Below are 288,358 nucleotides of genomic sequence, written 5' to 3' on the forward strand. Positions count from 1 at the left end.
TGAAAAGGCAGGCAGAGAACCAAGTTGTAATCAGAAACTATAACTCGTGGCCTAAAGTTACTTTCCTGCACTAGTTATAGTTTCTTCAGATAAGTATAACTATAAGTATAACTATGAATGCTGAGCTTCTACGGTTTTGTATGGGTAAAACTTCAACCTAACTATAACATCCCTGTATCTTTAGGTTTTTTTCAGTGAATTTCTATTATTTTTTTAATGCACACATTACTATTTGTGCCAGGTTGAGGCAAGCCAATCAGGGCCTTGCTTTTCCACAGGATCCGTGGAGGATCCAAGGAGGATCCAAGGAGGATGTGAGGAGGATCCTTGAATCCGCAAATCGGCTAAACACAAATGGGCAATTTTGTCCCTAAGGGGCCTCTCCATGTGTCCTATGGGGACAGGATACTTGTATCCTGACCCCTTGTATGTTTTACACTGCTTTTCTCCAACCCCCTCAGGCAATGTGAGAAACAAAATGGCGGAAGCAGCTTTTCAGTCATGTTGCAGCCAGCCATTCTGGGCCTTGCTTTTCCTCCAAATCCCCAGAGATCCGAGAAGGATCCAAGGAGGATCTGCATCCCTATATAGGCAAATTTAGTTTTCATTTAATAACTAGAAAACTACTAAATAGATTTACACCATAGAACAAAAGACCTCTTTCTGGACCAAGAGCCACCTTTCTTCCAAATTTGGTGTAATTCTATCTAGTGGTTTTGGTACTATCGCTGTTTAAAATCCCTATGGAAAGATGAATGAGGAAAATCCATTTTGGGACCCCCCTTTTTCTCAGCCCCCACTTGACGGATCACCCTGAAACTTTCCAGACAGCAGCGGAAGTGACCACCACTGTTTTTGGAACATTCCATGAGGATTCATCAAACGGTGCCAAAGTTATTAGAAAAACAAAAAACACTTTTTCCTTAGAAGCTAAGTCCTAACTGTAACAACCTAGTGGCTACCGCCACTATTCCTATATCTACTAAATTACTTTGTGGGTTTTTAGGTACTAGCCTGGTTCTCTGTAAATCTTTAAAAAAATATATGGAAAAATGTAAATAGATTTTAATATTTATCACCACTTTAATAAAGTGGTAATAGCTAGGGAATAACAATTAAATCTACTACTTACCTATCTAATGCCCTAACCCAGAACACAGCCAAAGTATTGTGAAAACTACATGGTTGCCTTTTATGTTTTGTAAACACAACCATCAGTCAATCATATATTGCCTTTTCATCTGCATGTACCACAGTAGTTACCATGGTATAGCTTGGTACAACATATAACTAAGTATTTTCACACTTTCGCCCTATGTCTGTTTAAACTACCACACTACACTCTACAACACTCTACACAATGCCAGTCCACTCTATGCCACTCCACTCTTCACCACTTGACTTAACCAGTTCACTTGAGCACTTCCTTGCACAATGTATTAAACTTGATAGCCATACTACATTAACTATGACTTGCCACTCTACCATGCACTGTGTTCTCACAAATTATATTATTTGCATTGTCATGAGTGTTGTTATAAAGGCTATTATTTTAGATGAAATAAATAAAATAATATAAAAGGGTACAAGTATAACTTTAGAATTTAAAAGTTTGGTTTGTATATAAAGAATAAATACAGTTTTACTACAGTTTTACTAATTTACAAGTGGTATATACATTATACATTTAAGGTAATATTATAACTTTAGAATTTGTAATGTTTGTGTTGTTTAAGTTTGGTTTGAGTTGAAAGAATAAATAAAGGTTTCCTAACTTTAACGAAGATTTAATCTTTGTGTTTTCATTGGTTATTGATATTTATATTAGATATTAGATATGCTAGAACCTTAAAATTGCAAAACATGTCTGGTGTAAAACTGAATTTGTGGTATATGTAATTACATGCCCATGTGATAAATAGTATATCAGAAGCACATCATTTCCTGTTAAAAAGCACATACTGGAGCACTTCAGGCTATCACCAACAGAGATCTGAACAATAGTACAGTACAACACTTTTGAAAAACATAATGGTGTTTGGACCGAAGCATAATACTTTGGTATTGATACTGTCATAAAAAATCCTTGCGGAGATGACAGAGTGCTGTCATTCTGTAGACTATAATCCAGATACATATTGGAGGCAGGCTGTGGTATACCCAATGGCATGAATAAGGATGAGGCATTACATATTCATTAATAATTAAGCCACCCTAACAAACCTCAGTTGAGTATTTTTGAGTATATTTGGTGGATCATTATGATACCCCAAGTGCTTTATTTTAAATAGGTTGCTATGGGAGTTTGTGTTGAATATTATTGAGGAATGTGTTTTAGAACACGGAATCACAAATACTATGGATGATTCCTTTTTTGTGTTTTTCTTAGATGTATCAACTGATCAGGTTTTTTTGAACAATGATGTGAGGCAACTCGACCTATGGGACCAAAATTTAATTATGCTAGTTACCCCTTTTTTTCTAATTGGATAAGTGTTATGTCCTTAACCTAATTGTCTAACAATTTATATGCTATGTATGAACAAATAGCACTCAACGATGAAACTTCATTATTTATTTTATTTGAAAGGGTTTTGTATTTCAAATACAATAAATAATTAAGTTTCACTACCGAGTGCAGGATTCAAGCCCTTTTTCTTTGAAAGCAATGTAGATAAAATGTATATAGTTGGGCTTTGTGTAGTCCTCCAAAGCAGCCACACACACCAGGGACTTAGGTGTGACTGTATGGGCCATCACTGACAGGTCGGGAAGAAGGAGCTGGGCTCAGCCCTACTTACACATGAATAAGCTGTGTCCTGTCTCCACGCAAAGGTCTGCATACCCACCTGTAGTTAGTCTGGAGCCAGGGCCAGGACAGCAGGGCATCTGTGCACTACAAAGGCACAACTGAGTATAAAAGTTGAACCCCAGACGCTAACTCCTCAGTACACTTCCAGACCTATTGATACTCTGCCAGGAAGAACGAACGCTATGTTGCTTCAAGTACTGCCACTCTGCTGGGCTGCTGTTCTAAGGAACTGCTACCCAGCTGTGCTGACATGCTGCCTGCTGCCGTCATACCAGGGGACAAAGAACTGTACCTGACACTTCATCCAGAACCCAGGACCCGAGGTTGACTCTGAGGGCTAGTATGTTGGCCTCCTGTCTGAGCCTGAGGGACATAGAAGACTCCGCAAACAGCTCCTGGATCCAGCTTCAGTGAGTTCCTGATGCCCAAGTGGTGCCTCTCAGGTCCTAGACCTGTGGTCTGACTCACAGGCTCCTAAATTAAGATTTTGGGCTCTTCACGACTGGGGATAGGCCTGTTTGCACCGATACAGCATTGCTCGCACCAAAATCCAGTGCGCAAGATGCCCCCAGTCTTTCTATTTGCACTGCAGCATCAACCAACTGTGGGGAACAACCAATGTAAAGCAATAGCCCATCCATGACACAAACCCTACTCTTTGTGCCACACAAACAGCCTCCTGCTACACATTCCTTGCTCCTTGTGACCCTCTCCATTGTGAATTGCCTAAAACTTGAAAAGGTAAAACTTTAGTGGGACTAATCTGAGACTGTATCCAATCCGCATTCCATCATAATCGGCCTGAACTTTTGACTTTGACCCTGTTCAGCATGGCCAGATAGCCGCAGTTGGTGCTTTGTGCTTTTATGCACTCTTTTACACTTGACTCTTTAAAAATTCATGACTCTGATTCTACTGATTGGATTTTTGTCATTTTGACCTTGATTTATTTACTAAATTCAGCAATAAGTTTCCAACTTGGTGTGGGATTCATTTTGGGTGGTCTTTTCACTGTTTGACTGTTTGAAGTGTTGCATTATAAAGGTTTTTTCTCATTGCAAGCAAGAAGAAAAAATAATTTCCAGCTTCAAATGTAATAAAAACTCTCACTCAGAAGCAAAACATGTGCTGTATGTGTTTGTGCTTCTCTTTAACAATGCTAACATTGGTAAACGAAATTTTTTAGAAAATACTTAACTAGCTCAAACTTTTAAAAAATTTGGAACCAATATGTTATTATATGTAGCAATACAAACAGTAAACATTACCAACACTACCACTGCCACTATTACCAGCACTGTGACTTACTCATTCACCCTCAACAACATTACGAAAAATAATACTATCAAAACCACCACTACCAACAATAGAATTATCACCCTCATTGCCTTTACCCTCTCTACTATTACCATTACCACCACTACCAGCACCAACATCCCCATAAAAACAACCATTACCACAGTGACCGTTACGCCTCCACCATTACCACCATGGCTGTAAATACCATCCCCACCAATTCTTCACCACCACCATCACCCCCATTGCCACTACTACAACTATTGTCATGACTAAGATTGTGGAAGCATGCTGCTTTTAAAGTCTGCTGAGTTATTTGGCTTCTCAAGAAATGTGATCTCTAGGAGGGTCATCCTGCAAATGAGGGTTAAACAACATGCGTAGGTCTGGCCCTGAAGGTGTCTTTGCTAAAGCAAGCCCTGTGCAGGATATTCACATTTAGCTTCAGACACTGTTTCATGTCCTAGAGCATCTGTTAAGATTTGCATGTCTAACATTCTGAAAATGTAGACGATCCACTAGGTGCTTTACAGAAAAAAAGCATCAATGGAGTGGTAGAAGGAGAAGAGCATGCTCTGAAGTCAACAATGGCCAAGGGCTTGGATTGAGCTTACCTTCTGTTTCTGAAGTCTCAGGGCCAAAAAGGCTTAGGTGGTCATTACAACCCTGGCGGTCGGTGTTAAAGCGGCGGTAAGACCGCCAACAGGCCGGTGGTAAAAAAACTGCAATTACGACCGTAGAGGAAACCGCCAACAAAAACAGCCACTTTAACACTCCGACTGCCACGGTGGTACAAACAAACAGCGCGGCGGTCATCGCCAGCAGACAGGCGGGAGACAATGTACCGCCCACACTATTATGACAGGCCAATACGCCACCTTTTCCGGGGCAGATTCACCGTGGATAAAAACACGGCGGAAACAGGAATCCCGAAGGGAAAACGCTCACCTCTACACACCCACGAGGAACGAGGATGCCATGGACCTGGAGCTCCAAATTCTACCTGCAATAGTCTTCCTGCTCCTCTACCAGGAGCACGAACGCCGGCGGCGAAGACCACGGTGAGTACTGCACCTACGACACAAGGGAGGGCGGAGGCAAAAACAAGGGACATACACACGCAACACCCCCACCCTCACCCACTACAACACACACACTAATGCATATCAATACATCACAGTTACACCCCCAAACCCCCCGGAAGAATGCAAAGACAATAGAAAATGAGTGTAACCACTGCAATATATTAAAAGCAAGGAGGCAGAAATATATATATACACCATGTACATAATATATACCAAGCATAGTAATCCAGGTAGTGCTCTAAGAAAGTCTGTGGAACACTGGGACCACACGGTATGGGCGAGGCCCACACCAGATCCCCGACCATGACGGAGAGAACACTGCAGGGGCATCAGAGAGCAACTAAACAGGCACCTCAGGGGGAGGGAAAGGGGGGTCACCTCAGCCGCTTGAGTGCACGACGCCAAATCCACAAGGGGGCCACATGCCCACTGTTCAATCCTGGGGAATGCAAAGGCACAGTCTCACAAGTCTCTACAGTGGGTGGGTTGCCCACTGTTCAATCCTGGGGAGTGCAACGCCACAGTCTCACAAGTCTCTACAGTGGGTGGTTTGCCCACTGTTCAATCCTGGGGAGTGCAAAGCCACAGTCTCTCAAGTCTCTACAGTGGGTGGTTTGCCCACTGTTCAATCCTGGGGAGTGCAAAGCCACAGTCTCACAAGTCTCTACAGTGGGTGGTTTGCCCACTGTTTAATCCTGGGGAGTGCAAAGCCACAGTCTCACAAGTGGATAACAGTCTCCACTGGTTCTGGAAGGGGCATTGTGCCCAGAGTGCTTCGTCCTGCTAAGGACAGAGGTAGTGGATGACAGTCTCCACTGGTTCTGGAGGGGGCATGGTGCCCAGAGTGCTTCATCCTGTTAAGGACAGAGGTAGTGGATGACAGTCTCCACTGGTTCTGGAGGGGGCCTGGTGCCCAGAGTGCTTCATCCTGCCAAGGATTGGGGTAGTGGATGCTTTTCTCCACTGGTTCTGGAGGGGGCATGGTGCCCAGAGTGCTTCATCCTGCTAAGGACAGAGGTAGTGGATGACAGTCTCCACTGGTTCTGGAGGGGGCATGGTGCCCAGAGTGCTTCATCCTGCTAAGGACAGAGATAGTGGATGCTTTTCTTCACTGGTTCTGGAGGGGGACTGGTGCCCAGAGTGCTTCATCCTGCTAAGGACAGAGGTAGAGGATGACAGTCTCCACTGGTTCTGGAGGGGGCATGGTGCCCAGAGTGCTTCATCCTGCTAAGGACAGAGATAGTGCTTCATCCTGCTAAGGACAGAGATAGTGGATGACAGTCTCCACTGGTTCTGGAGGGGGCATGGTGCCCAGAGTGCTTCATCCTGCTAAGGACAGAGGTAGTGGATGACAGTCTCCACTGGTTCTGGAGGGGGCATGGTGCCCAGAGTGCTTCATCCTGCCAAGGATTGGGGTAGTGGATGCTTTTCTCCACTGGTTCTGGCGGGGGCATGGTGCCCAGAGTGCTTCATCCTGCCAAGGATTGGGGTAGTGGATGCTTTCCTCCACTGGTTCTGGAGGGGGCAAGGTGCCCAGAGTGCGTCATTCACCCTGTGACGGACTCAGTTGCATCAGTGCCCTTGCCGCTCATGGGCCAGCGGTGCTTGAGATGGCGGTGCCCTGTTTAGCGGTGCTTGAGATGGCGGTGCCCTGTGCAGCAGTGCTTGAGATGGTGGTGCGCTGTGCAGCGGTGCTTGAGACGGCGGTGCCCTGTTCAGCGGTGCTTGAAACAGCGGTGCCCTGTGCAGCGGTGCTTGAGACGGAGGTGCCCTGTTCAGCGGTGCTTGAGATGGCGGTGCCCTGTTCAGCGGTGATTGAGACGGCAGTGCCCTGTTCAGCGGTGCTGGAGAAGGCAGTGCCCTGTTCAGCGGTGCTTGAGATGGCGGTGCCCTGTTCAGCGGTGCTTGAGATGGCGGTCTCCATTGCAGGGTCTCAGCTGCTGGCGGTCCTTCAAGGCCCAGTGAGTCTTTTGCTGGCGGTCCTTCATGGCCCAGCGGGGCTTGTGCTGGCGGTCCTTCATGGCGCAGCGGGGCTTTTGCTGGCGGTCCTTCATGGCCAAGCGGGGCTTGTGCTGGCGGTGGCCTCCTGGGCAGGTGGGCTGGTGCTGGCGGGCCCCTCCTGGGCAGGTGGGCTAGTGCTGGCGGGCCTGTCCTGGGCAGTTGGGCTTGTGCTGGTGGTCCTGCCCTGGGCAGCTGGGCTTGGCCTGGAGGTGGCCTCCTGGACACCAGGGATGATGGCGGTCTTCTCCGCCGTGCTGCTCTTCCCAGAGTTGCCAGGTTTCTCGTGGCCCTTCCCCACCTTGGAAGGTGTCACAGCTGACTCCACACTCCCACCGGGACCCCTGGGAGCGGCTTTGGTGGCTGGAGTCTTCCCCCTCTCCCGCCGGGCACTGGCCAACTTCTGATGCTTGACAGGTGGGGGAGTGTCTATGCTGTGGCTCCGTGCTACACTGGCTGCCCTGGTGGCCGGTGCACTCCAGATTCCGGTGACTACAGGCACCACTGGTCCCGGAGATGTTGTGGCTGAGGTGCTATTTCGGGACCTAGGAGACGGACGGGGTGGGGGAGGTGAGGGAAAGAGATCAAGGTTGGACAGGAAAAGTTTTTGGGACACACTGGGACGGGTAGCTGGAGGGGGTTTGGGAGTGGAGGAAGAGGTGGTGGTTGTAGGAGGTGTACGTTTGGAGACTTTGGGTGAAGGTGCATGCGCTGGAGGCTGTCGTGAGGTGGATGGCTGTTGGGTGGGTGTGTGCCTGCGTTTGTGTATCTGGGAGGGGGCGTCACAGACACACTGGGAGGGGACACAAGGGACGTGAGAATGGTAGTGGGGGTGGTGACTGCACGTGAGTGGGGTGTGGTGTTGGGTGTGCTGGAGAGGGACGTAGTGGCCGTAGAGGTAGTGCATGCAGGTGTGAGTGTAGACGAGACTGGGAGGGAGACGAGGAGGAGGGGGACACAGTGGAGGCAGTGGATGTTGGTGTGTCTGCATGTGTGTGATGCTTGCGTGAGTGCCTGTGGGATGTGTGGTGCTTATGTTTGCCTGAGCTTCCCTTGTGTGTTGACGTGTGTGCATGCTGGTCTGTAGGTGTGCTTGGGATAGGCTGAGGTACAGGGGATTGGGTCGGGGTGGAGGAAGTTGGAGGGGGGAGGCTAGACACAGGGACAATGGCTGCCATCAGTGCTGAGGCCAGAGTCTGAAAAGCTTGCTGAAGGGCCGCCTAACCAGAATGAATGCCCTCCAGGAATGCCTTGGTTTGTTTCAACTACCTTTCTACACCTTGGATGGCATTCAAAATGGTAGACTTCCCAAAAGTGAGGGACCTGAGGAGGTCAATGGCCTCCTCACTGAGGGCAGCAGGGGTGAATGGGGCAGGGCCTGAGGTGCCTGGGGCGAAGGTTATGCCCACCCTCCCAGGTGAGCGGGCACGGGGCGAAGGCTGAGGGGCTGCTGGGAGGGCGGTGCTGGAAGGGGGGTGGCGGCTGTACCTGTAGATGGGGGTGGCACTGATGTTGCCGCCACCACAAGGGAGCTCCCATCAGAGGACGAGTCTGTGTCACTGGTCTCAGCTCCTGTCCCCGCCGTGGAGCTCCCCTCTGGAGAGGAGTGGAGAGTGCCACTGCTCCTCCGCCTGATGATGCTAATGCACACAAGAACAGGGAGACCACAAAAAGGGGGACAACGACAGAAGAAAGACATGTTGAGTGCATGCATTACCGCTACCGTTGGCGGACACGACTGACACAGAAGCTCCCTGCACTACGCCGCGCTCTTGGGCTCCACTGTTCAATTCCTGGGAACTGGCCTACAAGGCTATGGACGACATCTGCACACATAGATGACACAGGGGCATGACTAGGTATACTTGGCACTCTACAGAGGTGGGGTGGGGTGCCACATGGCCTGCCTTACGGAGGGGCCTTGCCTACAGAACTCGCCCTGGCTTAGGGAAACCCACAGCCCACCTCCCCCACCCAGACACCTCCTCTGCGCGCAATGTCAGCAGAATGAGAGTGTACTCACCCCTTTGTGGCTGCTGTGATGCCCTCAAGCGCCCATCCAACTCCAGGTAGGCCGCCGCCAGGATCCTGAACATCAGGGGGGTCATGGTGCGACGGGCACCCCTCCCACGTTGGGAGGCCATCCCCAGCTGAGCCTCCGCCGTCTTCTTGCTCCAGCGGCGAATGTCCTCCCATCTTTTAAGGCAGTGGGTGCTCTGTCTGTGGTAGATCCCCAGGGTCCAGACGTCCTTGGCGATGGCACGCCAAACATCTTTTTTCTGGTGGGCGCTGACCTACATGGAATGAACAGGGGAAAAAGAGAAGTTATTACCAACTGCACCGTCAAAGTGATTGGCCCCCATCCCTACCCTTGCCATGTGGCACATGCATTCACCATCTTTCATGCACGCAGCACTCTCCCCCCTTCCTTCTTACATCCAGCCCTCTCCACACAGGCATAGCCCATACAACATGCTCCCTGTGTACTTACCTGTTTGTCTGGAGGACCGGTGAGTAGCGTGTCCTGGGGGAATACCCCATCCACGAGTTTCTCCAACTCCTCCGATGTGAAAGCAGGGGCCCCTTCCCCAGACACTCGAGCCATTGTCTCTTCCAGACCGAGGTCACAGCAGCACTTGCAGTGTAGGTCCTCTCCTGTCGAAGATCAGGTATCGAGTGATTGAACAGATAGAAAATGGCAGTCACGTCCGCGGCGGTGTGTACCGTCACCGCCGGCGTACATCGTCATTGGCTCCTGGGACCAATAGGGTCCAATGTTAACTAATGCAGCATTACGCCGCAGTCTTCGACCGCCTACCGCAACAGTGTACAACGCCAGCGCAGTTACCTCACATCTCATTGTCCCACTTTAGAGGTCAGGCAGCCGCCATTTCAGGGGCCCACATGGCTTCATTTTCAACTGCGTCACACATACATAGGCCTAGACTCAACACACATACATGCCACCTTTTGTGTATGAATGGTGTTCTGTGTAAACTGTGGGTACGTACCTCTGAGTTGTTTGACTCTGTGCTCGCTGTTGTCCTTCATAGGCACTGTCCGCTGGGACATGTGAGGAGATGGTGGCATCCTCCGGTGTACTGACCGTTGGTGGACCTGTCGACAATGGAGGAGCGACATGTGATTATCACATACAGGCTTGACCGTGTCACAATCCAGGAACTGCGTACCCAGTTGGAGCCAGACCTGATGTCAGCAATCCGCCATCCCACAGGAATCCCCCCTCAAGTGCAGGTGCTGTCAGTGCTCCATTTCCTTGCAAGTCGGTCTTTTCAAACAACAGTTGCCATAGCATCAGGGATATCCCAGCATATGTTTTCCAACGTATTGTCCAGAGTGTTGTCTGCCCTTCTGAAACACATGCAGAGCTACATCATTTTTCCTCAGGTGGAGGATTTTCCTACAGTGAAAGGTGATTTCTATGCCCTGGAACACATCCCCAACATCATAGGTGCCATTGATGGGACCCATGTTGCTTTGGTCCCCCCCACAGGAGTGAACAGGTGTACAGAAACCAGAAGAGTTATCATAGCATGAATGTACAGATGGTATGTTTGGAAGACCAGTACATCTCCCATGTGAATGCCAGGTTCCCTGGCTCAGTGCATGACGCCTACATCCTGCGGAATAGCAGCATCCCTTATGTGATGGGTCAACTCCAGAGGCACCGTGTGTGGCTATTAGGTGAGCAACTGGGAGCAAGACAGTGGGAATGGTTGTCTGGGTCTCGGGATATCCCTCCAGGTTAGTGCGTGTCTAACAGTTGTCCCTCGCCATTTGCAGGTGACTCTGGTTACCCCAACCTGTCATGGCTACTGACCCCAGTGAGGAATCCCAGGACAAGGGCAGAGGAACGCTACAATGAGGCCCATGGGCGAACTAGCAGGGTGATCGAGCGGACCTTCAGCCTCCTGAAGGCCAGGTTCAGGTGCCTCCATAGGACAGGTGGATCACTATTGTACTCACTAAAGAAGGTGTGCCAGATCATCGTGGCCTGCTGTATGCTTCACAACTTGGCTTTGCGACGACAGGTGCCTTTTCTGCAGGAGGATGGTCCAGATGGAGGTGTTGTGGCAGCTGTGGAGCCTGTGGATAGTGAAGACAAGGAAGCAGAGGAAGAACACATGAACAACAGGGACTCAGTGAACCAGCAATATTTCCAGTGAGACACAGGTAAGAGTACAGACCTGCCTACTACATGTACTTTAACACTACTACCTCTCTACTGTCTGTTGTTTTCACCCAGTGTATGGTCACTGAGTTGTCACTTTCCCTTACGATTTCACAGATGTGGGTCCCACTGTGTGACATCTGCTTAGATTCCTCATGGACTAGAGCTGTGTGACATAGGTATGTTGACATTACAATTGAAAGAGCATTTTGTCACTGTAATTGCTAATACACAATTTCGAAATCACAGACAGATTCCAAACTGTTTTGTGCTTTAAGTGTGTTTATTTAAGTGCTCAATATTGGAGTGGGTAGTGAAATGGTGAGGGGTGATGGCGGAGGAATGTCCATGGCAGAGTCCAGTCTATTAGTATCACAGGTGCATTGCCCATATGGGCATAGGAAGTGGAGCTGGGGCAGTATAAGTATGGACAGGGTGACAAAGTGGGACAGTAGGATGACAATCAGGGTGGTCTCATTTCTTGGCGGGGGTCTTGGCATCGTGCTCTGTCTTGTTCCTGGATCTCAGGGACCGTTTGCGGGGTGGTTCTCCCTCTGCAGGGGGTGGGGTGCTGGTGTAGTGGTCCTGTGGCGGGGCTTCCTGTCCACTAGCGCCGGTGGAGGTGGTGGGCAATTCATCGTCCAGGCTAGTGTCAGGGGCCCCTTGTAGTGCCACAGTGTCCCTCCTGGTGTTCACAAGTTCCTTCAGCACCCCTACGATGGTGCCAGGGTGGAGCTGATGGTTCTGGGTTCCTCCCTGAAGCCCATATACTATTCCTCCTGCAGGCGCTGGGTCTCCTGAAACTTGGCCAGTACCGTTGCCATCGTCTCCTGGGAGTGGTGGTAGGCTCTCATGATGGAGGAGAGGGCCTCGTGGAGAGTGGGTTTCCTTGGCCTGTCCGCCCCCTGTCACACAGCAGCCCTCCCAGTTCCCCTGTGTTCCTGGGCCACTGTCCCCAGGTCCCTGTTGTTGTTGGGGTGGTGGGTTATCCTGGGTTCCCTGTAGTGGTGGACACACTGCTGATTGACGTGTCCTGGGGACAGAGGTATGGGCCCGCTGGGGGGGTGCTGTGCTGGTGTGTCCAGGGGGGGGAAAGGTCTGTGGTGGCCTGTGACTGGGTGAGGGGAACCGCCTGTCCAGAGGTCCCCGATGGGCAGGGCTGGTCATCTAGATCCAGTTGGACAGAGCTGCTGTCATCACTGTGGGCCTCTTCTGTTGGTGGTGTGGACATGTGTGGACCCTCATGTCCGGTGACGTTGGGTAGGGGTCCTGCAGGGGTATAAAAGGATGGTTATTACATCTGTGTGTGGCATGGTGTGCAATGGGTGGGTGACCGTGTACCCCAGTGCTTGCATTCCTGTGTGGGACCTTGTGTGATGATGGTTTAGGGGGTTGTATGGGTATGTGCAGTGGGCATGCTTTAGTGATGGGTGTCCATGTTTTGTTGTTGCATGCAGGGCTTAGTTTTGGGATGTGTGGTTTGTGATGTTGGGACATATGTGAGGAGTTGGAGTGCTGGGGGTGAGGGTGAGGGTGGGGGTATGTGCTGGCATGCAGGTAGGGTGGGGGATGTAACAATTAAGATTTGTCTTACCAGAGTCCATTTCTCCACCTACTCCTGCGAGGCCCTCAGGATGCAGAATCGGCAAGACCTGCTCATCCCATGTTGTTAGTTGTGGGTGAGGAGGTGGGGGTCCACCGCCAGTCCGCTGAACTGCCTGGTGGTGTCTTGAGACCACGGATAGCACCTTCCCCCGTAGGTCGTTCCACCTCTTCCTGATGTCCTCCCGATTTCTTGTGTGCTGTCCCACTGTGTTGACCCTATCCACTATTCTTCGCCATAGCTCCATCTTCCTAGCTATGGAGGTGTGCTGCACCTGTGATCCGAATAGCTGTGGCTCTACCCGGACTATTTCCTCCACCATGACCCTGAGCTCATCCTCCGAGAACCTGGGGTGTCTTTGCCGTGCCATGGGGTGGTGTAGGTGATGTGTGGGGTGGAGTGTGTGGTGATAAGTGTGCTGATATGTAGTGGTGTGTTGTGTGAGGTGCGTGGAAGTTCTGTGGGTGATGGTGTTGTGTGCCTGTGGATGCTGTTGTTCTTGCTGGTGCTGTCTCTCTCTGGTCTTCTTTCTGAATTTTTGGTCGTAGGGGTTTGTGGGTGATGTGGGTGTGTGCTTTATATTGTAATGGGTGTGTGGGAGTGGTGTGTGTATGTGTATCAAGGTGCGGGTATTTCGAATTGTCCAATGTGGCTGTGTTTTGTAAGAGTATGTGTATTTTGGGTGCGGCGGTGTATACCGCCAATGGAATACCGCGGTTGAAAGACCGTTGCGTGGATTCGTTGGTCGTAATAGCATGGGCGTGTTTCTGTTGGCGTGGAGGTGGAGGATTTGTTTCCGCCAGTTTATCACTGACCTTTGGTGTGGCGGACTTGTGTGGGTGTCTGAATTTTGGCGGATTCCGTCCTGTGGGTCATAATAGCTGTGGCTGAATTCCGCGGCCATGGCGATGTGTTGGCGGTCTTCTGCACGGTGGTAAGCGGCTTTTACCACCAATGTTGTAATGAGGGCCTTAATCTCTTCAAGAAACTCCTTGTGCGCCGATAATCGACGCACAGCCTGCCGGAAATGATGCACAGCCTGCCCTGCGACAAGAAAATAGCTGCACAGCCAAACCAGAACCACACAGCCCGACTTCCAAGTAAAGAATCAACACAGCATCTACCTTGCAGCCAGAACTTCGATGCACAGCACTTCTGGGATCGAAGCACAGCCGAACTGGAACGGCGCAGCCCTACTTCCCGAGTGAAGAATCAACGCAGCGCCTGCAGTGCGACAGAAAATTTGACGGATTGACGCAAATCCTGTGACTTCGTCCTGCACACCCAGGATTTTCACGCATTGTCCCTGGGCATCAAAAAGAAACCTGCATTGCAGTGAGGAATCAAGACTACACGCCGGAAATCGACGCAAAGCCCCTTGCAGCAGTGAAAGAAGCGACACATCATCTGTGCCGCACCGGAAATTCAGACGCACACCCTATTTTTCCACGCATCTCCTCCTCTGTGGTCTCCGTATGTTTAATTTGAACCCAAACCAGGTATTTTGTGAAACCAAGAGACAATGGTTGATTTCTAAGATTTAAGACTTTTTATTCTTGCAAAAATAATACCTCAACTAGTGCTTATTGAATCTTTATTGTTTTGACCTTAATTTGACCAGATAAATATCATATATTTTTCTAAACCTGTGTGGTGTACTTTTGTGGTGTTTTCACTAAGTTACTGTATGATTTATTGCACAAATACTTTACACATTGCCTTCTTAGTTAGGCCTGACTGCTCAGTGCCAAGCTACCAGGATAATTTGGATTGTGTGTGACTTACCATGACTAGGACTATGATCCCTATTTGGTCAAAGGTGTATACCTCTGCCAACTAGAAACCCCATTTCTAAAATATATGCTTTTATAAACCCAAAAAGGTTATGAAAAACACTTTGGTTATAACACCTCGATTCACTATTTTTCACAAAAACCTCAGAAATTTACCTAAAAAACACAATTAAAGTCCAGTTAAGGGTTACAAATTGAATCACTGAATTTGCATGTTATGTCTAAGAGCACTATCCATAACTTGAGGAACAGTCTGGCAAACTATTTTTACCATGTTTTCAAGGGAGAGCACAAGCAATTTACCATTGGCTAGCAGGGACAAAGTGCACAGAGTTCTAAAATCCAACACAATTGACTTCAGTAAAGGAAGGCAAAAACACTGGATTGACCCTGCAGAGAAGGCAAGGTCCAACACCTGTTCGTCCAGTTGCTCCTGCATCCATCCTTCATCACGAACTGACCTTCAGGGAGTGTTCAGCCGCTTATGTGTCCAAGCCCACCTCATACAGCCTTCAGCTATGCACAGTGGGTACACGTTGCATCCAACCTCCGCTGCATAGGGCTGTGCACAGTCGAGGTTAAATGCAGGTTCTGGTGCATCGCAAGAGGCCCTCCAACCACACCTGAAAACTTAGAGCCTGATTTAGAGATTGGTGGATGATATTCCATTCTCTGAAACCTAAATTCCATTAGAAATAATGGGATTTATATTTGGCTGATGGGATATCCATCACCATTGTGACGGTGTAACTTGTCTGCCGAAATCTTAATCAGGCCCTTAATCTTTTTTGGTCTGAGTACAAACTGAACAGCCACTCATTTATTACTGCTAGCTGTGAGGTGCAATAGTATGACACAACGCTACCAGACCTAGTCATCTGTCAAAAGGAGGCTCGAAATCCTAGATCAAGGATAGCCTAAGGATACCCCCATTCCACAAAAAATCCAGTAGTAGGTTATTGAGTTGATTAAAAAACGTTCATGGTGGTCGATTGGGTTAATTCTGCAGTTTATATAGAAGTTTGAGATGGGATATTGTTTTAATAATTACAGGCAAATCCATGAATGATAGCAGTCGAGGTGAGCAGAACATTAAGTCAGGATGCAATCCATTGAGTAAAAGAGCTACATTGTTTAGTCAGCTCAGAGTTATGCTGGGAGAGATATATATTTCTAAAAATAAAGCCATCAATTATTATTATCAGGCCTGAGGCCAAGGTCAGTTCAAAGGCGTATTGTCAAATTAGTAGAACATTGTTTTAGACCAACTACTTTTAAGTCCTTAGAACTCCACGAAAATGTTTAGTATTCTCAGGATACTTGGGCCTGTGCTAGAATATTGTAGGTAGATAAACAAATTGTATGCATATAGTGATACAAACCACTCTTTATTCAGCAAATCTCACCATTAATTGTCATATAAAGAAGACAGGTACATATGTGCAAAAACTTGATACAGCACAAAATAATAAAATCATTAGCATGTCATATAATAAAATACGTTCAAAATACAGAAGTTCATAAAAGAAGTTAAAACCGAGTTAAAACAACAGAATGATTTCCTTTAAGATACATTGCACTGGTCGCATTAAAGTGCTCTTTGCCTAGTCCTCCACATACCATCAAAGATCTCGACAGTGCAAAAACCACAGATTTCCTGGTGTCAGACAATAATTCTTAGGGCTATTTCAAATTCCCTAGGCCTATTTGAAATTCCATTACACCAAAGCTAGGGCAGAGTGGGGACAACCATTTCATCCTAATACTATGATACATAGGACAAAAAAATAAAACATGCTCAATGGTTTCTTGCCACACATTACAAAATGGGCAATGACCATTTGGATGGTTATCTGGTTGTCACCATCTGGGGGTGAACAATGCCAAAGGAAGGGTCTCATATCTAAACTGAAGGTTTCTTGCAGTAATAAGCTCTACATCATCCTTAAAATGCTCCAAAAGAGGATCAGCTTTCTGCACAAGGAAGACCTGCGTCATAATGCCCAAGTTGGACCAATTAAGCAGTAAACCTCTTCTATGCAGCCAGTATGCCCTCTTAATTTGCTCTTTAGGAATATAACATGCTGTTTCAGGGGCAGACCACAGATGCTTCAGACCTACAGTAATTAGTGTGGACCTCACATACTTGACCCTCAGAAGTTTGTCTGCCCCTGGCAGGGACAGTACTTCCGACAACCACTGTTAGTAGGAGCTCAGCTCCGGTGTTGACCAGATCCTTTTCCAAAACAGCACAGGCCGTGGTCTTGCTATGTAGGAGATGCTTTTGAGTCCCAGGTCCATCCGTAATGATAGCAATGGTGTAATTGATGGAAGGCCAACCAATTGTTGCATGAAGTGATTCTCTATGGTGATCAAAGTGGACACCTCACTATGGCCCCCCAGAGCTCAGCTCCATAGAAGGTAGATCCCAGCGCCTGATGGCTATAGACCTGCAATATCAGAGCACTAGGCCAGAATGAGGATGGCCCTGTGCATCTTCAACAGCCTCCCTGAAGCTTGATCACACCTTGTAATGTGGGACTGCCATTGGAAATTCTCTGTCATTATTACACCCAGATATTCAAAGGTTTGGACACTCTCCAGAGGACACTCCCTCAGTTTCAGAATCGGATGAGTATACTCTGGTTTCTAAGCCAGATGACCTCATAAGTCCCTGTTATTAATTATCAACTTGAGCCATTCCTTGAATGGCTAAACAATAAGTGCAAATAGGAGAGAGGATTGTGGGCATCTCTGTTGAGTACTCCAAATTGGGAAGGGTTCTGATAGGATACTAGTTACCCTAAATCTAGTGCTAATATGCATTAATAGGGGTCTGATGTATTGTAGGAAGCTAGGACCAAAGTTAATTTTTTCGTAGTGTTGTAAATAATTAATTCTACCCTACAGATTAAAATGCCTTTCAAAGGGCCTTATTAGTTTTCTGACAAATATAGGCCATTGTGCAGGAAATCGTATCTTGAATTATGTGAAGGCATTAGGCATGAAACCACTCTGGCTGGGGTGCACTAGGTATCTGACCTCTTAGATCCGAGGGTTAGCAAGGTCTTTGGTTAGTATCATAATCACTGAATGTATTAATGAAATGGGACAAGATAAGACACAAGATTCAAGAGACTTACCAGGTTTATGGATCACTAGAACTTATGATTTCCTCGGTTATGGTGGCAATTGTCAGGAAACAAGCTTAGTTCATGATGAAGAGTATTTCTACCTTCTTGAAGCACTGAGGTTTGTTTCAATTACTGTTTTCTTATTTTCAGTGTAGACAATTTTGGGGCATATTTACAAGAAAGTGGCGCATCAGCTATGATGCGCCACTTTTCTTGCGCCAACCCCTGAGCCCCCCTAACATCACCATGGTAGCGCCGTATTTACAATATGGCACACCATGGCATACGTTAGCACATTAGCATCCACATTGTTTATGCTAATGTGTGCATTGGTCGACTAGCACCCAAAATTATGTCACTAGTCCAGCAGTGCAAGGAGAGGCCCACCAGAAACAATAGGAGTGCCACTTTAATGAACGCACAGGCATAATGTGGTGCAAGGGGTTACAAAGTGGTACAATGCTTGCATTGCACCACTTTGCAAATCTGGCACGAGAAAAAGGCCTCCTTTACACCACCTAAGTGTTAAAACAATTACACTAGGGCAGCGCAAGGAGGCACTAGGAGCTAGTAAATATGCCCCTTTGTGTCTTGCAAGGAAACGCCATTAGCTGTGGGGTGATCATTTATAAGAAAACGTGTGGGTGAGTCTGGTTCTTGTCTTGGCTTCTTATTTTTGGAGCAGGATAGCTTTAGAAGAGGTTTTGATGGTAGAGTTGAGTGGCTGGAAGTCCTGATAAGAGTTTTGGTGTGGGCTTTTGCCTTGAAAGGATTTGTTGTCATTTTTGCTTCTGTGGTTTATGGTGTTTTTGTGGCTTTTGGGACAGTCAGTCGTTCTGTTTTTTCCCTGAACAAGGTATTTGTTTTGATGGTTGTAAGTCAGTGGATGTTTTGTGTAATTTAAAAGCCCTGGACTGACATACCAGTTACAGTGTAGCTCAGGAATAAATAGTTGGTTACTCTGAGTGGGGTAATTAGTGAGAAAAAACATGGTATTGAGTTATTTATAAAAAGTAGTAAAGGTGATGGATTCACGATGTTCCCACGGCCCGAGAGCAGTTCTTCAGACTGTAGTCAATGAGTACACCATAGAATTCAAATTTATTGAACTTTAACAGTAAGGCAGCCCCTTCTAGAGAAGCTTTGATCAGAGCCTGTAGGTATTGTTTTCTGTGTAACCTGTTTGAAAAATTCAGCTGGGAAACCTTTAGGTTCTGAGATTTAACTGCATTGTAGTTTACAAAGTGCTTTAGATAATTCTGTGCCCAAGATTGGCTCCTCAAACATGCCTCATTAGGCCTGCAAGTGGAACCACATGGCGATGTTGGTGACAAAGTTATTTAATGTATCCTAGAGGAACAAGTCACCCTCTTGACAGAAAGTCCCTAAGGTCCGACTCCATCTTTTATAGGCCCTGACTCTATCTTAGTTCATGGAGACTACCATCTTTCTTAAATTAGACAATGTAAGCTGTCATATTCCCTGATTTATGGAGAATCTTTGTCATGCCTGCCTTTTAACGCAGATGTTGTCAGACCTTATTTTTTTTAGGAACTGTGATATCATCAAGTTCTTTGATTAATGACAGAGCTACAACAGTTGATACAACATTCCTCTGGGTCAAATGTCAATGTTGAAAGAGAACACTTACAGAACTATAATCAAAATAATGTTGTCTGACTTGACGTCCTTTTGTCTTATGTGCTTATAGGGAAACACCTGGGATGCATACCTTGATGCATAAAATCTATGTCAGACATTCCTATACCTGACAGACCTGACAGTGGAGAGCACTTCACAGCAAAGTCAGAGGGCAGCAGGGCAGCAGGTCAACAGCAGTGCAGCAGTCCTTCTCAGCAAAGCAGTCCAGATGAGTCCTTTGGGCAGCCAGGCAGTTCCTCTTGACAGGTTGCAAGCTCAGGTCCAGAAGTGTCTGATTTGGTAGGGTCAGGGAGACAGTTTATATACCCCAAAATGCCTTTGAAGTAGGGGAGACTTCAAGGAGTAGTTTTGAAGTGCACAAGGTTCCCTTTCAGTACAGGTATGTCTTTCAGGGTCCCGCTAGGGGGTTTGGCAGTGCACTGTGTGAGGAAAGGCCACCAGCCTTTGATATGTAAGTGTAAGGCCCTCCACCCTCCCAGACCAGGAAGACCCATTCAGTATGCAGATGAGTGCAGGTGTGACTGAGAATCCTGTCTTTGTGGTTGTCTGGGTGAAATGCACAAGGGAGTGGTAAACCAGCCCAGCCCAGACATGGAGTGGAGACAGGCGGCTGTAAGGCACAGATTGATTTTAAGTGCAGAGAAATGCTCACTTTCTAAAAGTGTCATTTCTAAAATAGTAATATAAAAGCAAACTTCGCCAATAAGCCGGATTTTGTATCACCATTCTGACCATACCAATTATGACCTGGTTACCCCTTTCTGATCAGAATCTATTACTCAAACAGTATATGAGGGTAACCCTAATGTTATCCTACGAAAGGAGCAAGCCCCACAGTAGTGGAAAACAAATTTAGGAGTTTTCCACTACCGGGACATATAAAACACACAGGTACATGTCCTGCCTTTTACTTACATGGAACCCTGCCCTAGGGTTTACCTAGGGCCTACCTTAGGGGTGACTTATATGTAGAAGAAGGGGAGTTTAAGACTTGGCATGTACTTTTAAATGCCAAGTCGAAGTGGCAGCGAAACTGCATACACACGCCTTGCAATGGCAGGCCTGAGACATGGTTAAGGGGCTTCTTATGTGGGTGGCACAACCAGTGCTGCAGCCCCACTAGTAACATTCAATCTACAGGCCCTGAGTACATATAGGGGGTTATTCTAACTTTGGAGGAGGTGTTAATCCGTCCCAAAAGTGACGGAAAAGTGACAGATTTACCACCAGCCGTATTACGAGTCCACTATATCCTATGGAACTCGTAATACGGCTGGTGGTATATCCGTCACTTTACCGTCACTTTTGGGACGGATTAACACTCCTCCAAAGTTAGAATAACCCCCATAGTGCACTTTACTAGGGACTTACAAGTAGATCAAATATGCCAATTGGGTTTGAACCAGTGTTACTATGTTTAAGGGAGAGAGCATAAGCACTTTAGCACTGGTTAGCAGTGGTAAAGTGCGCAGAGTCCTAAAATCAGCAAAAACAGTGTCAGAAAAGTAGAGGGAGGCAGGCAAAAAGTTGGGGGATGACCACCCTAAGGCCGTTAGGTCTAACAATATAGCACATCCACAAGTTTCCTGTGCCAATTCTCCATGAACAACCAGCCTCTAATTGCAAAGGTTCTTCGGGTGTACACTGCAGGGGGAGGGTTGACCCAGTGCTCAACCCTCTGTGGGCGACCAACACCTGCAAAGCATAACCTTGGGCCATAGGCAATGGGTGTCTCCCAGCACTCTTCAGAGAGCCTACACCTAGAGCACACAGCTTACTTTAGTGTTCAATGGAGATAGTTGCAGCCAACCCCTGCTGTTCACAGCCTTCGGCCTTGTGCAGCAGAGTTGGCCATGGGTTCTGGCCTCTTTTATTTGTGTGCACAATTTAGTTTTGTGTGTAATAAACTACTTATTCTTTTTTGGGTGTTGTTTGTTTTTTCTTTTGGTAATACATTAGCTGGGTAGTGATTTATTCAGTGTTTGTTGCATTGCTGAATTCTTAACCTTAGCACCTCCCTAGGTAAACCCTGGACTGCTCTTCCTCACTACAATGAGAGTCAAGTGATAAAAGGAGTATTTTCCCCTTGAATCCTTCATGACACTCTGGAAGGAGTTATGCCTCCCACCCCATTAGTCCTGGGGATACCTACTGCTGCAGCATTGCCTCACCCGGCATGTATGTGCAAGACCCTGGTCTCTTCCAGCCCTTTCCTGTAGTTTTCTACTCTAGGCCGTGAGGTCACTTTTGAGGGGTGATGTCTGGCTTCTATAGCCTCCTGAGTTGTGATCTATTTTCCTTACCCCTCCTGGATAACCTCCATACCAAATAGCAAGCCAGTCTTTAGGTAGAATTTGAAGCGGAGGACTAACTGTAACTTCTGCTGGTGCTGGATCATGAAGCCCGGCAGGTGAAGTTGAACTTCTGCCTCTTTAAATCCCTACATGATCTGCATCCTCTGCTGCTCATCCCCCCTCCCTCTCATGATGAGTGTTTTTTGTCTATATACCAGACGGCCTCATGTGAGCGGGTCATTTGCAATCTGTGAGACAAAACTGACACCTTCCTCCTCACCTGGGCACTTTTCCTTCAAGACGGTGGCCAGTAGCCATTATGTATGGATACTTTTGATTTCCTACAAGAGGGCCAGATGCTTTGATGTCATCTGCCCCAGACCTTGTGGCCCTGCCCTGATCATGGCCCTTGTAGATGCTCACCCACTTTCCCCTTCTTCTTTTTGCTTTCCCTCCCCTCCCCTCTGCCTCCCATTTTTCTGTTCACTTCATATTCATACCTACCCTCACCCACAGGTGTGTGTGGACTCCCTACCCTCCTTCCTCCCTACCCTTCTCATGCCCTGGTCTCTCCACGGCTGCCCCTCTCCATGCTGATCATCATGAGTGATGTTGCAGAACCACTATTGGACCTGTCCCTACTGACTTACTGCGTGTAGTGGCTTTGTAGGGCTGCTACATGCTATGTTTTTAGTGTTGTGTTTATTTTACAATGCATGATTGCATCATGTATCATGAGCCAAGTACCCCACCTCATTTTCTTACCCCTTGCTTTGTTTTGACCCTTCAATAAAGAATCGTGAAACAAAGAAAAGGGGTAATTGGATGCCTGTTCTGGCGTTTAAAGTACAATGTCCCCAGGAATCCAGAAGCAAAAGACCACAGGTGTTGTAATTGGGGCCAGTACCTTCCTACTGCTATAGAACCATCAGTCCTGGACATCTTACACAGTCACACTGAGACATTAACATTGAACCACTTCTCCCTGACTGTGTTTATGGATGAGACAGTCACACAGTGGCTGTGTGACATTTGCAGATCCTGTTACATTTGCCTTCAAAGTAGACATAGGACAGCAGTACATAGAGGAGGCAAATATTATTGAGAAAGGCAAGGGCTACCAAATACTTTTATGAAAAATCTCAAAGAGACATATATGGTGCACCGATGTGTGGGGATGAGGTTGGCAGCAATCCACTAAAGGGAAGTTGAATGTCTCTATGACAATAGATGACATGGTTCTGAAAACTTTACTTCCTTCCTAGGTACAAGCATTATCTAAAATCATATAAACACTCCAGGAATATAACATGATTCTTCGCCCACGTAGGGCTGAGAGCAGATGTAAATCATAAATATGAATTTGCAATTTCCATATGCAAGACTTAGGGCCATATGTACGAACACATTTTCCCATTGACACAGAATGGGAAAAACCCTTTGCTACATCTGGCCCTTACTTCCTTTCATTCAAGAGAGGTGGGCCATGTGCTTCTTTCCAGTGCCCTCCTCCATTTTTACATTTTTACTGTTTTTCCGACCTTGCATTATAGTTGTTGTGCCTCCGTGTCTCACTTGCACAATCACCTTCCAGGAAACTGTCTCTAGCGGATTGCCTCCTGAATTATTCTCTTCATGAGAGAGTGCCCAAAAAGTATATTGAGATGCTGGCCATTCTGTATAACTGTGTCACTCCACAGTGGCAACAGGCAAGTGATGAATTGTCAAAGCTCTATTATAGATTTGTGTATGTTAAAACATACTAATGGCATCCAGGGGTGCATCTGTCTTCTCCACTAAATTAGAAATGGGGAAAGAAATAAACAAACAAGAGTGAAAAATGCATATGGATACTAGGGATCAATTAGATAATTATCATGCTGACATTCAAGGAATAAAATAGCTTAGCACCACCTGAGAAGTTCACTGGGGAGCCATATCATCTCCAAGCATGTATAGCTCAATGTAGTTTGCACTTTATAGCAAAAATGTCAACAATTTGCAACTGATCAGGCTAAGGTGACTTTTTATGTTATCTTACTTGACTAAGGGTGCTACAATTTAAACTAAAGCTTTCATTTTGTCAGGCTTTGGTACTTAATTGCAGCGGTTTACGGATATGTTTCAGAATAGCCAAAGGAAGGTTACTACACATGAATCTGGCATCCTTCATTAATTTTATTAATCATTTCCGGCAGTTAATTGCAGAGGTAGCCTGAACAGATTGATCTGTGATCTGCAGCAGTGATCTTCTACCAAGGCATTAGTTACAGTTTAAAGGAGTCTGTTCTTTAGTGGTAAACAGACCATCAAACACTAGTACACTTATTGATCTAACGTTCCAAATTGATGCTCAACAACCTCAAAGCAAACTCGAAAGATCATTATGTTGGATTTTGTAGAAGCAGTTAAAGAAGACATAACTTCCACTGACAATGCCATACTCTTGGGGAATATCCGTAGAATGCTATTTTCGGAAGGGAAGAATCGGAGACGAAAGGAGTGCCTTTGCATTTTTTATGTGAAGCAAGGGTATTTTGTTATAGAATGTCCAAATCTGATAGGAAGCTCCAGGACTCGTCCGTAAAGGGCGAACCCCAGTCAAGTCCTTGCAATATTCGGAAGTTAAGCCCCATCAGTAAAGATTTTGCAGAAAGCTTTTCAAACTCACAGTGGAGATTTTCACCAGCCAATGTCCTCTTTCCACATTGGTTCTCATTCCCTGTAGTGCCCAGGGTGCCTTGTAGACCAGAGATACCCTGGAAGACATAATCTATTGAAACTGTGCAAGTAGATCCAGGAACCTGTTGTGAGAAGAGATGGGAAACCACTGATTTCGGGGAAGTCTGCTGGAAAACACCTTACTTGTTTTGATTAATAGACATTTTAAGACCATTCAATGTAACCTCATTGAAATTCCAGCTTTTGAAATTGTTCTGTGTACACCTTGGCTTTGTAAAAATTAGCCCTTTTATTGATTGGCAAGAACAGATCATCAGTTTTTATTGCTATTAATAAAAGCTTCCATTGGATGTGATTAGAATTAGAAAGTGTGCTCACTTTAAGCAGTTGTGGGCCACTAATAGAACAGGAACAACCATAGATACCAGAGGCATATGAGGAATTCAATGATGTCTTTAGTAAAGAACAAAAGAGGAGTGAATCAGCTGCCCCTCAACACCCTTATGACCGTCCCATTGATTTAATTCTGACAGCAAAGATTCCTCATGGTTGTATTTATCTGCTAGGGTGCAAGAAGATAGGATCTTTCAAGAATACTTAACTACTTAACTAAAAAGCTACAAAAGGGGCTCATTTGTGATTCCACTTTATCTGCAGGAGCACAGATGTTTTCATTCCCAAACCGAGGGTTGAGTTTAGACAGCAAAAACTACCTAGATCTTCCGTCATCACAAACAGGAATGGGCGCCCTTTACAATTGACCTCCTTATGATTCAATCAGATAAATCATCAAAGATCTTTTCTAAGCTAGATCGCCTTGGAGTCAATAATTTAGTCAGGATACGAAGATGAGAAAACCTGAGAATTGGTGACCAATCACGTTTGGCGGCCCGCTCCAGGAAAGAGCATAGACTGATAAGTTAAATGATGTTCTGATTATGCACAGGCTAAACCTTCCCGAATGAAACCTGGGAGACTGTTACAGGTACTTAATGCCCCACAACAGCCATGGTCTCAGTTTTCCATTAATTTTATCTTAGATGTATCTCTAAATGAAGGGAAAACTGTTCTTTTAGTTGTAGTCAACTGATTTACCAAGAGCAACTATTCACCCCCTTTGAGAGGATGTCTACTGCCCCTCCTTTAGCCATAACTTTTCTGAGGAATGTATTATGGTTGTGTGGATGACCTTCTGTTATCATAAGCAATAGGGGTGTCTGAGTTTATAGCTGCTGAATTCTTTAAGGCCTTACTCTAGACTTTGGGGTTAATATATTGTATGCCAACAAGCTACCATCCATAGACTTGTGGACATACTGCAAGGTTGAACCACATCCTGAAGCAACATTTGAGGTATTTCCTAATGAAATATGCTGAACAATTGCACAGTGGATACCCATAACAAGTTTTCATGTAATAATACAATTTATACATCTGTAGGGTATTCTCCACACATTGTCTATCCTTTCGGGTATTCATCTTTCTTTTGACCAGTGGATGATTCACCTGGTTTTCAATGTGCCTAATGTCAAAAAAGCCCATTCAGCACTTCCTTTAAGTGATCTCCCCACTTTGGTTGACAGAAAAGCTGAATATGAGTTAGAGGCCATTTTGCACTCTTGTTAATGCAGAGGTTAGCTGCAGTATTTGGTAGCGTCGAAGGGGTATGAGGTGTCTGCTAGTTCATGGTAACCAGCTTCAATTCTTTGTGCCACTCAGCTAGTCTCACCACTTCATAAGAAATTCCCATTCAACCACAAGATTCAGGGAGGGAAGATCATTTTTGGGGGGGGGGGGGCACTGTCAGGTCTCAAGGCACGTCAGGACACAGAAGAATGGGAACTTGGAAAAAGTGGGAAACAGAACAATGGAAAATATGCACTTATACCCATAAAACAACAGCTCCTACAGTCATCTGCACAGCCGCTGCCAGTAGAGGACCGGCACAGTGAGGCATACTTCATGGGTAAATAGTGGGAAAACAGGTATTTAAACCTCTCCTGTATAGAGTTCCCTTCTCTGTCAAGGGTGGTTAATGTGACTCTTCAATATTCACTTCAGTTCGCATTTAGCTAGTTCTGTCCCTTCACCTCTGCTGCTTTGTCTACTGTTCAGTCCCATAGTTTCCTTATCTGCTGTTTGTGGTAAACTGCTTTGATACTCTCTTGTCAGTTTGTCTTCTTGTCCAGGCATCTTCTCACCCAGTGCAGCACTGGCATTCCATCTTCAGCTTCTGAGCAGGGTTTGTGGGGGTCCAGATGATAGTTCTCCACTCTGCCTACACCGGGTAAGTCCTAAACTTTGGCCTTGAGCCGCTCTGCCCCTGGAATCTATTCCTGGTTTTGCAGACACCAGCATGCAGGAGTGTGCCTCGCTCTCTCTCACGTCATCCTTACCCCCATTTTTCCATATTCTGGGTCCTCATTAACAACCTTGACCCAGTGCAAGGGCTTGAGTTGACCTGCAGGGAGAGATGAAGGGATTGGCCTTGAAATCTACACGCATGAATTACTGTGTCCATAATACCTTTAGATGCGGTATTGGGCACTTTGGAAGTACAATCATTATACACTTTGAACCCTTACAAAAAAGAACTAGAGAATCTTGAATGGCTTTTACTTCAACAAGAAGATGTAAGGCAAATATGGTGTTCCTAATACATTTGCTGCATATGATTCTTTTTATAACTATTTTAAACTTGAGAATAAATACTATCTTCAACTCTTTAGAGAGGCTAGGTGATCACATGTAGCACTCTGTTATACGAATATCTTTATATAAAAACTTGACAAAGGTAATAGTCTACATAATCTGCAGTGGAGTCATAAGACCGTAATATGGATAACATAAATTGATGATAACATTGCCCTCTGGAGTGGCTCTGATAAGGAGTTAGATGGTTTCCATCAGTTGCAGAATGGGGTAAGTTAAAGAATGCAGTTTATCATCATAGTGTGTAAACCCTCAATACATTTTCAGGTCATATAAGTCACAGACAACTGTACTACAGTGATATTTAAGAATTCCAGGGATAGGATACTGTTCCATCAGTTTCAAACCCAGCAAAGAAAACATCTGCCAAATGCGTAATTTCATACTAATACGCTCCTTAAAGAACAATTACTACCACATGACAATGATACATGACCCTCGCGTATGGAGGAGAAAAGTTAAAATCTTTCCAATGATATAATCTGTTGAAGAAAAAAGCCTACCCTTACTTTGATTATTCAACATTGCAATGTACTCTACCACATCAAACAGATGATTTTTTTATTTTGGTGGTTGATAAAATCAGGTGATGATCTCAACAAAATATCTGTGGACAGGACATGGTTTGTATACGGGAGAGCTACAAACTTCAAGGACATTTCGCTACAATCTGTAGTTACAAATCATGATCAACCAGTTCAGATTGAAAGAGTAAATTCTGGACACCTACCCTTGCATAAACTGTGGAAAATGTAACAATATTGGTAGCATTAAGACCATATGTCCTCATACTTGTAAACCAATGAAAATTAGTTTATTCTTTACATGACATTGTGACTTTGTAATTTACATCAGTGGTTCCCAATCTGTGGTCCGGGGACACTTGGGGGTCCACAAAGCCTCATCAGGGGGTCCATAACTGCTTGGAGCATTAACTAATATTAACAGACTAATAAAGTGTATATAAATAAAGTGGCTAAATGTACAATTGAAATTTTTCAAACCTATTGTAAATGTCAAGGAATTTGAAATTTGAGGCTAAAAATTAAATTAGTATCCTTAGATTGATTTCTGGGAACAGCACAGGTGCATCAATCAATCAATCAATTCTTCTTTATTCCGTTATATAATATTAACCATAAATCACATAAATACGTAACATATAACATACAAAATATTTTAAAAAGAATAAAAGCTCACATATTTAAAATCTTAAAAGCTTCCAATTTAATTTACAGTCAAAATTCGAAAAATAAAAATATTTAATAATTACAAAGAATTTACACTGTTTCGCCAACTTATAACTCCTTTTAAGAAGGACCCCACCCCCGACACACCAACAAATCCGGGACCATACGCAACCACAAATAGGCTGAGTGGTACTGCGCAAAGCCCTTTTTTCTCAGTAAGGGGAGTAAAAATCTTTGTCTAAACGGTGCATAAAAATCACAAAACATGGTCAAATGTATTAAAGACTGTAAGGACACCCCGTCACACGGGCACGTTTGTATGGATTTCAAATCGTACTGGCGAAGCGGGAGGCACTAATTACTTCTAATTACTCCTAATCGGAGGTGACACACATTTTGTACCATCAAAAGATACAGATCCAGACCCACCTGCCCCTTTAGGATTAAGAAATCCCTCACTATTGATTTCCTTAATACCTCTGCCTCCCTTTTGCTCCCAGAATTTAAAAGAAGTTCTCCTTTGCCCATCGTTTACTGGTACGTATTAAACATTGTGGGGCATAAAACATTTTTGGGCAATCAAGGCATATGAAGACCTCTTTTATATATGCCAACCAGGGGATATCCAGAGCTCGATCACATGCCAAACAGTCATGCAACATTTCCCTATTTAGGGAGGTACAATCATTAGAACAGATGGAAATTCATAGCATAAGGAGCGCAATCTTAATCCCATCCTCCATGAACTCCAAATTCAATTCATTGTTTCGGCAAAACCCAGAGATATTTTGCCCAATGCCCAATAACCTTCTGCAGAAGTGATTTTCCTCTATCTGGGGGGGTGTGCTACCTGAGTAGCCCCAGAGTGGTGGCCCATACATAAGAACTTGGAGGCATTTACATCTATACACCTCAAGTAGAGGCTGAATATGTTTATATCCCACTCTTACAGCAAACTCAAAAGTAGCTCCTACAGTGGAATTAAAATGCGCACATTGTCTTGAAATGCAGGGTTTCCATGTTCTTTTTTAATCAAAAATTACCCCTAGATAAGGAAATTCCTGCACAATGCTGATGATTTGGTTGTTGATCTTCAAAGCACCCACTTTGCTCAGTGGCTTGCCACAGACCATAAAATGGGACTTAATGCTGTTAACCTCTAAAACTAAATCAGACATAAAATCACCATACGCCTTAACCATCTTGCCGACACCGTTCACGGGCCATAAGCATCGCATCATCTGCATATATCAGGGCTGACAAACTCTTACCATTTATTAAAGGAACACCCTTACATCTTTGCATCAGATAATTGGGAAACCATTTGTGTATAAAAGAAACAGGGTGGGGGCCAAAACACACCCCTGTCTTACACCTCTTTTAACATTAAAACTTTCTGTGCATTCCCCATGAGTCCCATACCTCACGGTTGCGTTTGTCCCCGAGTGTAAGTATCGGAGCAATTCCACAATTTGGGGCTCCAAACCCATTGAGGTTAAACATTCCCATAACTTGCTGTGGTTTACTTTCTCAAAAGCACAGCTAAGATCCATAAACACAAGATACAGAGTACCCTTCTTTGCCTGCGCGTATTTACTGATTAACATGAGAAAATTCAAACATTGCTCCTGAGTCCCCAGCCCTTTCCTGAAACCATACTGCACCTTACTCAGCATATCATGCTCTCTCATCCATTCCTCAATATGTCATAAAACAATTCGGCCCAATATTTTCACCGAGGAGTCTAAGAGTGAGATTGGGCGGTAGGATTTGGGATCACTCTGGTTTCCCTTTTTGAATACGGGGACGATACTTGCAGATTTCCAGGAGGAAGGGATTCCTGCACTTATTGCCGCATTTAAGACATTTAGCATTATAGGTGCACACAATTGAGAATCACTTTTATATAGGTCCATTGGGATTGCATCAGGGCCCGGCACTCTGTGGCTTGAGCTATCCTGCATAGCTGCCAACACCTCATCAAGTGTAAATCTAATGGCCAAATTTGTGGTATGACCTGCCAGCTCTTCCATTTCCTCCCCTTGGGTTCCTCCCAGGAAAATCCTGCAAAAATGACTCACCCACACGTCAGGGGGAATATTGCAGCCCAGCCCTTCTGATGTTTCTGTCTCAAAGGTACTCCTGCTAACTATCTTCCAGAACAGGCTTGAGTTTTAGTGCCTGATGCACGCTCCAAATCCTCCCAAATCTGCTCCTTGAGTTGCTGTTTTCTTTCCTTCAGAGCAGATTTATACTGAGTCTGTACACTACTCACATAGGGCTTATCCCTGGGCTGTGCCTTCAATGCCCTTTTCAGGGTTTCCTCGACACATTACAGGGTTTGCTAAACCATCCTCCCTGATGCTTAGGAATGGTCTCTTCATTTTTGGTCATGAATTCCTTGATGGTGTCATTTACTTTATGAGCTGCATCAATCACTTCCCTAGGTGAGGGGAATTCAGCCAAAAGAATCCCTGTTCTCAGATTTAAATTTTGGCACACCGCCCTCTTCACTACCTGTGGGATGCTCACCTGTCTGCAACCAATTCTCCTGCCCTGATCCTTTATTCTCAAACCTACCGGCCCACCAATCACTGATGTGCACATATTGCATGGAAAATTTAGGGACACTGTGAGGGGGTTGTGATCACTAAAGTGCTGCCTTTTCACCTCTCCATGCTGGACCAGAATTCACACTGACCCAAAATCCACAGCTTGGCACTTTGCAAAGAACAGCTCTGTTATTTTGGGGAAAATGTGATGTGTCAATGTTGTGTTTTGGGGCATTTCCTGTTGCGAGCACTAGGCCTACCCACACAAGTGAGGTATCATTTTTATCGGGAGACTTTGGGGAACACCAGGTGGAAGGTAATTTGTGGCTCCTCTCAGATTCCAGAACTTTCTGTCACCGAAATGTGAGGAAAAAGTGTTTTTTGGCCAGATTTTGAGGTTTGCAAAGGATTCTGGGTAACAGAAACAGATGAGAGCCCCACAAGTCACCCCATCCTGGATTCCTCTAGGTGTCTAGTTTTAAAAAATGTGCAGGTTTGGTAAGTTCCTCTACATGTCGGCTAAGCTAGAGGCTAAAATCCACAGCTAGGCACTTTGCAAAAAACAGCTCTGTTTTCTTTGGGAAAATGTGATCTGTCCATGTTGTGTTTTGGGGCATTTCCTGTCGTGGACGCTAGGTCTACCCACACAAGTGAAGTATAATTTTTATTGGTAGACTTGGGGGAACACAAGGTGGAAGGAATTTTGTGGCTCCTCTCAGATTCCAGAACTTTCTGTCACAGAAATGTGAGGAAAAAGTGTTTGTTTGGCCAGATTTTGAGGTTTGCAAAGGATTCTGGGTAACAGAAACTAATGAGAGCCCCACTAGTCACCCCATCCTGCATTCCCCTAGGTGTCTACTTTTCAGAAATGCACGGGTTCGGTAGGTTTCCCTGGGTGCCGGCTGAGCTAGAGGTCAAAATCCACATCTTGGCACTTTGCAAAAAACAGCTCTGTCATCTTTGGGAAAATGTGATGTCTCAATGTTGTGTTTTGGAGCATTTCCTGTCGCGAGCACTAGGCCTACCCACACAAATGAGGTATCATTTCTATCGGGAGTTCTGGAAGTTGAGGGAACACCAGGTGGAAGGAAATTTGTGGCTCCTCTCAGATTCCAGAACTTTCTGTCACCGAAATGTGAGGAAAAAGTGTTTTTTTGGCCAGATTTTGAGGTTTGCAAAGGATTCTGGGTAACAGAAACTGATGAGAGCCCCACAAGTCACCCCATCCTGGATTCCCCTAGGTGGCTAGTTTTCATACATTTTCAGGTTTGGTAAGTTTCCCTTCATGTCGGCTGAGCTAGAGGCTAAAATCCACAGCTAGACACTTTGCAAAAAACAGCTCTGTTTTCTTTGGGAAAATGTGATGTGTCCATGTTGTGTTTTGGGGCATTTCCTGTCGTGGACACTAGGCCTACCCACACAAATGAGGTATCATTTTTATTGGGAGACTTTGGGGAATGTTGGGTGGAAGGAATTTTGTGGCTCATCTAAGATTCCAGAACTTTCTGTCACCAAAATGGGAGGAAAAAGTGTTTAGTTAGCCAGATTTTGAGGTTTCCAAAGTATTCTGGGTAACAGAACCTGGTGAGAGCCCCACAAGTCACCCCATCCTGGATTTCCCTAGGTGTCTAGTTTTAACAAATATGCAGGTTTGGTAGGTTTCCCTAGGTTTCGGCTGAGCTAGAGATCAAAATCCACAGCTAGGCACTTTGCAAAAAACAGCTCTGTTTTCTTAGGGAAAATGTGATGTGTCCATGTTGTGTTTTGGGGCATTTCCTGTCGCAAGCAATAGGACTGCCCACACAAGTGAGGTACCATTTGTATCGGGAGACTTGGGGAAACACTGGGTGGAAGAAAATTTGTGGCTCCTCTCAGATTCTAGAACTTTCTGTCGCCGAAATTTGAGGGAAAATTATTTTTTGGGCCAAACTTTGAGGTTTGCAAAGGATTCTGGGTAACACAACCTGGTGAGAGCCCCACAAGTCACCCTATCTTCGATTCCCCTAGGTGTCTAGTTTTAAAAAATGAACAGGTTTGGTAGGTTTTCCTAGGTGCCGGCTCAGCTGGGGGCCAAAATCCACAGCTAGGCACTTTGCAAAAAACAGCTCTGTTTTCTGTGGGAAAATGTGATGTGTCCAAGTTGTGTTTTGGGGCAATTCCTGTCGCAGGCGCTAGGCTTACCCATACAAGTGAGATACCATTTTAATCAGGAGACTTGGGGAAATGCAAGGTGGAAGGACATTTGTGGCCCCTCACAACTTCCAGAACTTTCTGTCACCAAAATGGGAGGAGAGAGTGTTTTTTTGGCTAAATTTTGAGGTTTGCAAAGATTCTGGGTAACAGAACCTGGTGAGAGCCCCACAAGTCACCCCATCCTGGATTCTCCTTGGTGTCTAGTTTTAAAAAATGCCCAAGTTTGGTAGGTTTCCCTAGGTGCCGTCTGAGCTAGAGACCAAAATCCACAGTTAGGCACTTGCCAAACAACACGTCAGTTTTCTTTGGGAAAATGTGGTGTGTCCACATTGTGTTTTGGGGCATTTCCTGTCATAGGTACCAGGCCTACCCACACAATTAAGGTACCATTTTGATCAGGAGACTTGGGGGAATGCTGGGTGGAAGGACATTTGTGGCTTCTCTCAGATTCCAGAACTTTCTGTCACCGAAATGTGAGGAAAAAGTGTTTTTGGGATACATTTTGAGGTTTGCAAAGGATTCTGGGTAACAGAACCTGGTGAGAGCCCCACATGTGACCCCATCTTGGATTCCCCTATGTGTCTAGTTTTCATAAATGCACAGGTTTGGTAGGTTTCCCTGGGTGCTGGCTGAGATAGAGATCAAAATCCACAGCTAGGCACTTTCCAAAACACACGTCAGTTTCAATGTAAAAATGTGATGTGTTCATGTTGTGTTTTTTGTCGCGGGCATTAGGTCTGCCCACACAAGTGTGGTACAATTTTGTATCGGGAGACTTGGGGGAAAACAGAATAGCAGAACAAGTGTTCTTGCCCCTTGTCTTTCTCTACATTTTTTCCTTCCAAATGTAAGACAGTGTGTAAAAAAGAAGTCTACTTGAGAAATGCCCTGTAATTCACATGCTAGTGTAGGCACCCCGGAACTCGGAGATGTGCAAATAACCACTGCTTATCAACACCTTATCTTGTATCCATTTTGGAAATACAAATGTTTTCTTTATATCTATTTTCACTCTTTATATTTCACCAAATGAATTGCAGTATACCCTGTATAGAATGAAAACCCACTGAATGGTGAAGCTCATTTATTGGTACTGGGTACCTAGGATTCTTGATAAACCTACAAGCCCTATATATCCCCACAACCAGAAGAGTCCAGCAGACGTAACGGTAGATTTGTGTTCACAAATCTGACATCGCAGGAAAAAGTTACAGAGTAAAACGTAGAAAAAAATGGCTGTTTCTTTCACCTCAATTTCAATATTTTTTAATTTCAGCTGTTATTTTCTGTAGGAAAACCTTGTAGGATCTACACAAATGACCCCTTGCTGAATTCAGAAATGTGTCTACTTTTTAGATATGTTTAACTCTCTGGTATCCAGCATTGATTTCATACCCATTTTTGTCACTAACTGGAAGGAGGCAGAAAGCACAAAGAATAGTAAAAATGGGGTATGTCCCAGTAAAATTCCAAAATTGTGTTGAAAACTGTGGTTTTCTGATTCAAGTCTGCCTGTTCCTGAAGAATGTGAAGATGGTGATTTTAGCACAACAAAACCCTTTGTTGATGTCATTTTCAGGGAAAAAATCACAAGTCTTCTTCTGCAGCCATTTTTTACCATTAAAAAAAAAAAACAGTTGCTGTATTTTGGATAATTTCTTGGTCTCCTTCAGGGGAACCCACAAACTCTGGGTAACTCTAGAATCCCTAAGATGTTGGAAAAAAGGACGCAAATTTGGCGTGGGTAGCTTAAGTGGACAAAAGGTGATGAGGGCTTAACTGCGAATTGCCCAAATAGCCAAAAAAAGACCTTGCATCTGAGGGGGAAAAGGCTTGGCAGCGAAGGGATTAAAATATATAAACAATGAGCTAAAAGCTGGCAATGCTAAAAAATTGGAAACAAATAAAATGTGTATGTGTGTTAAAGGCACAGGCTATGGGCCTAATGCTAAAATAAGGATTTCCAACCCAGGCACTAATGAGAACTCACAACACCCTCCCCCTGCCAGTACAGGATTGTAGGGTTCAATAAAAATATAAAACAGCCAACCTAAAAGCAAGTGTAAATCAAGCATAACATAAAATATATACATCTAAAGAGATAAAATGTCCATGGTGACAAGCAGGCCAGGCCAAAGCATAAGGACGAATTAGAACAAGTTAATTTAAAGAAAAAAGATCTGGCACGGGGTCATCAAACACATCAGTAGAGAAGGAATCCAGGATAGACACCACTTCGGCAGACATTAAAACCACCAGAGTCTTGATAAAAAAGTGGAAGGAGCACATGTGATCTGCTGCCTCAGTCAAAGTCCCAGCTGAGGAGGCAGCATTCTGTGCCGTGCCAGATGTTGAAGTACCAGGATCCACAAAGAGCAGGTCATAGGAAGCGTAATGGAGCAACCGCAATCTCTTGGGACAGTTCTGGCAATGAACCCTCATTGAGAACATCATCAGATTAATGTCCACAGAAAGTACATGCTGCAAAGCAAGACACACTTCAAGTGTGCATTCCAAAGGGCACCATAAGCAACAGACGATGGGCTACACACAGTAGAGAACCAGTCGGAATGACAATGACCAATTCTTGTCACATTCTTCCAATAGTGATGCTCCGAAGTACTGCATCATGCGTTCACAACACAGTTGGGCTGGTTGGAATTCTGTCACTCTTTTTAGCTGAGATGGGGCAGTCATTGTGAATCAAAAATAGCAGTAGATAGATACTGCCAATTAATGCCAAAACAATCAGAAAACCTCCAAAACACTCAAAATAAGTGAGTGTATGGCTGAAGGTATAACTCCAAGCACACTCTGGAAGATGCTGACAAATCCAGTACCTACAGCCTCAAAAAGTGTACAATCACAGCAGTAGCCAACGCATTAAAAATGCGACTACAGGTCAGACGTTTCACGGGCTGATGTGAGGGCCTTGTGTTTCTGAAATAAAAGTACTTTTAGTCTGCTCAACTTGTTGAAATTGACATTATAAGTGGCAATGTGAGGCCACAAATTTGCAACTATTATCTCATGCACGGGAGGGAAAAGCACATTTTTTACAACAGGTACTATTTGAGAAACAGGAATCACATAAGCAACACCTTATCTCATCCCACAACAGCCTATACCAATCAGCATCAAGTAACTCCCATTCGAAAGTAACTGAAATACTGGGTGAAACAAAGGGATGGGAGTACCCTTCAAGTAGCAAGCTAAGTTTGCCACAGATGCTTGCCATGGGCCGTGCAATGCCACCTGTTTACAAATCATAGAATGGCTTACTGATGTTTCACCGTCATTTCCAACCAAAAAAAAACTCCTTGTCACCATTCAGGCAAAGGGCAACTCCCGCACCTCTTGGATGTAACTACCTTCTAACTGCTCAAACCTGCCAACAGGAAAATGTTTCAAACATGAAGTGAATTGAAATATCGATGTTGGCAGTGAGATCACGCCATGTGTTAACCACACTGATGATGGTGTATTGACTACAGTGAAAGGCAACTTTTCTAATTTCTCAATGTTAAGCATGATGTACCTAGCTTTCTCCTTAGCCATTATCTGTTGTTTTTTGGAAGGTTGAATGCGGCAAATAACTCTTTAGAGTTAATATGCTTCCAAGACACGCGGCCACGCTTCAGAATGTAAAGTCTAACTCATCTGCATAATGTATCTAAGCCGACTTTTTCCACAGTGTAAAAATGACGTGTCGTTTTGAATAATGTCAATAGCAGAAGACACAATGTTGTTTAATGTGTGAATGCGAGTTGAAAATGTGTTCATGCTATTATTGAAGTAGCTAAAGCTTTCTCTAAATGTTCCTTATATATTTGCCTTAAACGTGCAGCAGCTTCCATTTGTGAAAGCTTCCAAATTTCATTATATGTTGCACATAAAAATCTTTTAGAGCATGGTTTTCTGGGACCTAACAAGAAACCTTGCAAATCAATGTCTTCAGAAAGGAGAGAAAGGTGTTCTTTACAGTTGTTAGTGTGGAGAGCTGTAATCACCATTGACATAATTTGCCCATGCTATATGTGGTGACAATACTTGAATGCTGTGTGATGACGTAACAAGGGCCCAGACTGCTCACTCTAAAACCCCATGTTGAATTGATAAAACATGTATGACAGTGATTTATGTCCTCTAGCCACAATAACCACCCATTGGGACCTGAATGTGATGAATTATAGGTCCATTCTGAACCCAACCATTGAACTGTTCTGTTGTGATGTTTATAATTGTTTGCCAATTTTCAAACTTAGGTATAGATGGAATAGTGGACACATTCATTTATTTTACTATTGCTAACTCCAAGCAAGTTATTTGTTGGACAGTATTATTTAAAAAAATCATGTGCAACAAAATTAAACAAGCTATAAATAAAGCCTCTGTGCCTTGTATCTGACAATCTTCCTTACCCTAAACACTTTTTAAGTCACTCAACGTTTTCCAATATTCATAACCTTCTATGGCCAACTGGGAAACAAAGGAATTCGAATAAATTAATTAAGTGTCAGTTACCAGTATTTTCCTTGATTTTGACTTAGTAATTTGAAATAATAGCACTCTGTGTTTCAGCATCATGTCCCAAAGAATAAGTACATTTCTCTACATGTGTTTTAGAACTCCTGATTGGTAGAGTTTAACAATGTTCCCATTGTGTGTAAGTACAGACAACTCTTGGAGTACTAGCTCGATGTAGGTAATGGTTTTCATAATGATGGTACCAGAATATTTCCCCATAATTTGCGGTATTCATATATACATCTTCACTTTCAAATACAGTATAATAGTCAAGCTCAGAAAGCATAGAATCACTTGTTTTTATGTCCCCATAATCAGACACAACCACAGGTGTAATAATGTAATTCATGGACATTTTTCAGACATATGGAATTTGAATCATTTCAGTAGGACCAAATATAACAAAGGGCACTTTATCCCAAACAATCCTATCAGGAATTGAAACAGGAAAAATTCACACTAGGGACTAGTATCTTCGCACTTTGTGTGAGGATAAGTAAGACTTTAAAACCACACCCACCAGTTTAACTGCAGAGCATTCAGGAAGATGACCATGTATTAGCAGAAATAAGACGATAACAAAATGAATCTATAGAAAAAAGGCAAGCAACGTCATTATGATCCATAGATAGTACTATGGACGCATTGAACAATTTTGTTTAAGCCAGTTGAAAATCTTATGTATTCCATGCACTGGTGCAATAGCTGGTGCTGACGAATCTGAAGAAAAATTATCAATGTCAACAAAGTAACCAATAGCAGCTTGTGTAAAGATTGGAGCTGGTGAAAGAGATCTGGTAGATGTAGCCAAAGGTGGTTCATCATAAATGATTCCACTCATTTGTGTTTTATTGGAAAATTTCAGATGAATATTTTGAACATTTTCTGTTAATGTAGTGGTGACAGGAAACAACAAAAGTTCATTCTCTACCCTCCCCAACTTCGGGGGAGACAATTTCAGCATTGTTTAAAGCTTGAAGAGGCATATCCTATATAGTAGTAAGTGGGGAAAGGGAACTATCCAGGAATCCTTGTGGTCTACTGTGCAGGATCTGCCACATGATGCCATTTGACATGATTAATGGAGACAAAACTGTTTTCTTTAGGACCAGCAGGCGTCAGTAGGATGAAACTTCTGGTACAGTGTATACCAAGAGCTGGTACCAGTGCTCAGAATGGGCCAAACTCCTTCTTTACAGTTATCTTTTCTCCAACTAGATACCTAACTTTGGAATCCAGCCTGTGGATGTTGTTAAATCATTCATTCCCAAGGTGGCAGCATGTGTTGGTGAATGCTTATCGTCGAACTGCTGAAATTCCCACAAGACAGTGACACTTTATTATATGTCAAAAGGTGTTTCTACAACTACTGCAAGAGGACCATCAAGATCTAGGACGTTTATAGGGATGCCAAACAGGACTTCATAAGGGGATCAACCTCTCAAAGACCTTCTAGGCAGATTATTTAATGCTCTCTGGACTCCGTACAGGTGATGGAGCCAACTATGATCTGAACCTAATACCCTAGCTGTTAAGGATTGCTTTAAGTCTTGTATTTTCTCTCCACAATCAAATTTCCCTTGGGATGGTATGGAGAGAAATAATACACCCCAAACCCCACCATTGCCATGGGGTCCCTGAATGCCCTCGAGGCGAAGGCATGGCCCTGGTCCGAGTGGAATGCTGTGACTCCATATGTCCCAATAAAGACTTGCAAATCTTTAATAGCAGTTTGAGCGACAGCTAATAATTTTGGCCACACCCCTAGGGAATCTGGAACAATAACCTACAGCAAGTAGTATGTATTTGTATGCACCATTTGAAGTTAAAGGGCCACAATGATCCAAGTACTCACACTGCAAAGGCTTGTTGGAAATTAAGATGGGTGTCTGTGGTGGGGGTTTGATGGTGGAACCTTTAATTTGTTGGCAAATGTCACAACTAAGGGCATACTGCGTTTCTGGAGTAGGGAGATGGTAGCTGCCACACAGGCATGGGCAGAAGCAGCACCTTCAAGAGCTTCTGTAATCAGATCTAGGCACAATCTTGGTTGGGTATCACACGATCGCCCACCTCTGCTATTGTACCAAAGGCAATATTTTGGCCACTTAAATGGTAGGAATATTTTATAGGGTATGCTTTTTGTAAAGGCTTGCTATCACCCGAGGCATGCACGGCAGCCAAGGTGTCATCATCCACCCTTGTATGAGAATGAGTAATGGCAGCAACAGAAGCCCTAGCAACTGCAGGTTTGGCTGCCTCATCAGCCAATGAGTTTCCTACAACGTGTATTCCACAACCTTGATGGCTCAATGTATTTGCTACATGAGCCCATGGCAGTTTGACTTTAACACTTCCTTAAGACTTTCCCCAACAAGAATTTGTGTTTTAATATGTTTCTTTTTGAACCTCTGAACCCATGAAGGCACCAGTATTGTAAGTATTTGTTAAAGAAATGGACACAATAGTATTAAAAACACACAATGAATGTGGTTAATTCTGGATCTGTATGTTCCAGTGCCAAAATCAAAGCTCTCCAAGTTGTGCTGTGCAATCCCCAGAGCCTATGTGTAGATCTGTTGAGTTTGGAATTCACCACCCCTCATAACTCCACAAACAGATGCCTAAGCCGCTGAGTATTGCTGTTTAGTACCTACCTCTGGTTGCGCTGAACCATCAGTGTAAATGATGATTCTGTACTGGTCCAGAGGCATGTCATTGGTGGGCATGGGGTACTCCAGTTCATATTGGAGAAATCCCTGGGTCTGTTATTTCGGATCAAAAATTTAGTCAACATCAGTGGCAGTCAAGGAGATAGTCCACTGTAGCCAATGTGGATGCAATGCTTTTGCGTTTGGAACGCTGGCTTTGGTAACAGCCTCAAGGGCCAGTATTGGGGTCACAACAATAATGTGTTTTACCCAGGTTAGTGGTCTCTCCTTGATGACCACTATCTGAACTGATGTCAGTATTTTTTCTATTGGTGCAAAACACATTTCTACATTGGAGTATACAGGTGATTTGTACGTTATGGGTACTATTATAAAGTCCCCTTTTTGGATGGTCACCCCCCACTTTTGGCTGAATGATGCTGTTGTTTTTGAACTGTAAGTGTACGGAGGCCTGGTAACCAGACCTCAGTACCAGTGCTCTTTCCCTTAAATTGCACTGAGATGATTACAAATCCAAATGGCAAGGGCTTTACCACCCCTGAAAGGCCCTAGTAAATGGTACAAGTGGTACCCAGAGCAGGGATGGTAAAGGGAACACCAGCACAGATTGTGCCACCCTGCCTGACCCGAGTAAAAGCAAACCTGCAGAGCTGCCATATCAGCCTGCACAAGCAGCTTGCCTGCTCGAGTTCGACTCTGCCCACACCACGTGGAGGCTGTGTTCATTCACTGCCATAGCACAGGTCAGTCACCTCTAAGGCAGGCCTCTGATAGCCCAGGAGACAGGGTGCAATGTGTTATGAGTATGGACATCAATGCACAGCATATATAGCCCTATGCCAGCATTTAAAATGTAATGCTACTACAAGTGACTGGTGGTCCATAGAATAACATGGGCTGGCTCCCGAGCTGTCCCCAGATGTCCAGCTCCATGATGGCCTGGCCAATTTCCCCCATGTTTGGTATCAAACACTTTGCTTTTTAACACTGAGCACAATTCTCATGCCCAGGATTAACTACCATGTTCCCCGGTGATGCCCTTAGACTATGCCCACCAAGATACCAGCTTTCCCCTGCCTTGGTGGACTCTCCTGAACCAATTACCGTAGAGGCAAGAGTCTGCCCTCCTGCTGGACATGCTAACACTTCCCCCAGGATGGAAACAAGGAACACCCCCCAAAGACTAGTCATAACTTTTAGGTGGGCTAGGAGGTCTGTACAGCTAAAGAAGGGTTCTGCCATGTTGGCAAACCTTAGGAATAGTGGGATCTGGGTCGAAGAGTGATGCACTCCCATAAGAAGCCATCACTTCAGGGACAAGCTAGCCGCAGGGACCAGTCGCCCTTTGGCCACTGTCTCCCACACCCTTAATGCCCCCTTCACCAGGATTTAAGGTGCTCCCCTGGCACCAGAGCCTCAGTTCTGACTTTGAAATCATGAAGAGGCACAAAGAAGATGCTGTCACCAAAAACAGGACTTTGGACTACACCGCATTCAAAAGAGAGGGCACTTAAGTGCCCTAAGGAGTCCATAATCTGGAACTGTGTGAACAACGTGTGCCTGTGGTGAAAACTCATTGCTCCCAGCAAGAGGGGCGTCAGTGGACATCAGAAACCTAGAGCAGACTCCCCTGACTGTTGGTACCAGTCACCTGCAACCTGCAAAAGAAACGCTGTGCTGCTTCCCCAGAAGTGCAACCCATTGGGCCCCTCATGAGTGAGTCCAAAGAAAGTTGGTGACCTGCAGCCCGGGAGTGGTAGTGAGGCTCTAACCATGTTTTGAGCCGCTATCCCCTTCCAGGTGACCTGCAGCTGACAAAGTACTACTACTACTACTGACTACTTTTACCGCTGCTAAAGCTTGTCTGTCACCAGCCCGATAACTGACAGCCTCTCAGACATCACCGCCTCCAGAGCAATTCCCCAGCATAGTGACCAATGTCAGCAACAACCCCACTCCTGAGAATCTGCATTTTGAATATGCGACCCTGAGAGCAGCAAAGCATCTTTGGCACAGCCAGTTCCCTTGACTGACAGATGCAAGGCCATCTCTGCACCCAGAGCCACCGGACGTGATGCGAAGTTCCAGCGATAGAACACAAGTCCTGGGAACCCAAAGGCCTCTACTTTACGAGGGTAGAGTGTGAGTCCTCCCCAAAGTGTGCTTTTGCCAAGTGCTGCATTTTGAGATCGCCCACAGATCCCGTCAGCACCAAGGACAGCCAGAGCACCTCTGCTCCCAGACTCCCTGGGTAAGGTAACTAGGAACAGACTGTTGAGGCTTGGTCTAGGGACACACAAGATCTTAACTCCAAGTAGGTTCCCCGGAGCTCACCCTAAAAGTGATCGATTGCACACTAAGATTTTCCCCACTGACTTCAATGGGAGTTGTTTGACCATTGAGAGTACTTTACTTTTCAACGCTTTCAAAATTCACAACTCTGGTTGTGTGTAAGATGGCAAGTTAATTTTGGTGTCTAAATTAAGAAAGAAATCTGCTTTATTTTTTAAAATTGCTGTCTGATTTATTTGGAGTCATGTCACATACTTATTGTCCATGTGGTTGTTGTGAAATGCTTTATACTTCTTGGTAACATGCTAGTATTACATGGTAATACTCCCCAGTCATACCACATAATACTGCCACTTTGCTACAGTGACATATGTGAAACTGATGGCACCCGGGATGTCCTGAATCACCAAATTTTATCAGTATGTAGTGATCTGATAATTTGTGTATGTTGTGTTGTCTAGTGTTTTCTCGTGAAATGAGGACAAATTAAGTCATGTAGTGGTTTGATGCACTGTGCATAATCCGGAATATAAGGTCTACCAAAATTGAAGAAACCTAGCAAGAATTGTAGTGTATTGATGTTATTTGGTGGTTGTAATTGAGCACATTTCTATAGGAACAGTGGCACCAAAATGTTCTTCTAATGTGGAAGCTTATATCCCAAGAACAGTACACTGAGAAGGGCAATTTTTGTTTTCTTGAAATTGAATTTGCAATCATGCTCAGCAAATCCCAAAACAATGCGATTTACCCTTGTTAGGTGAGCACTGAAGTCATTGTCTGTCAGATAGATGTCAACTTCATAGGATAACGCTACAGGATTGAAATCATGCAATATTGATGTCATGCAGGCTGAGAATAATCCAGGACTGTTCTTATGTCCTTGGGGCAGTTGACAAAAACAATGCTGAGAGCCTAACACAGAGAAAGCACTTAAATCCCATATTTCAGGCACTAGATTTTGCCAGAATAAAACATTGGAATTATCCAATGTTGTTTTGTATTTTTTGCACAGTATGATGTTCTGAAGTGCTGTATGGTGTGAATTTGAAATGCCAAATGTGCGTGTGTGGCATTTAAATGTCTGTAATCTATGACTATTCTATATGAATGGTTTGGTTTAGCAACAGGACACAAAGGGTTATTCATAGGAGATACATAGGGTTCATTTACTTCCTGGTCCTCAAGTTGTGAGAGGATTTCCTTCACCAGGGCTTTGGACTCACGTTTTAATGCATATTGAGGTTGTATTTGTGGATTGGACCATATAGGTATTACATGATAGGGAGAATCTTTAATCCCAACTCACATGGTTGCAGTACAGTGCTGCATCCTGTGCCACAGCCCAATCTGCAGCATTGGCTTCTTTTTCTGGATCGGGAACAAAAACTGAGAAAGAAGGCAAAATGGCATCTTCCCCTTGTGGGAGTGTTTGGACAAACTCTGAAGGCAAGGCCAATCTTTTTTGCCAGAAAAATGTCATAGCTTAATGTTAATCTTCCTCAGAAGATTACTTTAATGGTGCGCTCAATGTCCCCCTCAATTTGAGTTTTTAATTTGTAAACCCTGTCAGGTGGGGGGATGCGCATGTCTGCTGTTTTGACTTCAAGGTAGTTGGTAGTTGCTGTCACCTCCACAAGCTCTTGAAGATTATAGACAACTATCATGAACTCTGCCGCGCTGTCTAGCAGAGTCACTGCCCACGTCTTGTTCTTCAGTAATGTTCTCAATATGTGTGGCATACTTAGCTGAAAGTTCCGCAACCTTCTTCTTTTTAATGTTGTGGACGTTTTTTTTCCTTCTTTTTTGTGACGTCCAAGGAGAGTTGTGAGTCTTTTTTCAGACTTGAATTGCCACTGAGATATTTATCAAACTAACAAAAATAGGAAAGATGCATAGTTCAAGATGGTGTAAGTGTAGAATGCCAGAGTCAGAATAATAGTTCATCAGAAGCTGAATTGGTGATTAACCTTGTGAAACGTTTGATAATAAAAGGTTAGCACTTCCTGGATTAAAAAATAAGAGATTCTATTTACTTTATTAGATTTCTGTGTATGTATTGAGTCAAGCTACGATATTGAGAACTCCTCATGGAAGCTTGTAAGTTATGAGATTTTGGCATGACTATATTTTCAACAACATTATTCTATATTTTTGTTTTTTTCTTTATATTGGTTTGTTCCTATAAGAAAACTATCTCCTGATGAAAAGGCCAACAAGCTTCAAAATACATTAAGTCATAATATATATCATTGTTTCCTTTGAACAGTGTAAAGGAGCACAAATCAGTAATTCTGAGCAACATAACAACGTTTTTGAATCTGTGTTTAGACATGTTAAATTAGACATGCTTGTAGAAAAAATGACAATTGAGATTGCGAATTGAAAAAGATGGATTACAAAATGTAACTCAATTTCTAGTATATATACTCTTTAGCTCCATTTGGCGGATGAGAGCATGATTCAGTTTTGTCAAAGAGTACAAACATGTGTGGACATTAATCCACACTCTTTTTGCTGTTCTTGGGAAAGGACACTGTGCCGAATTTCACAATGTAGGCACAATCCCATCAATCCAAGGTGTGATTGAGGCAAAGAGCGTACACCTCAGACAGTCGAACCGAAGATCTCATTCTAACCAGGTGTCAATATCATGGAGGTATATTCCGTAAGTTTCTCCCCGTCTTGGTGATAGGGAGAAAGGGTACCACGGGGTCCACCAGAGATGGTACTGACAATGTTGTCAGTAAGAAGCCAACTTAAAGCATGCTGAATGCCTTTACAATCCAATCGAAAACTGTCTTCAAATCATGTTTGGCCCTGAACTGAGGTCCAGTTTGATTGTTTTTGAAAAGCATTGCAAACTGGAAATTTTGTCAATTGAGTCAATTGAGGTGAACCAGGACTACAACTCCTCAAATTTTCTGTGCTGTTAATTCAAGACCCAGAGTGAGAAACTGTGTCCCTGGTGTTCCTCACACACACATACAAAGCCTTACACAATATTGACTCCGCACACCTCAACAACTACATAAACTTCCATAGACCTACCAGACACCGGCTCTCAGCCATAACACCACCTCTCACCCGTACCCCTCCTTGCAAACACACCTTGTGTATGCCTAACCAGATCCGGCAGGCGTGCCTTCTTCTTCCTCACTCCTAAAGCATTGAATGACCAGTCCATGCACATCAGAACTTCCTCCTCAATCCATGAACTCTGTAATAAACTGAAAACCTTGGTTTTTATCTAGTCATGACCCTGGCTCGGCCCATACAGCTCCTGCTGCAGCACCAGGATATCCTTCCAGGTGAGTTGTGCACTACTCAAGTAAACATAACATAACATATGGAGTAACATAGCAGATTTATGTAAATAATATGCCCCTTTCTTTAAATTGGGCCCTGCACCCAAAAACAGACCAGAGATGCTGTGAAGAAAGCTGTGTTCCTGTATACTGGCGGGTGGCTACTCCACAACATAAATCTGCCATCTGTGTGTTTCTAAAACCATAAGCAGTTGTGTGCCTCTCCATGCACAGTTGTCTCCCTCTCTCCCCACACAAGCCTAAAAATGTATTTTCACTCAAGCATGCTGTTAACAGGTTGATATAGTGACACTGTACTGCCCCCTACTGGTCCAATGGAAAACCTCACCGTTGTTACAAACAAAAACAAGGTATTTTGCAAGAGTGTGTGTTTTTTACAGTGAAAACTTTATCTAGCTCATCGTCCTCTGCTAATGAAATAGTGATCTCGTGAGAGGAGTGATTTGCGACATTTTGATTAATTCCTTTTCCACACCGAGCAAGCACCCCAGGTTTTTGTACCTCGCGAGGCAGAAATCAATAACAACTCTGGTGCAATCGCTGTCCTACTGTTGACACCTGGATGCTTTCAATAGGAAAATCTATTCAACATGTAGGGCCCTGCAGGTGGAATATGAAGCTCCAAGCTGTGACGCCTGCTGGTTGTCAGGCAAGCAGGGTGCTTTAAACTGTTAAATGGGAAGCAATCGAAACTGAATGAATCTCCTTCTGCGGCACAGAATGAATATCACACTTGCCAACATTGTAATCAGCTGGCAGGAGAAGTGTGTTCACAGACACGTCGTCAAGATTTAATTACACTGCTATTGTTGCGGAGCAGCACTTTGAAGGGCTTGGCTGTGCAGTGCATGCTAAGTGTATCCACTTGTTGGAAGGGAACTACTGGCGCTGATTGGAGGCACAGCCGATAACAGCACAGCGGCTGAAAATAACCGCAGAGACAAGCTGCCACTCGACGGTTTGTTTCATTGACACCCTGAGCACAGCCAAATGAATGGCCTGTGATTGAAAACTGTGTACCAATAACTGAGAGCGGTTTATCTGCGCATTGCAGATGTTATTATCATTGTTTCATCACAAAAGGCCTTGTTGAAAGTGCAGAACAATATGCTGGATGGGAAATGCGAGGCACGTGGGACCCTTGTATTTGCGGAATCGCGACGGATCCTGTATTTTCGAATAAAGCAGGCAGACTTCGAGGTTTTCGTTTTGAAACGTATTTTATTCAGTCTTTTATCTCTCCGTGGCGGCACCGTGGCAATCTGATTCTGACACCGTGTTATTTATTTGAAACATTTATAGTGTTACTCCCCCAAAACTGCTCAATCCGTTTTCCTGCGCACCTGTTCCCAGTCAATAGGCACCAGCGAGAGGCTGCAGTCAGATATAAAGACCAAAAGAGTGCAATGAGGCTGACAAGCAAGCTGGCTCTTGGACTGGGACCCCGGTGTTTGCCACAGCTTCCTAAACGTGGAATTGGCAAGCGTTCATTAATGAAGAGGCTGGGGAGTGTAGCCCAAAATAAAACTATGCATACAAATGAAATGCGCGCGTGCTTATGCAGTAGCCAAACACGAGGGAGTACAGGGCAAGAGAAACCGAGGAAAGGAGGATTAAACTAGAATTATCAGCCCTGCACGAGATGGGAAAATCATCAATTCAATGAAATGCAATCATCAGCCTGTCAAACTGACACAGGATGTAGTTTGCAAACAATCATAGTCTCTCTCATCCCACAGTAGCATAGTGGCGGTGTCGCAGGCCCAATGCAATAAATGAAAATGCCACCCAAGATGTCCCCTGCCCTATATTTGAAATCCTCCACTCCTAGCATATATATATATAAAACGAAAAGATTCGTCTCGGAGATGTACTTTAAATGGAAGCATAAAGTGCGTGTACTCACTAACCCAGAGTACCTATTTGCTTCTGGGAAGTGCTTGTACTCTCCAACTCAAACTATTGTACAACTGTTGAGAAGTGCTGGTACTCTCTGATTTGAAGGATCGCACACGTGCTGCAAAGTGCTGGGACTCCATAATTTGAAGCATTGCACATGTGTTGAGAAGTCCTGGTACTCTCTGATGGACCTGGCCCTTGTGGCAGGTTCATCCCTTGACTTTTTGCCTCCTTCCTCCTATTTTTTCTGAGCTCTCGCTGTTGGCTCTAGGACTCTGAGCACTTTATCACTGCTGATCAGTGCTAACTTGCAGGTGCTCTCCCATTTAAAGGTGGTATGATTGGCTTATACATAATTGCCATATTTAATTTACCTATAAGTCCCTTGTACAGTGGTATCTATATACCCAGGGCCTGTAAATTAAATGGTACTAGTGGGCCTGCAGCACTGCTTGCACCACCCACTGAAGTAGCCTTTCAAACCTGTCTCAGGCCTGCTAGCGAAGGGCCTGTGTGCACAGTTTTCTGCCACAGGGACCTGGCATCTAAATTTAGTTGCCAGGCCCAAAACTCCCCTTTTACTACATGTAAGTCACCCCTAAGGTAGGCCCTAGTTAGCCCTATCGGCAGGGTGCTATGTATATAGAAGGCAGGACATGTGCCAGGTTGCGTGGCCTGTCCTGGTAGTGACAAACAGCCTAACTTGGTGTCTCACTGCTGTGAGTGATGCCTTCCAATAGAATTGCATTAGAAATGCCCTCCCTTAGGTGTAGGGGTATTGTCTGATTTATGAAGGGTAGCGTAGGCATGTTTGGTATGGCTTAAGAGCGCTCCATGAACTGTGCTGCCTGTGAAAGTTCACCACAGCGACCTGGACATTGTGAATCTCCAGCACACCAGAGACGAGCTGCCCCTGGTACCCAGGGGCACTTCTGAAGTGAAATCGGAGCGAGCGCGCTCATAGCGGGCTCCCGGGACGAGGTACGCTCTGAGGAGGGCCCCCAGGGCACAAGCAGGCACCTACTTTGGTGCCTGCACACCATCGCGGCCCGGGGGGGCCTGTTCAAGGCAGAGGACTTCGGGCGTGGAAGGGAGCCTCATCTAAGGCTCCCTCACACCACCGGGCCCCCTTTCTGCAGTGTGGACGGGCAGGGGGGAAGGAAGCCTCCCCGAACACTCTCCCTGCCCCAGCGGAGGCCCCCATCCTCTGCAGAGACCGTGGGCAGGGTGGAAGCCTCGTCGGTGGCCCTACTTATTCTTGACTTTCCCCCCCATTGGAGGGCCAGTAAAGGCCCGGGGTGGGAGGCAGAGATCGCAAGCCCCAGGAGGGGCCTGTTATAGACTGTAGAGTGTGCGTGGTGGCCCCCTCCTTCCCCAATCTTGGTGCTGGCTTTGGCTCCCCTCTCGAGGGCCAGTTGAGGCCCGGTGGGCCCCCAGAGATCACGGGCCCCAGGAGGGGCCTGTTATAAAACCAGAGCGGGTGCGTGTCACCCCCCTCCTATCACATTCTGCATAGTGGCCCCCAGAACAAGTGCAAGGCACTCCGGGGGCCCAATGTTATTACTCTTGGCACACGGAGTGCCGTTTTCATCATGACAAACAAACATTAAACGGCATTCCTACTACTTAGGTTCCTAATATGGACTTTATGGATTTATATGCTAACCTGTTTGCCTTATGATGTGTTACATATATGTTTGCTAATGGTCCTTTTATGGGCATGACATGCTGATATGTTTTTCTGACTTTCCATATGTTTTATGATGTTCCTGATATGGGTGTTTATGATATTTCTATGACATGTGCATTTGTGTAGTAATGTGATTCCTGACTACTGCTTATGTTGCAGAATACTAAGTAACCTGAGCGTTGTATGTGACTACTGCTAGTTCTGCAGAGTAACTAATGTGTAACTTTCTGACAACTGCTAAGGTAGAAGGATTTTACTGACATTTTGTGGTTGGTCTAATAATTGTGTTGTGTATAATACAGTATCTTTTCATATATTTTGGTGTTTTTTTTCCTTTGTGGTGGGGATAGTGCATCACATGTGTTGTGTGTGTTGTGCAAACGCTTTGCACATTGCCTCTGGGATAGGCCTGACTGCTTGTGCCAAGCTACCAAGGGGGTGTAAGGGGTTATCTTGGACCGCCGTGTGTGCGGACCTAAAGAGAGTACTCGTAAATGCCTTTTGTGTATTCCCAACGTCATAAACTTAGATGTTTGGTGTAAGTTTAGACCAAACGTCTAGGTTTACCTTTTTGAATTAGGCCCAATGTGTTTTAACCAAAGGTGCTGCAAATCCATCAGTAGCGTGGCCTTCAGTCAATGTGGTGTCCAGTGAGACATACTTTCAGATGTTGGGCCGAGATGGCATCTGACAGGCTTTTGGTAAAACACACTCACACATTATGAACATTTACTAAATAGCCGCAAGTCATGTTAGGCAGACTTCGTCTTCAGCACAGCATGGACCTAATGAGAGGAATGCTCTTTAGTTGCATGGCAGCGTGTCCCTCTTAACCTCTAAGTTGCTGGGCCTTCCCCCCCAATTGCTGAGCCCTTTTTTGGCTATTTGGGTTAGTTCGCGCTTAGGCCTTCATAACTTTTTGTCCACATAAGCTATCCACGCCAAATTTGCGTCCTTTTTTCCCAAGAACCTAGGGATTCTAATGGTACCCAGAGTTTGTGGTGTCCCCTGGAGGAGACCAAGAAATTAGCCAAAATACAGTGATTTTTTTTTTTTTTTTTTTTTTTTTAAATGGAAAAAAGGGCTGCCGAAGAAGGCTTGTGGTTTTTTCCCTGAAAATGGCATCAACAAAGGGTTTCTGGTGCTAAAATCACCATCTTCCCACCTTTCAGGAACGGGCAGACTTGAATCAGAAAACCACATTTTTCAACACAATTTTGGCATTTTACTGAGACATACCCCATTTTTACTATTTTTGGTGCTTTCAGCCTCCTTCCAGTTAGTGACAGGAATGGGTGTGAAACCAATGCTGGATCCCGGAAAGCTAAACATTTCTGAATTCAACAAGGGGTCATTTGTGTAGATCGTACAAGGTTTTCCTACAGAAAATAACAGCTGAAATAAAAAATATTGAAAGTGAGCTGAAAAAAACAGCCATTTTTCTCCACGTTTTACTCTGTAACTTTTTCCTGCAATGTCAGATTTTTTAAAGCAATCTACTGTTATGTGTGCTGGACTCTTCCGGTTGCGAGGATATATAGGGCTTGTAGGTTCATCAAGATCCCTAGGTACCCAGAGCAATAAATGAGCTGTACCTTGCAATGGGTTTTCATTCTATACCGGGTATACAGCAATTCATTTGCTGAAATATAAAGAGTGAAAAATAGTTATCAAGCAAACCTTTGTATTTCCAAAATGGGCATAGGATAAGGTGTTGAGAAGCAGTGGTTATTTGCACATCTCTGACTTCTGGGGTGCCCATACTAGCATGTGAATTACAGGCCATTTCTCAAATAGACGTCTTTTTTACACACTGTCTTACATTTGGAAGGAAAAAATGTAGAGAAAGACAAGGGGCAATAACACTTGTTTTGCTATTCTGTGTTCCCCCACGTCTCCCGATAAAAATGGTACCTCACTTGCGTGGGTAGGCCTAATGCTCGCCACAGGAAACGCAACATGGACACATCACATTTTTACATTGAAATCTGACGTGTTTTTTGCAAAGTGCCTATCTGTAGATTTTGGCCTCTAGCTCAGCCGGCACCTAGGGAAACCTAGCAAACCTTGGCATTTTTTAAGACTAGACACCTAGGGGAATCCAAGATGAGGTGACTTGTGGTGCTCTGACCAGGTTCTGTTACCCAGAATCATTTGCAAACTTCAATATTTGGCTAAAAAAAGACATTTTCCTCACATTTCGGTGACAGAAAGTTCTGGAATCTGAGAGGAGCCACGAATTTCCTTCCACCCAGCATTCCCTCAAGTCTCCCGATAAAATTGATACCTCACTTGTGTGGGTAGGCCTAGCGCCCGCGACAGGAAATTCCCCAAAACACAACGTGGACACATCCCATTTTTTCACACAAAAAACAGAGGTGTTTTTTGCAGAGTGCCTACCTGTAGATTCTGGCCTCTAGCTCAGCCGGCACCTAGGGAAACCTACTAAACCTGTGCATTTTTTAAAACTAGAGACCTAGGGGAATCAAAAATGGGGTGACTTGAGGGGCTCTGACCAGGTTCTGTTACCCAGAATGCTTTGCAAACCTCAAAATTTGGCCAAAAAAACACTTTTCCTCACATTTCGGCGACAGAAAGTTCTGGAATCTGACAGGAGTCACAAATTTCCTTCCACCCAGTGTTCCCCCAAGTATCCCAATAAAAATGGTACCACACTTGCGTGGGTAGTCCTAGCGCCCACGAATGGAAATGGCCCAAAACACAACGTGGACACATCACATTTTTCACAGAAAACAGAGGTGTTTTTTGCAAAGTGCCTACCTGTAGATTTTGGCCTCTAGCTCAGCCGGCACTAGAGAAACCCACCAAACCTGTGCATTTTTGAAAAACAGAGACCTAGGGGAATCCAAGATGGGGTGACTTGTGGTGCTCTGACCAGGTTCTGTTACCCAGAATCTTTTACAAACCTCAAAGTTTGGCTAAAAAAACAAATTTTCCTCATATTTCGGTGATATAAAGTTCTGGAATCTGAGAGGAGCCACAAATTTCCTTACACCCAGCGTTCCCCCAAGTCTCCCGATAAAAATGGTACCTCACATGTGTGGGTAGGCCTGGTGCCCGCGACAGGAATAGATCACACAACGGTCAATGTTGGTCCTCACATGAGGCAGCTGTTGACTCTGGGGTGATCCATTCCTGACGCAGGCACTAGGTGTAGGCACTCAAGTGGGGTAGTGTTTTTATCAGGACAGGTGAGGAATCACTGGGTGGTAGGAATTTTGTGGATCCCAGCATATTCCTGTAGTTTGTGTGACAGAAATGCGAGAAAAATAGAGTTTTTATTCAACATTTCAGGTTTGCAGGGTAATCTGGGTAAGAAAACTTAGGTGAATCCACACAAGTCACACCTCTGTGGACTCCCCCCACCTAATGTCTAGTTTCCAGAAATGTTTGGGTTTAGTGTGTTTCTCTGTATGGCCGCCGAACCCAGGACCAAATACACAGATGCCTGCCTTACAAAACCAGTTTGTTTTGCAATATATAATTTTGATGTCTCCACAATACGATTTGGGCGGTGGAATTTGGGGCTGAACTAAATTGGGGAGCTCCCAAGAGAGCACGCTCTCTCTCGGCTTGGCGCCGCATTCACCTGCTCTCTGGGTTGGGCTAACCCGCTATTACCCAGTTGCACAGACTGCTTGCGAAGGGACAGCAGGACTGTTCTCATCACCTCCCTCATAATTTACTAGAAGAGGAATTATCGAATGGGACTCCTCCGACTGATAAATCACTCCCAGAGTCTGCACCATTGTCCTATCCCTCAGATGATGTCTCAGTATCTGATGTCTCAGTCTCTGATCCTATGTCAGAGCTCTATAACCCGAGTGACGGCAGCAGTCATCCATCAAGATGCCATCTCTGCTATTGGCTAAACTGTTGCTCTAAAACACTAGCCTACGTAGACAGTCACATATAAATATATATATATATCACTTTTATATGTGGGTCTGGTTTTCCTGGGGGCTGATTGCAGTCCCCAGGGAAACCACACACGTATTGACAAAAGTGATATATATATATATATATATATATATATATATATATATAGATCTATCTCTATATATATAACTATCTACATAGATATATCTATAGATAGATCTATATATATATATATAAATATATATATATATATATATATATATATATATATATATATATATATATAGATCTTTCTATAGATATATCCATGTAGATATACATATCTACATAGATATATCTATATATATATATAGATATATATATATATATATATATATATTTATACATATATTTTTTTTAGTTGTATGGTTTCCTTGGGGGGCAAAATGGACCCCAGGGAAACCCTACAACAACTAAAAAAAAATATTGCCCCCACAGGGGGCCACCCTGCCCACGGGCGCCCCCCCTGTCCATTTATTAAAAAAAAAAATATGCCCCCTGATGGGGGCGGCCCGTTTTCCGAGGGGGCCGACCCCCCAAGTGAAATCCCTGGTGTCTAGTGGTGTTTCCTTGCCCCTGATCGCAGCTGGGCCAGGAAACACTTTCAGGAAAGCCTCGTAAGAAAGAGGAGACTCTCGAACCCCCGAACGTGGGGAAGGCCGTTTGTGGCCGTTTTCCCAATCGGAGCAGGAAGCGACCACAAGGCCGCTTCCTGCTCCGATCGGGAAATCCACAAAGTTACGTCAGCGCGCCTCGTGTCGCGCTGACGTCACAAAGGGGCGTGGGGAGACACGGAAGAGCTTCTGTGTCTTCCAGGGAACAAATTTATTAACATCCTCCCTGGTGTCGGCCACTGGTTGTGACCCGCACCAGGGAGGTAGTGCGGGTGTCGGCCAGTGGCCGACACCCGCATTGAAAGGGTTAAAGAGCTCATACTCGAGACATAAAGTAGAATCTGTGCCTCTCTCTTGGCATGGACACCTCACTATCCAGAGTTCGGACTCCTAATAGAGCATTCTCCCTTTTAACACCTGCCTCATCCACAATTCTGTTATATCGGGTCAGATTCCCATTTGATCACTGCATCTTTCTCCAGACTATGCAGATTTAAGATATGTCTCTTACCTTAAATGGGGATGGGTGGGAGAGGTTCTTCAAGCCCCCCGGATAGCTCAATTGTTTCCTGCATCTTCCCAGCGCTTTCCTCTGCTCTGACTGGGTGCAGCTTTGTTTGGCATCAGGAATGTTTAGTACTCTGCTTTAGCAGGTCCTTTCCATCCCATGAAGGGGTATAGATAGACCAGAAGGGCATGGGTAGATAGGCTTCCCCTCAGACCGAGCTCCTGAGGGATAGATGGAATATGCACAAAATTCCAAGGTCTTAACCTGGGTTCCGCAGAGTATGGAAGGCTACCTTAAAGCAAGAAAGGCTTGAGGACTGGTCCATAATGCTACCAATCTCAGAACCCACTACCACCCCCAAGTAGAAGCTAGCCCCATGCATAGAGTGAAGAAGGGGGCACAGCCATCATTGCATCCGTGCTCCACCGCCGACCAGTATGGGCAGTTCAGAGCTTAGCACATCATGCCCTACCTGTGCTAGGTGACTTACTGGCCAGTGGGCATTGCTGGTGCATCTGACCTTTGCCCCTCTTTGCCCCTAGGTTCGAGTAGCCTAAAGGGGTTAGCCCATGCACTGATGTACACCTATTCAGCACCAGACACGCTGGAGAGGCCATACTGTAACTTCAGCTGTATTCCATGCTGGAATGGGTCCAGCTGCGCTGCAGTTATCACCATTGGTAAGCTCCCTCTTCTACTTTACTCCCTGCTCTGATATCATAAGAGATGAAGGCATGCATCAACATTTCACACGCGGCTAGGAAAGCAAGGCAAGGAGTCAGATGTTTAAGCTTACTGTTTCACTTGACCCTTGCAGGGTGATAAGGATTCCCCATCCACGGAGAAGCAGGGTACTGAGTGGTACTCGGGATGAACTCTGTGCCCATTGGCCCAAATAGTCCTGCTTCTCCCCTGGTGATTGGTTGTAGGAAAATGAAGAGAAAAAAAGAGCCCTGTGGCCAAGGACTCATGCTTATTCTGAGGGTATGAAGTGGTAATTACGTTGCTCATCTCTGTTCCAGTAGGACTGGGGCTGTTTGCAGTCAGAATGCTGCAGGATGCCTATGCATATGTGTGAGAGCCAGGATTAAGGCTACTCCAAATTATTGATCTACTGCCTTGGTAAGTAAAATTCAATTGCAGTAACAAAACTAAGGCTTATCCCTGGTAGCAATGGCTCGAGGTAGCGGGGTAAATGTGTGGTAAGTATGCCAACAGCACTTAATCAACAATTAAGTAAAAAAAAACAACGAACAAAAAGCCTACGTCAATTCAGTAAAGGGACGATGAATGCAATGAATAAAATAAGACCAACATGATACAATTTGGAGAAGGGCTTGAGGAGATATAGATTTTTAGGAAAATGTAAAATAAACCCTCGAAGAACAAATGGAGTGTAGAAGTCAATGCAAGCATATGTGCATTATCAAAAGCAACCACTGGATGCCACATTTAAACAGTCACAGGCCAACTGTTCTGCCTCACAAGGCCAGCTAGACAGGCTCAGTTACTTTCCAGGCTGGTGCACTCAATTACACACACACTTCTCAGGGTTGCTGCATAACTTGCTCCTGGTCACTCACAAAGCTTGTAAATGAGCACAGATAGCAATGAGAGACTAGTTCAGCTATTCCTGTCAGACAGGGCTCTAGCGCAGGTTTCTTTTCTGACACGCCTGCCGGAACTGTGGGAAAGATGCCCTTTGTGCCCTTTGTTCTCCAGCCATGGGTCCAGCACAGGTTCTAGTTCTAACTTGCCTATTGCTTCCTTTGCAAAGATGATCTTTTGTCCGCTATGTCATTAAGGCCACAGCAGGAGAGCTGGTCTGACCCTTTGGAAGCACACCCAGTTCTCGAATACAAGGGCAAAGTAGAGCAGGCCTCAGTTCTCTCAGGCAGATACAAACTGCAGGTTTATCCTTCCTTGATCTGTTTTTTTAAGTTCAGTTATATTCCGAGGAGCATGCGGCTGCTAAAACTTTACAATAAGGATAAGCAGCTAGAGTTTGGTGATGAGCCTTAACGCAACTCCCAGAGATCCCACCAGTAGTGCCACTCAGGCAAATTCATTTGTCACCCAAGGAGAGAATGAGAGGTTCCAATTTCTTGCTTCCAAATACCCTGCCACTTAATCTGAATTCTATACCACAAAAATGTGGAAGCTAAGGGATTAATTATGCCCTTTTTCAAAGGTCTACCCTACAGGCCCATTAAAGACAAAAAGAGGAGACACCCATCCTCCAAATGTGCCACGTTTCATCATTGGTGCATCTTCTCACCTAGGTGAGACACTAACAAATTAGGTGGGCTCAACCAAATCAGAGAGCTCTTGTATATACATGTATCTGGACTATGACAAGAGGTCCACTTCATGCTAAAAATGGTCATGGGAATACACTAAAGTTCTTTATTCAAAGGGTCCCATATCATGCTTAAAAACAATTCAAAAGGGTGCTAAATTGGAAAGCCAACGATTCCTGCGCATCTTCTATGCCAACGTGTTTCAGCTGAATTCAAAACTGCCCAGTGGGTCACTCAGCCATTTTCAGGACTCCTAGCCCTCCCTACCTATCCTTTTCTAACTCTAGAGGTGAGGATGCTGAAGGAAGTAATAATCTCTTTTACTTGATAATCGAAGAGAAGCCTGCAGGACATCAAGAAAATATATATAGTGGCAGCACAATAACTTAATTTCTTAAAACATACGGCCATTCATACTATTCAACGCCTTTGTGCATGTGAGACGATACACAGTTTCATTCTGTGTTCACACAAAACCATGCATACCGAGTGCCCAAATCCCTTGAACCGTCATCAGTGTTGACTGCTCAACATAAAGCCAATTCTTGCTGATATATTCTGCAGCAAATCTCAGCCGTTGCATTCATATATAGCCAAGTATGTGTGGATGTGTATTTTACTGTGACAAGTCCAATACGTGGCCTAACTCACCTATTTAGGTTACTGCCAGGCCCCATTGGCGTGGAGAGTGCAGACGCTTCCCTTTTCTCACACTGTTTGCCCTGCTCTCTGATGGATCAGAGAACTCTACTTGCTCTTTTTATTATTATTATTATTTATAATAGAAGGTTTTTGTCTTACTTGTATCCCGTGAAGAGGAAGTGCCTTTTTATGTTGTCATCTCTAAGACCCTTCATGCTGCTTTGTATAGTATATAGTGTAAAATTCGTATTTTGCTTTAGGTGTTCAGGAAATATGGGCTTGACCCAAAATTTCTGGGGTACACAACAGTCAGGTTTTATGTTGCTAAACAGGAACACCTAGGAAGTGTGAATGTATATTTATGAAGGAGTCTAAGTGCACTACTTACTTTCCCTTAGACCCAGTGATCCAAGAAAAAAACGAGCAGTAGCCTGAAAGAGAGGGGCTCTTTTGGGGGATAAAAGACCTGAGAGATCTGGGTCTCCTGTTCTATATAAGACTGTGAGGTAAAATGTAAGGATTCAAATTCACTAGATACATTTGGACACTTTGCCATAGAATGAATTGTTACACTTTGTTTTAAATGTTTTTGGTAGAAGAGCTCAAATCTTTCATGAAAGGGTAACACTCTTTTGCTTCACCCGCGGAGGCAATAGGGAACTGGAAAACGTTTTGCAGTCTGCTTTGAGACCCCCACCAAGCCTTAAAACAGGAAAATGCAAAGAAGAATGCTGTGTTCTTTTTCCACTGGTCTCCCATTCCTCCATCTCAAAAAAGAGGAGCTTTCAAAAAGAGGATAATTGGTATCTACATTGAACGCCCATTGCAACAAATACATTTGGATATTTATTAGGATAATCCTCCAAATACTGAATTAATTACAAGTGAAAACCTCTACCTCTTAGGAAAAAGTACACTTTTTGTGTGAAAGGCTTCTATTCATCAGGTCATTTAAGAGCCATTGGGTGCCTATGGTAGGTAATAATTGTTTTCCCATACGATCAGGAGTTTGAATTATAAATGAAGCCCCATTTGCCATAATTATACACAGACGTATTTTCAAAACATTTCTCATTGAAAAATTATGTATCAGATCTGGTGCAGTATAGCAAATCTGGGCACACTATCCCTTTTTCCACCAGTGCGTACTCTCATCAGGTGTGGCTGATGCAGATGTCGACCATGAGCCTTCCAAAAATGTGCTTTCTACAGCACGTATGCAAAGATTCTAAGTTTGTACCTTCAATGGAACGAGATCACCATGGTCAGACTGACCTACAGGGCAATCAGGAAGTGTCTGATGGACTGACCTGACAGGTCAGTACGTTGGCCGAGTTTCTGGCTTTTTGTGGGCCTGTGGTTTTTTGTATATCTTTTTATTGATTTTACATATCATTACAACAGGTTGTTAAGGTACATGTATACAAGGATGTCCCAATTTGGTAACAGTTCAACTTGATCTATGGTGTGCGTTAATTGAGTCTGCCCCAGCTTCTAACACCCTGCCCAACCTCCGCTTCTCCCCACTCCCTCAACTTCCCACCTATAGCCGTATTTAGTTGCCAAGAGCAGTGTCATATATTAGCAACATTAATGCTCCAGTGTCCAAAACCACTCTCCAAGTGGTTGTGTAGTTCAGTGCCTGTAAGGGAGTGGTGATGAGGGTAGCTATCTAGCGTAAAAGGATTTAGTGCACCCCTCATTGGAGGATACAGTGTGTGGGAGTTAAAGTGACGGGGTTTTCTACGTCTTACTCTTTGTATAGCCATAGATGTAGTCTGTAGGGGTCAATGTTAGAATTCCAGCAGGGCAGTTCAGGAGCGGTATTTCAGTATGTTTTCCATGATCTTTATATTCTTGTAGTAGTGCCTCCCAGAGCCCGCCATGGGGTATTTGAGCATGCCTCGAGCTTCTTCTCTGCATAGTTCTCCACTCTCTGCAGCTGCCCAGTCTTCCAATTCTTTCCTCCATTAATATAGTTGGGGATGCTGTGAGGACTTGCAGTGCCTGGCAGTGTCTCTCTTCGCCAATAGGGAGGGCTAAGTTAATACATTTAAGGCCGACTCTGGCAGTGTGTGGTTGAGGGTTTTTGCCAGATAGACAGGCCGCTGCCATGGTCAGGCACCACCTGTCAGTCACTTCTGTTATTATACGTGACTGTCCCCCATTTTGTAGCTTATAACACGTCTAAAACATATGTTGCAGGTCAGCCTGGCTCGTTTTGCGTATGTGGCAGGAAGGGAAAACTCCGGTGAAAGTTTGACATAATTTACTGGGTGTGAGATGTACCCTGGTTAGGATATTAAATTGTATGAACTTGAACCGATAATTTCGGGTCTTTTTCCAGGGATATTCTAGGGGTCTCTGCCATTGTGAAGCATTAAATGGTCATTGTACGGAGTCTTCCCACTGCCCCCGTAGGGACTGAAGGGACACTCACGAATGGTCTAGGATTGTTTGTACAGCCAAGTAATTAGTCTGCGGCCATTACCCATAGTGTGCATGACCTGTAGGACTGTGTGAGTAGCCGGTTCACTACCATCTGCATTTAATCCGCCTTATTTTATGCACAATTTTATGATGCAACAGGAATTGACCAGGGCTCAACTTTTTCTCCTTAACCAAGGTATTAAAATTCATCAGCACTCCCTCCACATATAAATTGCCCACCATACATATTCCCACCTCGTCCCACCATTGTATTTGTAGTGTACCATTGCCTTTAGGTAATCCCTTCAATGGGAGCACTGTTGCATAAGACGGCGGCAAGCAGGTGCAGTGGAGGCAATGTTGTATTACAAATATAGTGGTCTGAAATAGGGTGGGGAGTTCTTAGTGGGGCCTTGCACCTAGGAATAAGATGGCATGTAGGTCACCTTCTCAGAGATGACAGTTTCAGCTAAGTGGTGCCCCTCCACCCAGTAAGTCGTCCACTGTAACTGGGCAGCGTAAAATATACACGAAAATTGGGGGGACACCTGGCGGATAGGAGCCTCAACTTCGTCAGGCTTATTTTCTGTGACCCACTGCCCCAGATAAGGTCAACCATAGGGGAGTCTTTAATGAAACAAGCTCGGCGATGGAAGCACCATGAGAATTACAAAGTGATACAGTAGACAGGGAGGCATTACCATATTGGCAATTGCTACTCAACCCAGGTCAGAGAGTGGGAGGGCCATCCAAAAAACTACTTGGGATTTTATCAACCTCAGAGTTCATTGCATATTTCCTTCTAGTGGGTCTTGAGGTGTATGATAAATGTGGATACTTAAAAATCAAAAAGCGTGGGGCGCCCATGTTATGCGTTGTCCACCAAGCGATACCGTGATATTCGGTGCTCCCTCTTGTAGTCCAAACACTCAGGACTTGGTGGGGCTTACATGCAGTCTAGAGGCTCAGCAAAATCTGCAAATGTATTCGCTATGGTGCTGAGTTCTTCTGTTATGTCATTGTAAGGGAGCATGTCATCGGCATACAATGATATAACATGTGTGTCTATCGCCCCTGGGATGTCCCAATTGTGTCTCTGGTCACACAATCATATGGTATGGGGCTCCATCACCAGAGCAAATAGCAGTGGGGAAAGTGGGCAGCCCTGTCTGGTTCCCCTGCCAACAGAGTAACCCTGTGTTATGTGCTTTCCAGTTTTTGCTCTGGCCATTGGAGCCTCTTATAGCAGCTGGATCCAGCCTATCATGTTGGCTCCCATTCCAAAAGTGTAGAGAACCTGAATGAGGCAGGAACAATCTAGAGTGTTGAACGTCTGTTACAGGCCGAGGGCTATACAGGCAATTTCACTTATTTGATAGAAACATTTAATCTTAATTTACGGATGAGGTATAATGCCTTCTGATCTTTGTGAATTAAGTCTAGTAGGAGTCAGAGGAGCATATCAGCAAAGATTTTGCTAAGTAGTTTATAGTCCATGTACAGGATAGCTAATGGTCTGTAGAAGGAGACTTATCTGTGGTCACACTCCGGATTAGAAATAGAGGTTACTAGGGCTTCATTCCTTGTCTTAGGAAGGAATCCCTATGTTTTGCTTCATTGTACTACTTAAGCAGATGGGGTGTTAGCAATGACTCAAGGGCAGCATAGAATGTAACTAGTTGGCCGCCCATACCTGGTGTCTTTTGAATTTCTATTGTTAAAATGGCCTGTCAGATATCCTGCTCTAACAGAGGGACATTCAGAGCTTGTAGGAAAGCATCCTTTTTTATATGGTTAGCCCAACGTTTTCCCCTGGTTTCTGATGTGACTTTGACTGGTCGTACACTGGGTCCCTGCTAAACAGATCACCAGGGCCAGATCTCTTTCCCCAAAACTCCACAATTGTTTCGCACATTTAGCAAACTCTTTAGCTACGACTCTAAGTCCTTAGTAAATGGCACCTCTGGTACCTAGAACCTGGAGTACTATGTAAGGGCTCTGAGGGCTGCAGCATCAATTGTGCCACCCTCAGAGACCCCTCACCTAACCCACACTGTGCTGCCATTGCATACTGTGTGTGTTGGTGCAGGCTAAATTGAAAACACGACCTGTCACAAACCCCTGTGTGCCAGGTCCCCAATCAGTCCAGGGGCCAGATTAAAGTCACCCCTAAAGCTTGGTGCATCCAGGCACATGTGAGGGCATATATGTATGAGTAGAAATGCCCCTGCTGTGTCTCTGTCGATTCTGAGACATAGTAAGTGCACAGGAAAGTCATTTTAAATGCATGTGCTGATCACAGGTCATTACGAGTTCCCCAGCTATATGATAGCTTTGCTGAATCCTGGGATGTTTGGTATCAACCATCTCAGAATAATAAACCCTCACTGATCCCCCATGGATGGATTTATTAATAAATACACACAGAGGGTACCTTAGAGGTGCCCCCTAAAAACCTATCCAGCTACTGGTGTTTTCTCTGACTGGTACAAACCAGTGCAGACACCCTAGATCAAGTTCTAGCCCCCTGAGGTGAGGGCCAATGCTCTTGGAGGCCCAGAATATAAGCCTGCTCTTGGTGAAAGTGATAACACCTAAACCAGAGTAGGATATACAGTACATTCCAGGAAAGGGTGCTTCAAAGGCCTTGTTGCCTTTGTAATGAAACACTGGTCTCCCCAGATGGCAGAGATGATGACTCCCCTGTCCTAGCCCCATTTTTAGCAGCAGGCAAATTAGTTAAATTAGGAAGAGTGCCCACTTCAAGACAATACCACCATTAAGGTGGATGAGCTGAAGTGGGCACTACTTGTGTAAAAGGAATTAGGCCACTAGGATTAAGGTTATGCCCATTTACCAGCAGAAGAGGTCATAAGAAGGGTGTAGTCACCGTAAAGGTCGTCAGTCCACTGGCTACCATCTGGCACTCTCTGTAATGCTCCTAAATTCAGTATTTAGCTGACACCCCTTCACTCTAGAACTCAGATCTCTACTACCTGTGAAGAAGAAGGACAAAGAAGAGTCAGGCCCACAGAAGAAGAGGAAGACGAAGCAGCTGACCCTGTACCAGCTCTTCCGGCCTGCCTGCTAACCTCATCGGACTCTCCACAAGAAAATGCGTCCTGCAGCTGCAGTTTCAAGAAACCCAGAAAGCCTGCTTGCCTTCTAAAAAGACTCAAACTCCCAATGAGCAGCAGACCTGCTCAGCAATAAACAATCCAAGAAACACTCTGCAGCCTGGAAACGTGACACCTGGAGTGACCGCTGTACCTGAAGACCTCTACCCAGTGAGAAGCCCACCAACAGTGCCAGTAGGTTTCCCCAGCTGTCCTGAGTCCAAGTCCACCTGAGTGTCACCCCTCGTGGACTCAAGCAAGTGATCTGCAGCCCCTGCATGCAGGCACCCTCTCCCCCATCCTGTCGGTGAGAGCGAAACATGATACCTACAGCAACCACTGCACCCATGACCCCTGACCCCAGCTGAGGTGGATCATTGGGGCCAATGATGTCCCCCTGCTCCTAAGAGCTCGAGTCCACCCTGGGTCCACCCCTGCCAGACTCCCCCACGACGCCTGCAGCCTCAAATCATAGGACTTCCTGACCATAAGTGCTCCAGGACAAGAAAACCTGACACCAAAAGACGCCCCTGCAACCATCTACGCTGGGAACAGGCAAAGAAGACTAAAGGTGCACCTTCGTCCCTGGGCACCCCAAGTCTACTACCTACCTGTTTGTTGTCCCTGACTGGCTTTCCAGCCAGAGCCTGCAGCCTGTTTGTCACGGGGCCAATCTTCCATAAGAAACCAGGGCACCCGACACCTTACTGCACTTCTACACCTGGCAGCCCCGGTCCTGCTGGGTGTGACCTGTGGTGTCATTCTGAACAGTGCCCGGTACTTACTTTAACTTCCTGAGATTGGCTTTGTAAGTCACTGTTAACCTTTTTTTGATGAACATTGTTTTTCTTAGATAGGATAACATTGAGAGAACTCTGAAAATTGCAGTCTATTTTTCAATCCACATAGTATAAATGCTTAAACATCTACTTACCTAATTACATAGTTCTTTGGTTTAAAACATATATAAAAATAATTGTAATTTTTCTAAATTGGTCTTAATTTTATTCTGTGAGTGTATGTCTCATTTATTGCCTCTGTGAGTACAACAAATGCTTAGCACTACCCTCTGATAAGCCTAACTGCTCACCCACACTACCACAAATAGAGCATTAGTCCTATCTACTTTTGCCTCTGCAGTACCATTTGGGGATCCATTGGATTCTCTGCACAGTGTATTTCATTTTTGTGCACTATATAGAGAGCCAGCTTCCTACCGAGCCTCTATTGCCTAACATGGTACTTGCAAGACATAGAGATTATCCAGGAAATTTACAGGGGTCATTGTTATGTTGGTCAGGTACAAAGTGTTTAAAACAGTGTACTACTCTCTAAGTGCTACATTGAATTAATTTTGAGTGTGTTTCATGTTCCCCACTGGGATTCCAATGGCAGTTCTAGGGTATTGTGGACAAAGGGGATGAATTAGCTATGCTAGTAACCAACCCACTTTATTTCTCTCAGCATGCATCTTTTCAGTGCACATCACCCAGTGCAGGCACCATAGTCACTCCAGCACAGTAGCGTACATTTTGCCATCCTCCCGTAGGCAGAGAAGCTGCACTGGGTCATGTGCTGCATTTAATTCCAGCTGCAATAGGGAGAGCTCTACCTGACTCTGTTCAGTACACAATGTCTCCTTGACCCAACTGTGGTGTTGATGTAGGTTTCACGGATCACTACCTTGAAGACTTCACATTCAGTTATCCATGATCCTGTTGAATTCTCATTGCCCTAAAAATAGATTTGTATTGCCTGGTGAAGCTCCTACTTGAATGCCACGTCTTCCTTCCATGTCAGCTGGAATTTCCATGTTGGGATCGGAGTGGGTATCCAGTTCATGTCCACTTCCAGAGGGTTATTATCCGATAAGGTTTTCCCAAAGTATGCTGCATGGTAACTTGATGATAGTATGTCTGTGGTGCAAACTATCTGGTCTAGCCAAATGTGTAGTTTATGGGGGGGAGAAATAAAACAAATAATCTCATTGCTGTGGGTGCAGCTCTCTACATACATCTGTTAGGTACCAAAAATGCAACCATGTTGTTAAGCGTTGCATGCTGCTTTTGTGGCGGGGAGAGGATGCGAACAATCGATAGGAATGTCTAGAACGCCAATGAGGTACCCAATTCAATATCCAGGGAAGGCTCTCCCTGTCCATCAATACTATAGAGAGCGTTTTTAGAAACTGCAACTGATTCACATTTGGGGAGTAAATGCTGCTTAACTGCAATTGGCAGCCATCTATCTTCCCCCTGAGCAGTACATATCTATCATCTGGATCTACTATTGTTTTTGTCAGCAGTGTATGGTACTCAGAGCTTTATCCATATCGCAGATCCTGTGGCAGAAGCCAAGACTGCAGTAGCGTAAAGTTGCCCACTCCATTTATGTTGCAGCTTTTGGCCTTCCATTGCAGTTAAATGGCCCCCTGCAGAAAGGATATGTGCACGCCTCAGAGGCATAGCTGCGCTGATACCTTATATGTTTTCTGCAGTGCCCCCAACCCTTTGGTTTCTATAAATGTGGCAATTGTGGCATATGCAAATGGGCATGTCAAGCACAAAAGGATTTTCTTGGGGTGGATAATAAGAAATATTGTATACAAACATATATCAATTGTAATACTACATATGTAATATATATGTTGATCTGCAAATGTAAACAGATATATGTTGAAAGTACAATTCGCCTACTTAAGGTGCGAATTGCAGAACACTGGAGAGCTATCAGACATGACAATGAATGATACCCAATTGCAATACATATGAAGGTGTGTGGTGCACAAACTGTACACAAAGAATTTACATTTTTTGGTTTTGAACACGTTAAGATGAGTCCGCGAGGAGGAAATGGGGAATTAGCATTAAGGAGAAAGGAGTCAATGTGGATAATGAGATTGCAAGCTGTAGAATGTGGTCTGAACTCAGACTTTAAGTTGGAATACTTTGTAGGTGATAGGTAATTCACTTGTATAAACATTAGTGATAATATGTGTTACAAATTATGCACACACAAGGAGATTGAAGACTTAGTGTAATCCATCTGGTACTAAAACCCCAACTACTAAGACATTAATATATTAAGGTTAGCACTTAATACATTATGGTGACACTAGTGAATAAAGGATAAGGTTTTGTTGTTAGATAATTTTTAGAGGTATATACAATATCAATAGCTGCTCTATTTTTTTTATAGTTTGGGCATTGATGCTAACTGACTTGACTAAGTTATTAATATATGTGCCTTATGTTGTAAATATAGTACGGTTTTCTTGTGATATGGATATTAGTTAAAAAAAGGAAAACTAATTACAGTTAGAGAATGGTTAATATACTACTGTTTGGTCCATTTACGCTATACGCATAGATACGATTGTGGTACACAAACATGAAAGGGATAGTTCCCTTTTCATGTTTATAGATAGCGAGTAATAAGGAGAGAAAGGACATCGATGGGAAACTCTTCTTGCATATGTAGAAAACAAAGAAGTCCTCTTTTTTTCTTTATTTCAACGAAGGAGGAGTTACATAAACAGTGGGAAGACGCGCATTCGGTTGAACTTATGATACGCGTACTCCCATAAGGTAAAACAGGAGTTATGTAGTTAATAGGAGGAGTGGCCACATATGAGCGGGAAGATGCACACTTTTTGACCATTTTTACACGTATATGCATTGCTAAAAGATAAAAGATACTTATTTGAGGTGAGTTTGCATAATATAAGTCGAGTAGATTTAATAGAATGCTCTATAAAGAATATGGGGTTTAATTAATTACATACTTTAGATTTCAGGAAACGCCCTAAGGTGTGTACCACACATTATAAACATAAAGATATTTATTGATAAGAGGTAAGTGTAGTAGATAATAATTGAGACTAACAATATGATAGAATTAGAATTGGTCAATAGTTATAGAGTCTATAATCTTTATAAATTTTGGTTTATACCCTGTACAGGAATGTTGAAATTTTTGTGGGAATTGAATATTATGTAAGAGAAAAATGTGGAAGTCGTTAAGAGCAGGTATAATTATATTATCACAATTAGGACAACAGTGTTAGCACTATAGATTATCGACAAAGAAGGGGTTTGATCAAGGGATTTCACTTGTGAGTGCATGGTTTTTAACATAGGGAGTTTGAACACGTCACTGAGGATTTTAATTTTTGTTCTTTCTGGGTAATAAGAGGTGTGTCACTTATTTGTATGACTTCCACCTTTAATCATATGTTCTACTACAGTTATATTTCTGTAAGTTTTGTAAGATATGTAAATAGGGGATCTAATGAGGTGTAATAAAATCTTCTGTATATTTATACTGTTAACAGCCTTAAAAGTTCTGAAGAAGTGAAGGGGAGATTTAACCCAGATGAAACACGTGTTGACTTGGCTGGTATGCAAGAGATGAATCAATAAAGAGGAATGATTTGGAACATTTCGTGGGACTTTCAATTGATTGTTTATATTTAATAGAATACGGGTGCTCTTCGTTTTTGTTGAGGACAGTCCTGGGAGTGTCTGTTGCACGGTTTTAGGGGAGGTACCTCGTTAGAGCACTGTACAGCTTATTTGACTTTACATATGGTGAGCGCCATTCCGCATAGTGCCACCCCTTAGTAGTAATTAATAACATACTGAACATGTACTACAGGTTTTTGAAAGACTCAAAAGGACCAATTATATGACAAACCAGAGAATTGTGAATTCCACAAGACCAAAGTGATGTATTTGGGGTTCAGTATCAATCAAACAGGAATAGCCATGGACCCAGACAAAGTAAGAGCCATCCTAGACTGACCTTCTCCATGTTCTGTAAAGGAAACACAATGTTTTCTTGGGCTTTCAAACTTCTACCGACAATTTATTCAGAATTTTGCCCACCAACAAAGTTTTATCACCCAGACTATTAAATAAGAAAATTTGAAGAAGGGATTTGTCTGGAGCGAAAGTGCTAAACGTGCTTTTCAGGAGCTAAAGAAGTCCTTCACTCAAGCACACATTTTGCGACATCTTGATACTACTAAGAAATTCATTGTAGTGACTGATGCGTCTGAAAGAGCCATAGGAGCCGTTCTACTTAAAAAACAAGACGATGATGGATTGGAACACCCTATCTTCTATCCCTCTCACATTCTGACAGAAGCAGAACGCAATTACTCAGTACTGGAATGAGAATTACTTGCTTTCAAAGTAGCATGTAAAGAATGGAGACATTTCTTGATGGGCACTAGAGAGCCTTTTGAAGCCTGGACTGACCACCGCAATTTACAATGTCTTCAAAGCTTCCGCTGCCGAATTAGTTGTCAAGCAAGATGGGCCTTCTTTTTTAGCCAATATGATTTTGTGATAACTTGCATACCTGGGTCCCAGAATCTAGTGGCAGAGGTTTTATCCCGTCGATATCCTGACATCGTCAATACCTCCTCTCCACACATCATTGAGTCCAAAAGAATCATCGGGGTTACTCAATCTTTTCTGGATCACGTTAAATCTGAGTACCAGTTCCTTCCACTTGAAGAGTGGAATAAAGTGACACCTCTCTTACGAAAAGAACAAGACTACTTCTATCATCAAAAAACCTTTTTCTTACCTACTAAAAAGGTGCAAACCAAGGCGTTACAAATATGTCATGATTCTCCGGTAGCAGGGCATCGAGGAATCAAGAAGACCCAGGAGCTGCTTCAACGATCTTTTTGGTGGCCTTCCCTTAAGAACAATACGGAAAACTATGTCTCAGCATGTCCTGTATGTACCCAAACCAAGATACCCAGAACCAAACCAGCAGGTTTATTGATGTCTTTACCTGTTCCCTCAGCTCCTTGGTGTATCCTTTCCACAGATTTCATTTATTCCCTACCGTCTTCTTCTGGCAACCATGTCATCATGGCAACTGTTGATTCCTTCACCAAGACGGTGTATTTCACAGCCCTAAAGAAATTACCAACATCCCCTGAAATGAGTCGCATATTCATGTAAGACATTGTTCGTCTCCATGGTCTTCCGCAAGAGGTAATTTATGATAGAGAGCCACAATATGTGTCACGATTTTGGAGAGCTTTTTGTGCCTTATTAAACATTGATGTGCCCTTATCCTCTGGGTTTCATCCACAAACCAATGGTCAGACCGAACGGGTGAATCAGGCACTTCAACAATACCTGAAATGCTACTGTAATGCCACTCAAAGTAATTTGTCGGATTTTCTTGCCCTTGCTGAATTCTCCTATAACAATACAGTACATAGTGCAACTGGAGCAACACCTTTTTATTGCACTTATGGTTTCCACCCTAGGGACATTTCCAATATTCGTTGAAAGACTTTGCTTGTTCCTGCAGTCATTTCCTTTGCACAACGAATATGCCAAATCCAAAGCTTAATCCATACCACTCTTTTGGCTTCTAAGCAAGCAATGAAACAGAAGGCGGATCGTCAACGTCAGAAGGCACCCTCATATCAAGCAGGACACAAGGTGTGTCTTTCTTCCAGATTTCTGCCCTCACGGTTTTTTCTAAACAAATTTGAACCTCGTTTTATGGGTCCTTTCTGATACTGAAAGTGTTGAATTTTGTTGCTGTTCGACTACAGCTGCCTCATACCTGGAGAGTTCATCCTGTTTTTCACGTGTCCCAGTTAAAACACATATGTCACCTTTAGTCTATTGTGACTGCAGACAGACAGGTACCAGGATAAAGAGGCAGGAAATCCTAAACAGGTCTTTGGGGGGAAAACTCTAGAAGCGTCTCCCATTTCAAAGCTAGCACCAGGTATGAAAATGGGACCCTAAAACCCACTCTTCGGTACACTTCTGGACCTGTGGACATGACAGAAGGAGGACTGCCCTGCTTCCAGAGTATGGCCCTGCTGCTTGAAGCCTGCCCTCCTGTCTGAGAAGGAAGGCTGGACATGCACCCTTCATCCCAGGCTGAGGTAACTCCAAGGGTCAGCTGATTGACCTCTTGTTCTGAGCTACATGTATACACCAAGCTCTAGAGGCCTCTCTGTAAGATTCCAGATGACCTGCCACACTGGACCTGCCTGGACCTGCAACTGGACCTAAATGAGCCCTGCTAGTCTCTGCTGGCTAGTTCCTGATCTCTAGGAGGTGCCTCCCTGCTCATGAAGCCTTAGTGTTACATCTGTTGAACTTCTCCTAGACAAAAAAGAGAAATGGTGAAGTTTTGGGCTCTTCAATGTGAAGCTCTGGAGAATCCCACTCTTCACGCTACGGAGACCACCAATGACAATAGGCAAGGCAAGATCTGCACTTTATGCTACAGCATCAATAGCTTGGGCTGACCGCCAATGCAAAGCTCCAACACGAACGTCCATTATGCCTGACAGGATCTTCATACCACAGCGGTGAACGTCTACCACACCAGTCTGCTCTTCGTGCCTCAGCGATGACCACCCACCACATTATCCCCGGTCCTCGTGGCCACTTCCACTATGAACAGAACTCTTTGTACACGACTTTAGAGGATAACCTGGCAGCAGAACTAACCTGGTCCCTGTTTCCGGCACATGCTCAATCACAGTCAGCCTGAATTTCACCTGGTCTCACACAACCAGATAACCATGAGTGGCGCTTTGCGCTTTTATACTCTATACTTACCTTAAATCTGCATATTTATGGTTCTACTGATATGATTTTTGTTGCCTTGCTGTCAAAGAATGTATTACATTTTGGGGGTTATTACAACTTTGGAGGAGGTGTTAATCCGTCCCAAAAGTGACTGTAAAGTGACGGATATACCACCAGCCGTATTACGAGTTCCATAGGATATAATGGACTCGTAATACGGCTGGTGGTATATCCGTCACTTTACCGTCACTTTTGGGACGGATTAACACCTCCTCCTAAGTTGTAATAACCCCCTATGTTTGCTCCATTCTAAATTGGTGTAGGCCCTTTCTCGTATTGTGTTGCCACTTTTTTGCTAGGTGTGTTCTGCATAAATACTTTGCCCATTGTCTCTAATTTGCACCTACAGTAGTACAATATGCCCTAGCTCAGCCTTGGAGTGAGCAAGGCACTTTCCACAACCACTCACAAATATTGAAACACAAGTCCATAGAAAATAATGAAGGCAGCATACTAAAACATGGCTCCATGGGAAACCATGTCAACTAAATAAAATTATTTTGACTTTCCAAATATATTTCTATAATGAATTTATTTTAAATTCAACAGTAAATTACATTTTTCAAACTGGCTAAAAAAAATGAATTCTATACAGAAACCTGAATACATCTTACATTAAAATAAAAACGTTACAGTGGGTGGTATAGCTTTCAATTTGTTTTAAAAAACCCATTATTTATACATTATTGAACATCTGTTAATTAATCTATTAATATACTTTTAAGTTAATGTGCTCTTTCTTGTATTGTGTTTTCACTTTTTGCTAGGTGTGTTCTGCATAAATACTTTGCCCATTGTCTCTAATTTGCGCCTACAGTAGTACAATATGCCCTATCTCAGCCTTGGAGTGAGCAAGGCACTTTCGTAATACGGCTGGTGGTATATCCGTCACTTTACCGTCACTTTTGGGACGGATTAACACCTCCTCCAAAGTTGTAATAACCCCCTATGTTTGCTCCATTCTAAATTGGTGTAGGCCCTTTCTCGTATTGTGTTGCCACTTTTTTGCTAGGTGTGTTCTGCATAAATACTTTGCCCATTGTCTCTAATTTGCACCTACAGTAGTACAATATGCCCTAGCTCAGCCTTGGAGTGAGCAAGGCACTTTCCACAACCACTCACAAATATTGAAACACAAGTCCATAGAAAATAATGAAGGCAGCATACTAAAACATGGCTCCATGGGAAACCATGTCAACTAAATAAAATTATTTTGACTTTCCAAATATATTTCTATAATGAATTTATTTTAAATTCAACAGTAAATTACATTTTTCAAACTGGCTAAAAAAAATGAATTCTATACAGAAACCTGAATACATCTTACATTAAAATAAAAACGTTACAGTGGGTGGTATAGCTTTCAATTTGTTTTAAAAAACCCATTATTTATACATTATTGAACATCTGTTAATTAATCTATTAATATACTTTTAAGTTAATGTGCTCTTTCTTGTATTGTGTTTTCACTTTTTGCTAGGTGTGTTCTGCATAAATACTTTGCCCATTGTCTCTAATTTGCGCCTACAGTAGTACAATATGCCCTATCTCAGCCTTGGAGTGAGCAAGGCACTTTCGTAATACGGCTGGTGGTATATCCGTCACTTTACCGTCACTTTTGGGACGGATTAACACCTCCTCCAAAGTTGTAATAACCCCCTATGTTTGCTCCATTCTAAATTGGTGTAGGCTCTTTCTTGTATTGTGTTGTCACTTTTTTGCTAGGTGTGTTCTGCATAAATACTTTGCCCATTGTCTCTAATTTGCACCTACAGTAGTACAATATGCCCTAGCTCAGCCTTGGAGTGAGCAAGGCACTTTCCACAACCACTCACAGATATTGAAACACAAGTCCATAGAAACTAATGAAGGCAGCATACTAAAACACGGCTCCATGGGAAAACCATGTCAACTAAATAAAATGATTTTGACTTACCAAATATATTTCTATAATGAATTTATTTAAAATTCAACAGTAAATTACATTTTTCAAACTGGCTAAAAAAAATGAATTCTGTACAGAAACCTGAATACATCTACATTAAAATAAAAACATCACAGTGGGTGGTATAGCTTTCAATTTGTTTAAAAAAAACATTATTTATAGATTATTGAACATCTGTTAATTAATCTACTAATATACTTTTAAGTTAATGTGCTGTAACAGTTTATTTTACGTTTTAAGTTTTCCCCATACTTTCACACAGAGAGACCTCCGCCAAGGTGCCAGAGGTTTCTGCCTTTGTGTGAATAGTTACAAGCAGTAGTTTTACACTTGCAAATCCTGGAGTGGAGACATGTCATTCCACGCCAGGAGTAGCAATACATTTGAAAATGGTGAATAGCAAAATAAAGTACAAAGTTACTACTAGTTGTGTATTTACCTTTCTAAAAAGGACCCTGAGTCCTCTTTTCTTTTCAAAATCAATAATATAGAAGACAATTATAAAGATTAAGGTAAAATTATGTTTATATAAAGCAAAATAAAAACGCATAGTTAGGAAATTACAAGAATGCTTTTTTAAATTAATAATATTATTTTAAATGTAGTTCAACTTATTATCAAACAGCATATATTCAATTATAAGATCAGGCTGTCTGATCTAACAAGAGAAGTAAAGGATCTGTGCCAAGTTATAGCTGCTGACTGAGTGACAGATATGCGCAGACAAGGGCAGACATAAATCCGTCCCAGACTATATGCCACTGTGTTGAAATGCTGGCACCTGCCACTACAACCACATGGAAATCTGCAAGTAGAGATGGTTCATCATAATCAAAATATAGCCAGAAACGTTGCACAAATGCAATACACTTGAGTAAAAGCAGAAAGATAATGCATCTAAGTTCAAATAATGTATCAATCGAAAGTGAAGAAATATCTGGCTTTAGCAGTGTGCCTATAACAGTGGAGCTAATCACAACTCGAACTACAAGAAGCTACAATGGGGGCAATAATGTAACGTAAAACTAAGTTCCATAGAAAGAGCTGTTAGTAGACATAAATAAAAGTACATATTTGTTCCATTTTTCAGAACTACCTAATAATTTAATTAAGGAAAATATATTTTCAAATTTTCATAAAAACAAAGCCAATTGGATACCTATTGTTTAAAGTTATTTGTTGAAATGGTTCATATGAAAAATATGTTTGAATGGTATAAACAGAAAAAATGTATTCACATAAACATCTTTTGCCTTATGTACTTTAAAAATAATTGTCATCACATCCTTTAGCAGCTCTTGCAGCATCCTATCGTACAAGGGAAATAGAGGAGGGTGTTCTTTTTTGTCAGTCATTAGTAACAGATTCCATGGGCATACCTGTTGTTATTGCTATACTATTCAACAAGGCACATGTGGCTGGGTCATTTTCCTCTGCAACCCTACTCATACAGATAGAGAAGCCTCCTTTTCATAAAACCAAGGGGTAGATTTACTAACATTTTGCATCATGGACGCACAACTTGTTTGGTGCAGTTAGAACGCAAAATGTTATTTGTGATTTACAAATCCACACAAATCAGATTTCCATGGCTTTGCATGGGACTTTTCCCAAAAAGTATCGCAAGGCAGTACATAGTATTAGAGAGGCGTTCGGTGGCTGGAGCATTGGTGTTCCCATGTATCCACCCAAGGATTTTGGTACATTCCCAGATTTACCAAGTTCTGGGGACGTGTCAAAATGCTACATCTCCCAGAACCAGGCGTAACAAGGAGTAATATCTGCAGCACACAGAAAGAGGAAACTGCCCTTAAGGTTTGCTTTTCTGGAAGAAGATATCCCTTCCTGCACAAAAATAACCCTGCTGTAACACAAGCACACTTGCACTTGCCTGAGTTGGCTCTAGATACCAGACAGCGCACCAGTGCCAGGAGACAAGAGAAATATATAATATCTTAGCTGATATAATGCATTTCTGCTGACTCCTTTTCATGCAACGCAGCACAGCAAATTTGCTTGCTGCCCTGCGTGAAATGTACATAAATCTGTCCCCAAGTGTTCTTTTAATAATTGGTCTTGATTGCTTGTGAACAGAATTGTATCTGCTCTCTTCCTTACTGTAGATTTAAGTATGGCATTAGTGACCCTGGGTGTAGGAAATCTACAATGTTACCTGGAATACAAAGTGTGTGTTCACAATTCTGTGAATATTAAATATCTATTTTTAACTTTTAGATATGTACTCTTAGCAAGCAACCAGTCATCCTCAAACACTACTCTCGCTATACTGCATTAGGGGCCATATGTACAAACACTTTTTCCCGTAGACACAGAATGGGGAAAAACCTTTGCTACATCTGGCCCTAGGTTCCACACACCACCTGTCTATTGAGAGAGTCTGGTGGGGCAAATTAGGATATCTAGTAAAAGGTTGAAGTACTGCAGCTCACTCAGAGGCACCCAGCATTGGGAAAGCCAATAAGTTTGGCTTTAATGTAGTAATGCGTGCAAATACCATTTGTGCATTCCTCTGCATGCATGTATTAGCATATTAAAGGCAGACCTATCATATTTGACAATGTTTGTTTTTTATTTCAATTAGACTCCTCATGGATTTTTCTGTGTTATACTGTCAAGCATATGGAGGTTATGATAAAACCCCAGGAATATAGCTCACAAACCCAAAAGTCCACCTTTTCCAATGAAGGCACTGGATAATATCTCTGTTATGATCCAGGGAAATAATGCGGGAAAGAATAACACACTGGAAGCATTGGTTCCGAATGACAACAAAAGCATCTTCAGGCCTTGACAGAATCACTGCTCCATAACCTAACAAAGACAAGAATAATATAAAGCATATTTAGGAAACATTTCCTTAATAAAACTATTGTTGGAGTGTGACCTTTAAAATCAATATTAACGTGAAAAACTTGCAAAGTAGTGTATAATGAAGCTGCATAGAAAATGTGTTAAAATAATATTAATGCACACGTTTGAAATGTGCCCACGTGGTGTGGCCACCAATGTATATGATGACTAATGAAACTGACTATTAATGAATTAATAATGTATTCATGTATGATTATGTATTAGCATTAAGAGTTATGTATTAAGGTTTGCTGAATTACTCAGTAGGCCTTAGTTAGCAAGGGTTCGGGCCTAGCTGCTTGTTCTCATATTAACCGTGTTTTCTACCGTGCAATGTGCTGCTTTACTGAAGGAAATGAAGCTGTACTTTTCCAGAAGCTAGATATATGTGTGTGTGTAACCATAGTAAATTCTTTCTCATGAGACCCGACTTGCTCAAGGAGACATTCTTGCCGAATGCAACAGTGTAATTCGCAACAGGTACAAGGTCGCCTAAACCAAGGGAAGACAATGGAACTACTGACTGGAGTGACTAGTGTAACTTTTCCTACCTGACATTCTACCCGTTGAAGACGTCAATCACAGGAGCCAATGAACTGCATGAGAACTGTCTTAGGTGAAAATTCTAGTAAGGTGTGCGATGGGTTATTGGACAGAGATAGCGATGCACCAAATATTGCCCAATGGGAAATTAGAGACTTGTTCGACAATTTTAATATAACAGCGTGACACAAGAAGAAATCAGCCATTACTCGCCTTTACCCTGCCACTCTTGAAGCCTTTACTGTTAGCTATCCTGAGAGACTTTCGGGGTCATTCTGACCCTGGCGGTAAAATCCGCCAGGGCCAACGACCGCGGGAGCACCGCCAACAGGCTGGCGGTGCTCCCATGGGCATTCTGACCGCGGCGGTACAGCCGCGGTCAGAAACGGAAAACCGGTGGTGTACCGCCGGTTTCCCGCTGCCCTGGGGCGCCGCCATGGGGATTCCGACCCCCATACCGAAAACCGCCAGGAACAGAATGGCGGTATGGGGTGTCGTGGGGCCCCTGGGGGCCCCTGCAGTGCCCATGCCAATGGCATGGGCACTGCAGGGGCCCCCGTAACAGGGCCCCACAAAGATTTTCAGTGTCTGCCATGCAGACACTGAAAATCGCGACGGGTGCAACTGCACCCGTCGCACCCCTTCCATTCCGCCAGCTCCATTCGGAGCCGGCATCCTCATGGAAGGGTGTTTCCCGCTGGGCTGGCGGGCGGCCTTCTGGCGGTCGCCCGTCAGCCCAGCGGGAAACCCAGAATACCCACGGCGGTCTTTTGACCGCGCAGCGGTATTCTGGCTGTTCCAGCCAGGCCGGCGGAATCCGCCGCCGGCCGGGGTCACAATGACCCCCTTTGTCTTTAGCTGTTTGATGCCCTAAACCATCCTCACCTTACCCCTTGCCTGACTGGCACTTCTCCTCCTTATGAGGGAAGAGCCCTTGCTATACCTTGCTGATCCTTACCTTGTTTATCCTGGCTGATGGCGAATCGACTGCTGTCCTGAGGACGAAGACTGTCATTGTATGCCTCCCCATTTGGATGGGTAACTATCTGATGATGAGTTGTAATTGTCTGTTTGCCTTTTCTTTCTAGGTACCAACTGCTCTTTTGAGAGAGGCCATAGTTAGATGTTTTCTAAATTCATGTTACTAATTGTTTTGCATGAAGCCCAACATGCAGATGCTAATTAGAGGTTAGTTAAGTAATTCACTAAAATCGGGTGCAACTAGAAAAACAACTGAATCTTTGCTTTGTTGAATAATGTACTAATGATACTTTGCTAAAGTTTGATACATGTTGACTTCGTGTTTTGTTCTGATGTTCATGATCTTTGCATTGATAAAATCTTATTCCAGTTGCCATATTGTAGTTTTGTTGATGTGTTTGTTGGTATTGAGACTAATGAATATGCTAGTAGGTTGTAACTAATAGGGAATAAATATCCAAAATCTTACAAGATTTGTCTGGTTATTCAATGGCCGAAAGGTCATGGTGTGGTCCATTCTTATTAAATGTTAATGATTAGTGTCATTGATTGGGTATTGTGGATATTGATTTGATTATCGATCTATCAGTTGGGATGTTAAATAGATATCTCGTCCTGAGGAGTCTCCAATCAGGGTCAAAAGGTTAATTGGCCTAAAACGAGTCCCCTTGTAAGAAAATTATCAAAGGTGGGACGCGTTATCAGTTCTGGTAGCAGAGGACGGTTTAGGCCCTTTAGGGGCCCTAGGACGAGGGACCATTGTTTGAAATTTTATTCTGAAATAAAGCAAATTGTAGAGATGATGTGCCCCTAAGTCCCAAATGACTTTCCCGGAATCTCGGAGCTTGCCAAGTGAGTTGGGGTATGTTCTCGGCATTCTAGTGATAGTGTGAGTGACGTAGGGTTTGCACTTGCACCGCTTATGCATACCGCAAGTGACTTGTGAGGTTTGTGAGAATTTTAGGACAGGTGATGTTTTAGTAGGAGTGGGCATACTCCGCAGTATGAGAGTAGGGAAGTCGGCGAACTTCATGTGAGTGTGGCGCTTTCTGCTCAGAAATTGTCCACGTGGTTGTCGATGATGTATGGACCCTGCGTGGTCTAAGACTCCGGAGTATATTGATGGTTTATGTTGTCATTTGTGTGGTTTAATATGTGAATTGGGTGTGGCTGACACGTCGAGTTTGAGTCAAAGTGAGTGAATGAAAACTTCGGTGGAGATTTGGGGAGTTCTAAAGTGCACTAGGACAAACCATTTACAAATCGAGAGTAGAATTTGCGGGTCACATTTTGCTTGCGAATGCGGGAACTTAGAAGGAGAGAGTAGTGGCTGAGGCTTAAAGTGAAATCTCTGTAAAGCTCTGAAGCGATTGTGTTACCCTTCCTGTAGTAAACCGGCAAATTTGAGTTTTGTTGGTGCTCGCAATATATTGCATTAGTTTTTGTGTGAATAGAGAGCGAGGGAGACAAGCCGCAAGACTTTGTCAGCCGCAGTGTGTGTGAGTGTGACATCATTGGAGCCGTGTTGGTATAGGTCGGTTAGTGAGAAGGGTCGCACACGGATTGGCAGCCGTCCGTGAGAGGCAATTGGTTGAGAAGGTGGGCGAAGAGAGTTCTGAGAATTAAAGTCGCTTCCTGATTCAATCATAAAAAAAATAAAAGACGTGAAAATGAAGTTCTTTAAGGCTCTAAGGAGCGCTTTGAGGCGAGATGTGTACATTACCGCAAGTGTGGGGGAGCCTACACCGCCAGAGGATACTCCGGCTTATGCCGTAATGGGGGAGAGGGAAGTCGCGCCATGTCTTTGGCTAAAGCAATGGTGCAAATTAACAGAAAAGGATGGGTGTTTGGCGTTTCCGGAGAATGGATCGTTCAATATAATGATCTTAGAGAATTTGCGGAAGGCGTTAACTGAACAAAAGCCGCTTCCGAGGCCAGCGCAGTTTGAGGCATTAGCAATTTGGGAGTTGATGGCCATACGTCAACGGCAACAAACGTTTGAGAGGAGGATGAGGAAGGCAGAAAAAACACTAGCGGAAGCTAGGTGGGATAGTGAACACAGGATGCGGAGAATGGAGTTAATAGATGGAGTAAGGATGTTTCCGACAATAACTCAAGAAGCCGGCACAAAAGGAAGGAAAGCCACTTGTAAGTCGGATAAAGGGTCTAGCAAAAGAAAAGGAGACAAAAAACAAAAAAACCTGGGCAGAGGCAGACGACTCAGATGATGATGAGTTCCTTAATCAATTGCTACATGATCGACCACCGCCATATGCCATAGATGATAATAGACCAAATACAAGCGCAGGTCCTGTAAATTCGACACAGAGTCAGAGAACCACAAATACAGCACAGGTAAATACAGTTGCGACGCTAGCTCCGGTACAAATATGAGTCTGATGGTGCCGTCAGATCCGACATGTACGAGACCAAAATTAGTGCAGATTGAGCCAACTCCACTTGTACTGCACCAAGCACAGCAACAGATGGTTCCAAATTATGCCTCAGGCACGGGACCCAGTTAGCTACAGCACCGATGATGAACCAGAATATGGGGGCTAATGCTACACAGGGTTTGGGAAGCAGGCAGTCGCCAGCCGCTATATCCTTACCGATTACAGTTGGTCCACCAGTGCCATTGTATGCACAGGCGAAGCCTGGTGTATGCGATCAGGGAGTCATGACCCAAGAGGTGACTAGAGGAGCATTTACAGGAGCCCTCAAGGGATAACTCCAGCGGAACAAACAATAGACAGATCTAGATCCCTGTTAGACTTCAGTCCAATAGGGGTTCCTCCAGATACCATGAGACACTCAGGTTTGGGACTGCTGACTCCACAGATTTCAAGTGCAAATGTACTGCAGACACCGATGATGCAGGCTGGTAATATCTCATTGCAGGGATTAACTGCGCAGCAACTGAATGAATGGTTAGACAAGTTAAATTCACCACAGACTACTCTGGTGACAGCAGAGCGATTGGAAAGAGAGGAATACCTGAATTTTGTGAGGTTGTGCATGGAAGCATCTGAGCTAGTAGAAGGGAGCATGGGAGTTAAAAGACTAGAGTCATACACTAAAGAAGAATTAAGGTATTTGTGCCCAAAGATAACTAAAGAAGTGAGAAAAGTGCACCAGAGATTGGCGAACCTAGCAGATAAATACGATATAGACCTAGACAATACCAAGCATCTGAAGAGGAGTTACAGGTTAGACTTTGAGCCTAAGGATTTTGACCACATGAGGTCTACTGGGATGAAGGCACACCTTAAAGAAATTCTTCACAGTGCACAGGTCTGGGGAGCCTTAGAGAAGTGGGAAGGCAGATGGGCAATGAAAAGAGACAAAAGGAAAAGTGACTGCTCGGAGCAGCAGCAGGCGAAATCAGCGCCTGATACCAGTACAATAAAGATGTTACCACTGAGAGAGACGGCAGGAGGTGTTCTTGTCCACGTACCATGGTCTAGAGGTGACATTTTATCATTCACAAATGACTTTCCCAGGTTGAGAGAGAAGCCGATAGAGTGATATCAGCAGACAGATAGGTTTGTGAAGCTTGCGAAGTGTCTTTGGGAAGACCTGAATACCCTGTTTGAGATTATAGTTCCGGCTGATTTGTGGATTGAATGCAAGAGAAGTGTTGATTGGCCGACAGCGGAACCAGCGAGAGAGAGTCACAGGAGCACCGACTGCTGAGGTGATGAGGTACTACTATAAGGTGATTGAGTTCTTAAAGCAGAAGGTGTCGCCGCAGAATGTTGATTGACAAAAGATTGATTGAATGGCACAGGAAGCCAAAGAGTCAATACATGCCTACTATGAGAGGTTGTTGAAAGCGTTCAAGCACTAAAGTGGTACAGAGGTCATAGAGGCAAAGGACATGAATCACCTTGTGTTCAGGTTTGTTCAGGGATTGAGACCAGAGATTAGCCAGATGATTAAGAATCATTTGATCTGTTGGCAAGCGAAGCCGATTGATGAGGTGTTGCAATATGCAAAATACTGTAGTGACGAAATTGAGTTGAAGCAGAGAAAGTTGAAGGAGAAATGATGGTGATGCAAATGAACCCCTACTGTGCCCTGGATGAGGTGATCTGCACCCGGGAACTGGGGGGAGCGCTAGCGCTCCCCCCCTGTGCTCCCCACCCACCCCCCCAAGGCAGGGATGGAAGGGGAAGCCCTTTCCCTTCCACCCCGACCACCCCCACCCCCCCTGTGATGTCAGCGCTGAGCTTCCAGCGTGATCGAAAGAGAAATGCTCTGCATTTCTCTTTCGATCACATGGGGGAGACCCAGAGAGGCTTCAAAGGGAAGGAAATGTATTTCCTTTCCTTTGAAGTCTCTCTGACCGTTTCAAAAGCCGGATTGCTTGCAATCCGGCTTTTGAAACGGCCACTAGACACCAGGGATTTTGTTGTTGTTGTTGAAATTGTCATAAGGGAGCAACCCCTTGGGCAAGGGTCGCTCCCAATGGGTGGCATTTTTTTAGAAGGCCTTTTCTGCCCCCGGGGAGGCAGAAACCTCTAGGCACCAGGGATCATTTTTTTTTCCTTTTTGTTTTGTTTTGTTTTTTTTGGAGGTGGGGAGCGACCCCTTAGGCAAGGGTCACTCCCCTAGGGGGCAAATTATATTTAGGCCATTTCTGCCCAGATTGGCCTATTTTTATGAGGCCAATCTGCCCCCAAGTGGGACAGAAACCACTAAACACCAGGGAGTTTTTTTTTTTTATGTGAATTTCACGAAAGTGGAGCAACCCCTTAGGCAAGGGTCGCTCCCCTGGGGAAAATTTATCTTAGGCCATTTCTGCCCCCCTGGGGGGCAGATCAGCCTATTTTGATTAGGCCGATTTGCCCCCAAGGGGGGCAGAAACCACTAGGCACCTGGGATTTTTTTTTTGTTTTGTTTTACAGATAGGTAGCGACCCCTTGGACAAGGGTCGCTCCTCTGGAGGGGAAAATTGTATTTAGGCCATTTCTGCCATCGGCCGATTTTTGCTACGCCAATCTGCCCCCAAGGGGTGCAGAAACCACTAGGCACACAGGGGGAGCGACCCCGTAGGCAAGGGCCGCTCCTGGAGGGGGGAGGTGGGGGGAGGGGGGCAAATTTATTTTAGGCCGTTTCTGCCCCCCCTGGGGGCAGATCGGCTTATTATTAGGCCGATCTGCCCCCAGGGGGGGCAGAAACCTCTAGACGCCAGGGCAAAAAAAAAATTGTGTTTTTTTAATTGTTTGTTTGTTTTTTTAGAGATGGGGAGCGACCCATTAGGCAAGGGTCGCTCCCCTGGGGGGCAAATTGTATTTAGACCATTTCTGCCCCCCTTGGGGGCAGATTGGCAGATTTTCGGTCAATCTGCCCCAAAGGGGGCAGAAACCACTAGGCACCGGGGATTTTTTTTTGTTGCGCCAATGTCACGCAGGGGGAGCGACCCCGTAGGCAAAGGTAACAGAACCTGGTCAGAGCCCCACAAGTCACCCCATCTTGGATTCCCCTAGGTCTCTAGTTTTCAAAAATGCAGAGGTTTAGTAGGTTTCCCTAGGTGCCGGCTGAGCTAGAGGCCAAAATCTACAGGTAGGCACTTTGCAAAAAACACCTCAGTTTTCAGTCAAAAATTGTGATGTGTCCACGTTGTGTTTTGGGGAATTTCCTGTTGCGGGTGCTAGGCCTACCGACACAAGTGAGGTATCATTTTTATCGGGAGACTTGGGGGAACGCTGGGTGGAAGGAAATTTGTGGCTCCTCTCAGATTCCAGAACTTTCTGTCACCGAAATGTGAGGAAAATGTTTTTTTTTTAGCCAAATTTTGAGGTTTGCAAAGGATTCTGGGCAACAGAACCTGGTCAGAGCCCCACAAGTCACCCCATCTTGGATTCCTCTAGGTCTCTAGTTTAAAAAAATGCACAGGTTTGGTAGGTTTCCCTAGGTGCCGGCTGAGCTAGAGGCCAAAATCTACAGGTAGGCACTTTGCAAAAAACACCTCTGTTTTCAGTCAAAAATTGTAATGTGTCCACCTTGCGTTTTGGGGCATTTCCTGTCGCGGGCGCTGGGCCTACCGACACAAGTGAGGTATCATTTTTATTGGGAGACTTGGGGGAACGCTGGGTGGAAGGAAATTTGTGGCTCCTCTCAGATTCCAGAACTTTTTGTCACCAAAATGTGAGGAAAACTTGTTTTTTTAGCCAAATTGTGAGGTTTGCAAAGGATTCTGGGAAACAGAACCTGGTCAGAGCCACCTAAGTCACCCCATCTTGGATTCCCCTAGGTCTCTAGTTTTAAAAAATGCACAGGTTTGGTAGGTTTCCCTAGGTGCCGGCTGAGCTAGACGCCAAAATCTACAGAGCGGCACTTTGCATAAAAACACCTCTGTTTTCTTTAAAAAAATGTGATGTGTCCACGTTGTGTTTTGGGGCATTTCCTGTCACGGGCGCTAGGCCTACCCACACAAGTGAGGTATCATTTTTATCGGGAGACTTGGGGGAACACTGGGTGGGAGGAAATTTGTGGCTCCTCTCAGATTCCACAACTTTCTGTCACCGAAATGAGTGGAAAACGTGTTTTTTAGCCAAATTTTGAGGTTTGCAAAGGATTCTGGGTAACAGAACCTGGTCAGAGCCCCTCAAGTCTCCCCATCTTGGATTCCCCTAGGTCTCTAGTTTTCAAAAATGCACAGGTTTGGTAGGTTTCCCTAGGTGCCGGCTGAGCTAGAGGCAAAAATCTACAGGTAGGCATTTTGCAAAAAACACCTCCGTTTTCAGTCACAAATTGTGATGTGTCCACGTTGTGTTTTGGGGAATTTCCTGTCGCGGGCGCTAGGCCTACCCACACAAGTGAGGTATCTTTTTTATCTGGAGACTTAGGGGAACACTGGGTGGAAGGAAATGTGTGGCTCCTCTCAGATTCCAGAACTTTCTGTCACCGAAATGTGAGGAAAATGTGTTTTTTTAGCCACATTTTGAGGTTTGCAAAGGATTCTGGGTAACAGAACCAGGTCGGAGCCTCACAAGTCACCCCATCCTGGATTCCCCTAGGTCTCTAGTTTTCAAAAATGCACAGGTTTGGTAGGTTTCCCTAGGTGCCGGCTGAGCTACAGGCCAAAATCCACAGTTAGGCACTTTGCAAAAAACACCTCTGTTTTCTGTCAAAAATTGTAATGTGTCCACGTTGCGTTTTGGGGCATTTCCTGTCGCGGGCGCTAGACCTACCGACACAAGTGAGGTATCACTTTTATCGGGAGACTTGGGGGAACGCTGGGTGGAGGAAATTTGTGGCTCCTCTCTGATTCCAGAACTTTCTGTCACCGAAATGTGAGGAAAATGTGTGTTTTTAGCCACATTTTGAGGTTTGCAAAGGATTCTGGGTAACGGAACCTGGTCAGAGCCCCACAAGTCACCCCATCTTGGATTCCCCTACGTCTCTAGTTTTAAAAAATGCACAGGTTTGGTAGGTTTCCCTAGGTGCCGGCTGAGCTAGAGGCCAAAATCTACAGGTGGGCACTTTGCATAAAAACACCTCTGTTTTATTTAAAAAAATGTGATGTGTTCACGTTTGTGTTTTGGGGCATTTCCTGTCACAAGTGAGGTATCATTTTTATCGGGAGACTTGGGGGAACGCTGGGTGGAAGGAAATTTGTGGCTCCTCTCAGATTCCAGAACTTTCTGTCACCGAAATGTGAGGAAAACGTGTTTTTTTAGCCAAATCTTGAGGTTTGCAAAGGATTCTGGGTAACTGAACCTGGTCAGAGCCCCACAAGTCACCCCATCTTGGATTCCCCTAGGTCTCTAGTTTTCAAAAATGCACAGGTTTGGTAGGTTTCCCTAGGTGAGCTAGGGGCCAAAATCTACAGGTAGGCACTTTGCAAAAAACACCTCTGTTTTCTTTAAAAAGTTGATGTGTCCACGTTGTGTTTTGGGGCATTTCCTGTCGCGGGCGCTAGGCCTACCCACACAAGTGAGGTATCATTTTTATTGAGGGAACATAGAATAGCAAAACAAGTGTTATTGCCCCTTGTCTTTCCCTACATTTTTTCCTTCCAAATATAGGAGAGTGTGTAAAAAAGATGTCTATTTCAGAAATGCCTTGTAATTCACATGCTAGTATGGTCACCCCGGAATTCAGAGATGTGCAAATAACCACTGCTCCTCAACACCTTATCTTGTGCCCATTTTGGAAATACAAAGGTTTTCTTGATAGCTATTTTTCACTCTTTATATTTCAGCAAATGAATTGCTGTATACCCGGTATAGAATGAAAACACACTGCAGGGTGCAGCTCATGTATTGGCTCTGGGTACCTAGGGTTCTTGATAAACCTACAAGCCCTATATATCCCCGCAATCAGTAGAGTCCAGCAGACATAACGGTATATTGCTTTCAAAAATCTGACATTGCAGGAAAAAGTTACAGAGTAAAACGTAGAGAAAAAGTGCAGTTTTTTTCACTTCAATTTCAATATTTTTCTTTTTCGGTTGTTATTTTCTGTAGGAAACCCTTGTAGGATCTACACAAATGACCCCTTGCTGAATTCAGAATTTTGTCTACTTTTCAGAAATGTTTAGGTTTCTGGGATCCAGCATTGGTTTCACGCCCATTTCTGTCACTGACTGGAAGGAGGCTGAAAGCACAAAAAATCGTAAAAATGGGGTATGTCCCAGTAAAATGCACAATTTGTGTTGAAAAATTGGGTTTTCTGATTCAAGTCTGCCTGTTCCTGAAAGCTGGGAAGCCCTTTGTTGATGCCATTTTCAGGGAAAAAAACACAAGCCTTCTTCTGCAACCACTTTTTCCCATTTTTTAAAAACAAACAAAATTTTCACTGTATTTTGGCTAATTTCTTGGCCTCCTTCAGGGGAACCCACAAAGTCTGGGTACCTCTAGAATCCCTAGGATGTTGGAAAAAAAGGACGCACATTTGGCTTGGCTAGCTTATGTGGACAAAAAGTTATGAGGGCCTAAGCGCAAACTGCCCGAAATAGCCAAAAAAAGGCCTGGCACAGGAGGGGGAAAAGGCCTGGCAGCGAAGGGGTTAAGGCAGCGCAAGCAGGGATGCAGGGAAATGGTTTACAGCAGATGGTGCAACAGCCGCAAAGAAACAGGATGTTCCAGGCGCAAGTGAAGGGCAGAGGTCGAGGAGGTTTTGTGAATCGTGGTCCAGATTTGAATACTGTAGTATCCAAAAATGATGTGCAGGGGATGAAGAGGGTGTTACAGTGTCATACTTGCGGGGGCGTCGGACACTGGAAGCGGGAGTGCCCGATGATGCTGCAGGAGGGTGTTGTTCAACAAAGCAATGATTTCAATGCATTCCAAAAAGTTAAAGGACCAAGAATGAGAGGTCCTAATCCGAACTTCCAGAATAACATGGTTCAGATGCAGGGTCTCCAACCCATGCAACAAGTGCAGATGCCACGTGTACAACCAGTACATATGCAGCAAGTGCAACAGCAGATTCCCGTGGTACCTAGACCATAAATGCAGTTGCCCTTAGCACCACTGGGACAGCAACAGGTGATGCTTCCTCAACAGGTCACAGTTCAAGGAATGAGTCAAAATAATGCAGTACAACAGTTCCCATTGCGTGGTGAGAATGGAATAAACGATGAATGGTCGGATGAGAGTTCAGATAGTGAGGAGTGTAGACTTGCAGCGTCCCTAGAAGTAGATCAGAGAGGGCCCTATGTGCAAGGGAAGGTGATGGGTCACAAGGCTTCATTCTTAGTTGACACAGGGGCTACGCGCTCTACAGTCAGAAGTACAGAGGTTCCGAAATTGCCCCTTTCGGGACGTACAATAAAGGTAGTAGGAGTAGCAAATCAGCTTTTGACTAATCCGATCACAGATCCGGTTCAGGTTGAGATTGGTACCTTTCAGGGGTTGCACAGATTTGTGGTTTGTGACTCAAGTGCCGTGTCCCTACTGGGAAGAGACTTACTGTGCAAAACGAGGTGTTCTATCACCTGTTCAAGTGAAGGGATTGAGGTGCAGACAAACAGTGACGATGAAGGGGATGACAGACAGATCTCAGAGCCTGAGACGGAGACCACAGATGAGGAGTACCCCCTGATAAGCTTCTTCCCAATGTTCACAGTGACTGATCTGCCAGCAGAGGACAGTAAAAGAGAAAGTGTGGGATTTGACAGGAAAGGAAGTGGGATTGATAAAGGAGTAGAACCAGTTAAGGTCAGTGTGAAGCCAAATGCTGTGTTTCCCCAGGTACCTCATACAGGTAACGCAGATAATTGAAGACTTTGTGAAACAAGGGGTCTTGAAAGAAGTGATGCGCAGCCCATGTAATTCACCTATAATGGGACTGCGAAAGCATTGTGGGAAAGTTCGAATTGTACAAGATTTGAGAAAGATTAATGACATAGTGGTGAAATGTTGCCCACTGGTGCCCAATCCAGCTGTGATCATGTTCCAGTTTGCATGCGATGCATAATGGTTCTCAGTTGTTGATTTGTCCCAAGCATTCTTTTCGGTACCTCTTCATGAGGACAGCCAATTTCTTTACAGTTTTAAATTCTTGGAAAAGGTCTACAGTTGGTGTTGAATCCCCCAAGGGCTTTTAGAATCACCTTCCATCTTCAATCAGATATTGAAGAAAGTTTTGGAGTCATTGGAATTGCCTTTTCAATCGACTCTAGTGCAGTACATTGACGATTTGTTGATTGCATCCAAAACGAGAGATAATTGCAAGTACGATACCATTGCCTTACTAAACCACTTGGGAAAGAATGGGCATAAGGTGTCCCCAAAGAAGCTACCATACTGTCAGAAGGAGGTGAAATATTTAGGTCATCTGATTGAGAAGGGGTCGAGGAAAATATCCTCCATATTGCAGATGAGTCCCCCAACGACACGGAGAGACGTTAGGATGTTTCTGGGAATAGTGGGCTACTGTCGTCAGTGGATTCCGAATTTCTCAATTATCTCCAAGCCATTGGTAAAACTGACAGTTAAGGAGGTTAAGGATGGCCCAGACACCATAACCATGTCAGAGAAAGAGATAAGGGCGTTCTTTGAGCTAAGGGAGTGTATGTGCAGGGCTCCAGCTTTAGGTATGCCTGATTACACTAAGCCTTTTGTTCTGTTTTGTCATGAACGTGTTGCATGTTCTTTGTCTGTCCTGACACAGGTCCATGGAGGTGCAAACCAACCAGTAGCATATTTTTCAGCTACTTTGGACCCAGTCGCAGCAGCCTTGCCAGGCTGTCTGCGTGCAGTAGCAGCAGTTGGTCAAAGCCTCACACAGTGTGAAGGCATAGTGATGGGACATCCTTTAACAGTCATAGTCCCACACTCAGTCGAGATTTTGTTAACCCGTATCAAAACGCAGCACATGACAAATGCAAGATTGACGAAGTATGAAACGATTATATTGGGGTCACCAAATGTAACTTTAAAAAGATGTCCAGTGCTGAACCTGGCAACTTTGCTTCCCAATGAAAATACAGAAGTTGAGGATGCTGATGATGTGGAACATGATTGTCTTGAGGTAACAGAACTGTACACCAAACCGAGACCTGATATTAAAGATACCCAATTGGAACAGAATGACCACATTATCTTTGTCGATGGCTCATGTTTGAGAGACTCAGTAGGAGTGCTGAGAGCCGGATACGCTGTGTGTACAACCACTGGTATGCTGGAAGATTCCTGGCTTGAAAGAGTGAACTCTGCGTAAGTGGCTGAGTTGGTTGCTCTTACTACAGCATGCTATGCGGCTGCCAAATTCAAAGTGATTATCTATACTGATAGCAGATACAGATTTGGAATTGTTCCTTGATTTTGGCCAACTGTGGTCACAGAGGGGTTTTCTAACCTCTTCTGGTTCTCCAGTGAAAAATGGTGAAAGAATTAAGGAGGTCTTGCACGCGATTCACTTACCTCAGGAAATTGCCGTGGTAAAATGCAGTGCTCATGTGAAGTCACAAGACTTTGTTTCAATGGGAAATGGATATGCGGATCAAGTCGCAAGGTTTTGCGCATTGAACTGTATATCATTCAAGGATCAATGGGAATTGTTACCTTAAACAGAAAATGAGACATGCACAGGTTATGCATTAAGGGTGGTTGACACACTGGAGGAATTGAAATTGTTGCAGGGACGTGCCAGCACAGATGAGAAACGCACTTGGGTTAAGATGCAATGTGTACAGAGATCAGATGATTTGTGGGTTTCAGATGAGGGGAAAATGGTCTTGCCGAACAGTCTTCTGTCACAGTTTGCAAGGTTTTACCATGGACAAGCACATATTGGGAGAGATGCCATGATCAGGTTGTTTAAAATTGACTGGTTTAACCCGATGTTCAGGCAAGCTGCAGAAGTGATTTGTCACAGGTGTATCATCTGTCAGCAGATGAATGCGGGGAAAGGGACAGTGGTGAATTTGAGCCACATTGGGAGAGCAGGGGGTCCATTTAGCAGAATGCAATTGGATTTTATTGAGATGCCTGTGTGTGGAGGTCTGAGATACGTGTTGGTGATTGTGTGTATCTTTAGTCACTGGATTGAAGCTTACCCTACACGCAGAAATTACAGCCTTACGGTAGCAAAGCTGCTACTTAGGGAGTTGATTCCACGTTTCGGGTTTCCGATCTCTTTAGAATCAGATAGAGGAAGTCACTTCAACAATGAGGTGGTTTAAGTCTTGGGTGCAGCATTGAACATTGAGCAGAAATTGCACTCTAGTTACCGCCCTGAAGCCTCAGGACTAGTGGAGCAGATGAATGGTACCTTGAAGTCGAAAATGGCAAAGGTGTGTGCAGCTACGAATTTGAAGTGGCCTGATGCGTTGCCCTTGTGCTAATGTCAATGAGAAATACACCCAACAAGAAAGCAGGACTGTCTCCTCATGAAATTCTCATGGGCCGAACTATGAGACTGCCCGCAGTGCCTGCAAATGCTCTTGTGAATATCATGGATGATATGGTGTTGGACTACTGCAAAGGTCTGGCTGACGTGGTCCACTTTTTCTCCCACCAGGTGGAAGCAACCACACTGCCACCAATAAATGATCCAGGTCACAACTGAAAGCTGGTGACTGGGTTGTTGTCAAGAAACACTTGAGGAGGTCGTCTTTGGAGCCGTGTTGGAAGGGGCCATATCAAGTAATACTGACGACTACTACTGCTCTGAAGTGTGCGGGAATTCCAAACTGGATACATACCAGTCACACGAAAAAGGTGACGTGTCCAACTGATGAGGAAATTGAATTGTCAAAAATAACAGCTTCACAAAAGGAAGTCTCAGGGCCGGAGAGTAATCAAAGGGAAACTGAGACGGAAAGAGAGCCCGTTGAGGACAGCTTGGTCACTTCAGTAAGAGATAAGACCCAGAGGGGTGTCCGTGAGCCTATCTCAACTGAGGCGCCGGGAGGACCGACCCAAAGAGAGGTTCTCCCAGAAGCAGACGGATATGGGTTTGAAGTAGAGCCCCTGACAGACCCAGAAGGCAAATGAGTTGAGGCAGGAGAAAGTCAGAGTGTTCAGACTCCTCCTGAGAAAATTGCAGGTCCATCAAGAGAAAGCACCATAGAGTCAGTGGAGGGCCACGAGCTGCCACAAGAAAGATCAAAGACCAAGGAGACACTAAAAGGAGATAAGTGGTCAGAATCGCAAGTGACAAAAGGAAAGGTGGTTGTTGATGAAACAATAGAGGAAGAAATTGATACTACAAGGAAAGAAGATCTCAGTGAAGGAGAATTACAGGGCAAGCGTAAGTTGAAAAGAAAGAGAGTAGCAGGCCGAAGATACGCAGGTCCTGAATGGGCATATGCAACATCAGCTGAGTGACAACAACAGTTCTTGGCATTCTGCTTTGATCGAGAAGTCCCAGGTCAATACTATGGTACCTGAGTTTGGCCAGAAAGAAAAGAGACTGTGTTAATATAAAAATTGAGCTAAAGAAGGCTGAGAAAAGAGACTGATAAGTTATTGGATGTGACACTGTTAACCTGAATTGACTTTTGAAAACTGATTTTGACAAGCTGCTAACTGACAAAGATCCTGGGAGTGAATGTAGAAGCTGTAAATAATTGCTGCAGGAAACTTTCGCTTGCTTTAACTTGCTGGAAAAAAAAAAGAAAAAAGGGGAAAGGAGAAAGGAGAAAGAAAAAAAAAAAGTTAAACCATCCTCAGTTGACTGTTGTTATAGCACTTTACTTTCTGACTCTTTACAGATCATGGCTAGCACTAGAGATGATGATAGGGGAAGTAGGCGTTGTAAATGTTTGGGTGTTGTTTTGGGTATTGTGTATGTGATATTCATTATAGTTCTGATTGTGGGTAAGCCTTATATAGATAAGAATGAAACGAACAATGCTACAATTCCTGAGATCACTGCTTCACTAACAGCTTGGGAGAGGTTCGAGCAGGATACAAGATATTTGCATGAGGGAACTAACACGAAAGGGGAACTATCTACTAATGTTTTCTATCGCTTGACGAGTGAGTATGTTGACACTATGGATGCGAAAAATTGTTATGTGTGTACACAGATTCCCGTTTCGGTGGAAGAGGGAGTTACCTATCATAGTTTACCTTTAACCTATGGGATAAGCTGTAGTCTGTTACTAACCTGATTCTATAACCAGGAGGAGATACAATACTTTTACTCTAACCATGATCTTGTGTTTTCTTACGTGCCTATCATAGAAGATCTAAATAGTGTAGCAAAATATTATGCCATAAAGTTAATCAAAGGGTTCTTTGAAGCAACGTTAACAATTAGTACATCTTATGCACACTGCAATAACCTGACATGTTTGCTTACACCCGTAGACAAAAGCTTTTTAGATCACACGGAAGATAGAAGAAGGGCTTTCAAGGGGAAGTTAGAGAAGGGATTGCAACAATGTTCCTTCATTAGTAGTGAGAGCTATAGTGCGGTTAGGGAACAAGGGAAATTAGCTTTAGATGCACTACACGTAGGCAAGCTTTGGATAACGCGACCTAAGTCATATTGTGACAATGTGTTTGTGGGAACGAGTGAATGTAAGCATGTGTTTTTGTTTCAGAGTAAGTGGACGTTCATGTTAAATGGACAGGATCCAGCGATCCTTGGGATCTATAATATATGTGGACTTAATTCTTATTACCGTCTTCCAAAGGGATTGTATGGGACATGTTATTTGGGGATAGTTTTCCCAAAGATATATCAGTTAGAGTATTTGAAGAAGTTTCCGAAATTGTCTGAATTCCATCGTACTAGACAAAGGAGAGAGACTGCTGCTGGTGTAGTAGTAGACAGATTTGGAGCAATAATTCCTTCAGTGGGAGTTATCTTGAATTCAATAAAGATTTGAAAGTTGTCTACTATTGTGGATAACATGCTGACAAATTTTACAGGAGCCATACTCCTGATGGATACTGAACTGGCTGTGGAGAGGGCTATGACTCTTCCAAACAGGCTTGCTTTAGACATTCTTTTAGCAAAAAATGGCGGAGTCTGTAAGATGCAAAATGAGCGTCACTGCTGTGCCTACATACCTGACAACAGTAATGAGTTTAGAAGTATGCTTACTAACCTGACAAGAGATAGTGCAGATTTGAAGGAATTGAAAGAACCAGGTGTTTGGGAAAAGGTTGGTAAGGGATTTGCTAAGGTGAGAAGCTGGTTTATTAACATTTGGCATGGGATATTGGCAAAAATAATACAGGGAATATTGATTGTTTTAGCTTCTTTATTTGGATTATGGTTATAATGCAAAATTAGTAAAAGAATTAGAGCAAAATTGGTAAAACATAATACGAGGAGGGAAGAAAAGAAAAGGGAGAAAATGTTCAGAGCAAAATATGGAAAGGCAAAGGTGGGGGAAGAAACTGAGATGAAAGAACTTAGAAGACAAATAAATTGTGAAGGAAAGGGATTTGCACGATGACAATAGTCATCAGAGGAGGGATTGTTGGAGTGTGACCTTTAAAATCAATTTTAAAGTGAAAAGCTTACAAAGTAATGTATAATGAAGCTGCATAGAAAATGTGTTAGAATAATATTAATGCACACGTTTGAAATGTGCCCACAGGGTGTGGCCACCAATGTATATGATGACTAATGAAACTGACTATTAATGAATTAATAATGTATTCATGTATGATTATGTATTCGCATTAAGAGTTATGTTTTAAGGTTGCTAAATTACTCACTAGGCCTTAGTTAGCAAGGTTTCAGGCCTAGCTGCTTGTTCTCATATTAACCGTGTTTTCTAACGTGCAATGTGCTGCTTTCCTGAAGAACATGAAGCTGTACTTTTCCAGAAGCTAGAGAGATATGTGTGTGTGTGTGTAACCGTAGTAAATTCTTTCTCATGAGACCTGACTTGCTCAAGGAGACATTCTTGCCGAATGCAACAGTGTAATTCACTACAGGTACAAGGTCGCCTATACCAAGGGAAGACAATGGAACTACTGACTGGAGTGACTAGTGTAACTTTTCCTACCTGACATTCTACCCGTTGAAGACGTCAATCACAGGAGCCAATAAACTGCAGGAGAACTGTTTTAGGTGAAAATTCTAGTAAGCTGTGCGACAGATTATTGGACAGAGATAACGATGCACCAACTATTGCCCAATGGGAAATTAGAGACTTGTTCAACAATTTTAATGAAACACCTCTCCTTCTTATGAGGGAAGAGCCCTTGCTATACCTTGCTGAGCCTTACCTTGTTTATCCTGGCTGATGGCGAATCGACTGCTGTCCTGAGGACGAAGACTGTCACTTTATGCCTCCCCATTTGGATGGGTAACTGTCTGATGATGAGTTGTAATTGTCTGTTTGCCTTTTCTTTCTAGGTACCAACTGCTCTTTTGACAGTGGCCATAGTTAGATGTTTTCTAAATTCATGTTACTAACTTGTTTTGCATGAAGCCCAACATGCTGATGCTAAATAGAGGTTAGTTAAGGAATTCACTAAAATTGGGTGCAACTAGACAAACAACTGAATTTTTGCTTTGTTGAATAATGTACTAATGATACTTTGCTATAGTTTGATACATGTTGACTTTGTGTTTTGTTCTGATGTTCATGATCTTTGCATTGATAAAATCTTATTCCAGTTGCCATATTGTAGTTTTGTTGATGTGTTTATTGGTATTGAGACTAATGAATATGCTAGTAGGTTGTAACTAATAGAGAATAAATATCCAAAATCTTACTAGATTTGTGTGGTTATTCAATGGCCGAAAGGTCATGGTGTGTTCCATTCTTATTAAATGTTAATGATTAGTGTCATTGATTGGTTATTGTGGATATTGAATTGATTATCGATCTATTAGTTGGGATGTTAAATAGATATCTCGTCCTGAGGAGTCTCCAATCAGGGTCAAAAGGTTCATTGGCCTAAAACGAGTCCCCTTGTAAGAAAATTATCAAAGGTGGGACACGTTATCGCTAGTAAAACGTTATCCCACAAATCTTCTTAATCTGCGCTCATGTTGCTATGCTTAGAAGTTCATGTTTTTCATGTCTACGCTGTAGTGCAGGGCAAAGGATAGCATAATGGGGAACAGTATTTAGCATACTTCTCACACACTAGCCGTACATTGATCCAAACTTTCATCACACACAATCTGGGAAAAACAAATGTTCAACTTGACACAAAAAATGTAAAACTATACTTATTTATTATTCCAAGTTTAAAAATCAATTTGTTTTTAAGATCGATTTCTGGATAACTGGATCTGAGAGTTTAGCCCAACCTAATGGCTGGCGGGTGAGAATGAATACATGTAAGGCATTTAAGATTCATCAGTCTGTGAGCTGGTGGCCTACCCCTCACTCACCACAGTCATTCGGTAAGGAGCCCAACTACGAGCAGGAATCCGGCCTGAAGTCCCAGGGTGCATGGGAGTAGGCGCGTGGAGCTGCAGGAGAAAGGGAGGAACACAAGCAAACACAAGCAGTATATAATGATATAAGCTGGACGCCAGTGAGCAGGAAACTGCAGGCAGCGAGGAAACATTTCTGAACTATCAAAAACAGTCAGGTCAAGGACAGAGGAAGATGAAAAAGTCCTGTAGAGAGGAAACGAGGGGAAAGGCAAGGAGAACCAGGTAGGAGGAAAGCAAAAGTGTAGGGAATGGTTGGCGAACTAGTACGGCAGTGAGAAGTTGAAACAACAGGGAAAGTTGACAGGCACCTGCCAAGTGCATGACTGAGGTTTATACACTCGCTCTACCATGCTTTCCACGAAATTCACCCTGTGCAAATACTAAGGGGCATATTTATAACCCATTTCCGTGGCATATGCGTCATTTTGTTTACGCATGTTCGGCGCAAAACTAACTCCATATTTATATTTTGACGTTAGATCCATTTAACATAAAAATATTGGAGTTTGCACCATTTTTTAGATGTGTAAACATACCTTGTGTCAATGAGATTCAAGGTAGGTGTTCCCATCTAAAAAATGGTGCTAACCCCATAGCCCCATATTTATCCCCCCCTGCTAAAATGACGCACGGATGGGAGGAGGAGCTAAATCAAAGCTTGCTTTGCACCATTATTTAACGCCTGGTTCAGACCAGACGTTAAGGGACCTGTGGACCCCTTTCCATGGTCAAACACCATGGAATGGGTCCGTAGGTGCCCTCCTCAAGCCCTAGGAACACCCCCAACCACACCAGAGAGACACCAGAGGATGGGGGACCCCATCCCAGGTGAGTAGGGTAAGTAAAGGTAAGTAATTTTTTTATTTTTAATGAAAGTGCCATCGAAGCCCCCTGCATAGTACAAGGTGCAATGGCCATGGAACACTGGTCACCTGTGCTGGCCATTGGGATGGTAGGCATGACTCCCCCGTCTTTTCTAAGACAAGAGTCATGTGGTATGGATGGTTTTGCATCAGGAAATGACACTAGGCTGGTTAGAGTCATCTTTTTTAAATCTAACCAACCTAAAGTCATTTTTTGGTGCAAAACCCCTTTCTCCCATACCGCCAGCCCCACCAGGCTAACGCCATTTGTTTTACACTAGCCCACCCTTTGCACCGGCTTGCATCATTCCATAAATATGGTGCCCAGCTGGTGCTCAGGAATGGTGGCAGCTGGTGCTAAACGTTTTGGTGCAAAACTGCATTAGTGCATTTTTGCACCAAAAAGTATAAATATGCCCCAAAGTAACTATATCAGCCTCCGAATTCATATTTTCTATAAATTCCTCACCTGACCTCTCTGGAACTTAAACGAGAAACTAAACATGTGTAGAAAGGATGACAAGACAATGGTGCCCTAGCTTCCTGGTGCTCTTGTTATACCTGACATATATTTTATTATGGAAAGCATGCAAGGGTTCAAGCATTTCTGTGCAGGTTTTCAAAAGTCATATTTCAAGAGACGGGAATAATGAAGGATGACTAATGCTGTTTGACACCTAACACTTGTCTGCCTTATGCTTCCTGACTAACAACAGATGATGATTTCTTGCAGCTAGATACTCTACTCACGAAAGAGAGGCCATCCTGCAGGGACTTGTGTGGTGACAAATACTGAACCTCAGATGCGAAGAACCTAAAGTTAAATGTCTCTGGAAAGAGGATAACAGTGGGGTAAATTAGATTACCGCCTCCAGTCATGACTGTCCTGAGCACTGATAGCAGTGGGTAAACAGCAGCCATCTGGCAACCATAAACTGGTGACTCCCTGTTGGAAGCAGCCCGTTCTGGGTGGCTGTGGCAGTGTCCCAGCCAGGCAGAAACTACCACTCCAGTCAGGGGCGTATCACTCCACCCAGGGCTGGGTATAACCTGCGCTTACTCTTGGGTAGCTTAGCACTGAACAGTCAGGCTTATCATAGAGGCCATGTGTAAAGCATTGGCACAGCACTTCCACTAAAAATACACTGAGTACCACAAAACACACACCTTAATTAACACAATATGAACATCGAAAACATCTGGGCCTGTATCATACTCAGAAATATTAATAGCAGTACTAGGCCCAAAATTACATCAGTAGTATGCACACACTGAGAAGAGATCCTGCGTTACCCCCTTAACACGTTTATTTCATGCATAACGTTGTCAAATCTAGACCCATCCTGGCAATTATTATAATGCAATACCACAAAGTTTAGGGTGCACCCCAGATCAGAACGATATCAGAAATTTGTACACACAGATAATGACAACACTTTTAAGCAGCACCATGGGCCAGGACCACACGGGTAAAACCAATGTGAAACGTAGTATTCTGTTGGCAAGAAATCATTGTGTAAAGCAACACCACCGACCAATGTAATAGGCCGTCCTCAGACAGTCTCTCCTACATGCACACACTCACTCAGCACCACTAAGCGGTGCCCCGAATATCAGGGAGGTTCACATGGAACACACTCGTACACACATGCATCACTGTAATGTAGTTCAACTGATATCCAGCAGGTCAATTGATAGTAAAATGCAGACCCCGCAGCCTAAGCCCTCCTCCAGATCACCCCAATCACCCAACACTTATGGGTTGGAGATAAGTCACCCTCCCCCTTATACTAGGCCGATCGTGGCTGGAGTCATTCTTTGGGCCTCATTATGAGGCTGGTGGTCATGAGATTGCCAGCCTTGCCGTGGTGGTCTTACCGCCTCGGACCCGGGGGTAAAGACCGCCACATCACAAGTTTTGGGGCTTGGCAGATGCCAAACCTCCACAATGCCGCCTGTGCGGCCGGCAGTGAGCACCTCCAACCCGGCAGCAGGCCTCAGCCTGCCAGCCGGATTACAAGGCTGCAGACCACCAGCCTTTCCGTGGCGGTCACCCTGCCATGAAAATCCTGGCGGAAACGCACCCAGTGAGAGGAATCCCCATTCCTGTCACCGGCACACACACACCCACACGTCCACATACATGCACACACACCCCCACCCGTCCACACACTTACACACCCCCACCCCTTCATGCACGCACGCATTCACATACACACCACTCCGCATACATATACATTCACACAGACACCTTCACGTACATGCAGACACACCCCCCCATTCAAACGCATACATGTTTTCACAAACGCCCATTCACACGCACATACATGTACACAAACATTCAGATTCAATCACATACATGCAAGCATACACCACCCCCTCACCCTCAGCATACCTGCTCTCATACTACACCCCCTCTGCATACTCACGCTCACGCACTCACACACGTAGACACGCACGCAAACACCGCCCTGCACTTACACATACGCACCCCCCACATCCGCACACTTGCCCACAGACACTCCCAGTCACTCGCTCACATACACTCACTCATACACCCCCATTCGCACACTTACACGCACACACTACACACATGCGCCCTACACTCCCCACCCCCTTTTGGACAATTACTTACCTTCTCTGTCGAGGAGGTCGTCCAGGAGGGGATGGATCCTGGTGGTCTTGCATCGCCAGCACCACCATGCCAGCAAGACTCCGCCAAGCCGTATTACTGCTCATAATACAGCAGGCAGAGTCTTGCTGCTGTGGAGGTGCTGGCCAAGCAACAGCCTCTTTGGAGTCTGACTTACGCCCGAAGTCCTCCAAAGACTCCTAACATGGTGGTCAGCAGACCACCAGCACTGTGAGTCTGTTGGTTGCAGCGGCTTTTGCGGTCTTCCAAAAAGACAGCCAAAGTCAAAATCCTTAGCCAGGATCCCAAGGGAGAAGGTGAGGGATAGGTAGCAGGACTGATTAGGAGGGTGTTGGCATATGGGGGGTTTGGCCACCACTCATGAAGTTCACCCCTAGGATCTGTAGCAGAAGCAGCTGAGAGCAATAATCTGTTCAGCCCAAAGAATCCATAATGTGCCTTCCAACACCAGCCCAGTTCTGAGAAGCACCAGGAGAGCAGGTCGTGCAGTCTCTTTACCCTCTTCCATTTGGTCTCGGAAGCGTTCCTTCAGCCCAGTCAATTACTCTCACCGCTCAGGCCCGGTCCAGGCAAAACTACCTGGCAACACATTGTCGTCAGGGCTGGGTGAGGAGAGGGCAGATAGTTTGCCGCAAAGAATGCCCAAAAGGAACTAACAATGAAGGGGAATGTGGCAGGGGAGCCTCTAGGAAGAGAGAGGCACCCCATTAGCCGCACATCGATCGGAGTCGCATCCAGGCAATCCGAGCACAATGCCTGGTGCGTGTTGAATATGGTGGTCAGCAGACAGTTCTGGTGACACACAACAAAGAGTTAAATAATTCCATGCCTCCCTGGAACTTAGGCAGCACGGCTGGTGCACATAAATATGGGTTGCACCAGACGGATCGGGTTACACACAATGAAGATTTAAATTCTGTTCCTCCCAGGAAATGAGGTGCAAAACCTACTGAGCATTGATATGGGTCACACCAGGCATTCTGATAACACACAGCAAAGAGATGAAAACTACATGCATACCTGGAAATGAGGCACAATGCCCAGTGTTGGTTGATACGGGTCACATCAGACAGATCCGGTCACACTTACAGGTGCAAGTTCAGCAGTGCCACACAAAGTAGAATGAGGCTCTCCTACGGGGTCACCCCACACAATGAGCATGCAGTCAGCATATCGCACAAGAGAGATGTGGCACGTTGGATGAAGCCGGCCACGCGGGGTCCTGCAACCAGTGAATCCGCTCACCACCAACAAGACACTAAAGTGTGTTGAGACCTCATGTTGCGGGGCCATGCTACCTAGATGCGAGCAATGCTCTTGGGACTCCGCTTGGGAGTCCAGCAGAAAATGTGGGCACTTCTGAGGACAGCACTCTCCAGGTGTCCCAAGAAGTCACTTTGGGTCCCTCGGGGGAAGTCTTTAGTGCCCCTGAGACCATCACAAGAGAACAGGGGGCAAGCCAAAAAGCCTTTGGAGAGCACACATCAGGGTGCCATACAGCAGCATGTAGTCACCCAGGCCACTATTAGGAAGGGTACACAGTCCCTTCCAATGGCAGTAATCCTCCTTGTGCACAACAGATTCCTCTGGCAGTGTGCACAGTGTGGAACAGGTTCTCCAGTCCCACGACCCCACAAGTGTATCTCTGTCCTGCTGAAGTATGACACCAGCAGTTATACTGTAGTGTGCCTTTGAAGTTGGTCGTGGTTCAGAGGTTCTCCCTTTGAACCACATATTTCTCCACTAAACTTTAGTCCTGTCTGCCATGGGGCCATGAAATGTAGATCTTAATCTTTAGTGGGGCCATGATCTGACTCCCAAAGGCCAAGTTTCAAAGCCTCTCCCTCTAGTTTATCCAGCCAGGTCCTCAAATGACAGAGGTCTCTCTTTCCAGTTGTATGCCCATTGTTTATAGCTGTTGGTGAGAAATTCACTGATGTGCTCCCCCAGCCTTCAGTGTGGATTAGAGCCATGTAGAAAGGCATACAATTAATTTTAGAGCAGAGAAATGTCCTCTTTCCAGAAGTGGCATATCTAAGCCAGTTATGACAAAACCACCTTTACCATAGGAAGGGGTTTGTCATTGCGAATCCAATGATAGGAAAAATTAAAAGGTTGCTCCACTGCAATCCAGTTTTGCAGTTTGGAGTGATTTCAATCAGTCACCCATGTTATCCTTATGGGAAGAGCAACCTTCGGAAGTAGTGAAAACACACATGGGTATTATTCACTACCTGAGCAGAGAACACCTCTGTGTACCCTCCCTGCATTTTACCTACCAACCGCTTCACCCCTTAAGGACTTACCCGAGGGGTGGCCTATTGATGGTGGAAAGTCTCCTCAAGCCTGGCTAGGGATTTAGAATGGCCAACCTGAGGAGCAAGAGCGTGCAAGAGCGCATACTCAGGCCTGCAATGGCAGGCTTAGAACATGTTTAAAAGCACCCTAGGTGCAATTGCACACATACTGGCCTGCAATGGCAGGCGGTACACATGTTTACAACATAATGGTGTTAGCACACAAACTCAGGCCTGCAATAGCAGGCTTAGCACACGTTTGAAAACACCCTTGGTGCAAGTGAGCACACACTGGTAAGCTCCACTTCCTAAAATATGTAGGAATGGCACGTGCACTTTCACACTGTACTTACAGTGGGAAAGTGTTCAGAGCTCTGAGTTTACTAAAAGAGAAGCAGCCAAACCTATGAGAAGAGCTGATCTCCTAGGTAGGGAACCCTATGTGGGGGTTCTTCACTACTGGGGCATTGAACACCCATGTGTACCTGCCCAGCAATGGCAGGCCTGATAGAAGTTTGACAGGTTATTCTGGTGATGGGCACACTCAGTGCCGCTCCCCACCACCCCGGGAATGTAGTGTACCTTTTTACAGGTCACTATTGAGTACAGAACATAAACCAATTGCATAAGCGCCCCCTTACTAGCATGTGTAGGAGGGGTATACATACTTTCCTGCTGCAGTACATGGGGAGAGTGCCCAGAGTCCTAAGGCCAAGCAAAGAAATTCAGCAAAAAAAACAAGAGTAAAAAAGAAACAAGTTTTAGGAAAATCCCCTGAGACGGGCTAGTATGCTTGCAGCCCTGAGCAGCAGAGAGAGTTTACCACAAATGGAAGCTAAACCTGCTCCCTTTTTTACATTACAAACTTCACATTTCTCCAAGTTTGCTAAGTTTAAAAGAATCACGAAAAAAGTTGCAAATTAGTAGTCTTTGCAACTTTACACACCCATACATGATGGAAATTCAAAGTCAAAATAAATAGGAAAGATGTATGCAAAAAATCTGGTTTCCTAGACCTTGGGTATGAGCAATTCTGGCCACTGGCAGATTCAGAGAAGGATTTGAGCTCAAACAAATGAAGAAAACTTTGCTTGATTGTCTCCAAAAATATAAATAATACTGATTTGTAATTAATATAAGAGGTTAGAATTGAGTATTATATGTGATTGTGAATGACTAGGAAAGAAGCTTGTGCAAACCAGGGGTTTGCCATGAAAGACAAATTAACCCCAAGGCACAATATCACCTAAGGGAGGAATAGACATCTTTTTATGTACATTTAAATGAAAGTCTCTTTGGATTGCAGATGGATAAGAAAAAGGGGAATACTTTTTGATGCAGAAGATGAGTACTGGGAAGGTTATTCCAGTGGGTTTATCCAGTGTACAAATGGTTTCAACAGCAAACATGATGGGTTGATGAAAGTTCTTCAGGCATCAACAAGTGTTTTAGTTAAAGATGGGAGGTCGAGAGGCAGATTTGTTAGGTGTCCCAATTTTGGCATCAATTCCAGCACTATTAGAGTTGAGCTAGTCAATACGAAGCGATAGTCAGCCGTAAAGCAAAAGAATCATAATACAACCGCAAATGATATGCTTCTTCGCAACAAGAGGAAGTTGGTTTATAAATTCTGCAAATATTTCAGAAAGGGCCAACAGATTGGTTTATAAAAGAGGATCCAGGATTAGTGTTATGGTATAGGGAAAGAGGCCAGTGTCTTGATGTGAACTTGAACCTCTTTGGTGCTGAGGACCGAACGGTTCTGTCCTCTGCACCGGCGCTCGTGTGCTGAGGATGGAACCACTCTGTCCTCATCACACAACCACCAAATCCCCATTCTGTTTCCAGCAGAGGGATTTGGTGTTTCTAAAAACAGCCTCAGAAGCTGAGAAAGAGCTTTTCCAGCTCCTGATGCTGTGTTCAGTTTTCTCTGAAATGACAAGCAGCACATAATTTCAGTGAAAGCAAAATTTCTGATTGGCTCATTTAACTTTCACTGCCTAGGATGCTCAGGGGGCTATCTCAGCTCCCCCAAGCACTGAGGCAGATGGGAGAGATGCCGCAGGAGGGCAATCCCCAAGCAGGGATCCACTCCACTAGGCACCAGGGAGTGGGAAGCGGCCCCTTGGGCAAGGGCTTTTGCTCCCCTATAATATTTTGACCAGTTCAGTCTTTCTGCCACCCTGGGGGGCAGATGGAAGCAATAGCCTCTGACCTACCCTCCGAGGTGGAAGAAAGCCCACTAGGCACCAGGGATTCTTTTTTTTGTTCGTATGTAGGGGCTGCGCAAAATGGACATGCCAATGCCTCCACTACACCACAGATATAAAGAGCAATAGTCTTTCTGCCATGCCTGGGGGCAGATGGGGGCTCTTACCCTCATCTGCCGTCCCGAGGGGGGGCAGAAAGCCCATTAGACACAAGGTCCCACCCCATATAAAGGGGGAACCAAACTCTTTCTGCCCCCGGGGGCCACATACTGTAATTACCCCTGATCTGCTAACCTGGGGGGGAGCAGAAAGCCCAAGAAGCACCAGGGATTTCTTCTTTTTTTTTAGAGAAGTCTAGGGGTGTGGGCTACCCACAATGGGCACGCCAATGCCCCTCTGCCAAAATTGGCACAGTCTTTCTGCCCCCCGGGGGCAGATTGGGTGATATTACTTCCAGTCTGCCCCATGAGGGGGCAGAAAGCCAACTAGACACCAGTGATTTTTTATTTTATGAAAGAGCAAATAAATGGAACATAAGCCCTCATTACAACCTTGGTGGGCAGCTTCAGCCACCCGCCAAGGTTGAACTGCCGGGCGGGCGCCAATGCAGCCGCACTCCCGCCGCAGCCATTATGAAATCCCCGCTGGGCCGCAACACAGGAGCCGGCTCCAAATGGAGCAGACGGTGAAAAGCTGCACGGGCTGTGGCAGGGGGCCTCTGCACTGCCCATGCCAGTGACATGGGCAGTGCAGGGGCTCCCAGGGGCCCAGCGACTCCCCTTTCCGCCAGCCTTTTCATGGCGGTTCAAACCGCCATGAAAAGGCTGGCGGGAGGGAGACTCGTAATCCCCTGGGCAGCGCTGCAAGCGTGCGACCTCTCCCATGGAAGCACCGCCAGCCTGTTGGCGGTGCTTCCTCCAAACGGTTGTAATGATCCCCATAGACTTTCTGCACCACACCCTTTGATCCAGATGAAGGTAATTACCCCCGATCAGTCACCAAGGGCAGACAGCCCACCAGACACCAGGGAATTAAAAAAAATAGAGATGTGGTGGCTGCCCACCACCATGGCCATGTTCTGCCCCCACCACAACTGAAAGGGGCAACAGTCTTTCTGCCCCTCTCCCCGTGGACTAAAATATCTCATCCTAATGGCAAGCAAGAGGGCAGTTGACTAATTTGGGTTTTGATTTTACATGTGGGCCAAGGAAGCTTGGCTAACTTCCAATATCGTCCCACTTGTAATGGTGAGCGGCTGCACTTTTTGGACTTGGGTACACTGCCATCTGGAAATATCTACCAGGCTCAGACACATCTGAAAACTAAGCATCTGGGAGAGTCCCTAGAGGTGTGCTTGACATGCACCCCACACCATTTTCTTACCAACAATGCCTTGCAAACCTAAAACTTTACATGACATTACATTTTTCCCTTACATTTCTGTAATGGCAACTTCCGGAATCTGCAGGAATCTACAAAATTCTTACCACCCAGCATTGCTTCATCTGTACTGATAAAAACTCCCAAAGCAGAGTCAGCCTAAAAACGTTTGAAAAGACTGCCACTTTGCACCTGCTTTGGTTACCCTTCAAGTTCTACACACTTTTGGCCCTTCTCTCCCACAGGCACTTGGCCAACCTACACAAGTGAGGTATCATTTTTACTGGAAGACCAAAGGGAATAGTGGGTAGTAGGAAACCTGTGCCAGAACATAGATCCCACACAGAAATGTGAGGAAAGTGTTTTTTGTAGCTAAATTTTAGATTTATAGGGGATTCTGGGAAAGAAAAGGTAGGGGGATCTATGCAAGCCGCACCTCCCTGATCTCTCTTGGGTGTCTAGCTTTCAGAAAAGTTTCAGTATGGTCAGTTTTCCTAGATGGCCGCCGAGCCTGGGACCAAAAACGCAGGTGCCCCCTGCAAAAACAGGTTGTTTTGTGTCTGATAATTTTGATGTGTCTACAAAACCTTTTGAGCCCTTCCCTGTCGTGGACACAGCTCACAGCGAAAAGTGAGGTAGCGTTTTTATTGGGAGACCTGGGGGAACGCTGGGTGGTAGGAAATGTGTGGCTCCCCTCAAATTCCAGAACTTTCCATCACAGAAATGTGAAGAAAATGTGTTTTTTAGACAAATTTTGAGGTTTGCAATGGATTTTGGCTGACAGAACCTTGTGAGAAACACACAAGTCACCCCATCCTGGATTTCCCTTGGTGTCTAGTTTTCAAAACTTACAAGTTTGCCATGTTTCCCTAGGTGCCAGCTAGGCACATTGCAAAAAAAAAGTGTTTGCTTTGAGTGGAAAAATGTGATGTCTCCATGTTGCGTTTTGGGACGTTTTCTGACACAGGCACTAGGCCTACCGACACAAGTGAGGTACCATTTTTATTAGGAGATCTGGGGGAACACAGAATAGCATAACAAGTGGTATTACCCATTGTCTTTCTCTGCATTTGCACCTTCCAAATATAAGAAAGTGTGTAAGAAAGAAGCCATTTTGAGAGATGCCTTCAATTCACATGCTAGTATGGGTACCTATAAATTCAGAGATGTGCAAATAACCACTACTTCTAAACTCCACATCTTGTGCCCAGTTCGGTATACACAGGTTTCCTTGATACCTATTTTTCACTCTGTATATTTTACCAAATTATTTTCTGTACAGCCGGTACACAATGAAAAACCATTGCAAGATGCAGCTCAATCATTGGCTCTGGGTACTTAGGGTTCTTAGTGAAACTACAAGCCCTATATGTTCCTGCAACCTGAAGGGTCTAGCGGACGTAAAGGTATATTGATCTGAAAAATCTGTCATAGTTAGAGGAAGTTACAGATATAAATGTAAACATATGGCTATTTTTTCAACTTAATTTCAATATTTTATTTCAACTGTTAATTCCTATAGGAAAAAATTGAAGGAGCTACACAAATGACCCCTTGCTGAATGCAGAATTTTGTCTACTGTTTAGAAATGTATAGCTGCCCAGGATCCACCAGTGGTTTCACACCTTTTCAACCACTAACTTTGAAGGAGGCTGAAAGCACAAAAAATGGAAAATGGGATCTGTTCCAGTAAAATGCAAAAACTGTGTTGAAAGAAAATGTGGTCTTCTGATTTTAGTCTGCCTGCTTCTGAAAGCTGGGCAGCTAGTGATTTTAGCAGGGCAAACCCTTTGTTGGTGACATTTACAGGGAATAAAACATACGCTTTCTTTAGCAGCACTTTTTTCCTATTGTTCCCAAAAAACTCAAAATTTGCATATATTTTGCCTATTTTCTCAGTTACTCCAGGGACTTTACAAACACTGGGAGCCTTTAGAATCTCCAGGATGTAGGAATAAAAGGACACAGATTTGACATGGATAGCTTATGTGGACAAAACGTTAACGGAGCCTCGGCGTGAACTACCCCAAATAGGCAAAAAACAACTTAAAAAGGGAGGGTGGGGGGAAAACTAGCAGCGAAGGGGTTAACTGGGTTCCCAAAACCCAATCAGTCCTACAACGGAACCTGCTTGCTGCAAGGAATGCAAGGCTCTCATTTAGTAGCTTAGCACAAGTAGCAAAGCCTCTCTATGTGCCATTACTAACTAAAATATCAATAAATTTAAGAAATTAGAAACCTGGATGGTCGAACCTAAACTATTTAAAAGACAAAATACTAATATGAAACTTGAAACCACAATGAACAAAATCAATTAAAACGATCAAAAGTTATAAAGAGAACAAAAAAAAACTCAGTAAAGCGTCTGAAAAATGTGTTCTGTGGTACACCATGGAAAATGAAAAAATGACCTTGGGCATTATCTGCAGCTGACTTACGAAAGGCAGCCGCAATGTACTATCTGGTAATGGGTGCCATTGAAAATGTTTATCTTGGAATTTCAAAACTTTGTTGGATGTCGAAAATCTTCAGAGGGTACCATCCTGGATGCCGTAGCCACAAATGGCTCCAAGAAATTGGATACATTGGTGGAGTAATCCTGCTGTAATCTGGATCTTCCCACCAATAAAGCTTAAAATAGAAAAATAATATGACTCAGCCAAGGTCACATCTTTTTCTGGCAGGCTTGGCATGCTTTTCCTGTGCTCCAGGAGTCTTATTTGCAGAAGTTCTGATACCATTGATACTTTGAAGAATCATCCTTAGTTTGTAAGGACTGGCTATACCTAAGCGTACTCTCCTCTTCAGTTTCAAGCACATTAACATCTTGAAATGGGTCAAGCAGGGTATTTTAAGGGGTAAACCAGGCAGTTATTGGTGATAAGGACTAGTCATTCCTAATCTGCAATGTGTCACAGTCTTACCCTTTAAGCGGAATCACTGACGAGAATGCACAGAAACGATTTTCACCCACACTGCGAATTGCTACGCCATGCACACAGTTTAGCACATGTCCAGTGAATAACGATGCATGCTTGATCTAGGACAGCCCATGAATGACTCAACAAGACTAACATGAGCCGTAAGATTGCAATGTAGGGAAGCTAGTTTGTAAACGTGTTGCAAATTTTAGAAAAAGTCCAAGCGAAGACTGTGAAACAAATGTCAGCCTTAGGGTTGATACTCAGAAACCCTTGAAAATAATCAGGAATCGGTAAGCCTTTGCTGCAACTTGCTTAAAAATGCTATTAAATCAGTACAACTGTGCCTCTGATGTATCTTGCAGTGTGGGTCTAGACTATCAAAGGCAGAAATCTAAAAAGGTCACACTATCATGACCAGAATATTGAGGGGCAAAATATCGAAAGGTAAGTTTGTATAGATTTTCTATACCTAATTCTTTCTTTGTGTAGGTATATATATATATATATATATATATATATATTATACTCACACACACATATATATTTTTTTCACTGATAAAAACAAAGGTTACAGGGACGTCATAGTTAGGCTCACATTTTAACCGAAATTCACCTGTTATAGATAGAGTTATCCCAAGTAACTATAACTAGTGCCATAAGGTAACTATAACTTGTGCCCCTGCCAAGCACAGTTTGTTTCTCAAGGCAGGGTCCCAAGATGGCTGCCACCACTTGCTGGTTTGAGGTGTTGGAAGCCAATCAGAGCAGTGCATTTCCCTGCACGAGGCCATCATTATTCGCAAATTTGTGCAAAGGATCAGTGTCCCTAGATACACAATAGTTTTTTCACTTTACTATCTCAAAAACTACTGAAAGGATGTATACCAAATAAACGAAAGCATAATCTGCATATGGAAAGCTAACTTTCTGACAAATTTGGTGTAATTCCGTCCAGTGGTTAAGGGTTGTAGCCTTGTTCAAAGGTCCTATGGGAATATCGTGGGAAATACAACTTTTTTGACTCCCCTTTTATCTTGGCCCCTGCTTGACGGATCACCCCAAAACTTTCCGTGTGCAACAAGCATCACTGAGGCACTTTTTTGGAAAATTTTGTGAAGATTCGTCAAACTGTGCTAAAGATATAGGCAATTCAAAAAAAACCTTTTCAATGTAAACAAAGTCCTAACTATAACTACCTATTTGCAACCACCAGTAGGTTCTATATATAGATATATACATATATTACATCAAACAAGCCACACAAGGAAAGTCGGAGATCTCACGGGTTTTCAGAATGAAGATTTTTTCTGGACAGGCAGTCGCATTTCGGTGATTTATGCCTTTCTCAACGCCGGTTAACAAACAGGCCATTCTTCCCCACACTCTTTAAGTATCTCTCGCCACACCTCCATTAAAAAACTAGGCATGGCAAGAGAGAGAACAAAGTGATCCAGGTTTGATCCAATTCAGTTCTCTTTCATAACGTGCTTTGTTTGACAATTAAATGTTCCTAAAGTCAGGCCTGTGTATTTTTATCCCAAATTATAGTCATATTTAGTTCACCGGTGGAAGCAAACCAGGCAACATCTAAATACATTAACTGCACATTCTATGATTTAATGATCGCAGTTGTCCTCCTACCATTCATAGCAGTGCGGGGAATAATGCAAAGTCTGTTTCTCTCGTCTGACCGCAATATTAGACTTCCTTTAGTGCATATCCGCAGGTGTAGGTTTGGTAACCGCCACCCTTCATTTAGTAATGAACTGAGTCAGTGTCAACGGGCATGCTCTTTTGGTCTGCAGTGGTTCTGGCAGTCCATGATTAATCTTCACAATAAATGCCACTTCAGCTGTATAGTGGCGGTCACCAGTAGGTAGTTATAGTTAGACCCTAGTTTCTATACAAAAAGCATTTTTTTTACTTGCCTATACTGTATCTTTGACGCTACTTGACGAATCTTCACAACATTTTCCAAAACAGCTTTGCCAGTCATGTCAGCTGCTGTCTGGAAAGTTTCAGGATGATCCATCTGGGGGGTGGGGGTCAAGGGGCAAGAGAACGGGGGTCCCAAGACATGTTTTCCCCACTCATTTTTTTATAGGGATTTTGAACGGCGATAGCGCCGAAACTACTGGACGGAATTACACCAAATTTGGTAGAAATGTAAGTCCTGGTCCAGAAAGAGAGCTCTTTTGTGCTTTGGTGTAATTCCATTCAGTAGCTTTAGAAAAATTAAAGGAAATCCAAATGTATATATATAGGGATGCAAAGTATTCGGGACCCCCTACCGACCCTTACCTATCTCGTGCTGAGATCTGATTGGCTGACAACACTTCAACAATGAAGCCGTTGAAGTGTGGTCAACCATCGTGGGAGTCCCAGGAAAAAATAATAAAAAATACCAAAGGGGCCAGGGTAATTAACACCCTGACCCCTTAGCTCTGGTGCTGGGGTCCCAAATGGACCCCCCTGGCTAAAAAACATTATTTTTTATTTTTACTGCGAATTCGCGACAGGCTCATCATGCACTGCAAATTAACCACAAATTACGTCACTCTTGACAGTTTTGATAATATCATTGATAATATCAGTGTAATATTTTCAGTAACTTTTTTGTGCATGGCGGGGGCGCAGGTTATAGTTACCTTAAGCCATGAGTTACATTCCAGAAATGCAGGGAGCACTACTAAAGTAGACAGTGGGTAGGCAAGTCTTGAGGGTGTTGATATAATACGCAAAGATACTATAGACTTAGAACAGGAGGAAACACAAGAGGGTGTGCTGAATGAAACACAAAGGCGGGACTTTGGGAGGGGCGCTGTATCACTGCCCTTCGTCGCAATCAGTAACCTTATCTCAATGAACCCTAGTCTTCATTAATCGCTTGGTTGCCCAGAACGAGCTGGTCTCTCCCTCTGCACCGGTTGCCCGGTGCCGAGGATGAGACCAGCTTGTCCTGCTATGGGCCACCAGCACTCCCCCAGATGGCCGAGCACCCCCTCCCCTGGGCAGAGGTGGAAGGGGAATCACTTCTCCTTCTGCCCGCCCCCCTCCTGGCCCCCCGTGGCGTCTGATGACATCAGCTCGCTTTTGTGTGCTGACCGCATCAGAGGTCTTCCCTCCGGTGCTGGAAGCTGAGCTTCCAGCATCCGATCGAAGGAGAAATGCTTTGCATTTCTCCTCCGATTAACGTGGAGGGGGCAGAGAGATATGAAAAGAGAGGAAAGGCCTTTCCTCTTCTTCCATGTCTCTCTGAGCATTTCTGCTGCCCGATCGCGATGCGATCGGGCAGCAGGAATGCCCACTAGACACCAGGGATTTTCTTGGGGGAATTTCTGAAATAAGGGGAGTGGCCCCTTGGGCAAGGGCTGCTCCCCGGGGTGGCAACTTATTTTTAGGCCATTTCTACCCTCCCTGGGGGCAGATTGGCCAAATAGTATTAGGCCGATCTGCCCCCGGGAGGGGCAGAAATCCACTAGACACCAGGGATATTTATATTTTTTGTTTTTTTCATTTTTTTATGTTTGGTGAGCGACCCCTTGGGCAAGGGTCGCTCCCGGGGGAGGAGAGAAATAATTTTTAGGCCATTTCTGCCCCCCCTGGGGGCAGATCGCCTTGTGATCTGCCCTCAGGGGGGGCAGAAACCACTAGACACCAGGGAATTTTTTGGGGGGAGCTATTTCAAATAAGGGGAGCGGCCCCTTGGGCCAGGGCTGCTCCTCGGGGGCACATTATTTCTAGGCCATTTCTGCCCCCGGGGGGGCATAAATCCACTAGACACCAGGGGTAATTTTATTTCTTGCTTTTTTTCATTTTCTTATGTTTGAGGAGCGACCCCTTGGGCAAGGGTCGTTTCAGGGAGGGGAAATTATTATTAGGCCATTTCTGACCCCCCACAGGGGGCATATCGGCCTTGCAATCTGCCCCCGGGGGGCAGAAGCCACTAGACACCAGGGATTTTTTTGGGGGGGCTATTTCAAATAAGGGGAGTGGCTCCTTGAGCAAGGGCCGCTCCTCGGGGGCAAATTATTTCTAGGCCATTTCTGCCCCCCTGGGGGCAGAAATCCACTAGACAGCAGGTATAATTTTATTTCTTTTTTTTCATTTTGTTATGTTTTGGGAGCGACCCCTTTGGCAAGAGTCGCTCCCGGGGGGGGAATTATTATTAGGCCATTTCTGCCCCCCCCGGGGGCAGAAAGCACTAGACACTTTTTTTATTTTTTTTGTGCTTGCGCATAAGGGGAGCGGCCCCTTGGGCAAGGTCCGCTCCCCAGGGGGGCAAATGATTTTTAGGCCATTTCTGCCCCCATCGACCTAAAATTATTAGGCCGATCTGCCCCCAGGGAGGGCAGAAAACCACTAGACACCAGGGATAAAAAAAGATTTTGTTTACTTTTATTTTTTTGTGTTTGGGGAGCGACCCGTTAGGCAAGGGTCGCTCCCGGGGGCAAATTATTATTAGGCCATTTCTGCCCCTCTTGAGGGCAGATCAGCCTATTTTTGTTAGGCCAATCTGCCCCCAAAGGGGCCAGAAACCCCTCGACACCATGGATTGGTGTGTGTGTATGTGTGTTTTGTTTGGGGGGGCAGCCTCTTGGGCAAGGGTTGCTCCCCATGGGGGCACATTACTGTTGGCCATAACTGTCCCCCTTGGGGGCAGATAGGCCTATTTTTGGAAGGCCCATCTGCCCCCAAGGTGGGCAGAAAGCCCACCAGAGACCAGGGAAGATTGTTTTTTCAAAATTAGAGGTTGGGGGTATGTCCATACCCCCACCCCAAATAAATGGAGCCAAAGTTGTTCTGCCCACCAGTGGGCAGATTGGGCAATAACCCCCGATCCACACCCCGGGGGGACAGAACGTCTACTAGATGCCAGGGAATTTAAAAAAATAAAAGAAAATAGTGGTGTGGTGGCTGTCAACCAGTATTGGCCTGGTTATGCCCCCACCCGAACTGAAGGGGCTAACAGTCTTTCAGCTCTCCCCTGCACACTAAAACATCTTATCCCATGGCAAGCAACAGGACATTTGATTATTTTAGTTTTTTGTTTTACATTTGGGCCATGAGAGCTTGGTAACTCTCAAAATCGCCCCACTTGGAATAGTGAGGGCTGCACTTTTTTTTTGTTTGGGACGCTGCCATGTAGAAACATCCACAAGACCTAGACACATCTGAAAACTAAACATCTAGTTGATTCCAGGGTGGTGTGCTTCACATGCAGCCCGCACCATTTCCTTACCCACAATGCCTTGCAAACCTGCAACTTTGCTGGAAAGCACACATTTTTCCCACATTTTTGCGATGGAACCTTCCGGAATCTGCAGGAATCCACAAAATTCCTAACACCCAGCACTGTCCCATCTATACCGATAAAATTTCTGCTGCACTTGTCAGCCTAAAAATGTTTTTTTTCAAACTGCCCTTTTGGGCCCACTTTGGTTCCCCCTCAATTTCGACGTGTTTTTGGCTCTTCCCTGTCACAAACACTTGACCCACCTACACAAGTGAGGTATCATTTTCATCGGGAGACTTGGGGGAACGCTCGGTGGAAGGAAATTTGTAGCTCCTCTCAGATTCCAGAACTCTCTGTCACCGAAATGTGAGGAAAAAGTGTTTTTTTAGCCAAATTTTGAGGTTTGCAACTGATTCTGGGTAACAGAACCTGGTGAGAGACCCACAGGCTACCCCGTATTGGATTCCCTTAGGTCTCTAGTTTCCAAAAATGCACGGGTTTGGTAGGTTTCCCTAGGTGCCGGCTGAGTTAGAGGCCAAAATCCACAGGTAGGCACTTTGCAAAAAACACCAATGTTTTCTTTGAGAAAATGTGATGTGTCCACTTTGTGTTTTGGGGATTTCCTGTCGCAGGCACTAGGCCTACCCACACAAGTGAGGTACCATTTTTATCGGGGGACTTTGGGGAGCGCTGGGTGGAAGGAAATTTGTGGCTCCTCTCAGATTCCAGAACTTTCTGTCACCGAAATGTGAGGAAAAAGTGTTTTTTCAGCCAAATTTTGAAGTTTGCTAAGGATTCTGGGTAACAGAACTTGGTGAGAGCCCCGCAAGTCACCCCGTCTTGGATTCCCCTAGGACTCTAGTTTTAAAAAATGCACAGGTTTGGTATGTTTCCCTAGGTGCCGGCTGAGCTAGAGGCCAAAATCCCAAGGTAGGCACTTTGCAAGAAACACCTTGTTTTTTTTGAGAAAATGTGATGTCTTCACTTTGTGCTTTGGGGCATTTCCTGTCGCGGGCACCAGGCCTACCCACACAAGTGAGGTACCATTTATATCAGGAGACTTGGGGAAAAGCTGGGTGGGAGGAAATGTGTGGCTCCTCTCAGATTCCAGAACTTTCTGTCACCGAAATGTGAGGAAAAAGTGTTTTTTTAGCCAAATTTTGAGGTTTGCAAAGGATTCTGGGTAACAGAACCTGGTGAGAGCCCCACAAGTCACCCCGTCTTGGATTCCCCTAGGTCTCTAGTTGTAAAAAATGCACAGGTTTGGTAGGTTTCCCTAGGTGTCGGCTGAGCTAGAGGCCAAAATCCACAGGTAGGCAATTTCCAAAAAACACCTCTGTTTTCTTTGAGAAAATGTGATGTGTCCACTTTGTGTTTTGGGGAATTTCCTGTTGCGGGCGCTAGGCCTACCCACACAAGTGAGGTATCATTTTTATCGGAAGACTTGGGGGAATGCTGGGTGGAAGGAAATTTGTGGCTGCTCTCAGATTCCAGAACTTTCTGTCACCAAAATGTGAGGAAAAAGTGTTTTTATAGCCAAATTTGGAGGTCTGCAAAGGATTCTGTGTAACAGAACCTGGTGAGAGCCCCACAAGTCACCCCATCTTGGATTTCCCTAGGTCTCTAATTTTAAAAAATGCACAGGTTTGGTAGGTTCCCCTAGGTGCCGGCTGAGCTAGAGGCCAAAATCCACTGGTAGGCACTTTGCTAAAAACACCTCTTTTTTCTTTGAGAAAATGTGATGTGTCCACGTTGTGTTTTGGGGCATTTCCTGTCACAGGCGCTAGGCCTACCCACACAAGTGAGGTACCATTTTTATTGGGAGACTTTGGGGAACATAGAATAGCAAAAGAAGTGTTATTGCCCCTTGTCTTTCTCTACATTTTTTCCTTCCAAATATTTGACAGTGTGTAAAAAAGACATCTATTTGAGAAATGCCCTGTAATTCACATGCTAGTATGGGCACCCCAGAATTCAGAGATGTGCAAATAACCACTGCTCCTCAACATCTTATCTTGCGCCCATTTTGGAAATACAAAGGTTTTCTTGATACCTATTTTTCACTCTTTATATTTCAGGAAATGAATTGCTGTGTACCTGGTACATAATGAAAACCCACTGCAAGGTGCAGCTCATTTATTGGCTAAGGGTACCTAGGGTTCTTGATGAACCTACAAGCCCTATATATCCCTGCAACCAGAAGAGTCCAGCAGACGTAACGGTATATTGCTTTAAAAAATCTCACATTGCAGGAAAAAGTTACAGAGTAAAACATAGAGAAAAATTGCAGTTTTTTTCACCTCAATTTCAATATTGTTTTATTTCAGTTGTTATTTTCTGTAGGAAACCCTGTAGGATATACACAAATTACCCATTGCTGAATTCAGAATTTTGTCTACGTTTCTGAAATGTTTAGGTTTCTGGGATCCAGCATTGGTTTCATACCCATTTCTGTCACTGACTGGAAGGAGGCTGAAAGCAGAAAAAATCGTAAAAATGGGGTATGTCCCAGTAAAATGCCAAAATTGTGTTGAAAAATGTATTCAAATCTGCCTGTTACTGAAAGCTGGGAAGCTGGTGATTTTAGCACTGCAAACCCTTTGTTGAAGCCAATTTCAGGGAAAAAACCACAAGCCTTCTTTGACAGCCCTTTTTGCCCATTTTATTGTTTTAAAAACGAAATGTTCACTTTACTTTGGCTAATTTCTTGGTCTCCTTCAAGGGAACCCACAAAGTCTGGGTACCTCTAGAATCCCTAGGATGTTGGAAAAAAAGGACGCAGGTTTGGCATGGGTAGCTTATGTGGACAAAAAGTTGTGAGGGCCTAAGCATGCCCTGCCCCAAATAGCCAAAAAAAGGCCTGGCACCTTAGAGGGAAAAGGCCTGGCAGCGAAGGGGTTAAGTGGCTGCAGCTGTGCCTTTATCATGGCATTAAACCTAATTCACAGTCGAACAACTAACACAATCTTAACATTATTTAGGGAAACCAGGGGCTCTAAGATGTTAACACCTTTGTCCATGGTAGTTCCCTTAGTTGATAAACAGAGATTGTTAGCTGCCTTCTGCTTTCCCATTTTGTACTAAGAAAAGAGCGAGGGAGATGGAGATGAAAGAACGTGGCTCAGCCTCTGTAGCCTATTGGCCCGATCTTTGTCCAAGCAGCGCATTTTGGTCTGCAGGAAATTGTAGGTGCTTTAAAGCGTAAGGTCCATACAGATGGGAAAGGCCCACCTTCTCTGCCTCCTCTTGCTGCAGAGATGTCCGCTGGGGCTTGCAGTCCCCCACCACCAGCAAGACTGGCACCCAGCACTGTGGGAAACTGTAGGCACTTTATAGCACAGTTTCTGGACAGATGGAAGAGACTCATCCTCTGGCACCCCTCCTGCTGCTGAGATGCTTGCTGTGACTTGCAGTTCCGCACCACCACAAAGATTGACTGTATGTTTACCAGTGTTTATCGACGTGTGGATGTCACAACTATTATTTGAAGTTAAGAGCAGAGAGGACATTGTACATTTAACACAAAACACTACGACAATCAAGAAGTGGAAATTTAAGCACTACCTGCAACTCATTCCCTGAGAAAATAGGTTTGTGACTGACTTTCTTCTCTCCTTAGCTTCCCAGTTTGGACTGACCACAACCAGATCCATCAATCAGAAAGTCGGCACTCCATTCCCTGAAGCCATAGGTCTAGACTTTCGCATTTCGATAATCATATCAAATACAACTTGGAAAGAGTACTTTTTCCGGTAATCTGTAGAAATACATTCTTTTTACTAACCAAGCAACCCGTGGATATACCAAGTTGCCTGTATGGCCTATCTGGAGTGAGGAGCTCCTTTGCCCAAATCTGTCTTGGTTGCTTTTGGCTCCTAATACAAATCACTATATTAACATATCTTGGTTATATCCAAATTGTGAAACTGCAGCTGTGCTGAGTCATTTTGTATTAAGCCAACCGACATTGGAAAGGGACACTAAGGGTGAATATGTGTGTTTTTTCTTCAGTAATGTTTTTATAATCATTGTGCGACCACATCAATTACAACCTATTTATGTATTGTTGAGCGTTAAACCCCATGTATGAAAAATAATTTACCAGAACCTATGAAATAATTGAACCACGTTGTCATCATGTCAGTATGCTTACATTATCTGAGTCACCATATATACATAAATAGGTTCATGAACTGGGTCACTACCACCTTTCATTTTTAATTAAACAAATCTGCTACTCAGCGTTTGGCAAGCTTCCTGTTTCCTATCACGACGACACTGACAGGCGTTTCTTTCAGAGTTCCTTTAGTACAAGTGAATCATAAAGGTATTTGTGTATATACATGTTATTTGTTCAGTGACGCATGGGTCTTTGATGTTTCTTCTCTGGTGCCTAGCATGAGGTGAAATGTGCTTTCTTTTGATATGGCACATCATGTTGTTATGTGTCATGTCATGTGGCATCTGTCACATTGCATTACAACACCTTGCAGTCACAATATGAGAGCAGATGCATCCTCCCCCGACCTCCAGTGGCTTTGAAAGTAATTTTTGCAGATACCTCTGTTTTGCCTTTTAATTAAAAGTTATGAAACGTTAAGAAGAAATGTGTGCGCAATACAGCAAATATCTTCAAGAAAGTTAGTAGACAGAGTTTCCTACGTAAAATGCCAGTAAGATGCCCGCATTTTAAGACAGTTTCAGAAGCACTGACAAAGTAGGTATGTTTGATCTTAGTAAAGTGCATCCACACGTACACAAACACAAAACCTCCATTAATTCAATTAAATAGATAGTATTTTAATGCACATTTGTAGTCTCAACAATATACAGTACTTATGGACTCCAGGCCCTCACACCTAACGTTGCCAACACACCCGGACCCGCTAACAAACAGGAACCTACAGAGATCACGCAGAAACACACATACACAGATCACCAGACACGTCCTAGCCCATGCTCACGTGCCCCAATATTCTGGTTGACTGTGTAGTGCTTAATGGCACTTCGAAGCTAAAGAAAAGACAGAAGAGAACAGAGCAAGAAAGAAGAGAGGAAATGAGAGAGCAACCCTGTGCAGGCAATGATAGCCCCCAAAATGGAGCAGTAATGAGTTTATGACCTAGAGTTACTATTCAGCAAGGAGGAGACAAACGGGAAAAGAAGAAAGTGGGGACCAGTAGAGGGAAGAAAAGTGCAGGAAGGCGGAGTAGATAGAAATCATGGTGGGGGAGCAACAAATGTGAGGAACCACAGTTTTGTGGAGAGTTAGGAACCATTGAAGACTGTCTAAGAAATATCTCAGTGCTAGCCAAGAAGAAACATGAACCTATGTACACAGGCCAGCAAATTGAAGAAGACACAAAAATCGAGACAAATATAGTGATATGTGTTGGACTTTTGGCCATACGCATGGTCATCCCTAGTCTTTTTGCCTCCTTCCTCCTGGTTTTTCTGACCTCTCGCTGTTGGCTCTAGGACTCTGAGCACTTTATCACTGCTGACCAGTGCTAAAGTGCAGGTGCTCTCCCATCTAAAGTTGGTATGATTGGCTTATACCTAATTGGCATATTTAATTTACCTATAAGTCCCTTGTACAGTGGTATCTCTATACCCAGGGCCTGTAAACTAAATACTACTAGTGGGCCTGCAGCGCTGCTTGCGCCACCCACTGAAGTAGACTATCAAACCTGTCTCAGGCCTGCTAGCGCAGGGCCTGTGTGCACAGTTTTCTGCCACAGGGACCTGGCATCTAAATTTACTTGCCAGGCCCAGAACTCCCCTTTTACTACATGTAAGTCGCCTCTAAAGTACGCCCTAGCTAGCCCTATGGGCTGGGTGCCATGTAGGTAGAAAGGCAGGACATGTGCCATATTGCCTGGTCTGTCCTAGTAATGACAAACAGCCTAACTTGGTGTCTCACTGCTGTGAGTGCTGCCTTCTCATAGGATTGCATTAGAAATGCCCTGCCTTAGGTGTAAGGGGTATTGTCTGATTTATGAGGGGTAGCGTAGGCGTGTTTGGTATGGTTGTGATGGTGATAATAAATACTGCTTACTGGTGTAGGTGTATTTTTTATTACTATCACAGAAATGCCACTTCTAGAAAGTGCGCATTTATCTGTGCTTATAATTCTGGTGTTTTGCAGCTTGACTCCAATCCACGTCTGGGCAGAGTGACAGTTGGGGCTTTGTGCATACTTTTCAGACAGCCTGTACACAGGGAGGGTGGAGGTGTCACTGAGGTGCATCTACATACTGAATAGTCCTCCTGGGCTGAGAGAAGGGAGAGGCGGGGCACACCTACATTTGTAAAGGCTGTGCCCTGGCCTCACACAATAGGGTCGTTAACCCCCCACTGATGTTTGGAGCCTGTGCTGAAAGGAGAGAGGGGGCACTCCCAGAACCAGTTGTAACTGGCTGGAACCTCCTCTCCCTGTCATTGTAAAACACTGTAAAAATGGACTATAAGTACAGGGGAATTTTCCCCACAATTTGAACATTCTTGGAACTTGAAACTGGACACAGGACGCTGATGAATGGACTCACCAGGAAACCGCCATGGACTGCTGCTGCTGTGCTGACCTGTGACCTGCCTGGTCACTAGGAGGAACTGCCACCATCTGCACCCCTTGTGCTGGCCTGTAGCTGGGCCCACCAGCCCTGTGCTCCTTCTTGCTTAGTTGTTCCCAGGGGCAGGGTGCTGTGGCCCCTGACCCCTGCAACGATTTTTAAAATCTGTGCCCAGAATGCTTTGACGAGGAACAAGACACTCTTTGAATGACTGAGGCTGCTGAAGGGCCATTGCGCTTTGAAAGCGCTTTTCTTTTGCTAAAAAGAAATCACCGCCGCAGCCCGGGCTTTAAATTGTGCCCTCGCGCTTCCTGGAGCGCGTCTCTGCTGATTGGAAATCACCGCCGCAGCCGGGTTCGGAAAATATCCCTGAGCGCGAGGTCCGCGCTCAGCACTGTGCCCCCAGGGCACGAAGGAAACCTCTGTTCTATTATAAGGAGCAAGCGTGCTCCTGTTGGTGCCCCCGGGGCGAGGACTGCTCTTGGGAGTCCCCCCGGGGCACCGGAAGGCCCTGCCTTGGGCCGGAGAGCCATAGAGGCGGCGGGAGGAGAGGAGGACGCCTCTCTCCCGCCGGGAGAAGCCTCGGAAGGCTTCGGTGGCCAGGGGGAACGGGCAGCAGCCTCATCGGAGGCTCGCTGCACCCCCAGGTCCCTCGGGGCCCCTGCGAGGGCCAGCCTTTCAATAAAGGGGTCTCCCTTGGTGAAGGGGCCGACGGAGGCCCCGGGAGACCCCAGGAGTTTGCGGGTCCCCGGAGGGGCCCGTTTCTCAACCGGAGGGGGTGCGTGGCGCCCCCCTCCCCACCTCAAAGGTTTCCCTGACCGGGGCGCCCCCCTCGAGAGGGCTGGTGGAGGCCTAGGGGGGCCCCCAGCGTTTACGGTCCTCTGAGGGGCCCGTTTTTCGTTAAGGGGAGGTGTGTCCTACCCTCCTCGCTCCCCACATTGTCCGGGGCCCCCGTTTTGCGCAGAGGAGCGCTGGGGGTCCCTTTCTTCTTTGTCTTCAAGGCACGGAGGGTGCCTCTATCCTTCACCAGGTACTTTTAAACGGACCAATAATATTATAATCCAAGTTCTTTCTACAGACCTTGCTAATTGTGATTTATTGCCTACCTGTTCTATGATGCTTTTACATATGTGTGCACATGTTCCTTTTATGGACATGACTTGCTAATATGTTTGTTTAACTTGCCATAGGTTTTCTAATGTTCCTACTATGGGCGTTTTATGATATGCTTATGACAAGTGTTCTAATGTGATAACGTGTTTCCTGACTACTGCTTATGTTGCAGAATACTGAGTAACCTGTGTGTTATGTGTGACTACTGCTAGTTTGCAGAGTAACTAATGTGTAACGTTCTGACAACTGCTAAGGTAGCAGGATAGTACTGTTATGTGATGTTGGTCTAATAATTACGTTGTGTACAATACAGTATATTTTCATATAATCTGGTGTTGTGTTTCCTTTGTGGTGGGGATATTGCGTCACATGTATGTGTGTGTTGTGCAAACGCTTTACGCATTGCCTCCAGGTTAAGCCTGACTGCTCGTGCCAAGCTACCAAGGAGGTGAGCAGGGGTTATCTTGGACGTGTAACTCCCTTGCCCTGACTAGAGTGGGTAAGTTCTGCCTGGCTGAGGTGCATACCCTAGCCAACCAGAAACCCCATTTCTAACAATATACAAAACAGACACAGGTGGACAGCCCAGTGGACTACGAGGTTGACCATACAGAGGGATAAGCAAATGCTGGACAAATTGCGGCAGGCTTCATGACACCTAATCATTCGTCCTTTTGATGAAAAATCAACACAACATAGTGTCAACACAATTTCAAATCTTTACCTCTCCGAGAAGATATCAATTATTTTAATTTAAGGTCTGTGTACATCTAAATTCATGCCCTATTAAATGTTCACAAGTAGGCATCCATGCATTTTTGCCTGCCTAATCGATCCCTGGCCTCTACGGTATGACCATCACAGTGCTTGATTTGAGAGGTGGGGGCCACCAGCACTTATTTTTGTGGACCAGCACAGTTTTTTCAGCATCAGATGTACCAAGGGCAACAGAGGGAAAATCTCACCATTTGGAAAGATGAAGGAAGAGTAAAGATGGAAAAACCGTCACAAAGGGATAATGCAAGGACCCACAAGAGTGACATTAAGGGGCAGGGAGGATCTGGTGTTGGATTAAATAGGCATGAGGTGGGCTAAAGATTACCAACCTTGGCATACAGTGCACCAACATTTAATTGCACTGATTCCTGGCTTTTGAACGGAGCTTCGAGCACTGACACTCTTTCTTTTAAAAATGAAGCACTGATCCATCAGTATAATCAATTCGTTAATTTATTTAATACCTAACAAGGAGCACACTTAGGATTGTCAGATTGCTTCATTTAAATCAAATTCCATCTATTTAGTTCTAAACTGTCCAGAGAACTCATGGTTCTTGCTAGAAATGGGGTCTTTGGTTGGCAGTCAGGTTACCCTCCTGTCCAAGCAAGGACCCTCACTCTAGTCAAAGTAAAGGAGAATCACTCTCAGCTAACCTCCGCTGACCCTGTTGGTAGCTTGGAACAAGCAGGCAGGCTTAACTTGAGAATCTAGGTGTAAAGTATTTGTACCAACACACACAGTAACTCAGTGAAAACACTACAAAATGACACAACACAGGTTCAGAAAAATAAGAAATATTTATCTAAACAAAAGAAGACCAAAACCACAAAAATCCAGCACACACAAGTCAAGTTATTCATTTTAAAAGCAAAAGAGTCTTAATTCCTTTTGTAGACAGTCAAAACATTGTTAGCGTTAAAAAGTACCTTGATAGAGTCAAATTAACATACACAGGCGTGTGTGCGCCAAAAAAGGTTAGCGATGCGTTGATTTCTCAAACACAAGCGAGACCGTGCATCATTTCTCCTTCTCCAGTCAGGTCGGCATGCATCGTTTTTCCTCTCCGCTGTAGAGCAATGCATAGATCCAGGCAAGCACTCGGGTCTGGGCAGGCGTTGAATCGTTTTTCCGCGCACAGCAAGGTTTGCATCAAAAATCAGCTGTCTGTGCGTGGATTTTCAATCTTGGTCTGCCAGCTTCAATGTGTCAAGGCCCCAGGAACTGGATAGGGCACACTTGGCAGGGCAGGAGTCTCAGCAGAGAGTCCAGGTGCTGGCAGGGGAAGTCTTCGATTGCCCTGAGACTTCAACAACAGGAGGCAAGCTCAGGACAAGCTCTTGGAGATTTCTTCACAAGCAGGAATGCACAACAAAGTCCAGCCTTTTTTCCCCTTTCACTAGGCAGAAGCAGCAACTGCAGAATAGCTCCACAAAGCACAGTCACAGGCAGGGCAGCACTTCTCCTCAGCTCGTCAGCTCTTCTCTGGGCAGAGGTTCCTCTTGATTTTCAGAAGTGATCGAGTCCGTGGTTTTGGGTGCCTCTCTTATGCCCATTTTGGCCTTTAAAGTAGGCCAAGGAGACTTTCAAAGGAAAGTCTCTCTTGTTTGTGAAATCCTGCCTTGCCCAGGCCAGGCCCCAGACACACACCAGGGGGTTGGAGACTGCATTATGTGAGGGTAGGTACAGCCCTTTCAGGTGTGAGTGTCCACTCCTTCCCTCCCTCCTAGCACAGATGGCACATCAGAATATGCAGGCTACACCTCAGCTCCCTTTGTGTCACTGTCTAGAGAAAGGTGCAAACAGCCCAACGGTCAAACTGACCCAGACAGGGAATTAACAAACAGGCAGAGTCACAGAATGGCCTAAGCAAGAAAATGCTCACTTTCTAAAAGTGGCATTTTCAAACACACAATCTTAAAATCAACTTTACTAAAAGATGTATTTAAAAATTGTGAGCTCAGAGACCCCAAACTCCACAGCCTCCATGTGAACCTATGAGAGGGATAGGCCTTGCAACAGTAAAAACCGAATTTGGCAGTATTTTACTGTTAGGATATATAAAACACATTAGTATATATCCTAACTTAAACATACACTGCACCGTGTCCATGTGGCTACTTAGGGCCTACCTCAGGGGTGTCTTACATGTAAGAAAAGGAAGGTTTAGGTCTAGCAAGTGGGTACACTTGCCAAGTCGAATTGGCAGTTTAAAACTGCACACACAGACACTGCAGTGGCAGGTCTGTGCTGTGTTTACAGGGCTACTAATGTGGATGGAACTATTAGTGCTGCAGGCCCACTAGTAGCATTTGATTTATAGGCCCTGGGCACCTCTAGTGCACTGCACTAGGGACTTACCAGTAAATCAAATATGCCAAACATGGAAATCCAATTACATACACATTTTATATAGGAGCACTTGTACTTTAGCACTGGATAGTAGTGGTAAAGTGCCCAGAGTAACAAAAAAATCAAAAGCAGAGGCCAGCACACATCAACAACCAGGGAACAGAGGCAAAAAGTTACAGGAGGCCACGCCAAGGATGCCAAGTCTAACAGTTCTCGACTGTGTTTGAGGCTACCCAAAAGTAGCGGTTCCTCTATTGTCCTCAGACTGTGTGCTCAAGAATCGGGCCGTTTGCGACCAAAAAAAAGCCTTTTTCTACATACAAAATCCTATTTTGTGATTCAGTAAAATATTACCGAATCCTAAAATTGGTTTGTGACTTGCTATTTGGGAGGGGCGTGCCAAGGGTGTTCCTTCCTAAAAGCGACTTGCAGGGGGATGTATGATTGTTTTGTGACCGGGAATGCGGTTGCAAAACAATCGCAATCATCACCAATTTCAACCCATTTGCAGACGGGAAGGGGGTCTCAAAGGGACCCCTCCCCCTTTGTGAATAAGGGTGCCAACATTTTTCAGAGCTGGCAGTGGTCCCACAGACCACTGCCGACTCTGAAAAAATGAAAAGGAATCTTTTCATTTTTTTTGTAATGCAGCCTGCTTTCCTTTAAGGAAAATGGACTGCATTTAAAAAAAAAACTGCTTTATTGAAAAAGCAGTCACAGATATGGTTGGCTGCTGATCCCAGCAGGCCACCATACCTCTGAGTTTGGCCATTCCCAAATGAGTCTCAAATTGCGACCTTCCTCGTGAATGTTAATGAGACAGGTACCTTGCGACCCATTAGCAAATCAAAAACAGTGTTTGAGACACTTTTGTTATAATGCTATGTTAATACTTTCTTTCTTGGATGCCGCATGCAGGCTGTGTTGCCTGTCAAGTCCTCACGCAACATCTCCACCACATGCTGCCAACCTCAGGCGTGAGCACATAGACACTTCTATGTCACAGAAGTCTTAGCGAGACATCAACATAGAAGCAGCCATTTCAGCTCAGGGAGCCAGCTTTGAATCAACATTGAAAAAATTGAGAAACGTGATGCATGACACACACATTCTCTTGGCAAGCTCAATATTTACCCTTAAGTTCCTGCCCCATATTTTGGAAAGCCATTTCTAAATACTGTGTAACTCAAAGAACATATCTTATATTGCTGTTTAGATAAATTACAAAAAATATACAGGAAGGTAACTAATCAGCAGCTACCTATTAATGTTCCACCGTTTCTACAAAACACCAGAAAACCTCCCACCACCTGCAAACGTTGGATTTGCCTCTTTGAAAATTATTTAGTCGCCATAAATGCCACCAAGTTTGTACCTCTAGGTATAAGGAAAGAAGCTTTATTATTTAGCCACCTGGGGCATGAGGGACTGTTAGAAATGGGATCTCCATTTGGCAGAGGTATACACCTATGTCCAAGTAGGGACCACAATCCTATCCTGGTTAAGTCACACACAATCCAAATTATCCTGTGCCCAGCTTCTGGTAGGTTGGCACCGAGAAGTCAGACTTAGCTTAGACGTATGGCTGTTATTTAATTTGAACTGCTGAGTTATTTTTGTCTATGTAGGGGTGATTCTAAATACTGAGTTTTCACATGATTTATTTGGCTGTTTATGTTCCTAAGTAATCTGTAATGAAGTTAGGGATTCTTTCATTTAACAGCCTGAATAACTTTCTGGTTAAATGAGATTTAGGAGTTATTTGTTGAAGGTAGTGTCATTTGTTGCCTTGTCTTCACTTCTTCCTTATCTTGCATGCTCACAGGGCTGTAAGGATCTCTATTTCTCAATTATTAAACCAGAAGGGATAATATTACGTGAGGAATTAACTCATTTATGCAATTTTAACTGTGGACTGGCATCTGTATTTTGACTTTTCTGTCCTGGCCTTTGATTTGGCAACAAGCTAGGGGAGTTTTTTTTGTTATCATTTTGCTTTCAATTACAAACATGATTTCAACATGTCTGGGTTGAAACATTTTTGAGTTTGACTGTGATTGTGTGTGCATGCAACAACATTTTGCTAGCGGTTATTATGTACACATATTTTTGACTCATTTTTAGGAATTAATATATTTTGACCAAAGGAATAATACAAGGGAATATATGCAGTTGAGAACTTGCAGGCGGTGTTTGGGAAACGTCAACCTTCTGCGCAAATAAAAATACTGATGGCATGTTATTTGAAGCCCCGTTTGACCTATATTCCTAATGGAACATAAAAATGTTCATGGCAGGGAGGAGAAATATTTTTAAATATAATGCTTCGATTGAAGCACTGTTTATTAATATGTATGATAAAATATTGACATATAGGTAGAATATGTTTGAACTAGTAGATTTCATTGTGGAGTGATTACAGGAGTTTATCTATACCTAGGTCTTGGTCGCAAGTTAGATTGCTACTGCAGCATTATGGAAAAGAGGGTAGGGTTCAGTCCTGTCCTTTTTAATGTCTTTCGATGGTGCTTTTTTATGTTTTTAGCAGTAACCAACAAAAATAGGGAGAAGATCCATGTGCACATTTTTAAAAGTGTAATGTTTAAATTTGACACTGTATTCTATTAGCATGATGAGCTCAAAGCTTTAAATGTCATGTTTGTATGGCTCTATTATGTATTGAAATCATATTTCTTGATGTAGTAAATGAGAATTATGTCTACTTTATGTATGTTTGTTTTATAGCCCTGAGGAAGTTCACAGGTGGTGAAGGAAATGTGTTGGCTGTTGTCTGTTCTATTGAAGAGAATAAAAGATCCCATATGGGCAACATATTTGGATGATTACTTCCTATGTAAACTTTGTTGGTGATCCTCCAATTGCAATACACAAACATTGGACCATTATTGGTTGCACTCTAGGAGCAGTGGGTGCCTGGTTTGGGAGAACGACATAGGGGGTCATTACAACCCTGGCGGTACAAGACCGCCAGGGCTGAAATGACGGAAGCACCGCCAACAGGCTGGCATTGCTTCCCTGGTCATTAGGACTGCCGCGGTCGCACCGCCGGGGCCGGCGGTTTCCTGCCACAATGGCCCCAGCGGTAGTAATCCCCCAGGGCAGCGCTGCTAGCAGCGCTGCCCAGGGGATTAAGAGTCCCCCTACCGCCAGCCATTTCCTGGCGGTTTGAACCGCCAGGAAAAGGCTGGCGGTACGGGGAGTCGTGGTGCCCCTGGGGGCCCCTGCACTGCCCATGCCACTGGCATGGGCAATGCAGGGGCCCCCTGACAGAGCCCCATGCAGCTTTTCACTGTCTGCTATGCAGACAGTGAAAAGCGCGACGGATGCAACTGCACCTGTCGCACAGCCGCAACACCGCCGGCTCCATTTGGAGCCGGCTCCTATGTTGCGGCCGAGATCCCCGCTGGGCCAGCGGGGATCTAATAATGACCGCAGCGGGGTTGCGGCCGCATTGGCGGCCACCCGGCGTTCAGATCTTGCCGCCCGCCAAGGTCATAATGAGGGCCATAATGTATTATATGGGACAAGGGGGAGGTGTGGTTTGAGTATTTGGCTCACTGCTCTGGTTGAACAATCTTAGAAGGTAATGTGTAAAGTATTTGTCCAATAAATCATATATTAACACAGTGAAAACACCACAAAAATACACCACACAGGATTAGAAAAATAGATAATGTTTATCTGGTTAAAATAAGGTCAAAACAATAAAGATTCAATAAGCACAAGAGGAAATATCACTTTTGCAAGTTTAAAAAAAGTCTTAAATCTTAGAAATCAACAGTTGTTTCTTGATTACAGAAAGTACTTGGTTTATGTAAAAAATAACATGCACAATGACCGCAGAGGAGGAGGTGCGTGGAAAAATAAGGTGTACATCCGATTTTCCGATGCGGCACAGATGTTGTGTTGTTTCTTTCCACCCTGCAAGGGGCTTGCAACATTTTTCAGCAGGCTGTTGTGGTTCCTCACTGCAATGCGGGGATCTTTTTGACACCCAGGGACAATGCGGGGAAATCCTGGGCATGCTGGAAGAAGCCACAGGTGTAGCGTTGATCAGGGAGGGGGATACATCAAATTTTCTGTGGCACGTCAGACACTTCATCGATTTTCCATGTGGGGAAACAGCTGCATCATTCCGGTTTCACAATGCGTCGATCTGGTAGGGTGGTGCATCAAATTATCTGTCACAAGGCAGGTGCTGCTTCGAATTTCCACTTGAGAAGTCAGACTGTGTCATTCCGGTTCAGCTGCGCTATGAGTTCTCAGTCGCAAGGCAGGCTATGCGTGGTTTCCGGCAAGCTGTGCAACGATTTTTGGCTCACAAGGAGTTTCCTGAAGAGATGATGTCTTTTTGGCACTGAGACATCAGAAAACAGGAGGCAAGCTCAATCCAAGCCATTCAATAGCACTTCTCAGCAAAGTCAGAGGTCAGCAGGGCAGCAGGGCAACAGCAGGGCAGCAGTCCTTCTCAGCAAAGCAGTCCAGATGAGTCCTTTGGGCAGCCAGGCAGTTCCTCTTGACAGGTTGCAGATTCAGGTCCAGAAGTGTCTGAGTTGGTGGGGTCAGAGACCCAGTTTATATACCCAAAAATACCTTTGAAGTGGGGGAGACTTCAAAGAGTGGTTTTGAAGTTCACAAATTCCCCTTTCAGTATAGGTCTGTATGCCAGGGTCCCAGTATGGGGGTTGGCAGTCCACTGCGTGATACCAAGCCACTAGCCTTTGAAATGTAAGTATCAGGCCTTCCAGCCCAGGAAGTCCCATTAGGTATGCAGATGAGTGCAGGTATGACTGTGTGTTCTATGTTTGTGGTTGTCTGGGTGAAATGCACAGGGAAGCTGTCAACCAGCCTGCCCAGACATTGATTAGAGACAGGCTGTAAGGCACAGATGGATTTTAAGTGCAGAGAAATGCTCCCTTTCTAAAAATGCCATTTCTAAAATAGTAATATAAAATCCAGCCTCATCAATAAGCAGGATTTTCTATTACCATTCTGGCCATACTAAATGTGACCTGGTTACCCCTTTCTGATCAGAATCTACCACTCAGACAGTACATGAGGGTGGGACTAATGCTATCCTATGAAAGGAGCAGTCCTCACAGTAGTGGAAAACATTTAGGGGTTTTCCACTACCAGGACATTTAAAACACACATGTACATGCCCTGCCTTTAACCTACATTGCACCCTGCCCCCTGGGTTACTTATGGCCTACCTTAGGGGTGACTTCTATGTAGAAAAAGGGGAGTTTAAGGCTTGGCAAGTACTTTTAAATGCCAACTCGAAGTGGAAGTGAAACTGCACACACAGGCCTTGCAATGGCAGGTCTGAGACATGGTTAAAGGGCTACTTATGTGGGTGGCACAATCAGTGCTGTAGGCCCACTATTAGCATTCGATTTACAGGCCCTGGGTGCATGTAGTGCACTTTACTAGAGACTTAAAAGCAAATCAAATATGCCAATTGGGAATGAACCAATGTTACCATGTTTAAGGGAGAGAGCATATGCACTTTAGCACTGGTTAGCAGTTGTAAAGTATGCAGAGTCCTAAAACCAGCAAAACAGTGTCAGAAAAGTGGAGGGAGGCAGGCAAAAAGTTGGGGAATGACCAGCCTAAGGCTGTCAGGTCTAACGGGACATTAGGTATTTGATAATCTACCAGTGTCACTAGCACAAGGAAGTGGTGGTGAAGGCTTGGATGCTTACTCAGATGCTGTCTTGAGCTTGCACAACAAATTTTCTGAAGAACCCAACATATTAATTGAGAGATTTTTTTTTTTTTAAAGGAAACAATCATCTGAGGAAAGTATTGATGAGTTGATCTCTGGCCTTAGACAATTAGCTTCCACTTGTAACTTTGACAACGCCTTGGACGTCTATATCAGAAATTAATTTGTTTTAGCATGTCACTCCAAAAAAATACAAGAACGTCTGTTGAGTAGCAAAGATTTCACTTTACTTGAATCTATTTATCTAGCAAAGGCCATAGAGCATTCAATGATATCCAGTAAATAGATGGCTATGGAAACCTCAACCAGTTCGCATACAAATATATACTCATGCTCAGAGGAAGAACCTATCAATGCAGTGTATGCTAAAGACAAAGCGGCTAAAAATGCACCTAAAAAATATGTTTCCTATGTGGTTCTAAGTTGCATTTGAGTAACTATGCTAATTGTCCAGCATTGGGTAAAAGATGTAACAACTGCAAAAAAGTATGCCATTTTCAAACAGTTTGCAAACGGACCAAAATGATTTTCAAGTTTAATAGTATGGATGTAGGCATAGATGAGTGTACTTCTAATTTATCCAAAGTAATATTATCTGTTCACACTAAAACTTAATTGGAAAATTCTGCTGTCAACTTGGTAAGTGAAGATATCAAAGACCTTGGTGTGAAGTAAATATTGGTGAAATTAATCAAAAAATTATGGCTGATTCTGGAGCTCCCATTACTATCTTATCTGATGTGTGCTTTTATCAACACTGGGGTACAAATATACATCTCCAAAAACCAGATGTACAACCCAAAGCAGTTGGGAATCAGGACATTGACTTGCAAGGATACTTCCTGGAATCCATTACTTGTCTTGGTAGAACAACTAGTACAAAAATATATGTTGCTATTAATGGCAGAAATTTAATTGGGTGGGAAGATTTAGCAAAACATGGTCTTATGTTAATTTCTGAATCGGAAACACCTGTGATAACCATTGATACCGTCTTAGCCAAATGAGGTCTTGAACAGTAACAAGGACACATGTCTCTTTCTCTGGCGGATTCAACATCATCAGAAGCCAATAATTCATCACCACGTATTGACTAGACCATCAAAGACACTTTGGAAAGTTCCCACATGTGTTCTGTGATAATATTGGGTTGATCAAAGGCTTTGAACTTAAAATCAAACTATATCCTAATGCTGAACCTATAGTTCATAGGGTCAGACTGGTTCTATTGAGTATTCAAGATGATCTAAAGGCAATGTTAAAATTAGTTGCAGGAGTTAAAACATCTACAGACTGTGCTCAATGGGTGAACCCCTTTGTTGTTTTTCACAGGAAGTGTGGAGAACTCTGTTTATGTGCATATTTACGAACTCTAAACAAGGACATAATTATTGACAGCCACCCTTATCCTAAAGTGCAGGAATTACTTGCCAATCTGGGGCGGGACAAATTCTTTTCCCTGATCGATTTATGATCCATACCATCAAGTTCCTTTAGCAAAGGAGTCTCAAGATTTAAGCACCTTCATTATACCTTATGGGGCATTTTCATTTATATGTCACTGCTTGGTCCTGGTTAGTGCAAAGCTACAGTCTCTAAAGTCTCTCAAGTGGGTGCTTTTCCCACTGCTTGGTCCTGGGGAGTGCAAAGCCACAGTCTCTCAAGTCTCTCAAGTGGGTGCTTTGCCCACTGCTCTGCTTGGTCCTGGGGAGTGCAAAGCCACAGTCTCTCAAGTGTCTCAAGTGGGTGGTTTGCCCACTGCATGGTCCTGGGGAGTGCAAAGCCACAGTCTCTCAAGTGGGTGATATCTTCCACTAGTTCTGTAGGGGGCTAGTGCTCAGTGTGCTTCATCCTGCCAAGGATAGGGTGAGAGGATGCCTTTCTCCACTGGTTCTGGAGGGGGCTTAGGGCCCAGTGTGCTTCATCCTGCCAAGGATAGGGTGAGTGGATGCCTTTCTTCACTGGTTCTGGAGGGGGCTTAGTGCCCAGTGTGCTTCATCCTGCCAAGGATAGGGTGAGTGGATGCCTTTCTCCACTGGCTCTGGAGGGGGCTTAGTGCCCAGTGTGCTTCATCCTGCCAAGGATAGGGTGAGTGGATGCCTTTCTCCACTGGTTCTGGAGGGGGCTTAGTGCCCAGTGTGCTTCATCCTGCCAAGGATAGGGTGAGTGGATGCCTTTGTCCACTGGCTCTGGATGGGGCTTTGTGCCCAGTGATGCAGCAATTGGGGGGTTCCAGGTCACAATCCCTCACCTGGGTGTCAGAGCAACGAGATTCGCAGTGACCATGATGCATGATAGTCCATGGAGGGAGGGCTACAGTCCATCTGCCGGCGGCTACAGCTGCACAGTGGTGGTAGTGCTGGTGGGGGTGCTGCCAGTGGTGGGGGGAGGCTCCAGCCCTTCTCCTGCAGCCTCGGACGCCTGCCCACTGGGGCTGCTGCTGCTGCAGCAGTGCTACTGTCAGCGGTGCAGGTGGCGGTGCTGGCTGCGGTGCAGGTGCTGGTGCTGCCAGTGGTGGGGGGAGGCTCCAGCCCTTCTCCTGCAGCCTCAGACGGCTGCCCACTGGGGCTTCTGCTGCTGACAGTAGTGGTGCTTGCGGCGGTGCAGGTGGTGGTGCAGGTGACGGTGGTCACCTTGGGTCTGGCAGCTGGAGTCTTTGAGGTGGCCTTGCTGGGTGGTTGTGGCTCCTTCCCCTTGCTGGATGCTGTCCCCTTCTTCACCTTGCCAGGTGGCGGAATGTTCTTGCCCTAGGCAGAGGTTGGTGGCACAATGGCTGGGCTGACCCCTTTGAGCCTCTGACAGCTGAAGACACCACAGCGGACGTGGACTTGGTGGCTGAGGTGCTGGGCTGGGTTTTGGCTACCCTGGCCCAAGGTGAAGGATGGGGGGGAGGGGGAGGGAAGAGGTAAATGTTTTCTAGGAAAAGCTTCTTAGGGACATGGGGGGGAAGAGGGTGAAGGTTTGGGAGTAGAGGAAGAGGGTGTCAGTCTGCTGTGTTTGGGTGCAGGTGCGTGAGCTGGATGCTGGTGTGAGGTGGATGGCTGTTGGTTGGGTGTATGCTTGCGTTTGTGTACTTTGGGAGGAGGGGTCACAGACACAGTGGGAGCCACTTCTGTGTGTTGATTTGGGTGAATGCTGTTCTGAAGGGGTGCTTGGGGATAGGCTGGGGTTGAGGGGATTGGGACTGGGTAGAGGAAGTTGGAAGGGGGAGGCTAGATACAGGGACAATGGCTGCCATCAGTGCGGAGGCCAGAGCCTGAAATGCTCACTGTTGAGCCGCCACGCCAGAGTGATGCCCTCCAGGTATGTATTTGTTTGTTGCAAATGCCTCTCGACACCCTAAATGGCATTCAGAATGGTAGACTGTCCAACAGTGAGGGATCTCAGCAGGTCAATAGCCTCCTTACTGAGGGCAGAAGGGCTGACTGTGGCAGGGCCTGAGGTACCTGGGGCGAAGGAGATGCCCACCCTCCTAGGTGAGCGGGCACGGGAAACACACTGAGGGGCTGCTGGGAGGGCAGTGATGGTGGGAGGGTGGCGGCTGTACCTGTTGTTGGGGTGGGCACAGAGGTGTCCGCCAGGGAGCTTCCATCGGGGGAGGAGTCGCTATCTGTAGGGTCCCCTCCTGTCTCCATCGTGGTGCTCCCTTCGCCCTCCGTCCCACTGGTCCCCTCACCGTAGGTGGATTCGGCCTACAGGCCCATGTGGGATGCAGCTCCCTCCGTCGCCAGTGCATCTGCTCCTCTGACAGAAGATGCTAATGCACACAAGGACAGGGTGACAAAACAAGAAGGGGGGGAGACAGAGGATACACTTGGTCAATGACAGCAACAACACTGCCGTTGGCGTACACAGCACACAGGGATTAGCCCTATGCACTAGGACATGCACTACCAGTTACAATGCTAGTCACTAGCCCATGGGGTACAATGGCTAACGCCATTAGCTGTACACCTGAAACCCACAGGACCCTGCCCAGTAGTAGATGGCCACTAACACTATTGGGGTTGGAGTGCATCGGAGCCTGCTCAACATGAGACGTACCCTGCCACGTTCACCCTGGCCTAGGGGTACCCACAGCCCACATCCCCCACCCAGGTAAAACCTTAACGCGCGCAAAGTCATGAATCTGAATTTGTACTCACCCCCTTGTGGCTGCTGTGATGCCTTCAAGCGCCCATCCAACTCCGGATAGGCCACTGCCAGGATGCAGAACATCAGGGGGGTCAGGGTACGACGGGCACCTGTTTTTTTTGCGTTGGGAGGCCAGCCCCAGCTGGGCCTCCGCCGTCTTCCTTGCCCAGCGGCGTACGTCCTCCCACCGTTTGCGGCAGTGGGTGCTTGGCCTGTCAAAGACCCCCAGGGTCCGCACCTCCTTGGCGATGGCACGCCAAATACCCTTTTTCTGATGGGCGCTGACCTGCAGAGAAAGATACATAAAAAAAGGGATTACTAATACCGCCCTGACTGTTACACTCAAGTCCCACAATATCCCTCCCATCCCCTTACGCACAGACATTGACCACCAGACATGCAGCACTCTAGCCAGGACCCCTCAGCCCCGCCCCCCACATGAGGCATACACACACAGCACTCAATACATTCATGGCCCATGCATCATGCTCACAGTGTACTCACCTGTTTGTCTGGAGGACCATAGAGTGAAGTATACTGGAGCAGGACCCCATCCACCAGTCTCTCCAACTCTTCCGAAGTAAAGGCAGGGGCCCTTTCCCAAAGGCACTTGATCTGTTGTCGCTTCCAGACACAGGTCACAGCAGCACTTGCAGTATAGGTCCTCTCCTGTTGAAGGTCAGGTAGCAAGTGATTTAACAGTTAGAAAATCGTCACCGCCGGCGTACATCGCCATTGACTCCTTGAACCCATGGGGCTCAGTGATCACCAATGCGAAGTTGCGCGGCTGTCATCGACCACTGACCGCAACGGCGCACAACGCCAGCGGAATTACCTCATTTCCACTTGACTCTCCTCAGAGGTCAGGCAGCTGCCACTTTAGGGGGGCACAGGCCATGGCACCCAACTGCGTCACAGCAGACATTGGCACATCAACTGATTTTCGATTTCATATACTGTTTCTGTAAAGGAAGAAATGCATTTTTATTGCAACATATGTGTGAATATGACCCTCTGCTCACCATTTTCTACCCTAGAGTTCAACCGCTGAGGATGAATAGAAGATGGAGACGTCCCCCGTGTACAGACCCCTTATGGACCTGGCGACTATGGAGGACAGGCCATTATCCTTACCTACAGACTTGATCGGGCTACAATCCAAGAACTGTGTGCCCAATTGGAGCCAGACCTGATTACTGCTATCCGCCACCCCACAAGTATCCCCCCTCTAGTGCAGGTCCTGTCAGAGCTCCATTTCCTGGTAAGTGGTTCCTTCCAAAAAACAGTGGCCATGGCATCAGGGATGTCTCAGCCAATGTTCTCAAATGTGTTGACCAGAGTGTTGCCTGCCCTGCTGAAACACATGCACAGCTACATCATCTTCCCCCAGGTGGAGGATTTGGCCAAAGTGAAAGCTGACTTTTATGCCCTGGGACATATCCCTAACATCATTGGTGCCATTGATGGTACACATGTCTCATTTGTCCCCCTCCCCACCGGAGAAATGAACAAGTGTTCAGGAATAGAAAAAGCTATCACTCTCTGAATGTGCAGATGGTGTGTTTGGCGGACCAGTACATCTCCCATGTGAATACCAAGTACCCTGGCTCTGTGCATGACACCTTTATCTTGAGGAATAGCAGAATCCCATATGTGATGGCTCAACTCCAGAGGCACTGGGTGTGGCTAATAGGTGAACCCAAGGTCCCCAAACAGTATACGTTGGTGTATGGGTATGGGGTTCTCCCTAAGGGTGAGTGTGTGGCTGACAGGTATCCCTTGATATTTGCAGGTGACTCTGGCTACCCCAATCTCTCATGGCTACTGACCCCAGTGAGGAATGCCAGGACCGGGGCAGAGGAGCGTTACAATGAGGCACATGGGTGAACAAGGAGGATATTTGAGAGAACCTTCGGCCTCCTGAAGGCCAGGTTCAGGTGCCTCCATCTGACTGGTGGATCCCTGTACTACTCACCCAAGAAGGTGTGCCAGATCATCGTTGCATGTTGCACAACCTGTCCTTGAGACGGCAGGTGCCTTTTCTGCAGGAGGATGAGCCTGGAGATGGTCTTGTGGCAGCGGTAGAGCCTGTGGACAGTGAGGAAGAGGAGGCAGAGGATGAAGATGTGGACAACAGTTCTCTCATACAGCAATACTTCCAGTGACACACAGGTAAGATACTGTAACTTCACTTTACATTGCAATTTTGTGTTGGGCATTGGACATGGCAGCATGATTTCCCTATGTCTATGGCCACTTACTGTACCCTTTGGCATCTCTATTTTCAGATCTCTGTGCCCCACTCTGGCTCCTAGTGTGTTTACTGCTGCCCCCTACAGGTCATACCAAAGTATATATAACTGTACATATGAATTGCAATGTTTACAGATTGTTGAACTAATACATATTTCAATCAATTGACAGACTCCAGACTTGTATTTGTTCCAAGGGTGTTTATTTAAGTGCTAAGAGGTTGAGGGGGATGTGCAATGGGCTGGGGTCATGGTGGAGGAAAGTCCAGTTAGAGTCCAGTCTCTTTGTATCACAGGTGCATTGTCCAATGGGGCATAGGAAGTGGAACAATGGCAGTTCAAGGTGGACAGGGTGACAGGATGGGATAGAAGGTTGACAATCAGGAGAGTCTTATTTCCTGGCGGGGTCGTGGCAATGTTCTTTGGCTTCTGCCTGGATCGCAGGGACCGTTTACGGGGTGGTTCTCCTTCTGCAGGGGTTGGAGTGCTGGTGGCTTGTTGTTCCAGTGGCAGGGCCTCCTGTCCACTAGCGCCGGCAGAGGTGGAGGGCTGTTCTTTGGTGTGGCTAGTGTCAGGGGCCCATTGGTGTGCCACTGCCTCTTCATGGTGTTGGCCATGTCAGCCAGCACCCCTGAAATGGTGACCAGGATGGTGTGGATGTGTTTGAGGTCCTCCCTGATCCTGAAGTACTGTCCCTCCTGCAGCCGCTGGGTCTCCTGCAACTTGGCCAGTATCTGGCCCAATGTCTCCTGGGAATGGTGGTATGCTCCCAGGGATCCCTGCAAGTGCCTTGTGGAGAGTGGGTTCCCTGGGCCTATCCTACCCCTGTCGCACAACAGTCCTCCCAGCTTCCCTGTTGTCCTGTGCCTCTGTCCCCTGAACCGTGTGCCACTGACCCCAGGTCCCTGATTGTCTTGGGTTTGTGGGGTTGCCTGGGGTCCCTGTAGTGGTGGACACACTGCTGATTGACTTGTCCTGGGGACAGTACTATGGACCCACTGGGTGGGTGCTGTGGTGGTTTCCTGAGGGGGGAAACTTTGTGGTGGTATGGGACTGTGGCAGGGTAACCGACTGTCCTGGGGTCCCTGATGGGCCAGGTTGGTCATTGTGATCCAGGCGTGCAGAGCTGCTGTCATCACTGTGGGCCTCTTCTGTGAGGGGGGGGACTGGATGTTGGGGCACCTCCTCTCCGGTGACGTTGAGTGGGGGTCCTGTGAGGATGTAAATGCAGTGTTATTGTAGCTGCATGTGCCATCTTGTGCATGGGTGTGTTTCCATGTATGGTTGTGATAGTCCTGTCAGCTTTGCCTTGCGTGTGTGGTGATTTTGTGGCCTAGGTGATTTTTTCTCATGGGCATGCTTTAGTGATGGGTGTCCATGCAGGTCTGTGATGGGTGTCCATGCATTGATGTTGCATGCAGGGCTTGTTTTTGGGATGGGTTGGTTGTGATAGTGGGGTATATGTGAGGTGGTGGAGTGATGGGTGTAAGGGTAGGGGTAGGAGTTTGTGATGGCATGCAGGTAGGGTGGGGGATATAGTAGTAAAGATTTGACTTACCAGAGTCCAGTCCTCCTGCTACTCCTGCAAGGCCCTCAGGATGCATGATCGCCAAGACCATGTTGTTAGTTGTGGGGGAGGAGGTGGGGTGTCCCCGCCAGTCCTATGTTCAGCTACCTGGTGTCTTCCAACCATGGCACGCACCTTCCCCCGTAAGTCATTCAACCTCTTCCTGATGTTATCCCTTGTTCTGGGGTGCTGTCCCACGGCGTTGACCCTGTCCACGACTCTCCGCTATAGCTCCATCTTCCTTGCAATGGACGTCTGCTGCACCTCCACCATGACCCTTAGCTCCTCCTCTGAAAACCTGGGGTGTCTTTGGGGTGCCATGGATGTGGTGTGAGTGGTATGTGTGAGGATGTGTGGGGTGATGTGTTGTGGTGTGTTCTGTGAGGTGCGTGGATGGTGTATAGGTGATGGTGTTCTGTGGCTCAGACTGAGTGGGTGCTCCTGGCTTGTCTCTCTCTCTGTTTACAATTTTTTTTTTCATTAAAAGGGTTGTGGGTAATGTGGGTGTGTGTTTTATAATGTTGTGGGTGTGTGGGTGTGGTGTGTGTATGTGTGTCAGCTGTGTGTAATTTGAATTGTCCAATGTGGTGTAGCTTTGTTAGTGTGTGTGTATTTTGAGCGTAGCGGTGTGTACCGCCAATGGTTTACAGCAGTTGAAAGGCAGCCGTGGTGATTCGTGGGTCATGATACTGTGGGCGTATTCCTGTTGGATTAACTGTGTGGGTTTTGGTACCAACAGTTTATCACTGACCTCTGGTATGGCGGTCTTGTGTGGGTGTCTGTATAGTGGCGTATTTCTCTGTGTGGGTCATAATACCAGTAGCAGTATACAACCGCGGTCACGGTATGTTGGCGGCTGTCAGCACGGTGGTAGGCAGCATTTACCACCAATTTTGTAATGAGGGCCATAATGTCAAAGACATAGCGCTTATAGAGGGAGATTGGGTACTCATTAAGGAACCCTACAGAATTAAGAAAGGTGAATCCAAATTCATGTCAATCAAAAGAATTATTAAGGTCTCCAAAGGTGTAGTTCTTATTGACAGTAAAGTATGGTGGAACAGTCCTCACCTGGTTTAGGTATCACCTGAACAAGCTCACATTTTATTGAACTCTAAGGTGGCTGATGGAAGTCATTGCCTTGATGAAGTGGGGTTCTCTTGGTAGATAGATGTTCCCGAGAAGAAGGGTGATTCTCTTATGTCAGAACCTCAAGGTGTTTTCAATAAGAAAGACTCTGTGGAGCTGGAGAGAGTATGTAATGAGACTCAGGTCCCTACAGGTGTAGTCTTCCATGAGGCAGTCTTTCTTTCTGAGGTCCACAAGTTTAGCAGATACAACCCTTTTTCTGTCCTTTGCCAGTCCAGCAGTGTTTTTAGGTTGGAAAGCCAGGGGTTCCACTTTTATGCAAATTTTGAGTTTGCGGGAGGGGGAGGACTCCGCTCACTGGGCAAGCCTACCCTTTCTGATCAAATCAAAGATGTCACAACCTTTCTTTCCTGGGTCAGAGCTATGGGCACAACTCTGAGGTGTATCTAGTATAATTAGCTACCCCTCCAAGAAAAACAGTTCTACAATCGGTTTCCCCTCTGGAGGAGGTGCCTGCTTGTTGACCACACAAAGGAGTGGAAAGGGTAAGATGTGACTTGTATTTGCTTCTTAAAAGGCAGTAGCCCCTTTGAAGCTGGGGCATCTGTTGCCACCACCCTCGGGCCATCCTGCTGGAGGAGGTCACATCTCTTCTCACCAATAGTCTTTTTTGTTATCCCTTCCTGGGAGTGCTTCACAACTCCCAGCAGGAGAGTAATAGATGACAACCGTTGTAGCACAGCACAAAAGGATACCAGAGCGTTTGGCAACAAAGACATGAATTTCTAAAGTTGCCTTTAAATTAACAGTACCTTTAAATTAAACTTTAATAATAAGCCGGGTTTAATGTAATGATAAATTTGAGTATTTTCTTTCGTGGTCCCTATTTGAATTTAGCACTTAGCGGGTGGGCTAGTGTTGGTCAATTGGACCAGTGGCCTTACTACAGTGAAAGCAACAATTCAGAGTTTTCGCTGTCAGGACATGTAAAGCACAAAAAAGTCCTTCTTTTTCATATTTAGCACCCTGCATTGTGGGCTACTAGACCTTCCATATGGATGACTTAGAAATGTTGAAAAAGAAAGGTTTTGACTTTGCAAAGGCATTTATTTTGCTATGTGGGGGTTGGCAGTTTAAAAGGCTGTGAAGGCAGACCTAGAGATAAGTTTCACTTTCTCACTGAAGTGGAGGCACAATAAGTGCTGCAGGCTACTCGTGACATTTAATTTACTACCCCAGGGTAAACTGTGCACCATATACGATGGGCTTATCAGTAAGTGAAATATGCCAGTCAGGGATCATCCAATCATACATACACTTTAGGGGCACAGCATATACACTGAGGCCTGATCGGCGGGACCCAGTGCACTTCAGAGATGACAAACCAGTAGCATCAGTCCAAAAATTTGCAGAGGTGATCGTACAGAAAGAGGTGAGCATACAGAAAGAGGCATTTTCATACATACATTAGATGTTTGTGGTAGCAAATTGGGTTACTGGTTGAGAGGGCTGAAACCTTACCCAAGCAGCAACCATAACTGTTTTTAAGATGAAGCACAACAAAACCTTGAATTAACCTGTTCTTAACTGTCTTGTAGCTTGGCACAACGCAGTCTGCATTAACTTAAATGCAATGTGTAATGAATGAATGGAGCAATTCAAATAGCAATAAAGTGAAAACACAACACAAACACAAGAAAAATCCCTTACAAATTTAGAAAAATAGAGTAACCTCTAATAAATGTTTTGCCATCAAAACAACAAAATTCCAATTAGTAAAAGCGGAGATATACAATTTTAAAGACTTTGTAGAAATCAAGCGCTTATGAGCAAAAAGCCCCAACAGCTGTTATCTGTTCAGGGAAGACAAGGTACAAGTCACAAGTTAAGGCCAGCCACAATGGAGCACAGGTCAAAGACAGGAATCAGTTCAGTTTGCTGAACGTACCTTAGTGTCTGTGTGTTGAGATACAAAACCCTTGTGTTGAACTGCGATGGGCTGGTATCAAGGAACCATCGATGAGGAACTGTGATACGAGGTATAGTGTAGATATTTGTCATGCAGCGGCAGAAGCTAAGAGGAGCTTGCGGAAATGTGTTCAGAGATGTGTTGGCACAGGGGCGGGATGTGTTACGCTGGTCCAGTGTTGGGCTGAATTGGCATTGAAGAAGCCATCAGAGCTAGCGAGGACTTGTGCTGAGATGCATCAAGGATGATCTGCGTCACACTGAGCTCGAGTTGATGGCAGGCTGCGTAACACTGCGTGAAGATGCGAGGAGCTGCGTCGACATCAAAGAAGCCTGTTCTGTCCCTGTAGCTTTGAACACAGGGCCATTCCAGGGACCTTTGGAGATTCCTTGGAGTCCTGGGTCCACAAGGGCAGGTAGGAGTGAGCAGGGCAGCTTACAGCAGTAGAGGAGCCCTGGTGTAGCAACAGCAAGCCTTGGGTAGCAACGCAGTCCTTGGTCAACAAGCAGGTCAGCAGAGCAGACTTCACAGCTGGGCAGTCCTTTTTACTGGTGGAGTGCACAGGTCTAGAAGTGATCTAAAGAGTTGGGTCTGAGGGTACTATTTATATATGGTGCTCCCCTCGAAGTGGGGAATCTTCTAGAATCCTCCCCCAACAGATGTGTCTGGAATTTCTTTCCTCCCTGCTGTGGCCACAGCGTGTCTAGGGGGCACAAAATACTAGTGTGAAAACCTTTGTGAGTATGTTGAGGCAGAGACTTTCCGATATGCAAGTGTGGTAGGTGGCAGCTACTTTCCCTAAGCCTGGCAGACAAGGCCCATTCTCACTATCTATTTGCCCCTTGTCTTACTATCTGGGAGCAATACTGTAATTCTATTTGTATTTAACCACCAGCTCCATCTTGACCATTGACTCTATTTTGTGCTTAGCTTAGCTTCACATACCGTCAGGTATTTTTCAACGCACAGCTTGTGCAACATGTTTTCACTCTTTCTCACTGAAGGATGGGTACATAACATGGGGGACTGAGGACTACGGATGATAAGATGTACCAGGCTGAGAATGTTTATGGTAAGGCAGGGAACAGCTCGGTCTTGGAAACACACCATGAGAGTTGGCCAGTCTCACACGTGCTCCTTTCTAACACTGACCTGGTGTGGTCAGCCTTTGAACAACAACTTACTAAATGGGAGGGGTGGTTTCTAGAATTCTCCTCTCCAGTCTGTTTAAAGTATATAAGGGGATAAAGCTTGACAACTGGGTTGAAAGGAACTCATTCTAAGGGGGGATGCCTTGCTCAGAATCCCATGCGGTTGGAAAAACTCCCTCTGTCTCGGTTGTGAGGGTTCCTCAGCCTGATGCTGGCAAATAAAGGGATGATGTCCATGTCAAGCCCCATGGTGATGCATTTTTAATTTGAATTTTTAGTTTTTGCGTTATGCATGCATGAATACGTAGTATATATATATATATATATATATATGTGTATATATATATATATATATATATATATATACATGTAATAACCATTGTTGAGTTCTGTAATCAGTATTATTTCACTGCTGTGATTATTTTCAGAATTGCACTTGCATTACTGCCTTTGAAATAAAAGTTCACATTATTCTTTTTTGGTGCATGAGGCTTGAGAAGTGTTCTAATAAATTCTATACTCAAACTAAGAATGCTGCATTCTCGGCATTCCTTTTATTTCGTCTCAGTCCAAAGTAAAGCAGAACAAATACACAGAGACCAGCTGCCAGTTACACTTTGTCATGTGACCCAAAATACAGGCTTGGGGTACCAAATGGTTGGGAGGAGAATCTACTAACTTTCTAAAAGGCCAGTTTTAGAATTGTGTCTTCAAATCCAAAAGTATCCTTAAAGAGGGTTTTAAATTAGAATTCTTTAGAGATCAAACTCGACTGTCCTACCTGCTACCAATGGAAAGTTATCAATTAATAAATGCAAGAAGGTAACCCATATTTATCCCATGGGAGAGGTAGGCCTTACAGTAGTGAACAACAAATTCAAGAGTTTTTCACTACCAGGACATGTAAAAGTTACAAGTACATGTTCACCTTTTCAACACACTTAACCATGCCCTGTGAGCTGCTTATGTCCTACTTTAGAGGTGACTTATATTTAGGCCTGGCAAAAAGTTTATTTTGCCACATTGAAATGGACATTTAAAACAGTACACACAGGCTGCAATGGCAGGCCTGAGGCATGATTGAAGGGCTACTTTAGTGGGTTGCACAATCAGTGCTGGAGGTAGATTTAAAGGCCACAAGTTCAGGTAATACCATTTTCCTAAGGCCTTGCAGGTAAATTAAATGTGCTAATTGGGTGTAAGTCAGTTTTACAATGTTTAAAGAAGAGAGCACTGATTAGCAGTGGAAAAGTGTACAGAGCCCTAAGGTTAACAAAAGCTAATTCAGCAAAAACAGGAAGAGTAAGGCAAAAAGGAACATATTTACAAGGAGCTTGTGCTGCTTTGCACCATTTTTAGGCAACAGTGGCGCTAACTCAGCTCCATATTTCCAAAGTGGCACTAGACCTCTCAAGCACCACTTTTCGTAGGCATGCATCATTTTTCAGGAGCGCCACTTCACCCTGTGCCATCTACCGACAAAGATATGCAGGGTAGGCGTTCCCTCCTAAGAAATTATGTTAACCTGCTAGCGTCATATTTCCAAGCCTCACAAAAAGAGAGGCTCACCTAGGAAAAATGACGCTGGCTCTTACTAGCGTTAACATTTTAACGCCTGGTCAGACCATGCATAAAAATGAAATACAAGCATTGAAGGAAAACACACACAAAACACTCTGGCAACCCACAGGACAATAAGGACCTGCTACTGCCCTAGCTAGACACAGAGACGACAACTAAGAAGACGCCAAGCACCACCAGAAGCGCTGCATCACCCACCATCACCAAAACAACAACCACAGAGGCAGTACAGGAGAAGAGAGTGAATCCATCCCCAACAGACATCCATCCTTGGCCTCAGAGAAGAAGAGGTAATCAAATATTACCGTTTGAAGCAGGAGTCCATTGTCCAGCTGCTCCACCATATTGCACCAACAATCACAGTGAGAGTTGACAGGCTGACAAATATACCACCTCTGAAGAAGGTCCTAGCTGTGCTGCACATGCTGGCCTCTGGCTCCTTTCAGAAGACTGCAGCACGAGTGGGCCAATATCACAGCCATCCTTCTCTGCCTTTCTGCCATCTGTACTGAACGCCATCATTCGCCTCACTCCCTGCATTCTCTTCCCCAACACCCAGCAACTGCTGCAGGAGACAAAACAAGGATTTTATGCACTTGCTGGTTTTCCACATGTGATGGGTACCATGGATTGCACGCATGTGCAAGTCATACCTCTGGCTGCAACAGAACATCTTTATCAGAACAGGAAGCTTACATACTCCATTAAAGTTCAGGCCACTGTGGACCATCAGGGGTTCTTTATCAATGTGCTGGCAAAATATCCTGACAGCTTGCATGATGCTTACATCATCCGGAACTCTGTTATCAACAAATGCTTCCAGGATGGTCAATATGGCAATGGCCTACTTGTAGGTACTCTTGCAGATACTACATAACACATACAACAAACAAGACATATGGGGAAAACAATATACACACCACACTCGCCACACATGGATAGTGACTCCTGGATGACTGCTGATCAACACATATGCAACATGCATCACTCCAAACATCCAGTGCACATCACCCTCACATAGGTACCTATGTACAAGACCCTAGCACCACTGGAGTGTCACTTTTACTGATACTCCAGTGGAGCAATGTCTCCTCTGCATTTACAAGGAGGTGTTAATCCACTTTTTCTGTCTAAAGGCCCCCTTATAAATGCACCCCATTCACACACATTACTTAGTGTGGAAGGGGCGTGCAATGGGTGTTGCTGTGGGCATGCCACTGAAACACACATTGCATTTTAGTGCAGCCCCACATTTACAGGAAACTGTAAACCTGAGGCAGCACCAAAAAATAATGCCACCCCCAGGGTGATGAGAAATACTTGAATCTCTCATTGTTTTTGCTTTTCTTATGTCTGATGCATTCTGCAGCACATATAGAAATAGTAAATCACCATCAATGGTTGGTTATATGTAGGAAGGGACTCCTTCCTTCACATAATCAATCACCCCCACAACACAGGCATCTGTGCACCATGTTGCAGAGGGGCTTGTAAATTAGCCACATACAGGGCAATACATCTTAAGCTACTATGCCACACTTTGCATGATCTCTACATTGTACACATGCATGCCAGCCAGGAAATATGGATAACAGCACTGTGTGCAAGGGAGGTGTACCATGTTGTGTAAGGGGAGGTTCATATGCAACACACAGCGCACAACATCCATCTCATGGCACACACAACACAAACTAGGGGAAAAATCACACAACATGGGTCATCGGCAGGTCACATATTACTGGACACATGTACAATAATCTGTAACATCACACACATCCCGCATGGGTGAACTGTCATGCCACACAAATCACACAATCACCATGCCCCTGAGGCTGTGCCCTTGTCTTTAAGGTGCACAACCACACACAACAACAATCATGCATGCAAAAAGGAAACCACACAATGCCAGATGCAAGTCTGAATCTCTACTTCAAGGGCAAGTCTGACACTGTCTCTCCTCTTCCATTGCAGCGGCCCTAGGATATGGCATCCAGCCGTTGGTGATGAAACCATCTGGACCTGGAATGTTGTTGAGAGGGCGTTTGGCATCCTGAAGTCGAGTTTCAGATGCATTGATTTATCAGGGGGGAGACTCCTATTTTAACCACCCCTTGTCTGTAAAATTATTATGGTGTGTGCCATATTGCATAACATTTGTGTGCGGATTAATGTCCCCTGGGATGAACAGATGGAGGATCCAAGGGAGGTGGATGAGGAAAATGGCACCCCACCTCAGGATGAGAAAACACAAAATACTGGTTCTGGAGCTTGCAGACGTGCACATATTGCGCAGAACTTGAAACTTGAACTTGAAATTTTACAGCAGCCAAATTGGAACTCCATGTGATAAATGTTGTCCATATGTCAGGTCTTGAAAGAACAAGAGTAGTCAGCACCAGCAATAGTAGGTCAGTGTCAGTTATGTGGCAAGTCAGTGTCTTCATGTCACGATCACAGGTGACAACTCATCAGATACACCTCAGTTGCCCTCACATGTATGACAAATAATGTGTGACATACAGAGGACACAGCACCAGTATGTCTAGGTCTGTCTTACTCAAATCAGTTTTCATCTTTCATGTATGTCAAACAATGTCATAGTTTGTCTCATTCCCTTGGTAAACTCCATGGGGGTCATTACAACATTGGCGGTATAAGCCGCTTACCGCCGTGCAGAAGACCGCCAATACACCGCCGCGGTAGACCGCCACAGCTATTATGACACACATCACGGAATCCGCCCAAATTCCGACACCCACACAACACCGCCACACCAAAGGTCAGCGATAAACATGCGGAAACAAATCCTCCACCTCCACGCCAACAGAAACACGCCCATGCTATTACGACGCACGAATCCACGCGGCGGTCTTTCAACCGCGGTATTCCATTGGCGGTACACACCGCCGCGCTCAAAATACACACACAGCTCCAAAACACCGCCACATTGGACAATTCCAAATACACACACCTGAGACACATACAAACAACACTCCCACACACCCAACACAATATAAAATACACACCCACATCACCCACAAACCCCTACAACCAAAAATTCTGAGAGAAGGCGAGAGATAGAGCACAGCTATTGACAACCCCATCACACAGAGGCACACAACACCATCACCCACACAACATCCACGCACAAAACACCACATACCACTACACTCACCACACTCATCAACACATACACCACCCCACACATCACACACACCACCCCATGTCACGCCAAAGACACCCCCGCTTCTCCGAGGAGGAGCTCAGGGTCATGGTGGAGGAAATCCTACGGGTAGAGCCACAGCTATTTGGCTCACAGGTACAGCACACATCAATAGCCAGGAAGATGGAGTTATGGCGCAGAATAGTGGACACGGTGAACGCCGTGGGACAGCACCCAAGAAATAGGGAGGACATCAGGAAGAGGTGGAACGACCTACGGGGGAAGGTGCGTTCAACGATATCCAGGCACAACATCGCGGTACAGCGGACTGGCGGCGGACCCCCACCTCCTCCCCCACAACTAACAACATGGGAGGAGCAAGTCTTGACCATCATGCATCCTGAGGGCCTCAGAGGAGTCGGTGGAGGATGGGACACTGGTAAGTCAAATCTTAACTATTACATCCCCCACCCTACCTGCATGCTATCACACACCCCCACCCTCACACCCTCCCCTATCACCCCAAATCCTCACTAATCTACCCATGACACCAACCACCCATCCCAACACCAAGCCCTGCATAACAAAACTAAGCATGCTCACCCCTCACCAAAGCATGCTCACTGCACATACCCAGAACACCCCCCCCAACCATCATCACACAAGCCCCCACACAGGAATGCCTGCACTGGGGTTCACGCACACCCACCCATTGCACACCATTACACACACACATGCAATAATCATGTTCTCATACCCCTGCAGGAACCCGAAGGAACGTCACCACACCAGAGGGTCCAGACAACACCATTCCACCCCCAGAAGAGGCCCACAGTGATGACAGCAGCTCTGCCCCACTGGATCTTGATGACCAGCCCGGACCTTCGTGGGCCTCAGGACAGTCGGTTCCCCTTGGCCAGCCACAGCCCAACACCGAGCTTCCACCCTCTGGTAACACCAGCACAGCACCCACCCAGCGGGCCCAAATCTCCCTACCCAGGACAGGTCAATCAGCAGTGTGTCCACCACTACAGGGCACCCAGGCTAACCCACCACCCCAACAACAACAGGGACCTGGGGGCAGTGGTAGTGGGCACACGGTCCAGGGGACGGAGGCACAGGAACACAGGGGAACTGGGAGGGCTGCTGTGTGACAGAGGGAGGACAGGCCAAGGGAACCCACTCTCCACAAGTCCCTCTCCTCCATCATGGGAGCATACCACCACTCCCAGGAGACGATGGCAAGGGTCCTGGACAAGTTGCAGGAGACCCTGCGTCTGCAGGAGGAGCAGTATTTGGGGTTCAGGGAGGAGCTCAGGACCATCGGCTCCGCCCTGGGCACCATCGTAGGGGTGCTGACGGACATTCAAAAGACCTTGAGGGACACCGTGGCAGTCCAAGGAGCCCCTGACACTAGCCAGGATGATGAACTGCCCACCACCTCCACCGCCGCTAGTGGACAGGACGCCCCACCACAGGACCACCACACCAGCACCCCACCCCCTGCAGACGGACAACCACCACGCAAGCGGGCCCTGAGATCCAGGAACAGGACAGAGCAAGATGGCAAGACGCCCGCCAGGAAATGAGACCACCCTGATTGTCCCCCCACTGTCCCACTTTGTCACCCTGTCCAGATTGGAACTGCCCCAGCTCCACTTCCAATGCCCAGATGGGCAGTGCACCTGTGAGACTAATAGACTGGACTCTGCCATGGACATTCCTCCACCATCACCCATCCCCATTTTACAACCCCCTTTCATTTTTTGAGCACTTAAATAAACACCCTTGAAACACAAAAAAATCTGGAGTCAGTCTATGATTTGGAACTTCGTATTATCAATTACAGTGTCATAATGGGTTACCCATTGTAAGGCTAACATACCTATGTCACACATCACAAGCCCTTCAAGGATGCAAGCAGTTGACACGTAGGTTACCACACTTGTGAAACTGAAATGGAAGGGTACAACTCAATTAACAAATAGTGAGTGAAAGGTAGGTACAGGATAGAGGTAGACGTGTGAAAGTTAAACCAGAAAATGTTCTCACCTGTGTGTCACTGGAAATAGTGCTGTATGACTGACTCCCTGTTGTCGTTTTCTTCTTCCTCAGCTTCATCCTCATCACTGTCCACAGGCTCCACAGGCTCCACAGCTGCCACAACACCGTCATCTGGATCATCCTCCTGCAGAAAAGGCACCTGGCGTCGCAATGCCAAATTATAGAGCATGGAGCAGGCGACAATGATGTCGCACACCTTCTTCGGTGAGTAGAATAGGGATCCACCTGTCATATGGAGGCACCTGAACCTGGCCTTAAGAAGGCCGAAGATGCGTTAGATTACCCTCCTAGTCCGCCCATGGGCATCATTGTACCATTCCTCTGTCCTGGTCCTGGGATTCCTCACTGGGGTCAATAGCCAGGAAAGGTTGGGATAACCAGAGTCCCCCAATAGCCATACACGGTGCCTCTGGAGTTGAGCCATCATATCAGGGATGCTGCTATTCCGCAGGATGTAGGCGTCATGCACAGAGCCAGGGAACATTGCATTTACCTGGGAGATGTACAGGCCTGCCAAACAGACCATCTGGACATTCATGGAATGATAACTCTTCCTGTTCCTGTACACCTGTTCACTCCTGTGGGGGGGGGACCAGAGCGACATGGGTCCCATCAATGGCACCTATGACGTTGGGGATACGTGCAAGGGCATAGAAGTCACCTTTCACTGTAGGCAAATCCTCCACCTGAGGGAATATGATGTATCTCCTTACGTGTTTCAGCAGGGCAGACAACACTCTGGACAAGACATTGGAAAACATAGGTTGGGACATCCCTGATGCCATGGCCACAGTTGTCTGAAAAGACCCACTTGCAAGTTAATGGAGCACTGACAGCACCTGCACGTCAGGGGGGATACCAGTCGGATGGCGGATTTGTGACATCAGGTCTGGCTCCAACTGGGTACATAGTTCCTGGATTGTGGCACGGTCAAACCTGTAGGTCACAATGACATGTCTTTCTTCCATTGTCAACAGGTCCACTAGAGGTCGGTACACCGGAGGATTCCGCCATCTTCTCATATGTCCCAGCTGACGGTGCCTGGGAAGGACAACAGCGAAGAACCAGTCACTATTCCTCCAGGTATGTACCCACAGTTACACACAAGACTACACCAGACAATAAACCATTCCTGTATGTGTGTTGAGTATAGGCCTAGCTATGTGTGACGCAGTAGTAACTGAAGCCATGTGGGCCCCTGAAATGGCGGCTGCCTGACCTCTAAACTGGGACAATGGGATTGTGGGGTAACTGCGCTGGCGTTGCACACCGTTGCGGTAGGTGGTCGTACACCGCGGCGCACTGCTGCATTGGTTAACATTGGACCCTATGGGTCCCAGGAGCCAATGAACAGGTGCGCCGGCGGTGATGATGCGCCCCGCCGTGGACGTCACCGCCGCGGACGTCACCGCCATTTTCTATCTGTTCAATCACTAGATACCTGACCTTCGACAGGAGAGGACCTACACTGCTAGTGCTGCTGTGACCTCGGTCTGCAAGCGACGATGGCTGCTGCGTCTGGGGAAAGGGCCCCTGCCTTCACTGCACAGGAGTTGGAGAAACTTGTGGATGGGGTCCTCCCCCAGTACACGCTACTCTACGGTCCTCCAGACAACAGGTTAGTACACAGGGAGCACGTTGTATGGACTAGGCCTGGTTGGAGAGGGCTGGGTGGAAGAGGGAAGGGGCCAGAGTTCATAGTACATTAATGCATGGGAATGAATGGGCCACATGGTCAGAGTAGAGAGGGGGCCACTCACAACGACGGTGCAGTTGGTAATGACTGTTCCTCTTCCCTTGTGCATGTCATGTAGGTCAGCGCCCACCAGAAGAGGGACATTTGGCGTGCCATCGCCAAGGAGGTCCATACCCTGGGGGCCCACCAGAGACGGGGCACCCACTGCCGTAAGAGATGGGAGGACATTCGCCGCTGCAGCAAGAAGACGGCAGAGTCTCAGCTGGGGATGGCCTCCCAACGTGGGAGGGGTGCCCTTCGCACCATGCCCCCCCGATGTTCCGGATCCTGGCGGTGGCCTACCCAGAGTTGGATGGGCGCTTGAGGACATCACAGCAGACACAAGGGGGTGAGTACAACCTCATTCTGCGGACTTTGCGTGCAGTGGAGGTGTGGCACTCAACCCCACCTCAGCAGAGTGCCAAGTTGAGGTATAGTTGCCCCTGTGGCATCCATGTGCGCAGATTTCCACCATTGCCATGTAGTCCATATCCGAGAAATTGCATGTGCAGAGGTCAGGAGCACGGCGTAATACATGGGGCTGCTGCGTCTGTCTTGTCCACCAACGGTAGCGGTATGCCATGCACTAAAACTCTCTGTGTTCTGTCTCCCCCCCTTTTCCTGCTCTCCCCGTCCTTTTGTACATCAGCATCATCAGGCGGAGGTACAGTGGCACTGGAGCACGAGGGAGCTGCATCCCACATGGCCATGGAGGGCCACACCACAGACTCTGAATGCACCAGTGGGACGGAGGGTGAGGAGAGCTTCACGTCGGCCACCGGATCACCAACCAGCGACACAGACTCGTCCGCCGATGGGAGCTCCCCTGTGGTGGCGGCACTATCTGTGCGCCCCACTTCTACAGGCACAGCCGCCATCTCCCCTACCAGCACCGCCCTCCCAGCAGCCCCTCAGCGTTCGTCCTGTGCCCGTTCACCCAGGAGGGTGGGCATCACCTTCGCCCCAGGCACCTCAGGCCCTGTCCCTGTCACCCCTGCTGCCCTCAGTGAGGAGGCCATTGACCTCCTCAGGTCACTCACTGTTGGGCAGTCTACCATTGTGAATGCCATCCAGGGTGTAGAACGAGAGTTGCAACACAGTAATGCATTCCTGGAGGGCATTCATTCTGGTCAGGCTGCCCTTCAGCGAACCCTGCAATCTCTGGCCTCAGCACTGATGGCAGCCATTGTCCCTGTGTCCAGCCTCCCCCCTCCAACTTCCTCCACCCAGACCCAATCCCCTGTACCCCAGCCCATCCCAAGCACACCTACAGACCAGCATGCACACAAGTCAACACACACAAGTAGCTCAAGCAAACATAGGCACCACACACACCACAGGCACTCACGCAAGCCTTACCCACATACAGACACAGCAACATCCACTGTCTCCACTGTGTCCCCCTCCTCCTCTTCTCCCTCCTCCCTCCCAGTCTCGTCTACACACACACCTGCATGCACCACATCTACAGGCACTAGGACTCGCACCAGGACACCCAGCACTACAAGCCGCTCACCTGCACTCACCACCTCCACTGCCATTTACACGTCCCCTGTGTCCTCTCCCAGTGTGTCTGTGACGCCCCCTCCCAAAGTACACAAATGCCGTCAATCACTCACACAACATCCATCCACCTCACGACAACCTATAGTACCTGCACCTGCACCCAAAACACCTAAAGTGACACCTCCTACAACCACCTCCTCTTCCTCCACTCCCAGACGCCCTCCAGCTACCCATCCCAGTGTCCGTCAGAAACTGTACCTATGTCAAATTGACCTTTTTGCCCCCACCCCCCCTCCAATTCATCAGTCCTGTCGTAGCGCCTCAGCCAAAAAGCCTCCAGTACCAATGGTGCGTGTTCCAGGTTTTTGGAGTGCACCGTCCACCAGGACAGGCAGTAGGACCCGGAGCCAAGGCACTGGCAGCCCCCCCCCTGAAATTGGAGAGTGGACGACGGGACCGTGTTAAGACTCCTGGTGAGACCACCGCCAGAGTCATAGCCCAGGAGGGCCCAAGTATCGTTACTGGTCCAGAGACCACCCCCGGAGTCACAGCCCAGGAGGACACAAGTATCGTCACTGGTCCAGAAACCACCGCCGGAGTCACAGCCCAGGAGGGCACAAGTATCGTCACTGGTCAGGAGACCATCGCCGGAGTCACAGCCCAGGAGGGCCCAAGTATCGTTACTGGTGCAGAAACCACCGCCGGAGTCACAGCCCAGGAGGGCACAAGTATCGTTACTGGTCAGGAGACCACCGCCGGAGTCACAGCCCAGGAGGGCACAAGTATCGTCACTGGTCCAGAAACCACCGCCGGACTCACAGCCCAGGAGGACACAAGTATCGTCACTGGTCAGGAGACCACTGCCGGAGTCACAGCCCAGGAGGGCACAAGTATCGTCACTGGTCAGGAGACCACCGCCGGAGTCACAGCCCAGGAGGGCACAAGTATCGTTACTGGTCAGGAGACCACCGCCGGAATCACAGCCCAGGAGGGGCCAGGATGCCACAGCCCCACTGGGCAATGATGGAACATCATGCCACACACCAATGCCCATTGTAGGGATCGTCATGCCACACACCAATGCCCATTGTAGAGATCGTCATGCCACACACCAATGTCCAGTGTGGAGATCGTCATGCCACACACCAATGTCCAGTGTGGAGATCGTCATGCCACACACCAATGTCCAGTGTGGAGATCGTCATGCCTCATGCCACACACCAATGTCAAGTGTGGAGATCGTCATGCCACACACCAATGTCCAGTGTGGAGATCGTCATGCCACACACCAATGTCCGTATCAGCACCGCCATGTCAAAGCACCGCTGAACAGGGCAAAGACCGCCATGGTAAAGCACCACTGAACAGTCCTGAACCGCCATGTCAAAGCACCGCTAAGCAGGGCAAAGACCGCCATGGCAAAGCACCGCTGAACAGTCCTGAACCACCAGGTCAAAGCACCGCTGAACAGGGCAAAGACCGACATGGCAAAGCACCGCTGAACAGTCCTGAACCACCATGTCAAAGCACCACTGAACAGGGCAAAGACCGCCATGGCAAAGCACCGCTGAACAGGGCAAAGACCGCCATGGTGAAGACCGCTGAACAGGGCAAGCACCGTGTAGGAATGAATAGGCCACCACATCAGGCATCCTTATCCCATGTACAGCTGGGACAGTGACAGGACAGGAACTTTCACGGGGAGACTCATCCAGTCTGGGCACCAGTCCCACCCAGTACCAGTAGAGAACTGCATCTACTTGAGAGACTGTGGCTTTGCACTCCCCAGGATAAAGCAGTGGGCAAACCACCCACTGTAGAGACTTGAGAGACTGTGGCTATGCACTCCCCAGGATAAAGCAGTGGGCAAACCACCCACTGTAGAGACTTGAGAGACTGTGGCTTTGCACTCCCCAGGATCAAGCAGTGGGCAAACCACCCACTGTAGAGACTTGAGAGACTGTGGCTTTGCACTCCCCAGGATAAAGCAGTGGGCAACCCACCCACTGTAGAGACTTGAGAGACTGGCTTTGCACTCCCCAGGATGGCACAGTGGGCATGGAGCCCCGTCGTGGATCTGGCTTCGCATTCATGTGGCCTCCTTCCCTTCCCCTTGAGGTGCCTGTAGTGTTTCTATCTGATGCCCTGGCAGTGTTCTCTCCGATTTTGGTCAGGTATCTATTGTGGGCCTCGCCCATGTATTTTTGGACTGTTGGTGCACGGACATTGTTGTGTACATATCTGCACTACTTCTCGGATTGTATGTGTAAACAAGAGTGATTTTGAGATATATATCTGTATATTTTTGTATGACATGTATATTGGCACATTACAATGTTTGCCGGAAATTCGCATTGTCTTTGCATTCTCCGGGGGGGATTGTGGGTTGTTAATGTGATTTTTGTGACTGCATTGGTGTGTATGTTGTATAATGCGAGGGTGGGGGTGGGGGTGTTTGGTGGGTGTCCCCCTGACTTTTGCCTCCCCCGTGTCGTAGATGCAGTACTCACCGGTATCTTCTGCGCCTACGTAGCTGTTGGTCGTAAAGGAGCAGAAAGACAAGGGCAGGGAGTATTTGTAATTCCGGCTCCATGGTGTCCTCGTTCCTCGTGGGATGTGTTCAGGTGAGCGTTTTCCCAATGCAGAAACTGTTTCCGTCGTGTTTTTATCCACGGTGAATCCGCCCTGAAAAAGGTGGCGGATTGGCGGGTTGTAATAGTGTGGGCGGGTTGTAATAGTGTGGGCGTTACATTGTCTTCCGCCTGTCTGTTGGCGGTAACCGACGCGCTGCTTGTCTGTACCGCCGTGGCGGGCGGTGTGTTAAAGTGGCTGTCTTTGTTGGCAGTTTCCGCCAGGGTCGTAATTCCATTTTTATGTCCGCCGGCCTGTTTGCGGTATTACCGCACCTTTAATACCGTCCGCCAGGGTTGTAATGGCCACCCATGTGTCAATCAGTATACATACATGTTTCCACATGCATGTTGTACTATGTTGGCAGAAGCTATGTGTGAGTGTCCATGTAAAACACACACATATTGAAGTACAGCTAAGGCACTCCTGTACTAAACCGGCACAGCCACTTTGTGGAGGTGACTTACTGACTGCACAAGTGCTGCAGCTGAAGTCTTGAGATGTGTGGGTGTCAGTCACTCATCCTGCATACAATGGATATGCTACAGCAAATATTGCTCACTGTGTAGAAAATTCAATGTTCATTGGCAAATATCACATGGACAATATACTGTGACATGCATGAAGGACTGGACAGTGAGGATGAGGAAGATGAGGAGCACGTACAAATTATCCAAACAGTGCCAACAACGTGGGACTTGTGGCCTAGAGTACACAATCTGGCTTCAACATGTGGGAATGATTACATATTTTTTTAAATCACTCCACAATACAACATTGTAGAAATGTAAGACAACATACATAAACACACACATTCTAAAGGCTACTCAACATCCAATCACGCCGTCAGCAAGTCCACCTGTGTGCTTCACCAGTACAAACAAATATGAGTGATGCATGTGTGAACTGACACTATCTGTAACATGGGTCTGCACACATGTTTCTGTTCCACTATCTACCAATGGAATGCCAATGCAATAAAGGCACATTTACCATCCCAATTCACAGACCCATGTAAGTCTCTGGTAAATAAAAAGGCCAAGGCTGACATAAATCACTTGTAAGTCCCTAGTAGATAACAGTGCAAGGCTGACATCAACAACCTGTAAGTCCCTAATAGATAATAGGGCAAGGGTGACATCAACAACCTGTAAGTCTATAGTAGATAATAGGGCAAGGCAGACATAAATCACGTTTAAGTCTCTAGTACATAATGGGCAAGGCTGACATCGACAACCTGAAAGTCCCTAGTTGATAATAGGGCAGGGGAGTGTAGACATACATTTGGATACCTGCATTTGAGTGTGCACTGATGTGTAGCCTGCCATCCCTGTCTGAGGGCAGCCCTGCCATGCACACTGTGTGCTAAAAGGGAAGTGTGTGCTAAACTACGTGGTGAGGAACTGTCCATTCAAAGTGTATGTGCAAAGAACATTGTTACAAAATGCAACGTTAATGCCCCCACTAGGTGCCCCAGGCTCTGTGTGGCCCACAACTTTGAGCAAGGACAAATGCAAAAATGCATTAAAGTGCCTGGTGTTTGGGGAACCACCTCTTAACACTTACGTACAGCAGAGATGTATCTACAGAGGGTAACATGTTAGCCACTGATATGAGCAAACATATTGTTCTGAAGGAGTGCTATGACCCATGAATGGATCACGAAGATTGTTTAATCAATCAATAAATTACAGACTTGTATAGCACACTCCTCACCCATAGGGTCTCAAGGCGCTGAGGAGTGACCCCACAGGTCAGTCAAAAAGCCATGTCTTGAGGTCTTTCCTGAACTGAAGCAGCAATGATGACTGTCTGAGGTGTGGTGGTAAGGTGTTCCAGCTTTTTGCTGCCAGGTATAAAAATGATCTTCCTCCAGCTGAGGACTTCTTTATTCGAGGTATGTTGGCGAGTGACTGTTGGGACGAGCGGAGGGGAAAGGGAAGGAAGTACCAGTTGATGCTGTTGTTGAGGTAGTTTGGTCAGTGGTCATGGAAGGTTTTGTAGATGTGTATGAGGAGTTTGAAATTGATCCTCTTCTCCACGGTGAGCCAGTGGAGGTTCTTCAGGTGTTCTGTGATGTGTTCTTGGTGGGGGAGGTCTAGGACGAGTCTGGAGGTGGTGTTCTGGATCTATTGTAACTTGTTCAGATTTTTCTTGGAGGTTCCAGCATAAAGAGTGTTGCAGTGGTCAAGTCTGTTTGTGATAAGGGCCCGTGTCGCAGTTTTCCGGCACTCAGTTGGTATCCACCTGACGATCTTTTGTGGGAGTCAGAGGGTGTGGAAGCAGGAGGAGGCAATGGAGTTGACCTGAATGGTAAGTGTTGAGTCGAGGATGACGCCAAGGTTGCATGCGTGGCCCATAGGGGTGGGGGGTTTGCTGAGTGTTGAGGGCCACCAGGGGTCATCCCAGGCCAACAGTGAGAGTCCCAGGGCAAGAATTGCGGTTTTGTTTGAGTTCAGCTAGAGGCAGCTTTCCCTCATCCACGTGGCTACTGCTTCTGACCCGTCTCTGTAATTCTTCCTGGCTTTTGATGGGTTCTCAGTCAGGGAGCGGATCAGTTGGGTGTCATCAACGTAGGAGACAATATTCATCCCGTATTTTCTGATGATGGGGTGAGAGGGATCATGTAGATATTGAACAGCGTGGGGCTCAATGACCATCCTTGGGTTACTCCGCAGCTGATATGGGTGGATTCTGGCTGGTAGGGAGGGAGCCTGACTTTCTGTGTTCTTCCTGTCAAGAAGGAGTGAATCCATTGAAGGGCCTTGCCTCGTATGCCTGCCTGCTGCCTTCTAGAGCTGATAGCCCTAAACATACCACTGTAGTCAGCAGAAGAAATCACACAAGAAGAACACAAACCACTTACTTGCATGGTATGACAAATATATCCATGGCACATGTCTGCCCAGCACATCCCAACACTTCTCTGCATGGGGAACTGTAAGTCATCCATGTTGTATGACAGCCTGGTGTCTGCTCCTTGGGACACACATTAGATTTTCACACAAATGCATTGCCATAGGAGTGGATTAGCTGGCCACAATCCAGGGAAAGTCAACAGCATCCCTGGATATACACTTAGCAAGGGCATCATGTCCATAATGTTGAGCACATGGGTCAACTATCCTAAACTCTGTGGCTACACAAAATGTGGAAATGACGTGCCATCTGTGCAGTCTGATCTGAAAAATGCATGCCCGTCACAAATGTAGTGGTTAATAGTGAAGCCCCTGTGGAGCTAGCGTCTTGTAAATAAAATCACCACACTTGCTAGCACCCCACATTGTAACCACTCCCCTCCTTTGCATGGTGGCCTGCTGTCTGTACTTTGGGACGCAGCACATATTGTTTGGCATGTGCACAGTCCTACATGTGGGCATATGGGTCACATTCCATGGCTAGTCTATGGCATCCCTGGGGTAAACTAAACAATGGACTGAGGTGCCAACACATAGGGGCATATTAACAAGTAACTGGCACGTCGGCTCCGATGTGCCAGATTCCTTGCACTGCCCTGCGCCCCCTAACAACACCATGGTAGCACTGTATTTACAATACAGAGCACAATGGCACTCATTAGCACAACTGTGCAAAACGTTTGGGCACAGTTGTGCTAATGTCAAAAATTGTTGCACTAGTCCAGTAAAGCTCAGTAGGCCCACTGCATATAGCACTAGCATCAGTTTAACGGCTGCCGGTGGTGGCCGTTAAAAAATGATGCTAGAATGTAGCCGTGCAATCATGTAAATTTCACAGCACCATTCTTTTGGGCCTCCCTGCGAGGGAACACCACCCTTGCATACATAATACAGGGTGCAGGTAGAATGTGGCGCAAGGATTTACTTTGTAAATATGATGCAGGGTGTGGGCCAGTTTAGTGCTGTCGTAACATAAAAATAAATTACGCTAGAGCAGCACTAAGGGGCACAATGGGTTTGTAAATATACCCTATAGTTGGCACATGACACAACCCCATGACTTTGTCATGTCCATGATTCGTAGGAAATGTGACCTATGCATTGTCTGTTCCTAGTAAGGCATGTATCATCACCCATGTAGACTTTCAGGACATACCTTGAACACACAGAAAGAAAGGAGTATGTTGAACTGAACTATTCACAAGCAACACAACAATCCACATGACGGAAAACCTGTAAAAATAAATTCCACATGACACAATACATCTTTACACATATTACAGTCCCTGCGTCAAAAAAACTTGACGCATTGTCCCAATGCATGTTTTCTGAAGCCATTGCCTCTGCCAAAAATGATGCATCCCTTGCGACTCGTCGGAACTGCCTCATGTTGCATTGTCATGCAACATAAAAATCATGCACTGGCGCATAGCACCTAAAAAAACAGCGCATTGTCAAAAATGTGAAACATCACCACAGGAAGTGAGGTAATGGATCTGACATGCTGCACACCAGAACTGCAAAGTTACGTTCACTTTCTATTACAGTCTTTTTGTCAGTGTTGGAGAGCAGTGGTGTATTTTGTTAGGTGGCAAGCTTCGCAGACATGATGCTACCAGTGAGTGTCAATCTGTATGTGTAATGTGTAGTGCAAGTATTGTGTGTGCTGTTGTATTTTGTGTGCAATGCCATGTATCAAGTGTATGTATACTACTACAAACATTGTATGTTATACATGGATATAAACTGTATGTTTGCATCTGTGTGTAGGATGTGCCTCCCAAGAAAGAAATGCACTGGTGGCAACATGTACAGCAAGGGCCATATAGATGTTGGACATGGTACATGAGTCCAAACACAGTGATGATAGTAAGGACATGTGGCAGAAGTAAAGGTTCCTACACATGTATGCAGGATGGCAAGATGTTGTTCACTAAATATGTTACTGATCTATGTGCCACACATAGCACAAAGTAATTCAGGTAATGATGTCAATGATGACCATCTGACTATTTCCCTAAGATTATCAGGACAGTGGTCAACATACCACACTTGAAAATGCCAAAGTTGTGGCCAACATTGTGGTGTAATGCCCCATAATCTGTGCCATAGGTCGCAACATTGCCAACTCATGTCATCCACATAGATCTTGTCATAAACATTTGGCCACAGCAGTGTCCATAAAGCATCGTCGTATGACATGCCATCACTCGCAAATATCTTGACACAATGTACAGCATTAGCCAGTGCTGTTCCAAGCTCCCTGTACAGATAAGGTGTAGGGCATGCATGCACCCACATATGAGATGGCAGTGCTGTTGTGCAATAGGCTGACCAGAGTTTTGGACACATATACAGCCAATCGGCAGCTTAGTGGGAGAAATCAAGTTACTCTGGGACTATGCATCAAACCATGGCACAGCTCACCAAGTACTGACCTCTGTGAATATGAGAGTAGTGTCATGCTTGTCTGTGTGACATGGGTATCTGCTCTACCTACTTTTTTCATACATGATACCTGTCACATCCATTTTTCATGTAGCAATGTGTCCAGACATTTGGCTTTGTCATATGAGGCACAAACTGTTGTGGGACCACATCTAATTTGCAGTCATTGCTCCAATGAGTTAGGTACATGCCAACGGGTCTGAAGTCACTTGCTCATGCATGAAGGACACTGTTAAGCAAAACAACATGATGAATGTGACCTACCTTGGTCACATGGTTGATGTGTATGACAATCTTAGCCAGTGGTGACATGGTCCTTTGAAGATTTTCCAAGATGATTCAATGTTATTGTGTAATAATAGCTAGCCTTGATACCTTGGCCATGAGCAATGTCGAGATAATGGTTGGTGTGCAGATGTGTATTGCCCCTGCCTTTCAGGTTGTCATTGTGATTTGTGCTGGCCAATGAGTGACAACTGCAGATGGTGTTTTCATTGCATGATTGTTGTTTATTTGCCTAATATACATTTGGCTGACATGTCACATTGATGTTGCAGCTGCAAACATGACCCTATCCCAGAGGTGCCGGTTCGAGAAGTGCGCGGAACGCTACCACCACATACGTCAGGTCACAAAGGCCTACCAGAGGATGGGGCGCCTCTATGAGATGGATCGTGCATCGGGCACATGGCAATCATTCCCTCAAGGGGTTCCACCTCAAGATCCATCCGCCTCCAGGACCGATACAGCAGGCAGGTCTGTGGCCTCAGACAGGGCAAGCTCTACAGCAGCAAGACCTTCAACATCAGCTGCAACAACAAGTGCCCCAACAGGTTCACAGGCTGTACCAACATATGTGGAATCACCCTATGTGCAGGAATTTCGCAGAGAGCTTGCGGACCAACAGTATTGGATTGACAGACTGGAGCACCAGAATGACCAAATAATGAAAATGCCCATAGAGATTAGAGCAACGTTTGATGAAGCGCTGAGGTGGACAATGGTCCGAATAGTGTGAACTTCCCATCTTCTTGTATATATTTTTGTACATAGTTGAAGTATTTAGATAGTTAGGGTTAGATACGTTATAGTAGTGTAGATTAGTTGTAGGACATAGTCGTTTTTTTCTCAGGGAGTGGGTTTTTGGGTGCCTCTTTTTTTGGTATGTTTGGGGGTGATATTTTGGGTACATGTGATGAAGAAACTTAAAAAATACAAAAAAACATGTTTATCATGTGGCGTTAGATATATAGTATAAGTTAGGATTAAGATATGTTAGTTGTAGGAATAAGGATAAGATAGTGTAGTTTAGGTTCGTATAGATGGGTTAGTTATTTTAGGGTTTTTTAGGCTAATAATGATAGTTTGATTAAACCTACTGAATAGACTCCATAATGGTTTACTGTCTAGGTGGTAGCATGTCTGCACAGGTCAAGATAGGCACATGCCTTTGCAAACAGTAGTTAGTTACATGTGTGACTATGTGTATCCCCTATGGTCAAGTACCTGTCAGATTGGCAGTGGTATCACATCAGCAAGTCCAGACATCATTCAGAAATGTACGTCACACTCTGGATGTGCATGGATACATATCCCAAAACAGGTATTCACACAGCATTCCTCTGTGTTGTGAAGTAATGTGACTTGCATTGTCATTATGTTGTTGTCATTGCACTCCCCCTAAATTTAGATTTTGTTACTGAGACACTCATGGTTGCCCCTCACAGTCTTACATATATATCATTTATTTGTCACATCAATGCTTTACTGTTGCTACCATCCTTGCTTGGCCCAACCACATGTCTAGTGATAGGTGTCAGCTGTTGCAATACATGCATGCTAACTGTCACATGCCGTGCTTGTGATACTCAGGTAAAATGTGCCGGCCACATAGCTATCAGTCACCTCTATCTTGTTGCAGTCAATGTGTGTGGCTTTGTGTGTGTCACAAATCCACACATGTCCCTTAGGCAGGGACTCAGGGGCATATTGACAAGCCCCTAGCACCACCAGAATGTCTGTTTTTGTGATGCTCCAGTGGCACTGTGCCCTTTCACTTATTTACAAGGTGCCATTAAGCCACTTTGTGTAGTTTAACACAGTATTATTTATATATGGGTCCCCCAACACAGATTTCATTGGAAGAGGGGCGTGCAATGGGTGTTGCTGTAGGTGTACCCACACAACACCCATCGCTTTTGACGCTGCCTCAGATTTACAATGAAATGTAAACCTGAGGCAGTGCCAAAACAACAACATCACCCCAGGGGTGAGGTTGGCATGGCTAAACAAGGAGAAATACTTTTATTTCTCCTAGGTTTGTTTTTGTATGTGTTCTGCATTGTGCAGCGTCAACTTCCTGCACATAAACAACCATTCCCTGCAACGCAAGCACCGTTGCACTATTGTGCAAGGGTGTCTGCATTGACACTAGGCAGCTGAATCAGCACCAGCGCTAGGGAAAAAACATGGGTGGACAGTAGACTATTACATATGGGGAAATCCTGTGCTTTGGAAACTACGCAGTTCAGTGCAGCTACATTGCTTGTGGGACAACGCTGCGTCTTTTTGTTGTGAATGGGCCCCTCACTGTACTGGCTTCACACAATGCAAGAAGTTCACATAGTTACTACCTCAGACACGGATTCAACACAAATGATGTATTGAGTGAATTTATTTACATGTGCAATAATGATATTCGTAGTACTGTACAGTACACAGGAGAGTGACCCCCTGAGAGATCCAAAGCCAGAGACTAGGGGGGGGGGGGTGGAATGTCATAAGACATTTGTAGGAGAGGAGTGCATCATTGAGGAGGTGATCACATTACCATTAGGTAGTATGGGCCACATTGATAGTCCACGTGTGTGATTGGTCAACAGTGGGAGAGTGAAGAGGGGACGTTGATAGTTGATGCAACACTGGCAGGGCCTGAAGCACAGGGCAAAAGAGAAAGTGTTCATATGCCACAGACTGGAGCTACCGGGGGCTTTTGCAGGTGAATGATGTTACTTCCACATCTTCATCTTCTGATGTGTGCGGTGCCTCCCGTGCCAGGAGTGGTGCTGGTGTTGAAATGGAGGGAGGGAGGCACACACACATCAGGGGCTGGAGAAGTGGATTCAATGGGCCTGGCTGCTGTCATCTGTGGAAAGATGCAAGGCATCACAGCATCAAAGAGGTACTGCTGGTTTCACAAAACAGCAGCAACGTCACATTGGTAGACGGCTAGGTTGTCACTGACGGAGGCCAGCATCCGCTCCAAGGACTCCAGGACAGTTTGGACAGCCCCAGTATGTTGTCAATCATGCTGGTGCCAGTTTGGGAGGGCATCTGTTAATGTCTCTGCCTCAGGACACCAGCGATGTCAGCCAGAGACTGCTGCAGTCCCTGAAGCAAAGACTGGGTGCTTCTGATGGCAGCAAAGCTGTCCTTATTTGAACACGTATAGACTCCCGCTAGGCTGTCCACTGTAGTCTTCATCCCCACCCATACCTGCTATGCCAGGTCCCACTGGACTCATACCGCTTTAGTTTGGAAAATTATGCCTGGGTCCTGGGAGTCCAGGGCCCTGGTTGAGTCGGCAGGTGGTTGGTGTTCTCTGTCAGGTGGTTCATTTGGAGACCTCACAATGCTGTGTGTCCTCCCTGTGAATGGGGATTTTGTCTGGATGGTACACAGGGTCTGCAGGAGAGAGTCAGGATGGATGCTTTGCAGCAGGTCATCGCCATCATCAGAGAACTCATGGACAGGCAGCTAGCGGAGAGGTATGGTATCATCCTCTGCAATGAGATGGAGATATGTCACTGTTGACGTGTACTAGCTGTTCACATGAGTCATCTGATTGTTAATCATCGTGTTTAATTTCCATGGCGCAGAGCCTCACATCAAGTCCCTCTTTTATGTGCCCCTAGCGGCACATTGTGCCACCAGGGCTTCATTTTTGGAATGGTCCGTTGGCACAATATGCCATTCCACAATTACAAGTCCAGTCAAAGCCAGTTTGCATGGATTTTCATGGGCTGCTGTCTATGGACCCTCTTTCATGCATTACACTGCGTGGCAGTTGCATGCCATGGGTGTTGTTTGGGGTTTTCTTATTCAACACCCATGGAAGCGTACAGAATCTGTTGCATTGTCATATCTAGTTTTAGTTTGTTTCACATTCCTCTGCCAGACCACATGTGATGTAAGAGTGATGCAAGGGGGGGATTTGTCCATATGCATCCTCTTTTGTCACTGTTTGTTATGTGTGCTGCATCCTGCACCACCCACAGTTAGATGCAACCACCTCTTGTATTTATGTTTGTGCATGAAGGTGTCCCTTTCGGCACAACAACACTCATCCTAACAACACAGGCCTTCTTGCAGCATGGGTGCAAGGGTGCCTGTTTTGAGGAGCTCAGCATTGTAACACATAGGCCCTCATTATAAATTCTGCTCGGCAAGTTGTAACCGCCGCACGGCCGCCAATATGGCCGCATTCCCACGATGGCCATTACAACAGGTCGGCCGCAACACTGAAGCCAGCTCCAAATGGAGCCGGCGGTGTTGCGGCGGTGCGACGGGTGCAGGTGCACCCGTCAAGCTTTTCACTGTCTGCTGTGCAGACAGTGAAAAGCTCCATGGGGCTATGCCAGGGGGCCCTGCGACTCCCCTTTCCGCCAGCCTTTTCATGGCGGTTCCTACCGCCATGAAAAGGCTGGTGGGAGGGGAACTCATAATCCCCTGTCTGCAGGGACCACTGTGGCGGAAAACCGCCGGGACCGGCGGTGCAACCGCAGCGCTTCCACCGCGGTCGTAATACCCAGGATTGCACCGCCAGCCTGTTGGTGGTGCAATCGACGAAACAGCCCTGGCAGTTTTTGACAACCAGGGTTGTAATGAGGGCCATAGAGTCTTGCTTGGAAAATAGGACTTTAAAAGTGGGTGTCAGAGCTATCACATTAAAGGCTTGCTTTAACATACTCTTTGTCCAAACTGCAATCTGTTTCAACCAGCGCCAGTAGGCCACCACTTAAAGAAACAGGTATTGGATTAGAAAGTAATAAAGGTAATCTCCATTTCTGAAGCACAGTGCTTACATGTCACTCTCTCTGCTACCCAATCGCAATGGCAGTTAGTCCTAGAACCTTCAAGTTTAATGTATGCCATGTTTTATTATAGATGGCTCCAGCACTACTAATTCAAACCTAAAAACAAGACAAAAACAAATTCAGCTGGTACGTGATTGAAAAGTAAAGTCCAACACATAGACATTATTTAGAGGTTGGCAGGGGTTGCATCTGTGACCCCTCGCTTATCCTTTGTGACCTCTGGCACTGTCATTGCGACCCCTGGCTTCAGAGGTGGCAAATTCAGTGCAAGGAACACAGTGACAGCTCGTCCTTATGGCCGTCAGTTGGGACTCCCTCTCTTTGTTTTCTGTCAATCTTTATTAGACTAATAGTGAATAATATGAAATTATTCGATACAAGTGTAATAAAAAAAGAGACAATTAGGTTGAAAACATTTTCTTTTATAGTATCTAATTAACCCTATTCAGCTCCTGGAATATCCCACAAAATGTTTTTGATAAGCAAGCTCCTGGAAAAAAATCTATGGTATATTTTGTAAAATAGAATTTCTTTAGGAAAATATGAAAATACTAAATTTAAGGTGCAAACGAGTTTGCTTGAGTGCTCTTATCTTTGCTAATGGTGTAGGATGTGATGTTAGGTCTCAGCATCAGAGAGTGTTAAAGTAAGTTCAAGACTGCCTGTCTTGTCACTGTGCTGCAGAAATGTTCAACAACATATATGCAGCATAAGACTTTTAATATTCATTCACCTGCCATTGTGTACATTACATATGTTCACATAAACAGAAATTATCAAATAAAACGTATTATCAGCCAGTGTGGACCCCACAATCCAATGCGACTATGAGGCTACTATACCTTACAACACACATAAGTCTGACTGTCCAAGCCCACTGCCCAGCATTTCCCTGCATCTGGACATAAACATTTCATGATATGCAATGCTCTGGCTCATATGCATTGTTAGACGTGACAGCATAAGGGTGGTCATCCCCCAACTTTTTGCCTGCCTCCCTCAACGTTTCTGACACTGTTTTTGCTGGTTTTAGTACTCTGCGCACTTTACCACTGCTAACCAGTGCTAAAGTGCATATGCTCTCGCCCTTAAACATGGTAACATTGGTTCATTCCCAATTGGCATATTCAATTTACTTGTAAGACCCTAGTAAAGTGCACTACATGTGCCCAGGGCCTGTAAGTTGAATGGTACTAGTGGTCCTGCAGCATTGATTGTGCCACCCACATAAGTAGCCCCTTAACCATGTCTCAGGCATGCCATTGCAAGGCCTGAGTGTGCAGTTTCACCGCCACTTCAACTTGGAATTTAAAAGTACTTGCCAAGCCTTAAACTCCCTTTTTCTATATGTAAGTCACCCCTAAGTTAGACCCTAGGTAACCCAAAGGGCAGGGTGCTATGTAGGTAAAAGGCAGGGTTTTCCACTACTGTGAGCCCTGCACCTTTCATAGGCTAGTATTAGGTCTTCCCTCACATACTGTTTGAGTGGTAGATTCTGATCAGAAAGGGGTAAACAGATCATGTTTAGTATGACCAGAATGGTAATAGAAAACCTTCTTATTGGTGACGTTGGATTTTATATTACTATTTTAGAAATGCCAGTTTCAAAAAAGTGAGCATTTCTCTGTACTTAAAATTAATCTGTGCCTTACAGCCTGTTCAATACACATCTGGGCTGAGGCTGGTTGACAGCTCCCTTGTGCATTCCACCCAGACAACAACAAACACAGGACACTCAGACACATCTGCATTCATCTGCATACTGAATGGATCTTCCTGGGCTGGAAGGGTGGAGGGCCTGCCACTTACACTTCAAAGGCTAGTGGCCTACCCTCACACAATGGACTGCCAACCCCCTACTGGGATCCTGCCAAACAGACCTGTACTGAAAGGGGAACCTGTGCCCTTCAAAACCACTCTTTGAAGTCTCCACCACTTCAAATGCATTTTTAGGTATATAAACTGGGTCCCTGACCCCACCAAACTAGACACTTCTGGACCTGAACCTGCAACCTGTCAAGAAGAACTGCCTCGCTGCCCAAAGGACTCATTTAGACTGCTTTGCTGAGAAGGACTGCTGCCCTGCTGTTGCCCTGCTGCCCTCTGACTTTGCTGAGAAGTGCTCTCCAAGGGCTTGAATTGAGCTTGCCTCCTGTTTTCAGAAGTATCAGGGCCAAAAAGACTTCACCTCTTGAGGAAACTCACTGTGCACCGAAAATCGATGCACAGCCTGCTAGAAACGATGCACAACATGCCTTGTGACAAGAAAATCGCCACACCGCCGAACCAGAACGATGCAGCCCGACTTCTCGAGTGAAGATTCAACGCAGCACCTGCCTTGCGACCGCAAATTTGATGCACAGCCCTACCGGATCGACACACAGTCGACCCAGAGCGACGCAGCCTGACTTTCCAAGTGAAGAATCGACGCAGTGCCTGCTGTGCGACCGAAAATTTGATGCATCACCATACCAGATCGACGCAACGCCAGTGACTTCGTCCTGCACGCCCAGGAATTCCAACCATCGTCCCGGAGCGTCAAAAAGATCCCTGTATCGCAGTGAGAACCCAAGACTGCGCACCAGAAATCGACGCAAAGCCCCTTGTAGCGTGGAAAGAAATGACGCATCGTCTGTTCCATATCAGAAAATCCAACGCAAACCCTATTTTTCCATGCATCTCCTCCTCTGCGGTCTCCGTGCATGTTATTTTTGATGCAAACCAAATACTTTGTGCAAACAAGAGACAACTTTTGATTTCTAAGATTTAAGGCTCTTTTTATTCTTGCAAAAGTGATATCTCAACTTGTGCTTATTGAATCTTTATCGTTTTGACCTTAATTTAACTAGATACATTTCATATATATTTCTAAACCTGTGTGGTGTATTTTTTGTGGTGTTTTCACTGTGTTACTGTATGATTTATTGCACAAATACTTTACACATTGCCTACTAAGTTAAGCCTGACTGCTCAGTGGCAAGCTACTAGCGAGTGGGCATAGGATAATTTGGATTGTGTGTGACTTGCCCTGATTAGGATTGTGGTCACTATTTCAACAAAGGTGAATACCTCTGCCAACTCGAGACCCGATTTCTAAGAGTCATCCTTGGTACTAACGCAAGGTGTCATCTACAACCTGAGATGTATACAGTCAGTGTTTTCCCTTTTTGGGCTAGTCATACTCTCCACCTTAAGTAATAGAATTATATGATCCATAACTGTTTTGCATACACTGTAAGGTTCCCACCTAACTACGAGTCACCTCCAGTTCTAAATTTCCACCTAAAATCACTGATTCAGGCCTGTTACGATAATTAGCTCAAGAGAAGCAACACAACTACAACCCCCAGAACGCTTTAGGCTATCTCATACGGGAAATGGTGTCTAGCTGGGAGGTGGCCACCCTAATGCCCTTTCACTCAGTCACTTTATTAAAATAAGTCACTAAAATGCACACTAAATCACTACTGACTACTGTTTAGCACCAGTCCCCCATATAAATTAATCTATTTCATCAGGATTAATTTCATAATATCATTGAGTTCAGATTGCTCTTGTCATCTTGATGTTACTCCAGAAAATTATTTCAAGTAATTCTAGTTTCAATTAGAATACAATACGGTAAAGATTCTCAGGGACAGAGAGGAAGGTGTGACACAGTGGGAGCGGGGGGAAGGTGGGTGACCTTGTAATCTGATTACTTAATTGACAACCTATGTCTATTGCAAAACAAATGAAATACTATATAAAAAATCACCAGGATCTAAGTTCACCAAGTAGTCTTTCGAAGCCCAGGTGCATAACTGGTCAGCATTCCTACTCCAGCAACCATGCAAAAATGTTGACCTTCCTTTTAAAAATCTAAATCCAACCGAACACACCTCCCTTTTGTGGGAGCTGTTTTCCTAACTACTCTAACTCTAATCCTAACATGGGTGGGGACAAGTGTTTCATCCTGAATTTAGGTGCATGTCAACATTTTTATGCAGGCATGTTTATGTATGATAGATATTTTTTCAGCTTTTTTAAAGTTTGTGTTTTCGCATTCTATCATTATTGATGTCACTTCATTCTTCAACTGTATGAAATGACAGAGATAAGGTCTGGTGCTTATAGGTAAATTTACAGCATTTATTATGCTTGTAATAACAATGAAGAAATCTAAGTGCAGTGTACAGCTTTTTTTCACATAAACTATGTGAACACGTCCATGAGTATCATTGAAACTGTAACGCAGGCTTACAATTGTGTGCATTAACAGCAGAGGTTGATGTACGTAAAATGTATAGGAACTGTGAAAATGACTTCAGTGGGAGTTGGATCAGGATGTGTGGGGCAGGGCCAGCAAAGTATTCTGCAAGTATTTTGTTGGCCTTTCACCTTCAGGTAAATCCATTGTTAGCATGTTTTCCCTTACTCTTCGCAGGGTTGGGAAAATGCTTCCTCTCCCTCAGGTCGATGGTTCTTTTTGTTCAGTGAAGAGTGTGGTAACTATGTACAATCAATTCAATCCAAACAACAATTTAAACACCATGACCCATGTGTTCATGGAAGAGCACTCCAATCACATGAAAGTTTCAAAAATGTATTCAGAACCACAAAGCCAAAGTCATATAAATCATGTGCAGAATCAAACTGTAAAAATAAATGATCACCATAGGCTGACTAAATCTACGAAGCAAGTTCAATCTACATATCATCAACACGATTAGACATTCAAGAAAAATAATGCATATTAATAAAGCAATTACTTGTGAAACAAAGACATGTTTCTGCTCAGACAATGAATTCATTAGTCAAGACAATTCAGAAAGGCAAACAAAAATTGGAAATCTTCTATCTCAAGCTACATTAAACTAACTAAGAAAAATAAAAGACGTGTCAGCTTGCTAAATTTACTCAGTAAAGTAGTTCAGGGAAAAATAACATTTGCATAAAATATACCTTTCCTAAGTTTAGCATTAAATTCAGTTTCATCTTCAAAGCATGTAGATCATCAGCAAAATCCATTAGAAGCTCCATCAGGGGGAAAGTGCAGGACATGGGCTGCACATGGAAATCAAGAAACGTCAAAGGGGACAAGTTAACAGAACAAGAATCAGGAGAGAGACTGCCACTAGGGCTTACAAGTTCTTCCATAATTAAAAATACTCAAAATAGTTTGATTGCTCCATTTGATGAGGTCACATTACGCAAAAGGGGCACTGTCCAATAGAGAATTAAAACCCAAATCAAATCAAATTTGAAACATCAGGAACTTTCCCAGGGTTGGTGTGGTCATTTCTCCTTTCTGTGTGACTCCAATAGTTCAACAATTTGTAAAACACTTGTTGCAATCCATGGTCCTTCTCATGGCACAAGACAGCTTTCTACTTTCTCATGGGAACATGTCTTTTAAACAATAGTACTACTATCTTTTCAGTCATCATGTTCAAATAATGCAACGGTCAAGGACACTGCAGTGCATGCAGTGTACAACTTATACATAATAAAATAGGACTCTTTACTAATCATGTGAAACGACCTAGTGGAAAAAATCATGTTAAGGAGAAAGAAATAATTTGTCATTTTATGCTGCTGCAAATATGAAAACCTCAGGCCGAGTTATGCTAATACAAAAAATACAATGCATTAATATCGTCATTAGTAAACACACCTCTAGCTAAGCCGCCACCCAAGGAAACCAAATAATCCTGTGCATTTTTGAAAACTAGACACCCAGGGGAATCCAGGATGGGGTGACTTCTGGGGCTCTCACCAGGTTCTGTTACCTAGAATCCTTTGCAAACCTCAGAATTTGGCCTAAAAAACCCTTTTTCCTCACATTTCGTTGATAGAAAGTTCTGGAATCTAAGAGGAGCCACACATTTCCTTCCACCCAGCATTCCCACAAGTCTCCCAATAAAAATCAAACCTCACTTCTGTGGGTAAGCCTAATACCCGCAAAAGGAAATGTGCGCATATCATAATTTCCCGGGCTCAGCAGCCTTATAGGGAAACCTACCAAACCTAAAGATTTCTGAAAACTAGACACCTGAGAGAGTCCAGGGATGTGTGACTTACGTGGATCCCCCAGTGTTTTCGTACCCAGAATCCTCAGCAAGCCTCAAATCTAGCTAAAAAATCTAATTTTCCGACATTTCTGTGTAGGATCACCACAACGGGACTAATGTCCCACCACGAACGTTCCCCTCAGTCTCCCGGTAAAAATGATATCTCATATGGGCCAAGTGCCCATTGACAGGGAAGACCCAAAAACATGTCGAAATTGAGGGGGAACCAAAGCGGGTCCAAAAGGGCAGTTTGAAAAAATAAATTTTTAGGCTGACAATTGGGGCAGAATTTTTATCAGTATAGATTCGACAATGCTGAGTGGTAGGAATATTGTGTATTTCTTCAGATTCCGGAAGGTTCCATCACAAAAATGTGGGAACAAATTGTGATTTCTAGCAAAGTTGGAGGTTTGTAGGGCATTATGGGTAAAAAAATGATGCAGGGTGAGTGCATGTGAGTCAAGGGTTGTGTACCCTTGACTCACCCAGATGTTTAGTTTTCAGATGTGTCTAGGTCTTGTGGAGTTTTCTACATGGCAGTGTCCCAAAGTCCAAAAAGTGCAGCCCCCGCCATTCCAAGTGGGACGATTTTGAGGGTTAGGCAAGCTGTCATGGCCCAAATGTAAAACCAAAACCCAAAATAATCAAATGTCCACTTGCTTGCCATGGGAGAAGATGTTTTAGTGTGCAGGGGAGAGCTGAAAGACTGTTAACCCCTTCAGTTTGGGTGGGGACATAACCATGCCTATACTGGTTGGTAGCCACCACCTCACTATTTTTTTATTTTTTTGGTCAAATTCCCCAGAATCTAGTATGCTTTCCCGCACCCTATTTTTTTTTTTTAAAAATCTTCCCTGATCTGTGGTGGGCTTTCTGCCCCACCGGGGAAAGATGGGCCTTCCAAAAACAGGCCAAAGGGGGGAAGATATGGCCAACAGTAATGTGCCCCAAAGGTGCTGCCCCCTAAACAAAACACACACATACACACACACCTATCCCTGGTGCCTAAGTTATTTCTGCCAGCCAGGGGGCAGATCGGCCTAATAGAAATAGGCCAATCTGCCCCCCGGGAGGGTCAGAAATGGCCTAAAATAAATTTGGTCCCCCAGGGGAGTGACCCTTACCTAAGGAATCGCTCCCCACATCTAAAAAAAGCAAAACAAACAAAAATAAAATGATCTCTGGTGCCTAGAGGTTACTGCTCCCCCTGGAGGCAGATCAGCCTAATTACAATACGCTAATCTGCCCCCAAGGGGAGAAGAAATGGCCTAAAACAAATCCCCCCCCTCCCCAGGGGAGCGACCCTTGCCTTATGGGTCACTCCCCTCACGTGAAACTGACATAAAAAAAATACCTGTTGTGTTGTGGTTTCTGCCCCCCTTAGGCAGATTGGCCTAATAAAAATAGGAAGATCTGCCCCCCCATGGAAGACAGAAATGACCCACAGTTAATTTTGCCCCCAGGGGAGCGACCCTTGCCTAAGGCGTCGCTCCCCACATCTAAAAGAATTAAAACAAACAAAAAAACTATTATCCCTAGTGTCTAGAGGTTTTTGCCCCCCCTGGGGGCAGAAAAGACCTAAAAATAATTTGCCTCCCTGGGGAGTGGCCCTTGCCCAAGGGGCACTCCCCTTATGCATTTATTTAAAAAAAAAAAAACGCTGTGGTGTCTAGTGGGCATTTCTGCTGCGCGATCGGGCAGCAGAAGTGCTGAGAGAGACATCAAAGGATAGAAAAGGCCTTTCTTTTCCTTTGATGCCTCTCTTGCCCCTCCATGTGATCGGAGCAGAAATCTTTTGCATTTCTCTGCCGATCCGCGCTGGAAGATGAGCTTCCAGCACGGTGGGGGCAGCCTCTGATGAGGTCAGCTTGTGATCGCGTGCTGATTTCATCAGATGCCACAAGGGAGCCCAGGTGGGGCGGGGGTGGAAGGGGAGGCCATCCCCTTTCCATTCCTGTCCACAGGAGGGGGTGCAAGGCCATCGGGGAGCGCTAGCACACCCCTCAAGAGCCCATACCAGGACGTAACAGCTATGTCCTCGGCACCCGAGCAGTGAAAACGAGGACGTAACCGCTACGTCATGGGCACCCGAGGGGTTAATAGGCACAAGGAAAACACAAGGTTCAGATTCAAATAAAAATTTTGTATATATTTTTGATTATACAAGTAGGTTAACATGAGACTGCAACTATTACCACATGTCAACGGCAGGCTATGATATGTGATTCCTTCCTGCACTGATATATATGATATATATACACACATAACAATCACGCACATTCATAGTTTCAGTGTATTCACACAGCAACCTGTAGTATACAAGTCTCCCATTCAGTCGTCAAGATGAAGCAATCTCTCATCATCTTACAGGGGATCTCGTTCTGTATGCGACTCCTCATGCACTGGCATAATTGTGCTCTCAACTTTGTCTCTCATAAACACACTCAAACCAACAATCAATAAAATGCTCACAATCACACATACTATTGCTACACCTGTATACACATACTTACAATTACTCCGTTTACCTTGATCCCGATTCATGACTTGCCTAGAGTCAGACCAAAATACAAAATTCAAAAAGCAAAAACTAAATCAAAAATTTAAAGCAGACTTTAAAATGTTTTTTTTCTTAATGTGAGAAAATGAAAAACAAATCAAAAATACTTATAACTCTTTTTGCACCTATTTACAACAGTTCTCGATCTTTCTAAAGTTCATCAAGTTTTTCTTTTTTGCAAATTTTCAAAGTCTGTACTAAAAGTTCAAATGTCTCTTATGATACACAATCTGGTAATCACTGATTAGCACTTCCAGCATGTAATATCTCTGCTCATGGAGAGGCACCAAAATTTCAAGTTACAAAATACTCAGCTGAAATCGAATTGTCAAGCCAAAAGGCAAAGAACTCATTGCTCGATTTATTAGCACCAAAGTATGGTCGTTGAGGTGCTGAGTACCTGCTCCTTGACACTCTTTTTGATCTCCTTGCTGCACAGTTTTCACTGTCACTTTGTTCAATTATTCAGCTGCTTCACCTATAGTCAGAAGCACATATGTTATTGGATCTTGACTTTCTGGAGGCCACTGGTCTCCTTTCACAGCACAACTGTATTTTCAATGTTCACTGAGCTACCAGGAGTCGACTGACTCTGATTTGACCCTCCTTCACCTTCAATTGCTTTTGACACGCTCAGATTTTCACTTGCTTGTGCAGGCTCTGCGACAATCACTCGTCCAGACCTTACAGTTGGCTAACCTGGACCCCATCACTTACCAATTCTGACCCTAGAGCAGCAGGCACTGTATCTTCAAAGGGACTTGGAACTTTGTGTGTATGGATCGCAGGAACCCAATTCAGAAGACCAGCAGACTTCACAGCTGTTGTAGTCACCAAGTTAACCAAGAATAGCCCTTTCTAGAGCTGCTCTTAACATGACTTTCTTACATGTTTCTTCTCCAAAACCCAATTGTCTGGACTCAAGCTGTAACACTGCTCTTGTGTGGGATGAACAGTTGCTTCTTCAAACTGGCGAGACGAAAAGTAAACCACATCAGCTAGTCCTTTGCAATAATCCAGCACTGAGTCATCTGAAATGTTCACAAGTGCATTTGCAGGCACGGCTGGCAACCTCATAGCATGACCCATGAATATCTCGTGGGAGGGGGCATGGCCAACCAAGATGGCCGAGTAGATGCGTCTTACCCGGGGCTCCGCACCGTGGTCAGTTATGATTGAGGCCTCACCAGGGGCCGGTTGTTCAGAGACACAGGTGAGGAGAGGGGGGAATTTCCTCCGGCTGGTGAGGACCCCCAGACTCACAAAGTGGCATTTTCAAACACACAATCTAAAAAACAACTTCACCGAAAGATGTATTTTTAAATTGGGAGTTCAAAAACCCCAAACTCCACATGTCTATCTGCTCCCAAAGGGAATCTGTGCTTTAATAATATTTAAAGGCAGTCCCCATGTTAACCTATGAGAAAGATAGGCCTTGCAACAGTAAAAAATGAATTTAGCAGTATTTCACATGTACTACACACAAGTACATGCCCCACCTTTAACATACACTGCATCCTGACCATAGGGCTACCTAGGGCCTACCTTTGGGGTGTCTTACATGTTTAAAAAGGGAAGGTTTAGGCCTGGCAAGTGGGTACACTTGCCAAGCTGAATTGGCAGTTTGGAACTGCACACCCAAACAATGCAGTGTGCAGGTCTGAGCCATGTTTACAGGGCTACTAATGTGGGTGGCACAACCAGTGCTGCAGGCCTACTAATAGCATTTGACTTACAGGCTCTGGGCACCTCTAGTGCACTTTACTAGGGGCTTACTAGTAAATTAAATATGCCAATCTTAGATAAGCCAATGTACACATACAATTTATACAGGGAACGCTTACTCTTTAGCACTGGCCAGCAGTGATAAAGTATACAGAGCAAACAAAAACAGCAAAAACAGAGACCAGCACACAGAAGAAACCTGGGAAGTAGAGGCAAAAAGTTAGGGAAGACCATGCCAATGATGCCAAGTCTATCAGTGGTGGACAAAGTCACCACCACAGAAGGATCTTGCGGAGCTCAAGACCACAATCTAGGACTTATAAGCCAAAGTGGAGAACCTTACTTACATAGCAACACAGCCAGAGACCTGCCTAGAGGACCCGGAGGGCCGGTCCCGCCAAAATAATCTTCACTTCTGAGGGACCTTTTGCAGAACTATTCATGGATGAATTAATTCAAACAGCAATGCCCGCAATTCGATTGTCCAAATTCTTCTCACTGGAGAGGACTCACAGATCACTGGGCCTGGAACCGAAACTAGGGGCTCCACCACACACAATAATTGCACACTTGTTTAATCATTGAGATAGAGACCATATCCTCCAGTATATTCGGGCACATTGCCCCCCCAATATGAAGGCACTGCGATCCAAATTTACCCAGACTACACCAGTAAGATCTAGGAGCTTTGGAGGAGGTTCCTGGGCATCAAACGTAGAATGCTGAACCAGAATCTTAAATATAGCCTTATCTTCCCAGCACGCCTCCAGGTGAAATACAACGGAAAGGCCCATTTTTTTGACATTCCGCAGGAAGCAGCTCATTGGCTTGACCCTTTGGGCCTCGCTGAGGGTGAACAATTCCATGACTGGAGAGATCCATAGCGTAAATTCAGCCCAGCCTCAAAACCAACAACTCATGGAAGATGTTTTCACTGAACAAAACACACAGCCAGTACAACCAATGGGACTGATTGTCGTAGCAGATGATGGCACACTTCAACCCAAGAGAGAACCAATTCAGACTCAGAACCCCTTTACTCCATTGAGCCAACTTTCAGAGTCCCTGGAGGAGAACGCCTCACTGGGATGAATTCCTGAAGACACTCTGAGCCATATCTACTGACATCGGAGCAGAGAGTATGCTGGGACTTGACGGAAAGAGACCCTGAAGGGGTGAAGACACTTTCTCCCCATTTTTTCTTTTTCTTTTTTTCGCTGCACGATACTCATAGAATATACCCATCATGATGGGAGCCAACAGAACCGATGTCATAGAGTTCTGGGGTGAAAAAATCTGGATACCCTAGCCACTGGGACTTGCTGGGTGCCTTAGTGGGCACACGATGAACAGGCGCTGGTGCTAGATAGAACTTCCACTACATGAACAGCTATTATTTCTACTGCATATATTTAGTTCCAGGGATGGTGAATGGGGGTGGTGTTCACCAACCCAATTGGGCATTGATTATACCCATAGAGCATAGTTGCCACTGTCTATTGGATGGGGGACGTTGGATTGAATTTCTGAGTTGTTGTGTTAAGTTGTCACCATTTTGTTTTTGCCAGGAGAGTTTGGAGTACTCTTATTCAATTACATGTATTATTGTATTAATTGTTCCTGATAGTAGCGGGGGACTCCGCGATGAGAGATACTCAGAGACTTCAATCAACTCAACAACACTTAAGTCAGTGCAATCAATGCACAACATACTATAACTGGCAAGACACAGGAATCCCACTATAAGTTTATGTTGTGGAATGTACAAGGGCTTGGAAACCCAGGGAAATGTAACACGATAATGCGCTATCTTAAAAGATATGGAATAGCTATTGCATGTTTGCAGGAAACACTCTTATGGATATACAATGTTATGGCCCTCCAAAAACAATGGTGAGGGAAACCAGTGCAAACCCTCTACTCCAGCTGAACTGTCACTGTTAAATGTTTTTTCCGAAACTACTGCAAGCATGAAATGGGCTGTTCCACTTCATTAATTGAACATCAACCACATTACCACTCTGATCTATCTGCACACCACGTCCTTTAAATCTAAGCTGAGGCACGTTGTTAACCTGCTGTTGCATACCTTGCATCTCACCAGTGTTCATCATCATTTGCGGATTCTGTGTTCCTGCCTGGGCAGATTTAATTTGCATCACCTTCACTTTCTCCTTCAACTTTTTCTGCTTCAGTTCAATTTCATCACTCCAATTCCTAGCATACTGCAGCACTCCATCAATTGATTTATTCTGCTACCAAATCAAATGATTCTGCATCATGTTGCTAATTTCAGGTTTCACACAAATCTAAACACAAAATAACTCATGTCTTTCGGCTCCATGGCTTCAGACCCACTCTGCTGTTTGAAGGCTTGCAGCAATCTTTCATAATAAGCATGAATTGACTCCGCTGTTTCCTGTGCTGTCCTGTCAATCCTTTGCCAATCTACATCTTTTTGGGAAACTTTATTCTTCAGAAACTCAATCACTTTGTAATACCTTTTCATCACCTCTTCAGACGGGGCACCTGCTACTGGACCTCTCAGCTGTTCACTAGTTGGCCAATCCACATTACACTTGCATTCAACTGACAAATGGACTAGAACCACAATGTCAAACAAGGCTTTCAAATCTTCCCACAACCATTTTGAAAGTTTCACAAACCTCTCTGTTTGCTTGTACCACTCTACTTGTTTCTCTCTCAATCTCAGGTAATCATTTGTAAATTACAATATGTCACTTCTACTCTGCGAGACATGTACATAACCGCCACCTGGTATCTCTCTCATTGGTAGCATCTTTACACTCTCATCAGCTTCATTTGCTCCAGCTGGAAACAAATTCTGCTTTGCTTTCTTTTGATCACTTTTCTTTGCCCATCTGCCTTCCTATTTATCTAATGCTCCCAAAGTTAAAAAATGTTAAACCAATTCTTTATTGCGCATTCTAATGCCGGCTGATCTCATATTTGCAATGTCTTTGGAATTAACTTCTAATCTGTAACTCCGTCTTGGGTGATCTCATATTTACAATGTCTTTGGAACTAAATTCCAATCTGCACTCCTTCTTAAAGGCTTTGATTTCTCTAAATCCACATCACATTTTTCAGCCAATTCCACTAATTTCACGTGTGTGCTGTGCAGTATTTGTGACATCCTTCCACATGAAGTGCAATTCTTCTTCACTGTACATATCCAATCTATCTAACTCGAGTGTTCTCTCAATTAATTCATTTAATTAAAATTTAAATTTTAGTTTGGGCACATTCGCTGCCCTATCGCTCTCTGGGGTCTCTTCTGTTCTGCTACTATTGTTTACCATACCTGTTGCTCCACTCAGACTGTCTAACCTCTCAGCTGTGCTGAAACTCCTTGCAAACTGATGTTGTTTCCATGTGTAAGGTTTTGCGGTGTATTACAAAGGACCCTTATAATCTGTCCAGGTGTGGACATCTGAATAATTGGGGTTCCTGGAGGACATCTCACATCTAGTATTGGACCTGTTTGCTCTAACATCTGTTTGGGATCTGCAATCCGCATGGGGGTCAAAGCTGGAACAGACGTACCTAATCTTTCCACTTACAAATTAGTTGAATATACTGATCTTTGTGTATCACATGGTTAAACCCCTGCAGACACTTGATTTGGGGTCTGGAGGCCAGTATTACCTGGAGCATACAGTAGAACAACTGGACGTCTGGTTATGGGGACTGTCACCGCTTCAGGTCCTGACAGACTTGTCTGATTCTGCAGAACCATCATGTGCACTTTGACCTGTTAATACCCTACTAGAAGTCTGTCCTGATTGATTCGGGCAATATTTGGGATTGTTCATACTGGGCTTTTTCTGTCTCTGATTAAAATTGTGCACAGGTACTGTCACATTAGGCGTGGATTCCATTTGAATAATTTTTATACCTGCCATTACCTGATTCACAACTGGGCTCATAATTTTCTGTGCCGTACTAACAACAGGAATTGCAGGATAAATTGTCGGTACCTGCATCACTAAATTGACAGGTGTATTTTGGACTACCTGAATCGTACTCTGTGAAACTGGAACTGTGGGCATACTCAGAACTACATTCTGGACTTCTCTCTCAACTGAATGATATTGTGGGGGATGATTCATTAAAAGCTGATTTATAAACTCGTCTTCTGAGTCACTGTTATGTGCAGCTGTCTTTTTATTCTTATCTGTTGACTGCTCCATCGTTTCTGTCTGCTTCCTTTTCGTTTTAGGTTTTATACTACCATCACCTTTTTCTATAATGGCAGGAGACATTCTCACCCCACTTAATGTTTCTTTTCTCCATATTTTCTGTTCCTCATCCCAGCTAGCTTCTGTTAATGTCTTCTCTGCTCTCCTCATTCTGTTCTGAAATGTTTCTGTTTCTTTTTGTCTTGCAACAAATTGCCAAATAGCAAGAGCTTTAAATTATGTGGGTCTTGGAGGAGGCTTTATTTGCACAATATTCTCCTCAAATTTTCTAAAAGTCTAAAGTTAAAGGTTCCGTAACATGGAAAAGCCAATGAACCCTCTTTCTCTGTAATTTTGCACCACTGTTTAACCTAAATGCATGCTGAAACTCCTCTTGCCTCTGCGACTTTATATGCTGGTGTTCCTTTGGGTGCTGCTTGCTCACCCTACCTAACTGGAAAAATACATCTCCTCTCAACCAACTTCTTAAAGCTTTGAAAAATGTCATTTTTGCAATAAATTCAATCAATAATATGAATTTCAACTAAACCAGGAAATAAATTAAATCCCACAATTCTTTTTGCGAGCTGGTCTCAATCAATGGCAACACAGTACTGTCTACCAATACATGCATGGCTTCTCACTAACCGACCTATCTCAGCAAGGAACAGATTACATCACATTCACTTCACTCAGAAGCTGCAAGTCACTTTGCAACTGTCTCTGACACAACTCATGCATACACCAAATGCAAAAATTGCGAGCACTAGAAAAAAACAAATACATGTCTGCTTGTGGTTAGGACTCAAACGCTTTGAAAGCTATTCGGTTTACACATTCAACTGTGGCTTTCGCGATTATACAAATGAAACTTGCCCAGTAATTCCCACCCTGATTGGTACGGATCCTCCATGTGCACTCAGGATTCACCTAGTACCAGCCAACAACTCACACTCACTCAAGGGTAACTGCTGGTATTGTCAATGGCACCTCATGACCAGTACCTCACTGCAGACAATAAATTATCAAAGTGTCTCCATACATGTGTGCGTACTACAGAGTCTTAGGCAGCGACAGACCAGTAAACAACAACAACCACATGGACATTTGTTCAGCACAAAACGCCACAATCACTTCAAGTACGACAACTCCACAAACACTTTATTACATCACATGGAAAAACACTCCAGTCAGTGAAAATTTCAAAGCTGTATTTATGACCACAAAGCCAAAGTCACATAAATTGTGTGCAGAATCAAATTGTAAAAATAAATTAACTCCATAGGATGACCAAATTTACGATTCAAGTTTAATCATCTCACCTTTAACACCATTAGACATTCAAGAAAAATAATTCATATTAATAAAGCAATTATTTGTGAGACAAAGCCATGTTTCTGCTTAGACAATGAATTTATTAGTCAAGACAAACCGCAAAGTTTCAGAATTCAGGGATTGGGATGCAGGATCTCACTACAACTAACCAAATCAGGTCAAGCATGCGTGGAAGCGGGCTACACATGCAGGCAAAAGTCAAAAACGAGAAGACAAAAATAAGTTGGGAAACATCTATCTCGGGCTTAATTTAAGTAAGAAAAATAAAAGACGTGTCAGCATGATAATTCTACTTAGGAAAGCAAGTCCTGGGAAAATAACATTTGCATTAAAATATACATTTCCTAGGTTCAGCATTCAGTTCAGTTTTGCCAGCAAAGCATGTAGATCATCAGCAAAGTCTGTTAGAAGCACCCTCGGGGGAAAACTGCAGAACACGGGCTGTACTTAGAAATCAGGAAACGTCCAAGGGGAAAAGTTAACAGAACAAGATTCAAGAGGGGACTGCCACTAAAACTTACAAGTCCTTCCCTAATTCAAAATACTCAAAATAGTTTGATTGCTCCATTCGATGAGTCCACATTACATAAAAGGGGCACTGTCCAATAGGTATTAAAACCCAAATATGTCTTTTAAACAATAGTACTACTCTTCTTCCAGTCATCATGTTCCAGTTTTGCAACATACAAACACACTGCAGTTTAAAGCTTACACATAATGCAACAGAACTCTTTACTATTCATGTGAAACAACCTAGTGGAAAAATTAATGTTAGAGAGAAAGAAATGATGTGACATTTTACGCTGCTGCAAATATGAAAACCTCAGGCCTAGTTATGCTAATACAAAAATACAATGCATTAATATCATCATTAGTAAACACACACATAATATGCAAACGTATGAATTTAGCATTAATAATATCTCATCAAAATATGTAAAATCATTTCATTAATAATAGCAATCATTGTTAAGGCATCATATTAAGTACGACAGATATGTACGACAGAGATGTACATCTATTTTTCTTCACACATGTAACTTTATCCTAATTTATATTAATTAATCATTATAAATCATATTCATCTCTCTTAATAATAATTCATTCTAATGATTAAAATATATTTCAACATTGTTCTAAATTATGTTAGCACTATGTCTGCCATGAAAAATAAACGTGTACACATATCAGTGCAACTCTCTCTAATTTAGGTTTTTAAACATGAATATAATATAAATGATATCAAATGCTGACTCCTGGTGCACTAAAATCATTACTAAAATTTACACTCCAACAGTTCTTCCTCCGAAGGCAAATTATGCAGTCACAAAAAGGCCACTCTCATTTCAATGAGACAACTCAAAGCCTTGTGGTCTGATAACGTAATGGCCTTGGTCTACTGAAACAGTCAATTCTCTTCAGGTTCTTGTAATAACTGCTCCACATTTTCTCCATTTCAAACTCTTCCCTCCTCTGTTTACTCTTAGATCTTTACACTTTCCAAAAACTGTATGTGATCGGTTCCCGTGTGGAAGGAATACTCGAACGCGTTGGTCAGGTGTACCAGTGTTTTATTAGAACAAGCGGATAGTCGGTGAGGTATGGTGCAGGTAAGTTTTAAAGGTTTTTTCTCCTTTGGGTGATTGGTGATTTCTTGTTGTGGTCGCTCTCAGTCTTCTCTCTCTTTTTTTTCCTTGGTGTACAGGTGTCCCGTGAGGTACATGTGAAGAGAACAGAGGACATAAGGTAAGTGGAGGGATCACTTTTGGGGTTTTTCTCTTTCCTTTCTCTTTGTAGTCTCTGCCTGTTTTACTTCATGTTTTACAACGGCTATGACCTCACCGTTTCTCTCTTTGTACGTCTGTTCTGAAACCGGTCTTCTGCCCTTTTTAGTGCGTTAATGTATTTTCCCCTTCTTCCGTTGTGCCTTCTATAGTTTCTTAGGTGCAGTGCCTTTCAAGTGCCTTAGTCTACATACAAAAGTGCTTCAGTGTGCTCGATGCGAGAGGGTGTCTGTGCTCTGTCCCCCCCCTCCCTCTTTTATTCCTTTGTTCCTCCCCACCTTTTCCTTCTCCCCCCCCACCCCTTTCATACGTCTCTCTCACTCTTGCTCTCTTTCTCTCTCTTTTCCCCACTCAGGTATGTAATCCCACGCACCTGGGTTCGCCATGCTTCTCCAGAAGCATGGCGGGCATTAGCGTTTCGTCCTCCCGGCTGCCTGTTCCCGCGGGACCTGTCAGACATCTCTGGCTGGTTTCTCTGAGTTGCATTCGGCAGTTGCTGGGTCCGGGTCTCGAAGCGCCGCCCTTCTTCTTCTTTGGTGACCTCCGGTAGCCCGGTTCTTTCCTCCTCTTGTGATTGTCCGTCCGCTTCCTCCACACCATCGATTTTCTGCCAGTGCTGTCGGAGGCAATTTTAACCTGGCGGCGGCCCGCCGATCCTGAGAGTCCCACCAATCACGGGACGGGAGGCGGGTCAGGCAACGGTCCCCAGGGGCAGAGTCAGTACAGGACCTGGAAGTGTGCGGGTGATCGCCAATCAACCTGTCACACTGTATAACTTGTAAAATCCAAGTGCAACTATAGCACACAATGTCACAATTAACAAAGGTCTCTGGATCATTCTCACAATTCCCTTTCTCAAATCTCTAAACCATGATCCAACATCAGCCAATCCTTTACCTATTGTTTCACAGATACTTGTCTCCTTCAGATCTTTCAGGTCATTCTTCAGATTTGTCATGTTGGGTATAAATCTCCTTATGTTCTTACTATTGTCTGGAATAAATGTACGACAATGTTGCACCTGTAAAACTTTGCAGACTCCGCCTTTCTTCGCCAATAAGAAGTCTAACGCAAGACAGTTTTGCAAAAAAACTGATCTCATAGCAACCATTTTCGTATCCACGAGCAACATTGCTCCAGCATAATCAGTAGACAGCTTGTCCACAATTGTTGACAGCTTTCTAATCTTGATATCATTCAAGATCACACCCACTGACGGAATAAAGGCACCAAATGTATCACCTGTAATCTCTGAGGCACTAGCTCCTCTTCTTGTCCTGGATTTAGGAGACTCTCCCCAAACTGGGTTGCCAAAATTGTCCACATGGTATATATTCCGAAAACCTACCCCTATGTAACATGTACCATAGCAGCCTTTTGGCAGCATGTAATAGGCATTTTTACCCACAAACGAAATAGACACTTGGTACAGCAGAGTCCTGTCCATGTGCTATAAAGTTCAAAACATTCCTTTAAAAAAACACATGTCTACATTCACTAGTCCCTACAAATTACTGTCAGTATTGACTGTGGCCTGAATATACACAGCTGTCCTACATGTTGCCAATCTAAAGCTAAGCATCCTTGTGTATCACCACCTGCAAGATGAGTAGCATGCTTTTCTCCTGTCACCCACGTTGTTAATAAAATCTTTCTCTACTTGTGTAAGAATGCAGGTTAAATTATTCTTATGCACGTAACAGGTTCCAAAAGGTAGTGTTGGTTCAAGCAAACCTCTCACTATGTTAATATTGTTAGCTTTAGCAATACTACTCAAATGCTGATTAATAGGCACAAAGGAAAACCAAGAGATAAAAAAAAATATTGTATATATTCTTGATTATACAATTGGGTTAATATGAGACAGCAAATAATACCGTATGTCAAAGGCCGGCTATGATATGTGATTCGTTCCTGGATTGATGAAGGGATCTGTGTACACACATAACAATCACACCTTCAAAGTTTCATTCAGTAACCTGTAGTATACATTTGAAGACAAATCTCCCCTTCAGTCGTCAAGATGAAGCAATCTCTCATCATCATACAGGGGTCTCGTTCTGTATTCGACTCCTCATGCACTGGTATAATTTTGCTCTCAACTTTGTCTCTCACAGACACACTCAAACCAACAATCAATAAAATGCTCACAATCACACATATTATTGCTACACTTACACACACATACTTACAATTACTCTGTTTACCTTGATCCGGATTCATGAATTGTCCAGAGTCAGACCAAAATACCAAATTCAAAAAGCAAAAAGCAAAAACAAAATCAAAAATTTAAAGCAGCCATTAAAATGTTTTTTTTCCTAACATTGTTGTGTAGCCATTTTAGTTATAGCTCCATATACATTATTTTAGCAAACTAAGCATGTCGCTGTGCACTTTAACAAAGATGTATTTTATTTTGCTTCATTTATTATTTTAATAATAGCCACATTTGTTTGTTTTTTCTCTCTGTCTAGCTGTTCTTTGCCTAGGTCACCTCTTTCGTTCTTAAACAAGATGTTTCTTTCACTCTGTGCTTTTCTCAAGGCCACGGTAAGATAGGTTGCTGGTAAACATGGTAACACTTTGTCTCTAGTGCTCATATAAAACATACACATCCTTATGTAGGGACCTTTGCACAGAACATCAGCTGTTTTATTATAAAAACACTTCTCTGTCCCATATACGTTAGAGGGAGATTCCAGCCAGATGACCACAACTGTATACTGATTGCTGAGTGCTTCGCTACAGCTGCTTATGTAGACTCAGGCCTCTTGCTCAGGTAGGAGGGATGATGTCTTCACAGGGGAACCTGAAGGGCAGAACTAGAGATTAACATGCTGTGCTCTAACATAGCCTAGGCAGGAATTATTTTAATGATTCTAGTGACAATATGGTATCGTTATTTTTATGTTTTACCCTCCTCGTCACAATTCTAATCCTGTCATGCTTTATCATCCTGGTTATTGCAGTACATGCTTTATTATCTAAGATGCAGTTGCTTCATTGAAACCTTATTGAAACATATATTACTTCTGATTCTCCTTGTATATGTGAGACTAATGTAAAGGACAGAAACTGATGCGATCTGAGTGACCACGATTTCCCTGAGGAGTCAATTGTGTCATGCGCATGGCTGCCCAATTATCCCTGGTCTTGGGTGGAGATGAGGCACTGCTAGTTAGCCGGAAAAGAACCTGGATTAGGCTCACAGGTGTCACCTGTAGTGGGTTGAGACTCATTCCCCCACAGTACAAGTGATTTTGCCATCCAAATCCAGTAGTCTGATTAGAATAATGAGAACCTATGTGACATGGTGCCACCAAAGTTTGGTACCTCTCTCTCACTACATACAAAGACATCTCAGTACTATATACGGAGACGTCCGTGGTACTGAGGATTTTCCTCCTCAGCTAAGTTGGGAGTACCTAACTAACGCTGTAGGTTGTTCAAGCTTGAACTCTAAAAGGATAATCCCCATTTGGTGTGCTTATCTCTGAAAATAATTTACCATTCATCAGGGCAAATCCACACCAGGTAGCAATTCCAGTCAATATGCGACCACCCCTTACTTCACACTTGCTGTCACATGGCCTAATGGCCCAGGGGGGTCCAGTCACATTTGTTGTTGAGGCTCATCCAGCCTATAGTACAGAAATGTTTTATTCTTGGATCACATTTTGAGGAGTTGATGAGAACACAAATACATTTTATCACTATACACCTGCAAACATACCTGCACAATACGGAGCATATGCATATCTGAGAATACCTCTATCTTATCAAGAACATAATAACTGGCTTGATGGCACCCTACCCCACACAATTTTGCACATTAGGTTTAATCCTCTAAGTAATGATGGTCCTACCTGTCCTTTATTTGCCATATAAATACCTTATTCTGCTGCAGCGAATTTAATTGCAGCTAAAGTCCGTCGCATATATGCTGAGCTGACGGCAATATACAGATGATTAGTACAGTTTGTAATGCAAACATTGAATACAAACCCAGCACGTGCTGCTCCAATGCAACCACATGCAGTAATGACAGCATTAATCCTGCAACTGTATATTCGATCATGGGTAAAGTACCCGCCAAACGAGAAGAAATTCCTTTTTGGTTAGCTCAAAAAATAAACGCACTGGAAGGAGTATTTCCCCATACGGGACCTCAGGATAAGCATAGAACATTAACTATGTGCTTGCCATTTGGGATGGTTCCCACTATAGATAACTGCAATACTTAGGGCACAGCATTTGCCACTATGTATACTACCGCACATGGTACACCGACACTTGCCAATTTACTGGAAGTGTTAAAACAAATTCACGATGAATATGGGGCTCCCCGGTCCTAGACTTAGGGATTCAACTTATTGGCAATTTTGCCACTGTATCTTCAATAATGTTAAGTAACCTTAAAGGGAAAGCAGTTGCACCAGCATGCAGCTCCAGGATGTTCCTTCACAGGATCAGGAACCTGAGCTGCCAAAGATTATCGCAGAGACCTACTCTAGCATTGGTAGATATTGTCTGGGGGCCAGACCTACAAAACCATAATTCCAGGGTAAATCTAAAAAAGATTCTACCAAGCAAGCTCCTGAGGGTACTAAGAAATGCTGGGATACGAAACAACAAACACCTAAAAAAGAAAGGGGCGAATTTCCCCAAAGGCGACCCCACAGGATAGATATAATCTAAAAAACACAGATAATACAAAAACACCTGACAGATATCAATATAATGATACACGCCAATCTTGTTAATTTCAGGACTCACTAGAAAAACACAGTGAGAGAGGTGGGCGGTCAGAAAGAAGAACTGAGTACATGAAACCGAGACAGGAATCACAATTCTCAACAGAAGTTTCAGTTAAAAAAGAAAATAAACTTCACCAACAAAAATCCCAATTTAAAAAGAAAAAGGTGGCAGCAGTTGCAGTTTGTCATGCCACTCAAGAAGAGGGCTCCATTGAAGAACAAGAAGATATTCTACTGGCCGAAAAGGATTGGCCACCTGAATTTGTCCATACTTGCCCATATGGGGAAGATGTTATCAAACCTTCTTTCTCGCCCCTTGTTCCAGAGGAGCTCGCAGAATCCTATGCCATCGATTGGGCATTGGAGCAGGCACCCCTGTTATATGACAATCACATAGGGTGGGATAAAGATTCCCCTATCATGTAATTCCAATTAATAATCAACATCAACCTCAACCACAGTATCCAATAAAACATGATGCAAAAGCACCGGTGAGGGAAATCCTTGCACAACCCTGCCTCTCCTCAATGAATAATCCCTTACTCCCAGTAGCTAAACTGGACTATACATACAGAATAGTCTTAGACTACAGACATTTAAACAGTCATACACGCACATATGCTATACAAAACTCACAGAGCCCTGCACTCATGAACAACATAGTGCGCAGAAAATACAAAACAACACTGGACATTTCCAATGGTTTCTCCTGCCAAAATTAAGTGCCTGAGAGTAGAGACCTAACAAGTTTCAGTGCTCTAGGCTCCCAGAACAAATTCTGTTGTTTACCCCAGGGGTACAAGAACAGTCCAGGACTGTTTGCACATCGTGTGACTTCAATAATACACAACATAGACCCTGAACCATTGTCCTATGTAGATGATATATATCTCATGGATGATTAATTACTTCAATATCTAAGACGAGTAGCCCGCATTGTTTTAAGATTTGCCGAATTCGGATATAAATTCAACTTCAAGAAAACAAAAATAGCCTTCCTTAGTGTCCTGTTTCTGGGATACGAATTGGCAAGTGAAGGAAAGAGCCTAGCGCCACAATTCTTGGAAAAATGCGCAGTTACAACCTCCAAATACAATTAAAAAACTCCAATCCCTATTGGGTACAAATAAAAAACTCCAATCCTTATTGTGTTTCCTTAATTTTGGCAGAACTTACATTCCTGATTATGCATCACGCATAAAACGTTTATATGACTTAGGGGGTCATTCTGACCTCGGCGGTAAAAGGCCCTTACCGCCGGTCAGAAGTCCGCCATTCTACCGCCGCGGCCGCGGTAAACCGCCACGGTCATTCTGACCACCAACTGTGAAACCGCCAACAATCCGACATCCAAGGAAGGCCGCCTCATCAGCGGGCCGTGGAAAACTGGAGATGACCAAACCTCCACCGTCACGCCAACACAAACACGCCCATGCCATTCTGACCCACTAATCCACACAGCGGTCTTTCAACCGCGGTATTCCATTGGAGGTACACACTGCTGCGCTCAAAATACACACACAGCTCCAAAACACAGCCACATTGGACAATTTGAAATACACACACCTGACACACATACAAACAACACTCCCACACATCCAATCAACTATAAAACACACACCCACATCACCCACAAACCCCCACTAGTTGGAAATCGGAGAGAAGGCGAGAGAGATAGAGATAGAGAGAGCGAGCACAGCAATAGAAAACCCCAACACACACAGGAACCCAACTTCATCACCCACACCACATCTACGCACACATCACCACATATCACCACGCACATCACCACAAACACTACCCCACACCTCATCCACACCACCCCATGGCACCCCAAAGACACCCCAGGTTCTCGGACCAAGAACTCAGGGTCATGGTGGAGGAAATTATAAGGGTTGAGCCCCAGCTCTTCGGCACACAGGTGCAGCACACCACTATAGCAAGGAAGGCTGAGCTATGGCAAAGGATCGTAGACAGGGTCAACGCTGTGGGACAGCATCTCAGAAATCGGGAAGATATCCGAAAGCGATGGAACGACCTACGGTGGAAGGTGCGCTCGATGTGTCGCGACACAACATCGCTGTGCAGAAGACTGGCGGCGGACCCCCACCCACTCCACCCCAATTCACAGCATGGGAGCAAGAGGTGGTAAACATCCTGCATCCTGATGGCCTCGCTGGAGTGCACGGAGGAATGGACTCTGGTAAGTTGAATCTCAACTACTTCACCCCCCCCCAACCACCAGCATGCCAACCCCCCCCACCCCCAATCTCAACCCCCCAGCACACAACCTCCCTGCCAATGTCTCACCAGCACAACCCACCCTAAACAACACCAACCCCTGAATGCCAACACAAACGATAGACAGCCACCACCAAAGCATGACCATTGCACATACCCATACACCCCCCCCCCACACCCTCACAACACCTCGCACAAGGGAATGCCAGCACTGGGGGCAAAGGGCACTCAAAATGCACGCCATGGCACACACCGAAACAATAACCATACTCCTTTACCCCTGCAGGGCCCGAACGCCAACACACCGCCACGGAGGGTCCAGATTTGTCCATCCCACCCCCAGAACAGGCCCCCAGCGAGGACAGCAGCTCTGTCGACCTAGAACCTGATGACCAGCCCGGACCATCGGGGACCTCTGGACAGTCGGTTCCCCACACACAGACAAAGGCCACAGCAGACCCAACCCCCTCTGGGAACACAAGCACAGCTCCCACCCAGCGGGCCCATGCCTCTGTCTCGCGGACGCGTCAATCAGCGGTGTGTCCGCCACTACAGGGCACCCAGGCGGACCCAACACCCCAACAACAACAGGGATCTGGGGGCAGTGGTAGTGGGCACACCGTCCAGGGGACAGAGGCCCGGGGAAACAGGGCAACTGGGAGGGCTGCTGTGCGACAGGGGGGGGAGGACAGGCCCAGGGAACCGACTCTCCAAGAGGCCCTCACCACCATCATGGGAGCATACCATCACTCCCAGGAGACGATGGCGACGGTACTGGCAAGGTTCACCGAGATCCAGGCACAGCAGGAGGAACGGTACATGGGGTTCAGCAATGAACTCAGGAACATCGCTACCGCTATGGGGACCATAGTCCAGGCCCTCAACCGTATAGAAACCACATTGCGGGACCATGTGGCACCACAAAGGGCCCCTGTCACTAGCCAGGAACAGCCTACCACCTCCGCCGGCGCTAGTGGTCAGGAGGCCCCCACAGAACGATGGCCCACCAGAACCCCAACTCCTGCTGAAGAACAACCACCCCGCAAGAGGAACCTGAGATCTCAAATGAAGACAGAGTAGGATGCCAAGACCCCCGCCAGCCTAATATTCCCCTGGATGTCATTCCACTGTCCCACAGTGTCACCCTGTCCAACCTTGAACTGCCCCTGCTCCATCCTTCCACAGGCATATGGACAATGCACCTGTGCGACCGAGAACTGGACTCTGCCATGGACATAACTCCACCCTCACCCATCACCGTTTTAATATCATGTACCAATATCTAGCACTAAAAATAAATCACTCATTGCACTGAAATCATGCTGGAGTCAGCCTGTATTATTTACAAATGTATGACACATTACTGATCAATAATGTTCTGTTATTTATGTGATGACAACATACAAATGTCAATAAGCATTAGTCCATGGGCTAACCAAGCAGAAGTCACGCAGTGGGTCATACAGCACTGAAAAGGGAAGGGAAAATCAAACATCAGTTTAAAAGAACTGGGGGGAAATACACAAAGTAAAGATGCAGGGGGCTTTCAGTGAATGTTAAATGGCGTGGGTGATTCCTACCTGTGTGCTACTGAAAATACTGTTGGATAATTCTGTCCCTGTTGTCTGGGTCGTCCTCTTCGTCTTCCTCCTCTTCACTCTCCGCAGGCTCCACAGCTGCTTCAACACCACCATCTGGACCATCCTCCTGCAGGAAAGGCACCTGACGTCGCAATGCCAGATTGTGAAGCATACAGCAGGCCACGATGATCTGGCACACCTTCTTTGGTGAGTACATCAGGGATCCCCCTGTCATATGCAGGCACCTAAACCTGGCCTTCAGGAGGCCAAAGGTTCTTTCAATGATCCTCCTAGTTCGCCCATGGGCCTCATTGTACCGTTCCTCTGCCCTGGTCCGGGGATTCCTCACTGGGGTCAATAGCCAAGGCAGGTTGGGGTAACCAGAGTCACCACTTAGCCACACACGTTGTCTCTGTAGCTATTCCATCACATAAGGGATGCTGCTATTTTGCATCACATACGCGTCATGCACTGACCCAGGGAACTTGGCATTCACATGGGAGATGTACTGGTCAGCCAAACAGACCACCTGGACGTTCATAGAATGGTAACTTTTCCTGTTTCTGTACACCTGCTCATCGTCTTTTGGGGGTACTAAAGCCACATGGGTCCCATCAATGGCACCAATTATGTTGGGGATATGTCCAAGGGCATAAAAATCACCCTTCACAGTGGCCAAATCAACCTCCTCAGGGAATACAATGTAGCGCCGCATGTGTTTCGTCAGGGCAGACAACACTCTAGACAAGATTTTTGAAAACATAGGCTGACACATTCCAGATGACATGGCCACTGTTGTCTGGAATGAGCCACTTGCCAAAAAATGGAGGACTGACAGAACCTGCACTAGAGGGGGAATTCCTGTGGGTTGGCGGATGGGGGACATCAGGGCTGGCTCCAGCTGGGCACACAGTTCATGTATAGTGGCTCGGTCAAGTCGGTATCGTAGGATGATATGGCGTTCTTCCATTGTCGACAGGTCCACCAGCGGTCGGTACACGCGAGGATTCATCCTTCTCCTCGCAAGTCCCAGCGGACGGTGCCTAGGAAGGACAGCATGGAGCACAGAGTCAAGCAAATCACAGGTACGTTCACCACTGCATGCATAGCACACGATTATCTATGTATTGAAAGGCGTGTATGTGTGGCAATGCAAGGCCTAGGCCTGTGTGACGCAGTACAAATTACGCCATGTGGGCCCTTGAAATGGCGGCTGCCTGACCTGTGAAGTGGGACAATGGGATGTGAGGTCAATGCACTGGCGTGGCACACCGTGGCGGTAGGCGGTCGAAGACCGCTATACGAAGCCGCATTGGCTAACATTGAAGCCTATGGGTTTCAGGAGCCAATGACGAGGTGCGCCGGCGGTCGCGGTACGCACCGCCGCGGGCGTGACCGCCATTTTCTATCTGCTTAATCACTCGAGACCTGATCATCCACAGGAGAGGACCTATACTGCAAGTGCTGCTGTGACCTCGGTCTGGAAGTGACAATGGCTGCTGCGACTGGGGAAAGGGCCCCTGCCTTCACTACAGAAGAGTTGGAGAAACTTGTGGATGGGGTCCTCCCCCAGTATGCGTTACTCTACAGTCCTCCAGACCGACAGGTAAGTGCACTGGGTGCACATTGAATGGGCTATGCCTGTGTGGAGTGGGGTGGATGTAAGTTGGTGGGGTGGGGGGCGAATGAGGAGTGCAACGCACGACAGATGAGAGCATGTGCCATATGGCAAGGTTGGGGAGGGGGGGCCAATCGCATCTAACATGCAGAAAATTTATGATTTTTCCTTCCCACCCTGTACATGTCAAATAGGTCAGCGCCCATCAGAAAGTGGACATTTGGCGTGCCATCGCCAAGGACGTCCGGGCCCTGGGGGTCCACGTCAGACGGGGCACCCACTGCCGCAAGAGGTGGGAGGACATCCGCCGCGGGACCAGGAAGACCGCCGAGTCACTGCTGGGGATGGCCTCCCAACCTAGGAGGGGTGCCAGTCGTACCCTGACCCCCCTGATGTCCCGGATCCTGGCGGTGGCCTACCCTGATTTGGATGGGCGCTTGAGGACATCACGGCAGACACAAGGGGGTGAGTATCAGCACATTCTGCTATCTCTCTGCGCAGTGGAGGCGTCTGGGTGGGGGAGGAGGGTTGTGGGTGACATTAGGCCAGGGCGCTTTCTGTAGTGTAGTCCTCTCCTTTAGGCATGGCCCTGTGCTCCCGGCCCCCACCTCTGTAGGGTGACAAGTACAGGTATCGATGGTCCAGCATCACACATGTGCGCCTTTGTCGTCTCTAGACCTGTTGTCCTAGTCAGAAGTACTGAGTACTGTACCCCGAATGCGCGGCTTAGTGCATGAGGCTCCTGTGTCTGTCCTCTCCGCCAACGGTGTTGACATTGCATGCACTCAACCTGGTCTTCGTTTTTCTCCCCCCACCCTTCTTCTTCATCTTCTTGTGCATGTGTGCATTAGCATCATCAGGCGGAGGAGAATTGGCATCGGAGCACGAGGGAGCTGCAAGTCACAAGGCCCCGGTGGGACCAGGAACAGACACCGAGGGCACCAGTGATCCGGAGGGCGAGGGGAGCACCACAACGGGGACCGGTGGTAACACCAGCGACAGCGACACGTCCTCGGATGGGAGCTCCTTAGCGGTGGCGGCAACATCCGGGCCCCCCGCCTCTACAGGTACAGCCGCCACCCAGCGCACCAGCCCCGCCCTCCCAGCAGCCCCTCAGCCTACGCTCCGTGCCCGCTCGCCCAGGAAGGAGGGTGTCTCCTTCGCCCCAGGCACCTCAGCCCCTGCCCCTGTTACCCCTGCTGCCCTCAGTGAGGAGGTCATTGACCTCCTGAGGACCATCATTGTTGGGCAGACTACCCTTTTGAATGCCATCCAGGGGGTAGAAAGGGAGGTGCATCGGAGCAATGCCTACCTGGAGGGCATTCATTCGGGTCAGGCTGCCCATCAACGATCTTTCAATGCTCTGGCCTCAGCACTGACGGCAGCCATTGTCCCTGTTTCCAGCCTCCCTCTTCTGACTGCCTCCAGCCTGTCTCTGTCTCCTGTTCCTCAGCCTATCCCATCCACACCATCAGACCAGCCTGCACACACCTCAACACCCAAGGGCAGCTCATCCAGACACAAGCACCACAGAACCCACAAGCATTCACGCAAGCAACACCCAGATGCAGACATTCCAACAGTCACTACCACCTCTGTGTCCCCCTCCTCCTCGTCTCCCTCCTCCCTCCCTGTGACGTCTACACTCACACCTGCATGCACACCACCATCAGCCAGTGCTTCCATCACCAGCACACCCTCCAGTCCAGTCCGCACACGTGCAGTCACCACCCCACTACCATTTACACGTCCCCTGTGTCCTCTCCCACTGTGTCTGTCACCCCCTCTTCCAAGACACACAAACGCAGGCAGACACCCACCCAACAGCCATCCACCTCACGACAGCCTCCAGCACAAGCACCTGCACCCAAAGACAGCACACCTGACTCTCCTACAACCACATCCTCTTCCTCCACTCCCATCACCACTTCTCCTACCTTTTACCTTGGTCCTAAGAAAGTTTTCCTCGCTAATCTTGACCTCTTTCCCTCCACTGACCCACCCCCTCCATCTGCAAAGAGTCCCAAGAGCACCTCAGCCACCACCAGCCCAGCTTCGAGTGTCACTGTGGTGCATGGGTTCTGGAGTCCACCCTTTGCCAGCAGTGACACTTCAATCAGCAGCAAGGGGACAGCCAGCCCCCCCCCAGGCAAGAGGACCCGGAAACTAAAGGGCCGCCGTGAGAGGACTGACACGGCTGCCCCCAAGGAGCCAAGTTCGCCCACTTCACCAGCCACAACAGCTAGGGGAGGCAAGGGCCGGAGAGCCCCATCTAAGGAGCGAAAGGACAGCAGGGCGGAGAAGTCAGCCAGCAGGAGCGCGGAGCAGGAGGGGCCCACAAGCCCCATCCCGGGTGTTAGGGAGAAAACCAAAGGGCCCAGGACTCCGTCACCGAAGGGTCCAGCAACAGCACGGTCGGAGGGCGACTGAGCAGGGAGTCCAGGCCAGGTCTGGCTCCCTTGACTTACTGGACGAGCACCGCTGAAGAGGGCCCCGCCGTGCAGAAGAGCACCGCTGAAGAGGGCCCCGCCGTGCAGAAGAGCACCGCTGAACAGGGCCCCGCCGTGCAGAAGAGCACCGCTGAACAGGGCCCCGCCATGCAGAAGAGCACCGCTGAAGAGGGCCCCGCCGTGCAGAAGAGCACCGCTGAACAGGACCCCGCCGTGCAGAAGAGCACCGCTGAAGAGGGCCCCGCCGTGCAGAAGAGCACCGCTGAACAGGGCCCCGCCGTGCAGAAGAGCACCGCTGAAGAGGGCCCCGCCGTGCAGAAGAGCACAGCTGAAGAGGGCCCCGCCGTGCAGAAGAGCACCGCTGAAGAGGGCCCCGCCGTGCAGAAGAGCACCGCTGAAGAGGGCCACGCCGTCTCAAGCACCGCTCCGCTGGGCCCTTCCTGTCAAGCACCGCTCCGCTGGGCCCTTCCTGTCAAGCACCGCTCCGCTGGGCCCCGCCGTCTCAAGCACCGCTCCGCTGGGCCCCGCCGTCTCAAGCACCGCTCCGCTGGGCCCTTCCTGTCAAGCACCGCTCCGCTGGGCCCCGCCGTCTTAAGCACCGCTCCGCTGGGCCCTTCCTGTCAAGCACCGCTCCGCTGGGCCCCGCCGTCTCAAGCACCGCTCCGCTGGGCCCTTCCTGTCAAGCACCGCTCCGCTGGGCCCCGCCGTCTCAAGCACCGCTCCGCTGGGCCCCGCCGTCTCAAGCACTGCTCCGCTGGACCCTTCCTGTCAAGCACCGCTCCGCTGGGCCCCGCCGTCTCAAGCACCGCTCCGCTGGGCCCTTCCTGTCAAGCACCGCTCCGCTGGGCCCTTCCTGTCAAGCACCGCTCCGCTGGGCCCCGCCGTCTCAAGCACCGCTCCGCTGGGCCCTTCCTGTCAAGCATCGCTCCGCTGGGACCTTCCTGTCAAGCACCGCTCCGCTGGGCCCCGCCGTCTCAAGCACCGCTCCGCTGGGCCCTTCCTGTCAAGCACCGCTCTGCTGGGCCCCGCCGTCTCAAGCACCGCTCCGCTGGGCCCCGCCATCTCAAGCACCGCTCCGCTGGGCCCCGCCGTCTCAAGCACCGCTCCCCTGGGCCCTTCCTGTCAAGCACCGCTCCGCTGGGCCCTTCCTGTCAAGCACCGCTCCGCTGGGCCCCGCCGTCTCAAGCACCGCTTCGCTGGGCCCTTCCTGTCAAGCACCGCTCTGCTGGGCCCTTCCTGTCAAGCACCGCTCCGCTGGGCCCCGCCGTCTCAAGCACCGCTCCGCTGGGCCCCGCCGTCTCAAGCACCGCTCCGCTGGGCCCTTCCTGTCAAGCACCGCTCCGCTGGGCCCTTCCTGTCAAGCACCGCTCCGCTGGGCCCCGCCGTCTCAAGCTCCGCTCCGCTGGGCCCTTCCTGTCAAGCACCGCTCCGCTGGGCCCTTCCTGCATGCACTGTTAACGGTTCACTGTGCCCACCATGCCTCCTCCTTGACCAGTGGAGACTGTAATCCACTTGAGAGACTGTGGCTTTGCACTCCCCAGGATGGCACAGTGGGCAACCCACCCACTTGTGAGACTTGAGAGACTGTGGCTTTGCACTCCCCAGGATGGCACAGTGGGCAACCCACCCACTTGTGAGACTTGAGAGACTGTGGCTTTGCACTCCCCAGGATGGAACAGTGGGCAACCCACCTACTGTAGAGACTTGAGAGACTGTGGCTTTACACTCCCCAGGATGGCACAGTAGGCATGGTGGCCCCTTCGTGGTTCTGGCGTCGTGGACTCATGTGGCTGTGGTGCCCCCCCCTTCCCTTCCCCCTGAGGTGCCTGTAGTTTTTTCATCAGATGCCCCTGCAGTGTTCTCTCCAGAGGACTCAGGTCTCCTGTGTGGGCTTTGCCCTTTTGTTGTTACACTTTGGCCCACGGACACTTCGATTTTCTTTTGATGTGCAGGACTAATTGCCTCGGTTATCCATTGCACTGTATATAGACTTATTTTGATATTGATTTTTTGGCTAGTTGCCAAAACTTTTCAGAGACTATTTTGTACATAAATTTTTATTCAAAATTAAATTCTGTCTTTGCATTTATCAGGGGGGTTTGGGTGGTGTCACTGTGACTTGTTGCTCTGCATTGGTGTGTACATAGTTTGGGGGGGTGGGGGTCGCATATGTGTGTGCCCGTAAGCTTTCCTCCTCCCCCCTCCCGTGTGTCGTAGGTGCAGTACTCACCGTTGTCGTCTGCGCCGGCGTTCGTACTCGTGGTAGATGAGCAGGTAGACGAGAGCAGGTAGTATGTTTAATTCGGGTTCCATGCTGTCCTCCTTCCTCGTGGAGTGCGTAGAGGTGAGCGTTTTCCCGTTCGTAGTCTGTTTCCGCCGTGTTTTTATCGGCGGGGCTCCCGCCCCGGAAAAGGTGGCGGATTGGTGAGTTATGATACTGTGGGCGGTACATTGTCTGCCGCCTGCCTGTTGACGGTGACCGCTGCGCTGTTTGTCTGTACCGCCGCGGCGGGCGGAGTGTTAATGTGGTGGGCAGTGTTGGCGGTTCCCGCCAGGGTCAGAATTTAATTTTTTGGACCGCAAGCCTGTTGGCGGGTTGGCCGCCGCTTTATCACCGACCGCCAGGGTTAGAATCACCCCCTTAATGTGTCCAGACTTTTCCAGTTAATTTTGAACTGTTGGTCACACACGCATTCTCAGAGCTTTGCAAACAGACATGCTTGTAGCACAACACTTACACATGAGGGAAAATAAAAAAACATCTGGTCATCAGAGTAATTGCTGTTGCAATTGGTTTCACCTATGTAACTTTCAATGAGGGTGAGAAGGTCCTGATTGCATACAAGTCACATTTGTATTCAGCAGTAGAACAATGCTTTGCTCCCACTGAGAACATTCTCACTGCTGTTCAGATGGCTGTCATTCTAACCCAGGGGAAACACATTATTGCCATATCTCCTATTCCAGCCATTGAGGCTGTTATTAAAGCCAGCGTTCCAAACGGTAAAGCATTACATCCACATTGGATTCAATGGGCAACGTCTCTGACAGCCACTGATTTTGACTACATATTAGACCCAAAGTTACAAACTCAAGAATGTTTGCAACATGAACTAGAATACCCAGTTCTAGCAAATACACTGCCTATTGATCAATATCAAAGAGTCATGTCCACTAATGGCTCAGCACAACCTGCAATAGGCACAAAACATCAATACTCTGCTGCTTGCGCAGTCGTAAGTGGCTCGATGGAGAATAATTAATGTTGTCCCCAGCATATATTCATGCAAACCCTAGGAGATTGCACTGCACAACTGGCAGAGCTAAAGGCTCTGGTGATAGCACTGGAACACACAGATCCTGCACAGCTAACATTGATCGTCTGTGATTCGTATTACAGTGTCCAGTCCTTCAATGAATACCTGCATTACTGGTGCCAGAATGGGTTCAGAGATTCTAAAGGCAACACCATCAAACACAGACTTCTGTGAGGGAAAGTAGCGGATCTGAATCAAACGTTACCATACGTCCATGTTGTATATACACTTGGACACTAGCGCTTTGGAATACACGTGGGCCGATGAAGCAGCCAAATCAGCAGTAGCTACAGCTGCTATTGCTGCAGTAACCCATTCTGGAATGAAACCGGACAATGACATTTGGGCTGCTGTGAAGCTACAGCTGAAGGCATGCCCTATCCAAAAGCATTTCCCACTCAATATTCCTACCGAATGGGAGGCTTCCTTGACATCGAAGTAAAAATATTCGGCCTGGGAGTTCAAGTAATTCCCAACAAAGACTTGAGTTGATTAAAGCAGCACATCAGGGGGTTGCATCTGCCCATGCTGGTGTGTAAGCTACAAAATCATTATTGCAAGCACATTATTGGTGACCAGGTCTATAAAAACAGACCAAGCAGTACGTCCTCTGTTGTAACATCTGCCAAAAAAATTAAGAGCTCCACAGTCAAACGCCCACCGCAGACACCCCTCCTAATTTCCAGCAAACCATTACAATGTGTGTACTCGGATCATTGTGGTGCCCTAACACTGGACAGTGCATACAAGTACATCGTAGTTGCTATTGACTCTTTCTCCAGATTTCTATGGGTGTGGCCACAATGCTCATCTGATGCTCAGACTGTTATGAAAGATTTGCCAGTCTTTATTGGCACATATGCAGTTGTAGCTTTCCACTCGGACCAGGGCCCTACTTTCGCCTCAAGCGCATTCAGTGATGCCATAACTTCGATAGGGGTCCAACTCCATTACTTTTCTCCATTTCATCCCGAGGGAAATAGTGTTGTGGAGAGACGAAACCATGATTTAAAGCAGTCCTTAACAGCCAGAGTCTTAGGTACGGGTTGTAGGTGGCTTAATCACCTGTATGGAGTCCAGAGAGCACTTAATAATCTGCCTACAGGGTCCCTGGGGGGGCTGTACTTCATATGAGTGCCTGTTTGGAACTCAAATGTATGTTCCAGATCTTGATGGTCCTGGCGTGAGGTTGTAGAAACAACTTTTGACATAAATGAACGTGTCACTGTCTTGCAGGAATTACAAGAGTTCCGTGCCGACAACGCTTCTGCCGGTGCTGCCTCCGCATGAATTAAGGATGTACCAATAACACCTACCGGCTGGATTCCTAAAGTTGGGGATCTAGTCCGTGAAAAAGTTGCTATGAAAAAGGAGTTTGGTCCTTCTTATCGTGCACCGGTCCCAGTCTTGGGAATACACAGTACCAGAACTGTCATTCTACCACCCTATGGTGGTACTAAAGAAAATCACTTTGTATCTATTGATAATGTCAAGTTACACCATGTGGCCGATCCTGCACAGCAGACGAAGAAGAACAACCAGTAGATGTGTGGGAGACTGAGTCTGATCTACTACAGGTGACACCTGTTGCTCCAATCCGGGTTTTGCTCTGGCTAACTAGCAGTGCCTCATCTTTACCCAAGGGCAGGGATGATTGGGCAGCCGAGCGCATGACATAATTGATTTCTCAGGGAAACCGTGATCACTCAGGTCTCATCCGTTTCTCTCAGTTACATTAGTCTCACATACACAATGACAAACAGAGGCTGTATATGTTTCAATAAGATTTTAATGAAGCGACTGCATCTTAGATAGCAAAGTGTGGGCTGCAATAAGCAGGACGATACAGCAGGACAAGATTAAAATAGTGACAAGGAGAGTAAAGCATAGAAATAACGCTACCACATTGTCACTAGAGTCAATAGACTAACTCCTACCTAGGTTATATTAGAGCACAGCGTGTTAAGCTCTAATTCGGCCCTTCAGGTTCCCCTGGGAAGACGCCATCCCTCCTACCTGAGCAAAGGCCTGATGTCTGCATAAGCAGCTGTAGCGAAGCGTTCAGCAATCAGCATGTAGTCGTGATTCTCTGGCTGGAATCTCCCTCTAACGTGTAAGGGGCAAGGAAGTGTTTTTATAATAAAACAACTGATGTTCTGAGAAAATATCCCTACGTAAGGATGTGTGTTTTTATATGAATGTTGGAGACAAAACTTGTACCACGTTCATCAGCAACCTTACTACAGCCTTGAAAGAAGCACAGAGCGAGCAAGAATATCTTGTTTGAGAACATGGTGCTGGCCTAAGCAAAAACAGTTAGATAGAAATAAATAAAACAAGACCGTAAAAATGGCTATCATAACAATAATAAAATGTAGCCAAATAAATTGTATCTAAGTTAAAGTGCACAGCGGCAGCCCTAGTATGCTAAAATAACGGGCATGGAGCTATGACTAAAATGGCTACACCACAGCATCATTTACTATGAACCACCGCAAGAAACCCCTCCCAGTTCTCCCCCTACAAATATGGCTCCAGTTTTTGCACAAACTGCTTCTGGATACTTTGCCAACATCAACTACACCTTTTCAGACTCATTTGCCTCTTCTACATCTGAACTGCCAAAAACACGTAAGCTGATAAATTGGCTTAAAACAAATTACTTTATTTTCCCATGGAACTATCTGTGGCTTTCCCTGACTGCATTAGCTTTCCTCCTTTGGACTGGCTTTGTCATAAACTTCTTTCTATTAATACATGGTCATTTTCTTCCTGAAAGATCAACAGCTGAACTTGTTGATGAGGTCCTAGAACCCCATTATTCTTCTCACAAGGTCTGCAGAGACTTGTCTTTCGTAAACATTTCCGCTATGCCAACTCCTGATGGGACTGTTTGGGTTAAAGTCACATTTGATATATACGGCCCCACAGAGGTAATTCAAATACCATATGTGTTTAAACTTTTAATGAATGATGTAAGTATAGCCAAAGTTGTTTCTGATGACTGGGATGAGAAAACAGTTGATTCTATGATGACTGAGTTGAAGTATTTCACTTTATTTGAAAGTGAAGATGTTTATCAATCTAAAGAGAATTATGGTGATATGTTTTTCTATAATTATTATGGGCACCGTTTCATTCACAGAGCTAGTACCCCAATGGCTTTTTTAATTACACACAATGGGAACATTGTCCATCTCCACCAACAAGGGAGTTCTAAAACATATTTTGAAAAGTTTGCATATTTGCAATATTAAAAATACTGAGTCATATTATTGCAAATTGCCGTTGATGGAAAATGTACATATATCATTGACAGATATGAAATTCATTTATTCGGATTCCTTTGTTTCCCGGTTGGCTATAGAGGGCTATGAATATTGGCTGAAGTCAATTGACTGTCACGTTGCGGCCTGCCGCCCACTGAGCAGAGCGATCGGCTCAGGGCGCGGCTGGAACCGCGGTTCATATTCTCTGCATCCAGGCGTGCCGCACCCCTTTTGTTTTTAATTTCCTTGCACAAGGCCCTGAAGTGGGCATTGGGCCTCTGCAAGTTCTGGGAGCGGCACGGCCTCGAAATTAGGAGTGGGCACCCCTCCCCCAACCCCTCCCTTACATGGTGCAGCCTTTTCTTTTCTTCTTTTCTTCTTTTTCTCTTCTTTTCTTTTCTTTCTGCTTTTTACAATTGGAAGCCATGGTCCTCTTTTTTCCAGCATGCCTTGCTTCTACACTTTTTTCCCTGCATGTTTTAGGGCTCTTTTCCAAAATGGCACCTTTCTCTATATTCTCCTATGGTCCTTTCCCAATCCAACATGGTGTCTTTTTTCTTCCTGTCTGTCATTTCCTGTTTTAGGGTATATAAGGAGAGTGATTCATGTTCTCCTTGCGCTGCAACACTTCCTTAGGTGGTGATTATCGCTCTGGTTGTTTTTCTCCAGCTTTTTTCCTCACCTGTTCCAGTTTCTTCCAGTATTTGTTTTCTTCATGGAAGACTTACCTTTTTGGTTATTTTTTGTTCCAGGGATTTCCAGCCATAGAGGTTTTCCTCTGGGTTTTTTATCTCTGGGACTCCTTCTGGAGTGCACGGACTGCCTTTAGCATTCCATCGTCAGCAGCACCGTGGCTACCAGAAAGGGCCGCCCTTACCTTGATCAAGACAGAACCTACAAGAATCAAGACCACTCTGCAGTTCCAGTTGGCCAGAGTCATAAACAACGATTAGCCCATGACAGTTTGCAGTGTCAAAAGAACCAGACTTCATCAAGCAGTATGGAGAATACCTCAACGGCTGCTGCAGACCCCAACCAGTTACTACTCTTAACCATTCAACAGCAAGCACACGAACTGCAACAAGTACGAAATGAAAATGTGGCCTTACAACAAGCCTTGGTTTCCCAAACAACAGATGTTCCCACTGTCTCTGCTAATACGCCACATTTTTCAGGAGATCCAAACAAGTTACGAGAATTCTTTGATGCTCTGACAGTCTATTTTGCATTCTGACCATCTCAATTTGTGCAAGATAAAACAAAAGTGGGATATTTAATCAGTGCCCTGTCTGGTCCTGCCTTGGCCTGAGAGACTCCGTTAGTAGCCTCCAATGACCCTGTGCTGTCTGACTATTCAGCTTTTGTTGCTGCATTTAAAGAAATATTTGAATGTCCGGGATTGCAGTCTTCTGCGGAGGAAGCTTTATGTGATATTCAGCAAGGTATCCAAGATGTTCTACAATATATAACGCATTTTAGTCAACTGGCAACAGAGACGACGTAGGTAGAACGGACTCTTGTGATATTGTTTTGTAGAGGTTTTCGAGAAGAGATAAAGGACGAACTAGTACATTCAGCTAGAGTGGAAGATTTACGAGGCTTGATGGATTTAGCGCTCTCCATAGAGTATCGTCCACAGGAACGCCGTCTAGAAAAGAGAAAGAATCGTGGACCTTCTCATGCAGAGAACCCACGTACCATCATCCATCGTTCCGAAGGGTCTCACCCTGAATTGAGAAAAGGGACAGAAGGGTAACCTAAGCAAATAGACTCCGCTCGTGGCCCTCTCATTGCTAGTGAGCGCGAAAATAGACTGAGAAAAGGATTATGGCCCTCATTACAACCCTGGCGGTCGGTGATAAAGCGGTGGTAATACCACCAACAGGCAGGCGGTAAAAAATATTGTATTATGACCACGGCGGAAACCGCCCACAAAGACAGCCACTTTAACACACCAACCGCCAAGGCAGTATTAACAAGCACCGCAGCGGTAACCGCCAACAGCCAGGAGGAAGACAACATACCCCCCACAGTATTACAACAGGTCTATCCGCCACCTTTTCTGTGGCGGTGCCAACAACATCAAAAGCACAACAGAAACAGTACACAGAAGGCAAAGGACTCACCTCTGGAGACTAAAGGAAGAAGCACAATGCCATGAAGCCCAAAATGCACATCTTCCCCATGTTGTATAACTCTTCATGTATTACGAACAACAACGCCGGTGAAGACGACCACAGTGAGTACTGCCGTCTAGCACACAAGGGAGGGGGAAGGAAAAAGAGAGTGACACACACACGTAACACCCCCACCCCAACACCATACACACAAACAGATGCAATACCATCACATATCTTCCCGTACCCCTCATGAATAATGCAAGGACAAAAGGAATTGATTAAAATGAGTGTAATAAGATAGAATAGTAGACATTTGTGCTTCACAATCAAAACAGTATATACATATTTACAAATGGAGGGACACTGCCCAGTCTTCAATGTCCGTGGGTCACAGGGCCACATCACATAGGCCAAGGCCCCACTTGACTCCTGCAACAACACTGAGAGAACACTGCAGGGGCATCAGGTAGAAAATACACAGGCACCTCAGGGGGACGGGGAACGGGGGCACCTCAGGCGGAAGATGGTACAACACCACTGGTCCTGGAGGGGGCAACATCCCCTTCACTCTGTCCTGGGGAGTGCACAGCCACAGTCTCTCAAGTGGGTGGTTTGCCCACTGCTTGGTCCTGGGGAGTGCAAAGCCACAAACTCTCAAGTGGGTGGTTTGCCCACTGCTTGGTCCTGAGGAGTGCAAAGCCACAGTCTCTCAAGTGGGTGGTTTGCCAACAGGTTCTGGAGGGGGCCTTGTGCCCAGTGTGCTTCATCCTGGCAAGGAGGGGGTGAGTGGATGGCTTCTTCCACTGGTTCTGGAGGGCGCCCTGTGCCCTGTGATGCAGCACTTGGGGAGCGCAAGGTCACAGTCTCTCACCTGGGTGTCACACCTACAGGATTTTCAGGGTCCAGGACGTGCTACAGCCCATGGAGGCAGGACTACACACTACCCGCCGGCGGTGACAGCTGCTCAGTAGTGGCAGTGGCGGTACTGGTTTCGGGGATGCCAGTGGTGGGGGGAGGCTCCAGCCCTTCCCCTGCAGCCTCGGATGGCTGAACCACCATGGTTGGTGGTGGGGGCTCAGAATCAGTCCCAGCACCAGGCCTCCTGTCCTTCCTGCCTGCAGGTGCAGGGCTCTTGCCCTTCCCTTTCGCAGCTGGTGTTGCCTCCTTGCCCTTCCCCTTGGCAGCTGGTGGTGCCTTCTTGTCCTTCCCCTTGGCAGCTGGTGGTGCCTCCTTGTCCTTCCCCTTGGCAGCTGGTGCTGCCTCCTTGCCCTTCCCTTTGGCAGCTGGTGCAGGCACACTGTCAGTGCTAATGGCTGGTTCCCTGGAACCTCTCCCACCTGCATTAGCTGCCGACACTACTGTGGCCGTGGACTGGGTGGCTGAGGTGCTCGCCTGGTTTCTGACCACCCTGGCCCGACGTGAAGGATGGGGGAGGGGTAGGGAAGAGGTCAACGGTGGAGAGGAAAAGCTTCTTAGGGACACTGGGGCGGGAAAAGGGTGAAGGTTTGGGAGTGGAGGAAGAGGGAGTGGTTGTAGGAGGTGTCTGTCTGCTGTGTTTGGATGCTGGTGCATGGGGTGGATGCTGTTGTGAGGTGGATAGCTGTTGGGTGTCTGAGTGCTTGCATTTGTGTACTTTTGGGAGGAGGGGCACAGACACAGTGGGAGAGGGCACAGGGTACGTGTGCATGGATGTGGGGGTGGTGACTGCCAGTGAGGGATGTAGTGATCGGTGTGATGGTGATGGGCGTAGTTGATGAGGATGTACTGCATGCAGGTTTGAGTGGAGACACTACTGGGAGGGTGGTGGACGAAGAGGAGGAGGGGACACAATGGAGGCAGTGGATGTTGGTATGTCTGCATCTGGATGGTGTTTGTGTGAGGGCCTGTGGAATGATGTATGGTGCTTGTGTTTGCCTGAGCCACTCCTGTGTGTTGTCTTGGGTGCATGCTGGTCTGAATGTGTGCTTGGGATAGGTTGGGGTTGAGGGGAATGGGACTGGGTAGAGGAAGTTGGAGGGGGAGGTTAGCGACAGGGACACTGGCTGCCATCAGAGAGGAGGCCAGAGCCTGGATTGATCTCTGTTGGGCCGCCATGCCAGAGTGAATGCCCTCCAGGAATGCATTGTTTTGTTGCAAATGGGCTGCCAGCCCCTAGATGGCATTCACTATGGTTGACTGCCCAACAGAGATAGATCGCAGGAGGTCAATAGCCTCCTCATTCAGGGCAGCAGGGCTAAGTGAGGCAGGGCCTGAGGTGCCTGGGGCGAAGGAGATGCTCATTCTCCTGGGTGAGCAGGCACGGGAAACTCGCTGAGGGGCTGCTGGGAGGGCAGTGCTGGTATGGGGGGTGGCCGCTGTACCTGTAGTTGGGGTGGGCACAGAGATGTCCGCTACCACCAGGGAGCTTCCATCGGAGGAGGTATCACTGCCCGAACTGTCCCCACCTGTCTCCGTGTGGTGCTCCCCTCACCCTCCGTCCCACTGGTGCCCTCACCATCGGTGGATTCAGCCTCCTTGGCCCTGTTGGATGCAGCACCCTCCATCATCCGTGCCTCTGCTCTTCCCCAGATGATGCTAATGCACATAAGGACAAGGTGACAAAACAAAAAGGGGGGAGAGACCAAGGATACACTTGGTCAATGGCAGCAACAACACCACCGCTGGTGTACACGACACACACACACACAGGGAACAGCCCTACGCACTAGGTAATGCCCTACAAATCACAATGCTAGTCACCAGCCCATGGACAGGAATACCTAACACCAATAGCAGCATTGCTGGCACCCACAGACCCCTGCCCAGTAGTGGATGCCTACTAGCTTGGTAGGAGGTGGTGTTCATCAGCCCCTGCCCAACATGGAACCTACCCTGCAATGTCCTGCCTGGCCTAGAGGCACCCACAGGCCCACACTCCCCACCAGGATACCACCCCACCACACGCAAGTAGTATATTGGTAAACTGTACTCACCCCCTTGTGGCTGCTGTGATGCCCTCAAGCGCCCATCTAGCTCCGGATAGGCTACCACAAGTATGTGGGCCATCAGGGGGGTCAGGGTTCGACGGGCACCCCTTCCTCATTGGAAGGCCATCCCCAGCTGGGCCTCTGCCGTCTTCCTTTCCCAGCGTATCAGGTCCTCTGACCGTTTGCAACAGTGGGTGCTCCGCCTGCCGTAGACCCCAGGGTCTGCACGTCCTTGGCTATGGCACGCCATATTCTCTTTTTCTGATGGGCGATGACCTGCAGAAAAATAAACATAGAAAATGGTATCAGTCAGACCGTCTGGCCTGTTACACTCATGTCCCACCATAGCCCTCACATCCCCTTACACACAGACATTGCCCACCATACAAGCAGCACGCTGCCAAGAACCCTTCCACCAACCACCCCACAAGAGGCCCTCACTCACAGCACTCTATGCATTCATGCCCCATGCATCGTGCTCACAGTGTACTCACCTGTTGGTCTGGAGGCCATACAGCATTCATTGCTGGGGTAGGACCCCATCCACCAGTCTCTCCAACTCCGCAGCGGTGAAGGCAGGGGCCCTTTCCCCAGTGACACGAGCCTTGGTAGGTTCCAGACACAGGTCACAGCAGCATTTGCAGTGTAGGTCCTCTCCTGTTGAAGGTCAGGTAGCAAGTGAGTGAACAGATAGAAAATGAAGGTTATGTCCTCGGCGGTGTGTACCATCACCGCCAGCACACATCACCATTACCCACTGTAACCCATAGGGCCCAATGACAACCATTGAGGAGTTGCACAGCGGTACTCGACCGCCTTCTGCAACAGCGCACAACATCAGCGGCATTATCTCATTTCCACATGTCTATCCACACAGGACAGGCGGACGCAATTTCGGGGGGGGGAGGCCATGGCACCTAACTGCGTCACAGTACACATAGGCACTATTTGGGCCTATCCAACAACATACTGTTACAGTCACAACATGCAATGCAGTGTAGTATTTGGAAATGCAGAATACTGACCAGCTGCATACCGTTTTGCCACCTAGATTACAACCGTTGTGGATGAATAGGAGATGGAGACACCCCCCTGTGGACAGACCCCTGGTGGACTTGGCAACAATGGAGGACAGGCACATTATCCTCACCTATAGACTGGGCAGGGCCACAATCACAGAGCTGTGTGCCCAATTGGAGCCTGACTTGATATCTGCTATCTGTCACCCCACCGAGATCTCCCCTCTTGTGCAAAACCTATCTGTGCTCCATTTCTTGGCAACTGGCTCCTTCCAAGTGACAGTTGGCTTGGAAGCAGGAATGTTCTCAATAGTGCTGACCTGAGTGTTCTCTGCCCTGATTAAACACATGCGCAGCTACATTGTTTTCCCCCTGGTGGAGGATTTGGCCACAGTGAAAACTGACTTCTGTGCAATGGGACATATCCCCAACATTATTGGGGCTATTGAGGGTACACATATTGCATTTGTCCCCCCCTGGAGAAATGAGCAGGCCTTCAGAAATCGAAAGAACTTTCACTCGATGAATGTGCACATAGTGTGCCTGGCGGACCAGTACATCTCCCATGTCAATGCAAAGTATCCTGGGTCTGTGCATGATGCCTATATCCTGAGGAATAGCAGCATCCCATATGTGATGGCTCAGCTCCAGAGGCACCGGGTGTGGCTAATAGGTGAGCCCATGGTCCCCACCCATTATATGTTGTTGTATGGGTGTGGTGTTGGCCAGAAGGGTTAGTGTTTGGCTAACAGGTATCCCTTGATTTTTGCAGGTGACTCTGGTTACCCCAACCTCTCATGGCTACCTACCCCTGTGAGAAATCCCAGGACAAGGGCAGAGGAACATTACAATGAGGCACATGGGCGAACAAGAAGAATAATAGAGAGGGCATTCAGCCTCCTGAAGGCCAGGTTTTGTTGCCTCCATCTAACAGGTGGATCCCTGTTCCACTCACCCAAGAAGGTGTGCCAGATTATTGTGGCATGCTGCATTTTGCATAACCTTGCCTTGAGGCACCAGGCGTCTTTTCTGCAGGAGGATGAGGCTGGAGATGAGCGTGTGGCAGTAGTGGACCCTGTGAACAGTGAAAATGAGGAGGCAGAGGATTAGGAAGAGGACAACAGAACAGCTATTATACAACAGTACTTCCAGTGACACACAAGTAAGACACTGTAACTTTTCTTTGCAATGACAGTTTTGTATTTGACATTGTACGTGGCAGGCAGATTCTCCTAATTCTATGGCCACTTAGTGTACCCTTTGGCATCTCTATCTTTAGATATCTGTGCCCTACTCTGGCACCTGGTGTGTTGACTGCAGCCAACTACAGCTCATTCCTATGTAGATATTACTGTACAGTTGTACTGCAATGTTTAAATCTTTTTAAACAAATACCTACTTAAATCATTTGACATACTCCATACTTGTATTTTTTCAAAGGGTGTTTATTTAAGTCCTAATAAGTAGAGGGGTATGTGCAATGGGCTGGGGTGATGGTGGAGGAAAGTCCAGGATAGAGTCCAGTCTATTTGTATCACAGGAGCATTGTCTAAGGGGGCATAGGAAGGGGAGCAATGGCATTTCAAGGTGGACAGGGTGACAGAGTGGGACACAAGGGTGACAATCAGGAGTCTTATTTCGTGGTGGGGTCTTGACAATGTTCTCTGGCTCCTGCCTGGATCGCAGGGACCATTTGCGGGGTGGTTCTCCTTCTGCAGGGAGAGGGGTGCTGGTGGCCTGTTGTTCCTGTGGCGGGGCCTCCTGTCCACTAGCGGCAGCGGAGGTGGAGGGCTGTTCATCGGTGCGGCTAGTGTCAGGGGGCTGCTGGTGTGCCACTGCCTCCCTCATGGGGTTGGCCATGTCTGCCAGCACCCCTGCAATGGTGACCAGGGTGGTGTGGATGTCCTTCAGGTCCTCCCTGATGCCCAGGTACTGTCCTCAGTATTTTCTGACCTTTTTAAATCACACCGTAGTAATGTACTTAAATGATATCCTGATATATTTGAGACATCCCGAACATCACAGCAGACACGTAATGGAAGTACTAGACAACATCAACTCTACTGTACACGTAATGGAAGTACTAGACAGACTTAAACAACATCAACTCTACTGTAAACCCGAGAAATGTGAATTTGGCAAGACAGAGGTAAAATATTTAGGATATCACATTAGTGAGGTTGGTATTTCCATGGATCCAGAGAAAGTTCAAGCCATCTCAGATTGGCCATCAAAGAAACCCGGTGCTTTTTAGGACTTGGGAACGTTTATCGACAATTTATTTCGGACTTTGCTCAACAAACCAGCCAAATCACACAAACTCTTTAAAAAAGAGTTTTTATGAAATGGTTTCATTTGGACAGATGTGGCTGAAAGTGCCTTCCAAAGCCTAAAACGTGCTTTCACCCAAGCTCCTATGCTACGGCAATCGGACACCAGCAGAAAATTTATTGTAGTCACTGATGCTTCAGACAGAGCTATAGGGGCAGCACTATTACAATGACAGGACGACGACGGATTAGAACATCTGATATTTTATCTGTCCCATGTGCTATCTGATTCTGAGCAAAATTATTTGGTGTTGGAACAAGAACTTCCAGCTCTAAAACAGCCTGTCGAGAGTAGAGACAATTTGTTATGGGTTTTAAGGAGCCATTTGAAGTGAGAACAGACCATCGAAATTTACAGTGTCTACGAAACTTTCAATGTCTGAACAGTCGCCAAGCCGTTGGGCTTTCTTTTTTACCCAATTTGATTTTTATATCACCTATATTCCAAGTTCTCAAAATATCTTGGCTGATGCCCTGTCTCGACGCTACCCTGAAAGTATTCCTACCCCTTCACAACACGTCATTGAACCAGACAGAATTATTGGTCTAGTACGGTCAGAGTACTCAACCCTCTCAGAACAAGAGATGAAAGAGCTACGTCCAAATTTACGCAAGAATAAAGGGTAATACTACCATAAAGATGCATTATTTCTACCTTCTAAGATAGTGCAAAGAAAAGTATTACAAATGTGTCATGACTCCCCTGTGGCCGGTCATCGTGGTATCAAAGCTACACAGGAATTACTCCTTTGTTCTTTTTGGTGGCCTACACTTAAGCAAGATACTGAGAGTTACATGGTGTCTTGTCCCATCTGTGCTCAAGCAAAAATACCCCATTCGAAGCCTGCAGGACTACTCCAACCTTTACCTGTTCCACCAGTCCCTTGGCATACTGTATCAACCAATTTCATGTGTTCATGTGTTCATTACCACCCTGAGCAGGAAATCGAGTTATAATGGTGACTGTAGATTTATATACTAAGATGGCTCATTTTACTGTCTTAAAGAAAGTACCCACATTCAAAAGAATTAAGTCAAATCTGCATACAAGAGATTTTTTATCTCCATGGTCTCCCTCAAGTTATTGTTTCAGATCGTCACCCTCAATACATATCACGTTTTTGGAAACATTTCTTTAAAACCCTAAATATCGAGGTAGCCTTATCTTCTGGATTTCATCCTCAAACTAATGGGCAAATGGAACGTCTAAATCAAGGACTCAAACAATACCTACACTGTTTTTGCAAAACCACGCAGAGTAACTGGTCCATGTATTTACCCATTGCTGAGTTTTCAAATAATAATACAGTACATAGTGCCTCAAAAGCCACTCCTTTTTTCTGCTCATATGGTTTTCATCCAAAGTCTTTTCCTGCTAATCCTAAAGACTCTTCTACACTTCCTGCAATCACCTCCTCTTATCAAAAATTACATAGAATTCAACACCTTATACGTTCTAATCTTTTGTTTACTAAAAAAACAAATAAAAAGGATGGCTGACAAGGGACGATGTGAAGCTCCATCTTATCAAATCCACAATAAAGTCTGGCTTTCTTCCAGATTTTTACCCCTCCGTCTGTCACAAAATAAGTTCAATCCCCGCTATTACGGACCCTTTTTGATTCTTCAGAAGATTAATCCAGTATCTTTCCGTCTTCGCTTGCCTCCCCTCAAATGAAACTCTATAAGCCTGACCCTTTTCACATGCAATTCACCAGTCCTTCCCCTTTGTTAGGGAATGACGAACCCAAAAATGAAGTCCAAGAAATATGTGACTCTATTATATTCCAAACCCATCTCCAATATCTTATTCAGTGGAAAGGTTATCCTCTTAGTGAATGTTCTTGGGAAGATGCCTCTTCTGTTCATGTCAGGAACACTTTCCTCAGGAGCAGTACCCTCCAATGCCCACCTTCTGGCAGCACCGACACTACGACTATATTAGTTATCAAAGGTTCAGAGTGGCCGGATGAGGGGAAGGGATTTTGGGAAGGGTACTGCAGGGAGGGAGACCTGTGACAAAAAAAAGACTATGAAATCAGACGTCATATATTAAATGGCTTGGTATGCGTTCAACAGATAGGATTGTATGAACCTACTCTCACCTGTTGGATTTATGATGAATGAACCAGATCTGTAGTTTGTTGGATTACTTTCCAATACCAGGTAATTGAGGATTGTTGAGGGAATTTGGTTTCTATTCTTCCCAATGATATACAGTCTTATATTCATGTAACTTAAAAGTTCAGAAACTGTATTAACCTTTAAACAAATTATGCAGGATTCCTTATAATAGCACTTATGGGGTCATTTCAACCTCAGCGGTCTTTTCACAAGACCGCCGAGAGACCGCCGTGCTGAAAACGGCCAGTGCTGGCGGTTTTCCGCTCTGCGAATTATGACTGCTGGCAGCCCTCCATCCTTTTCCGGACGGAGAGCCGCCAGTATGGCGGTCGGCAGGGAAGTGGAGGTTGCTCCACCTCCACCGCCCCGTCAACAGAACACCGCCCACCGAATCACGTTACGTGATTCGGCGTGGCGGTGTTCTGTTGACGAGGTGCTGGCGGCGGAGCCGCCCCCATGGATCCTATCCCCTCTCGATGGATCAACGGATCAGGTAAGTTGATCTTCCGTTAGGGGAGGGGAGTGGGGGGGGTGCTGTGTGTTGTGTGCGTGCATGGGGGTGTGCCTGTGAGTATGAAGAGGGGGTGTGTGAGTGCGTGTATGCATGCAAGGGGTGTTGTGTGTTTGGAAATGTGTGCGTGTCTGCCTATATGTATGTCTGTATGGATGTGGGCGTGTATGTCTGAATGTGGGTGTGCGTGTATGACTGTGTGTGTGTCTGTTGGCAAATTTGTTTGTGTGTGCGCGGATATGTGTGTTGGTGGTGTCTGCATGCGTGTCGGGTGTGTGTCTGTGTAGTGATGTCCGGGGGTAGGGGTGGGGAGGGGGGTCCTGCCACCTTTGGGGGGTGGCAGGGGGGCTGCAGGGGGGTGGGGGTGTCAGGGAAGGACTCGGTGTGGGGGTGGGGGAGACCCCTATAAGTGCCAGGGAAGGCATTCCCTGGCACTGATAGAGCTTACCCCCATGGACTTAATTGCAGTGCACAACCCCATGAAATCAATGGCAGTCAGCCGGGTCATGATACTGCCGGCGGTCTTGTGACGACCGCTGGGCTGGAGACCCAAGTCTCCAGCCCAGCGGTCCTCTCCGCCCTGGCGGTTGGTTCGGAGAAGTAGCAGATGACCATAGCGGTAACCGCCATGGTCATATTTCCAATTTGTTTTACCGCCAGCCTGTTGACAGTAGAATCGCCACTTCTCCGCCAACCGCCAGGGTTGTAATGAGGGCCTTAGTCTTTTAAAATACAAGAAGACAACAATCACCAAAAGAAAATTCAACAAAAATAAAAGTACTGGTTTCTTTCAAGCTTGTCCACACCTTGTAATTTCACACATGTTCTCTTTCTCCAAAATATATGAATGTTCTGTGACTCTCTGAATAAAGTCTTTAAAAAAACTGTTTTATCACATCTCAAAAATAGTCTGTTTCTGTAAATTAACTTCGACTTGACATTCTTTAAAAAATGCTCATTTATCACATATCAGAAATATTCTGTTTCTATAAATTAACTTCAGCTTGATATTATTTCAAAAAGGCTCTTTTATGAAGAGTCTGTTTCTATTAATTAACTTGGACTTGACCTTCTTAAAAAGAAAATACTTTTATGACCTCTCAGAAATATTCAGTTTCTGTAAATTAACTTCCACTTAACATCCTTTCAAAAAGCTCTGTTATCACATCTCAGAATGAATCTGTTCTATCAATTAACTTCGACTTGACATTTCTACTAGTTTTCACAAAATAAATTGAGTAAGTTGTTCCTTTGGTTTTCATAAAACAATCTCTGTCTATAAGTAAGTACAGAGTTGTAACTCTCCATGCCTCTCACACAAATCACAAAGTTTTCATTGACAATTCCCAAAGGAGGCTCACGTGATTCAGGAACTTATCAGTCATCATCAGCTGCCAGGAGAGAAGTTGAATCACATGCACAAGTCAGACAGTTATGCTGGTATTTATAGATGGACCGCACCTGATTACGTAAGTAATCACCACGTGTATTCTCATTAAGCCTCACATGGCATTTCTGCCAAAGAGAGGAAATATAGTCAATAACTTGCAGGTCAATTTGTGTGCTTCGCAGCATGTAAATAAAGGATATTTTTTAATTACTTCTTCATTTCTGGAATACTTACTCTCTCTTGTTTTGTATTGCAATATTTATAAGTTACCAAACCCAGATTCTCCAGTTACCAACACAGGCTGGGCTTATAATGATGACATCATCCCCTCTCAAGCTCAGCAAGCGGGGGTGTTATGGCATAGGATAAGTATCATGAAATTTTTTGAGAAGTTGTGGTGCATTAATAAGCTTCAGCGCTACCCAGGCATCTTCCTCCGGACCGTAGCCTTTCCAAAAAATCAAATACCAGAGTTGATTCTTACAACGTTTCACATCTTTAATGCTTTTTACCTCATACTCAAAATGGTTATCTACGAGAATGGGTGGAGGTGGTCAAAATCGTGCTTTGCTGGACGCCAGTTTTAATAGCGTGGAACAAAATACAGGATGAATATTCATGGATGGAGGCAAATGCAATTTTACTGTTACTGGGTTGATAATCTCTTTAATTGGAAAAGGCCCAGCAAATCTAGGATGAGGTTTATGATATTTTTTTAAACAAAAGTGTTTGGGGGACAACCATACCTTTTGTCCTTTTTTAAATGGAGGAATTTCTTGTCTTTTTTGGTCTGTAAACGATTTTAATTTAGTTACTGCGGAACGTACATTCTGTCTTAATTTGGCCGCTAGTTTTGAGATTCTTGTTAGGTGTTTAGACAGTGTAGATAACTCTTTGTTAACTACAGGCGTTAGAAAAGGTAGATAATGTGGATTTTAACCATAATTTGCAAAAAATGATGACATCTGTATAGAAGAATGTTGTAGGTTATTGTATGCAAATTCAGCTTCCCATAGAAGAGAAACCCAGGAATCAGGAAAGTTAGTTAAGTAACATCGTAAGTATAGCTTTAAATCTTGGTTAACCCTTTCGGTTTGACCATCAGTTTCGGGATGGAAACTAGTTGAAAGCTGATTATGGATGTGCAATGCTGAACACCAAGCCTTCCAAAAGCTAGATGTAAATTGTGGATCTCAGTCAGACCTGATCGATTTCGGGAGGCCATGAATGCGTACTATGTGCATCAGGAATATCTGAACTAACTCTGCAGCTGTTGGAACTCCTGAGCAAGCAATAAAATTTGCCCTTTTTGACAGATAATCTACCACTACCAAAATGGTATATTTTCCTTGATCTTTTGGTAGGGCAGTGATAAAATCAAGTGTTACGTCTTCCCATGCTCGGTGTGGAATTGGCAAGGGTTGTAAAAGTCCTCTTTTTTTTGTTCTGTCGGACTTTGCTCGGTTACTAGTATCACAGTTGTGCACATACAGCATAGTGTCATGTCTCCAGTTTGGCCACCAGAAATTCCTACTGATTAGTTCCAAGGTATGAGTTTGGCCAGGATGACCAGCTCTTAAATTGTTATTACTCCATTTCAAGACTTGGGTTTGTAGTTTTTTGGTGGGTATTTATAACTTATTTCCTTGAAATGGTAAACCTTCTGCAATACGTTTTGTACTGTCACACGTTTGACATTTTTGCATTCTTGTCATAGACATTTTTCTTTTTATTTGGTCTAGAAAATCTTCTGTTACTGTTTTTATGGTTATGCTTACTATTTGATTTGGAGAAATCATGGATACCGTTGGAATTTGAACCTTTGTTTTTTCATTGTCCAGTCTTGATAATGTGTCTGCTTTATTATTGGTTGTTCCTGGGTGATAAGTGATAATAAAATCAAATTCTGCAAAGAATAATGTCCTGCAAATCTGTCGGGGAGTTGGATCTCGCACACAATGCAGAAATTGAAGGTTGCAGTGGTCTGTAAGTACTGTAATTGGGTACCTTGCTCCTAATAGATAATGGTGGGATTCTTTAAATGCTAAGCGGATTGCTAGCAATTCTTTTTCTGCAATTGTATAATTTATCTCTGCCGGAATCATTTTCTTTGACAAGTAAGCTACTGAGAGCATTTGACCTGTATTTGCATCTCTTTGAGACAAGATTGCTCCTATGGCACATTCTGAGGCATCAACTTCAACTATGAAGGGTTGGGTTGACTCTGGATGTGCCAAGACAGGAGCTAAAGTGAAAGCTTCTTTCAATAACTGGAAGGCATGTCTAGCTTCTGTGGTCCATTCAAAGTTTACTCCTTTTTGCAATAATCTAGTTAAAGGGGCAGACTTAGCGGAAAAATGATCTATGAATCTGCGATAAAAATTTGCAAATCCCAAAAATCTTTGTATGTCTTTTACATTGTGTGGTTCTGGCCACTCTTTATGACTTGTATCTTTCTCTCATATGGATTCCTTTGGGTGAAAGAATAAAGCCAAAAAACTCTACTTGTGTAACATGAAACTCACATTTACTGAGTTTACAGAACAACCCATGGCATCTCAAGGTAGTTAAAATGGTCCGTACATGTTTTACATGTTCATCTTGAGAAGATGAATAGATTAGTATATCATCAATATATGCAATCACAAACCTGTCTAAATATTCCTGCAGAACATAATTTCTAAAAAATTGAAATGCTACAGGGGCATTACACAAGCCAAAGGGCATTATACAATGCTCAAATAGCCCATATTGAGTGCAAAAAGCAGTTTTCCACTTATCACCAGGTCTGACTTGCACCAGATGATATGCGCCCCGAAGATCCAGTTTGGTGTAAATAGTGGTCGATTTTACCTGATCGAAAAGGACTGGAATTAGTGGTAATGGATATTTATTTTTTACAGTGATATTATTTAACGCTCTATAGTCTATGAAGGTTCGTAATTCCCCATTTGCTTTTGTAACAAAAAAAAGTGGAGAAGCTGCAGGAGATTTGGATGGGCGAATAAATCCATTCTGTAAATATTTATCCAAATTTTCTCTTAAATGTTGATTTTCTTGTTTTGTAAGACCATATATTCGACTACAGGGGATTTTGGCCCCTGGTATTAGATCTATTTGGCAATCATAGATACAATGAGGTGGCAGGTTTTCTGGACTATTAGCATTAAAAACATCAGCAAGATCTTGGTAATCAACGGGAAGTTGAGTGTCCTGTTCGGCGGCTGTAGCCACACTTTTGTTCAGTGTATTATTCTCCATAAATAACGCTATACAAGAACTTGGATCCTCCTTTTGTCTCTTGTTATTTTGTGCTAAAAAACAGGATTGTAAACACCATTCAGAATCAAAGGCTTGGCTTTGCTTAGCCCAATCTATACAGGGATTATGCAGAGAAAGCCAGGGCATTCCTTAAATCATACCAAACTGAGGAGCTGCGATTAAATCTAAGCTATTCTGTTCTTGATGTATGCAATTTCCAGACAAACAGGTTAATTTTACAGGATTTGTATGGTGGGTAATTAATCCTGAGGTTAATACGGTTCCATCTACAGCTCGTATGGGCTCTGGTTTTCTTTTTTGTTCTATTGGTATCTTTAATTTGTTACATTATTTGATGTCAATAAAATTACCTGTTGCTCCAAAGTCTATCATTAATACCACTTCCTCTGAACGATTCTCAAAATCTGCACGTGCATTTATTATTAAATGGGGTGCTGAGGTTTGTAAAGTATTGACTACTGATTTTTCTTTTTTCGTTAAAGGCTTTTTAGATAGATTCGCGGAAACCTCCAATTTGTTCCTCGAGTCTTTTAGTTTACCGATTCTTTCGTTGGAAGTTGTGCTGAAGGTATTCTGGTTCCAGAACCTTTTGGGCGAGTAGGACACTTTTTTGCCACAATATAAGCATAGCCCTCCCTTTCATTGCATTTCTTTCTCATCTTAGGTAAGGGTTTTTTTCCCCTCCGATTTCCATTGGCTCGGGAGAGTCTTGGCTGTTTGTAAATCCTTTCTCTTTCGTTCGTACATAAGTACAAACATCGGGTCTTTTTTATCACCTTTACGATCTACTAAACGATGATCCAGTCATAATGTGAGAGCTATTAAATCCTCACAAGTCTGTGGTTGTGGGTCAATCTAAGGCCTTGATGATACAGGGCAGCTCTTTTTTCTGCAGGCCAATTTGTTTAATGTATAAGAGGGGGCTGTCAGCATGCACTAATGGAACTGCCCATTGAGCCGCATCTCCCCCTAAATATGACATAAGGAAGGCTATTCTAGACTGGGCATCTGGGAAGGCTGTGAGCATAACCATAAAGTGTAATTGCACTTGTGTAAGAAAGGTTTGCATTTTCATGGGATCTCCTGTGAATCTTTCGGGGGGAGCCAGAGGCACTGGGGTAGGGACTGGCGGTCGGTGTTAAAGCGGCGGTAAAACCACAAACAGGCCGGCGAAAAAAAAAATGGAATCACGACCGTGGCGGAAACCACCAACAAAGACAGCCACTTTAACACTCAGACCGCCACAGCGGTACAAACAAACAGCTTGGCGGTCACCGCCAACAGACAGGCGGAGGACAATGTACTGCCCACAGAATCACAACCTACCAATCCGCCACCTTTTTCGGGGCGGATTCACCACGGCCAAAAACACGGTGGAAACAGGACTTCAAAGGGAAAACACTCACCTCTACATACCCCACGAGGAATCCGGACGCCATGGAACCCGAGCTCCAGATCCTGCCAGCCCTTATCTTCTTGCTCCTCTACCAGGAGCACGAACACCGGAGGCGAAGAAAACGGTGAGTACTGCACCTATGACACAGGGGAGGGGGAGGGAAAAAACAGGGGGACACACGCAATACGCAACAGCCCCACTCCCACCCTCACCCATGACAACACACACACTAATACAGCATGATACATTACAGTTACATCCTGCAACCCCCCCGGAAGAATGCAAAGACCAAAGAAAATGAGTGTAACCATTGTAATATATTAAAATCCAGTACGCAAAAATACATATATACACTATAAACAAAATGTACACCAAGAATACTAGTCCAGGTAGTGCTCCATTGACGTCCGTGCAACACTGGGCCCACACGGTATGGGCGAGGCCCACACTCAATCCCCGAACATGACGGAGAGAACACTGCAGGGGCATCAGATAGCAATAAAACAGGCACCTCAGGGGGAAGGGAAAGGGGGGCACCTCAGCTGGTTGAGTGAACAACGCCAAATCCACGAGGGGGCCACATGCCCACTGTTCCATCCTGGGGAGTGCAAAGCCACAGTCTCTCAAGTCTCTACAGTGGGTGGTTTGCCCACTGTTCAATCCTGGGGAGTGCAAAGCCACAGTCTCTCAAGTCTCTACAGTGGGTGGTTTGCCCACTGTTCCATCCTGGGGAGTGCAAAGCCACAGTCTCTCAAGTCTCTACAGTGGGTGGGTTGCCCACTGTTCAATCCTGGGGAGTGCAAAGCCACAGCCTCTCAAGTCTCTACAGTGGGTGGTTTGCCCACTGTTCCATCCTGGGGAGTGCAAAGGCACAGTCTCTCAAGTCTCTGCAGTGGGTGGTTTGCCCACTGTTCAATCCCGGGGAGTGCAAAGCCACAGTCTCTCAACTCTCTACAGTGGGTGGTTTGCCCACTGTTCCATCCTGGGGAGTGCAAAGCCACAGTCTCTCAAGTCTCTGCAGTGGGTGGGTTGCCCACTGTTGAATCCTGGGGAGTGCAAAGCCACAGTCTCTCAAGTGGATGCCTTTCTCCACTGGTTCTGAAGGGGGCTTTGTGCCCAGAGTGCTTCATCCTGCCAAGGACAGAGGTAGTGGATGTGATACTCCAGTTCTGGAGGGGGCTTTGTGCCCAGAGTGCTTCATCCTGCCAAGGACAGAGGTAGTGGATGTGATACTCCACTGGTTCTGGAGGGGGTTTGGTGCCCAGAGTGCTTCATCCTGCTCGTGATGGACTCAGTAGCGTCAGTGTCCTTGGTGCTCATGGGCCAGCGGTGCTTGTTGCGGCGGTGCCCTGTTCAGCGGTGCTCGTGGCGGCGGTGCCCTGTTCAGCGGTGCTTGTGGCGCCGGTGCCCTGTTCAGCTGTGCTTGTGGCGGCGGTGCCCTGTCCAGCGGTGATTGTGGCGGCGGTGCCCTGTTCAGCGGTGCTTGTGTCAGTGGGGGGGTCTTTTGCAGTGACTCAGCTGATGGCGGTCCTGTCTGGCCCAGCGGGGCTGGTGGTCCTTCATGGCCCAGCGGGGCTGGTGCTGGTGGTCCTGTTTGGCCCAGCGGGCTGGTGGTCCTGTTTGGCCCAGTGGGCTGGTGCTGGCGGTGGCCTCCTGGGCAGCAGGGCTGGTGGCGGTGGCCTCCAGGGCAGCAGAGCTGGTGGTGGTGGCCTCCTGGGCAGCAGGGCTGGTGGTGTTGGCCTCCTTGGCAGCAGGGCTGGTGGCATGGGCCTCCTGGGCAGCAGGGCCGGTTGCGGTGGCCTCCTGGGCAGTAGGGCCGGTGGCGTTGGCCTCCTGGGCATCAGGGCCAGTGGCAGCTGGTCTGGTGCTGGCGGTCACCTCCTGGGCAGCGGGGATGATGGCGGTCATCTCCGCCGTGCTGCTCTTCCCAGACTTGCTGACTTTCTTGTGGCCCTTCCCCACCTTGGAAGGTGTCGCAGCTGACTCCACACTCCCACCTGTACCCCTGGGAGTGGCTTTGGTGGCTGGAGTCTTCCCCTTCTCCCGCCGGGCACTGGCCAACACTGGCTGCCCCGGTGGCCGGTGCACTCCAGATTCCGGTGACTACAGACACCACTGGTCCCGGAGATGTTGTGGCTGAGGTGCTAGGTTGGGACTTGGAGAGTCGGGCCCTAGGAGACGGACAGGGTGGGGGAGGTGAGGGAAAGAGGTGAAGGTTGGGCAGGAAAAGTTTCTTGGGAACACTGGGACAGGTAGCTGGAGGGGGTTTGGGAGTGGAGGAAGAGGTTGTGGTTGTAGGAGGTGTTCGTTTGGTGACTTTGGGTGAAGGTGCATGCGCTGGAGGCTGTCGTGAGGTGGATGGCTGTTGGGTGGGTATGTGCCTGCGTTTGTGTATCTTGGGAGGTTGCGTCACAGACATACTGGGAGAGGACACAGGGGACGTGTGAATGGCAGTGGGGGTGGTGACTGCACGTGATCGGGGTGTGGTGGAGAGTGTGCTGGTGATGGAAGTAGTGGCTGTAGATGTAGTGCATGCAGGTGTGAGTGTAGACGAGACTGGGAGGGAGGAGGGAGACAAGGAGGAGGGGGACACAGTGGAGGTAGTGGACGTTGGTGTGTCTGCATGTATGTGATGCTTGCATGAGTGCCTGTGGGAGGTGTGGTGCTTATGTTTGCCAGAGCTTCCTTTGTGTGTTGACGTGTGTGCATGCTGGCCTGAAGGTGTGCTTGGGATAGGCTGAGGTACAGGGGATTGGGTCTGGGTGGAGGAAGTTGGGGGGTGAGGCTAGAGACAGGGACAATAGCTGCCATCAGTGCTGAGGCCAGAGTCTGAAAAGCTCGCTGAAGGGCCGCCTGACCAGAATGAATGCCCTCCAGGAATGTATTGGTTTGTTGCAACTACCTTTCTCCACCCTGGATGGCATTCAAAATGATAGACTGCCCAACAGTGAGGGACTTGAGGAGATTGATGGCCTCCTCACTGAGGGCAGCAGGGCTGACTGGGGCAGGGCCTGAGGTGCCTGGGGCGAAGGTGATGCCCAACCCTTCTGGGTGAGCGGGCACGGGGCAAAGGCTGAGGGGCTGCTGGGAGGGCAGTCCTGGTAGGGAGGTGGCGGCTGTGCCTGTAGATGCGGGGGCACACATGTTGCCACCACCACAAAGGAGCTTCCATCAGAGGATGAGTCCATGTCACTGGTGTCAGCTCCTGTCCCACTGGTGAACTCCGAGTCCGTAGTGTCGGGATGCAGCTCCCTCCTGCTCCGGTGCCACTGCTCCTCCGCCTGATGATGCTAATGCACACAAGAACAGGGAGACCACAAAAAGGGGGGGGCGACAGAAGAAAGACATGTTGAGTGCATGCATTACCGCTAGCGTTGGCGGACACGACAGACACAGAAGCCCCTCTGCACTACGCCACGCACTTGGGCTCTACTGTTCAATCCCTGGGACATGGCCTACAAGGCTCTGGCCAACATCTGCACAAATGGATGACACAGGAGCTTGACTAGGTGTACTTGGCACTGTACACAGGTGGGGTGGGGTGCCACAGGGTCTGCCAGAACAAGGGGACCTAACTAGCATACTCACCCTGGCTAGAGTGTACTCAACCCCTTGTGGCTGCTGTGATGCCCTCAAGTGCCCATCCAAATCCGGGTACACCACCACCAGGATCCTGAACATCAGTGGGGTCATGTTGCGACGAGCACCCTTCCCACGTTGGGAGGCCATCGCCAGCTGGGCCTCCGTTGTCTTCTTGCTCCAGCGGCGAATGTCCTCCCATCTCTTACGGCAGTGCGTGCTCCGTCTGTGGTAGACCCCCAGGGTCAGGACGTCCTTGGCGATGGCACGCCAAATATCTTTTTTCCGGTGGGCGCTGACCTACATGAATTGTACAGGGGGAAAAGAAAAGTTATTACCAAATGGACCGTCACAGTAATTGGTCCCCATCCCTACCCTTGCCATGATGCACATGCACTCACTGTCGTTTCATGCACGCCTCAATCTCCCCCCATCTTTCATCCACCCCACTCCACACAGGCATAGCCCATACAGCATGCTCCCAGTGTTCTTACCTGTTTGTCTGGAGGACCGTAGAGTAGCGTGTACTGGGGAAGGACCCCATCCATGAGTTTTTCCATCTCCTCCGATGTGAAGGCAGGGGCCCTTTCCCCAGATGCACGAGCCATTGTCTCTTCCAGACCGAGGTCGCAGCAGCACTTGCAGTGTAGGTCCTCTCCTGTGGAAGATCAGGTATCGAGTGATTGCACAGATAGAAAATGGCAGTCACGTCCGCGGCGGTGCGTACCGTCACTGCCGGCGTACATCGTCATTGGCTCCTGGGACCCATATGTTCCAATGTTAACCAATGCAGAATTGCGCCGCGGTCTTTGACCGCCTACTCCAAAGGTGTAAAACTTCAGCACAGTTACCTCACATCCCATTGTCCCACTTTACAGGTCAGGCAGCCGCCATTCCAGGGGCCCACATGGCTTAGTTTTTAACTGCATCACACATACCTAGGCCTTGCCTCAACACTCATACAGGCCAAATTTCAGATTATGATTTGTGTTCTGTGTAAGCTGTGGGTACGTACCTCTGAGTTGGTTGACTCTGTGCTCGCTGTTGTCCTTCATAGGCACCATCTGCTGGGACATGTGAGGAGATGGCGGCATCCTCCGGTGTACAGACCGCTGGTGGACCTGTCAACAATGGAGGAAAGACATGTGATCATCACCTACAGGCTTGATAGTGCCACAATCCTGGAACTGTGTGCCCAGCTGGACCCAGACCTGATGTCAGCTATCCTCCATCCCACAGGAATCCCCCCTTAAGTGCAGGTGCTGTCAGTACTCCATTTCCTAGCAAGTGGGTCTTTTCAAACTACAGTGGCCATAGCATCATGGATGTCCCACCCTCTGTTTTCCAACGTGTTGTCCAGAGTGTTGTCTGCCCTGCTGAAACACATGCGGAGCTACATCGTTTTCCCTCAGGTGGAGGATTTGCCTACAGTGAAAGGTGACTTCTATGCCCTGGGAAATATCCCCAACATCATAGGTGCCATTGATGGGACACATGTGGCTTTGGTACCCCCCTCAGGAGTGAACAGGTGTACAGAAACCGGAAGAGTTATCATTCCATTAATGTGCATATGGTGTGTTTGGCAGACCAGTACATCTCCCATGTTAATGCCAAATTCCCTGGCTCAGTGCAAGACGCTTACATCCTGCGGATTAGCAGCATCCCTTATGTGGTGGGTCAACTCTAGAGGCACCGTGTGTGGCTATTAGGTGAGCACCTGGAAGCAAGTCAGTGGGAATGGTTGTCTGGGTCTGGGGATATCCCTACAGGTTAGTGTGTGTCTAACAGTTGTCCCTCGCCATTTGAAGGTGACTCTGGTTACCCCAACCTGTCATGGCTACTGACCCCAGTGAGGAATCCAAGGACAAGGGCAGAGGAACGCTACCATGAGGCCCCTGGGCGAACTCAGCAGATAATAGAGCAGACCTTCGGCCTCCTGAAGGCCAGGTTTAGGTGCCTCCATATGACAGGTGGATCCCTATTCTTCTCACCAAAGAAGGTGTGCCAGATCATCGTGGCCTGCTGTATGCTTCACAACTTAACTTTGCGACGACAGTTGCCTTTTCTGCAGGAGGATGGTCCGGATGGCGGCGTTGTTGCAGCTGTGGAGCCTGTGGACAGTGAAGACGAGGAAGCAGAAGAAGAGGACATCGACAACAGGAACTCGGTGATCCTGCAATACTTCCAGTGAGACACAGGTAATAATACAAACCTGCCTACTACATGTACTTTAACACTACTACTTCTCTACTGTCTGTCGTTTTCACCCAGTGTATGGTCACTGAGTTGTCACTTTCCCTTACTATTTCACAGATGTGGGTCCCACAGTGTGACATCTGCTTTGTTTCCTCATGAACTAGACATGACATTACATTTGAAAGAGCATTTTGTCACTGTAATTGCTAATACACTATTTCGAAATCACAGACTGACTCCAGATTGTTTTGTGCTTCAAGGGTGTTTATTTAAGTGTTCAATATTGGAGGGGGTTGTAAAATGGTGAGGGATGATGGTGGAGGAATGTCCATGGCAGAGTCCAGTCTATTAGTCTCACAGGTGCATTGCCCAAATGGGCATAGGAAGTGGAGCTGGGGCAGTTTGAGGATGGACAGGGTGACGAAGTGGGACATAAGGATGACATTCAGGTTGGTCTCATTTCTTGGTGGGGGTCTTGGCATTGTTCTCTGTCTTTGTCCTGGATCTCAGGGACCGTTTGCGGGGTGGTTCTCCCTCTGCAGGGGGTGGGGTGCTGGTGTGGTGGTCCTGTGGTGGTGCCTCCTGTCCACTAGCGCCGGCGGAGGTGGTGGGTAGGTCATCGTCCAGGCTAGTGTCAGGGGCCCCTTGTTGTGCCACAGTGTCCCTCCTGGTGTTGAGGACTTCCTTCAGCACCCCTACGAAGGTGTCCAGGGTGGAATTGATGGATCTGAGTTTTTCCCTGAAGCCCAAATACTGTTCCTCCTGCAGGCGCTGGGTCTCCTGAAACTTGGCCAGTACCTTTGCCATCGTCTCCTGGGAGTGATGGTAGGCTCCCATGATGTTTGAGTGGGCCTCATGGAGAGTGGGTTCCCTTGGCCTGTCCTCCCCCTGTCGCACAGCAGCCCTCCCAGTTCCTCTGTGTTCCTGGGCCTCTGTCCCCTGGACCGTGTGCCCACTACCACTGCCCCCAGGTCCCTGTTGTTGTTGGGGTGGTGGGTTAGCCTGGGTTCCCTGTAGTGGTGGACACACTGCTGACTGACGTGTCCTGGGGACAGAGGTATGGGCCCGCTGGGTGGGTGCTGTGCTGGTGTTTCCAGAGGGGGGAAGCTCTGTAGTGGCCTGTGACTGTGTCAGGGGAACCGACTGTCCCGAGGTCCCCGATGGGCCGGGCTGGTCATCTAGATCCAGTTGGACAGATCTGCTGTCATCACTGTGGGCCTCTTCTGTTGGTGGTGTGGACATGTGTGGACCCTCCTGTCCGGTGATGTTGGGTAGGAGTCCTGCAGGGGTATAAAAAGATGTTTATTACATCTGTGTGTGCCATGGTGTGCAATAGGTGGGTGACAGTGTACCCCAGTGCTTGCATTCCTGTGTGGGACCTTGTGTGATGGTAGTTTAGGGGGGTGTATGGGTATGTGCAGTGGCCATGCTTTGGTGATGGGTGTCCATGCTTTGTTGATGCCTGCAGTGCTTGGTGTTAGGATGTGTGGTTTGTGATGTTGGGACATTTGTGAGGAGTTGAAGTGATGGGGTGAGGGTGAGGGTGGGGGTATGTGATGGCATGCACGTAGGGTGGGGGATGTAATAGTTAAGATTTGACTTACCAGAGTCCATTCCTCCATCTACTCCTGCGAGGCCCTCAGGATGCAGAATCACCAATACCTGCTCCTCCCGTGTTGTTATTTGTGGGGGAGGAGGTGTGGGTCCACCGCCAGTCTGCTGAACCGCAAGGTGGTGTCTTGAGACCACGGAACGCACCTTCCCCCGTAGGTCGTTCCACCTCTTCCTCTTCCAATGTGTGTGCTGTGCAGCATATAAATAAAGGATATTTTTGAATGACTACGTTATTTCTGGAATACTTACTCTCTCTTGTTTTGTATTGCAACATTTATAAGTTACCAAACCCAGATTCTCCAGTTACCACCACAGTCTGGGCAGATAATCATGACAGTTCACACCCCTCTTTTGATCCGTCGGTTTTTAGGTCGAGCGTTAGCGTTCGCCTGCTGTATACTTTTAAGTATACTCTACAACGAATTCCAGCATTTTCATTTGTTAGTTGCAGTATCCTTAAGAAATCCTTGCTTGCTAGTGGTCAGTTCTGCCTATTTGTTCTGCTTTTTTTCACTTTGGAAGCAGCACAAAGTACTGTGAAATTACGCTATGTTCTGTTTATCTCTTCTGCAAGAGACATTTTTTAGCATTTGCCTGTTTCACCTCAACACTGTGGGTGCGTGTTCAGTCCTTCCTCCCAACCAGCTCTCTTTGCAAACATAATAAAACAGAGGGGGGGGGTTCCAGGGCCAGCTTGCTCTCCCTTCACTGTTTTTTATGTTATGTAAACATTATTCCATTTCTCGTGCATATTTTTAAAAGGTTACGGTAAAACATGACCCATGTGTTTTTGCGAATTGAGCTGTACAGCTTATTGTTTTCATCCCCATGTGCACTGATCAGTAAAAACATGATCCATTTATTTATGGAAGTTAAGCTGTAAAGCTTATTGTTTTCATCACCCTGAGAGCTGATTGTAGCTCTCCGTTCAGTAGACATCCCCGTGTGCGCTGATTGGTAAAACACATAGCTTTTAGCGTTGTAAACTCCTAACTGGACTTTTCTTGGCACACAAATGAAAAGAAAAAAAACACGGCACGATCGCGCTGAGGTTTACATAGCGCGATCGCGCTGCGTTTTTTTTTCATTTGTTTGCCAAGAAAGGTCCGGTTAGGAGTTTACAAAGCTAATAGCAACAGGTCTTGCATTTGCTCGAGTTAGAGCTATTAGCGTTGTAAACTCCTAACTGGACTTTTCTTGCCACACAAATGAAAAGAAAAAAAAATGTAGGAGTTTACAAAGCTAATAGCTCTAACTCGAACAAATGCGAGACCAGTTGAAATGAAAATGCTTGTTTTGTTTGTATCCGCACAAACCTGGAGCTCTGGGGGGGACCTACTGTCGTGCTGCGGCCCGCCGTGACCCGCTACAACCCGATCAGAGCTATCAGCTCGGGGTGCGGCTGGAGCCGCGGTTCATGTTCTTGGCGCCCGGGTGTGTCGTGCCCCTTCTGTTTTGTATTTCCTCGCTCAAGGCCCTAAAGTCGGCATTGGGCTTCGGCAAGTTCTGGGTGCGGCGCACCCTCGAAATTAGGAGTGGGCGCCCTGACCCCTCACTTACCTGCTGCAGCCTGTTCTTTTCTTCTCTTTCTCTTCTTTTATCTTCTTTCTCCTTTTTCTTTCTTTCCTTTCTACAATTAGAAGCCATGGTCTTCTTTTTCCCATTATGCCTTGCTTCTACCCTTTTTTCCATGCATGCTTTTAGGGCCCTTTTCCAAAATGGCACCTTTCTCCATATTCTCCTATGGTCCTTTCCCAATCCAACATGGTGTATTTTTTCTTACTGTCTGTCATTTCCTGTTTTAGGGCATATAAGGAGAGTGATTCTTGTTTTCCTTGCGCTGCAACACTTCCTTTGGTGGTGATCATCACTCCGGTTGTTTTTCTCCAGCTTTTTTTCTTGCCTGTTCCAGTTTCTTCCAGTATTTGTTTTCTTCTTGGAAGACTTACCTTTTTGCTTATTTTTTGTTCCAGGGAGTTCCAGCCATAGAGGTTTTTCCCTTTGGGGTTTTTTCCTCTTGGACTCCTTCTGGAGGGCACGGACTACCTTTGGTGTTCCATCGTCAGCAGCATCGTGGCTACCAGAAAGGGCCACCTTTACCTTGATCAAGGCAAAACCTACAAAAATCGAGACCACTCTGCAGTTCCAGTTGTCCAGAGTCATAAACGACGAGTAGCCCGTGACATTGACTTATAAAGTGTGTGGGGGACAAAAAAATTGGCAAATAAGGGGGAAGGAAGCTTTATTTACAGCATGCCTGATACCTGTTCAAATGCTATTTTTAAACGAAACAGTACAACAGACAAGTTGTTTAGGCTTATCGAAGATTAAGGAATTGAATGCACCCAGTATTCCTGCCCATGCCAAATTTCACAAATGGGAAAAATATGTAAATGCAACTGAAGATCAGCTCGATGTATCGGTCCAGAATGGTACGATTAATACGTTGTTTAATCACCATTCGGCAGGTGGTTATTGTGGCCAATAGATAACAATGGGTCTCATAAACGATTTGTAAACTCCACGGGGGGTTTTAGAACAAGTAGGCCGGACCCTCGCTATGTGTCATCCGAACATGCGGGTATAGTAACAATATACAGTGTAGGAAAACTATGCCAGCAGTAGTTGAAGAGTTCCTCACTAGATGCTGTTAGAGAACACCTCAGTCTCCTATCTAATAACACTGAATTACAAGATTTCCTGTTAGGCCCCAGAAAAAAACGCAGAAAGTGTTTCTTATATGCAGTCTATAACGAAATGTGGAAGCTTTCCCAACAAGAAGCTGCTGCCCCGTTAAGGCAAATAGATCAGGAAAATTTACAGAAGGCATTAGCGTAATTGGATTAATACCCTGTCCAACTGGATATATACCTTAAACAACATTGTTTCTTCTGCAATAGACATAATACAAAGTGACATGTCTTATTTACACCATGGACAGAGCCAACTGAGGTCCATTATGCAGTTGGGTTGGACACTACAAACACTGAAGGCAGGTTGCATTCCCTGGCAACACATTAACGCAAGGGATATATTTTCCACCTTTGATTTAACGTGACAACAACAACTAATGGCTAAGAAAGAAGCGACTTATGACATGTTAAATATTGAAAAGATAGAAAAGTTCCCTTTTACTGTAATTGAAATTCCATCTGCTGAGTGGTTAATACACGGGGTCATTAATCTGCTTATTTGAACACTTAAATTCACCTCCTGCTTAAAACACATTCCAATAGGTAGATATAAAAGGCTAAGAGATAGTGAGGTGTGGGAGCTGCCTTCTCGTACAAATGCCTCAGTGGCATGAAAGAGGTCTTTCTTGACGGTAGCGAATGCAATACTTCTGTCAGCCATGCGACAGTTTGTAAACAGCTGTCCTGGCACGGGCGTGTAATGCTTAGGCAAAGAACTTGGCTTGTTATCTGAAGGGAGTTCCCGTTCCCTTGATTAGATCTGCATTCCAGGTGCTCTCCAATGGCAGCTATGTCCTCCTCAATAGTGAAAACTGTTGTAGGATGCAAGCCGGAATAGTCTCTGTTGTTTCGGTCTCTAAGATTATTACATGCTGTGGGAATGTACTATTTCCTCCCACAAAACAGAGGAAAGTAGCTGAGATTTGGCCACATATCAGTACTTCAAATGTGAATTTTGACAAGTTGAGCAGACTAAAGGCTTTATTGTTCCAAAAACATTCGCTTCAGGTGACAAGGTCATCAGCAGAGATACAGTCCCTTTTAAGTACGAACTTTCCAAGACACTTTGGTGAGCTCATGGGACGGATATTTAATGTGTTCAGTACTATTGGAATCGCAAATTTCTTTAAAGCGGTTGGTTCTGGTTTCATTCACACCTTCTCCTCTATATTCATTTTAATACCATCAGCCATCCACTCAATATTTTCCAGTATTTTGGGGGGATTTCCGATTACTTTGGCTATAATAAGTGGAATTCTGCTATTGCTACTTTTTCTGCGCAAGAGCTGTCCCACCGCAACAAGGACTGAAAGTGCTCCCACCAGCGCATCTGTGTCATGAACGCATGATGCAGTACTTTGGAGCATCACTCCTGGAGCAATGAAGTGTGACTGGTCCCTATCATTCAGACCAGTTTTGCATTGTGTGCAGCCCGTGTTTCGGTGCATCTGGTGCTCGTTCGAACATGCACTGAAAGTTTGTCTTTCCACGTAGCGCTTGCTTTCCTTGGACGCTGATCAGTTGATGTTCTCGCTGAGGGCTCATTACCAGACATGCGCGTTCAGGGTGTGTTTGCTATGGGAAGCTGCTTCTGAGTTACCCTTCATGGAGGATGCAGCTCTAAACTCAGTTTTGGGCACACCACGGAATGCTGCTGCCTTTGCTGGAACTCAGGCTTTGAAACACAAATGCTCCTTAGTTTTCCTTGGCGATGAACTTCCTACTTTACCACCTGCTGAAGTGGAAGATTTCCTGTCTTCAATTATCCTGGATTCAATTGGCAACTTCCAAAATTACTCTGACTCTTGAAATTCGGCCTTTTTACTGCCATTGTTAACATTTTAAATTGTCCTTTTTACACATGCTCAAGTGTCTTTTTAACTTGTCATCATTGACATTTTTATACATATTCCTTAGGTTGAATTTTAGTTACTTATTATATAATTAGGCTTTGAACCACCTTTGATCCAACAAGGGGAGGGTGTTGTGTAGCCATTTTTGTTACAGCTCCATATATGTTATTTTAGCAAACTAGGCCTGCCACTGTGCACCTTAACATAGATATATTTTATTCTGGTTTGTTTATTATTTTATCAATAGCCACATTTGCGGTCTTGTTTTATTTCTCTCTATCTAGCTGTTTCTTTGCCTAGGTCAGCACTGTATTCTTAAACAAGGTATTTCTTTCACTCTGTGCTTTTCTCAAGGCTGCAGTAATATAGGTTACCGGTAAACGTGGTAAACGTGGTAACGCTTTGTCTCTAGTGTTCATAGAAACATACCCATCCTTACTTAGGGACATTTTCTCAGTACATCAGCCGTTTTATTATAAAAAAACTTCTCTGTCCCATACACGTTAGAGGGAGATTCCAGCCAGATGACCACAACTGTATGCTGATTGCTGAGTGCTTCACTACAGCTGCTTCTGTAAACTACAGGCCTCTTGCTCAGGTATGAGGGATGATGTCTTCCCAGGGGAACCTGAAGGACAGAACTAGAGCTGAACATGCTGTGCTCTAACATAGCCTAGTTAGGAAATATTTTAATGATTCTAGTGACAATATTGTAGCGTTATTTTTATGCTTTACTCTCCTTGTCACAATTCTAATTCTGTCATGATTTATCGTCCTCATTATTGCAGTACATGCTTTATTATCTAAGATGCAGTTGCTTCATTGAAACCTCATTGAAAAATATACTGCCTCAGATTGTCCTTGTATATATGAGACTAATGTAAATGAGAGAAATGGATGCGATCTGAGTGACCACGATTTTCCTGAGGAGTCAATTGTGTCATGTGCTCGGCTGCCCAGTCATCCCTGCTCTCGGGTGGAGATGAGGCACTGCTAGTTAGCCAGAGCAAAACCCGGATTAGGCTGACAGGTGTCACCTGTAGTGGGTTCAGAGTCAGTCCCGCACAGCGCAAGTGATTCTGCCACCCAAATCCAGTAGTCTCATTAGAATAAAATGTAAATTAGCACTTGTATAGCGCACTACTCACCCGTTAGGGTCTCAAGGCGCTGTACTCATACCGCTATGGAACCCCTCCTGGCTTTTCCCTGTGAGGCACCCACTCCTGAGCAGAAGCCAGGCATCCAAGCGCTGTTGGGGCTGTTGTGGAGATTAAGCAAGCTATTGCCCAGAGTTGGACCCATGAATTAGATTAAGCACCAAGGCAAGAATTATCTGGTCAATGGGAATTGAGCCCAAGACCTGCCGAAGCAGGACTTGAACCCTGGTCTTGAGCCAGATCTCTGCTTCAGGGTCTGCCGCTCTAACCATTGAGCCACACTATTGTGAATAATGAGAGCCTACGTGACAACGTGAGCAAATCAAAAACAAAATCAAAAATAGTTAAAAGTTGTTTTGTGCTTATTTACAACAGTTGTCGTTCTTTCAAAAGTTCATCAAGTTTTTCTTTTCTTGCAAATTTTCAAAGTCTCTACTGAAAGTTCAAATGTCTCTAATGAACAACCATCTGCTAATCACTGATTAGCACTTCCAGCATGTAATGTCTCTGTTCATCGAGCAGCAACTAAATTTCGTAGTTCAGGTCAAGAGCAAGTTCAAGTTCCAAAATATTCATCTGAATCCGAATTGTCAAGACAAAAGACAATGAACTCCTTGTTCCATTCATTAGCAGCAAAGTATGTCCATTCAGGTGCTGAGTACCTCGACTTGAAACTATTTCTTTTTGATATCCTTGCTGCACAGTTTTCACTGTCACTTTGATTTGATTCTTCAGCTGCTTCACCTATAGTCGGAACCACATATGTTTTTGGATCTTGACTTTTTGCAGGCCACTGGTCTCCTTTCACAATTCTCATTTCAGGCACAACTGAATTTTCAACGTACACTGAGCTACCAGGAGTCAACTGACTCTGATTTGACCCTCCTGCACCTTCAATTGCTGTTGACACCCTCAGATTTTCACAAGCTTGTGCAGGCTCTGCAACAGATCTCACAGTTTGGCTAACCAGGACCCCTTCACTTACCGATTCTGACCCTAGAAGAGCAGGCACTGTAGCTTCAAGAGTACTTGGAACTTTGTATGTATGGCTCGCAGGAACCCAATTTGGAAGACCAGCAGACTTCACAGCTGTTGTAGTCACCAAGCGAACCTGGAATGGCCCATTCTAGCGCAGCTCTAAACATGACTTTCTTACATGTTTCTTCACCAGAACCCAGTTATCTGGACTCAAGCCGTAACACTGCTCTTGTGCAGGCTGAACAGTTGCTTCTTCAAACTGGCGAGACAAAAAGTGAACCACATCAGCTTGCTCTTTGCAATAATTCAGCACTAAGTCATCTGAAATGTTCACAAGTGCATTTGCAGGCACAGCTGGTAACCTCATAGCATGACCCATAAGTATCTCGTGGGAGGCGGGCATGGCCAACCAAGGTGACTGAGTAGATGCGTCTTACCTAGAGCTTCACACCCTGTAAATTTATCCTTCATTGATCCTGCACACCCAATCAATAATCTGGCCCCAGTCAGCAGTGCAATGGCAGGGGATGTGACCCAGAACCCTCTGGAGGGGATAGAAGTGCTATATCTGCTGACAACAATGGATGAGGACGACATGCATGGCAAGCCCGCCGCTCAGCAGAGATGCTACCTCCTGAGTGCTGGAGCTGACATTGGGCGCGAGCCCAGCACGGCGTGTGTCCTGGGGGATTGTAACCTGCAATAACCAGGACTGCATGACCGAGCCCGATCTCTAGGGTGCCTGCGTCGGTGGAAAGAGTGGAGTAGCCTGGAGCATGGCTGCAACCCGTATTTGGCTGCGCTGCCAGGGAGCTGCCTGGAGGCGAGCGGCCATCTGCCTGTGGTCCATTATGATTGAGGCCTAGCCGGGGGCCTGCTGTTCAGAGACACAGGTGAAGAGATAGGGGAGTTTTCTCCAGCTGGTGAGGGCAGGGTAAAACTACCTGTGCTCAGGGCCCTGGGGGTTCTGCGGCCCCCCGACTCACCAATTTTCCTATGACATGTGGTGGACCATGGAGTGCCGAGAACTGATCCCGCTGTGCCCCACTAGCACAGCGCACATCGAGATCCTGGGCACAAGGAGCATTGGGCGGTGGATCTCTAATAACCGGTCACTCACAGCATTAATTGTGTTTTTCTGGACTGCACAATGAGCCTACAGGAAGGATGTGAATCCCTCATTTATAAAAACTGCAGACACGGATCCTCCAGACACACATGGGCCTCGGGGGGGCATACCTATCTGGCGGCTGACCATCAGATGGGAGATTGCCTACCTATAATAAGTCAGCAAGGCTTTATTGAGATCCTACCCTAAAAATCTACGGGTGCCCTACTTGCCTCGTTTTATCGGACACAATCTGGGAGCACCCACATAAGGCCGATCTGCACAGACCTCTGGGGTGCGGGCCTTATCGTCACCATGTTTTGAACACTCAAACTGAACACTGGAGGAGGTTCCCTGCCAGAGTCACAGAAATAGGGAAGGATAGGACTGTGAGGGGCTCCCAGACTAATAAAGTAATGTAATACACTGTGCCTGGCTGAGATGGCCAAATCACACCACAAAGGGAGCCTCCCACACTGGCAGGTCAGGGCACATCCCAGGCCATAGCTGGAATCCTGGCAGCCATCCATGATTTACGGGAAGCCCATGAAACCAAAATGGGCTCTATGGCTCTGGATATAAACTATCAATGCCTTGATCTTTGGAAAGTGCTGGACAAGGTCACCACTACAGAAGGAGATCTTGCGGAGCTCAAGACCACAGTCCAGGACTTACAAGCCAAAGTGGAAAACCTTACTTACACTACAACACAGCTAGAGACCCGCCTAGAGAACTCGGAGGTCCAGTCCCACCTAAATAATCTTTACTTCCTGGGCTTCCCAGAACGAGCTAAGGGACCTTCTGCAAAACTATTCATGGAGAAATGGATTCAAACAGCAATGCCCGCAATTCGATTGTCCAAATTCTTCCCATTGGAGAGGGCTCACAGATCACTGGACCTGTAACCGAAACCAAGGGCTTCACTACACACAATATTTGCACGCTTGTTTAACCATTGAGATCGAGACCATATCCTACAGTATATCTGGGCACATTGCCTCCCCAGTATGAAGGCACTGCTATCCAAATTTACCCGGACTACACCAGGAAGATCCAGGAGCTTCAGAGGAGGTTCCTGGGCATCAAACGGAGAATGCACGACCAGAATCTTAAATATAGCCTAATCTTCCCAGCACCCCTCTGGGGAGCAATATGACGATATGGCCCACTTTTTTGACATTCTACAGGAAGTGACTGACTGGCTTGACCCTTTTGGCCTCGCTGATGGTGAACAATTCCATGACTGGAGAGATCCACAGTGTAAATGCAGCCACTAAACCAACAACCCATGATGTCCTCACTGCAACAAGACACACCACCAGCACAACCAATGGCCCGGATTGTCATAGCAGATGTGATGGCACACTTCAACCCAAGAGAGCAGTAATTCAGACTCAGAACCCCATCACTCCATTGAGCCAACTTTCAGAGTCCCTGGAGGAGAACACCTCAGTGGGATGAATTTCTGCAGACACTGTGAGCCATATCTACTGATATCGAGCAGTGAGTATGCTGGGACCTCACAGAAAGAGACCTTGAAGGGTTGATGATAATTTCTCACCCTTTTCTTTTTTTTTTTTGCTACACGAAACACATAGAACATACCCATCATGATGGGTGTCAACAGAATGGGTGTCATAGAGTACTGGGGTGAAGAAATCTGGACCCCCGCAGCCACTGGGACTTGCTGGGTCTCTTAGTGGGCACCCAACATGCAGGCACTGGTGCTGGATAGAACTTCCACTACATTGAGCAGCTGTTATTTCTACTGCATACATTTAGTTACATGGATGGGGAATAGGGTGGGGTTAATCAACTTCGTGGAGCATTGATTATACCCGTAGGGCATAGGTGCCACTGCTTATGGGAGTGGGGACGTTGGATTGAATTTCTCAGTTGTTGTGTTAAGTCATAGCCTTTGTTTTTTGCCAGGAGAGTTTGGACTACTCTTATTCAATTACATGTGTTATTGTATTCATAGTTCCTGATAGTAACAGGGGCTTCAGTGATGAGAGATACTCAGAGACTAAAATCAACTTACCAACATTGAAGTCAGTGCACTCAAAGCACAACATACTATAACTGGCAAGATACAGGAATCCCACTATAAGTTTATGTCATGGAATGTACAAGGGCTTGGAAACCCGGTGAAATGTAACAGGATAATAGGCTATCTTAAAAGATACAGAATAGCTATTGCATGTTTATAGGAAATACACTTATGGAAAGAGAGTATTAAAGCTGTCCAGAAACAATGGCGAGGGAAACAAGTGACAACCTCCTACTCAGGCTGTGCTGGAGACAGCCAGATCTGAGCAGCCCCAGGGATTCTGTTTAAATCCACTAGACAGATTGCTGACTCAGACGGCTGCTATACTATCCTCGAAGGGATGTTGGATGTACACCCTTTATGTATTATCAACATATACTCACCAAGCAGAGATGATGGGGAATTTCTGGGGTCGGTGCTCTGGGTGATGCAAATATCCTGCACACTGAAATAATCCTAGCTGGAGATTTCAACTGTGTACTGGATGAGTCACTTGATTGACACCCCCCTCGGGTAGGACTGAAACTCCATGCAAGAAGGCACCCCACCTAAATTTCCAAAGCCTTAGTCTTATGAATATATGGCGTCACCGCAACCCCCAACTGCATACATATTTCTGCCACTGACGCTCACAGTCGCTTGGATTATTCATCCAAACATCAGCAACACACTGTGTAATAATGATCCAATATCTGGCAAGATACTTAACTGATCACTCACAACTCTTATTAACCTACTCCCTATGTAGACGGCCATCCAGAGCTCCACTATGGCATATGAATGTTGAATCCTTAACTGATCTGGCATTCTAAACTTCAGTGGAAGTGTCATTGAGTTTAATTGGGACACAACAGGGACCAGGGCTACCGATTGGGATACTATGAAGTTGTCCTAAGGGGGCTGTGCATTTCTACTGCAGTCAGGGTACAATGAACACTGGAACAAGACACATCAAAACAAGAGATTGAACTTGAAAAACTGAAAGGAAGGCTTATTTCTGACCCGTCCCTGATAAAATCTTGGGACAGACAAAAACATAAGCTATTAGAATTATGGGATCGGATAGATATGGTAGAACGAAAATGAGGCAACATTGGTACTGCGAGGAGGAAGACTGTTGGCCCAACTGATTAGGTCTGAATCAACACCCTCAACCATAGTCTCACTACACAGTGGTACCAGTAAGGTACACTATTCACAACACTCAATTAATGAAGATTTCACTGCCCACATGACTTCAGCATATGCTAAGCCACAGTTTCCGGGCCACGGTGAAGGCCTAATGAGTTATTTGAATCAACTATCACTGTCATGTTTGTCCCGTGAGTATAGGAAGTTGTTAGGGCCCTGCATAACCAAACAAGACCTAACAGAAGCTTTAAACACTCTAAAGTGCTGGGGGAGGGCAGCCCTCTGCATTTCATAAACATTTCTCAGGTATTCTGCTAGATAAACTGGTAGAAGTTTATGCAGAGGCATACAAAAGAGTGGGACTCCCAGAATCAATGAACAAAGCGTTGATCACCTTAATTCCAAAACCTGGTAGAAATCAACAGGAGGCTGGGTCTTATTGTCCCATATTGAGACTGAAAGTTGACCTTAAACTTCTTAATCATGTACTGGCAGCCCAGCTCCTTCCCTACATGCCTTGCTGATCCATGAAGACCAGTCAGGGTTTATTCTGCGAAGGAACACCCTGAGAAACCCCCGTCATCTAGCCCATGTGATCCATGATCCACAGGTGCTGAAGGCTCGCTCCACATTGGCTTTTATAGGTATAGAGCAGGCTTTCAATGTTTTGCACTGGGAACATGTATGGAGAGTTTTAGAAACAGTAGGCTTGGGCACCACATATATTAATTGGATTACATTGTTATATATCTGCCCTACAGCGACAGAGTACGGACAGGGAGAATTGGATAGAATTGCCCTTCACAGAGGTGCCCATCAGGGATGCCCACTATCCCCCGAATGTTTGCTATATCTATAGAGCCATTAGTCTGAATACTTCGAAACAGGTCCGCTGAGCACATAATATCCCTATATGCTGATGACGCCTCGAAGTATTCAAGTCGCCTAGACATTTTGGTCTCAATCCTTTTAAACATGCTGCAGGAATTCTGGGAATTCTCAGGATTGAGGGTAAATATAAAACAATTTGGTTGTATATCACCTGGGTGACTTGGTGGCCCAACCATTGGAGGTTGCACACTGGACAGCCTCCCTTGGAAGACTGACAAGGTTAATTACCTAGGCATCCATATCACACATGACGAACAACAATTTTATAATCTCAATCTCGGATCTATCCTAGCAAGATTAAAGCCATCCATACAATTTTGGAACACACTACATCTCTCACTAGTGGGCAATATAGCACTGCTTAAAATGGTTGTATTGTCACAATGCCATCATAGGATGTAGGGTTCCTACTGTGAAATTCCTCAGTCAGTGTTTCAGGAGCTGGATGGACTAGTGATCGGCCTACTTTGGCAGGGTAAGCGTTATAGGGTTTGTCTATCCACACTTCGAAGAAAATGGGAGAAGAGTGAGTTAGAGGTTCCTGACCTCGAATTGCACTATCTGGCCACCCAATTACAACATGCAGTACACTTGTTGAATGACAAGCCTAACTGGGAAAGGTGACTGCTTTCAGGCTCACATGGAACCCATCAATTAGGGGAACTCTTGATGAATGGCAATAGAATACCCAGCATACTAATCCGATTAATGGGTAGAATATGGGAACGCACACTACGGAGAGTCATTAAAAGAGTGCCTTGTGCTCAAGACCTAGATATCTAGATAATACCCCCTTCGTTGTTAGGGTTTGTGCACAGCAAAGAGCATGTCCCCTCTCACTGCACTAGTGAGTTCTGTAATAGCTCCCTTTTAAACTTACTATTGAAAGCCTTTCTTGTTATCTCACCTTCCCCCCCCCCAGGCTTCTGTGTATGTTGTTTAATGTGCTGTTTTGTTTACACATTGGGCCTTGCTTTTACCAAGGCTTCTTTAAAACACTCCTCTCTAGGCCATGTGTTAATTTAACTCATTTGCATAATAACTGAAACTCTGCACACCTTTCAAGAACATGTGCAGCATGTGAGGACCACACCCAGCTCTTCAAACCACACCCAGCTCTGCACACCTTTCAAGAACATGTGCAGCATGTGAGGACCACACCCAGCCCTGTCTATAAAAGGCAGCCCCCGAGCCTCACCCAGTGCTTGTGCTCGTCTACCTCCCGCTTACCTGAGGACAGATCCCTCGGCGCTGGCACTCCTGCTCTCTACAGACTTTCATTGGCTTCAATGGGCGCAGCTGCTGGCTCTTCCTTCTTCCGGTTTCCGGTTCCTCCTTGCCTCAGCCTCTCTCCTACAAGCAACCTGCAAAAGAGAAAGAAGACAAGGTTAGACTGATCAGTATCTCTTGCCAGCAACAAGTGCAAAACTTTTATTACCTGAAAGAACTTTGACAACAATTTCTGGGTTCGTGTATAGACAATTTGAAACAAGATACCTTCCACGAACATTGTGATTCAAACTCTTTGTTACAAGAATACTTTGCGGAACTTTGTGAAGCAAACATTTGTTTTAATGGAACTTTTAAGAATCGAACCGTGGAAACCATTAACAGCAAGGCAAACAGTAAATCAAGGACTTGCACAAATTACATGCTGTATTTTGACGTAAAAGTACAGTATTTGTTTTATAAAAGATTCTGGAAATATGGGAAAAGTGAGTCTGCTATTGGCAATTTAGGCTTTAGATATATTAAGATGAATGTTTGATATTGGTAATTCTGATAACGGTATTTGTTTAATGTTTTAGAAGCTTTAGAGTAATAGAAAGCACATCCCAGAGCAGTAACACATTCCAAACCTGGAAACTAGAGACCAGGATCCAAGAGGTACTTTTAGAAGAAAATTTCTAATAAATAAATGGATAGTCAGGAACCCAGTTAGGAATAGGATGTACTTATCTGTTCTTTGTTTATGTTTCATTAGGCACCAGTTTCTACAGAAGTCAGAGAGGGCCGCAGATTTGTGCAGCACTTCAACAGTGGAAACGCAAGAACGCTGTTGTCTCTTTATTTTATTTTATCCACTTCCCCCCTTCCCTTGAGCTTCTGTTCTTAGTGCACTGTTTTAAAAACTAGTGTGCTGGAACAAGCAGTTTCAGGGTGGGGTCGGATTGTCTTCAACCTCCATCAGAACTGAACAAGGACTCAGGTGAGCTGGGCTTTGACAGAAGCACAAGCCTTAAATAAAAAAATAAAAAAATAAAAAATTCAGTTCTGGTGGACGATGAATATCGGGGAAGAAATAGAGGGCATTGACGTCACGGATATGGCGCAGGCCCTAAATGAGGACTTGGCTCAGAATGAATCAGTGTCTGGCATCTTGCAACATATGCAAGAGGAAATAGAGAGATTAAAGATGGAGAATACCTCTTTAAAACAGGATTTAAGCAGGTATAAATTTAGGGTATCTCAGTGGAACACAGCTTTTACGCCTTTGTTTAAAACCTCCTCAGAGACAGGGGCGCCATCAAAACATACAACTTTGCCTCCCCCAGTTGAGGTCACTGTTAATGTTCCTAATGCTGTGCCCTTAGCAGCACCTGAACGTTTTCATGGAGATAGTAACAAATTTCATGTTTTTATCAATCAATGTCAATTACACTTCGTTTGTAAGCCACAACAGTTCCCTACTGATGCTACGAAAGTGGCATCCGTCTTGTCTTATTTGGGTGGCACAGCAGCCAATTGGTCAATTCCTTTCGTGGAGAGAGATGATCCCATCCTCCATAATTGGAATCAATTTAAACGTACCATGACCAGCCTTTTTGCAAAACACACTTTCATGCAGGCAAGTGATAATGAGCTTTTTAAATCTTAAACAAGGTAACAAGGATTTATTGACCTATCTCACTAGTTTTAATCGTTTACTCACTGAGACACACTGGCCAGAAGAAAAGCGTGTCTCCCTTTTCTATAAAGGTTTGAGAGACGAGTTAAAAGACGCGCTGGCTCATATCGTTGATTTGCCAGAAGACTATTCGGACTTTGTAGATTTAGTTGTGAAATTAGAACATAGACTAGGAGAAAGAAAGGGAGATAAATACAAACTGGAATCACGGTTAACTTTTATTAGACACGAGAAGAAAGACCCAGATAATAAACTCCCTGAACCTGAGCCTATGCAAATAGGGACACTCAGAGGTTCACTCACATCAGAGGAAAAAGAAAGAAGGAGAAAACTTCAATTATGTTTATATTGTGGAAGGGCAGGTCACTTTGCCAGAGAATGTCCAATAAAGCCTAAAAATCCACGAAAGGGTGCTGTTTCCTCCACCTCCTCAACTGAATCGGGAAACGATTAAGCTCGACAAGGGGAGAGGTTACTTGTTCGAGAAAACATCTTAATCAAACCTCTAATGCTGCAGCCTTCATGGTACCGCACATACCTAGACATTTCATAATTCAGGTCGTTTTAATTGTTACTACCCAAGTGAGGCATTCTCTCAGGAAATTTTGTGGATAATAAGTTAGCTGAAAACTTAGGACTTCCTATGTGCCTAAAGCCTTGTCCAGAAGCAGTATGTGCAGTGGATGGGTCAGAATTGACCTCTGGATTAATCACAAAACAAACAAGTCCACATGTTATGGTCTGTCAGAACGGGCACACAGAGGTGATTAGCTTTGATCTGATAGATACTCCTAATTTTTGTTTGATTCTCGGGGTACCCTGGTGAACACCTCATAACCCAAAAATTGATTGGGTGAATAGAAATGTTACTTTGGATTCCTCTTTCTGTAGAACCAATTGCTATCAAGAAGCAGGTACAGAACAGAGCACAGTATTACACTGTGCTAGTGATATACAAGATGAACCAAGTCTCCCTCCTGAATATTCTGACTTTAAAGACGTCTTTGATCCAGTAAAGGCTAGTGTGCTGCCCCCACATAGGTCTTATGACTGTCGTATAGATCTTATCCCAGGGGCCCCTTTACCTAATAACAGAGTATATGCTTTGACTGACGAAGAAACCAAATACTTAAGAACCTACCTAGATGACCTACTACAGTCTGGGTTCATCCGTCATTCCACATCTCCGGTATCATCTCCACTCTTTTTTATCCCGAAGCCGGATAAATCCCTGCGCGCGTGTATCGATTATAGAGGACTAAATAAGGCTACAATAAAGAATAAATATCCTCTTCCTCTAATACCTGTGTTGTTGGATCAATTAAGACATTCTACTGTATACACTAAACTAGATCTGCGGGGAGCTTACCACCTGGTCCGAGTAAAAGAGGGGGATGAGTGGAAGACAGCTTTCAAGACAAAGTTTGGTTTATTTGAGTACACAGTAATGCCCTTTGGGTTATGTAATGCCCCTGCGGCCTTTCAGTTCTTTATAAATGAGGTCCTACACGAATTCCTGGACGTTTGTGTCATAGTATACATAGACGACATCCTCATTTACTCTAAGAACTCAGAAGAACATACCCAACATGTTCGTGCAGTATTATCAAAGTTAAAAGAAAATCATCTTTTTGCTAAGTTAGAAAAGTGTACTTTTAATGTCAGCAAGGTGGACTTTTTAGGATACTGCCTGTCACCTCAAGGAATAACTATGGATGTAAAAAAAATCAGTGCTATTGCTGATTGGCCAGAACCATCCTCTGTAAAAGATATTCAGAAATTTCTGGGTTTCGCCAATTTTTATAGGAGGTTTATTGCACATTTTGCAGACATTGCGGCCCCAATAACTACCTTGTTGCTGAAAGGGCAACGATTTCTTTGGACTGATGAGGCGGCACACGCCTTTCAACTCCTAAAACAAAAGTTCACTTCAGCCCCAATTCTGAAACATCCTGATCCTGACTTGCCTTTTTTTGTTGAAGCGGATGCTTCACAAGTAGCTTTAGGAGGAGTTCTCTCTCAACGAGATGCAGTAGATGGCCAGTTAAATCCTATAGCCTTCTATTCCAAAAAGTTATTACCAGCTGAACAAAATTACACTGTGGCTGAAAGGGAACTACTAGCTATCAAAGTAGCCTTTTCAGAATGGAGGCACCATTTAATGGGAGCCAAGTACCCAGTTACAATCTTTTCTGACCATAGGAACCTACAGTTTTTTGGATCACTTAAAGCACTAACACCACGTCAGATGCGCTGGTTAATTTTTTTTAGCACATTTGACTTTGTAATAACCTATAGACCAGGTGCACAACAAATTCAATCTGATGTGTTATCTAGATACGGACATACTTCAGACATGAAACAAGATAAAATAGGAGAACCCATTATTCCTCCCCAAAAGTTTTTGGCACCAGTACAACAGAAGGATTTCATCACAGATCTATATAATGCACACATGCAAATAGCACCTCAGGATTGGTTAAAGGATTCCCATAACACAATACAACGAGGTTTATTGTATCACGACAACATGCTGTTAGTGCCCACCTCTGAATTACAAACACAGGTGATAATTTGGCATCACGCCTCACCGTTGGCAGGTCATCCTGGTTGGGTAAAAACCCTGGAAAATGTGCAAAAACACTTTTGGTGGGACACTATAAGAAAGGGCATTAAGCAATTTGTCACTACCTGTCCAATTTGTGCAAGACATAAATCTTCTCATAAGGCCCCTGACGGTTTGTTAATACCAATGCCAACACCCAAGCAACCTTGGCACACTGTGAGCGTAGACTTTATTGTAGGTTTACCACCTGTAAAATCTTTCACAACAGTGTTGGTTATAGTGGATTTTTTATCTAAAATGGCACATTTTGTACCATTACGGAAATTACCCACGGCGGCAGAATTTGCCGATATTTTTATAAGGGAAATTGTGCATTTACATGGTTTGCCAAGCAAAGTGGTGTCAGACCGAGGGAGCCAGTTCAACTCTAAATTTTGGAAAAAATTATGTAAAAAACTGAAAATAGATGTGGCATTATCCACTACTTTCCACCCAGAGACAGATGGACAGACTGAACGACTGAACCAAACCTTACTTCAAACGCTACATTGTTTATTGGCTGATTATTCTAGTGAATGGTTGGAAGCTCTCCCTGTAGCGGAGTTTGTTTATAATAATACTGAGCATTCAGCTCTACTTTGCTCACCATTCTATTTCTTGCAGGGGTATCATCCAAGAGCTATACCCATTTTGTTAGAAGATTCTCTGTTACCTACAGTAACGGATAGACTAACAAGGTTAGGTGACATACAAGACAAAGCCAGGAAACATTTATTAAAGTACAAGGAAAGCATGAAAAGACAAGCAGACAAACACAGATCTGAGGCCCCAATGTATAAAATCGGTGACAAGGTATGGCTCTCCACAAAGAACCTAAACATAGAGGGATCTCGAAAGCTGCAACCACGTTTCATTGGACCCTTTAGTATAACTGCCATAGTAAACCCGGTAACAGTAAAATTAGATTTACCAAAAGAATATCCAGTACATACTACATTCCATGTGTCCTTGCTTAAGCCGTACAATCCAAAAACCCGACCTGAACCACCACCTCCACCCATACCAATTAAGGGAACTCTAGAATATGAAGTGAAAAGCATAAAAGACTCAAAAAGAATTAGTGGACGTCTGTTTTATTTAGTAGAATGGAAAGGATATGATGAATCTGAGAATTCATGGGAACCAGCATCATATGTACATGCCCCACAGCTGATTAGACGGTTTTATTTAAAAAATCCAGGAAAACCCCGTCCTGTAGGAGGGCCTTTGAGGGGGGCAACTGTTAGGGTTTGTGCACAGCAAAGAGCATGTCCCCTCTCACTGCACTAGTGGGTTCTGTAATAGCTCCCTTTTAAACTTACTATTGAAAGCCTTTCTTGTTATCTCACCTTCCCCCCCCCCAGGCTTCTGTGTATGTTGTTTAATGTGCTGTTTTGTTTACACATTGGGCCTTGCTTTTACCAAGGCTTCTTTAAAACACTCCTCTCTAGGCCATGTGTTAATTTAACTCATTTGCATAATAACTGAAACTCTGCACACCTTTCAAGAACATGTGCAGCATGTGAGGACCACACCCAGCTCTTCAAACCACACCCAGCTCTGCACACCTTTCAAGAACATGTGCAGCATGTGAGGACCACACCCAGCCCTGTCTATAAAAGGCAGCCCCCGAGCCTCACCCAGTGCTTGTGCTCGTCTACCTCCCGCTTACCTGAGGACAGATCCCTCGGCGCTGGCACTCCTGCTCTCTACAGACTTTCATTGGCTTCAATGGGCGCAGCTGCTGGCTCTTCCTTCTTCCGGTTTCCGGTTCCTCCTTGCCTCAGCCTCTCTCCTACAAGCAACCTGCAAAAGAGAAAGAAGACAAGGTTAGACTGATCAGTATCTCTTGCCAGCAACAAGTAAGTGCAAAACTTTTATTACCTGAAAGAACTTTGACAACAATTTCTGGATTCGTGTATAGACAATTTGAAACAAGATACCTTCCACGAACATTGTGATTCAAACTCTTTGTTACAAGAATACTTTGCGGAACTTTGTGAAGCAAACATTTTTTTTAATGGAACTTTTAAGAATCGAACCGTGGAAACCATTAACAGCAAGGCAAACAGTAAATCAAGGACTTGCACAAATTACATGCTGTATTTTGACGTAAAAGTACAGTATTTGTTTTATAAAAGATTCTGGAAATATGGGAAAAGTGAGTCTGCTATTGGCAATTTAGGCTTTAGTTATATTAAGATGAATGTTTGATATTGGTAATTCTGATAACGGTATTTGTTTAACGTTTTAGAAGCTTTAGAGTAATAGAAAGCACATCCCAGAGCAGTAACACATTCCAAACCTGGAAACCAGAGACCAGGATCCAAGAGGTACTTTTAGAAGAAAATTTCTAATAAATAAAGCGATAGTCAGGAACCCAGTTAGGAATAGGATGTACTTATTTGTTCTTTGTTTATGTTTCATTAGGCACCAGTTTCTACAGAAGTCAGAGAGGGCCGCAGATTTGTGCAGCACTTCAACAGTGGAAACGCAAGAACGCTGTTGTCTCTTTATTTTATTTTATCCACTTCCCCCCTTCCCTTGAGCTTCTGTTCTTAGTGCACTGTTTTAAAAACTAGTGTGCTGGAACAAGCAGTTTCAGGGTGGGGTCGGATTGTCTTCAACCTCCATCAGAACTGAACAAGGACTCAGGTGAGCTGGGCTTTGACATTCGTACAGATGAAGGGGGTCATGTCCGTACTCAGATGGGAGGAAGGTTGTTGCCTTACACTATCTGATCTCTATCCTTACAGCAGATTTATCACTTACCAACAAGTGCAGGACTTGTTATATCTTGATGTAGGGAAATTTCAGCAATTTGCCAAAATTGCATCTTTGGCGAGACAACTGTGGCCTACCTTCCCAGATGTGCCCACACCTACACAAACACTGACTATGCTGCTAGAAATGGCCGGGAGCATAGGTTTGTAACTCATTTATACCGAGCACTGCGCTCCGATAAACAATTGCAACCCCCACCAATAGAAGAATGGTGGCCCAACTACTTGGGAAAAGATTAAACCCCAAAGGAATAGGGCAAGATACATAAGGGTGTAAGAGAGGTGGCAACTAGTGTCCACTTTAAGCTAATTCAATATAATTTTATACATATGACATATCTCACCCCTGGGCATCTACATACTATCTACCCCTCCCAAGGCCATGAATGTCCCAAGTGCGGGATAGATGAGGCCAACTTTCACCACTTATCGTGAATTTACCCCGTAATACAGTTTTTGGATGGAGATACTCCTCCATTTGAAAGTGACTTCTGGATGGGAGATTCCGCTGGAGATCGAAAAAAGTCTATTGAGTCTTCTTCCACACAATCCAGCCAAAAACCTAAGTAGACACTACACAGTGTTAGACCTTGTGGTTGCAAAACGGCACATAGCTATACACTGGTGTAGCCCCAGGGTCCCAACGAGAGATAAATGTGTGACAGATATGATAGAATGGGCAAGAGCGGAGGAGGTACTCCTACGTAGAACCAGAAGGGACAACAAGGCACATGACATACTGACTGCCTGAGGGAGATGACTAGGATACTTCTTAATCTGCCAATACACCATCTGACATACACATGTCCCAAAATCGGACAGCGCCTCAGCCACTGCATGGATAGTGAAGAGGAAAAAAGGTTTCTGTCCTTTCCATATCCAGGATACAGCCACAGACATGTATTAAAAGGAAATTTGCAAGAATGTTTTTATTTCGTACTAATAGGAGATTGTACACCCATTGTGGAAGCACCCATGGGTAGAGGTTTGTTTGAGGGGTTTCCTATGATACTATACAGTTTAGTTAATTATAATGTAAACTGATTTCTAAATGCAATTTGCCAGATAAGCTCAGAGACCTATCTCATATGTAAAAGAAAGTATATGATCCTTTGTCAGCTGCTGTTCTTTGCTAACATAGGCCCTCATTATGACACTGGCGGTGACTGTTAATGTGGCGGTAATACCGCCAACAGCCTGGAGGTAATTACCGCCAAATTATGACCATGGCGGTGATGCCTCCCATGGACAGCCAATGTCCCACACCAACCGCCAGAGGGTTAACACCACTGACCACTGCAGTAGCCATCAACTGCCAGGCAGAAGTTGAGGTACCGCCCACCATATTATGACATAGCAAACCACCAGGATTTCCAGGGCAGTACCAACGCCATCAAAAGCCTGGCAGAAACACTGTACAGAAAACAAAAGCTTTACCATCAGGGACACAGAGAACCACCATGTAACCGGAACTCCAAGTCTTCCCGATGCTCTGCCACGCCATGGCCGTCCTGGAACACCAACGGTGAAGAAGATGACAACAGTGAGTACAGCCGCCTAGCACACAAGGGAAGGAGGGAGGAAAAGGAGAGTGACACACCCACACGCACAACACACACCATTCACACTATACACAGAACCAGCTGAAGAGTAAAACGATTGTCACAGGACCAACGTGAAAATAATGCAAGGACAACAATTCTGATGTACGAACTCTATAATGTGCTGCCAACAGCCACCATAATGAAATATGAAATGTAAATGCAGGCGTCAATGTCCAGATTGGGCCAAGGGCCAGTCCAAAGTACCAAAGGGCCACATGGCCACAGGGCCCAGTTCCAGGCCCAACTTGACTCCTGTCATAATCTGGACTCCATTGTTCAGGGGCATCATGTTAGAAATGGGCAGGCAACTCAGGGGGAAGGAGGATTGGGGGCTCCTCAGCTGAAGTAGGTAACATGCCCACTGATTCTGGAGGGGGCTCCTTGCCCAACAGTCTCTGGAAGGTGGGCTACATGCTTCCAGCTGTGTAGGGGGCTCCTCGGGTGCCTCTGCTGGTGGAGAGGGGCCCTTGCCCTCTGCTGGTGGAGGGGACTCCTTGGCTTTCTTTGGTGGTGGAGGGGAATCCATGCGTTCCCTCTTGTGATGGGCCCCCTTGGCCTTTGACATGTGACTGGTGTCCTTGACTCCAGGTCTAGGAGGTGCCTCCACTGACACCCATCCTCTGTCCCTTGGGTTTTGCCACCCTAGTTCTCCGTTTCTGAGGTGGAGGTGTGCACCCACTAGGAGTGGCTGCCATCACACTCAGGGGCCCATTTGTGCCAGCAGCTGATTTTTTGGTGGGAACAGTAGCAGACTGTTTGGCTGAGCTGCTGGGCTGGTCCATTGGGACCCTGCTCATTTGGACAGGGTGGGGGGATATTTAGGGATGGAAGATGTCAAGTTGGGCAAGGAAAGCTTCTTAGGGACGTTGGGGCGGGATGTGGGAGGAGAGAAGGGAGTGGAGGTAGAGGAATTGGGTGGCTATAAGAGGTGTACATCTGCTGGATTTGGGTGCAGGTGCATGGACAGTGTACATGTGTGAGGTGGATGGCTGTGGGGTGTCTGAGTGGAAGTGTTTGTGTCTCCTAGGAGTGGGGCAGACAGGTTGGGAGAGGACAAACAGGACATGTGGATGGATGTTGTGGAGGTGTCTGCAAGTGAGATGTGTGTGCTGCATGATGTGGTGATGGTGGCTGTTGATGCAGTGCATGCAGGTTGTGAGTGTGAGTGCTTGTGGCTTGAAGTGTACTGCCTGTGTTTGTCTGTGCCACTCTTTTGTGATATTTTGTGTGCATGCTTGTCTGTATGTGTGCATGGGATGGGTTATGGTTGAGGAGACTGGGACTGGGAAGTGGTAGTTCGAGGTCGGATTTTGGGACCAGGGACACTGGCTGCATCAGAGAGGAGGCCAGAGTCTGAAACGATCTCTGTAGGGCCGCCAACCACCTGTGTATGCCCTCCAGGTAGGCATTGCATTGCTGCATCTGGGATGCCAGCCCCTGGGTGGCATTTACCATGGTTGACTGCCCTGCTGAGATGGATCTCAGGAGGTCAATAACCTCCTCACTAATTGCATCATGGCTGGTGGGGCAGGGACTGAGATGCCTGGGGTGAAGGAGATGCCCACCCTCCTGGGTGAGCGGGTACGGGCAACTCGGTGGGGGTCTACTGGGAGGGCGGTGGTGGTACGGGGTGGCGGCTGTACCTGTAGCTGGGGTGGTTCCAGAGGTGTCCGCCACCACCAGGGAGCTTCCAACGGATGAGGAATCAGTCAGTGTTGTCTCCTCCTGTCACCACCATGGTACTCCCATCGCCCTCCATCCCACTGGTCCCCTCGACGCCGATGGACTCTGCCTCCTGGGTCCCGTGGGCTGCAGGTCCCTCAGTAGCCGGTGCCCCTGCTCCTCTGCCAGATGATGCTAATGCACACATGGACAGGATGACAGAAGAAAATAGGGGGGTACAGAGAAAGGGAGCACTGGGTCAATTACAGCACCAACACCACAGATGGCATACACATTACCATCACACACAGGAATCAAGATTGCGCACAATGCACCGCACTGGCATTTCATTGTCTAGGTACCACAGCAAGATGAGAGCCAACCACCGCTGCCTGCACCCCTCCTGGGACCTACTAAGCCCTGCCTGACATGGAATGACACCTAGCTAGTTAACAAGATTTTGCCATTCACCCATTTACCCTGAGCTGGACACACAGCTGGCATTAAGTGGCACAAACTAACTGAAACACAACACAAGGATCCCATGCCAGGCAACAAAGATGGTTGTTACACACACTGTACTCACCCCCTTGTTGCTGCTGTGCTGCACTCAAGTGCCCACCACGCTCTGGGTAGGCCAGCCCCACTATGCAGGTCATCAGGGGGATCAGGTTCCAATGGGCACACCTCCCTTGATTGGAGGCCATCGCAAGCTGAGCCTCCGTGGTCTTCCAGGCCCAGCATCTCAGATCCTCCCACCGTTTTCTGCAGTGGGTGCTCCACCTGCTATAGACCCCCAGGCTCCTCACAACCTTGACAATGGCACGCCACAATACCTTCTTCTGATGGGCGCTGACCTGCAGAGGTAATACAGACAGGAGGACACCATTAACCATACAATCCAGCCTGTCACATATATGGCCCACAAATACCATTACCCTTCAAATGGCACACACATCACCTGGAGCCCTTCATGTACACTACCACCAGCCATACCCTCCACCCAAACTACACACTGCCAGCACACACACATCTTCATGCAACCTTGTTGCATGCATCGTCCCCATGGTGTACTTACCTGTTTGTATAGAAACCCATACAGTTGTGCATACAAGGGTAGGACCCCATCCACCAGGCACTCCAACTCCTCTGAAGTGAAGGCAGGGGCCAAATGCCCTGTCACCTGGGCCAAGGCAGGTTCCAGACTCAGGTCACAGCAGCACACGCAATGGATGTGTTGTCCTGTGTAAAGTCAGGAATCATGTGAGGTCATAGACAGAAAATGGTGGTCACGTCCACAGCAGTGTACACCGTCACCGCCACCGGTGATCCTCATTGGACACTGTATACTGCAGAGCCCCATGAAAGCCAATGAGGAATAGCACAGCAGTGCAAGATCGCCTTCCGCCATGACCCCCAATGCCGGCGGAGTTACATCACTTCTACCTGTCCCTACATACAGGACAGGCAGTCGCCATTTTATGGTGCTGGTCAGCATTCTGAAATTGAAAACTGGTCATTGCTGTCAATTGTACACACATTGCCATTTACATAGTCAAAGTACATACAAGCTCAATGTACACTGAGGTGGTGGTTCCATTTCTCAGTTAGTCACTTCCTTCTCATTCTCGTGTCCCTTTGGTACCTAGGCAACCCCTGTGTACATACCCCTTGTGGACTTGGCTACACTGGAGGACAGGCCCATAATACTCACCTACAGACTGGACAGGGCCACAGTCACAGAGCTGTGTGCTCAATTGGAGCCTGATCTGACATCTGCTATCCGTCATCCCACTGGGATCCCCCCTCTTGTGCAGGTTCTATCTGTGCTCCATTTCCTGGCAACTGGCACTTTCCAAGTGACAGTGGGCTTGGCAGCAGGAATGTCTCAGCCAATGTTCTCAATAGTGCTGGCAAGGGTTTTGTCTGCCTTGCTCAAACACATGTGCAGCTAAATTGCTTTTTCCCAAGTGGAAGATTTGGCCACTGTGAAGGATTCTATGCAATGGGACATATTCCAAATATTATTGGGGTCATTGACGGAACACATATTGCATTTGTCCCCATCCCCCCACAATGAACAGGTGTTCAGGAATCGGAAGAGTTTCCTTTCACTCAATGTGCAATGGTGTGCCTGGCTGACCAGCACATCTCCCACATCACTGCCAAGTATCTTGGGTTGGTGCATGACCCCTTCATTTTGAGGAATAGCAGCATCCCAAATGTGATGGCACAACTACAGAGGCACAGGGTGTGGCTAATACATGAGCCCGAGTCCCCACCCAATGCATGTCAGTGTATGCCTTCAGGAGTCACCCCCATACCATTGTGCATGGCTAATGTTTGCTCCTCAATTCTTGCAGGTAACTCTGGCTACCCAAATCTGCTGTGGCTCTTGACCCGTGTAAGGAATGCCAGGACAGGGGCTGAGAATAGGTATAGGGATGCTCATGGGCGAGCCAAGAGAATAATTGAGTGGACCTTCAATCTCCTGAAGGCCAGGTTCAGATTCCTCCATCTGAAAGGTGTATCCATGTGTCAGTCCCCTGAGAAGGTCTGCCAGATAGTTGTTGTATGCTGCATGTTGCACAACCTGGCCATCAGACGACATGTGCCGTATCTGCAGGAGGAGGAGGGTGAAAATGCTCCTGTGGCAGCAGTGGACCCTCAAGACGGAGAGGATGAGGAGGCAGAGGATGAGGATGTGGACAACAGGACATCAGTCATACAGCAGTACTTCCAATAACACTCAGGTAAGACAGTGGAACCGACCATTCCTCTAATTATTTATCTCTTCAGTGTGGCTGTAGCATGATGGCAGTCACTGCCTTGCCATCTCAACTGAATGTCACCTATGTCTTCTCATTTTGCAGATATTGGTGTGGTTAAATGTGTACTGAGGTGATGACTACAGACAGCTACATGCCATTATTTGTTTGCAATCACAAAGGTTAGGACATGAAAATGTTAATATTATTGCACATTTTCATCCCATAAAGCACTATCACTCAAGTTGTGTTCAAAGTTGTTTATTGTAGTGAAATATTTAGAAGGAATAATGCAATGCTATGGGGAGATGGTAGAGGTAAGTCCAGGGTATTGGTCCAGTCTGTTTGTAGCACAGTTCCAGTGTCCAAGGGGCCATAGGAAGGGGAGCAATGGCAGTTCAAAGTGGACAAAGTTACAGAGTGGAACACAAGGAGGACATTCAGCAGGGTCTAATTTCCTGGCAGTGGTCTTGGTCTTGGCAAGTGTATCTGGCGTCTGTCTGGGTCACAGGGAACGTTTGCCGGGTGGTTCACCTTCTGCAGGAGGGGGGTGCTGGTGGCCAGTGGGTCCTGTAGCAGGGCCACCTGTCCAATAGCTGCAGCAGATGTGGAGGACTGTTCAGTTGACTGGCTAGTGGAAGGGGCCCGCTGGTGTGCTGTGTAGTCCCTCATGATGTTGGCCAAATCCCCAGCACCCCTGCTATGGAGACCATGGTGGTGTTGAGGGCCTACTAATCTTTCCTGATCTCCTGGTGTGTTCCTCCTGCAACCGCTGTTTTTCCTGCATGATGTTTAGGACCTGACCCATCTTGTCCTGGAATTGTTGGTATGCCCCCAGGACATTGGTAAGTGCCTCTTGGGCAGTCGGTTCCCTGGACCTGTCTGCCCCCCTGGCCCACAGATGTCCTCCGTGTATCCCTGTCCCCCTGTGCCTGTGACCCCTGAATGGGGTACCCAGTGCCACTAATCCCAGGACCGTGATTGTCTTGGCTGTGAGGTGTGGGCTGGGGTCCTTGTACAGGTGGGCACACTACTGATTGACGTGTCCTGGGGACAGAGTTTGTGGGAGGTTAGGTAGCTGCTGTGGTGTTAGATACTGGGGGGGAGGCTCTTTGGTGGAGTGGGTGTGGCTGGGGTAGTTGACTGACCAGTGGTCCCTGATGGGCCAGCAAGTTCATCCAGATCCAGAAGTACAGAGTTACTGTCATCACTGGGGACCTCTTCTGTTGGCAGACTGGGTAGCCATGGCACCTTCTTGCCACTGAGATTGGCTGGGGCACCTGTGGGGTTGTAAGTGGTGTATTATGCTACATGTCTGTGACATTTTCTACATCCCTAGCTTTCCCTATATTGTTGCTGTTGCCCTGTCACCTTTGTTTGTGTATGGTGATGTCTTGTGGGATTGTTAGTTCTCCATGCTGTGCATGCATTGGTAGTGGGTGTACATGCAGGGCTGGGAGGGATCTTCATGTAGTGGGTATGGCATGCAGGGTTTGGCATTCAGGTTACGCAATTGTGGTGGTGCACTGTGTGGGATGGGGTGAAGTGATGGGTGTCAGGGTGAGGGGTGGTGGTGGCATTCAGGCATGTGGGGGATAGGTTGTAAATATTGACTCACCAGTGTCCAGTCCTCCGGCAACCCCAGTGAGTCCCTCAGGATGCAGAATTGCCAAGGCTCGCTCCTCCCATGCTGTCAGCTGTGGGAGAGGAGGTGAGGGTCCACCTCCAGTTGCCTGGGTGGCGATCTGGTGCCTTGCAGCAATGGAACGTACCTGCCCCCATAGGTCATTCCACCTCTCCCTGATGTTGTCCCTTGTACTTGGATGCTGTCCCACGGCGTTCACCCTGTCCCCAATTGTCTGTCATAGTTCCATCTTCCTGGCAATGGATATATGCTGTACCTGTGCTCCAAACAGCTGTGGTTCTACCCTGACTATTTCATCCACCATGACCCGCAACTCTTCATCTGTGAAACTGGGGTGCCTTTGTGGGTATATGGGTGTTGTGTGGTGGATGTTGTGCAGTGGGCGTTGAGTAATGTGGTGGGGTGTGAGGTGCGTGATGGATGGATGGGTGTTTGTTGTGTGGGTGTAGCTGTGTCTCTGATTTGCGTGGCTATCTCTTGGCTATTTATTGTGTTCGTAAAAGGTTGTGGTTAATGTGGGGAGGTCTTTTATACTTCTGTGGGTGGTTGGACGCTAGTCAGGTGTGTCATTTGAGTTTTGGCCAATGTTATGTTGCTATATATTTGGGTGGCCATTTTGACCTCGTCGGTGTGTACCTCCAATGGTTTACCACCATTGAATGTCTGCCGTGGTGATTCGTGGGTCGTAATGTGGAGGGTGTTGTTTTGTTGGTGTAACGGTATGGGTGCTCATACCGACGGTTTACCACTAACCTTTGTTCTGGCAGATATGTGTTCGTGGCAGTATTCTGTCGGTTTAGTGTGTGTATGTGTGTGTCATAATATGGCGAACGGATGTTTGCCTTCGTGACGGTATGTTGGCGGCCAGCACTCCGGCGGTAAGCGGGATTCACCGACAATGTCATAATGAGGGCCATAATGTTTAATAAAAATAACATCCTTGAGTATCTTGTAGGGGAACAGTCCTGGCTCCCTATTGGGTGTGCTGCGCTTGCTCATCAGAACAATTGGCAATGCATCCAGCAATTTCAACGTTGTAGTGCCGCACACAACAATTTTATAATCTCATTATTAAAATGAGATCCTCTTCTGATTCCAAATATTCAAACCTATTTATCAACTCCCTTAAAAGCAGCTTTGAACAGTAGGGCTATGACTTCTCCTGGGTGGGTACCCAGTGTGAAAAGACACACACCACCACCAATACATATCTCAAATCCATTACATGAAGGTATCTCAATGAAATCAAGTTGCATTTGGTTGAAAAGACCTCCTGATCTACCTATGTGGCTCAAGCTAACCAAAGCGTTTCCCTATATTCATCTGTTGACATGTTAAAAATCTGTGACGAACAGCTTCTGCAACTAATCTGGATCTGGGATTGTACCATGTTTGTCTGAAAGTCCTATTCATAGCATCCCTGCTAATCTGTGCTTGCCCATGGTAATACCTTGCCATTGATGGTAATTAGCTATTTGGAAATACTGCTTTTCCTTCACTGGAAACCCAAACATAATCATCTATTTTAATAGAACCTGCTCTACTCCAACCTCTGTGTTCCTCTTCAGTCACCTCTTACTGCAATCTCTTAACCTCTTCCCAGATATCGATTGCTGTCATCACGAAACATTGCTCTGGCTCACTGGTGGTACTTCCATTGCTCCAATCCTCATTAAAGGATGGGCAATGGAGTGCACAGTATCTGGCCACTCGGTCAGCATAGGCATTGCCTAATGAAATGTAATCACTTGACTTTTCTTGTGCTGCACATTTCACAACCGCAATTTTCAACTGTATTGCTTTCAACAACTGATAGACTTTGTCATCATTTCGAATAGGTGATCCAGAAGAGAACATAAAACCTTGTTGTGACCATAACTGTCCGAAGTCATGAACAACACCAAACCCCTATTAACTATCCATCAAAATTGTCACTTTAAGCTGTTCAGAAACACAGTATACTCCAGTAATAGCCACCAATTCAGCTGCTTGGGCAGAACAGACTCCTTGAAACCATGAAGCTTCTATCACTCCTGAATAGTGAAAACTGCAGAATCAGCTCTCAGAGTTCCATCATTGCTTTTTAAAAAGAAGCCATCAACGAACATGACATAGTCATTTTCGTCTAAGGGAACATCTTCAATATCAGGTCTTGGTTTGGTGCACAGTTCAGTCACATCCAGACAGTCATGTTCTACTTCATCTTGATCATTAACATTTTCAACATTACAGGGCATAAGCATTGCAGGATTCAACACTGTGCATTACTTAATTTTAACATTAGCTAACTTAAGAAGCATCTGCTCATAACGGGCCAACCAGGCATTAGGTAGATGTTGCACCTTAGTTTGAGTCAAAAGGGCCTCTATAGAGTGGGGCACAAAAATTGTTCAGGGGTGACCCATAATAATGCTTTTGCACTGGACTATACTGACATCGGCGGTTGCAACTGTTTTTAAACAACCTGGCAAAGCAGCAGGTACGTTATCCAGTGTGGCAGAAAAATATGCCATTGATCTGTTGGCTCCTCTGTGGAACTGCATCAAAACAGAAAGTGCACAACTATCATGTTCACAACAAAACAAAGAAAAACATTTTATTGTAATTAGGCATTCCCAGAGCTGGGCTTTGGCATAGGCTCTTTCTCAGACCGGAGAAGGCTTTATGCATGTGTCATCAAATTGTACCAAATCAGCCCCTTCTTTGTGTGTCAATTTCAACAATGACTTGGACAACACTGAAAAATTCCAGATTCACTGGCTGTAGCAGTCGACCATTCCGAAAAATATTCTGACACCTCTCTGTGTTACAGGGGGATTAATTTGCATGATTGCTGAAATTCTCTCTTGGGACACCTTTCTCTATGCAATAACCTAAGTACTTCACCTCTCTCGGACAGTATTGTAATTTTGTTGGGATCACTTTATGGCCATTCTCACCCAAATGGTTCAACAGGGCAATGGTATCTCTCCTACAGACTTCACATGTTTGATGCAACCATCACATCATCAATGTACTGAACTAGAACTGAATGAAATGGCATGTTCATGATCTGATTAAAAATGGATGGTAACTCCCTATTCCGCTGTGAAGTATGGCACCAGGAATATAAACGGATTCCGAATTTAAATACTACCAAGAACTGGCTTTCTTCATGGAGCGGAACGGAAAAGAATGCCTGACACAAGTCAATGACAGAGAATCACTCCTCTTTACAAGTTATCTAGAACACAATCACTGCAGGATTCGGTACCACTGGACAACAGGGAACGACAATCTCATTCACCTTTCTCAAATCCTGGACTCTGCAGTATTTTCCATTGGGCTTGCGAAGACCTAAAATAGGGGAATTACATAGACTTGAGGACACCTTCAATTGTAGGTATAATTCCTGCAATTACTTCTGGATATATCATCACTATTTGTCTGAATGGTTATTACACTGTGACTGCAATTAATTGAACAATTTAATTTGCACAACAGGTCACCTCATAATAAACTCACAGGCCCTGAATTGCAAACCACAAATTGGTGCAAATACTCAAACTGCCCTTTTTTAACTTGGATAAGCTCAGTAATCGGGCTGGATAACTGTTGATGTGCTACTCCTACCACCTGTACTTTCCTTCCTGACAAGGGCACGATTGGCACTTCTGCGGTTCTGACAGCAGAACGCGTTGCTCCAGTGTTGACCAGGAATGAAACATCATGTCCCATAACGTTGGCATTTACGTAGAGGTCACACTGATCCAGCTCTAAGGATGCAACCACTACACATTGTTCCTCATCTGAACTGTCACTGTTAAATGTTTTTCCCGAAACTACCGCAAGCATCTGCCGCTTCATTGATTGAACAACAACCATATTACCACTCCGATCTATCCGAGCACCACGTCTCTCTACCTCTAAACTGAGGCACGTTGTTAACCTGCTGTTGCATACCTTGCATCTCACCAGTGTTCACTATCACTTGCGAATTCTGTGTTCCTGCGTGGGTAGATTTAATTTGCATCACCTTCACTTTCTTCTTCAATCTTTTCTGCATCAATTCAATTTCATCACTACAATACCTAGCATACTACAGCACTTCATCAATCGATTTATTCTGCTAGAATGAGAATTGAAGCCTCTGGAAACCAGGGAAAATTATGCAGACCAATGTCTGATTCACAAACATTAAATTTTACTTGCTAAACTTCTTTGATTGGCTGAAAACTATATATGTGCACAAATCATCCAATCACAAAACACCAGCACATCAGAAAATATTCCACTATTAACTTAAATATTCTGTATTCTTCTGTCTATTCCTTTTTGTATAAGCACGCACAAAATATATTAATTATTATTTTCTGCAGTCTTCTCTGCACTGTTTTGTGTGAAGGTCTTTTGTACAGCACATTCCAGAATGCACTCGCTGCCAGACGATAATCAGGAAGAAATGTTAAAACTTTCAAATCAGTTCTTTCCCCTCGAGAGAAACACATTCCATTAGTACGAAAACACAGATTAAACTCATACTTCAAACAAAAGAAGCTTGTAGTTCTACGGAAACGATTGACATTTTAGCTTGGCTTGGAGGGCGGTTATATCTTGGAACCACGGGTGCCTAAACCACCTGTGGCTCAACAAGAGGTCGGAACAACAACCTCGTTCTAACCACTAATGCCTTTAACACAAATGTGTTTACAACAATTTTACCATTATAAACGCATTCTTTGTAAAGGCATTAGAAATCAGCATGCACGACCCAGCATGCTTCCACCCCAGCCCCCCACCCTACCCCTTAAACCTAAACCCTGACCCCCCAAACCCTAATCACCCCCAAACCCCCACCCCACCCCAAAAACTAAAAATACCCCGAGTCCTCACCCCCACCCCTAAAACCTAAACACCCCAATCCCCCAACCCAACCCTTAAACCTAAACCCTGCCCCCAAACTCTAATCACCCCGAGCCCCCCAAAAACAGCCCCAGTCGAAACTCAACTTACCTCCTCCTCCTTCACCACGTCCACTCCAACTGCCTTCTTCTGTACCTTAAACACGCATGGACGTTGTTCAGACATGAGTGGTTACGGTACCAAAACCAGGAAGTCGTGCAAAAGGAAAGCATTGTTTCGCTTTCGTTTTTCACAACCTCGTGGTTCCGGACTCGTTCTTCTGGGTGTTTCCCTTAGCAGACAAATAACTACATGTGATGACCTTGCTTACTTGAGACACTCAAGATAATTAGGTGGTCATTACAACCCTGGCGGTCGGTGTTAAAGCGGCGGTAAGACCGCCGGTAAAAAATTAGCAATTACGACCGTGGCGGAAACCGCCAACAAAGACAGCCACTTTAACACCCCGACGGTACAAACAAACAGCGCGGCGGTCACCGCCAACAGACAGGCGGGAGACAATGTACCGCCTACACTATTATGACAGGCCAATCCGGCACCTTTTCCGGGGCGGATTCACCGCGCATATAAACATGGCGGAAACAGGAATCCCAAAGGAAAAACGTTCACCTCTACACACCCCACGAGGAACGAGGACGCCATTGATCCGGAACTCCAAATTCTACCTGCAGTAGTCTTCCTGCTCCACTACCAGGAGCACGAACGCCGGCAGCGAAGACCACGGTGAGTACTGCACCTACAACACAGGGGAGGGGGGAGGGAAAAAACAGGGACACGCAACACCCCCACCCTCACCCACCACAACACACACACTAATGCATATCAATACATCACAGTTACAGCCCGCAAACCCCTCGGAAGAATGAAAAGACAATAGAACAATAGAAAATGAGTGTAACCATTGTAATATATTAAAAGCAAATAGGCAGAAACATATATATACACCATGTACAAAATATATACCAAGCATAATAGTCCAGGTAGTGCTCTAATAAAGTCCGTGGAACACTGGGACCACACGGTATGGGCGAGGCCCACACAAGATCCCCGACCATGACGGAGAGAACACTGCAGGGGCATCAGAGAGCAACTAAACAGGCACCTCAGGGGGAGGGAAAGGGGGAGAACATCAGCCGCTTGAGTGCACAATGCCAAATCCACGAGGGGGCCACATGCCCATTGTTCCATCCTGGGGAGTGCAAAGCCACAGTCTCTCAAGTCTCTACAGTGGGTGGGTTGCCCACTGTTCAATCCTGGGGAGTGCAAAGCCACAGTCTCTCAAGTCTCTACAGTGGGTGGGCTGCCCACTGTTCAATCCTGGAAAGTGCAAAGCCACAGTCTCACAAGTCTCTACAGTGGGTGGGTTGCCCACTATTCAATCCTGAGGAGTGCAAAGCCACAGTCTCACAAATCTCTACAGTGGGTGGTTTGCCCACTGTTCAATCCTGGGGAGTGCAACGCCACAGTCTCTCAAGTGGATGACAGTCTCCACTGGTTCTGGAGGGGGCCTTGTGCCCAGAGTGCTTCATCCTGCCAAGGACAGAGGTAGTGGATGTGATACTCCACTGGTTCTGGAAGGGGCCTTGTGCCCAGAGTGCTTCATCCTGCCAAGGACAGAGGTAGTGGATGTGATACTCCACTGGTTCTGGAGGGGGCTTTGTGCCCAGAGTGCTTCATCCTGCTAAGGACAGAGGTAGTGGATGACAGTCTCCACTGGTTCTGGAGGGGGCTTTGTGCCCAGAGTACTTCATCCTGCTAAGGACAGAGGAAGCGGATGACAGTCTCCACTGGTTCTGGGGGGGACTTTGAGCCTAGAGTGCTTCATCCTGCCAAGGACAGAGGTAGTGGGTGACAGTCTCCACTGGTTCTGGAGGGGGCATGGTGCCCAGAGTGCATCATTCACCCCGTGACGGACTCAGTTGCATCAGTGCCCTTGCTGCTCATGGGCCAGCGGTGCTTGAGACGGCGGTGCCCTGTGCAGCGGTGCTTGAGACGGCGGTGCCCTGTTCAGCGGTGCTTGAGACGGCAGTGCCCTGTTCAGCGGTGCTTGAGATGGCGGTTCCCTGTGCAGCGGTGCTTGAGGCGGCGATCTCCATTTGCAGGGACTCAGCTGCTGGCAGTCCTTCATGGCCCAGCGGGGCTTTTGCTGGCGGTGGCCTCCTGGGCTTGTGCTGGCGGTCCTGTCCTGGGCAGCTGGGCTTGTGCTGGCGGTCCTGTCCTGGGCAGCTGGCCTTGTGCTGGCGGTTCTCTCCTGGGCAGCTGGGCTTGTGCTGGCGGTCTTGTCCTGGGCAGCCGGGCTCGTGCTGGCGGTCCTGTCCTGGGCAGCTGTGCTTGTGCTGGCGGTCCTGTCCTGGGCAGCTGGGCATGTGCTGGCGGTCCTGTCCTGGGCAGCTGGGCTTGTGCTGCCAGTCCTGTCCTGGGCAGCTGGGCTTGTGCTGGAGGTGGCCTCCTGGGCAGCGGGGATGATGGCGGTCTTCTCCGCCGTGCTGCTCGTCCCAGACTTTCCTGGTTTCTTGTGGCCCTTCCCCCTCTTGGAGGGTGTCACAGCTGAGTCCACACTCCCACCGGGACCCCTGGGAGCGGCTTTGGTGGCTGGAGTCTTCCCCCTCTCCCGCCGGGCACTGGCCAACTTCTGATGCTTCACAGGTGGAGGGACTGTCTGTGATGTGGCTCCGTGCCGATGTGGCTCCGTGCCACACTGGCTGCCCTGGTGGCCGGTGCACTCCAGATTCCGGTGACTACAGGCACCACTGGTCCCGGAGATGTTGTGGCTGAGGTGCTAGTTCGGGACCTAGGAGATGGACGGGGTGGGGGAGGTGTGGGAAAGAGGTCAAAGTTGGACAGGAAAAAAAATTTGGACACACTGGGACGGGTAGCTGGAGGGGGTTTGGGAGTGGAGGAAGAGGTGGTGGTTGTAGGAGGTGTTCGTTTGCTGACTTTGGGTGAAGGTGCATGCGCTGGAGGCTGTTGTGAGGTGGATGGCTGTTGAGTGGGTGTGTGCCTGCGTTTGTGTATCTTGGGAGGGGGCGTCACAGACACACTGGGACACAGTGGATGTGTGAATGGTAGTGGGGGTGGTGACTGCACATGAGCGGGGTGTGTTGGTGGGTGTGCTGGAGAGGGACGTAGTGGCTGTAGAGGTAGTGAATGCAGGTGTGAGTGTAGACGAGACTGGGAGGGAGGAGGGAGACGAGGAGGAGGGGGACACAGTGGAGGCAGTGGATGTTAGTGTGTCTGCATGTGTGTGATGCTTGCGTGAGTGCCTGTGGGTTGTGTGGTGCTTATGTTTGCCTGAGCTTCCCTTGTGTGTTGAGGTGTGTGCATGCTGGTCTGTAGGTGTGCTTGGGATAGGCTGAGGTACAGGGGATTGGGTCGGGGTGGAGGAAGTTGGAGGGGGGAGGCTAGACACAGGGACAATGGCTGCTATCAGTGCTGAGGCCAGAGTCTGAAAAGCTTGCTGAAGGGCCGCCTGACCAGAATGAATGCCCTCCAGGAATGCATTTGTTTGTTGCAACTGCCTTTCTACACCCTGGATGGCATTCAAAATGGTAGACTGCCCAACAGTGAGGGACCTGAGGAGGTCAATGGCCTCCTTACTGAGGGCAGCAGGGGTGACTGGGGCAGAGCCTGAGGTGCCTGGGGCGAAGGTGATGCCCACCCTCCTGGGTGAGTGGGCACGGGGTGAAGGCTGAGGGACTGCTGGGAGGGCGGTGCTGGAAGGGGGGGTGGCGGCTGTACCTGTAGATGGGGGGCACAGATGTTGCCACCACCACAAGGGAGCTCCCATCAGAGGACGAGTCTGTGTCACTGGTCTCAGCTCCTGTCCCCCCTGTGGATCTCCCCTCGCCCTCCGTCCCACTGGTGAAGTCCGAGTCCATAGTGTGGCCCTCCATGGCCATGTGGGATGCAGCACCCTGGTGCTCTGGTGCCACTGCTCCTCCACCTGATGATGCTAATGCACACAAGAACAGGGAGACCACAAAAAAAGGGGGGGGGACGGTAGAAGAAAGACATGTTGAGTGCATGCATTACCGCTACCGTTGGTGGACACGACAGACACAGAAGCCCCCTACACTATGCCGTGCTCTTGGGCTCCACTGTTCAATTCCTGGGAAATGCCCTACATGGCTATGGACGACATCTGCACACATAGGGGACACAGGGGCATGACTAGGTGTACTTGGCACTCTACAGAGGTTGGGTGGGGTGCCACATGGCCTGCCTTACGGAGGGACCTTGCCTACGGAACTCTCCCTGGCCTAGGGAAACCCACAGCCCACGTCCCCCACCCAGATCCCTCCACTGCACGCAAAGTCAGCAGAATGGGAGTGTACTCACCCCCTTGTGTCTGCTGTGATGCCCTCAAGCGCCCATCCAACTCCGGGTAGGCCACCGCCAGGATCCTCAACATCAGGGCGGTCATGGTGCAACAGGCACCCCTCCCACGTTGGGAGGCCATCGCCAGCTGAGCCTCCGCCATCTTCTTGCTCCAGCGGCAAATGTCCTCCCATCTTTTCCGGCAGTGGGTGCTCCGTCTGTGGTAGACTCCCAGGGTCCGGAAGTCCTTGCCGATGGCACACCAAATATGTTTTTTCTGATGGGCGCTGACCTACATGAAATGTACAGGGGGAAGAGTAAGTTATTACCAACTGCAACGTCAAAGTGATTGGCCCCCATCCCTACCCTTGCCATGGGGCACATGCATTCACCGTCATTTCATGCATGCCGCACTCTCCCCCCTTCCTTCTTACATCTAGCCCTCTCCACACAGGCATAGCCCATACAGCATGCTCCCACTGTGCTTAACTGTTTGTCTGGAGGACCGTAGAGTAGCGTGTACTGGGGGAGGACCCCATCCACAAGTTTCTCCAACTCCTCCAATGTGAAGGCAGGGGCCCTTTCCCCAGACACTCAAGTCATTTTCTCTTCCAGACCGAGGTCACAGCAGCACTTGCAGTGTAGGTCCTCTCCTGTCGAAGATGAGGTATCGAGTGATTGAACAGATAGAAAATGCCGGTCACGTCCACGGCGGTGCGTACCGTCACCGCCGGCGTACATCGTCATTGGCTCCTGGGGCCCACAGGGTTCAATGTTAACCAATGCAGCATTGCGCCGCGGTCTTCGACCGCCTACCACAACGGTGTACAACGCCAGCGCAGTTACCTCACATCCCATTGTCCCACTTTAGAGGTCAGGCAGCCGCCATTTCAGGGGCCCACATGGATTAATTTTCAACTGCGTCACACATACCTAGGCCTAGACTCAACACACATACAGGCCACCTTTTGTGTAAGAATGGTGTTCTGTGTAAACTGTGGGTACGTACCTCTGAGTTGTTTGACTCTGTGCTCGCTGTTGTCCTTCATAAGCACCGTCCGCTGGGACATGTGAGGAGATGGCGGCATTCTTCGGTGTACTGACCATTGGTGGACCTGTCGACAATGGAGGAGCGACATGTGATTATCACATACAGGCTTGACCGTGCCACAATCCAGGAACTGTGTACCACAGGAATCCCCCCTCAAGTGCAGGTGCTGTCAGTGCTCCATTTCCTTGCAAGTGGGTCATTTCAAACAACAGTGGCCATAGCATCAGGGATGTCCCAGCCTATGTTTTCCAACGTGCTGTCCAGAGTGTTGTCTGCCCTTCTGAAACACATGTGGAGCTACATCGTTTTCCCTCAGGTGGAGGATTTGACTACAGTGAAAGGTGATTTCTATGCCCTGGGACATATCCCCAATATCATAGGTGCCATTGATGGGACCCATGTGGCTTTGGTCCCTCCCCACAGGAGTGAACAGGTGTACAGAAACAGGAAGAGTTATCATTCAATGAATGTAGAGATGGTATGTTTGGTATATTTGGCTGACCAGTACATCTCCCATGTGAATGCCATGTTCCCTGGCTCAGTGCATGATGCCTACATCCTGCGGAATAGCAGCATCCCTTATGTGATGGGGCAACTCCAGAGGCACCGTGTGTGGCTATTAGGAGAGCACCTGGGAGCAAGACAGTGGGAATGGTTGTCTGGGTCTGGGGATATCCCTACACGTTAGTGCGTGTCTAACAGTTGTCCCTCGCCATTTGACCCCAACCTGTCATGGCTGCTGACCCTAGGGAGGAATCCCAGGACAAGGGCAGAGGAACGCTACAATGATGCGCATGGGCGATCTAGGAGGGTGATAGAGCGGACCTTCGGCCTCCTGAAGGCCAGGTTCTGGTGCCTCCATATGATCGGTGGATTCCTATTCTACTCACCAAAGAAGGTGTGCCAGATCATCGTGGCCTGCTGCATGCTTCACAACTTGGCTTTGCAACGACAGGTGCCTTTTCTGCAGGAGGATGGTCCAGATGGCAGTGTTGTGGCAGCTGTGGAGCCTGTGGACAGTGAAGACGAGGAAGCAGAGGAAGAAGACAAAAACAACAGGGACTCAGTGATCCAGCAATATTTCCAGTGAGACACAGGTAAGAGTACAGACCTGCCTACTACATGTACTTTAACACTACTACCTCTCTACTGTCTGTCCTTTTCACCCAGTGTATTGTCACTGAGTTGTCACTTTCCCTTACGATTTCACAGATGTGGGTCCCACTGTGTGACATCTGCTTAGATTCCTCGTGGACTAGAGCTGTGTGACAAAGGTATGTTGACATTACAATTGTAAGAGCATTTTGTCACTGTAATTGCTAATACACTATTTCGAAATCACAAACAGACTCCAGATTGTTTTGTGCTTTAAGTGTGTTTATTTAAGTGCTCAATATTGGAGGGTGTAGTAAAATGGTGGAGGAATGTCCATGGCAGAGTCCATTCTATTAGTCTCACAGGTGCATTGCCCATATGGGCATAGGAAGTGGAGCTGGGGCAGTTTAAGTATGGACAGGGTGACAAAGTGGGACAGTAGGATGACAATCAGGGTGGTCTCATTTCTTGGCGGGGGTCTTGGCATCATGCTCTGTCTTTGTCCTGGATCTCAGGGACCGTTTGCGGGGTGGTTCTCCCTCTGCAGGGATTGGGGTGCTGGTGTGGTGCTCCTGTGGCAGGGCGTCCTGTCCACTTGCACCGGCGGAGGTGGTAGGCAGTTCATCGTCCATGCTAGTGTCAGGGGCCCCTTGTAGCGCCACAGTGTCCCTCCTGGTGTTCACGATTTCCTTCAGCACCCCTACGATGGTGCCCAGGGTGGAGCTGATAGTTCTGAGTTCCTCTCTGAAGCCCATATACTGTTCCTCCTGCAGGTGCTGGGTCTCCTGAAACTTGGCCAGTACTGTTGTTTTAGTCTCCTGGGAGTGGTGGTAGGCTCCCATGATGGAGGAGAGGGCCTCGTGGAGAGTGGGTTCCCTTGGCCTGTCCGCCCCCGTCACACAGCAGCCCTCCCAGTTCCCCTGTGTTCCTGGGCCTCCGTCCCCTGGACCGTGTGCCCACTGCCACTGCCCCCAGGTCCCTGTTGTTGTTGGGGTGGTGGGTTCGCCTGGGTTCCCTGTAGTGGTGGACACACTGCTGATTGACATGTCCTGGGGACGGAGGTATGGGCCTGCTGGGTGGGTGCTGTGCTGGTGTTTCCAGAGAGGGGAAGGTCTGTAGTGGCCTGTGACTGTGTCAGGGGAACCGACTGTCCCGAGGTCCCCGATGGGCCAGGTTGGTCATCTAGATCCAGTTGGACAGAGGTGCTGGCATCACTGTGGGCCTCTTCTGTTGGTGGTGTGGACATGTGTGGACATGTGTGGACACTCCTGTCCGGTGACATTGGGTAGGGGTCCTGCAGGGGTATAAAAGGATGGTTATTACGTCTGTGTGTGCCATGGTGTGCAATGGGTGGGTGACTGTGTAGCCCAGTGCTTGCATTCCTGTGTGGGACCTTGTGTGATGATGGTTTAGGGGGTTGTATGGGTATGTGCAGTGGGCATGCTTTGGTGATGGGTGTCCATGCTTTGTTGTTGCATGCAGGGCTTGGTGTTAGGATGTGTGGTTTGTGATGTAGCGACATTTGTGAGGAGTTATTGTGATGGGGTGAGGGTGAGGGTGGGGGTATGTGCTGGCATGCAGGTAGGGTGGGGGATGTAATAGTTAAGATTTGACTTACCAGAGTCCATTCCTCCACCTACTCCTGCGAGGCCCTCAGGATGCAGAATCGCCAAGACCTGCTCCTCCCATGTTGTTAGTTGTGGGTGAGGAGGTGGGGGTACGCCGCCAGTCCGCTGAACCGCCAGGTGGTGTCTTGAGACCACGGAACGCACCTTCCTGATGTCCTCCCGATTTCTTGGGTGCTGTCCCACTGCGTTTACCCTGTCCACGATTCTTCGTCATAGCTCCATCTTCCTTGCAATGGAGGTGTGCTGCACCTGTGATCGAATAGCTGTGGCTCTACCCGGACGATTTCCTCCACCATGCCCCTGAGCTCCTCCTCCGAGAACCTGGGGTGTCTTTGCCGTGCCATGGGGTGGTGTAGGTGATGTGTGGGGTGGAGTGTGTGGTGATAAGTGTGCTGATATGTAGTGGTGTGTTGTGTGAGGTGCGTGGAAGTTCTGTGGGTGATGGTGTTGTGTGTCTGTGGATGCTGTTGTTCTTGCTGGTGCTGTCTCTCTCTGGCCTTCTTTCAGAATTTTTGGTAGTAGGGGTTTGTGGGTGATGTGGGTATGTGTTTTATATTGTATTGGGTGTGTGGGAGTGGTGTGTGTATGTGTATCAGGTGTGTGTATTTCGAATTGTCCAATGTGGCTGTGTTTTGTAAATGTGTGTGTATTATGAGGGCGGCGGTTTGTACTGCCAATGGAATACCACGGTTGAAAGACCGCCGCGTGGATTCGTGGGTCGTGATAGTGTGGGCGTATTTCTGTGGTGTGACGGTGGAGGTTTTGTTATCGCCAGTTTATCACTGACCTTTGGTGTGGCGGACTTGTGTGGGTGTCTGAATTTTGGCGGATTCCAAACTGTGGGTCATAATAGCTGTGGCGGAATTCTGCGGCCGCGGCGGTGTGTTGGCGGTCTTCTGCACGGCAGTAAGTGGCTTTTACCGCCAATGTTGTAATGAGGGCCTAAGTGTTGAAAGAAGTAAATTTCATTAATAAACGTTTTACACAAGTTTGAGATTCAAACAAAGGATGTGTTATACAGTGGGCATGAAATCATTCTACTAACGCAACATTTTAGAAACATTGGCAGACACTCAACATCAGCTCTGGCCTTGTTCTGCTGAAAGGCACCGCAGAAAACCCAAGAATTACTCGCATTTATACTAACATTATTTTTCAAAGCACATGTTCTTAAAGAGACAGAATATATTTTATTTTTCACCACTAAGTTAACACATTAAAACAAATTATGTGCAGGCCTTTCACTCTGATGGCGGCCACCAAACAAGCACACTTTCCATGTTAACATTTATTTTTTTTCATTTGAAGCCTTTCTCATGTTAGTCCATCATCAGTATGATTTCTTCAAATAATTATTTTATTTCAAGTCTGAGCTCACAATCCCTCCTCTGATTACTATACATGTCATCACACTTACATCTCAAACAAATTTGTTTATTTCATTGCACTGTTTTTCTAAAATTTTGTTTCTTTCACATTTTTATAAATTCTTTTATTTTTCCCCCATAATCTTTCCAATTCAAATGTCATCCCCTGATTATTTTCAAATCTTCTTCTTTTGATCACTATTGTACAATTTGCATATTCACCTTATACTAATTAGACAAATCACAATAATTTAAACTCCTTATATTATTTTCATTACCAATCCTTTCCCTAGGTTGCCAATCCAGTTTCCCACAGCAGTCATCCCTTTGCCAGCTTTTTCCCAAATAGTGAGCTCTGTTAGTTCTTTTAATTTAGTTTCATCTTCTGTTAAATTGTTAATCAAACCTCTAACCTCCTCACTGTTGTCCAGTATGAAGGTACAACAATTACACAAACCTAGCAATTTGCAAACTCCGCCCTCCTTTGCTAAAAGAATGTCTAAAGCAAGGCGGTTCTGAGGAGACATAGCTCTTACCACAGCCATTTCTGTGTCAAAAGGATATTAGATCCTGAATATCTTGTCAGCATGTTATCCATAACTGTAGACAACTGTTGAATTTTAATGAAGTTCAGAAAAACTCCCACTGAAAGAATTATTGCTCCAAAATGTCTCCAACAATGCTAAAAACTGATTCTTGTTTTTGTCTTTTTCGTTGTAATTCATTCATTTTAGGAAATGTATTCAAATCATTCAGTTGACACATTTTTGGGAAGACTATTCCCCAATAAAATATACCATACCATCCTCTAGGAACACAGTAATATGCTTTTTTTCCCACAGATGTAATAGACTCCAGGCACATGTGGGTCTTGACCATTTAACCTAAATGGCCACTTATTCTCAATCGAAAACACATGTCTACATTCACTCCTTCCCACAAATATTTTATCTATCCAAGATTGTAGTCTGTATATACAAAGCTTTCCTACATGTTGTGCATCTAAAGTTAGTCTCTAAAATTGTTCCTGTGTGCGAAAGCAGTTTCAAACATTAATGTAGGTTCAAAGAAACCCTTCACTAGTTCTATGTTATTATCCTTAACTATCTTTTTGAAATCCTAATGATAGGTACAAAAGAAAACACTATGGCCCTCATTATGACACTGGTGATAAATCCCGTTTACGGCCACACTGACGGCTGACAACTTATAGCAGTGGTGGCAGATATCCGTTCACCATATTATGACACACACACAGACCAATCCGACAGAATTCAGCCACATACACAAATCCGCCAGACCAAAGGTCAGTGATAAAGTTGCGGTTCCAAAACCCAGACTGTTACGCCAACAAAACAATGCCCATCACATTATGGCCCACGAATCACCACAGCGGACATTCAACTGTGGTAAACCATTGGCGGTACATACCACCGCGCTCAGAATGGACACCCACATACCTAACAGCACTACATTGGCCTATATGACAAATACTCACAATACGCACCTGACAACCATACTCACTCAACACCCACTCACCCACAGCACTATAAAACACACAACAACATTACCCACAACCCTTTACAAACAGCAATTACTGCCAGGAGACTGAGAAGAAGAGCACAGAGACAACTAGACACACACACCACATACATCCATACACCCCTCATGCACTCCACATCAAACACACCCCCACCTTGCTTAACACACCCTCACCAACAAACATCACACAACACCCATGGCACCACAAAGGCACCCCAGTTTCACTAGGAGGAGTTAAGGGTCACGGTGGAGGAAATTGTGAGGGTAGAGCCACAGCTCTTTGGAACACAGGTACAGCAGAGATCTATAGCAAGGAAGATGGAGCTATGGTGGAGAATTATGGACAGGGTCAACGCCGTAGGACAGTACCCAAGAACAAGGGACGACATCAGGAAGAGGTGAAATGACCTGCAGGGGAAAGTACATTCCATAGCATCAAGCATCAGCTCGCCATACAGAGGACTGGTAGTGGACCCCCACCTCCTCCCCCACAGCTCACAGCATGGGAGGAGCCGGTACTGGCAATACTGCATCCTGAGGGACTCGCTTGAGTAGCGAGGACTGGACACTTGTGAGTCAACATTTACCACTTATCTCCCCCCATACCTGCATGCCAAAACATCACCTCACCCTCACTCCCATCACTACACACCATTCCACACACTGCACCTACACATATGACTAACCACAGTGCCAATACCAATGCATGGACAGCCCTCCCAGCCCTGCATTGACACCCATCACTAAAGCATATACAACATAGGGAAACATAACCACAATACATCACCATACACAAGCAAAAGCTGGCAGGGCAACACCAACCATAGAGGGGAAGCTACAGAAGTACAAATGTCATAGACTTGAAGTATAATACATCATTTACATCCCAACAGGTACCCTAGCCAATGTCAGTGGAGAGGAGGTGCCACCACTATCCAGTCCCCCAACAGAAGAGGCCCCCAGTGATAACAGTAACTCTGGACTTCTGGATCTGGAGGATCTACCTGGCCCATCAGGGACCACTGGCCAGCAATCAGGGACACATCAATCAGCAATGTACCCACCTGTACAGGGACCCCAGACCACACCTCGCCCACAAGACGATCAGGGACCTTGGGTCAGTGGCAGTGGGCACACCGTTCAGGGGACAGGGGCACAGGCCAACAGTGACACTAGGAGGACTGCTATGTACCAGGGGGAGCAGGGAACCGACTCTCCAGGAGGCACTATCCGAGATCCTGGGAGCCTACCAACATTCCCAGGACAGTATGGGCCAGATCCTTGACAACATGCAGGAGAACAGGCGGCTGCAGGAGGGAGGACTTTCAAGCCATTAACACAACCCTGCTCTCCATTGCAGGGATGCTGGCAGATGTGGCGAACATCATGAGGGAGGCAGTGTCACACCAGTGGGCCCCTACCACTAGCCAGTCAACTGAATATCCCTCTACTTCGGCTGCCGCTAGTGGGCAGGAGGCCCCGCCACAGGACCCACAGGCCACCAGTACCCCTCCCCCTGCAGAAGGTGAATCACCCCGCAAACGTTCCCTGCGACCCAGACACAAGCCAGAGACACTTGCCAAGACCACTGCCAGGAAATGAGACTCACCTGATTGTCCCACTTGTGTCCCACTGTGTCACCTTGTCCACCTTGAACTGCCATTGCTCCCCTTCCTATGTCCCCTTGTCCCCATGTCCCCTTGGACACCGCACCTGTGCTACAAACACACTGGAACAATACTCTGGACTTTCCTCCATCATCACCCCATTAAATTGCACTTTCCCCTTAATTTCTTAGCACTACAATAAACACCCTTGGATAAAGATCGACTACTAGTATTTCATGTATTGCAAATTTGTATTGATTGAAACAGCTACATCCATTGCAAATGAACTGTACATACTGAGAGCATAGAATGAATGACCTGTTCCTAGCTGTTGTGATCAGATCACACCATTGTTGTCATATCACCAACATCTGTAAAATGATCATCCATAGGTGACAGTATGTAGAGGAAACAAGTGGGTAATGCCAGCATGCCAATGCCACACAGAATACAACAATAGTCATAGAAATGTAAAGTTGCACTGTCTCACCTGTGTGTCATTGGAAGTACTGAAGAATCACTAATGTTCTGTTGTCCACATCCTCATCCTCTGCCTCCTCGTCCTTACTGTCCTCAGGGTCCACTGCTGCCACAGGGGCATCTCCAGTCTCCTCCTCCTACAGAAAAGGTACATGGCATCTGAGGGCCAGGTTGTGCAACATGCAGCATGCCACTACTATCTGGCAGACCTTCTCGGGTGAGTAGCACAGGGATCCACCTGCCAAATGGAGGCACATGAAACTGGCCTTCAGGAGGCCGAAGGTCCTCTCAATTATTCTTCTGGTTCACCCATGTGCCTCATTATAACCTTCTTCAGCCCTTGTCCTGGCATTCCTCACAGGGGCAGCAGCCACAATAGGTGTGGGTAGCCAGAGTCACCTGCAAGTATTGAGGGACAACACTTAGCCACACACTATCCTATTTGGCAGAGGCATACACCAACATACACTGGGTGGGGACCAAGGCTCACCCATAAGCCACACCCTGTGCCTCTGTAGTTGGGACATCACATTTGGGATGCTGCTATTCCTCAGGACAAAGGCATCATGCACCAGCCCTGAATATTTAGCATTGATGTGGGAGATGTACTGGTCCGCCAGGCACACCATCTGCACATTCACTCCTGTTTCCTGAACACCTGTTCATTCTACAGCAGGGGTGCAAATGCAATATGTGTACCGTCAATCGCCCCAATAATATTGTGGATATGTCCCATTGCATAAGATCCGGCCTTCACAGTGGCCAAATCTTTCACCTTGGGGAAAGCAATGTAGCTGCACATGTGTGTTACCAGGGCGGACAAGACTCTTGCAGCACGATTGAGATCATTGGCTGTGACATTCCTGCTGCCAAGCCCTCTGTCACTGGAAAGAACCTGTTGCTAGGAAATGGAGCACTGATAGAACCTGCACAAGAGGGGGGATCCCAGTGGGATGACGGATAGCTGAGATCAGGTCAGGCTCCAACTGGGCACACAGCTCTGTGATTGTGATTGTGGCCTTGTCCAGTCTATAGGTGAGTATTATGTGCCTGTCCTCCAATGTAGCTAAGTCCACCAGGGGGCTATACAAGGGGGTGTGTCTCCATCCCCTATTCATCCGCAGTGGTAGGAATCTAAGGGACACAAGAGTGAGTAGGCTGTCACATTTGAACAACTATAAAACAACAGCAGTCCACATCGTGCAATCATGTTTTGGGACAGTGTAATTTAAAATGATGTGTCTATATATCCTGTGACGCATAAATTATTGATAGGCTTGTTCACCTCCCCTGAAATGGCGACCACCTGCCCTGTGTGGAGGGACAGGTGGAAGTGAAAGTGAGGTAATGCTGCTGACGTTGTGAGCCATGGCGGTAGGCAGTCGTTAACCGCCGTGCAATTCCTCATTGGCTAATATTCGGCCCTATGGGTTACAGTGGCCAATGGGGATCTACACCGGCGGTGACGGTGTACACTGCCGCGGACGTGATGGCTATTTTCTCAATCATTCCTCACTTGTTTTCTGACCTTCCACAGGAGAAGACCTACACTGAATGTGCTGCTGTGACCTGTATCTGGAACCTACCATGGCCCATGTGACTGGGGAAAGGGCCCCAGCCTTCACTTCGGAGGAGTTGGAGCGACTGTTGGATGGGGTCCTACCCCAGTACAGACTGCTGTATGGGCCTCCAGACCAACAGGTGAGTACACTGTAGGCACGTGTCTTCACTTCCAAAGAGATGGAGCGACTTGTGGATGTGGTCCTACCCCAGTAAGGACTGCTGTATGGGCCTCCAGACCAACAGGTAAGTACACTGTGGGAACGATAAATGTGGCATGAATGCATGGTGATGTGTGTGAAGGCACTGTGAAAGGGTAGGTGGGGGTGAGGGGATTGTCTGTTGGTGGTGCACATGTTGTGAGCTGGCTTATGTGTGTTGCAATGTTGATGGGATCGGGTATGGTGGGCCATGTGTGTGACAGGCTGGACTGTTTGTTTAATGGAGTTCTCCTGTATGTATTACCTCTGCAGGTCAACGCCCATCAAAAGAAGGGATTATGGCGTGCCATCGACAAGGACGTGTGGACCCTGGGGGTTTATGGAAGGCGGCGCACCCACAGTCGGAAATGGTGGAAGGACCTGAGATGCTGGGCACGGAAGACCGCTGAGGCCCAGCTGGGGATGGCCTCCCAACGAGGAAGGGGTGCCTGTCGGACCCTGACCCTCCTGATGGCCTGCATGCTGGCAGTGGCCTGGCCTGGGCTGGATGGGCGCTTGAGGGAATCACAGCTGCCACAAGGGAGAGGGTACAGTGGGTATCATTACAACTTATGGCTGATGGGTTGGTATCCGTGTGGTGGTTGTGTGTTAGTGGGTGCCCCTAAAGCCAGGCCAGATGTAGCAGCGTAGGTCCTCAGAAAGGTAATGGTTGCATGGCAAATACAGGTAACCTAGCTTGTTAGTATTCACTTCTAGGCAGGGCTGCGTGGGTCCCAGGTGTGCTGCAATTAGCGGTGTGTGCTCCTCCTCACGCCTTGGTGACTAGCCATTTCACTGGTAGTGCAATGCATATTGCGTAGGCCTCCCTGTGCGTAGGCCTGTTCCCTGTGTGTGAGGGTGCTGTGTACGCCAACAGTGGTGTTGGAATAGTCATTGACCCAATGTATCCTTTGTCTCTCCCCCTTTTCTTATTTTGTCATCCTGTCCTTGTGTGCATTAGCATCATCTGGCGGAGGAGCAGAGGCTTTGGTGACCGAGGGAGCTGCGTCCCACAGGACAATGGAGGCAGAGTCCACCAATGCCGAGGGAACAAGTGGGACGAAGGGCAAGGGGAGCACCACAGCAAAGACTGGAGGGAACAACACAGACTCTGATACCTCCTCCGACGGGAGCGCCCTGGTGGTGGCGGACGCCTCTGAGACCACCGCAGCTGCAGGTACAGCCGCCACACCCCGTACCAGCACCGCCCTCCCAGTAGTCCCTCAGCAGGTTGCCTGTGGCCGCTCACCCAGGAGAGTGGGCATCTCCTTCGTCCCAGGCACCTCAGGCCCTGCTCCAGCAAGCCCTTCTGCCCTGAGTGAGGAGGCTATTGACCTCCTGAGATCCATCTCTGTAGGGCAAACAAGCATTGTGAATGCCACCCAGGGGCTGGCATCCCAGATGCACCAATGCAATGCATTCCTGGAGGGCATTCATGGTGGTTTGGCAGCCCAACAGAGCTCGATTCAGGCTCTGGCCTCCTCTCTGATGGCAGCAATTGTCCCTGTTTTTACCGTCCCTCCTCCAACCTCCACTTGATAGTCCCATTTTCCTCAACCCCAACCCATCCCAAGCACACAGTCAGATGAGCATGCACACAAGGTAACACACAAGAGTGGCACAGGCAAACACAAGCACCACACTTCATCCCACAGGTACTCACACAAACACCATACTGTCGCAGACACAACAATATCCACAGCCTCCACTGTCTCCCCCTCCTCCTCCTCCTCCTCCTCCTCCATCTCCCTCCCAGTTATATCTACACTCACACCTGCATGCACTACATCTACATCCACTAACAGTGTCACCACACCAAACAGAACACACACCATACCTCCAAAACATCCATGCACACATCCCCTGTGTCCTCTCCCACCCTGTCTGTCCACCCTCCTAAAGGACACAAACGCAAGCACTCTCACACCCAACAGCCATCTACCTCACAGCAGCATACAGCCCATGCACCTGCACTCAAATCCAGCAGAAATACTCCTCCAACAACCACTCCCTCATCTTCTACTCCCATAACTCCTCCCGCCCCATCGTCCCTAAAAAGCTTTTAATTTCCCAACTTCTCTTCCCTACCCCTCTCACCTGTCCTGCACATATGGGCAGGGTTCCAAGGACACAGCCAGCACCTCAGCCGAACAGTCCACGGGGACAGTGGTAGCACCACCTACTTGTGCTGGTAAGGATACCAGACCTACAACACTGAAGGGGAATGAGCCAGCACCACCAGGGATGAAAGGGAAGAGTCCTGCACCAGCTGTGAGGAAGGGGAAGGGGCCTGCACCAGCTGTGAGGAAGGGGAAAGAGCCAGCACCAGCTGTGAGGAAGGGGTCGGCACCAGCTGTGAGGCACCCAGGATAAAGCAATGTGCATGTTGCCGCCTCCAGAACCAGTGGGCAAGTCACCCACTATAGAGACTGTGGCACTCCCCAGGACAAAGCAATGGGCATGTTGCCCCCTCCAGAACCAGTACGCTTGCTCTTGCATCCGGCTGAGGTGCCCCCTCCCCCTGAGGTGCCTGCCTATTTGCAAAACTGATGCCCTTGCAGTGTACTATCCAGATGTGGTCAGGACTCAAGTTGGGCCTTAAACTGTGCCCTGTGGGCATGTGGGCCTTTTGAACATTGTACTGGGCAGTGTCCCTTTCTGTAAATGTGTATATATCTGTTTTATTGACAAATCGAATTATTAATTTTGATGTTGATCTGATTACAATCACCTTAGTCAATTCAGGTTGTCCATGCATTATTCTGCCATTTTTCGGGGACAAATTGATTTTCGTCTGCAACTGGTTGTGTGTGTGGTGTGTGTGTGTCAGGTGCGTGTGGTGCATGTGTGTGTGTCACTCTTGTTTTCCTCCCACACTCCCTTGTGTGCTAGGCAGCTGTACTCACTGTCATCATCTTCGTCGATGGAGCATAAAGTAGAAGATCATCGGGAAAACATGCAGTTTGGGTTCCATGGCAGCGTGGTTCTTCCCTGTGTGTCCAATGGTGAGTCATTTCACTTCTGAGCTCTCTTTCCGCCAGGCTTTTGTTGGCATTGGTACTACCCTGGAAAAGGTGGTGGTTTGCAGGGTCAAAATATGGTGAGCGGTTCTTTGTCTTCCGCCTGGCTCTTTGTGGGTTACAGCCGTGGTGGCTGTTGTTTCCGCGGTGGCGGTTGGTGTGTTACATTTGCTGTCTATGGGAGTTATCACCACCATGGTCATAATTTGGCGTACTTACCGCCACTCTGTTGGTGGTATTACCGCCACTTTATCACCCACCGCCAGGGTCGTAATGAGGGCTATATCTATATTAGAGTAAAATACTGAAAATAGTCCTGGTTATAGAATCATGTTAGTAAAAGACTACAATGTATGCCATAAGTAAGTGGTAAACTATGATGGGCAATTTCCTCCACAACAGAGGCTGGAATCTGCGGGCAAACATAACAATCTCTCGCATCCATTGTATCAACTGACTCACACAATAAGTGAAAGAAGACATTAGAAGAAAGTTTTCCCTGTGAATGCAAATATTTCACATTTATTTTAAAGATATCTATTGTTGAAAGAGTAGGCACTAATTTTTAAGAAGTTGTTTCTAAAGCTATGGTATGGTTGGTCCAATTCTTATCAAAGACAATCACACTTACAATCAATGCCAAACTCACCTAACCAATACCCATATATTTACAGCATCTATTTTAGTCTTCTGCTGGTTGTGGTTACCCATGGTCTGTAAAGAATCAGAAAGTAAAAACAAAAACAAAAAATATGGCTATACAGCAAAAATCAAACAAATATAACAAAAAAAATTCAAAACTGTTTTCAATCTTTAGTCTTCAATTTCAATCTTCAATTTCAATCTCTCCTTATCCTTATCAGCTTCGGCAACTTGTCTAAATTTTGGATTGAACCAATACTGCTTAAATAACCTAACCATGGCATCTCTCCCCACGTGAGCTTGTTCATGATAGGATTTGGTCAGTAAGCTATTTGGCAAAAATACCTTTTCTTCTCCTGATATCCAGATGTCATCCTTTCTTTTGACATATTTCATCTTAACCCAATCTCTAGCCTCATCTTACCCAACATTGTCTTGGGGAGTTTTTAATTCTTCCAAATTAATGACATGCATCACATAATTTGCATTGATTTAATCATGTTCAGGTAACAATTCCCATTGTCCTTTGAAGGGTATGCCGTTCAATGCACAGAACTTTGTGACTTAATCCACATATGCATTTTGCAATTGTACGTAATCTTGTGACCTCTGATATCTACTGTATTTCACTACAACAAACTTTTCAGGCATTTGAATTGCTTTTAACAAATCATGAATTTTTTCACCATTTCTTATTGGTGAACCAGAAGAAGTTAGAAAACCTCTCTGTGACCACAACTGGTCAAAGTCATGCACAATGCTGAATCTATATTGACTATTTGTGTAAATAGTCACTTTCAATTGAGTTGAAATGTGGCATGCTCTAGTAGCAGCCACTAGTTCTGCTACTTGTGCAGAAAACACTCCTTGAAGCTGTGAATAGCTGTTAGTGATAGTACATATTGCATATCCTGCTCTTAACGTGTCCACATTATCTCTCAGGCAGGAACCATCAACAAAGATAATTTGGTCATTTTCTTCCAGACAATTATCTCTAATATCTGTTCTAGGTTTTGTGTATAACTCTGTAATTTCCAGATAATCATGTTCACTATCATCCAATTTATCAATGTTTGCTTACTCATTTGGAAGTAAAGTTGCTGGGTTAAGCACTGTACATCTCTTAATGTTTACATTTGGATATCCCAAGATTGCTGTCTCATGTCTGGTCAGCCTTGAGCTGGTAAGATACTGTGTCTTAGACCTGGTGAGCAAAATCTCAATAGAATGGGGAACCATTATAGTAAGGGAGTAGTTTATTACTATACTCTCACTCTGAGTGAGGCTCTGTTCAACTGCTTCAACAGACCGCAAACAAGCAGGTAAAGCTTCTGTGACCGGATCCAAAGTAGATAAAAAAATATGCCACTGGGCAGTTTATACCACCATGAGTCTGAGTCAAAACAGACAAAGAATATGCATCACGTTCATGACAAAACAACAGAAAAGGCTTAGTGTAGTCAGGCATACCCAAAGTTGGAGCTTGGCACAAACTCTCTTTCAAATCAGTAAATGCTTTCATACAATCCTCATCCAGCACTATATGATCTGAAACAACCTTATGAGTCAGCTCTGTAAGGGCTTTGAAAGAACTGAAAAATCCAGGATCCCACCATTCCCAAGAACATCCGCACACCTTACTGCATAGTTTTTGCTGGCATTTGCAAAATAGTTGCAACTCTTTCCATAGAAATCTTTCAGTTCCTTTCTCAATCAAATGACCCAAGTATTTCACCTCTTTCTGACAATACTACAATTTAGCAGGGGACACTTTGGCCCTCATTACAACCCTGGCGGTAAATCCCGCTTTCCGCTGTGCAGAAGACCGTCAACATACCGCTGCAGCCGTGGAATTCCGCTACAGTTATTACGACCCACAGCTCGGAATCCGCCACAATACAGATACCCACACAAGTCCACCACACCAAAGGTCAGTGATAAACTGGCGATACCAAAACCGACACCGTCACGCCAACAGGAATACGCCCACAGTATCACGACCCACGAATCAACGCGTCTGTATTTCAACTGCGGTATTCCAATGGCGGTACACACCACTACGCTCAAAATACACACACATTTACAAAACACAACCACATTGGACAATTCTAAATACACACACCTGATACACATACACACACCACTCCCACACACCCAATCGAATCTAAAGCACACACCCACATCACCCACAAACCCTTACTATCAAATTTTTTAAAGAAGCCAGAGAGAGAGACTACCTAAAACAGCACTAGCACCCACAGGCACACAACACCATCACTTACACAACATCTACACACCTCAAACAACACACACCAACAAATCCCCTCACACATCACAACAGCCACCGCCTCACACATCTCCCACACCACATCATGGCACCTCAAAGACACCCCAGGTTCTCTGAGGAGGAGATCAGGGTCATGGTGGAGGAAATCGTCTGGGTAGAGCCATAGCTATTCGGATCACAGGTGCAGCAGACATCCATTGCACGGAAGATGGAGCTATGGCACAGAGTTGTCGACAGGGTTAACGCAGTGGGACAGCATCCAAGAACACAGGATGACATCAGGAAGAGGTGGAATGACCTACGGGGGAAGGTACGTACCGTGGTATCCAGACACCAGATAGCAGTACAGAGGACTGGCGATGGACCCTCACCTCCTCCCCCACAACTAACAACATGGGAGGAGCACGTCTTGGCAATTATGCATCCTGCGGGCTTCGCAGGAGTAGCAGGAGGACTGGACTCTGGTAAGACTTATCTTTACTACTTTATCCCCCACATCCCACCTGCAGGCCATCACATACCGCCACCCTTATCCTCACACCCATCACCCCAACAACCCACAGATACCCCACTAACACAACCCAAACATCCCGAAATCAAGCCCTGCATGTAACACCAATGCATGGACACCCATCACCAAAGCATGTCCAGCACAGAGACTCACTCATGCCCCAAAATCACCAATCACACAAGGACCAAGCCAATAATGCAAGCACAGTAGTAGATGGTCACTCACCCAATGCACAAGATGGCACACACAGATACAATAACTATGCATTTACACCCCAGCAGGACCCATACCCAACGTCACCAGACAGGAGGTGCCAGACATATCCAGTCCCCTCACAGAAGAGACCCACAGTTATGACAGCAGCTCTGCACGCCTGATCAAGATGACCAACCCGGCCCATCAGGGACCTCGGGACAGTTGGTTCCCCTGACACAGTCACAAACCACCACAGAGCCTCCCCTCTCAGGAAACACCTCCACCTCACCCACCCAGTGGGCCCATCCCTCTGTCCCGAGGATACGTCAATCAGCAGTGTGTCCACCACTACAGGGAACCCAGGCAACCCCACTAACACAGGACAATCAGGGACCTGGGGGCAGTGGCAGTGGGCACACGGTTCAGAGGACAGAGGCACAGGATAACAGGGAAGCTGGGAAGACTGCTGTGCAACGGGGGGACAAGCCCAGGAAACCCACTCTCCACGAGGCGCTTTCAAACATCATGGGAGCATACCACCATTCCCAGGAGATCATGGGCACGGTACTGGCCAAGTTTCAGAAGACCCAGCGGATGTAGGAGGAACACTACCTGGGGATCAGGGAAGTCTTGAAGTCCATCAACACTACCCTGGTCACCATTGCAGGGGTGCTGGCAGACTTTCTCAACACCAGGAGGGACACAGTGGCACACCAACAGGCCCCTGACACTAGCCTGGATGATGAACAGCCTTCCACCTCCGCCGGCGCTAGTGGACAGGAGGGACCGTCACAGGAACAACAGGACACCAGCACCCCACCCCCTGCAGATGTAGAACCACCCCGCAAACGGTCCCTGAGATCCAGGAACAAGACAGAGAACATTCCCAAGACCCCGCCAGGAAATAAGACCCCCCTGAATGTCACTCTTCTGTCCCACTATGTCACCCTGTCCATCCTTAAACTGCCATTGCTCCACTTCCTATGCCCCTTTGGACAATGCACCTGTGAAACAAATAGACTGGACTCTGCCATGGACATACCACCACTATCACCCCATTTTACAACCCCCATTCACTTATTTGCACAGGAATAAACACACTTCAATCACAAAACAATCTGGAGTCAGTCTTTGCTTTCACAAATGTGTAATTGCAATATCTATGGAATATAGCAATGTCAATTTACTTGTTCACATACCAATGTAACACAGCTGTAGGCCAGGAGTAAACATAGCAGAGGGCACAAAGTGGGACCCAGATCTGTGAAATGGAAAGTCAAAGTGACAAGTTAGGGTCCATACACTGAGTGAAAATGACAGACTCCTGCTAGCTCCAACAATAGTATGAGATGTGGGAAGCAGTGACATCTTCTTACCTGTGACTCACTGGAGGTATTGCATGATGATGTTGTTTCGGGTGTCAATATCCTCTTCTTCTGCCTCCTCTTCTTGACTGTCCACAGGCTCCACAGCTGCCACAAGACCCCCATCTGGCCCATCCTCCTGCAGAAAAGGCACCTGGCATCGCAAAGCCAGGTTGGGCAGCATACAGCAGGCCACAATTACCTGGCACACCTTCTTCGGTGAGTAGTATAGGGAACCACCTGTCAAATGGAGGCACCGGAATTGGGCCTTCAGGAGGCCGAAGGTGCGTTAGATTATCCTCCCAGTTCGCCCATGTGCCTCATTGTAGCGTTCCTCTGCCCTTGTCCTGGGATTCCTTACTGGGGTCAGTAGCCATCACAGGTTGGGGTAACCAGAGTCACCTACAAATGTCGAGGGACAACTGTTAGACACACACTAACCCTTAGGGACAACCCCATACCCAGACACCTATGTCAACTGTATTGGGACCTTGGCCTCACCTATTAGCCACAAACAGTGCCTCAGGAGTTGCCCCATCACATAAGGGATGCTGCTATTTCTCAAAATGTAAGCGTCATGCACTGAGCCAGGATACTTGGCATTGACCTGGGAGATGTACTGGTCTGCCAAACACACCATCAGCACATTCATAGAATGGTAGCTCTTCCGGTTTGTGTACACCTGTTCATTCCTGCGCGGGGGAGAAATGCCACATGTGTACCATCAATGGCACCAGTGATGTTGGGGATATGTCCCAGGGCATAGAAGTCACCTTTCACTGTGGGCAAATCCTCCACCTGAGGGAAAATTATGTAGTTGTGCATGTGTTTCAGCAGGGCAGACAACACCCTGGACAATACGTTAGAGAACATTGGCTGGGACATCCCTGATGCCAAGGCCACTGTTGTTTGAAAAGACCCACTGGCCAGGAAATGGAGTACAGACAGGACCTGCACTAGAGGGGGTATCCCTGTGGGATGGCGGATAGCTGACATCAGGTCTGGCTCCAACTGGGCACACAGTTCCAGGATTGTTGCACGATAAAGCCTGTATGTGATTATGATGTGTCTCTATTCCATTGTCGACAGGTCCACCAGGGGTCTGTACACCAGAGGATGCCGCCATCTCATCACCTGCCCCAGCAGACGTGCCTTATGGAGGAGAACAGTGAGCAGAGAGTCATCCAACACTGAGGTATCACAATGTGTTATTTGCAGAAACGTTAGTAATCCGCTATGTGCCGGTATCTGTCTGTATTCCTGGCCTAAATAGGTGTGACGCAGTTTTTTTCCATGCCATGTGGCCCCCTGAAATGGGGGCTGTCTGACCTGTAAGATGAGACAAGGGGATATGAGGTAACTGCGCTGGCGTTGTACACCGTCGCTGTGGGCGGTCGAAGACCGCGGCGCAATACTGCATTCGTTAACATTGGGCCCTATGGGTCCCAGGAGCCAATGACGATGTACGCCGGCGGTGATGGTACACACCGCCGCGGACATGACCGCCATTTTCTGTCTGTTCACTCACTTGATACCTGACCTTCAACAGGAGAGGACCTACACTGCAAGAGCTGCTGTGACCTTTGTCTGGAAGCGACAATGGCTACAGTGTCTGGGGAAAGGGCCCCTGCCTTCACTTCGGAGGAGTTGGAGAAACTAGTGGATGGGGTCCTCCCCCAATACACGCAACTGTACGGTCCTCCAGACAAACAGGTGAGTACACTGTGAGCATGCTGCATGGGCAATGCCTGCTTTGAGTGGTGTGGATGGAAGATACATTGGGGGGCTGAGGCCTGCATGTGCGGATGGGGAGTGTATGTGCGTCAAGGCATGGGTGGGAACTGGTGGGCAATGACTATGACGGTCTGGACAGGTGAGTAATTTCCTTTCCCCCTGTACCATTCCTCTAGGTCAGCGCCCACCAGAAGAAGGGTATTTGGCGTGCCATCACCAAGGACGTCCGGACCCTCGGGGTCTACCACAGACGGAGCACCCACTGCCGGAAAAGATGGGAGGACCTGCGCCACTGTAGCAAGAAGACGGCGGTGGCCCAGCTGGGGATGGCCTCCCAATGTGGAAGGGGTGCCCGTCGCACCATGACTCCCCTGATTTCCCGGATCCTGGCGGTGACGTATCTGGAGTTGGAGGGGCGCTTGAGGGCATCACAGCAGCCACAAGGAGGTGAGTACACTCTCCTTCAGCTTACTCTGCGCACATAACGAGGTGTCTGGGTGGGGAAGGTGAGCAGTGGGTTACCCTAGGCCAGGGCAAACTTGGTAGGCAAGGTCCCTTGTGAGGCAGGCTATGTGGCACCCCAACCCCACTAGTGGTAATAGCCATCTACATCTAATCAGGTTCCTGTGACTTCCAGCTTCCAGGTGTGCAGCAATTGGGCTTAGGCCTCGTACCCCATGGTCAGGTGAAATTTCTAGAAACTGTTAGTGCATGGCGTAGTGCAGAGGGCTGCTCCCTGTGTGTCGTGTCCGCCAACGGTAGTGGTGTTGCATGCACTGATCATGTTTTTCTTCTGTCTTTCCCCCCCTTTTTGTGGTCTCCCTGTTCTTGTGTGCAATAGCATCATCCGGCGGAAGAGCATTGGCACAGGAGGAGCAGGAGGGAGCTGCAACCCACTTGGCCCTGGAGGGTGAATCAACGGAGTCTGAAGCCACCAGTGGGACGGAGGGCGAGAGGAGCTCCACGGCGGGGACAGGAGTAGACACCAGTGACAGCGACTCCTCCTCTGATGGGAGACCCTTGCCGTGGCGGACACCTCTGTGCCCACCGCATCAACAGGTACAGCCACCACCCCCCTGACCAGCACTGCTCTCCCTGCAACTCCTCAGCATGTGTCCTGTGCCCGCTCACCCAGGAGGGTGAGCATCTCCTTCGCCCTAGGCACCTCAGGCCCTGCCCCAGTCAGCCTTGCTGCCCTCAGTGAGGAGGCTATTGACCTCCTGAGATCCCTCACTGTTGGGCAATCTACCATTTTGAATGCCATCCAGGGTGTTGAGAGGCATTTGCAACAAACAAATGCATACCTGGCATTCATTCTGGGCAGGCGGCCCAACAGAGAGCATTTCAAGCTCTGGCCTCAGCACTGATGGCAGCCATTGTCCCTGGGTCCAGCCTCCCCCTCCAACTTCCTCCACCAAGACCCAATCCCCTGTACCTCAGCTTATCCCAAGCACACCATCAGACCAGCATGCACACACATCAACACACAAGAGTGGCTCAGGCAAACATAAGCACCACACATCCCACAGGCACTCAGACAAGCACCATCCCCATGCAGACACACCACCATCCACTGTCTCCACTGTGTGTCCCCTCCACGTCCTCCTCCTCCCTCCCTGACTCATCTCCACTCACACCTGCATGCACTACATCCTCAGCCATTACCTCCATCACCAGCACGCCCATCACCACACACCGCTCATGTGCAATCACCACCCCCACCACTATTCACACATCCCCTGTGTCCTCTCCCAGTGTGTCTGTGAACCCTCCTCTCAAACTACACAAAGGCAGGCACACACCCACCCAACAGCCATCCACCTCACAACAGCCTGCGGCCCAAGCGCTTTCACCCAAATTCAGCAGACGCACACCTCCTACAACCACTACCTCTTCCTCCACGCCCAAACCCCCTCCATCTTCCCATCCCAGTGTGCCTAAAAAACCTTTCCTGGCAAACTTTGACCTCTTCCCTTCACCCACCCCCGTCCTTCCCCTAGGACCAGGCTTTCCAGGTCCCAACCCAGCACCTCAGCCACGAAATCCCCAGGCACAGTGGTGCCAGCAACTGCGGGGTCATCGAGTGCGCCACCCATCAGGGCTGTCAGTGTGCCACGTAGTGAGGGCAAGGACATTCCGCCACCTGCCAAGGTGAAAAAGGTGCCCACATCCAGGATTGAGAAGTCAAAACTACCAGCCACCAAGGGCTCAGCAAAAATAAAAGGGGATAGTGACAAGACAACTGCGGCACCATCAAAGGTCCAAAAGCAGAAGAGCAGGTCAGGAGAGGGCATGGTGGCACCGACTGAGGGACCAGTGTCACAACTTCTATCCATGACCACACCAACCTGTATGTTGGCGAACACCGCTAGCTGCCCCACTACCACAACCGCCACCTGCACAACCATCTGCACTGCCATCGGCACGTCTACAGCCTCAGCAACAGTCCCCAGCCTCTTGCCCAGTGGGCAGCTGTCCGAGGCTGCAGGAGACGTACTGCTGTGTCACTCAGCAGGTGCTGACCGATGCACCGCCGCCAGCACTGCCGCCACAGACACCGCCACCGGCCCCGCGATGTACTCGGACAGTGGCACCACCGCTGACATGTCTACCATCCCCAGTGGTCAGTCGTCCGAGGCTGTAGGAGAGTTCCTGGACCCTGGGCAGCTTCCATGAGGCATGACATCCATCACTGTTTGCACCTGCAGGCGGAAGACGAAGCCGCAGCAGTGTGGGGTATGTCTCTGCCTCCATGGCGTATCATGCTACCTATACCTCGCCAATCTTGTAGCACACACGCCCAGGTGAGGGAATTGTACCGGCCACACTGCATGTGGAGCACTCTGGGTACCAGGCCCCCTCCAGAACCAGTGGAGAGATACATCCACTACCTCAGTCCTTGGCTGGATGAAGCACTCTGGACACCAGCCCCCCTCCAGAACCAGTGGAGACTATTATCCACTTCAGAGACTGTGGCTTTGTAATCCCCAGGATAAAGAAGGGCAAACCACCCACTTGAGAGACTTGAGAGACTGTGGCTTGGCACTCCCCAGGATAAAGCAGTGGCAAACCACCCACTTGAGAGACTTGAAAGACCGTGGCTTGGCACTCCCCAGGATAAAGCAGTGGGCAAACCACCCACTTGAGAGACTTGAGTGGCTGTGGCTTTGCACTCCCCAGGATAAAGCAGTGGGAAACCACCCACTTGAGAGACTTGAGAGACTGTGGCTTTGCACTCCCCAGGATAAAGCAGTGGGCAAACCACCCACTTGAGAGACTTGAGAGACGGTGGCTTTGCACTCCCCAGGTCTGATGCCCCAGCAGTGTTCTCTCCGTTTCCAGTCAGGTATCATGTGTGGGTTCGCCCGTGCATTTTGGGCCCAGTGGTCCACGGACAATGATTGGTACGCTATCCGGACTTGTGTATTTGGTGTACATATTTGTATATACTGAATTTTTACTATATGATTTTTCATGATTACACTGGTTACAATCACTTCCTTTTGTCCTTGCGTTCGTCCCGGGGATGGGGGCGGTGGATATGTAATGTTTCTGCATGTATATGTGTGTATGTTGTTGTGGGTGAGGGTGGGGGTGGGGTTATTGCGTGTGTGTGTCACTCTCTTCCCCCCTCCCCCTGTGTTTTAGGTGCAGTACTCACCGTGGTCGTCGCCGCCGTTCATACTCCTGGTAGACGAGAAGATCCACCAACATTGGTAACACCTGCAGTTCGGGCTCCATGGCGTCCTGGTTCCTCGTCGGGTGTCGAGAGGTGAGTGTTTTCCCTTCTGTGTACTGTTTCCGCCGTGCTTTTGATCGCGTTGGTTCCGCCCCGGAAAAGTTGGCGGATAGGCGTCTTGAAATACAATGGGTGGTACTTTGTCTTCTGTCTATCTGTTGGAGGTGACCGCCGCAGTGTTTGTTTCTACCGCTGTGGCTGTCGGAGTGTTAAACTGGCTGTCTATGTTGGTGGTTTCCGCCATGGTCGTGATTCCATTTTTTTGCCGCCGGCCTGATGGCGGTATTACAGCCGCTTTAACACCGACCCCCAGGGTTGTAATGAGGGCCTTTATGTCCATTGTCACCCAGGAAATTCAACAATGTAATTGTATCATATTTCTGCCCTTCTTTTGTCCTGGACACTATTATTAAATCATCAATGTACTGAACCAATGTTGACTGATAACACATCACTAATGATTCCAAATACCTTTTCAAGATCTGATTGAAAATGGATGGTGGCTCCTAGAACCCTTGTGGAATTCTACACTAACAGTAGAGTTTATTCAAGAATTTGAAACAAAAGAGATATCTGCTGTCCTCATGAAGAGGCAAAGAAAAGAATGCTTGACATAAGTCTACCACAGTGAACCATGCAGCATCACATGGGATCTGAAACATAATCACAGCTGGATTTGGCACAATTGGGAAACACTTGACCACTATGGCCCTCATTATGACCTGGGCGATAAGCAACGAATACCGTAGTGCTCACTACTGCCAGCATACCGCCGCAGTGACGGACAACTGTCCGCACATAATGACACATACATTCAAAACCATCAGAAAACAGCCACAACCACAAATACGCCAGACCCAATGAACTTGATAAACTGTTGGTACTACTACCCATACCGTTACGCCACCATATCTATGCCCTCCAAATAATGACCCACCAATCACCACAGCGGACATTCAACGATGGTAAACCATTGGCGGTGAACACCGTTGCTGCAGATAACGCCACCCAAAGACAAGACAACATTGGCCAGAACTAAAAACCCACACCTGACACAAATAGACACACCACCCACACACACCGACAGCACTATAAAAGACACATCCACATCACCCACAATCCTTTGCTAACACGACAAGACCACAATAGCTAGCCACTCAAATCACAGAGACAACTTCACACAAACACCACAACCATTCATTCATCCGTCACACATCCCACACCCCACCACATTACTCTACACCCTCTGCACACCACACAACACCCATGGCCCCACAAAGGCACCCCAGTTTCATTGATGAGGAGTTGCGGGTCACAGGTGAAAAAATAGTCAGGGTAGAGCCACAGCTGTTCGGAGCACAGATCCAGCAGATATCCATTGCTGGGAAGATGGAGCTATGGCAGAGGATCGCGGACCAGGTGAACAGCGTGGGACAGCTTCCACGAACAAGGGACAACATCAGGAAGA

The sequence above is a fragment of the Pleurodeles waltl genome, chromosome 1_2 (genome assembly GCF_031143425.1).
Source record: "Pleurodeles waltl isolate 20211129_DDA chromosome 1_2, aPleWal1.hap1.20221129, whole genome shotgun sequence".
In the NCBI taxonomy this organism is placed as follows: domain Eukaryota; kingdom Metazoa; phylum Chordata; class Amphibia; order Caudata; family Salamandridae; genus Pleurodeles; species Pleurodeles waltl.